The sequence below is a fragment of the Phyllostomus discolor genome, chromosome 11 (genome assembly GCF_004126475.2).
Source record: "Phyllostomus discolor isolate MPI-MPIP mPhyDis1 chromosome 11, mPhyDis1.pri.v3, whole genome shotgun sequence".
Lineage (NCBI taxonomy): Eukaryota > Metazoa > Chordata > Mammalia > Chiroptera > Phyllostomidae > Phyllostomus > Phyllostomus discolor.
Window position 1 is genome coordinate 45,640,003 of NC_040913.2, and position 288,358 is coordinate 45,928,360.

Below are 288,358 nucleotides of genomic sequence, written 5' to 3' on the forward strand. Positions count from 1 at the left end.
AAGTCCTCTCTCTCTAAATTGTTCAGAGCTCTATAATAGATATAAATATGTCTCCCTGCAATAATGAAGCTTTAAAAACAGAGCAATATTATTATCGCCATTTTGAAAAATATATAAATCTTTTGATAATTCAATATTATTAGAAAGGCAGAATCTTCAAGTAAACTCAGAAATGCTCAGAACTATTGCCTACCTTTCCGTTTTTCCTCTGGTCCTTATTGTGATTCACAGACCATGGAAAGAACTAGCCTTAATTAAGTAGACTGCAAAGCAAACTCTCTATTAGTGAACAAATTCATTACCATAGCACTCAATTTAATTAGTAAATATTATAAAGAAACATAAAGGAGTAATATTACTTACCCAGGATTGCTTGTCCAATGCCATACAACTAAAAAAATAGTCTGAACATAATCATATACATTGTGGAGGGCGTATAAATTGATACACCCTCTCTGGAGGATAATTTGGCAATATCCCTGACACTCATGCATATAAATTTTAGTCCAGCAATTCTATTTCTAGGAAGTTCTCCAACAAATACATGCATGCAAATTTGCAAAAACACATATACTAGGCTATTCATTGATTCACAAAAAAATGGAAACAATCTAAATATCCATCAACAGGGATTTGTTAAATCAATTATGTTATCTCTACAATGAAATATCCTGCAGCCATTTTAAAAGAATAAAATAGATATAGATATAATGATCAAGTTAAAAAAACAAAAATAAGGTACAGATCATATTGAATAATGTAATATTATCTGAGATTATTGAAGAGAGATTAAAAGTATTTTACAAAGAGCTTATTTAAATATGGTGTACATAAAAAGCATATATATGTGCATATATTAAAAACTTATTACATATACATGCTTGAATATACATAGGAAGACATACAATGGTTGCTTTAAACTTTGGGTCAGGGATCAGAAAGACCTACTTTTCTCTGTATACCTTTAGAATGGTAATGCTTAAATTTTTTTCATATTTTAAAAATAATTTTAAAAAAAGAAATGACCTTCCTTGAGCAAGTCACTTAACTTTTGTATATGGGTATAATAATAGTAGCAGCTGACATTAAGTTATGACCATGGGTCCATCCTCTGTGCTCAGGGCTTTTAACATGGATCATTTAACTTAATCTCAAACCAAACCTGTCTAATAAGCATTATTGCTTTATCCCCATTTTATAAGTCAGAAAAAAGATGTATCACCAAACTAATAAGTGAAAGTGCCAGAGTTTGTCAGTTTCCAGAATCCTTCTACTTACAGGGTTATGTAAGAAGAAGGGAGAAAGAGCAGGTGAAGTATATAGCAATGTCTGGCCCTCTCGAAGTGCTTAGGAAATGTTAGACATTATGACCACTGTTATTTCTTCTCTGCCAGGAAACTTCCAGCCATTAGAAACATGCACCAAATTGAACAGAAACAAGGTTGGCTTTGTCCTGAAATCACTGTTGAAATTAGCAGGGACATGGTCATGAGTTATACACAGTCATAACTTGAGCTTGAACATGTGGAGGCACCTCCCATCTCTTCAGGCATGAAGAGGTTTGCCATGAGAGGTCACTAGGGAAAGCACTTTGGCAGGGTGTGTTCTTTCCCCCCTCCAGATATGCTGGTTTTACCACTATTAATAAGAGATGTGTGTGACCAGGAAAAGTATTGACTGGAGATGGGTAATCACAATTTACATTTTAAAGCTTAATCCGATCCCCTCTAGAGTCAAGGACTTAGAGTTTTCTAAATGGTCAAAGTCTTTCTCGTGTCACCATTTATGGATCCTAGTTCAAGCCTGAGGGGTCTGGAATGTAGTTTTTGTTCTGCAGTATTTGTGTGTGCATGCAGGAACGAGCACGCATATGTATGTTTGTGTGTGCGTACCTGTGATTCATTATTTTCTCCAAAGCTCAGCCAGGGTGTCCTGTCACCTGGACTCCCACTCAAGCTTATCTGATGTTTCTTTTGAGAAAACAGGAAGCCAAGGGGCTTAAATTCTGCTTTCAGCTCTGCTACAATTAACTCCCTTTTCAATTCCTACGTTTTTGCTCGTTTGGTAAATTAGGGCAGTCTCCCAATGTTTACTTCATCTCCCCACACAACTGAGAGCTCCCTAAAGGCAGAAACTTTTGTATCAATCATTGAATTCTCAATGTCTTGAAGAATGTCTGGCATATAGCACACATTCAGTAAACACCAAAGTTTCCTTCCAGCTACAGTATGGCATGGTTCCATGAAATCATAATCTAGTGCACTGAGCTGACTCCAGCACATGCAGCAGATAGCACTGGCTGCCTGTCAGCACTCTTCTCTGCCCACTATTGAGACACCTTCATGAACATTTCCACTGAAATATAAATAATATGTACAAAAGGAGATGATGCTGAGATCTGCCACATTTTCCTCTTCTCTAGCAGTATTGAAAATGGTTTGGATGAGGAAGAAAAGGAAAGTATTAATTTGAAGGGTAAGTGATCTGGTTTTAGTTATGCAGGCTGTACCTGTCAATCACTCTCATCCATTATGGAGAAGTGGCTCCCCACAGCACCTGTCACCAAGGCCTCTGTACTAAGTTCCCCTTGGTGAGATAAGCTGGAGAGGCCACTAGCCAACAATATCTGAAAGTTTCAAGTGACATGGAAGTCATTCTAGATCTGGAAGGAGAAATGACCAAGAATGACATTCTGGTCTCTTTATTTTCATGTACATTAGCCAGGATTCTTGGGTGTAAACAACACAAACAAACTCTGGCCAATAGAAGCAGGAGGGAATTTATTTTAAGGATTTTAGGTACCACAGAATAAGCAGGATACACAAACTGGTTCCACTGCCACCAGCTCCACCAACCCAACTGCTAAATACCAGCTGCCTCTTAGAGACCCCACCACCATGGTGAAATGTTGCCCTTTTATCTTTGCACTGCCTGCTCAAGATTCAAAGTTCCAAACAGGAGCATCTGTTTGGCCAAACTGAGTCCCCATTGGACTCCCATAGTGGGAAAGAAGATCCTAATTGTCACACAGGGTGGCAACCCAAATAGAAAGGAAGTTTTTAGCCTGGTTAGCCACAAGAAAATGACAAGTGCCCACTATATCACAGCTCAGTAGCATCTGTTTGCTTTGATGATACATAGTTTATAAAGGTGGGTAAAATTCAGTCTCTACAGTCATAGGCCCAGTGCCCTAACTGGGGCAGACTCATGATTAATGTACACAGGCTTGTTAGGAACTTTCGCTCTAAAGATTGAAAAAATCACCAATCAAAATTAAATTTTAATTTAATTTAATTTAAATTTTAAATTTTAATTTTTTCAGTTAGCAGTTTCTGCTACTTTACTCAAGCAATTTTAGAAGTTGCAGATGAGCACTGCAGGCTACTTGTTTTGTCATAAAATACTGCTACCACAAAGGAAGTTTAACTCTTGATCAAGTTTCCACTCCCCTCCTATTCAGCCAGAAGTCCACCCCACCTCAGAAAAGCAAGGTGACCCCAGGCCTTCCTCACTCTTAATCATGTTTCCTCTGGAACTCCAGTGACACTGCTTCAGACCTTGGCCTCAGCTCCCCAGCAGAAGGGCCTCTGGGATGAGCAGCTCAATATCTGGCTGTGCAGAGGAAGGGACAGTATTCATGCTTGGAAGGAAAACTTTTCTCCATCAAGAATGGTGATCCTCAAGGCAACAAACAAAAACCATGACCTTCAGAGGAGCAGGCCTGGCTGCAGAGGACAAAAGGTGGGGATGGGTGGGTAAAGTGGAGGCCACAGCAAGAGGCTGCCCCATCCAAAACCAGCAGCAGTAACTACCAAAGGACATGCAAAGGTGCAGGAATTTCACTTCCAGCAATCTGTTCCACATATATACTTGCATGAGTGCATAACGATACACGTACCAAGGTATTTACTAAGGCATTGTCAGCAACCACAAAAACAAACAAACAAAAAAAACTGGAAACAGGGGGTGGGAAGATGGCGGCTTTACTCTAGGCAGCATTTTTCTCGGCTTCTGTGAAGAGGAGGGAAACTTGCGGATCGGTGGAGAAACAGCAAGTGGACTAGGTTACTGAATCACTTTTGAAAACAGGACATCAAAAATTATTGCACTCACTGAAAAACCAGACGGTAAGGAGACTACTTCAGGACAAAAGGGGCCCAGGGATCAGCACGGGGACTAGGGGTGTGCAGTCCCCAAGCCCGGTTCTCCGGGCTCCCAGGAGAGGGAAGTCACTGCTCCCTCCCCCAAATATGGGGGGTGAGCAACTCCAGGGGAGAACGTGTTGCTAGAAGGAACAGATTGGCCTGTTGGACTGGGAAAAAATTGCCCAGGGACTATGAACACCCGCCCACAGACCTGGGAGAAGTGAAGTGAGGGACTCTAGCCGACAGGACCAGAGGAAGCCTGGAAGTGCGCCTGCACCCCTAGCCCGGTGGAAGTGCAGTTCTGTGGAGAGCACAGAGTCGGATGCGCTCGGGACACGCTCGGCTCGCGCCCCATAGGGAGGCCTGAATCGTGCACCGGGATCCCGGGAGGGACGTGGCGCTTGGTGCATTCCTGTAGTAGTGGCTCAGAAATTTCCAGCCAGCCTGACCAGGAAAGCCAGGAAAGGCGCCAACACCCGGTCGGAGTGCGGTTTGGCGGTGACCACGGAGCTGGAAAGGGCTGGGCTTGCGAACCATTGGGAAGACTGTTTCACACTCGCTGTGAACCCTGAACGGGTGCAACGAGGCGCTAAGAGCGATCCTAGACCCCGAATCTCAAAAGTTTGAAATTCCTGCAGGGAGGGCGCAGTGAATCCCAAAACGTCATGGGTACCTCCTGAAATCATAGAGCTGGAATCCTGCAGGACCCCGGAGTCCGGAAGAACGTGGAAGTGAGATCCAGAGAGCCAGTGTGCTCGGGAGCGCCCAGGGTACAGCACGTGTGTATTCTGACAGACTTGCTGAGATTCGGGCTGAAAGACAGAGAAGCATTTCAAAGGTCCCTCAGCCAGCTGAAGCCAGCAAGATCAGAAAAACTGGTCTGGCCAGTTAGAAACCAACAAGAGGGGTTTTTTTTTCTTTTTTTTTTCTTTTCTTTTTTTCTCTCCTTTTTTTTGTGGTTTGGTTTGGTTTGGTTTTTGTGGCTGTTGTTAGTTGATTGATTTTATCTTCTGTTTTATGTGACATTTTATTTTTCAATTCTTATTATTTTTATCTCACAATTTCTTATGTTTCTCTTCCATTCATCCTAATATCATTCTTTCCACTCCAAATTTATCTCTCCTGCACTACATCTTCTGCTTTTCTTTCCTTTTTCTTTTTTTTATCCTGCAAGTTACTGTAAATTTGTATTATCTTTTTCTCACTTTTCTGACATTTTTTATTTTAATAATATTTTGGTATTCTTTTTCTTTCTGTATAATCTTCTTTGCTTGGCTGACTATACTGTCATTTGATAGATTCCCCCTGGTATCTCAGTCACAAGATGTTGATAAGTTACTATCCTTCATCTGTGTTCCATTAATACACCTCTCAAGGTTCTATACTCTTTATTCTTGTTATCTAGACCTCATCGATTCTGCCACAGAACTGTCACTTTACTATTACTGTTAGTAAGACCTAGTCTATACAATTGTAAATACTTCTCAATTCCCCTACCTGATCTCAGCCCACTTTGCAATTTTCTGAACTATACTATTGTGAGGGTTGTCTTTATTCTTTTACACACTACTCCTATATACTAATCTTTAATCCAGCCCTACCTTAGAATCTGACCTTGTCAGATTCCACAGCCTCACAGCTTTGTAGATCCAACTAACAATCCTCTAGTCCTCAGTCAGAGTCTTACCTTCTTTCCACTCTTTGTAAAACATGGATAGTGGGGTGGAGGATCATGGTTAACACTATAAGGAGCCAAAGGATAACCCATCTCTTCTCTACTGGCTGCTAATGTAAATATCATAGTATACTGTCTTGCTGTCTTAAACCATTTTTGCCTTATTTCTCCAACTGATAACAAAAAAGAATAGGGGGAAGCTGTGAGCACCAGGATACACGAAGGAGATTGCACCACTGAATCTCACAAATATTCTACCACAGAAGTTCACACCATAATTACAGGGAATCAGAACAGATCAAATTAACAAACAAGAAGGAAAAAGAAGAAACACATGAACAATGAGAAAACAAAGAAACCACCCCCAACTGAAGGGAAATGATGAAGCCTCAGGAAAAATGCTAAATGAAATAGAGGTAACTCAACTGTCAGACAGTGAGTTCAAAACAATGATTACCAGGAAGTTCAATGAACTCACATTGAGTTTTCAGAAATTAGAGGGAAACTACATCAATCTCACAGAAAACTATATAAACATGAAAAAGGAAATAGAAACTCTCAACAAAGGTCAAGAGGAAATGAAGAATACAATTTCTGAACTGAAGAACACAGTAGAAGGAATGAAAAGCAGGATCGATGAAGCAGAAGATCGGATTAGCGAGCTGGAGGACAAACTAGAAAAAAACATCCAGAAAGAGCAAGAAAAGGAAAAGGAAAGAGCTCAGAAAGAATGAAGAGGGATTAAGAGAAATGCAAGACAATATGAAACGTAATAATATCTATATAATAGGGATACCAGAAGGAGAAGAAGAAGGGCAAGGGATAGAAAACCTAGTAGAACAAGTAATGAAGGAGAACTTCCCTAATTTGATGAGAGAAAAAGTCACACAAATCCAGGAAACACAGAGTCCCAATCAAGAGGAACCCAAAGAGGCCCACCTCGAGACATATCATAATTAAAATGGCAAAATTTCAAGACAAAGAGAGAATCTTAAAGGCAGCAAGGGAGAAAAAGGAAGTAACATACAAGGGAGCCCCAATAAGGCTAACAGCTGACTTCTCAATGGAAACACTTCAAGCCAGAAGAGAATGGCAAGAAATACTCCAGGTAATGAGAACCAGAGGTCTGCAACCAAGGCTGCTATATCCACCAAGGCTCTCGATCAAGATAGAAGGCCAATAAGAAGTTTCCCAGACAAAAGAAGTCTAAAAGAATACACCTCGACCAAACCAGCTCTGCAAGAGATCCTAAAGGGACTGCTTTATGGAAGGGAAGGAAAAGAGAGAGAGAGAGAGAGAGAGAGAGAGAGAGAGAGGGGAACACACATACATAAAAGAAAATGAATAAGTACCTACCAATAATAACCTTAAATGTAAATGGATTAAATGCTCCAATCAAAAGACACAAAATAGCTGAATGGATAAGAAAAAATAACCCACATATCTGCTGTCTACAAGAGACCCACCTCAGGATAAAAGACCTACACAGGCTGAAAGTGAAGGGATGGAAACAAATCTTCCAAGCAAATGGACAGGAAAAAAAAGCCGGGGTAGCAATACTCATATCAGACAAAATAGACTTCCAAAAAAGGTCCATAAAGAGAGACCCAGAAGGTCACTTCATAATACTCAAGGGAAGAATCCATCAAGAAGACATAAATATTGTAAATATATATGCACCCAACATAGGAGCACCCAAATACATAAAGAAAATCTTAGAGGACTTCAAGAAAGATATGGACAGCAACACAATTATAGTGGGAGATTTTAACACCCCACTATCAAAAATGGACAGATCTTCTAAACAAAATATCAACCAAGATATTGTGGCATTGAATAATACTCTTGAGGAAATGGACTTTACTGATATATACAGAGCCATCCATCCAAAAGAAGCTAAATATACATTATTTTCAAATGTACACGGGACATTCTCAAAGACAGACCACACGACAGAACACAAAACAAGCCTCAAGAATTTCAAGAAAATTGAAATCATACCAAGCATTTTCTCAGACCACAAGGGACTGAAGCTAGAAACCAACCCTAAGGAAAAAAACCAAAAACACTCAAAATCATGGAGATTGAATAGCATGCTATTAAACAATGAATGGGTCAAGAATGATATTAGGGAAGAAATCAAAAGGTTTCTGGAAACAAATGAAAATGAACTCACAACAACCCAAAACTTATGGGACACAGCCAGGGCAGTCTTGAGAGGGAAATTCATAGCGATACAGGCCCACCTAAAAAGGTTAGAAACATTCCAAACAAACAACCTAACCCTACAGCTACAAGAACGCGAGGAACAACACCAAAGGCAGCCCAGAGCAAGCAGAAGGAAGGAAATAACCAAGATCAGAGCAGAATTAAATGACATAGAGACTAAAAGCACAATCTAAGGATCAATGAATCCAAGAGCTGGTTCTTTGAAAAGATAAACAAAATCGACAAGCCTTTAAGCAGACTCATCAAGAAAAAAAGAGAGAAGACCCAAATAAACACAATCAGAAATGAAAGAGGAGAGATTACAACAGATACCACAGAAATACAAAGGATTGTAAGAAATTACTACAAAGAGCTGTATGCCAAGAAATTTGAAAACCTAGGTGAAATGGACAACTTTCTAGAAAAATATAATCTTCCAAAACTCAATGAAAAAGAAGCAGAAACCCTGAACAGACCAATAACAACAAAAGAAATAGAAGCAGTAATCAAAAAACTCCCAACACACAAAAGCCCTGGGCCACATGGTTTCACAGGACAATTCTACAAAACGTTTAAGGAAGAGCTAAACCCTATCCTTCACAGACTATTCCAAAAAATCCAAAAAGATGGGAGTCTCCCAAACTCTTTTTATGAGGCCAACATCATCCTAATTCCAAAACCAGATAAAGACACAACAAAGAAAGAAAACTTCCGGCTAATATCACTGATGAACATTGACTCTAAAATCTTCAACAAAATACTGGCAAACCACATCCAACAATACATTAAAAAGATCATACACCATGACCAAGTGGGATTCATTCCAGGGATGCAAGGATGGTTCAATATTCGCAAGTCAATAAATGCAATACATCACATAAACAAAAGCAAAGACAAAAACCACATGATTATATCAATTGTGCAGAAAAAGCATTTGACAAGGTACAGCACCCATTCATGATAAAAACACTCGGCAAAGTGGGAATAGAGGGAACATTCCTCAACATAATAAAGGCCATATATGAGAGACCTTCAGCCAACATCATACTCAATGGGCAAAAAGTAAAATCTTTTCCACTAAGATCAGGAACAAGACAAGGATGTCCACTTTCACCACTTCTATTCAATATAGTACTGGAAGTTTTAGCCACAGCGATCAGACAAGAAAAAGAAATAAAAGGCATCCAAATCGGAAAGGAGGAAACAAAACTGTCACTGTTTGCAGATGACATGATAGTATACATAGAAAATCCTATAGACTCTACCAAAAAACTGCTTGACCTAATAAATGAATTTGGCAAAACAGCGGGATACAAAGTCAATATCCAGAAATCAAAGGCATTTCTGTACACCAACAATAAAACAGCAGAAGCAGAGATCAAGGAAAAAATCCCATTTGAAATTGCAAAAAGAAAAATAAAATATCTAGGAATAAACCTAACCAAGGAGGTAAAAGACCTGTATTCAGAAAACTATATAACACTCCGGAAAGAAATCCAGGAAGACACAAACAAATGGAAACATACACCGTGTTCATGGATTGGAAGAATTAATACCATCAAAATGTCCATAGTACCCAAAGCAATTTACACACTCAATGCAATTCCCATTAAAGTACCAATGGCTTATTTCACAGACATAGAACAAACACTTCAAAAATTTATATGGAATTATAAACGACCCCGAATAGCTGCTGCAATTTTGAGAAAGAAGAGTAAAGTAGGAGGGATCACAATACCTGACACTAAACTATACTACAAGGCCACTGTAATCAAAACAGCCTGGTACTGGCATAAAAACAGGCACATAGACCAATGGAACAGAACAGAGACCCCAGAAATAAACCCAAGTCTCTATGGTCAATTAATATTTGACAAAGGAGGCAGCAACATAAAATGGAGTAAAAATAGCCTCTTCAACAAATGGTGTTGGGAGAACTGGACAGCCACATGCAAAAAAATGAAACTTGAGCACCAACTTACACCATATACAAAAATAAATTCAAGGTGGATAAAAGACTTAAATATAAACTGTGACACCATTAAAGTCCTAGAGGAGAACGTAGGTAGGAAAATCTCAGGTATTTCACGAAGAAACTTTTTTACTGACGTGTCCCCTAGAGCCAGGGACATAAAGGAAAGAATAAATAAATGGGACCTCATCAAAATTAAAAGCTTCTGCACAGCTAAAGAAAACAGTATCAAAATTAAAAGAGAACCAACTGTATGGGAAAACATATTTGCCAATGATACCTCAGACAAGGGTTTGATCTCCAAACTATATAAAGAACTTACAAGACTGTACTCTAAGAAGACAATGAATCCAATTAAAAAGTGGGCAAAGGACTTGAACAGACACTTCTCCAAGGAGGACATACAGAAAATACAAAGACACATGAAACGATGTTCAATATCGCTAGCTATCAGAGAGATGCAAATTAAAACCACAATGAGATACCACTTCACACCAGACAGAATGACCATCATAAACAAAGCAACAAACAACAAGTGTTGGAGAGGTTGTGGAGAAAAGGGATCCCTAGGGCACTGTTGGTGGGACTGCAGGCTGGTACAACCACTATGGAAAACAGTATGGAACTTCCTCAGAAAACTAAAAATGGATCTGCCTTTTGACCCTGCAATTCCACTGCTGGGACTCTATCCTAAGAATACTAAAACACCAATCCAAAACAACCTATGCATCCCAATGTTCATAGCAGCACAGTTTACAATAGCTAGATGCTGGAAGCAACCAAGATGCCCATCAGTAAATGAATGGATGAAAAAACTATGGTACATTTACACAATGGAATTCTATGCAGCAGAAAGAAAGGAGTTCCTATCCTATGCAACAGAATGGATGGAGCTGGAGAATATTATGCTAAGTGAAACAAGCCAGGCAGTGAAAGACAAATACCATATGATCTCACCTTTAACAGGAACCTAAATAACAAAACAAACAAACAAAATGTAACCAAAGACACTGAAATAGAGGACAGACTGACAGTGACCACAGGGGAGAGTAGAAGGAATTTAAGGGGATAGTGGGAAGGGTTCACAGGAACAAACTTAAAGGACACATGGTCATAAACTAAGGGGAGGGTGGTAATGGGAGGGAAGTGGGGAGGGGTGGGAGTGGGGACTGGATTGGGAGTAAAAAGGAGAAAACTGCATTTGAACAATGATTAAAAAATAAATAAAAAAACCTGGAAATAACCATCCAAAGTTAGTTGAACATGTTTACTGTAGAATCATATTATGAGGTCCTATGCAGCTATATTTTAAAAAAGGGTGACATGAGATGTGATAATATTGTCAATAAATTGAGAAAGTCAAGTGGCAAAACTGTATAGTATGATTTTTTTAATAAAGGACTGTAGGAAGGCTTGTATATGAATAAAAATACTGGAAGGGGAGCTTATAGACCTTTGGAATTCGTGGCTGGGGGCAGGGAAGAGGAGATCTTTACTTTTCACTTCATATCATTTTTCTGTTTGAATGTTTACTGTGGGAATACAGTGTATTTCAGGGATATCAATTCATTTTCATTGGGGGCCCACATCAGCTTTGCGGTTGCCTTCAAAGGGCGGAATGTAATTTTAGGACTGTATAAATGTAACTACTCCTTAACAGTGAAGCAAGAGCTCCGTGCTGCTGCTGGGTAGAAACAAGGTGCCAGGCCGGATAAAACAAGGTGGATAAAACAAGGTGGAGATCCGGCCCACAGGCTTTGTGTTCGTCACCTGTGGTGCATTTGTAACTAACTAACTGAAAGCATTATCAAGTGAAGTATAGCAGGCAAAGGAGTAAAATTGGTCATTAACAAGCAGGAATCAGGAGTTAAGATAAATATTTTTCCCAAATAAGGCAGCTCACCTGAGCCTGTGGGAAGGCATGTGTCTCATTTAAGAAAGCCTCTTGCAGGCCCAAAGGGAAAACCATCTCTGTATCTTTTCTTTAATGTCAGGAACACCTCAGAGCCAGGTCTGTACTCCACCCAGGTGTGGGGACCTATCTTATGCCTCCTGCCCAGGCCTTTTGCTGGCCCTCACACACAGCTAAGCTCAGCAAGAGCCGCTGACATAGTGGTGCCCCCTCCATCCCTCTACCCACCCCTCCCAAAGTCAATTGTTATTAAAATCGTGGAACTCGAGTTGGGCCTACTTTGTTTGTAGTCCTATAATAATGGTGGTAATGTTGGTGGTAATGATTAAGAAGCTGATAGAAGCCAGTCTGGAAACTTATCTGAATTCTAGAGTAGAAAAAAGAATGACCAGACTTGACTAATAATCTGAGAGAAATTCTGTCTTCTAAATTACCAAAAGCAGCCCAGAACAGTTTGTATTAAAGCTTGAATGATAAGAAGTGGCAAGAGAAATGGGGATGAGCTTAGTAAAAGGCCCTGAAATAAAAAATGCTCTCCTTAACTTCCCACTGACACAGAGGAATTTTACCCATACAAATCCTATAGAACCGCAGGCTCAAATGCCTGCAAGGGAAGGGCGAGGGCACACTACCCACATATGGTCTAAAGCCACAGCTCTTCTTCCCTACCACGTCCCACTGCCCCAAATCTTCCAGGCTGAAGTTTCACCTCTTCTCAATTCTTCTAAGCTTCTAAGAGATAACTCTGATTTGCAGAGCATGTAGAAAAGTAAAGGACGGAACTTCCCCTCATCCCCACCCAACCAGGCAATCTGTAAGGCCCTAATAGGAATGTCTGTGAGTCACATAGATCTTTGAGATGTATCGCTGTACTGCAGGGAATTTCCCAGTTCACTTCCCTTGGGAGTGGCGGGAGGAAATCCTGGCTGCTTGCGGCAGGTAGGGAGCCAAAGCTAGTCAAAGCTACCCACATTTGGGCAGTGACCACGCAATCTGATTTGGGCTACAGGCCCATGACCTCCTCATCCTTTCTCCAAGTTTCACTTAGATGTGTTGCAGGCCTGTCTTCCATGTAACACTCATACCTATCAAAGCAAGACCTGCCCAACCTCCATCCTCACTCCCCCTTATTCTCATCCCTGGGGAGTTCTGACCCTTTCTGCAGCATTTGAGAAAGATCCCGCAGTGGGCTTCCCTAGCACAGGGGCCTTCCCCAGACACTTAAAGGGGAGGTTCCTTTGGACTGTTCCACAACAGCATGGAGCTCAGCCCTGTACTGGTCCTACTTGTCTTTTGAGGATGCCCCCGCCCCCGACTCGACCTTAGGCTTTGGTCCAGCCCTAGGCCAGGGGGACAGCGGTGCAGATGCATCCACATCCCAATCCTTTCCTCAGGACTTGGCGGATCCCTGGCCGAGGAACCCATAGGCGGCTGAAACCGCATCCCTTATGCGCACACAAAGCCCGCAGCCGCTGAACCCTCGGACCCACCGCGCTCCCCCGCGAGACAGCGACACCGCCAGGGCCCGAGTGGGTCCGCGCGCTGCTCTCTGGCCACTGGGTGCGGGAGTACACGCAGCGGCACAGCCTACGGCCGCGCTGGTTAGGTAGTTGGGGGGACCGGAAGGATGGCGAGGAAGTAGGAGAGGGTTTCCTGAGATGAAAGATTACTTCCGTCCGAGCTCCGGCCTCTCTCTGGAGCTGGCTCGTTGGGGGTTGGGGAGCGGGCTACGCGAGGCTCGAGGACCGCGCCTTGCCACCTGCAGCGCCCGGGGCCCACCGGACGCTCTCGGCCCGGTACGGGGCTCACGCGGGGCATCTTTGCAGGTGGGAGTTGAGAGCACTTCCAAGAGCCCAAGCCATGGTGGCCAAACAGCGGATCCGGATGGCTAATGAGAAGCACAGCAAAAACATCACCCAGAGGGGGAACGTAGCCAAAACCCTGGTAAGGTGGAGGCGGTGCAGAGCCTGCAGAGCGGGCTGCGCCCGGAGAGGAGTGGGGCGGGGCGGGGCGGGGCGGGGCGGGGCCTGGCGGGGCGGCTGCAGGCTTAAGGCCAGTTTTCCCAGCTCCTCCGCGCCCGGCCCGCCCCTCTTGACAAACTGGCCGAGTAGGTTCGGAGAGCTAGGCTCTGGGCGGCGCGGGACTCCTCGGTGCTGTCTTGGGCGTGAACGGAGAGGACCCTGGTTGGTCATGACCCTTTTGGGGTGGCTGATGGGGCTACCACGGGAGCGAGAATTCAGCCTTTGTCTCTAGGGAAGAGGGCAATCGCTGTTACAGGAACTGTTAAGGCAACTGCTTGACACAGGGTCCTGAACTTGTTAGGTGCTAGAACGTTTGTTAAATAAGTGATGAATGTGTGTATTAGTGAGTGAGTGAATGAATTAATAAATGCTATTTATCATCACCCGCTCCCAGGCTTCACCCCTTGCACATACCCAACCAACACACACCAGGGTTTTTCTTTCCAGTCCCTTTATCATGTTTTCTCTGTGTAAGTTGGAAAAGCGGCATGAGATTCTTGCCCATATTTCCCTCCATTCTCCTATTTTGCCTTTTCTCTAGTGAGGGCTTTTAAGTCTGGGCTTAAGTTTAAATGCAACTTTCCTCTTGTTCACCCTGTGAATTCAGGCCCATTCTGATGGTATGATCCAGAACTTTAGAGACTAGTTTATTGCCAGGCATTCTGTGCCCTCAAAACTGTAGATTAAAACTTTACAGCAAGTTTTAAGTAAAATTGTGCCTTGTGTGCACTGGGGTTTCTTTTAGCAATGCAAATTATCTTCAACAGAAAATGCTAGGCCTATGATTTTGGACATTCAGAAGCGTGCCTTGGATGAATTGTTGAGCAATGTGAGTCTCCAAGACCATGAGCAAAGGCACTTAAATGAAACTCCAACTGAAGCTGGGGGTTTGGCTGCAAAAGCATGCAGATTTGATGAGACAAGTCCTTTTAGCCAAAGAAATGATGCCGCTTTGATTAACTGAGCAAAAAGCTGAATCCACAATCATTAGACTAGAATTCTTGCAAAACTAAGCAATGCTATGGCAGGGAAACCTTAGGATCAAACTCAGCTGTACTCAGGCCTTTGTGCACAGCTCCAGGTTTAAGTCATGCTTGAAATTTTCTCACTTGAAAGTTAGATCATTTAGTTATGAGTGGCCAGCAAAATGTCAATGTGCCTTTGAATTGGAACCATCTATCACATAAGTCTGTTTTCCCTATTTATTTTTATTTACAAAAACACTTGCTGTTCATTAACATTGTCAATTTCTAACTGATGTTAACTATTCAAGATTTTATATCCTTAGGATATCAACTCTTCCTAGGATATTGTATACACTAACTGATAATACTGAAAATCTCTAGTTGTGTGATTCTTTTTAATGAACTAAAGAACCAGCATTCAGTTGTTAACTGAACTTGGTTGATAACTTATCTGACTGTAAAAGTAGTAACAAAACAGGAACTAATTTGCAGAGCTGTTTTATCCATTAGGCTTTGTAAACTCAGTATCTGCCACTTCTAGCTTTTCAGGACCATGTAATTTTTGTTTGGGACCTGAAATGAAAATTATTGGCTCTAATATAAAAGAAAATAGAAAAAAATTGGAGAAAACCTATTTATCTAGAAAATGTATTCACCTGCCGTTCAAGTTAACACAACTTTCAGAACTTTCAAATGATATTTAATCTGTGGTATGAGTGCATTTTAATAAGTTCTGACATACCATGGAATAGACCCTTCAAAAGTGCCTAGCACCTGTGAGTATTTTTAAATGGCCCTACTAATTTTGTAATGAAAGGTTTCCAAACCAAGCCACAATGTATGTTTATTTTCCTTTGGTTAGGAGAGCTTTGGGTTAGCCTTATTATAAATGGATCAGCATCCAAAAGCAAAAAATGAAATTGTCTTTTAAAAAGCAACACTTTAAATCTTAAATTTTATTTTCCTAATTATAGGCCAAAATGATTAGACCTTGAAAGAATTAACTTGCAAGGGATAACTTGTTTAGATGCAATTCAATAAATGGAGACAGATAAACAGATTCTAATGGAAAATTTGGACTAATCATTCAGAAGCAAAGCCCTTTAATTGTATGCAGATACTTTAGTATTTTATTACTAGCCAATAGCTATGGAGTGAATCAACATTATTCCCCCAGATAACAGATAAAGCCAAGAAACAGAGAAATTGAATAATCATTTCATGATTATACAGTAGTGACTTCTTCAAAATGAAGAGGGAATTTAAATTTCAGAGTTCTGAGTTACCCTGCTGTTATCACAGGGAAAGCCATCCCCTGACATTTTGGAGCCTCAGGAAGTAGCAACTCCTATTTGAAATGAACCATGTAATTTGTGAGATTCTACTGCTTTTCTTACCTTTCCTGGCAATAGATTCAGGGTTAGGTGAATTGTCCCAATGGGACTGTGCTGGGCACCACTTCCCCCCCAAAAGTAACATAGACTCTCAAAAAGGATATATTGGTATTATGATCACCAGGGTGTTCTTGAGCTCTGAAAGTTCCCAAATAATATTGCTTCACTGGGAAATGTCATCAAAAATGTTTTTTGCTCCAAGCTCTGCATGTTAATAATTTGTGTTTTTCTGCAAAGAAAAAAATAAAGGACTTCATTTGGTACATGACTAGACCAATAATTCATTTTCAAGCTTCTGAATTCATTTGTTGGCTTTGCTGGAGATGGGGCAAAATGAATTTTTATATAACTTTAGAAGGATGACAGTAACAGAGTTGGTTTCTGGTCAATCATGACAAATTGTTAGGAAGTTAGTGAAAGAGGATGGGAAGGGATAAATGTCACACATTGTTCAGGTAATTTTATTTAATATGTCTACTATTTACTTGACCTCACTTTGACTTGGTCTTTAGTCCTAAAGCATGACACAATAAAAATGCTAGTTAATGTTATCTTATGCAATTATATAAAGCTGATTTTGTCCTTGTCTAGTCAAGAGCAACCACGTCTTTCCTTGCAGTGTGATTTGCCCTCATACAAGAGCTGTGGTAGATATGAGCCTGTCAAGGACAGAGAAGGGAGTGGTTTCAATCCTTAGAGTCTCCCTGCCACTGCCACTTGAATCCATACTTCTCTAGAAAAAAAAAAAAAAAAAAAAAAAAAAGCAAGGATAACCATATCACCAATTAGGAAGTATATTAAAAAAGACAATATCCTTCCTAGACTCTGTCTTTACCTGACCTAAGAAATCATGTTTAATGAACCTTGTATGCTTATTCCTTCTTTAATTAACACTTATTAAACATCTACTATGTTTAAGTTCTATATTAGGCATTGCTATACAGTGATACGTGAAAGAGAAAGTGACTGCCCTTGTGGGGCCTGCAGCCTAGTGGTGAGCCAGACATTAAACACATTATCACAAAAATAAATAGAGATACAAACTGTGATAAATATCAAGAAAAAGTACGTGGCAACGTAAATGAAAAGTGAACCAATTGAGGTAAAAGAGAGAAGACTCTCTAAGAAAGTTAACCAGTAAGCTGTGAGCCAAAGAACTGTTATCTTATCTATAATAAAAATTAGTTCTTTAATTTGTATTGTCTATGGCCTATTTTGGGCTCACACTAATGAGCAAATAGTGAGTACGACTTTTTTCACTCTACCTTCTCCCTTTTTATTTGAGAAATTCACTGTGTTTTCAGAAGGCTGTCAAAAAATTTTGTTCTTCTATCATTTGATTTGATTTTTAAGGACCAAGCCCTACCTGCAGTAGACCTAGAGGGGCTGTAGAGGGATGTTCTTATCACGTCTGTGCTTTGAGTTTGAGAAGAGCAGGAGGTATGGAGGGCTGGATTGGCATGGGTCCAACAGCACCCCTCTGCATTCCAGGGAATGCAGAAATTTCTCCAAAGTGTAAGCTTCACAAATATTAGGAATTTTATTAAAAATGCTGCTTCCCTCACATCCATTCACAGTTGCTGTGGTACTTCTGTGATTCCAAGGATTTCCACTGCACTGCCTTCTCAAATTTTTTAGAACATAGATTTTGAGAACATGGCTGTGCTCTGTGACCCTACTTGGAATTCCAGATGCAAGAGTTAAAAATGAATATGTTGGCCCTGGCTGGCTAGCTTAGTTGGTGGGAGTGTCATCCAGATGCACCAAGGTTGCAGGTTCAGTATTTGGTTGGGGCACAAATGCAAAGCAACCCATGAATGGGTTAAAAAGTGGAACAACAAAGTGATATTTCTCTCTTTCTCAAATTAATAAATTTTTAAAAATTTTAATGAAGGTTATCAGTGGAAAACACCCAGGCTCTGTAATGAGGCAGACCTAAATTTGAATCCCAGCTCTTGCTCAAGCTAACAAATTTGAGCCTCACTTCTCAAGTGTAGAATGGAGTTGCATGGAGTTGTGAGTGCTGGAAATAGTGGATGTAGACTTCTGAGTAAGCATCTGACATAGAATGTACTTTCAACAAATGGAAGTAATTATTAGTAATATCATTTTTGGTTCCCAAATCACTGTATTGGTTTTATGTATTTATATCCTGTTCCCAGACTATTTAAGACCACCAAGTTCATTGAATTACAGGAATGTAAGTAAGGTTATTGATGAATATTTTTAAACCTTGATCCTTTACAACTGACTTTATTCATCTCTATCTGCTCATTGGGCATTGACACTCAGTCTGTCTTATCTATAGTGGAAGCCCCAGTTCCTAGTACAGTAACTAGCAGTACTCAATGTTCCCTAAATTAATGACCCTAATCCTACTTTCTCCCATTCTCTTTTAGAGACCGCAAGAAGAAAAATACCCTGTGGGACCATGGCTGTTGGCACTGTTTGTTTTTGTTGTCTGTGGCTCAGGTATGGGTTTTTTACTAACCTTGTGTCCCATATTCTCCTCTCTCCTTCAAAACACATGTTTTATTCACAAGGTAAATAGACAAAACATATGTTAGTCTGAGATTCAAGTTAATTTCTGCCTGAGGCCTTGATCTAAATGGCTTTGACTTAGTTTCTATTATAGCAAACCAAATATGAGTAGAGATAGAATTGATATACTATCAAGTTATAATCATAAAATGATTACGCAGAGCAATTAAGCCGGCTCTGTATACGCTTTAGAGTTCAGTTGAACCTTTTTGTGAAAACACAGTCTAACAGCATTTAAAACAGAAAGTGGAGCACCTCTCTGACTGAGATAAATCCACACTCCAGAGAAAGGGAAGGTCTTCTGCGTAAGAGGAAGCTTGATCATGCTTCTACATAGAACTGAGCCTTTTACCTGAGCCTCAAGGTACAGTCAGCTCATACTGGAAGGTGACAAGTTCAGAGAGCTTCACTTACACTGACATGCAAATACACATACAATGAGGAGACTTGAGAAAAAGGATCATGCAGTCGTTTCTAGTTGAATTCTAGTTGGGAGTCTTGACATAATTTCTGGTCCCCAGGTGTTGGGTCTCTGAAGTATTGGCGAGTGGAGGTTACTTCTTAATATTAACCATAAGGTAGGCAGTCAGAGGGTCCCCTCTTTACCACCTCACTGTTGCTGAGGCAAGGAAGGACAAGAGTCCACATCTTCCTGCAAGGAACCAGGCCTCCCACAAAGACATCATTCTGCTCCAATGTCAAGAGACACCCATGACTAGGGGCAGATCAATGTCTCTGTTCTTCAAGAAACCACTCTTCCAAGGAAACAAAAGCTCTTAGGAGGAAGGAAAGATCCAAAAGATTTGGTGTGATTGTTGTTGAGGCTCAAATATTTTAAAGATGATTTGGCATTCCAAGATGAAAAGATCTTCCACTCAAAGAAATAAAACTGTGCTTCTTTCCCAAAGCTATGTCCACAAAGGGAATCCTTTGCCCAATATGGGATCCCTCATCTTTAAAAGAGTTTACCCATCCTCTGCTGGAATACTTCTTCAAAAGCCTCTCTCATTTCTGTATGGGTCTAATTCTAGTAGAAGTGTCCCCACTCTTTTGAACTACACTGTACTGTTTCCTCAGTAACTCAGGTGTAGACTCCTGGCGTCACATAGCAGGGACTTGTTCTCTTCTGAACATCTTGAATCTTTGGATGTTTTAAAGATGACTACCTAGTGGTTCCTTCTGCTAGCTAAATCCCCATAGTTCTCTCAATCTGGCCTCATAAGATGTGTTTTCTAGATACATGCCATGACTCTTCTAAAGAATAATATTTGCTACTGCAGAAGTTGGTCTAGACACGCTGTAGATGCTACAGAGGCAGTAAGATTGTCACTGCCCTTAACCTCAGTGCTCTGCTTCTATTACTATGACCCAGCTTGCAGTTTATTTTGAACAGTCACAACACATTCTAGAATCACATCAGGGTGCCAGCCAGACCCCACCAAGATCTTCTTTACATAAACTTCCTGCACGCTCTAGAGATGCAGCTACCTAACCCCATCATACATTGTTTTATTTTATTCATAGCTCTCATCAACATTTGAAATTATTTTGTTTGCTTACTTATTATCCATTTCTCTCTACTAGAATATAAGATCAAGAAAAGAAATGTTTATTTTTCACTAAATTTGTAGATCCTACTACAGTATTTTACATATTGTGAGTGCTCAGTATGGCTGGCTGGATGGATGGATCAATGGACGAATGAATAAAGCCAGATATTCTGCATACTGTAGATATCCAATTAACTTTTTTGAGACCTAACATAAAGCTTCATGAATATTTATATTAAAATTTTATTGTTAGTTTCAGTTGTCTTTCTACAGAGTAGCCATAAACTCTGGAAACACAGAAGAACATGCAAATAAATGGCTTACCAATATTACATTATAATGTGCAATGTGGTCAGTGACAATACACAATATATTCAACGTATTGTCTTTCTTTAGTAATGTATAGTTCAGAGCGTAGTTCAGTGACTTGGGTGCATTGATGCAACATTTTCCTCAGTGTCTGCATATTTGTGATGATTTGTCTCAGATGATGTTTCTCTGGTTTTTATCCCAAAACAAGACAAAAACACCTGTGCCTTAACATGCCACAGAAAAATTAAAAAATCAATCAATATAAAAAAACTTGTCTATGTTTTCAAGTTTTATGGCCAGACTGTATATTGTTAGATCTTGAACCTTGAGACTTTTATCTAATTATCTTTCTTTCCCAGCTTTATGGCCTCTGAAAGTACATTATTTCTCCAAGTCACTGGTAAAAGTCTGAACCTGGAGAAGTCCCTGGAACACAGTTAGAGACAACTCCCTTCAGGTTGACTTTGAACCTCTCAACAGAACTCCTGCCAACAATCACCATGTCTTGAGGGTCCCTTGTGTACCTGGCCCTGTGCCAGGCTTTGAAACTACAACCTCCTTCAGGACCTACAGACACTGGTGGAGGCAGATAAAGAAGCTGTCGTTGTAATTCAGGGAGAGAGTGCTGTGATAGTAGAGTGCCTAGAGTGCTTAGAGACCACGGATAAGGGATTGTCTTAGTCTGATCAGGCTGCTGTAACAAAATACTACAGTCTGGGGGGCTTATAAGCAGCAGAAATGTATTGCTCACAGTTCTGGAGGTTGGAAGTCAGATTTAGGTGCCAGCATGGTCAGGTGAGAGCCCTCTTTCTGGTAACAGATTTTTCTTTGTATCTTCATATGGTACCTTTATGTATTACAGAAGGGGATAGGGAACTCTCTGGGGACTCTTTTTTAAAAGCATTAATTCCATTGCTGAGGCCTCTACTCTCAGGACCTTATCACCTCCCAAAAGCCCAACCTTCTACCCATCACATTGGAAATTTCAACATATGAATTTGGGAGAACACAATCAATCAGGCTATAGAAGGGACTTCCAGATCATACTGGGCCGAAGAGAAAGTTTCCCAGAGGAGGTGCAGTTTGAGCTGAGTTTTGAAGAACAAACAGCCAGACAAAGGGAAGGTTATTCCAGTTGAAGGAACACTATGTAACAAAGGCACAGAGGCTTGAGATAGTGCCCCAGGCTCAGGAGTGGCCAAAGCCCAGTCATCACACAGCCCTCCCCAGCCTGTGCCCTTGCGTGGGAGGGGAGGGAAGCCAATGCAGTTACTTGGTCTGGCTTGTTTTTCTCAAACCTGTGCTAGTTCTCAATTGTCATCCTTTTGAAAGGGCTTTAAAAATCCTCTCTAAATTATATTTTTACATATAGTAGAAACTATATCTTTCTCCCTTGGCTAAATTGGGACACTCTTTTGGAACCCTCCCAGTCTGCAGGAGTTTTTTCAAGGATCAAGCACATTGGCTCTGTTACTCGTTCTGTAGGATTGTCCAGGGGCCTGGATGGGGGACCACAGGGCCAGGAGATTTGGACTTAATGTGACTGAGAAAATACAGCAGTCGTTGGCATGTCACATCCCCCTACCTTCGTGTCCCGTACTCCCTTAGTGCCACTTCTTTACATCTTCCTATTTCAGACCATTGTGCTTTTATGGAGAGGCAAGACATAACATGGGAGTTGGGTCATCTTACTTTCTCTGCCCCATTTACATGCTGCCACGATCCCTAAGTCCTGGGCCTCATCCCTCTTTTAATCATAACTAAGAATAATCTACTACCACCATGTTTTGTTTTGTTTTGTTTTGTTTACAACTTTAGCAATTTTTTTTCAAGCCTCAGCTCAAGCTGGGCACTACTCTCACAGAAATGTGTCACTCTTCTCCATTCGCCCCTGGTACTGTGCCCTTTCTTTTATCTTTGTATATGTTCTTTTCTAAACCAAACATCATGAAAAACACAACAGCACCTTGAGATGTGTCCCCATTGCCCACTTCCTGGGATTAGCCACAGTTCAGTTCATTTTGCAGAGCCCACTATCCCTCTTGAGTTTCTCCCTTCTTAGGGTCACAGACCACAGGTTCCCACCTATCTTTTCTCTACATTTAAAGGAATATGATTTCCTCAAGTCTAACCATTGCCTTTACCAGTTCCTCTGTTTTATGTAGTAAGCCTTGTTGGTTGGAGGATGATTGAAGCCCCTTAGTACTGTTCTTTCTCACCTCTATTCCAGTTCTGTGACCCAAAGTAGGAGAGACCATCTACACCTCACATGCAATCATCCTCCTGTGTCCTGCACACCCTCACTTCTGCTCTTTCTGTGACACTCACACAAAATCACTGTAGTTTCTGGTGGAGTTTCCATACCTCTACAGACACATACCCCTTTGTGTCCCTCTGGTCTCTTTCCTTTGAACAAAATATACCCATGTGCCAGGGTAAAGTTCTACTTCACCAAGTCCCAGTGATACCTTTGAGACCATTTGTCCTCTTGGATATCATGTCATTAGTTATTCCCATTTTGTATATTTTATACAGACAGGAAAAATATGAGGTCTTCTGATATTAGTGAAGATGTGGATCTCATTCTCTTAAAATACCCCCTTGCTTTCATTACCTTACTCTACTAACCCATATTTCTAACTGATGATTGGTTGGGCAAAGTGTTCTTTTTAAAACACAGCACTTTTTAAAAGTAGTATTGGTGTACCTAGGGTAAATAAATAATCAGGTCAGGCAAGGAATAAGAAATGCACATCTTATCTGTTTTCCTAGCTATATCCCAGGAAAGAATTAAAGCTGGTTAAATACTGGCATTTAAGTACATGCTCACTTACTGGTTACCCTTACTCCATTTTATGTGGAAAAACGAGTTAACAAACCTGGAAGAGGCTGCAGGATCCCTTTATTATGGGGAGTGATGTGTCCCAGCAAACTTTGACCCTTTGCTTCTCAGTCTCTTTCCTGTATTCTTTCTTGCCTTTCATATCTACAGTGCTGATAAGAGCAAGATAATGAAAGGGAAGGAAGAGAAACTTGGAGAATAGTGAAGGTACAGGGGCAAGGCACCCAGAGACCCCTGGCCCAACATGTACCAAGGGAATACCCACCACCTCACCAAGAAATTGGATAAGAACACTGGGAATGTGCCAAGGACCCCAAGATCCAAGTCCAAGTACATGGTGGTGATTTCTAATACCCTGCCCTGTTAAGAGGCAGTTGAAGAAGTTTTACCTAAATAGACCCCTCTCCGGAAGTAAGTAAATTTCCACATTCCACTATTGCAAAAGGTCTCTTAGGCAAAACACTTCTTTGAAACCTGACCAGTTGGCAGTCATAGGTTAAGAGGCCTCAGAGGAGGGGAGAATTTTGGAATCTGCCAGATGTGGGTTCAAGGCCTAGATTTGCTATTTATCAGCTGAATAACCTTGGACACTTTATTTACTCTCTCTGTATTGATTCTCTTACCAATCAAGTATGGACGCAGGAGCACCTCCATAGGTGGTCCTGGTATTGAATGTTTTCAGGGATGTAAGTGCTGGCCTGCAACATGCTTGAAACCTGGAGCTTCAGCCTTCACCACCTCTGCCCCTGTAGCCCTCACAGAAAAGAGTGGCTCCAGGGATGGATGGTGGGCCATGGGGCAGGTGCCTCTCATCCTCCCATGCTGAGCCTTTAATTGGCAGGCTCAGCCATCACATTTTTCTGGATCTTTCAGAAAGCAGTAGTCCCTTGCCTCTTCACTCCAAGGATAAGTGTGAGTGTGAACAATTTTAAGTGGTGACACTCTGGGTACATGAGACTATTTTCCCAAGATAAAGCATTGAAATCTTTTAGACCTCCCCATGCAAGAAAAAGGAAGCACCCACATGCTGACTAAAATCAATGAATAGGGGTTCATACTTTAAGTTGAATATCAGAAGTGAAATGTATGTTTCATTTCCTTAATGCAACCTTCATAACCACTATTTTGTTATAAAAGTCTTCTTTGTGAAATAGAAAAGCTTTGGGACCATGTGTTCTTTTGAGACACAATGTTATCCAGACAGGGCATTTCAGGGCCATCTTGTCCTTTGTCTTGCTCAATTGGTAACCAGCTTTATTGTTATTAATAGTATATACCTTCTGTCAGAATCTAAGACCTACTTCTCAAATACCTGTTAGGGGTCCCCCTCAGGTGATTATTCCAAATAGGCCAGAAAATTGTCTTGTTCAAGTCTTTTCCTGGGTCTTTGTGTTGCTGGAACCTTTTTAGCTGGTTACATTTACCTGCATTTGATCTCCTAGGACCCCAGATCCACGTTGAAGCCCAAAGGATCTAAACACCCCCATTTTTATAAAAACATTATCTTTCATTTCTGCTAGTAATGCAGCCTCTCCCCAGATAAGCAGCTCATTGCAGCTCTCTTAGTCCTTGGTTTCAAAACCTACCTCTTTGGGAGAACTGTTTAATAGCTTCTGAAGAGTTCTTGTTGTCATCTCGAGACTTAGAGACAAGTGTGACCTGGAATGTCTGCTTGAGACAGTGAAGACTGCTATCTTCACAAGACACTAGCAGTCGTGATGCCCTTCCCCAGACTACTAATGATGCTAGTCACCGCTGTTTGTGCTCAGAGCCCTGGCTTTTCTTCCCTCTTATCCTCAGCTCTTTTAACAGCCCTAGTGAGAAGATCATTTAAATCTTTTATGTGCCTTTTACTAAAAGCCTTAGTGAGAAAGATTCTGAGGCCACACCAAAATTTAATGCGAAAATGTGCTGCAATTGATTACTCATGTCTGTCATGACTGTGGTATTAACAGCAGGGTCCCATGCTCATCTTTGCGGCCCCTGGTCTAACCTTATACAGTGTAAGTGCCACAATGTTCACAGGATAACCGTCTTCTGCATTTTCAACTTACCTCTTTGACTACAATGCCTCCTGAACTCGACAAAATTAGGTCTTTTCCTTACCATGCCAGTTGTTCTGACAGTTTGGTCATTTAGTCAGCGTATCATGCTTCTTGTGACCCTGTAGTATTATTTACCTTTGCCAAGTCCTAGTGTGATACTGTGCGATGACAGGAAGTAGCAATCTTAGGTACGGCTCTTTGCAGCGTGGTTGTATCCTTCTCCGTTCTCTCACTGAGGTCTCAGCCAGGGATAACGGGTCACCATCCTCTGATCCTGATGGGAGCTCTTCTGTACCAGGCACACCCCAGTGCCCTCCCTCGGACTGCTTCTCCCTCATGTATTCCTGATTTCAATTTTATTTTTTTCTCTCTCTAACCAATCTTGATCTTCATTTCCTAATTAGTGGTTATGAGAATTTCAGTGGTTACTAAACCTGGGTGTTCCTGAAACTGAGAGGCTTATATCTTCCATCAAAGGGAAACCTCCAGGGTATCCGAATTAACCAGCAACTGTTACTTTTTTCATAATTTTCTATATTTTCCAGTTTCATCAATGAGCATAGTCACTTTCATACTAAAAAGAAATTAAATGTAATTTAAGAAGAAAACATCAAGCCTAGTGGTTTGTAGCCTTTAAAAAAAAAACAAACAGCAAAATTCTTTGTTCAAATCCTAGAGAGAAACAAATGAAAGAGCTGCTGTTCTGTTTGAAGTGCGATCTGTGTGTGAGTGTGTGTAGTGTGTATGTGTGTGTGTGTTGTGTGTTCGTTTGTGTCTGTGTGTATGGGGTACACCGTGTGTTGCTGGATATTCTGATGTTTTTATCCACAGAAGGGAATATCCAGCTGGACCCTCTTTGCCCGTCAAATAGGAAATTGTGTGGCCCCGAGCTGGCCCCCACTAATGCAGTTCACACCCTTCAGGAGCTGGCCAGGTTTATTTGGCACCATCAGCTATGAGCAGCTGCACTGTTTCTGGGCACGGACATTCCTTTGTCCATTGATTCACACACTGTACTCTTTTCCTATATCCTCCAGGGACACTACCTGTGGGGGTGGGGTGGGAAGAGAGATAATGTCACAGATAGGTGCTTTTCAGGACAACGTATTCACAGAGGTATGAAGAAGTGATTACCTGAGATATTCTCAGATGGGCCTCAGCTTCTCCCGTTCTCTCAGCCTCATGTTTCAAGTCACCCATCTGTTCCCCTGTCTATATGGGCTAGGGGCCTTTCCATTTCTGGAGAGCTAACACCCACCCTTCCTAGGACTCAGTGTTTTTGTTAAGGATAATGTGGAGGAAGAAAAAGACTAACCCACATGTGTGCCAGCTCCAGGGCCAGCCTCCCCGGGTTTGAAACCCACCTTTGCCACCCGCTAGCTGTGTGGCCTTGTCCAAGTTACTCATGCCCACTTTAGTTCAGTTCTCCCATTCTTAAAAGGGTTAGTACTGGTTTCTGACTCCTAGGATCCTCATGAAAATTAATCCTAAGGGTTAATGAATGTTTAGTGGGGTCATGTTAATGGTATTGAAATATTTGTTGTTACTGTCATTATGTCAATGGTCCTTCACCATACCATCTCCCCAGCTATTAACTTCCTTGGCAAGGTTCTGACCAAGATTCTGAATGCTTAAAAGGAAAGAAAGATAACATTGTGACCTTTCGGTCACATTGCTTGATGACAATGAGAACACCTGGAGTGGAGGGGCATAGCTCTTTAATACCGAGGCAGCTGCATGAACTCCAGCCATACCTGGACAAGTAGAGGGCAGGATGTGTCAGCCATAGGTCAGTGGCATCACTTCTGCAGAAGTGGTTGGAGACTCTTCTCTATTTCTAGAAAGAACTCTTTATAAACTAGACCATGCTGGTGAACAGGATCTGTCCACACAGCTACTTTGGCTGCCATTTCTTCATGCCAGGCCCTACAAATACACTTTCCTTCTGCTCACACAAAACTGACGCTCAGAGAAGAAATCAGCCAGCATCCCATGCTAAGAAATGAGAAAACTAGTACCCAAACCTGAACTCCAAACCCAGCTGCTTTCTGTTACCCTGCGTTCCCTCTCTCTTACATTTTCCTGCAAATACTGTCCCCTGGTCTACCAACTTTGAGCCTTTAACATATGACTGTGTCTTGAAAAGAATTTCTGTTAAGACATCTCCGACTTTCCCTGCCAGAAAAAGTGCATTGTCCAGAGATAGCAGATGGGCAGCCATCCTGGGTCTGCTCCAAGTCAAGGCTGCTTTTTGACTGGGCCACCGGGCACCCATCACCTTACTTTTTTATGGACATGTGCTCCGGGACAGATTCAAATTCACCATGTTTACAGGTCAACCACACAGACACTGGCCTTTGCTGGAGACCACCAGCACTTTCCTAGAATTGTGACATGCAGAGGGAGTCATCCCCGATGTTTGAGGAACAGAGCAGCCCTAGAGAAGCCCTTCTGTTTCACCACCAAGGAAAGACAAAGATGCACGTCTACTCTGGAACTCTGGCCTAGAGATCTAATGTGGACAATCTGGAGACGTGCTCATCAGCCACTGGCTCCCACAAGGTGACTTGTGACCTCCCTTGTCATATACCACCATCTTCCCTGTGCCCATGGAGCATTTGGGTTTGTGTGTAGTCTCCTTCTCAGAAGAGTGTTTCTGCTGTCTGCATCACCTTCTTTGATAATAATATCCCATTTTTTAACAGTTATTCTTGCCCTTACCTGTCCCTAGCATCTCTCTCTTTTCCCTCTTTGCCATCTCTGGAGAAGCCACCAGGAAACCTTACCAGAAAATGGCACCTTGCTTTTGATTTTCTCTGTACTGATTCTTTTAGAGAGCATAACGATCCATCTTTGCAATGTCTCATCTCCTAACATTTCTACTTGTACCTCACAGGGTTCATAATTTTCTTACCAGCTCTTCTTTCATTTTTTTTAAATGAAAAAAAAAATGATCAAGTTGTATAATTTCTAGAGTTGTATTATCCTCCTAAGGATATTCCTTTGGTCTGTATCAATTTCTCAGGACCCTCCTGGATCTCTCCTATCAAGTATTTATTTCCAATTAAAGTGGCTTTCTGAAGCTTTTTTACTTTCTGACAGGACAGCTTTCTGGCAGCCCTTCCTATTGTCCAGCTTTCTAATGATTCCTGTGCCCTTCTGGCAGTCCTAGTTAACTGGGGTAGGTCAGTCCCCAGGGTAAGAGTGAGTTAGGATGACACAGTCCCAGGCCTTGAGTTGTTGGTCTGTCATGACATAGCTTCCCCTCCAGGGACTGAGCTCTTGGGACATTTAAATCTAAGGGTATCTACTTGATGCTGATTCTTAGCTTGCAAATTATGCATTTGATGTTTTTAATATGTATTTTCCTCTATAACTTTAGTAGTTATTCACCTTTCATTCCTTCAATAAATATTTACTATGTACCCAGAGCTGACCTAGGCCTAGGGGAAAGGTCATGAGCAAAATCGTCCAAGGTCCCTGCTCTCCTTTAGCTTACAGTCTGGTAGGGAAGCAAGGTGAGCTAATCAAGTAATTATGCTAAAACATGTAAAACTTCAGACATGGAAGTGTGTGAGGAGAGGCATATAGGGCTGTGAAAGCATATACTCCAAAAGGCTGGTATACACTGGGTAAGTGTTTCCCAAAGTGTGGTTCCCTGACCAGCAGCCTTAGCATCACCTGGGAACTAGTTAGAAATACACATTCTCATTGCCCCCACCCCCAGACCCATTGGATTAGACATTCTGGGGGTGGGGTCTAGCATATCTGTTTTCATATGTCCTCAGGTGATTGGGACACACTCAAGTTTGAAAACCCTTGCTCCAGATGGTCAAATAAGGCTTCTCTGAAGATATAACTTTTGAATTGTGAAGGAATAGGGTGGGCTGGGAAAAGTATTTTGCACAGAAAAAAAAAGGCATGTGTAAAAGCCCTGTAGTAAGAGCAGAGAGCTTTCAAGAACAGGAGGGATTACCCAAGAGAGGAGAAGAGTGATAAAAGATGAGCCTGGACAAGATGACAGGATCCAGGATACACAGGTCATGGAGGCCTCATCAAGGATTGGGCAAAAGGAAGCTTTGGATGTGCATTAAACACAGGGATGACACAATCTTACCTGTTTTTACTTAAAGAATAAATCTATCTGAAAAGACTGAAGAGTTGTAAGAGTAGAGCAGCTTTGGAGGTCACCACAGGCACCTGAAGGAAGATGATGGTCCTTTGGATGAGGCGGGTTTCTGACGGGAACAGAGAGAAGGGGCCTAATCACAAGATTCTTAGGTAACGTTCATAAATCTCAGTTATCAATTAGAGGTGTGAAGGATGACTAGTATTTTGTTTTACATGCAAGATGGAGGATAAAAATGCCCCATTTGACAGTGGGAACAGACCATGAGAAGGTCCTGTTGAGTGTGATGTGCCTTTGAGCTACCTAAGATGGTTGAAGGTGTGGCTCTAGAGCTTGGAGGAGACCCATCTGGGCTGGCAATAAACATGGGTGAGTGAGTCCTCAAAAGCTAAGTGGCAACTGAAATTGTGGGCCAAGATGAGGTCATCCAGAGAGAAAGAATGTGATGAAGAGGAGAAAGCCAGAATGCTTATTGAGAAACTATACCATTCTTGTTTACTGGTCAGGTGGAGTTAGAATGAACCCATAAAACACCTTTAGTGTATAGAGCCAAAGAGAATGAGGAAATGAGAAACTAGAAGACAATGTTACAGAAGCCAAGGGAAGAAAGAGTTTCAAGGAGGGAGTGCTTGGCAATGGTGACCAGGGAAGGAATGTGGAATCAGGAGGATTTTTATAGATTGTTTGATTTTTGAATGTGAGTGATTCTTGCATGTTAAAGCCTAAGGATTTCATTGAAAGGGGATGGTGAACAAAAGAAAGATGTGATCTTCACAGGTAACTGACGATAGGATCCTAAACATAGGTGGGAAAGTGAGAGGCTAGATTCTGCTCTAGCCTAAATTTCTCTGTACCTCCACAACCCACCCAAGGTCAGAGCCCCTGACCTGGAATGCCTGCTGTGCCTCCCTTTCTTGGCATCTCTCCTCCCTGCTGTCCTGTCTTCCCACAGCCCCTTTCCTACAGCCTGCTCAGCTATTTTCTCAGTTTTGTTCACCCACTGTTAAGTTATTAACTTGTCAGGGTCTAGACTCCCCACTTCCTTTCCCACTTTGAAAGCAATATTGTCCCCCTTCCTGTTCACTGCCTCAGAAAGTCAGCACTTGGAAGGCTGGGGTTACTTTGTGGGTCCTTATTGGCAGGCACACAGAATCACAATTAATATAATTAGTATAGGATGTTGAAGGCTTCTTAAACACATTGACACAACTGAAGAAGGAATAATAAACACAACCATCTCTCCATTAGCTTAGATGTGGAGGCAAATGGTAAACTTAAAATAGAATATTCAAAATAATTTAACCAAGAGGGTTCAATTTTAAAGGGTCACATATAAACATGTTAAGGACCATTAGATTTTTACATGGACTTAGTTAAGGTTAGGAATAATCTTTAATTTTTAAAGCAGACTCAGAAAGAGATAGGTTGTTTGAATATTTGTTTCTACTACTCTAAGACAAGCAAATTTTGTATAAGATTCTTTAGAGAAATTTGTTGCAGTTCCTTAAGAAGAATTGAGTGGTTTTATCACTACCTAGCACTTTTAAAGTCATGAGTTAATCTAATGGAGTAAGATGGACTAAAGGCACAGATTGTTTTCTATTTGTTGATCTATATCCTGCTGAAGTGATTTCTTATCTGAAGATAAAATTAAGGGAGAGAGAACATTTTTGAGCGTCTTTTATAAGTACATGTTTCACTTATATCATTATACTGATTCCTTGCAATCCTTTGAGGTATGTACAATCTATAGATTTTTCAAATACAGAAATCAGGACTGATGACTGGGGCTGAGGGGAGTGGTGGGGGGTAAATGCAGACAACTGTAATTGAACAACAATAAAATAATTTTTAAAGGAAGTCAGGGCTTAAAACTGTTCAGTAATTTTCCCAAGTTCCCACCTCTGGGGAGTGTCAGGTCGCTGTGGACCTCTGGTCTTCATGTTCATATGTGGAGAAGCGGCAGTCATTGCTGAAGTAATAGTAATAGTAGGAATAATAGCACTAACTCCCAATCATCAAATCCTGGATGTACAAGGAGGCTTCATATACAAGGTCTGTCCAGAAAAAGTCCAGCCATTGTTAATATAAGAACAACTGTTTGCCTAACATTGATGTAACCTGGCAGCCAAGCAGAGTGGACTGGAATGTGCATGCGTGAATAATGACGACTTCACTGTATTGGTCAGTAGGGGAAGTAGATGCTGTTGTGTGAGCATTTGTGTTGTGTGGCCATTGCATTCAAAATGACTGAGCAAGTAGAGCAATGAATCTGAACCAAATTTTGCGTTAAGCTTGAATATTCCCCTGCGGAAGCTATTTGGATGATTCAGAAGGCCACACTATGGGCAACTGGTGATTGGCATCTTCATCAGGACAATGCACCTGCTCCATACATCGTGTCTTGTGCAGAGTTTTTTGGTGAAACATCAAATCACTCAGGTAACTCAGCCCCCCTACAGCCCAAATTTGGCACCCTGAAACTCCTGATTTTCCCAAAACCTGAAAACTAAAATCACCTTTGAAAGAGAACATATTTCAGACCATCAGTGAGATTCAGGAAAATACAATGGGACAGCTGACGGTGTCCCATTGAGAGAACTGCATGAGGTCCCAAGGTGCCTACCCTGAAGGGGACTGAGGCGTCATTGTCCTATGTTCAATGTTTCTTGTGTCTTCTTCAATAAATGTCTCTATTTTTCATATCACATGGCTGGATACCTTCTGGACAGACCCCATATGTCATATCATCTATTCCTGGAAGAATCCTGCAAGCACCATGGTCCTCATTGTACAGAAGAGGAAATGGTTCAATGAGATTAAATGATCTGTCCAGTGAAAAACTGGACTTCAAGCCCAGTTTCACCTGGCCCTGACATTTCACTCTATAGTAACTTTGTCAAGACTAGGGATGTTTTCCTGATCCCAAAAACAAAGCCTGAGGCATGGTAGATATAAGTATTGTTGTCCCTAATGCTGACTGTACAACTTCCTCCCAGCATTTCTCTTGAGCCTGAATACCAAAAGTTCATTTAATTTTTATTCCTGTCAGTTTTGGGAGGGGAGGACAGAAACATCAGCTATTTCTATGAGCTTATTCGTTGTGTTAAGGTACTTTCTCATGCATCTAGCAACTTCCTCTATCAAGACTCTCCGCAAACCCCAGACTAGGCCAAGAAAACCTCTAGTGCAACCAGAATTAAATGTCAAGTTGGTGAATCAACTCATTTGATGGATCTAGAGAAGAGCCCCTCCCATGGTCACACAGAACAGGTTTGCTCTAATTTTACACATAATTCTAACAATCTTTGATTTCAGCTTAGTCTACAGTGACATAATAGAAGAAAGCCCACTGCAGATTAGTGTAGTAACATCAGAGATACTAATAATGAGACAAAAAACAACAACAATAAGAAGCAGAAATGAGGACCCAGAAGTATAGCCAACCAGAGCTATTCTGTGCACTCTCCACAGAGTATTACAGTGGAGTCTGATCTACTACTGCTTTACATTATGGTCACACTGAGCATTCATGAGAAGTTAACATTAAATCATGTTTGGTTTATATCATGTATCCAGTTTAGGAAAGTAGTGATGATTTGTCCAGGGTTCTTTATTTTTTATATTTTTAAGAAAAAAAATGCATTAGTGTTTGACCTAGCCTTCAGATCTCACTGCCTTGAGATTATGGGGCCTCAGCATTATTTGCCTGCAGATCCCCAAGCACAGTGCCTGGCAGGTAGCATGCACTCACTAACTTAGGTGACGAAATGTTGAATGCCTTTCTTCCCGGAGGGTTCCGGATAAACTGTTTTACTGCTGTCACTTCGGAAGCTGTGCTCCTGGGTATATTCCAGGATGACTTTATGAAGGTGACAAGGGGCAAGACCCCAGGGCACTCAGTGTTTATTGTTTTTACACATTAAATGAGATGATACTTAGCCTCCCCTCAAAAATAAAAATCACCTCACTGTATGGTAGTTGCTACTATCATTGTTTTCATCCAGACTGACCAGTATTGCCCACTGGGGAGGGCTTACAAAAGCAATCGGGGCCTTCTTCTCCTGGGACACATTTAAACCCAATAGCTAGAACCATTTTGGGAGCTATGCAAACAGCTCTGGCAGAAATAAGTGCAGATCCCAGGAATTCTCTGTGGGGCCTACAGGCCGCCCACCCCTCAGTGTCAGGAAAGGAGGTGGTATGGTGAAGACTGGGCCCTGACTAAGTCAGCATTGCTCCCAAGGGAGATGGCAAATTTCAGAAAGTTACAAGGGACCAGAAGAGACCCTTACATCGGGGTTGGGGCAGCCAGGGGCTCAGCTTCGTGCATCTGCCCTATGAGCACCCACCCTCTGCCCAGCTCTAGGACTGCTTGTTTTCCAGGGCATAGCCATGTTGAAAAGGCAGCCTCACTGCCCTGTTAAAGGAGCCCAGTGCCTGGGCAAAAGCCATGTCCCCAGCAGGAGCAGAATGTTGTAGGAAAGCGCACCAAGTCTCTCAGCCCCTGAGGACTTCTGGCCTTTACTCCTGGTGGACTTAGCAGGAGTTATCTATAAATCCCTGAGGCATCCATCAGCAGACACAGCAAGGCCGCCTTTTTAGAGAAGTTCACTGACCTTTTGTTAACTTAACTCCATGTTAGGAAATATCTAATCAGTTGTGTGCTAATGTGTCAAGGGCCCAGGGTCAGCTGAAGCAGGGCTCCTGTGGGGTTGGGTTTCCAGCTGTGTGCTGTCTGGTGTCTGAGCTGTTTTGTTTTCCTCTTTCAGCTATCTTTCAGATCATTCAGAGCATAAGGATGGGCATGTGAGAAGGCCCGGATTTGACACTGCCCCTCCTGCTGGAGGGTGGAGGACCACTTAAGCTCTTAGCCGGGTATCTGTGGGAAGCAAACAGGCCACACAGAGTAGAAAAAACAAAAGGCTCCTGCAATTGTTCCCTGATCACTTCATCGTGGATGTCAGACCAAATTGCCTTTTCACAGGACATCTTGGTACATCCGTGTTCTGGAGCGGAAAAGACATTTTGCTTTTCTGTTGGCAGGATGGTAGCTCCCCAGTGTCTGCAAAGTGCTCTACTTGGTTTTTCCTTTGGTTTCAGGAATGTACGCATGTGGCCCTCTGAATGATCACCACTTTGCAATCTGTGGATACAATCTCTCCTCCACTGGGAACTGGTTTTACAAATAAATGTGTTTGTTCAACCTTATATCATGTGTGGATTACAGTGAGAAAACTGAAATAAAGAAAATGTCAGAATAGTTCCAGGAGGGTTAGGAGCCAGAGGTGGGGACCTTGATGATGCAATCAGGGAATCTGTGGCCTAGAGCCATATCTAGATATGGCTTTACCCAGCAGGGTGCTGGGTTAACCTCAAGGTCTTTGCCTGAAAGGAAGCCCCGCCGATGGCTCTAATGACCTTGTGTTTTCCACACATTTGACAATTCTCTCTCTCATTCTTTCTCTCTCTTTTTTCTTGTTGTTGTTCTTTTTCTTCAGTCCAGAAAAAGCACCTACAATGTGTGTTAAGGTTCCAATTTACCACTCTCCCTGTGGCCTGCCTCAGAGTTTGCCAGGAAGCAGAAGTCGGAGGCCTCTTTGTGAAAACTGTCCAACCTGGGGCCCAGCCCTGCCTTGATACAGAGCATGGCACAGGCAGGAGTATGCTTCTCTCTGGGTGGTCAGCTGGGAGGACTGTGGGTGAGGCCCAGGGCTGGTGGGTGAGACCGCCTCTGCCTGGCCAGTCTTCCCCACAGCCTCTCCAGGTGTGGTCTGCCTGCATCGGCATCTCAGCACGTTGGGCGTAGGGAAGAAGCATCTCAAACTATAGGTTCTCGGGTTCTACCTCAGCCTGCCAACTCCTAATTGCTGCAGGTGGGGCTAAGAATAAATGTTTGCTACAAGCCTGGGTAAGGCTTCTGTACCCAGACTCTTGAGGATCACAATCTTGAGAAAGCTCAGCTAGAGGTCTGGTCCCATTTCCAAGCAGTGAAGGCAACCAAAGCTTGTTCTCAAGCAAAGTGTATTCTTGCAGGCACAGGAGCAGGATTTTCAATGAGACTACTGATGTCACCTAAGGGAGCCAAAGACAGTTGCAGAGATCTCTGACAGGATTAAAGATACTCACCTCACACATTTAATAGGTCTTTGTTAGTTTTTTTAATTCCATCTTTGCATTCTTAGCATGTTTTATCCTATAATATTCTGAGAGCCTTAAAAATAGAAGTGGCTACAACCTCTCTCAACAACTTAAGAGGCTTTGTTGTAAGGGGCACACTTCAAAATAGAAGGTGAAATTGTTATTTTAATTTTAGTTTTTTAATTTACTTATTTTTGATCTACTCCAGTCTTTCACCCCAGACCCTTTAGTGATATTCTTTAAGGCTTTCTTTTCTTCCATCTTCCAAGTTCCCCTTCTGCCTTTTTCTTTACCATTGAGAAAAGAGGGTACCAGGGCTGGTCCAAAATTAGCAGCCCCAGTGACACCCCCACCCCCACAATGCTCCCCACTGTGCTCCCCACTGCTCCCACACCCTCTGCCCTTCCCAAGGCAGCAAAAAATATTTTCCACCACTTGAGGGCTGCATATAAGTCATGCTTATGAACTGGTCCCGTCATTATGTTGGCTCTGTCTGGCTATCCTGTTCTAGGCCACCAAATGAGACCAGTGTACCTCGAACAATCAGACCCCACAGCCGCCTGCCAAGAGGTTGGAAGAAGAAAGGCCCTTGACACAGGTTTTACCTGGTCTGTGCTCCCATATATGTCTTCTCTGACTCCCATGTTCCCTAGACTTGATCTGCCTGTAGGCCTTCCTCTTCCTCCCCCTAATGCCAATATAAGGACACCTACCACACCCTCAGGAAAGGCCCGAGCTTTGTGATTCATCCTTTATTGGATAGAATCTTCTCTTTTCCCCCTATTTGGTCTTTTCCAAGCTGGAATAGTAGGATGATTATTACCCCATTTCAAGGAAAGGGAGACTGAAATTTGGCCAGGTGACTTCAGCTAGCCCCAGGTGACAGGTATGGTGGGCTGAGTGATTTATATCCCCAGGCCATGTGATCATCCACAAATTGGTTTTCTATTAGTTTCCAGGTGGTCTCCCTGAAATACTGGCATAGGACAGTCTGCCCTTCCTGGTGACTTCCTCTATCAGTCTTCTGCAAGCAGAGACAGGAATTGCCCTAAGTAAATTAGGGTATGGTTGGTTTATGTTGTACAGTGAAGACTTACGAATATCATTTGGCATGACACATAGTAAGATTTATATAGCAACCTAATGCACAGCACACCCACCAAAACAAGTTTTACGGAACAACACTTAATCCTTAACACATGACATGCACACTGATTTGTTTTCCTACTCTGTTTTTTTTTAATGCTGGTTGCACCTTCCTCAAATGACTAAATAACCCATAGTTTGAAAAATACAAGGCAGAGGAAAACCAAGCCCTTAGTAGGAGACAGAAAAGCAGTACCCATTGGGTAAGAAAAGTGAGTCCCACTTCAAATCCTGATGAGAATCTGAAGCCACATCTCAGTCACAGCCAATCAGTTCCTCCAGTGGCACATAAGTAACTTCTCTGGGGGGTTCAGGGACATTGGCAGATCCTTCAGAGAGACCACAAGCACCACCTTAAGTCTTTGAAACCATGTAAAGCAAACAGCAGATCCCGTTGTCGGCATCGGTGTGCTGTGCATCACGAACACTCGGGGTAGGGGTGGCGGGAAGCTAGTTAAAAGCAGGAATCTGCTGAAAATCAAACTCTTTGTGAAAAATGGGCACATGTATTTTTTAAAAAAACATTCATCCAGATGATTTTGATGCTACCTGTCCACCAATTAATATTTGAAACAAATGCACCAGCAGACACTTTAATTAAACCAAACCAGGAACCCAGAGGTAATACCCAAACTTAACACTGCATCAGCTCTGATCCAAAGAGTGTCTCCCTATGAAAGTGTAAGCATTTGGGGTGCTCCACAGAGCTTGGTGACAATGAGACATGATGTCTTATTTTACTCCAGGTCTCATATGTATTTGTTGTCACAAATAGACCACAGACCAGCACACTTAATACTTAACTCTCAGAGCTCTGTAGGAGGGAAGACAGGTGTGTGGTGAGAAGGCTAAGGGCTTTTTGCAGGTCCCCACCCTGCAAGGCATCCTGACAGATCAAGCACTGTTTCTAGGAAGGCCAGCAATGGGTAAATGTGTTCACTGGTTCAGAAGGGAAGGAAACATGCACTTTGCTATAAGACGTTTCTCATCCTAGCCAGATACAAGAATATTTTAATATATTATTCCTCCAGTTATTCCAGACTTGGTTCCCAGAGCTTGGGAGGCAAAATGTCATTTGGATGATATCCTTTAGTGTTCACAAGTCATCATCAGGTGTCAGCTACAAATTGTGATAGGTTTCAGTCACAGGACCCTCTCTTTGAACATTCTCAAGTTCTGTGGCTCCATCTGCCAGCCATGGGTCTGACTTCCTCCCAGGAGTCAGCAAAGTTTTTCAGTAGAGAATCAGATAGTATTTTAGGCTGTGTGGTCCAGACGGTCTCAAGACTACTCAACTACACTATTGTTGCTTGAAAGCAGCCATAGATGATACATAAAGGAACGGATGTACTACGTTGCAATAAAACTTTATTTGAAAAAGTAAGTGGGTCTTGTTGGACTGTGGTTTATCAACCTCAGCTCTGGAGCACAGTTCTCAAATTGTGGTTCCCCTTTCTTTGAGCTTCATCAGCATCACCTAGGAAGTTGTTAGAGATGGAAATCCTCAGGCTTTAGCCCAGACCCACTGAATCAGAAACCCTGGGGGTGGGGCCCAGCAGTGGAGCTTTGAGAGCTCACCAGGTGATCCCCTTGCAAACACAAGTTTGAGAACCACTGCTCTAGGTTTTGTGCCAAATCTGTCTGGTCCAGAGAACTCATGGTTAGCTGTCTGTATGGGCCTCTCCCCTTCATCTCTCACACTTAGTTAACTATTTTGTAGCTAGAGTTTTGCTCCCTACTTGTTTCACGCCTCTATAGATTGAAAACTCATTGAACAGAGTCTATGTATTTGACTTCTGTCTCTACCCCTTCATTGCTTCATTCTAAGCATTTAATAAAGGTAGGAGGGCCTTTCTTCTATTACCTTCTTGAATCTCAGAGATGATAGTTATATACAGAATTTTCCTCCCACAATTCACTTTATAAAACTACACTAAATACTTACTATGTGCCACACCCTGTTTTAAGGCATTAAGTCCCTTCCCTTCATGGAATGTACATTCTAGTGGGGGATACATAACATATACCTATATTTTCCAGACCATAAGCCGCACCTAGGTTTTAGAGGAGGAAAATAGGAAAAAAAAATTTTGAAGCAAAATATGTGGTAAAATATTTAATAACATAAAGTTTCACCAATGTGAATGTAAAGGTACATTTGGACTACAAGACACACCCCCATTTCCCTCCCAAATGGGGGGTGCGTCTTATAGTCCAAAAAATATGGTAAATGTGTCAATGACCACTATGGGAAAAAAAAGCAAGATAATGTAATGATAACTGGGAGGGTGGGTGGGATTTTAAACAGCGTGAACTGGTTAAAGCCAAGAAGGTCTCCTATATTCTTACAACCTAAAAGAGACCATGTAGGCCATTGTGTATAATCCTTTGTGTAGATAAGGCTGTAATAGTTCTCATTTCATTGTGAGTCAGGATACTGCTGCACCATAGTAACAATCCCCCCAAAAGCTCAGCCACTTAACACAAGCAACATTTCCTTCTCTCACACAAGTCAGAGGCAGGTTGGCAAGGGCTTCCCTCCAGGGGCGTCTCAGTATCCAGGTTATGCTGTCATCACAATACAAAGTCACCACAGAATAGAGAGTGAGAGATGTAAAACAACAGCAGCTCTCCACTGCCTTGGCCCGGAAGTGACCCCTCACTTCCACTCACTTTATCAGTCAAAACTAGTCACATGGCCCCAATTTATCTGCAAGGGAAACTGGGCAATGTCAGAGTGCACATGTGTGTTTCATGAACTTTGTTTCTGCCACAATATTATTTTTAGCATGCTGTGTGATTATAACATTCAATTTTGAGTTGTGGTCAATTTTCTAACCATAACCTTTTCTTAGGGTCTAAATCTCATTGTGCTTCTTAGGCCTTTAGAGCCCATCTGTGCCAAGCTCACAGGCAGTGTCTCAGAGAAAGCTTGCTGTGGGCCATGGGTAGGTGGCTGTGTGATTTATCATGCTAGCCAGGGTGCTTCTCCCCACGCAAGTAGGTACTGTTGACAATTCTATTAATAATTATATCAGGACACCACACAAAACTGTGACTGTCCTGGGCAAATGAGGACATATGGCAAACTAGTCATAGATTTATGCACAAGCCCTCATCTCTAAAACACTGTACTAACGCCTTATTCATGGCAGAAGGCAGAATCTCCTAAGAAGAAATTTAGAATTTAAGTAATAAAGGTGATACAGGTCATTGTATTCACCCCAACAGATTTCCTCACAGCTCTGCCAAGGCAGAACAAAGGATATCAAGTGCCTCAGTGTGTGAGTAGGATCTCGGTGAGAGACCTAAAAGACAAAGTGAAGTTTAACAGTGGTGGGGGAAGAGCAGGGAGTCAAGTTCTCTACTAGAGAGTTTTGGCCTTGAATGTTCAAATGTCATTTATCAAAACAGAGGCATAGACTATATCACTGACATTTTGAAAGTCCCCAGCACACAAACCTATACACAAATACTTATGTTTTATCTTACTTTGACAGATACAAAATTTAAATATTACATTAGGGACACAATGAGATCTGAGCAGAAGTGCATAGAGCTCTAGAAGAGAAGCTCAGATGAGTATTTTTAAAATTGGCCATGAGATTGTTATTCATTTCTTCCTAGCGGGAGCACGATGGATGTAGGGTACAGGTGATGGAGGTGGTTACTGCTAAGAAGAAGAGACCAGAAAGAAATAAGACCCAAAATTGCAGCAAAGCATTCTTAAGAATTTTATAACAGCACACACTTGTTTTTTTGGTCTCCACAAAAGGAAGGTTATGCTCACTTGCAGACGGCTTACTATGTACCAAGCACTATTCAGGTACCTAAGAGTATTGACCTGCTTAATCTTCACAAAATGCCCCTCAGGTGGGAACTATAATAATCCCCGTCCTACCAATGAGGAAACTGAGTCACAGAAGGTTCAAAAAACTTCCTGAAGGTCATGCTGCTGGTAGACAGGGAGTGGGATTTAACCCCAGCCGACTGGCCCCAGCACCCGTGTGCTTAGCCACTGCACTGCCTCTAACAAGGGCTGACCCTACCAACTGAAAAAGCTGGCTTGTGTTTTATTTTCACTGCTATACATCCAAGAGGAAGAACAGGGCCAGGAGCTCAAAAACATTCATGAAATGAATGCATGAATGAGCTAACAAGTAATAGCCTTTGGTGAGTACATAGTTTTGGCGAGACTGGAGTTCTGGAAGGCAAAGAGAACTTCCAGAAACAGCCCCAGACCAGATGTCAAGCCACTGGCTTCTTGCCCTGGCTTCTGCTCCTTACTTTTTCTGTGGACCTTGATTTCCTCACCTGGATATTTGAAGATAATCCCATCCTCCCACATCACAGGGCTATTGTGGGAAGCAAATGATATGATATGTATGTGGCATTGCCTTGAAAAAACTACATATTTTATATATATATTATATATTATGTATGCTACACAAATTACATATATAATTATGTATCTATACAATTACACATGTAATCACTGTTGTAATTCACATGTAAAGCACATGTATCATATAAAAATATTATAATAATTGCTACTTGGGACAGGTGGGACCACACAAAAAAATATTCCATATTCAAAATCCTACCCCTACCAAGGCCCTTGCTCAGAACACCATGCTCTCAGCAGCAAGAATGCCTACACTGGGAAGTGAGGTGGGTTAACACAACTCATCTTGGCTGATACAGAAAGCATTCAAAGTGCACATGCATGCTGTTGTCAGTGTTTTCATTGGTATTTATAATATTACCTGGAGGTAGAGTTTAGGCAACTTTCAAAATTAATCTGTGCTACGGAAGACCATTGGTATCTGTTAAAAGGCTGACTGATTGCTAGTTTCATTCTAATTATGTTATGTTCAAACCTCCTATGTTAGCCCCAAAGGGAATGGATACAGGACATGCAGTCAATTAGTGCTGGAGATTCAAAACACATGGAGAACTGGGGGATGGAGGGGGTGAAGGAGAGGACGAGGTGGGGAAAGGGAAGGAAGGAAGGAAGGAAGGAAGGAAGGAAGGAAGGAAGGAAGGAGGGAGGGAGGAAGGAGGGAGGGAGGGAGGAAGGAGGGAGGGAGGGAGGAGAAAGAAGGAGGGAAGGAGGGAAAGGAAGAGAAGAAAACAAGGAGGGAGAAGACTTTCCGACATTTTAGCAATTCACTTTATCATCCACATGAAATCACCAGATATGTTTACCTGAGCCACGTTACAGGGGCCTGCCTGTTACATACAGGCAGGATTCTCAATTCCTGCCAACATTCTCAATCTGCTTTCTCAGAAACACCTCTCATAGGGCAATGCTTCTAGAAGGGATGGTAGATACACGTCCAGTTCAAAACTTATGTTATCTCTATATGAAAAAAGGGTTTATTTTCCCCATTTTTCATCAGACTATTTTCACTTCAATAAAGCTGGGATGGGGATGGTGGGAGACAATGAGAGAATAAAGGTACATTTCTGGAGACAAGGTATTGACAGGATGGTCAGTAATCAGGATTCACATACAGTAAAGGGCCCTCAATTCCATGGACCAGGTATGTCTGGAACTCAGGAAGAGCAGAGAGCAGGGTGAGCTAGGGTGCCGTGGGCCCCATCCTAGGATATCAAGCTCCTAAAAGCTCCCAGCACATGGAGCAGCACCCAGCATTCTAGGGGCCCATCCCTTTCACACTGGTGCTTAATGCACAATCTAATTTTCCTCCTGAGGATGTCAAGGGGGCTGCCAAACACACGACTTTCAATATGATAGTGTCATAAAAGTTATCTTGTATTAGACATACAGCCACAAACCTGGCATTTGCTCTCCCTTCGGGAAGGTTTGGGGGGGAGGAGAGGTCCATGACATTGTTCCATGCTCTGCATATGGGAAAACGTGGGCTGTTTTACACAGTAGGAAAACATTTCATTTGTTCTCTGCCTATGCAGCACAAGGAGATCCTGGCTGGATGTTTCTATTTTACAACAAATGCTGAAAATAGGTAAAGAATGGCAAAGGAACAGAAGTGCTCCCCTGTGAATTAAGGCCATTTACTGTCAGAAGTCACCAAACCTGTATTTCAAGGGCCATCTCTCCATCTTTCTGGCTCTGTCTCCCCAAGATTGGCATATAGCCCTGAAATGGGCTGGGCTTGGCTCCCAACCTTTTCAATCTGAGTGAAACCCATAAACTGTTTCTCCCCATTTTTCTCATTAGGGCTGCTACCTGCCATCATCGTTTATTTGTGTTGGAGAAGGTTCCCGCTGTTTTCCAACCTGGCCTGACTCCCCAGGGGCTGAGAAGGGAAAAAGTAGCTGATGTAACAACCCAGCTTGGGATCTGCTTAGGGTTGCAAACGGGGCGGGAGGAAATCAGCCTCTCCCAGCCGCTAAGAGGAGCGGGAGGCCAGTGCAGACCCTGAGGACCAGTCCTTAAAATAGTCTGAGTCTTCACAGTGAGGGCTTGTGCTTTTCCCTAGGAAGCCACTCCTGACAACATAGCGCTGGATGGGGGAGAGGGGTGCCTCTTTCTGCCTTTGTGTCTCTGTCTGCCTGTCTCTGTGTCTCTCCCACTAAGTATTAGCAGTTGCTGCTCTGTATCTAACAAGACTGCTTATTCTCTTCCCCGACTTGGGGTATTCATAGCATTTCCTCTTCAAGCCTCACTGGCTATGCCCATTGGCTGGCCCCCATTGTCTGTCCCTCAGTCCCTTGCTGGACTACACAGCCTTCCTTCCCCAGGCAGAGCTGGCTCCAAATTCTCTCTCCTGTGAAGCTGGGCCCATTTCCCTCTCCCTCAATGCTTCTCAGTGATCCTCCAGAGATCTCAGCCTAAGAAAGTATGGAGCAAATTTAAAAAGTCATTTGATCTGGCTATCTGCCTTTCTCTAGGTGCAGAGGTCAAAAAGTGCAGTTAGTGCAGCCATCCTGGCAGGAGGCCTGAGGACAGCAGTTGCCCAAGCCTACCAGGCTGCTGGGAAGGAACCCTCCTGAAGGCCTCTTGTCAGACTCATTGACAAGCAAGACAGCATTTAAGTCCCCCTGTGAGGGTCTGGATTGTAAATTATCCTGGACATTGTGGGGCCCCATTTAACTTGTCCCTTCAGAGCCACTGAAAAGCAGGGGTGCCTTCAAGTAGCAGGGAGATGGAGCTCCCACTGGTCTTAGGGGAGCTGCCTTTCAGGGTCTGCAGGGACCCAGGACCCATCTCCACCCAGGGGGCCACAAGGCTGTGTGGGATTCGCCCATAACCCCACACATCTGGGAAGCAGTTCCCCTCCTGCCAAAGATGGGATGAAATCCAAATTATTGGTGGGAAAGCAGGACAGGGAGGGATAAGGGGGAGACAAGTGGCCACCAGAGACCACATCATCACTGTCCCTGGGTTCCATGGCTGTTGCCAGGCAGATTTTCTATGCACTGTGCTGAAGTACTTCAGGGAATCCAGAAAATTATTTTCCTTTACACAATAAAGGCTGTTATTTAAATTTAAAAGTACAAAGAGGAAGGTGAGCAAGTCAGCTTTATGGGAGAATAAGCAGACAAGGAAGCTCTGCCCAGATTCTACCTTCTGGGTAAATTGGTGGGGTTTCAAGGACTAGTGACTTCTGCCCCACCTCCTTCCCTCCTTCCCTCCTTCCCTCCTTCCCTCCTTCTCTCTCTCTCTCTCAATCTACCTCACTCTCTTTCTTCCTTCATAATAATAAAAATCATCCACATGGCCCTTACTCAGTGCCAGGTACTATTCCAAGTGCTTTTCTGATCATTTAACTCCAAATCTCTGAGGAAGATTCTGTTTCTGTGCATCACATTCTTCTCTCTTGCTGTCTCTGCTCTACCACACACACACACACACACACACACGCACACTCCATACACTCACATGCCACACCACCTTGGGCCTGTCACACACACACATGAACACATACACACACACTCATACACAGACACAATCCACACTTCGGGCCTCTCTCTCACACATTCATACATGCATACACTCACACTCTACACCTGGGTTTCTCCTACACACACACACACACACACATCCCACATGCCTCATGCCTCTCTCTGTCTCTGTCTCACATAGTCTAGTGCAGGTCAATAGGAAGCTGACCATCTCCTAAGGAAGAAAGAGCCTTGGATTGTGAAGAGCTTGATCAGTTTGCCCTGACTGAGCCATCTGGGCATCAACTGGGCTGCCTCAGTCAGGGCTGCCTCAGCCAGGGCTGCCCTGAGGAGTCTCCATCCTGAGACACCTGCCTTGATTAAAGCCCATGGGAAAGGAAAGCACAGTCTCTGCCTGGGGGAGGCCTTCTGCTGGTTACATGTGGGACTGCCTGACTCAGCAGGGGCCCAGGCCCAGGCCATGGCCCAGCCCAGGCTGGTAGGGTGCTGCCCTCTCTCCTGTCCTTAGCACTGCTCTGACCTTTAAGGTAAGGGACAGATGCAAAGGCCATGGTAAGCAGAGCTTAACAGAGAATGGGGAAGCCTGGATTTGGAGCCTTGTAGAGCCATGAACTACATCTGGATGCATGGCAGGTCATTACCCTTGGTGGCTTTCCAAGTCTCCCACAAGAAGTTGGATTTTATCCATTTTTATTTTAGGGGAAGTGCTCTCTTTTCAAACAAAATCAGAGAAGCCTAATATGTAAAAATACATGCAGGGGATCCAGGTAGGGCTTGGTCCAACCTACCCTTCACCCTCCTCTCAGCAAGAGCCCTGGACAGATTTCTTCATTAATAAACCCTTCTGGAGGGCACACTGTGTGCCTTCCACAGCATCGGGGTATGGGGATGTCAAGCACAGACTTCCTGTCCCCTGGGAACTCACAGTCCAGAGGAAGGAGGGACTTGCAAACAGACAGCCACAGCCCTCCTGAATAGGTGGCCACATACAAACAGCAGTGAACCATCTCCATGGGAAAGGGATCTAAAACTGTTGATCCACTTCTGGGTAGATACCCCCAAAAATTGAAAGCAGGGACTGAAAGAGATATTTGCACACACATTTCAAGACAGAATTATTCACAACAGCCAAGAGATAGAAGCAACCCAAGGTCCATTGGTAAATGAATGGATGAACAAAATGTGGTCTATATGTGTAATGAGATATTATTCAGCCTTAAAAAGAAAAGGAGTTCTGACACATGCTGTGACATGGATGAACCTTGAAGACATTATGCTAAGTGAAATAAGCCCATTAAAAAGGATAAATATTGTATGATTTTACTTATGTGATACACCTAGAATGGTCAAATTTCTAGAGACAGAAAGTGGGACAGTGGTTGCCAGGACCTGGGAAGAGGGGATGGGGAGTTATTGTTTAACAAGCACAGAGCTTCACTTCTGTAAGCTGAAGAGCTAGTTCTGTAGATGGGATGTGGTGATGGTTGCTGAGCAATGTGAAAGTGCTTAATGCCACTGAACTGCACACTTAAACATGGTTAAGGCAGTAAATTCTATGTGATGTATATTTTACCAAAATTAAAAATTATTCTGAAACTTGATGAGTTTATGTGTCAAAAAGGTAGTCAACATTTGGCATGGGCTGAAGGGGAGAAGTCAGACCCTGGGTCTGCCTCTGCCCCTGATTGGGAGGAATCTCCTTTATGGCCTCAAGGCCTTTGAATGTGCTCTTCCTCTCACCAAATGCTTTTCCCTAGATATTTTCTTCACTCACATCCCCTTGGCTCTCCCCTCAAATGTTACTCTTCAAAGAGCCCTCACTGACATCACTAACTAAAATAATGCTCCCATGAAGTACTAGACTTATGGGGTGATCACTCTGTAACCACTGTGTTATACACTTAAAATTAATATAATGTCAACAATAATAGAAATATAATTTTTAAAGATTTACTTATTGATTTTTAGAGAAGGAAGGAAGAGAAAAAGAGAGAGAGAGAGAGAAACATCAATGTGCGGTTGCCAGGGGCCATGGCCTGCAACCCAGGCATGTGCCCTGGCTGGGAATTGAACCTGTGATGGTTTGGTTCACAGCCCACACTCAATCCACTGAGCTACACCAGCCAGAGAAAAATAAATTTTTTAAAAATCAATTAAACAAAAAGCAAATAAATTAATCAATTAATAATTTTTCCCGTGAACATGCATGCACATACAGACATGCACAGCTACACACATGTATACCCACTCTGTGCCTGGCATACACCTGTGCTGGACTTACTTTCTGTACTTACTACCATCTCCTATCTTGATGTTCAAATATTTGTTTATTTGTTTCTTTCCTGATTCCCATGCCAAAACATAAGCTTCACCAGGACAGGGACTCTGTTTTCTCCACTGTTCTCTCCCCTGTGCTTGACAATCATAGCTTGATATGAATTTCTTAAAAGAATAACCTTGGAGCCCTATCTGGTCTCACGCCCATCTACCTAGGCTTGCCGAGTTTTGTTTTGCTTTTTTTTTTTGCCTTTGTCTCTCTCAGGATGTTTGCAGGGAGTTGACATCCAGTTGAAGATGGAGTTTGAGGATTTGATTCAGAATCTCAGTTAAATAATAACTATTATCATCTTCTACCCTTCTAACTTGGCCTCACAGTTCAGATACCAGAAGAATAACAGATGGTGAATTAGTGGGGTGGGGGGTGGAGTTAATTTTAGAGAACATAAAACTCAGTTTTGAAAATAGAGTCATACAATTTTTGACGTGGAGAGGACCACAGATGGGCTGAGCTTGAAACAGTGAGACAATATCACTTACAGGTGGATTCCATGGCCCTAGTGACTGTCAGCCCCTGGAGACACAGACAATCACAGGTGGCCCTCTTGGTCAAACTTTCTGTGTAACCAGGGCACTAAGACATGTCTTTTGCTGAGGAGGAGAAGTCATTCCTTATGGCAGCAGAGACAGAGAGGAGAGACCCAGGGACACTTAGGGCAGTCATACAAGGTTAGCTTTCTTCTTCATACTTATTCCAGAGCATTTGGGCCTACGGACCCTAACACTGACTTTTATGAGCATGATGCTTTAAATTGCTCATGTCCATCAGTGTGTTTTTAGGAGCTCTAATCCATCCCTCCTCCAAATTAGGTTAAACCTAAGAAAGGCCATTTTCAAATAAGAATTCTATAAAAACTGAACATAGAATGACAATTTCATTTGATTTTTCCAGGCAATGATGCCAACCCCCCATTAAATGCATCATCACTATGACATTACTGCATTCTCATTAGGTATGCCTTAGATCCTACCTTTGGAATGATAGACTCTCCAAGCCATGGATTCCAACTAGTCTGTGGGCCATGAAACCAATTTAGTGGACCATAATGAGAATTTGAAGTCAAAATAGAGCAGAATTAGGTTGACAACAATCGCAGTGCATTGCACATATTAAGGCACTGCTTCACAAAACTTCCCACTTAGTTATATATAAATATGTACATGTCTACTGCACTAGGAGCTATGTGTCTACTGCACTGCAATAGGAGCTATGTTTCTCACTACGAATCCTGGCCAAAAAAATTTGAAAGCTACTCCCCTGGTCTATTTTCCATACAGGGCTCAACACTCCTCTATGCAGCCTATGTTCAATCATTCTAATTCCTGAATTTATTAAGTGCCCTTGGTGTGAAAAGGCACTGTTCTGGATCATGGGGAAACAAAGATGAATAGAACACTGTTAGGCAGGGGCTGGCAGGAACCAGGTGGCACGCTCTAATTGGGTAATATGAGGAGAGTTTAATAAAGGAGCTATTTATCTGTGCGGGCAGGGTATAGGGAAACCTAAGGAGATAGCAGGGGACTGGGCTGTGAACAGCAGACCAAGGTCAGAATGGGCGAGAGAAGGGAGATGTTTCCAGAGCCCCAAGCTATGTGAGGAGACTCTCTGACAGCATCTGTCACCTTCAGTCAGGCACCTTCAGTTAGGAAGCCAGCTCACAGAAGCCCTGCAGGGAAGGAGCCAGAAGGATAACATCTCAGCCTCACTCTTCTCTCTCCCTCTCATCTCCTGCCATGAGCTCCACTGGCTGAACTGGCCCAGGGGCTCAGTGATACAGTCCAATATGGGCAAGCAGGGTGAAGAACAGTGGAGAGAGAATATGGAGAGCAGGCAGGAGACAGCTGGTACAAGCAAAATCCTGACTCTCCAGGAATTTATATCAATTAGATAAAAGTCATGTGATCCAAAAAACCACAGCCAGGTAACCTGTGCTGGGAAAGAGGTATTAACACATTGTTTGAGGATAGTTTTATCACGCACTCTACTACCAGTCAACGTAAAATGTATAAATATGTTTCCCGCATACAATGTGTTAATGAGGGCACCTAGGAAGAAGCACTGGACTCTTCAGGGAAGGTTAAAGAAGGCTCCCAAGAGAGAAGACATAGTGGTCTGTCTTCCCAACATCCTTTCCTTTGGGAACCATCTACCCTGCAGAGGGTCCTGGTGGATCCCAGCTGCAGTACTCTGCCTGTCTCTGCTGGGCAGGGCAATCAGAGTAAGCCCCTATTCCTTGGCCACAGTCCTTGAATCAGGGAAGGCTGAAATCTCAGCCCCCTCAGAGATTTTTTTTCAGGATCCCCTGCTGGAGAAGAAAACTGTGTCTTGCCTTCTGAATTCAGAAATGCTGGAAGGGTGTAAAGTTAGAAACTTTTGGCTGCCATCTCCCCCTCACCCCCACCCCAGTAAGTGTAAACTATTCAACTTAGGAGAAAATATGGAGGCAGGGCAGAGAACCTTCTTAGTGGGCAATGTTTTATATTCATCAGGGTTACCTTAGATTGAGACATATATTACACTCATGATAATACTTTCTCTTTTTGTTTGTTAGGTGGAGTTAAGTTTCTGTCCTAGCATAGTCTCAAAGTTGAGTTCTATCCTAGCTCACCATGCGTAGGAAACCATCTGTGCAGAAGTGTGGAGGTGAGAAAGTGAATCACATTTTTGAGAGACCTGCCAGGTTTATGGCCCTGCCACAGCCAAGGGTGATTGCAAAGGGGATTGTAGGTAATAGGCTAAGGCTGTAACAATGAGCTTGAGTCAGATAGATGCTAAACAAATGAGCATTCAATAAGGATTTTTAAGCAGGGGAGTAACACCAACAGATGTGCATTTTAGGAAGCTCATCCCGAGAGCCATGAGAAGGTTTGAAGTGTGCAATCCTAGAGGATAAGGAGGCTGCTGCAGAGTGTGGGGATATGCAGGGGACACCAGAACTGCTCTGGGAACACTGAGTAACCATAAGCTATGCTGGATCCAAGAGAGACTGAGGGAGGTGAGAGTCTAGCATCAGTACAGAGGTTCTGGTTTGGGTGAGAAGATGAATGATAGCATGAATGAATGTTATTTCACTTGTTTCCCATCTCATAACTTTAAGGGTTTCTCCTTCCTAGTCACCATTTCCTGAAGGCATTCTGAGCTTATTGGTCTCATATATGAGGTTACTCCAGATGTGGTTTGACCAGTAGTAGAAAGAACCATCACACACTTTTATGAGTGCAGTCCATCAGCCCTGAGGATCTTCTTGGAAGTTGTTGCAACAGCAATGACTCACCTGGAATACACTATGTCTACAACCCCTTAGGCTTTTTCACATGGGCTCTGGATCATTTTTTATGAGATAGTGCATATTTTACAAATGAATAATTCTTTAACCTATCTGAAATGCAGGCCTATAGCATAAGCTTAGCATGTCTTCCCTATATTCTGAAAACTGTACATCTCCAGTCCTTTGAAATACAATTCAATTCAACAGGGTATGATGTGTGAAGGTTCTAGAACAGATATTGTAGAAAACTCATAAAAAAGAACATTCTTACTGTTTAAGTAGCTTAGACTTTACACACACACACACACACACACACACCACACAGAGTTGGACAAAGTAGGTTAAATTACCAGCCATCATTACCTAAAAGATAATCATTAGTAAGGACATGAAATAATGACAATAAAAAGTCCACAATAAATAAACAAATAATATAAGAATAAACTGTGTTTCATGTAGTCACAACTGAAAACCTACTTTTGCCCACCACTGTGTGTATGCCTATATATGTATATTTATAATGTTTAAAGGTCTTTGGATCAGTCTCTAGTTGTAAATTGTTAGTGTAGAAAGTTTAAGTTTCCAGAAATATTTACTACAAGGTTCTTCACAGCACCTTCACAGCTCAGCAAGTCTGAAAGTCTTCACCATGTGAACTTCTGATTGCCTGTTATCTGTCTTCACTGTGGATAATTCAGATTAGTTACTGGCCCTTTACCTATGTGACCTTTGCCCTAGAATATGTCTCCTGAACCTGTGGTTTTGTACCAACTTCTGCTTTCTCTTTTCTGGAGTTGATCTTTTGTTTATTTCCAAAATCTCACTAACATCTACAGATATGCCTCACAAAAGGGTGCTAATAGAAAGCAGGTGTTCTAATAACCCTTTGCAGGTTTATTTAAGACATTGTAAACTCACTCTGCCCCTCTTCTCCTCTCCCTTTCAGTAAACTCCCACTTCAATTCGTATCATCTGAGGTTAGCTTCTTTAGTGAGTCCTGCAGTAACCACCACACCATCAATCTCTTTCCATTTTTCCTAGATCACCATTTATTTAACCTGACCAGCCAGGCCGTGGGCCACATGGTGTGCCACCCATACCCCATGACACCCCCTTTCTGAAGATCCATGGGGGAGCCTGACACAGATCTCAGGATGGGAAAGCCGTGCAAACTTTCAGCAGGTCCACTCACTGTACTAATGTTTACTGAGAGCCTATTGTGAGTCAAGTACTCTGGAAAGGATAAATCCACAGGAAAGGAGTTGGGCAACTAGAGGAAAGACAGTCCCACAATTACAGGCATGGGGAGCTTAAGAGGAAGGAAGTACAGGATTCTTGGGGAGCAGAGAGTAGCACTCTCTCACCCAGCCTCAGAGGCAGGGAAGCTTCCTAGAGGAAGAAACAGGTAAGCTCAGCCGGAAAGAAAGAATGAGAGAGCAGGAAAATGGCTGGCCCAAGAAAGGTAGAAGTTTGGTTTCTCTATGACATAAAATGGGAGGGGCTGGTGGGAGCAGAGAAAGCTATAAGAGCAGGGAAGGCACTTGGCTTTTGTCTAAAGGCGATAGGAAGCCACTGACAAATTTCTACCCGAAGTGATATGATCAGGCCGATCACATTTCCTTCTGTCTTTGATAACTTAGAAGCTCAGAACTGAATTAGCAGCCCACTGCTAGCAACTCTAGAATCATGCGTGTGCAATTTGGAGATTAATTTACCTTTTTTCATTGTATCATCTCTTCATCCCAATGTCCTCATTTATTAAATTTTGTTGTACTCTGTGCATCTCTGCAAGCCCATAAAGGCATAGAAATAAATCATGTAGTATAGTTGCTCTGGTAAAATTCCTTGAGGTAAACATTTGTATCCCCATTTTACAGAGAACATTGAAAAATTCAGGAACTTGCCGATAGTCTTAGCATCACTTCATTCATCAGTGGGACTTGTTCAATATCTCACTTTTCTGATAGACTGTAAATACACAGAAGCGGAGACCATGTCTACTGTGGTCATGGGAGGGTGCCTACCTGAAGCACAGTGGCTCATACACAGGAGGGCACAGCCCGGCTTCTGACTGGCCAGCTGACTCTCCCCACTGGGGCTGTGGAATTCTGAGAACTGAGTGTCATCTGCTCCGTCACACTGTCCTCTGCCACCTGCTTTTGTATCTCATGGACAAAGCCTCTCCTCTGCCCTCTCCTCATACATGTTTTTAAAGAAGTTTCATCATTCAACTTTCAAGTTGATCAAGTAACTAAAACTTAACAGTTGCCTTTAGAACTAGACTTTTAGGACTGGAAGAAACCTGATCGATGATTCTGATCTGACGGACTCATTTTACTGTGAATTAACTCAGAGAGAGTGGGTGGCTCCCCAAGGTCACACAGCTGGTTAAAAGCAAGTTTTAGATCAACAGTGGTTTTTAGGTACCTTAGAAATGTCCTGTGTGCTATTTACAGTGTCACTCTGTTCATTTAGAAACATAAAGAATAAATGTTTAATTTGGCTTATTCATAAAACTAAATTGTTTATAGTATGTAAACGGTCTGGAGAAAATTTATTTTTAAAAGATTTGAAACACACAGACCTGTGATTTATTCTACGACTACCATTCTGCCTTAGATACTCAAAGACTGAGTGAGAAAGCATCCTCACTCGCTCAAGGTCACAGCTGTCCTGAGCTTCCTTCGGCTCACAACTAACTGGGCCATCTCATCCATTCATAAGGCTTCAACCACCACTTAAAACCTAAAGAGTCTCAAACAATCATAGACAGTAGCTAACACTCTTTGGGCACTTCTATGCACCAGGCATTGTTCTAAGCACAACACATAGGCTATCTCATTCAACTCTCACCACCTACATCACAATCCACATGATATAGAGGAGAAAACTAAGGCCCTGAGCAGTGGTAAAACAACTTGCCCAAGGTCACAAGTGGTAGCACTGGCAGCTGGTCCCCTTTATGAGGACAGGCCTGTCTGTATACTCAGCTCTAGACCAGGGTCCTCTCTCCTGAGCTCCAAAGCCCAGCAAATGACGGTCTACTGGGCTCCCCATCAGGCTATCCTAGAACTAACTCAGAACAATTCAGCATCTTGCCTGCATCCATGCATACTGGTGCCAGACATAGCACCAGTAACTACTGGCCCTCATGCCCTTATTCTCCTTACTTACCACTTAAGGTGGTACTTAAGGAGAGTAAGTACCTTATTTTCCTTAAGGTACTTATTTTATTCCTAGATGTGTCTCTGGCCTGCTCCCTCCTCCCAGGATCACCCTCCCTGCACATGACTGCAGCTTCCCCAGTGGTCTCTGTGCCACACAGCCCTGGCTCCTCCCCAGCTCCCCACCCCCATCTGCTCTCCCCACAGATGTCAGCACAGGATTCCTACAGGCGAAGCTGAGTACATTCCTCTAGCTTCAGCTCTCCATAGCCCCTACGGTGACCACCATGTTTCATGAGCCTCCTCTGGGGCAATCAGCTTGGCTTCTGGGCCAGACTGTCTTGTCTCACACTCTGCTTTTACACCCGATCTTTCCTTGGAATCCCCTTATCCTCTGCCTTCCAGCAGAGCTGGTCATATCCTTCTTTGCCCCAAGGCTGCCCTTTATATTCATGCTCCCCTAGCACTTTTTCTAGATTGAACGGACTTCTTTCCTGCCTCCCCTCTGCAGGCAGCAGAAGCTCTATTAGGCTCTCATAGCTCTGTTGTAGTTATACAAAGAAGATCTCTTTAGATGTGGGTGGATGGGTGGGCATTGCACCCAGGACAACCCTGACCAACTCCACCATCATCAAAGCTCAGCCTCTCTGGCCTCCCCAGTGAGGGCCTTGCCCAGCCCAGGACAGGAGTCCCTCCCCTCAATGCTCTACATCTTAACCCCAAAGGCTTCCCTTAACCAAACTGGGAAGGATGGAATCTGCTGAAGGGATAGTGGACAGAGGTCCCCAGGGTCCTACAGGGAGCCACAAATGTTTGTTTCTGTGACGTGAGCACTTAGGTAAATATTTGTGGAGCAAAGGCAGAAATGTACTATAAATATTTGTTCTAATAGAGACACAGGTGATTTCTGTGAGATAAGTTGTAAAGCCAAAGCCATCAGCACTTTCAGACATTTAAAGTTAATGGGTTCCAGAGGGCTATGGTTTTAATGAGACGAATTTGTGTTCCTTCTAGAGTGCCCTGTCCCTTCTAGGTGAGAGGAGGAAGTGAGGGCTCTGGAGTGAGGAAAGGTCTGCTTAGCCCAGTGGTCCCTACACCCATGAGACACTCACCACCCATGCCCACGTGTGAGCCCAAATTGTGGCCACAACCTAAATCATTTGCTAGTAACACGCTCTCTGACATGACCAAATCTAACTACCAAGTTTGCCAGCGTTAGTGGACAGAGGAGTGTTAAGAGGAGGGGCCTGATGCCAGCTCACCCCAGAGAATCTGGCTTGGATGATTAGACATGCAAATGCTTCACAGTTCCCTGGGACTCTTTTCTTTTTTGTCTTTCTTTTCTTTTTCTTTTCTCTTTTCTTATTCTTTCTTTCTTTTCATTGTTCTCTGTTTCCTTTCTTTTCTTTCTTGCCTTTCCTTTCTTTCTCTCCTTCCCTCCCCTCACTCCCTTCCGTCCTTCCTTCCTTCCTTCCTTCCTTCCTGTCTTCCTTCCTTCCTTCCTTCCGTCCTTCCTCCTTCCTTCCTCCCTTTCTCTTTTTTTTTCTTAAGTTGTCCTCATTGAATTCACCCTGTTAGGAGACACATTTGAATTCAGCTCTAAAATCTTAGGGAAATGATTTCTGAAACACATGCAGTAGTCCTTCTGCCTACACAATTTTACCTTACATGTCCTGGAAAATAAATTTATCTAAGCTATGTATTACATGTCCTGTAGGAACTTTAGAAAGCGTAGAAGAGCACGCAGAGGAAACAATGCCATGGGTAATCCCACCTTGAAAAATGAGCATTGTTGACATGTCTTACAAGTGCACCCACATTTTCCACCAAGGTGTGTTTCAGCTTTCCCAACTGATACCAAACTGGGAGACTCTTTTGGATCCGATTCTGTTTGGTTTTGCCCTCTTTGCAATATATGTGAATGATCTTTTGTTTGTTGTTTATTTGTTGTTTTTACTCTTGTTTAAAAAAACAATAAATATTTTGTACCCATATATTTATAAAAGCATATAGTTATTTTATTAAGAAAACAATAACAACAGGATTGCTGAACCAAACTGTATGCACACATTTAAGGTTTGGGTACATAGTGCCAAATTGCCCTGCAGAATTTTTGAAACATTCGAAGAATGAGTGTTCCTACATACTCTCATCGACCTTTTCATCATTTCCCAATTTGAAGCACAGCCTAAAAAGCAAACCAATAAACAAACATACACCTTCAACTGACTTCTATTAACTCAAAGGTTTTATGCAGCTCCCTGAATCCCTGTTCAGTGAAAAGGAGAAAATTCAAAGTTGAGGCCCTGCTTAAAACCTCCCAAGTCAGGAGCCTACTCCTTCCTGTCCTATTGTGCACTGTACCCTTTATTCCAACAGCGCATTCAAACTGCAAGAGTTGTTGAGTCTAGTGTTTTTCTCCTGGTGACAAACCATTTCCTCCTACATCCCAAGGGATCAAAGTTATTCCTAAATTCCAGCACCTCCCTGCTTGAGTTCCATGTGATGGTCTACAGCACCAGATGCTCATTCCCAGGTGTGCTCCCCACCCAGTGACCACAAGCAGATGAAGAGGCTGAGGAATAGTGGATAGAAGCTCTTAGCCAGGGGAAAAATTCAGTGGCTGCACTAGTTTAAATGGGGCAGGGCAGAAGGCATGCTTGTTTCACTAACCTCTAATTGTCATTTAGCATTTCCTTTGGTAATAAAGTGCAGACAACAAAACACAATAGTGTTAGCAGTTTCTGTGACTTTATACCAGTAGAAATAATAGACATTTCAGATATATTACATATGTTGTAGATATTTGCAAAATATCATTAAGCCTCACCATCACTTCAAAATCACAGCAATTAATGAAACCTACTACTTATCTTGTTAGTTAATATGAATAAATAAGCATTTTCTATTATCCTACCACTAATTTATTTTTTTAAATATTCTAATTCCATATTTTAATATAAAGGTTTTCTTTATGATTTTGCATATTTTATTATAATATTTAAAACCTTGTTCTAAAAAAAGAATTAATCTACTATTTGACAAAGACTTAAACACACAGGCACACACAGGCACACACCCCTTGTTCTGACAATGGTTACACCAAAACACCAAAAGGATTCAAGGCTCAAAAAAGATGAAGAATCCTGCAGAAAGAAGTGACAATTTAAGAACTATGGATAACCTGGCTGGTGTAGCTCAGTGGATCGAGCACAGGCCTGTAAACCAAAGGGTAACTGGTTCAATTCCCAATCAGGGCACATGCAGGGTTGCGGGGCAGGTCCCCAGTACGGGGTGTGTGAAAGGCAACCACACATTGATGTTTCCCTCTCTTTGTCCCTCATCCAGAACTTCAAAAGATTTTCCCAATTGGTGTAAAGATTGAGGCCCTTCAAATCTGTTCTCATTGCCTTTTTTCATTCATTCAACAGACACTTATTTAGCATCTGCACAGCGCTAGACAAACTGTAAAAATGACACCAAGACAGCTTTGTAAGAAAACTGCTGACCCTGATAGGTAAGAGGGTGAGGTGGGCAGACCCAAGAGCCAGGGTTTAGAGAAATCACAGATTCCAGCTGCTGGTTGCTTTTGAAATCCATGGACACTCCTTCCCAAGGTAGAATGCCATCCAAATAATTCATGGTTCCCCCAGTATAGCTTTTCTGTCTCTAAGACTCCCATCAACTCTATCAAAATGCTTTTGTATTCCTCAGGGTCCTACCTCTGCTCCTCCTTCTCTACAGGATGGAGTTATTCACTCTCTCCCTCAACACTCTTGCTCATAGATTTTTAGCAGTCACTTTTTAATGTTTGTATCTGACAGTTTGGGTGTAGTGGTGCTGATCCTGGGCCCCAGGGTCTGGCTTGTGCTCTGCCCCTTCCTGTTCTCAGCTGAGAGACATGGGACCTTTCTCTCCACTCCACTGGCTGATTTGCTCTGACCGGCTTACATGGGGCAAAGCCATAACCCGCGCTACAGCAAGACCTCTCTTTGAAGTTTCCCACTATATTCCCCTCCCAGTCAAATAGGATCTCCAAGGAGAGGCACTCACTCACTCTTTCAACCCAAGGGTTAACCTCAGACAGTCTACTTTCTGGCCTGCACTCACTCCCTCTGTTGAGACGTCCTTTTCCATTTGGGCCACCTCATCGACTCAGTCCAGCTTGCTTCAAGAGGAATTCATGGTCCACCTGCCTCCAGCACTGCAGACAGAACTGCCCCTTTCCTTCTTGGTGTCCCACTGTACCCTGCCCACTTTGTTCCAGAGGCTGTCTATGTCCCTGTTCAGGCTAGAAGTTCCCTAAGACAGGTACTAGGTCAAGTTTGTGGCCCCGGCACCTAAAAGGCAATACTTACCTGCTGAATGAAGAAGTCAGTGGAAGAATGAATGAATGAATGCCCCTTCTCTCTTCTCCCCACCTCTTCTCTTTGCCTTCCAATCACTTTTGATTCCAGGGCTGTCTTAAACAATGACTCTGTGACCATGGGTAAGTGACTTCATGCTCCTGGGACTCAGTGTCCCCTCTGTAGAAGGAGTCTGTGTAGGGACACACCTACCCCCACTCCTGTGTAGTGTGTGACTGTTGTATAACTTTGTAGGTTTCAGTACTGCTGGGATAGAACCTCCTAAGGACACACTGTCTATCCAGGCTCCCACCCAGGACCAATGTCCTAACACTCATATCTAGTTGGCCATGCATTCCTCTCAACTTTACAGCTTTCATGTCTTTAAGTCTCAACTGCCCCACAACCTTTCCCTTAAACCACGGCTCCAACCCAGGCCTGTATTTCTCACATGTGGACTGTCTTAGTTAATGCCTATGTGATCTCCAGTCTCATCTGAGTCCATCCTATCTTCTGCACAGCCCAGACCTCAGTCCTGGAGCCTGGTGACTTAGGGGCAGAGGCTTCAGTGGGGACTGCAAGGATCTGTGGGGTCTGGATTTGCTATTAGAACCTAAAGGCCTTTACTTGAATTGTTTCCTTCTACAAGTCTTTGTGATTCTCTCTTCAGTGGTTTTCTCAAACTTTCAGCCTTTGCCATCTGAACTTTATGCTCAGATCCCCACTTCCCAGTTCACAGAGGACAAGTTTGGTCCTTGGGGGTGGGGGGGGGTGCAGTTTCCCAACACCTGCACTGATGTGTGCTTGCACACACCTCACTTCCTAGTCCTTTCTCCAAGTAGACCTGGTTCCGACCACCAGTGTCATGGTTCCAATTTCTTCTTGCTTCCTCAGGGAGTGTCAGTTATTATCTGTGATTGATAAGCATGTGCAAATGTCTCCTATTTTTAATTTTCCCCTGATCTTCTGTTTAGTGTTTCTCTGCCTCTCTCCTTTCTCTTCTAGACAAGTTGATTCCCTCTTATTAACTCTCCTCCAACCACCCTTCATCATTCAGGCCCCTCACAGCAAGTTTCTGCTCTAGCCCATCTGAGCGTCTCACCTCCTTTACTTGTCAACCTCCATGGACACTTTTCTGTTGTTACTCTGTCCTGACATCTCTCAAGCACATTACAATGTCACCCACACTCTTTCCCTACATTTCCCTGCCTCCAGGGCTCACCTGCCTCTCTCACCTGTGTTTTTGCCTCCTCTGTGGGTGGTTCTTCTTCAGCTCCTCCTTCAGCCAGGTTTTCCCAGGCTCTACCCTCCACCTCTCTTCCTGGACTAGACTGTTCTTGAGCAGCACATTGCCCCCTGGCTCACCTCCACACTCAGAAATGACTCTCCACTCACTTACTTCAGCTGTGTTAATCAAGGCAGGCTAACAACCCCCCACTCCAAAATATCTGGAGCTTAGCAGTTCAAGTTTACTTTTTATTCTTTTCATAGTTCATTCTGACTTGGGAAGCAGGTTGGGGAGAAGGTGCCCTGCTCAACATAATCACTCAGAAGGCAGCTCCTGCAGTCTGTAGCTCTGCACTCCCCACGTCCTCACAGCCCTCCCCACTCAGCTTGGGATGCCCAGAGATTGTGCCCAGTGGCTACAGGGCCATGTCTGCGGATCACATTCCATTGCTCCCTGTTACTGCCGGGCAGGGAGAGAAAGGGAGCCTGGCTGTGCTCAGGAAGAAAGCATGGGCACTGGGGAGCATCAGAGCCTCTGCTGAACAGCCCGGATGTTCTCCCACCAGTCCCAGAGCTGTTGGTCAGGCTGGCAAGAAGAAAGCTCCTCTGAGATGCCTACCTGACAGGCGTCTCACTCTACATACTCAAAACTAAGTGTGTTTAAGCTCCCAGACTGGTCTACCTTTCTATTCCTGTCCCAGTGATGGCACTGTCACTCACCAATCACTACAGTCTTCCCCACCCCACCCTGACACATTGCTTCCTGGAGTGCTTCCTTTCTTGCTCCTGAATCTATTTCAATGGCTCAATAACGGGTTCCTCTGCATACAATCTCATTCCACGTTAATTCTTCATAACTGGACTTTATACAGTCTTCCTTCCCTACAACTCTTTAGCAAGAAAGGCCCTCCAGGCCTGAGCCCCCCTCCCCACTCAGACCCTATCAGCCTAGCTGCAGCTGGAGGAAACCAGCATAGTTTCCATTCCTCTGCCAGTTTACAAGATGCCTCCAACATTCCTCCCCTCCCTTCCTTCTGCTCCCCCCACCCCCTGCCGCACACCTCGTTGCACTTTCCATTTTTTCCTAGAAGGCACAATTTTAAGCATCACTTTCTCAGGGAGAAGTGACCTCCCCAGACAGAGCTGACCACTACTTCCCTGTAGATTATTGTTGGTCATTTTACAGAATGCTCACCCATGAGGACCAGTTAAGTACACCAAAGAATGTGTGCTTCATCCATGATATTAGTCCATAACATGCTAATGGTCTCAACTTGAAACTATGGGAGGTGGGCTGTAGTTCTTTATCTCACAACAGACTTATCTCTCTTATAGAACTTTGAGAATTCAAAACATGCGACAATAATTGTCCCTGTGGGGAAAAAAAATCTATTGACAAGGAAGTAGAGAAAGTACCCTGTCTTAGTTAGGGACCCTCTAGTTTGCAAGCCACAGTAAACTTAACTTAAATCAGCTTTAGAGAAAAGAACAATGTCGGGGGGAGGGGTGTGTAAATGTGGCTTCAGACCTGATGACTGCAGGGTTTCAAATGAGTCACAAAGCACATCTCTGCCCAGCTTGCTTTATGCTGATTCCATTTTCTGGGTCCACAAAAGGCTTCTGCAGGAGCCCCAAGTTCTTTGCTCAGGGCTGCAGCACTATAAGTTGTTCATTTTCAAACTGAATCCAGCAGAGAAAACAAGGGTTGGACAAGATTCTGAGTTTTTTTGTGGGCTCTAAAGTTGGCTCTGACTGGACCAGGCTGGGTCACATAACCAGTTAAGGGCAGATGCCACGCAGGGCCATTTCTGTGGCCACATAGGGGTTCCCAAAGAAAGGAGGGAGAATGAACTCTGCAGCTAACAGCAGATGCTACTCCAACACCTCTTCTCAAACCAAAATTAGGAGACCAAAGCCTTCTTCTGAAGCTGTTTCTTCCCTCCTCCCTCAGTTACCCAACTTCCCTCTACTGTGTTCCAAAATATTGAGAGATAGTCTTTTGCATTATAATAATACTTAATATATCTGTGCCTCTGGACTGGGTCACCTCTAAAGCAGAAGTGCTTTCACTGCTGTACCCAGGATACTTAGGGGGACTCCCTAAGGTTGGCATATTGTGGGTGCTTAATTAATGTGGTGTGTTTTATGAGTGAGTAGTAACATCCTTCATAGGAACATTTCATCCTCCAGTGCTGGCTTTTCTAGGACAAGCGGCCATGCTATTGCAGTGGGAAAGGCAGCTGTCTTGTCTACACGGTGCCTTTCTCTGGACAGGGAGAAGCAGGACTACTTTCCTTTGCACTGTGTGTTCACCTACAGATTCTCTGACTCAAATGGTACCTAAGCTTCCCTTTGTAGTGCAAAATTCCCTTACAAGGATCGAAGTCCCTGTGTCCTACTAGCCAAGCAGCTTGACAGACTGGGAAGAGTTCATGGCAGGAGACTGTCTATTGCTCTTTTCTAGCGGGGTGGGTTTTCCTGCCAGCCCTGACCTATGCCACCACATTCACCTCTCTTTGGGACACACACTGAGGAGTGGACAGAAGGCCAGCACTGGGGCAGCCACGGGCCTCAGACATGCTCCACTGGATGGGGCTGCCTGGCTTCAGAAGTGGTTGAAATGGTGGCTAACAGCTCAGACCTTGGTGTCACACACCTGGTCTGCATCACATTTATCAGCTCTCCACACTAACTTGGCAAGTTATTCTCCCTTCTTCTGTAATTAGGATAATACATTCTTCACAGGGCTGATGAAAGGAAAAATTAGACCGTCATTTCAATTGATTAGCTCGTAGTAACTGCTCAGTAATGTGCAATAACAATAACAAATGGGTTCCACTTTCCTTTCCCCAGGAGACTGCAGGTCTTCATGCTGTGACCCAGTCCAACCACTCCATACCTTGAAGGAAAAAGCATAACTCTGCTTATTAACAACAGCTTGTACCTATGAAGGAAAATAACACCCAAGAGGTAGAACAAGGTCTAGTTGTTTTCTTCTTTAAGGGTCCAAATTATGTGAATTTTAAAGACATTGTTAAAATGAGTTGTCACAAAATTTTATGAATCAGGTGTTAAAGTCTGGCTTTGAGACACAGCTTCAAATACCTACCCAAGTCAAGTATGTAACTGGATGAGTGACAAATGATGGCAATTGCCAGTGTGGGGCCATCACAGGAGTGGTGGGCTCTGGCAGGCCGGAGGCCACAGTGGACAACAGCTATGACTCAGCATCAGCTGATTATTACCATGAAGGAATATAGATAGACTCAAGGTTGCCAGAACTTGGAATGATATCCAAAAAACACTGTAAAAGAATGTCTGAGAGCCAGGTCTGGTCAGTAGGCTCATGATATGGCCTGAGGATCACAGAATTGTGACCTCTGATCTTAGCTGGCTTTTTGCCATTGGTGTTTCTCAAAATAAGTTACACTTTACAAGTTCAGCAGAATACTTCTTACTGCATAGCATTTTTTTTCAAACTCCTAGGAAGATATTTCATTCTTTATCACATGGGAAGGCAACTGTTCTTGACAACAATGTAGGAAGTTATCTTTCTTGTGTGTTGTTTTACAGCTTCTTCCAAGTCAACCTCAAGATTCACCTCTTCTTGGAACCCCTCTGTGATGTATTCAACTCATCGCGCTCTACTTACTGTTCCTTGGTTCTCCATGTCCATTACACTGTAATATTGCTCAGGTAGTCCATGTTTGTGTACCAGTTAAAGAAACAGACTGAGAAATGCACGTCTGAGATGTAATTGAAATTTGTCCTCGCTCTCTTATAACAGTTCCGAGTAGTTCTGGGTTGGGGAGTAAGGAGACAAGAAAATGGCTCTGCTCCACTCAGTCATTCCGGGGCACAGGCTGGTAAGGCTGTGCCATCTTCAACATGGGGCTTACAAAGTGGTAGTAGAGTTGTTGCCAAAGTGTTGGCTGATGGTGAGGGAGCATTGAGGATTGCCCACAGGAAGTTTTTATGAATCAGGAAGTGACAAAACAGCATGTGTGCCCACGTTCCCTTGGCTTTAATCATATGGGCTCACTCAGCTTCAAGGGAGTATGGGAACTGCCATCTGTGCACCCAGGAAGGGGACATTTTTTTGGTAAACTCCTACCAGTCTCTGGCATGGCCCTCCCTTTGGATTCAAATATATATATATTTTTTATCTTCTTGGCCTTGCAGAACACATTCATCCTCCTCACAGGCAGCAGCCAAAAGTCCCATCCAGCTACTACATCCAACTCAAACTCCAAGATTGCTAGATGAGGCATTGAGTTTGAGTGTGACTCCTGAAGTTCTGGAATTAAGACAAATTTATCTTCCCTTCCCATGACAATCACAACGGTGGAGACTTGGCATGACAACTATAATAAAACTCCCATTGGCAGCATGTGGGACACAGTAGGCCCCAGCCCTCAGCAGTTATGAAATCCTGTTGTGGTCAGGCACTGAGAAGACCCCTTTGCCCTGGCAGTGGGAGCTCCCTTACATTCTGATTCTGGTCTCTGGGAAGAAATCCCCAGCTCATTATTCTCTAAAACACCAAGCCCCTAGTTCTGGGAGGTTTTCTTGTCCAGTCTCCTCCATGCCACGCATGAAGTATGTGTGTGTGTGGGGGGGGAGGCGCGGAGGGAACGCTTTCCTTGTGAGCTATACAGCTTAAGACACTTGCTTCACCTAATTCCAGCTCCTGCAAGTTTGGGGGCCTATGGGTCCTTTGAAGGTTTCAACATGTTATTGAAGTCTGACCCAGCTTGTTTTCCTTGGCAATAAAAGTCCCTCAAACACTTAGAAGGCTTCTCCCTGTTTTTGTCCCATTAATTCAATGTGTCAGAAGCAAGACCTAAAATATTTTTCTGGACATGATTGTGTTGTTTTCGTACTTTGTCTTGACTATTCCATCAGCTAAACAGCAAGCACCTGGAATTCATCTGAAACCAAAGGCACATATGGGGAGTCCATACTTTTATCCCATCTTTGCTGAAGGGTGAATTGAAGTACCTCATCTAAACGAAAAGTCTAATTGGTGTTTCCTCCTTATTTCAACCTCCTAGGGATCTAGACACAGTGGGTGTTTCCAATTCCAGATAGCCCCATATTTATGCACTTTTATCCCCTTTCCTTTCTCCTGAGCTCAATTTTTTTTCTTGAAAGTCTTTGCCAAACACAATAAAGAGCCAGAGATCACTAACTTTCTGGCTCCTCACAGCCACATGGGCACTCTCCTAAGCTACCACAGGCAAGAGTTTTAAAAAATGTTTCACCAGTTCACATTATGGGTCCCAATCTCTTGAGACCCATACTTTCATTATCAGCCCCCACCCCATAGTCAGCGCCACACATTTTAGGTTTTTTTGACAGCAGCACCTGAACTCAGGGTACTTGTTTTCATTAGTTCAGGTTAGCCACTAAAACAAGCGGATTTAAAATGCCTAATGGCTGGCATACTCTTGGCTCATGTGACTGTGCTGGCTGGTTCCAGGTTGGTAGGGGAGGACACCCCATAGTTATTCAGGGACCCAGGCGGACAGAGGCTCTGTCACCTTCAAGGTTACCAGGTCATCTCCATTGGGTCAGTGTTAGGGGAAGGAGCACAGGAGATCCCCCAAAACGGTTTTCTTAGGGCCAAGTCCGAAAGTGTTTGGTCACTTCAGCTCTTAATTCATTAGTTAAAAGTGGTGGTCACAGCTAACTTCAAGGGGCTAGGAGATGTGATTTAGCTGTATGTCCAGCTAAACGAGAAAATGAGATCTAGGGCAACCAACTTGTGCCAGTTTGCCTGGGACTTTCCTGATTTTAGCATGGAAAGTTCCACTTCCCAGGAACACCCTCTGTCCCAGGCAAACCAGTGCTGTTGGTCATCATCACATCCACTCTCTCCTCAAGGAGAGAAACTAAGTCTTTTCTTTTCTTAGTCTGCTAGTCTGCAGTGACTACACACCACTATTGGGGTAATGACTGGAATGTACTTGACACAATAGGGCAGATTACTTTCATTGAAATATGTTATTCCTGGAAAGTTAGAGCATGTGTTATAGAACCTTGTAGCACACACATCTGTCTTTCTCCCTAAATGAGTTAGCTATAAAATGTAATGAAGGAGTTTATATCCCCAAGAGTAAATGCTATCAATTTAACAAGAATTCTTAAAAGAACTCCCAGAAAGATTTTTGCTAAGGGTTCATTTGAGAAGGAATAATGAAGAAATTATTCAGTTACTATATTACATAAGGCAAATTTCACCAGAAAACAAAACACCTCATTTATCTCGAAGACAACTCCTTGGGCTGTCCCTGAGGGCAGAGGCTGTGTGCCTTGTTCACTGCACTGTCTCTGTGAGGCAGGGAAGGTGCTCAGTAAATGGTCTCTGAATAAAGTAACACACAGCTTACCCAACAGCCTATGCCCAGGTTCAATAATCAAAAAGGTTGTTTTGTGCTGAAGGATGAGCAGCCATTTAGAGCTAGAGACTAGCTCTCAAGACAGGTATAGAAGGTAGGGAGTGGAAACTTAAAACTTGTGGGCCACATCAGCACTTAGTAAGTGTACTTTTATTTGGTCTGCACAGTGTCCAAAAATCAGAAATTTTCAGATAGAGCCTAGATCTTAAAAACTGGAAGGCCTGGGGACACAGTGCTTGAATCCCCACACAGCAACAATTGAACGGAGCTAAGCAGCACCTGGTCCCCTGATCTGTGGATGGAGCACACACTCTCCAGCTGCCGTTCATCCACCCCTGAGGTCCTACCTTCCCTTCACTCAAGAACTTCTGTCACGGCCCACAGACATGATTCCAAAACACCTGGACTAAAGCACAGACTTATATTGTAATATTGTTGTAATTTTTTCCATTTTAAAATGGCCATTGAACCCTCCAGTAGTTGTTGATAAAGCCTGATTATTCATCCCAGTGACTTAGGGCCTGCCTGGTGGCCATTTCACGGCTGTTTTACACAGCGCTTTTCTCCATAAAAAATCAGTAATTTAAGATTTTATATATATATAATTTATATATACTTATATATAATGTTAGATATACATATATATGTACTCCACCTGTAATTGTGCATATACCTCTACTAATATGATTTTCAAACATGAACAATTCCCAATGAATCTCTTCTTCAACCACATAAATGAAACCGCTGCCTTTAGGTATTACTATTTAAGTTGATTTTAAAGAAGGGGAGGGAGCAGGGTGAGAGAAAGAGAGATACATTAATTTGTTGTTCCACTTTTTTATGCATTCATTGGTTGCTTGTTGTATGTGCTTTGACCAGGGATTGAACCTGTAACCTTGGTGTATCAGGATGACTCTCTAACCAACTAAGCTACCTAGCCAACGCTACATATTTAGACACAGAAGAAATGGTGTATTTCTGTCTATATTCCAAATGGCATTTTTAAAAATGTTTTTGTAATAAAATTTTAATAACCACCACTATTGGCCAGTGATAAATGAAAAGCTATTAAATAATAAAACTGCCACAACTTTATTCCTACAGAAAACACAAAATTAAATATAAGAACAAACAAGAACAAGAGGACAAATGACTCAAAAATAAAAGGCTAACGTTCCTTGACCACTTGCCCTGAACCCATCACTGTGTTTACTGCTTTCCAGCATTATCTTTACAAAAACGCTATGGAGAGAACATGTCCCCATTTCAGCATGCAAGTAAAGTCACCTGCCCAAGGTCACTGGCAGAGCTAGGGTTAAACTAAATTAATTTTAGCCCAAGAAGTGAACAAAACAAAACCAGCATATCCCCCCCACCCCCCGCCAAAAGAGTAAAGTCATGGTACAAAGCAGAGGATTGTAGCACCTTATGGCAGGACGGGATCTTCCTGGTCTGATCCAATTCCTCACTGTACAGATGAGAAGGGGTCTGAAAGGTTCCACTCCTTGTCCCAAGGTCACCCTGGCTCGTGACTGCAGGGCCAGGCCTGTCCCTCAGCGCTGCGTTCTCCTCACACCCGTGCAGGAAGCTTCCTGCACAACCTGCTTCCAAGTTCCACTGGTGGGCACATTTTTCCATTTCCAGACAACTTTATCTGGAGGGAACTTCATTTTCTCTGCCTTTGTTTCTAATCTTTAATGCCATTTTCTCTGTTGGAAAATAGTTACATTGTCAGGCCCCTGGTAGCTCCAACTACTTATTTTATATGAAAGAAAGGCAGTGTACTGTCTATTGAAACTAATTTTCAATTAAAATTTTAGTTATAATTAACTTCTATACATTTCTTAGGTAAATTTAAAATTGATCCTGGCACTACATATTCATCACAAAATGAAAAATAAATTTCTGCTTTATAAGTATGCCAAAAAGCACAGAATCACTGAGTTATGAAAATTGTTAATTTGAAACAGAAAGCAGACACGCATTAAAAGCATGCAAATTCCTGTTTCTCTTTCACTGCTCAGCGCTCCCTCTTGCTGCAGCTGCTGACGTCAGAACACCCAGCACTGGCACAACATTTCATTTCCGTTAAGCCTTCCCTGCTGTGCTGAATGTTAAGTATGATGGAGTCAATTATACAATAACTTACAGCCCAACTAAAGGTCTAATCATGTCTGTAAACAAGTAGTAAAATACGTTTTAAAATTACCTTAAACATCCTGAAATATAAATCCATCACTTAAAGCAACAGCGTGCTTCCAGAGGTACACCAATGTGCCACAGGAATTTTTAAAACGTGCAATACTTGACTATTTAGTCAGGGGCACTGACCTCTTTTCCCTTAGTTTAGGGATGTCAAACTCATTTTCAGCAGGGGCCACATCAGCTTCGCAGTTGCCTTCAAAAGGCCAAACATAGAGCTCCTCGCCACTAGTAAAGGAGTAATTACACTTATACAGTCCTAAAATTACATTCAGCCCTTTGAAGGCAACCGTGAGGCTGATGTGGCCCCCAGTGAAAATGAGTTTGACACCCCTGCCTTAGACTGTCAAATTTAAAAAATGACAACAGCCAACACAATAGTGGACCAGTGTGAATGAATCAAACTTACACCAATATTTTGTTGGACTGGCAAAAAATAGTTTGGTGAGCTGTAGAACTTTAGTAATTAGTTTACGTGTGCCATGAGATAACAAAGGTTGCAAATCACTGACCTGAAGCATGTTTAGTGATTTTTAAATGAACGTGTGTCAAAAAACACCTTTTGATTTTAACCCATTCTTATTTCACGATATTCAGCTCCCAAAATGTCACAGGAGTGCCACATTTTAAATAAAAGGCTACAAATTCCATTAAATAGCCTAGAAGCAAGTTCTCTATTATCTTAATAATACACTGACATAAAACGTCTCAAAGTTTCCACAATTACCACGTTTGGCATTGAATATCTTCACTGAAAACAGAAAAGATGAAATGGCTGGAGATTTCGATTCACTATAGTTTTCTTTTTAAAAGAAATATCATTACAACATAAGTGTCTCTTTAAGTCAAAATTATACAACCTTTAAACCAATATGACAAAGATTTTTTTTAAGTCCTCTCCATTTCCCCAAACCAAGTTTATGGCAACTGCCACCAGCCTGTGGTGGTCAGCAGTTACTGCTTCGCCATGACCTGTGTCGCTACACCAGTCACTCTGAGCTTTATAACACACGCATGCTATCCATTTCCTTTTATGGAGCTCTGATGTTTCATTTACCCATCCATGTTCCCAACAGCTATACATTAGAGAAATAAAGGATTCATAAAAGTGAAGTCCTTCTTCTGCAAGGCCTTAAATAAGCCTTAGAGCTCAGCAGTGCCGACTCCCACTGGGTGGAGGGGGCGTGGGAAAGGGCCATTGCTGAAGTCCCGGGGCAGATTCCAGAGCTGGTAAGAACATCCTGTTTAATGTCATAGGAGCTGGCACCGCTCCTAGAAAAGAGTGGGACCCCCCAGCCTCACTTATCAGGTGCCTATTTGCTTTAAAATTCCATCACATTTTAAATTTCAACCTATTTTACAGTCTTAAGGAATCAATTAGAAGAGATGCCCTTGTTCTCCAGACCCACCTCGAATTCAGAGGAAACCCCTGGAATCATCCTGTCTTCTGCTTAGACACTCCCAGGAGCTGGAGCCTCAATCCACACTAGGAAAGACATCTCAACCCAGGGTATTCTAAAAGTGGAAACTACCTTCTCTAATGTCAATATACTTATCCTAAATGTGTTTAGTGGAATTACATACAGAATAAGTCTCATTCCCCTCTCAGCTGCTAAACACTGGAAAATTAAGACTTTCATGGACTCCTAGAAATTTAAAGCCATAGGGGAACTTAAAGATGATTTCTTTCAATGTCCCACGCATCAGCTCTTGAGAGGTGAAGCCACTTGTCCAGGTCACACTAGTCTGAAGAACTAAACTCTGTCTCCTTCATGAAGTCTCTCTACACTTACTGGCTGAAATAATGCAATGTCTATTTTCTTTCACCTCCATAGTCCAACTACTAGGACCCCTACTTTGCCCAACCCCTTTACCCTTCCTTCAGGATTTCACTAGTCCAATAGTTGTAACTTTACCTAGAAATAGTTGTGGAAATGACTGCAATTATGTTAACACTGTAATATGAAAACACTTGTTTATCAACATTTTATATGCTTTATTGAAAGTTGACAAGTGCAACAGTTAAATACAGTGACACCTTACAACTGTGTAGAGAACATGCACAGAAACGTATGCATATAACTACTATACAGGTAATATGCAGAAACCCCTACTGGGAATTCATCTCATTAGCTAGAACTGATCATTTTTCAAAGTATTCAACCAGCTCAATCCAAAGACTTCAGTGAACAGGGATTTACTTCAAGATATTCAGCAGCTAGATTTCAGATTACACAAAGTGACTGTCAAATTCTTAAAATTTCTTTAGGTGTGGTTTTCTTCATGTAGTATTTTTTTATGTAGATCTCTCTATAAAGACAATCCACACCTCTTCAGACAGACAATGAAACATCTAAATTTCAATCTGTACAACCTAAGTAGTAGTTACAGTCCTCTACTGTACAAAATAGTTACACTACATACACAAATATATAATAAGCAAAACATCCTTCATGGTAAGGTGGCCTAGGTCCCAGCTAGCTGTCACCTTTTAGTCACTCTTAATAGTTTTGTGTCATCCACTGTTTCAGAAAGAGGCACACAGTACTATTGTTTTTTATGGATTTTGGTGACAGTCATCAATTTGTACAATGAACTGTTTCCCCTCATTTTAGGCAAGACTATGCATCAGTCTTCCCTTTTACCTCCCTCTCAAGTTCTTCATGGGTAGAAGAGGAGAGAGGACAGTCCAGTGGAGCTCCACTGCTCCGTAACCCATGTTGTACACTACGTGCAAGCAGGAGACAACTCTTGGAAGTAAGGATGGGGAGCAGGGAAGGGATGGAAAGGCACACAGCTCCTCAGCATCAATTAAACCATTTCTCAAATATGTGCCAAGCTGCACAAGGTCCCAGTATATCCATGCTAATTCTCTATTCAACTGTAATTCACCCAACTAAGAAATTTCTTCAAGCCAAAAGCATATGGGTGTTTAATACTGGAAGAAAGAGATAATGGCATATGTCAGTCTCACGTCTCTTTTGCAGCGAGTAATGAAATGGGTGACTGTGGAGGCAGATTCCCCCTAGTACATCATCTCCGGTCTGTTGAGTTCAGACAGCAGCAGCCAGTTCTGCAGGGGCATAGAAGGCTATGCAGTTGGTCCTGAGCCCTGGGACGCTGGCTGGGCTGGGGGCTGTGTGGTCCCCTGTGGCTGTGTGGTAGCAGGGGGGGAACCCGTTTGCAGCTGGGCCTGAAACTGGGCAAGCTGCTCAGGACTGGCCAGTGTCTTCAGCAGATTGTTTTCCTGCTCCAGCTGGGAATTTTTCTCTATTAGTTCTTTGATTTGCTCTTTGAGGACCTCCACTTCCTCTCTAACTGCATACATCAAATGACTTTTCACCAGATCCTGAAAGGGAGAGGGGAAAAAAGGGTTTAACTTACTATTTGCTATTTCCCAGACTCCTTATTTCTAAAGTATTATTTTACCTGGCTCTCCCTCACCATTTAAATATCTTGCTTTTATTGTTCATTTAGCAGCACCAGGGGAAATCTGAATATAATCACAACTGTACAATACTCAAGTTTAATGTATAAGTGATCAACTTTTTAAAAGTCTATGCTTTGCAGCAGTTAGCCAGCAGTGCCAACAGTCGGGTTCCTACATGAGATGGCAACATGCACTGAGGCTCTGAGTCGCCAAGCAGGAGACTGGCCGCAGGATGTCCAGACCCGCAGCAACCGTAGCCACTTCCCCGCCCCCAAGTCTCTCCTGCCCCCGCCTGCCTGCTGCCGCCAGACCGCCTCCCTCAGCACCGGCTGCAGCCAGTTCCTACGGAGCATGTTGCCGCATTTTCCTCCCTCCACCCTTACCCCCGCCCTCCTTTCGAGATTATACTGACATCACAGAAACCTGGGCAGACGCCGTAACCAATGAGAGCTCGATTTATTTATAGCTCCGAATTAAAGGTTCGGAGTTTGCCTAGCAACAGTGGGAAGAGAATCCCGTGAGAAGAGCCACAGGCGCTGCTCCAATAACAAAGAACAGCCAAGGCGGAAATAAAAAATAGGAGAAATCCAGGCGCAGGCTGGGAAGACAAAACTTTTTTTCGGATTTGTCTTCATTGTGCAGTAGCCTACATCACTAGGATCCATCTGTGTCGGGACTAGATGGCTCCTTTCCGAGTTCCCCACTTCTGGCCCCCCACAACCCCCGGTTCCCTAGTAAACCTTAGGCTTCCTAGTAAAGCCACATCCTTAGAGATGTGCCTATCACCAGAGGACACGCAGGGCTAGTGTGTCCCTAGCAATTCCCCAGCAAAAAGGGACTCTGCACAAATCCCGAGGTTGTGAGAGATCGGTCTTGTAAAGCACACTGAACATCCTCGGCGCCCCTTTCTCCACGGCAGCCTCGGTGCGTGGCTTCACGCTGACAGAATGGGGGCAGTGCAGGCATTTCTAATGTATGCACAGCCATCACCATCCTAACTATGGATGCCCTGGTTCCATCCTGAGACAGCTCGCTTTTTGTACTGTGCCCACATTTAGTACAAATGACTTTTAATCAGTACATACCATAGCTTGCTCGATTTTGTTGTCAATAGCTACGACACTTGCACCAGAGGAGCTGGAAAAAAGGGGGAAAAATGATAAATGGAATTTATCTTAAAGGTCCAACACACACACACACACACACACACACACACACACACAAAAGATTTTCCAATTTGTGATGTTTCTAGCATTATTTTTGAAATATTCTTTAATCCTATGTAATATATCACCCTCCATAAAACATAAGCCCCTCTCTTACTAATGAATATCCAGACATTTCCCTATTCTAGTGAGCCACAAAGGGCTAAATTACATAATGTGGTAAAAGCCTGTTTTGTGGCCAGGCTGGCGAAGAGAAGGCTATTCTAAACACTGCAAAACGCAACATCCTTATCACTATACCCTCAGTAATGCACAAAGGAATTCTCCTGGCTCTTTCACCTGCATTATTACAAGTATCTCAACGAGTAAATTTAAAGACACTATCCCAGCCGACATTTACCTATTGTCAAGTCTCAGAGAGGCGTTTTCAGTCCCCAGCAAGGATGACAAGAAAGAAATTGAAAAATGTCTCAGTTGGTAAACTCCTAGATCCATCGCCACTGGTCTACACCATTGGGATTTCATGCAATTGCAGCCAAAAACACCCTCGCAGAAAAAAAAAAGGAATACCAGAAGCCTTGTTTGAGCTAGATAAAAATCTCCTAGCTTTCTGCAGCCCAGGGAGAAATAGAAAACAGCTGCCCTAATTTAAGAGACCCGGCTTCTGGGGTTTGGCAATGCCAGGAATATGCGGATCACAAACGGTACCGAGAAGATTCACAAGTCGGCTGCCGGGCTCCACTAGGATCAAGCAGGGCTCTGGTCTCCGAGCAAAATATATGCAGGGAAGAGCCTCGGCAATTGGACAACACGCCATTGGAGCCGCCCCTTCTCCCTTCCCCGCCCTCCTCCGGCTTCACTGCCCCCCCTCCCCCCCAACACACACACCATTCCCCCGCCTCCGGATCCAGCTCTTCGGGTGGGCTGGCCAAGGCCGCATTCGTAGGGGCTGGGTGCTGGGCTTCTGAGACCGCCACAGCCACGAGAAGCCGGACCACTGTTCTGCAAAAAACGTCTAGGATCCCGGAAAAATACGATTGGGGCCCCGCACGTGCTTACGTTTATGGGAGCCGGACCCCCATCCACCGAGCTGCCTGTCCCCGCGGCTGCAGAAGGAAGAAAGCTTCCTATTTGCAACCAGAACCGCCTGAGCTACTGGGCATGCCCAGTCCCAACGCTAAGACTTGCAGGAGCTCGAGTGTCTCGATTTCAATTATCTAGTTCTTACAGGCAGCAGTAAAGGGAGGATTTTATAGGCGGTTACATTGATAAAGGTAATAACTGTACTGTAATAATACTTCTTTTTAAAAGCCAGTGAATTATAGAGTGAAAAAAATCACACTTGCTTTTTGAGAAATACTCTCTCTCCATGAACTTATTAATTTCAGGTAGAAACAAAACGAAAAGCGTTACATAGTCTGCCAGACGTACATATATAAAAGCAAACAGGCATCTACCTGATAAAATCAAGTGGTTTCTCCCAAAATGTCCCTAGAGACAGACATAAACTTTAAAATCTCATCTCTTCTTCCACTTATTAGCTAGAAAAGTCGACCCACAGGTTGAGTCATCCATAGGTCTGTTTTCAGTAAGTCCCTAAAGTGGCTGATTCCTATAAACTTCGTTCTATAGAGGGGCTGACATACTGTGAAGTACATATTGCACTGTTTAGCAGCACTGACCAAAATAATTCCCTTCTCCAAACCCAAATCAAGAGATCTGTGTGTAAAATAGCTTAACCCGTTATACATTCCCTCTATTATTTTGAAATATTTTCAGGGGCGCATCGTGATTACAATTTGATATACTAAAAATCTAAGGCCTTAAATTTGCTTATAAATTATAAAATTTGTAATTCAATAGATTTAAGAAGGCAATTTTAATCTCTACAATACTGCCCTCTAATGGCATAACACTATAAAAAAACAAAAACCAGAAACCGAAACAACCACTAGTTTTCTAATCCATTGGCAGATTGTATATAAAATTTGACCACAGAATATACACATATGTATATATATTCTATTTACAAGCACACACAGATATATACAGAGAGTGTTGTCTTTTCTCTCTCAAACAAGCATTCTCCCTGAAGCAGTATCCTTTTCATTTAGGAAATTTTTATTGCCACCAGAGCCTTTAAGACATTCTTTTAAGTTGACCCAATGCTGGGAGGGAGCATTTGGTTTTAAAAACTGTACAGAGTGATTAGGAACCAAATCTGGTGAATGTGGTAGATGATGGAAAGGGCAATTCTCTTCTGGGTTAAAACCAAAATGTGACTGACTATAAAGCAATAACATTTTTATTTTAAGATTCATAGTATTCTCCTAATTTTAAGGCTTTGATTTTGAGTAACAAGTAATAGTTGATAGCATATTTATAATTTATGAAAATTCATACATATATATACTATCTCTTGGTAGAAATTTATTCAGGGAAGGCACTCATTTTTAGTAAAAAGAAACAGAAAGTGGAACAGGCATATGGTCCCTATGTCTATGAATGCTAGATAGAATTGTTACTTAGTACATAGTAGTTTCTATATTTAAAAGTTATCACTAAAGCTATCTGTAATTAAATCTATTTACATATTTGAGCTGACCAGGAAAAAAAATAAGGCATTTAGGCTATAAAAAAGAGCTGAAAAAAAATAAAACTTTAAGATCATAGAAAGAAATAAATTTAAAATTCCCAGCTGAAGTTTAAATTACTGAATTAACTGAATTTCATTTATTCATGACATTCTTGAACACAAACAGAAAGAAAAGTTGGTTTCATTTTCATTTCATTAATTTTGACTGATCATCCATTGTATTAACCTACATAAACCAAAATACAAGCAACCACAGCCTGTTTAATCCATGTACCTACAGAGGAACATTATAGTCATCTCCAATATTTTGCTATTTTAAATAAAAGTATAAGAAATGTCATTGTACATAAATCCTTGAACACTAGTGTATATATTTCTGGAATATTTGCAAGCCAAAAGATATACAACAGAAAACATTAGAAACATTTATTTTCATATACTCAAATCAATGGCTAATTTCCTTTAAAAATAGATTTTTAAATGAAAACTAAAAAGATAATTTTAAAAAGGCAAAGGGATTGGAGGAAAGCTCCATGGTGGAATCCCCTTGGGTCAGAAATTTCTGAAGCACAGATGGCTAGAATTACTCTCAAAGATTCTTCTCTTTGTAAGATAAAATATCTGATAAAATAGTGCCTACCCAGAGCTCAACAAAAGACCAGCCGAGAGGACAGGGAGAACACTACTATGCCTCCAGGAGAGAGTCCTAAGGGCATGAATGATAATAATGATCTTCAGGCTTTGGGCAGAGATCAGGTCTCATTTCAGTGGGTAATCTGGAGCATATTGAAGCAGCCTGAACATTGGAGACTGGGTGTTTTGTTGTTGTATTTGTTTTTCTGTTCTGTTTTGCCTAAAAGCTTTTTTACCTGGATTCCAATTCAATCATCTGCATATTAACAGCATTCTAGGATATGAGAAGAGGAGCAAGGGCAGGGCCTCTGTATTTCTAATTTAGTAACACGTGTTTTTCAAATTTGATCTGACTTGACCAATACAGTAACAGTTGGGGAATCCATCACTCAAATAGGATCATCTCTGTCTCCCTGTCCAAACTCTTTACAAATCTAAAGTGACTGTGAGGAAAAAAGCTAAAGCATACTGCTTACAAATCACAGTTGTCCAGGGACTGCAGGCTATTTCCCTTTCCTGGTTTACTCTCACTAGGCACTGGGAATAGGGTTACCACGTTTAGCAAGTGAATCTATAGGATTCTTAGTTAAAGGTGACTTACAAATAAACAAGTAATGTTTTAGTGTTGGGTCCCACATACTGTCAAACAAGAAGCAATTCAAAAGAAATCAAAACAAAAACATTCAACTTTGTTTTAAATTTCCCCGACTTCTATAGAAAAGTTGGAAGATAAGTTGACAAAATCTTCTAAAAAGTAAAACAAAAGAAAAAGAAATGGAACTGAGAGATAAGAGACTATGGAATGAATCTAGGAGATCCAACATCAAAATAGAATGAAACCTAAAAACACAGAGCAAAGGGAAAGAAATTATTTAAAAAATTAAGATTTTTCCAGAAATGAAGGGCAAAAGTCACCAGATTAAATATAACATGACAACCACAAAAAGTGAAAAAAAGTGCTATACCAAAGCACATCATCTTGAAACTAAAGATCATTCAGAGAAAATCCTAAAAGCCTCTAAACAGGAAAAAACAAAACAAAACAAAAAATTAATATCAGAATGGTTGTGCTAGCTGCCAGAGAAGAATGAAGAAAATGTCCTTAAAATTCTGGAAGAAAGCCCTGGCTCAGTGAATTGAGGGCGGGCTGTGAACCAAAGTGCCACAGGTTCGATTCCCAGTCAGGGCACATGCCTGGGTTGCAGGCCACAACTCCCAGCAACTGCACACTGATGTTGCTCTCTCTCTCTTTCTCCCTCCCTTTCCTCTCTAAGAAATAAATAAATAAAATCTAACAAACAAACAAACAAACAAAAAAAAAACCTGTGACTCTTATTAAAAAAAATTCTGGAAGAAAAATATTTTTCATTTGCCCAAGAATCATCTAAGTGTAAAGGTCAGATAAAAATATTTTCAGCTATTTCAGAGACCAAGACAGAGAAACAAACCTAGAAAATGGGTTTAACAAGATGAATAAATTCTAGAGATCTTCTATACAACCTTGTACCTATAGTCAACAATACTGTGTTGTACATTTAAAACTTTGTGAAGACCATGAATCTCAGGTTAAGTGTACTTACACAATAAAAAAAAAAACTGTCTTTAAATAAGCAATGTTATATTCCAAAAGGGGAGACAGACATACAGACAGACAGACATGGCACACATGAACTGGGGACTCAAACACTGGAGAGAAGGCAGGGAATCAACAACAGGAATCAACAGCAGGATGATGGGGAAGGAAATCTCAGGGCAGTGACTGCTAAGCAAGCATAAGCAGCACCCGGTCTGTAATGGGGGCATAGGAAGATGGAAGCTTTTGGGAGGGAGAGAGAGCTTCAGTGGTAATAAACAGATGATGATTTAAAACATGCAAGCAACTGAAGGAGGCAGGGGAACTACAGATTGGTATGTGACAGCTCTAATGGAGCAATTAGCTAACTTTGAAGACAGTCTTAAAGAAAACAAAAGCAAGAAAAATAGTACGCTTATAAATAAAATTTACATAATTATATTAATTTTTATTGGTTTAACTTTGAAAAGTAACTGTGTTGGGAAATTGGTGGGAAGAAAAATGTGTGGTAAAAATGGTTTAAAAGTGCTAAGTCCTAACCTACTAGTTGTAGCTTGATTAGAACATATTAAAACTGAAAAAGGAGGAAATGACAGTATAAATACATTACACAGACATGGGTAGGTAAATATGAGAAGACATAAAATTGAAAACTGGCTGCTTCTGAGGAATATACCAGGAGACTAAAAAAAGAGCAACTGCTAATATTTTTTTTCTATCCACTCTATTTGATCTTTAGGTATGTACAGGTATTGCTTTGATTGAAAAACACTTGAAAATAAAAGACAGAGAATGGGGTCTGCAGATGGTTCCTCTGTTCCAGGCTTCAGCTGAGCACTTATCAGTACATGGATGGGAGGAAATTACCTGAGGCTGGGGAAAGAGCCATGCCACGGAAGCAGAACAATTTTTGGAAATCATATAGGGTCAGAAATAGTTGGTGTTACTACCAGCTTGAGTAAAAAAGACTTGTAAACACAGGGCACCAGATATTCAGAAGGATACTGTCAAAGCAGTGGGGAAAAATTAGTTCTAAACTGAACAGTGTTTTTGGTCTTGTGTGCAGTTTAAAAGGAAGAAGGCTTGAAAAGATCAAACTGTTTCCAAGTAACTTAATTTTGTCCCAAAGCAAAGCTGGAGGATATTAAATAAAATGCAGTTAGCATTCAGCAATTCACAATGTCTGGCATCCATTGAAACATACCAGGTATACAAACAAGCGAGGAAATATGACTCCCAATGAGGAAGAATATTGATCAATCAGAATGACCCAGACATGACAAAGATGATACAATTTCTAGACAAGAACGTTAAAACAATTATAACCACATTTTATATATTCAAGAAGGTAAAGGAAAACATTAGACAGTGCAGCAATATCTTTGAACTGCTGAAAGAAAAAGTTAAAAAACCTCTCAACCTACAATTCTATGTCCAGTGAAAATACCTTTCAAAATGAAGATAAGCCCTAGCTGGTGTGTTATTGGCTGGAGCATCGTTCTGTAAACTGAACCGTTGTGGGTTCTATTCCAAGTCAGAGCACATGCCTGGGTTGTGGGCCAGGTTCCCGGATGTTTCTGGGGGCCTGTCTTGCACATCGATGTTTCTCTCTCTCTCTTTCTCCCTCCCTTCCCTCTCTCTCAAAATAAGTAAATAAAAACTTAAAAAAAAAAAAAAAAGACCTGTACTGTTTTGAATTTCTGCTTGGGAATCTGCAGACACAGAGGCCAACTATATGCATTGAATTGATCTTCTCCATTTTATGTAGGGATCTTGAGCAACTGTGGATTTTGGTATCCACAGAGGTCCTGGGACTCATACTCCAGGTACCAAGGGACAACTAAGTTGTTGTGGAGTCAAAAGTTACATGTGATTTATGACTACACAAGGGTCTGTGCCCCTAACCCCCTTGTTCTTCAAGGGTCAACTGTATGCTACAAACTGTAAAACAACCAAAATAACAATACGAAGAATCATAGCTAATAAGTCAATAATGGAGAGAAAAAATAATCATAAGAAAATATATAATCTAGCAGAAGGTAGAATAAAAAGGGGAATAAAGAACAGAATAAAACACAAATAGCAAGATATATTTAAACCAACTATGGCAATAATCTCAATAAATGTAAATGTTCTCAATTAAGCACTTTATTAAAAGGTAAAGACTGTCAGATTAGATTTTAAAAAATGAGACCCAACTATATGCTGCCTACAAGAAATATACTTTAACTATAAAGGCACAAATAGATAAAATAAGAGAATATAAGAAGATACCCCATTTATCAATCATAAAACACTGAAGTGGCTATATTATTCATATAAAATGGGCCAAAGACCATTTCATAATAAATAAAAGGGTCAATTCCTCGAGGTCATAAAAATCCTAAATGTTTACACACTGATAATAGAGCTTCAAAATACATAAAGCAAAAATTCATAGACTTGCAAGGAGAAATAGAAAAATCCACAATTAAAGTTGGAATTTTCAATATATTCTTTCAATAATTAAAAGAATAAGTAAGCAGACAATAAGAATATAGAACACTTGATTCAACCATTTGCCCTAACTGGTTTTGTAGAAAATTTCATGAAATAACAGCAAAATACACATGTGTTCCAAGCACACAATGAATTTTTTACCAAGACAGACCTATATTCTGATCCATAAGTCAAGTCTCAATAAATTTAAAAGGATTCAAATAATATATGTTCTATAAGCACAAAGGTATTCAAGTAGTAATCAATTACATAAAATTATCAGGGAAATCTCCAAATTTCCCAATGATGTAACTCATAGCTGTATAAACCAAAGGTTGGCCCTGACTGGTGTGGCTCAGTGGGTCAGGTGTCCCACAAACCTAAAGGTTGCCTGTTTGATTCCTGGTCAGAGCACACTGGGTTGCAGGCCAGGCCCCCGATTGGGTGCGAGAAGCAACTGGTTGATGTTTCTCTGGCACATCGATGTTTCCTCTCCTTTTCTTTCTTCCCCTTTCTTCCCCTCTCTCTAAATAAATAAATAAATCCTTTTAAAATAAATAAATAAGTAAGTAAGTAAATAACCAGCGCATGTATCAAATAATCAAAAGAAAAGTCAGTGAATATTTTGAACTAAATTAAAATAAAAATATAACATATTATACTTATTGTAATAAATGTAACAACCTAGACGAAATGGACAAATGTCTAGAAAGACACAAACTACCAAAAAACTCACCCAAAGAGAAATATATAACACAAATATATCTATTTTTAAAATTAATTTGTAGTTTAAAACCTTACTACACAAGATACCTCAAACCTAAATGGTTTTACCAGTGAATTCCACTAAACATTTAAGGAAGAAATAATGCCAACTCTACACAAACTCTTTCAGAAAATTAAAGAGAAATGCTTCCCAACTCATTCTATGAGGCTGTCATTACTCTAATACTAAAATCAGACAAAAACATTATGAAAAAAGGAAAATAAAACTACAGACAACAGCCCTGATGAACAGATGTAAAAATTCTTAACAAAATTCTAGCAAATTGAACCCAACTATATATAAAAAGGATAATAAATACATCATAACCAAATGGCCTTTATCCTGAAAATGCAAAACTCACTCTTATCAAAAGACTAATGATTCACTCTAACAACAGACTAAAAAGAGAAAAAAAAACTATAGAATCATGTCAATAGATGCAGAAAAAGCAATTTGACAAAATTAAACATCCATTTGTAATAAAAAATAAACTTTCAGAAAAATATTAAAGGGTTCATCCTTGTCCTTGATAAAGGATAGATAGGTACCAAAAAATTCAGCTGCTATCACACTTAACAGTAAAAGAATAAATGGCTTCCTCCTCAGACTGAAACAAGGCAGAACTGTCCACTCAGCACTCTCAATCAGCAACACACTGGAGGTAGCTGGCAGGCAATAAGGCAACACACACACAAGAAACAAAGGGCATCCAGGATAGAAAAAAAAAATAAAACCATCTCTATTCTGTTTACAGGCTATCTATGTAGAAAATCTCAAAGAGTGTACAAATAAACTACTAGAACTAACAAGAAGCATGTTTATCAATGTCACAGGACAGAAATTTAATATAGAAAATAAATCAATTGTATTTCAATATATTGCCATGAAAAATTGAAACTTTAAAGTTTCATTTACAATATCATAAAAATACATGAAATTGGTATAAATCTAACAAAATATGTACTGAAAGCTATAAAACATTGGTGAAAGAAATCAGAGACCCAAATAAATGGTAAAATATACCATGTTCATCTTTAAAAGACTCAATACTGTTGATATTTCAATTTACCAACCCCAAACAATGTACAGATTCAGTGTAATCCCAATCAAAATCCCAGCAAGACTTTGTGTAGAAAATGACAAAGTGTTTTTAAAATTTAGCTGTAAAGGCAAAGGAATTAGAATAACCAAAATGATTTTAGAACAAAGCTAAAGGACCCCACTACCTAATTTTAAGATATCTGTAAAGCTACTCTGGTCATGGTAGGGTGGTAATTGGTAAAGGCCAAACCTATAAAGCAATGAAACAGTACAGGGAGGTCAGAAATAGACCCACACATATATATGAAATTCATTTCTGTCAAAGATGTAAAGTGATTCAGTGCAGAAAAATAACCTTTTCAACAAATAGTATGGGAACAACAGTATAGCCATATACAAAAACAAAACAAAACAAAAACCTACTTGATCCATTCCTTCCACCATATGAAATATTAACTTCAAATGGAACATAGACCTAAATGCAAAATCCAAAACCATAAAGTTTCTGTAAGAAAACAGGAGAAATCTTTGAAACTTTAGATTAGGCAAAGATTTCTTAGATATAAAAGCACAGTCCATAAGAAAAAAATATTAATAAACCAGACTTTATAAAAACGAAGAATTCCTGTTTTCAAAAGACACTGCTACAAGAATGAAAAGACAAACTATAGATCATATTTAAATACTGTAACTTACCTATCCTATAAAGGACCTATATCTAAATTATATAAAGAACTCAAAACTCAATAGCAAGAAAACAACACAATTAAAAATAATGTGGGCATGAGACACTTTATCAAAGAAGATATATGAATGATAAATAAGCACATAGAAAAAACAAACACCATTATCATTACAGAAATGCAAACTAAAACCATAATGAGATATATCTGCTAAATTAAAAAATTTTTAAAAATTAAACCTAAAAATACCAACTGTTGGTGAGAATGCAGAACAACTGAAATGCTCACATATTGATGGTAAGAATGCAAAATAACCATTTTGTGCAACAGCATAGTAGTTGCTCATAAACATAGACACACTTTCCATAAAACCCAAAAATCCTATGTTATTAACCTAAGTAAAATGAAATTCATGTTCTCACAAAAATCTGTACACTGAGTGGCTTTAACATAATGAATCAAAACTATAAACAACTGAAATGTCATTCATTTGGAGAATGGATCAACTGTGGCACATCTATACAAGGGAATACTACTCTGCACACACACAAAAAATGCTGACACATGTAATAACATAAGTGAATTTCAAATATAGTGTGGTAAATGAAGGAATCCAGACTCAAAGGCTGCAAACTATGATTGCATTTATATGACATTCCAGAAAAGGCAAAAGTAGAGGGACAGACAATAGGTCAGAAATTGCCAGACCACTGGAGAAGAGAGGGGAGGTTTTGGTAGGAGATAGAACTGTTTCATATCTTGATTGCGGTGGTGGTGCAACCACTGTTTATGTTTGTCAGAACCTGTAGAACTGTTTACCAAAAAGAGAAACTTTACTGTACATAAATTAACTAAAAAATGAGGGGAAAAATGTGGCTGCCTCTAGATAGCAGAATTAAGGAGAATAAAAAAAAGGAACTGCTATTTTTTTTATTAATTCCACTTGATCTTTATATATATACACACACAGAGACATTTTATTGTGTATATATAAATATATAAACACACATTTATATATAAATACATATTTACAGTATCATAAAATACATATTCATATATAATATATAAATGTTTATATAAATATACACATATATATACACATATTTTTTATTGTGGTAAAACACATATAACCTAAAATTTATCATCTTAATCATTTTTAAGCATATAATTCAGTAGTATTAAGTATATACATTGTTATGAAACAGATCTTCAAAACTTTTTCATTTTGCATAATGGTTGAAACTATACCCATTAGACAATCCCCCCACCCAGAGTCCCAGTAATCACCACTCTACTTTCTGTTTCTATAAATTTGACTATTTTAGAGCCTGTACATGTATTATTTTGATTAAAAACAGTTTAAAAGCAAAGTAGAAAAAAAGGTATTAAAGAAAAGTTTTAATCCAAGAACTTAAATGCTTTCATTGAAGACAGTTAAAAATGCCTACTTTGTAACTACTGTATTTTACCATTTGTAATGTGCACTTTTTTGTCCAAACTTTTTGGGGAAAAATAAAGATGTGCATTGTACATGGGTATAATGATTACATACCATGGGTATAATAATCCCATGTACAATGTACACAAAACGTGGGTGTGCATAACACATGGCAAAATACGGTAGTTAGCTGCTCTATAATCACATGAAATATATTATTTAGTGTGAATATTAAACTGTAATTTTACTTTGTTCATAAAGCTATCAAGTTTGTTGGTGATTAATCTGCAAGAGAACTAAGATATACTGATACTACATGTTCCCTACATCCCATATTAGTGTTAAAAGACTTTAAAAAAAATACTTGTGAGAATTTCAAAAATCCTAACAAATTTAAATATAACCTTTTATTTATACACACACATATAATGTACAAGGCCCTCTATAAATATATTTTTCTGTATATTTTCTCTCTGAATATTTATGATTACTTTTAAATTATTGTAGTAATTTTAGAAATAATTTCTAGTACTCCCATATCTATATGCATATGCCTCTATGTCTTTGCCTTATTTAACATAACCAATAATTCTAAAATATGCTAAAAAGAATCAATAACTTAAAGCAATGGGATTCAAATGGTGAATATTCTTTTTTTTTTCTTTTTATCTTTGTGAAAATAAGCTTCTCAAAGCCAAATTTCTTCATAAATTACCACTTGTGTTTAATAGTAGTGAACTGTGAAAATCAAAAGCCAAGCATTAAAGGGACATCACAGATTTAGAAGCAAATGATAAGATTTCTGAAGATGCAAGAAATTGTCCTGTTTATGATTTCCTATTTCGAAAACCTCATGTAAGTCTCCCACCAAAAACGAACACTTTCTACTTTACTTTTGCATAGCTATGGAAAACAGATATTTTAAACTCTTACTTTTTAAAAGTAACTTGTTATTTTAAGCAAATTTTTCAAGTTAAATTTCAGAAGATAGCTACAATAAGCAGTACAGAAATAAGAGCCAATAGAAACTAGCTTAACTTTTAATCTATGCATACAGACCAACTATGGCCATTAGAGTAGGCCCTTTAGAGATCCAAAAACTATTGTTGATAGTTTTTGCAGATGAAGCTCAACTGAACAGTTTTATTTATGTAGGTGAAGATTAATTCTAGAGTATCACACAACTACTGGAATTTCTAATGCAGTCTAGACTTAGGTAAGCATTAACAAATTGGAAAAGACAACTCTCTGTTCTGCTTTCATCAAGGGACACATTTCCATTTTACAGTCTCTCTGGACTCCAGTTCAGCAACTTAAATGGGGCTGGAGGGTTTCTTTAATTGATCTATTCAGAAATTTAGAGTTGAAATAGATCTTAGTGATTATCTAGTTCTAATTTCCTTATTCTGTAGGTTTAGAAATGGAAGAAAAGATGTTGTGTGTTTTGTCCAGGGTTTATCTAATTGTAGGATGACCCATAGAACTAATTTCTTTTTTTAACTACTTTATTTTTGTTTAATGACAGTTGTCAGCATTTCCCCCCCACCACTCCCCCTCCCCCAACCCCAGCCAATCCCATCTCCCTCCCTTGCTTCCAGCCTCCCCCATGGTTTTGTCCTAGTGTCCTTTATAGAGTTCCTGAAAACTCTTCACCCCACTGTCCCTTCCCCCCTCCCCTCTAGCTATTGTTAGATTGTTCTTAATTTCAATGTCTCTGGTTATATTTTGTTTGCTTTTTTCTTCTGTTGATTATGTTCCAGTTAAAGGTGTGATCATACGGTATTTGTCCCTCACTGCCTGGCTTATTTCACTTTGCACAATGCTCTCCAGTTTCATCCATGCTGTCATGAAGGGTAGGAGCTCCTTCTTCCTTTCTGCTGTATAGAATTCCATTGTGTAAATGTACCATAGTTTTTTCATCCATTCATTTACTGATGGGCATCTTGGTTGCTTCCAGCATCTAGCTATTGTAAATTGTGCTGCTGTGAACACTGGGATGCATAGGTTCTTTTGGATTGGTGTTTCAGGGTTCTTAGGATATAATCCTAGCAGTGGAATTGCTGGGTCAAAAGGTAGTTCCATTTTTAGTTTTCTGAGAAAATTCCATACTGTTTTCCATAGTGGCTGCACCAGTCTGTAATCCCACCAACAGCGCACTAGGATTCTCTTTCCTCCACGTCCTCTCCAACACTTGTTTGTTGATTTGTTTATGATGGCCATTCTCAATGGTATGAAGTGGTATCTCATTGTGGTTTTAATTTGCATCTCTCTGATGGCTAGTGATGCTGAGCATCTTTTCATATGTCTCTGGGCTCTCTGTATGTCCTCCTTGGAGAAGTATCTGTTCAAGTCTTTTGCCCATTTTTTTCAATGTGTTGTTTGTCTTCCTGAAGTGGAGTTGTGTGAATTCTATATATATTTTGGAGATCAAACCTTCGTCCAAGGTATCATTGGCAAATATGTTTTCCCATGTAGTTGGTTATCTTTTCATTTTAATGCTATTTTCTTTAGCCATGCAGAAGCTTTTTAATTTGATGAGGTCCCATTTGTTTATTCTTTCCTTTATGTCCCTTGCTTTAGGGGACATATCAGTGAAGACGTTGCTGCGTGGAATGTCTGAGATTTTCCTGCCTGTTTTCCTCTAGGACTTTTATAGTGTCATGACTTATATTTAAGTCTTTCATCCACCTTGTATTTATTTTTGTGTATGGTGTAAGTTGGTGGTCGAGTTTCTTTTTTTTTGCACATAGCTGTCCAGATCTCCCAACACTATTTCTTGAAGGGGCTATTTTTGCTCCATTTTATGCTGCTGCCCCCTAGTTGAATATTAATTGACCACAGAGACTTGGGTTTATTTCTGGGCTTTCTGTTCTGTTCCACTGGTCCATGTGTCTGTTTTTATTCCAGTACCAGACTGTTTTGGTTACAGTGGCCTTGAAATACAGTTTGATATCAGGTATCATGATTCCTCCTCCTTTGTTCTTTCTCAAAATTGCTGCAGATATTTGGGGTTGTTTATGGTTCCATATAAATTTCTGAAATGTTTGTTCTATATCTGTGAAATATGCCCTTGGTACTTTAATAGGAATCGCACCGAATCTATAAATTGCTTTGGGTAGTATGGCCATTTTGATGATGTTATTCTTCCAATCCATGAGTATGGTACATGCTTCCATTTATGCCTTCCTTAATTTCTTTCTTCAGTGTTGTGTAGTTTTCTGAATACAGGTCTTTTACCTCCTTGGTTAGGTTTATTCCTAGGTACTTTATTTTTCTTTTTGCTATATCAAATGGAACATTTTTCCTGATTTCTGTTTCTGATATTTCATTGCTGGTGTACAAAAATGCCTTTGATTTTTGAATATTGACTTTGTATCCCACTGTTTTCCCAAATTCACTTATTAGGTCAAGTAGTTTCTTGATGGCATTTATAGGATTTTCTATGTACACTATCAGGTCATCTGCAAACAATGACAGTTTGCTTCCTCCTTTCCAATTTGAATGCCTTTTATTTCTTCATCTTGTCTGACTGTTGTGGCTAGGACTTCCAATACTATATTGAATAGGAGTGGTGAAAGCAGGCATCCTTCTCTTGTTCCTGATGTAGTAGGGAAGCTCTAAGTTTTTGTCCATTGAGTATGATGTTGGCTGTAGTCTCTCATATATGGCCTTTATTATGTTGAGGAATGCTCCCTCTATTTCCACTTTGCTGAGTGTTTTTATCATAAATGGGTGCTGTACCTTATCAAATGCTTTTCCTGCATCTATTGATATGACCATGTGATTTTTGTCTTTTGTTTTGTTTATGTGGTGTATTATTGTTTATTGAATTGCAAATATTGTACCATCCTTGCATCCCTGGGATGAATCCCACTTAATCATGGTGTATGATCTTAACGTGTTGCTGGATGTGGTTTGCCAATATTCTGTTCATGACTTTAGCATCTATGTTTATCAGTGATATTGGATTGAAGTTTCCTTTCTTTGTTACGTCTTTATCTGGTTTTGGGATTAGGATGATGCTAGGTTTATAAAAAAAGTTTGGTAGTCTTCTGTCTTCTTGAATTTTTTGGAATAATCTGTGAAGGAAGAGGTTAGCTCTCCCTTCAATGCTTTGTAAAATTCTCCTGTGAAACCATCCGGACCCGGACTTTTGTGTGTCGGGAGTGTTTTGATTACTGCTTCAATTTCATCAGCTGTTATTGATCTGTTCAGGCTTTCTGCTTCTTCTCCATTCAGTTTTTGAAGATTATGTTCTAGAAATTTGTCCATTAGACCTAGGTTTTCAAATTTCTTGGCATATAGTTCTTCATAGTAATTTCTTACACTCCTTTGTGTTTCTGTGGTATCAGTTGTAATCTTTCCTCTTTCATTTCTGACTGTGTTTACTTGGGTCTTGTCTCTTTTTTTCTTGATGAGCCTGCTTAAAGGCTTGTTGATTGTTTATCTTTTCAAAGAACCACCTCCTGGATTTACTAATACCTAGAATTGTGTTTTTAGTCTCAATATCATTTAATTCTACTCTGATCTTGGTTATTTCCTTCCTTCTACTTGCTCTAGGCTATCTTTGTTGTTGTTCCTCAAGTTCTTGTAGTCATAGAGTTAGGTTGCTTATTTGAAATGTTTCTCTTTTTTAGGTAGGCTTATAACACTATGAACTTCCCTGTCAGGACTGCCTTCACTGTGTCCCATAAGTTTTGGATTGTTGTGAGTTCATTTTCATTTGTTTCCAGAAACTTTTTGAATTCTTCCTTAATCTCATTCTTGACCCATTCATTGTTTAATAGCATGCTATTCAATCTCCATGAGTTGGTAGGCTTGGGTTTTTTTTCCGTGAGGTTGTTTTCTAGTTTCAGTCTCTTCTGGGCAGAGAAAATGCTTGGTATGATTTCAATTTTCTTGAATTTGTTGAGGCTTGTTTGGTGTCCTATCATGTGGTCTATCTTTGAAAATGTTCCATATGCACTTGAAAAGAATGTGTATTTTGCTTCTTTGGGATGAAAGGCTCTCTATATATCAGTTAAGTCCATTTCATCTATGGCATTGTTCAATGCTACAATATCTTTGTTGATACTTTGTTTAGAAGACAGTGGGGTGTTAAAATCCTCTACTATAATTGTGTTGCTGTCAATATCTTTCTTGAAGTCCTCCAAGATTTTCTTTATGTACTTGGGGGTTCCTATGTTGGGTACATGTATATTTACCATGTTAATGTCTTCTTGCTGGATTCTTCCCTTGAGTATTCTTATGAAGTCCTTGAGTATTCGTCCCTTGAGTATTATGAATTCCCAGAAGAGACCTTCTGGGTCTGTTTTTATGACTCTTTTTTTGAAGTCTATTTGTCTGATATGAGTATTGCTAACCTGGCTTTTTTTTTTTCCTGTCTATTTGCTTGGAATATTTGTCCCAGCCCTTCACTTTCAGTCTGTGTAGGTCTTTTGTTCTGAGGTGGGTCTCTTGTAGGCAGCATATGTGTGGCTCATGTTTTCTTATCCATTCAGCTATTCTGTGTCTTTTGATTGGGGCATTTAATCCATTTATGTTTAAGGTAATTATTGATAGGTACTTATTTACTGCCATTTTTTCATACCCGTGTTCCTCTCTCTTTCACTGTTTTGCTTCCTGTTCTTAAAGCAGACCCTTTAGCATCTCTTGCAGAGCTGGTTTGGAGAAGGTATATTCTTTGAGGCTTCTTTTGTCCAGGAAGCTCCTTATTTGGTCTTTCACTTTAATTGAGAGCCTTGCTGGATAATGTAGTCTTGGTTGCAGGCCTCTGGTTCTCATTACATGAAATATTTCTTGCCATTCCTTTCTGGCTTGGAGCATTTCCACTGAGAAGTCAGCTGCTAGTCTTATCGGGGCTCCCTTGTATGTTACTTTCTTTTTTCCCCCTTGCTGCCTTTAAAATTCTCTCTTTGTCTTGGAATTTTGCCATTTTAATTATGATGTATCTTGAAATGGACCTCTTTGGGTTCCTCTTGATTGGGACTCTGTGTTTCCTGGATTTGTGTGACTTGTTCTCTCATCAAATTAGGTAAGTTTTCCATCATTACTTTTTCAAACAGGGTTTCTATCCCTTGCTCTTCTTCTTCTCCTTCTGGTATCCCTATTATATGGATACTATTATGTTTCACGTTGTCCTGCATTTGCCTTAACCCCTCTTCGTTCTTTCTGAGCCTCTTCCTTTTCTTGTTTTTTCTGGATCTTTTTTTCTATCTTGACCCCCAGCTCACTCATCCAATCCTCTGCTTCATCGGGCTTGCTTTTGATTCCTCTACTGTGTTCTTTAGTTCAGAAATTGTATTCTTCATTTCCTCTTGGCTCTTGTTGATAGTTTCTATTTCCTTTTTCGTGTTGATATAATTTGCATTGAGTTCATTGTAGTTTCCTGTAGTTTTTGGTAATTCTCTATGAGCTCATTGAGCTTCTTTATAACCATTGCTTTGAACTCAATATCTGATAGTTGAATTGCCTCTATTTCATTTAGCATTCTGTCTGAGGCTTCCTCCTCTCCCTTCATTTGGGGATTGTTTTTTGTTTTCCCATTGTTTGTGAGACTCTTCTTGTTAGCCTCAGCTTCTTAAATTGATCTGTTTTGGCTCCCTGGGTTTATGGTGTGAACTTCTGTGGTAGAATACCTGTGAGATTCAGTGGTGTAGTCTCCTTGATCTCCTGAGTTTGTTGGTCTTGGGCTGTCCTTTAAGTTGGCTCTGTGTTTGTCTTTAGGTTTTGATTGTTGTTGGGTCTTTCTTTGGTGGGTCCTTCCCTCTGGCTGGTTAACTGAGGGTCACTCCATCCACCATGTCTTGTATTCTGTTGTGCAGGTGTGGGCAAGTTGTGTTGAAGTTGGTTCTTCCATGTGTACAAGGTTTTGAGAATTCTCTCTCACTCTTGTTCAGTTGTTTGTTCTGAGTAACTTCTCCACCATTTAGCTGTATTTCTAGATCCATCCTGGGTTGAGTTGGTGTAGCTTCCCCTCCCTCTTTCACGTTCTTCTGTTGTTATCTGTTGGTGGTTCCTTTGCTGGTGGGTTTCCTCTTCCAGCAGGTATCCTAATGTTCACAGCTCCCACCTACTCATCTGATTTTTCAATGTCCTCTACAATTTTTGGTCTCCAATCTTCATATATGGTGGGATACCGCTGGCTGTTTGCCCTGTTCCTCAGAAGATCTGCTAGGTGTTTCACCCGTGCACAGGGGGAAGTGGACTCCGCTCCCACCTATCTCATCACCATCTTCCTGCCAAAACCAATTTCTGATTAAATTTCCTGTCCTCTAGACTGGCAGACCAAGAATTCCAGATCCACATATGTGGATCTAAACAGAAATATCCGAGGTGGAAGAGCGAAGAAATGGTAAAGTGGACATCTCTCCTGCTGATCTCAAGGGAATCTTGACAATCTTCTAAAGCCACCCATTTTATAGATGAAGAAACTAGTTGTGCATCTGTGTGGAGACCAAAGCCAAAGACCTATTTGGCAAGTGAGCTGGGCAACCAGCATACAGGATTTCTAGACCTTGTCCTGGGTAGATATTCTGAACTTCTGGTGAGAGCTGGCCCTCCTGAGCTTCATACTATTAGATCATGATGCCAGAGAGGCTGATGGGCAATTGGATCAGTCCCAGTGCCAGCAAGTTCCGTAGTCATTGGGAAGGTCCTTTCCTGGCAGTGAGGGAGGCTCACCACAAACACCAGACACAGCCTGTTGACAGGCATGTTACTTTGTGAACACTCCTAAGACTAATTTTCAAACTGCTTTCACAAGCCCTGATAGTTCCTTGGAAAGCCCTTGTGAGCTGTGAGAAGAAGGGCCCAGCAGAATCCAAGTGGCCCAGACAGAACGAAGCTCGCTCTTAAAGGAATGCAGGCTGTGTTCCCAAGGTTTGTGGCCAGGAACAAGAAGAGAAAATGGCCTTATCAATGCTGAGAACCTCTGTGGCTTCCCAGTATGGTGCCCACAGGTCTTTATTCTTAGTAAATCACCTGGGATCTCCTTCCCAGTACTTCCCAAGAATGTGACTCTGACATTACTACATTCTCCTTTATTCACAAGAGAAAGAAAACAATACATTGAAAATAATAAAGTACTGAGTGGGCTACTAACATCAATAGAGTGGGAAATATAAATTTACAATGATCATTTAAGATCACTTTTTAGTATTTAAACTTACTGTCAACCACTGTAAAAGAAATGGTCCCTATAATAATACATCTGGCTAGAAAGATACAAATTAGACTAAAGCATTTTTCTATGCATTAGCTCTTCAGTCATTCCTTCATTCATTTATTCATATTTATTTTACACTGAGCACCCACATTTATTTAGGTTTGGCACTAAAATCATCAAGATGAATAAGAGATGGTCCCTGCTTTCAATGACCCTGGGGCAAATGAAGGTGTGGGGGAGAGAAAGACATGTGAAATCTAGTATCATTTGGGTATATGTAAAGAATGATGGTTAGCGGAAAGAAGCCAGGGGATGTTTCCAAGGGCAGAAGCCTCTCCTTCTGGGCCCTGAAAAATAAGTGGAGCTGTCCAGTTGGATTACGAGGTACAAAGAGAATGAGAACACTACATGAAAAGGGCATGGCCAGAGAAAAGCCTGGGACATGAAGCAGAATGATGAGTTTGGACACCTAACAGTAGCAGCTAGGAAGTAGGAAGCTCGTTGGTTGTGGGAGGTATAAAGAGAAGTAGTAAAAGGAAAACTAGTTGAACACAGGCTGGGGCCTCATAGGCCAGGTAATGGAGATCAGATTTTAGTCTGAGGGCACTTGGGATCCACATAGAAGGGTTTTAAGCAGGCAGACAATATGATAATGAGATCTTTGTTTTAGCAGGGTTTGCCCTGACCACAATGTACAAGACTAAAGGAGGTGCAACTTGAAATAAAAGGAAGGAAATTATGTCCACAAAAAAAGGACATAGAGAAAAACGGGGACAAATCCATAAGATATTTGGGAGATAGAACTGACAAGACTGGCTTATGGGAGGTAAGAGAGGCAAGAGACTCCCAGCTTCTTTCTGAATCATGTCAATGGGTAGAAGGTGATACCATTCACAAGGATGACACTGAAGTTAAAAGAAGGAGCTGGATCTGGGAGATAACATTGACAGGACACCCTAGACTGTGGAAAATATGTTTTGGGAACTTAGGAGAGGTCTGGCTTAAGAAAAATATTTGGAAGTTGTTAGCAGTAAATAACCATGAGAGTGGATGAGATTACTTCAGAAAAATATGTTGGAATGACATGGTAGAGTTGAGAGGCTTCATGCCTCTGGGCAGCCAGCTGGCATGGCAAAGATACCTGAGTTTCCCATAAGTCTAGCGAATACCACAGAGGGTTGCTAAACTTGAGCCATTTTGCAAGAAATTTATCCAGGAGAGCAGCCTATTCAGTGAAGCGACCAAGAAGCAAGATGATGAAGGTAATTTGAGTGTGGAGGGGGTGGAGAATGAAGAGATCAGATTTGATCTCCAGTGTCAAGGGTTCTCCAAAGAATAATCAAGTGTGTCCTGTGAGAGTCCACATGTTGAATGGCCGCCTCACAGAAAGAGCCAGTAGCCAGTCAGACAGACAAACAGAGGCAGACAGAAAAGCAGTTACAACCAACACAGAGAAGTGGGACACTACAAGAGCCAACACACAGAAACTTCTGTGTATCCCTGTGTTCCCTCCCCACCCAATGCTAGTGCACTACTCACTGAGAAGAGGAAAGAGAGCATGTGAGAGCCACACAACACCCCCATCCCAAGGTGCCAAGATCCAGACTAAGTTTCCCCCAACCCTTTGGGGTGTAAGAATGGATAGAGGAAAGGGTTTTGATTCTAACATGAGTCAAGTTTCTTGTTTTTAAATTGTTTTTATTTTTATTATCGTTGACATACAGTATTATATTAATTTCAAGTGTACAACATAGTGATTCAACATTCAACGTTCGTATACTTTATGAAGCGATCACCATGGTAAGTCTAGTAACCATCTGTCAAAGGACAAAGTTATTAGAATATTATTGGAGAATGAAGTGAAAAGCTGGTTTTTAAAAAACTGTTTACAAAACCAAGTTTTACTGGAAAGTGACATGCTTGTCAACCTATTTCCAGATAGGAAGCCTGCATGTGAAAGGGAGATGCAACAGAATACAATAGTGGCAGTAATTGAAAGAAATAAAACCAAACCATAACATGTTTCTTCTCCCCAATAAATTGAGATACTTCAGTAAATAGTTACAGAAAGGGTGCAAAAGAAGGCAGCATAAAGCCACCAGCTGAGGGTCAACTGTTAGATGAGGCCATGTCCTGGAAGAAGCTGGCAAGAGCTAGGTGAGCTACATGGGGACTAGCCCCTTATCTGTGGGGCCTGTTGGGGCCATCACATGTCCACATCAAACCCACAGACTACAAATAGCATTGCCATTATGGCTGCCCAAGGAGAGGACTGAAGGTTCTGAGGTAAGGGCACCTGTTTTTCCCCTTTCCCAATATCCCAGCCCCACACAGAGTGAGTTTGTTCAGGGAAGGATGATGGGGGATTGATAAACATGAGGACAGACCAGGTTCTAATATTCCTAATTCCATATTGCTAGAGACACAGCTTAGCTCAAGTTAGCAGAAGAGGAGAGTTTTGATGCAAATATGACAAAGTTATTAAGTAACAGAGCCAAGTCTTAAAAATCAAAATAGGCTGTTTAAGTAACCAAAAGTAAAGTTAAAATACAAAATGATTCACCTAATTTAATGTCAAAAAATTAAATCCTTCATTCCATTAAATAAATTGAATACTATATATATTTAAAATTCAATCATTATTTCAAATAAAACAAGATGTTTTGTAAAGGCCATTTAAAAATGGTGTCAACAACTGTACTTCAACAACAATAAAAAATGAGACACAAAATTAAATAAAAATAAACGCATCTAGTGAAAAAAAATGGTGTCAGTGAGAAGGTATAAGTCCTATCATCTATTACCCCAGGTAAGAATAATTCTGCACAAATTACATAAAACTTGTATTTGAATACCTTAAGTACATATTGTGAATAAAAAAGAGTTAATTAACAACTTTGATTACCTTTAATAAATTGGGGACAGGGGAAGGGAACCAGTTAGATTACATTAAGAGGTTTTTTAAAAAGCAAATATCTTACCTAATTAGGATAACTATATTAAATAACTAATTAACCTGTTTTAACAATGAAGTATGCTTGGAACTGAAAATATTTTTTTAGTGAATTATATGAACTACCTACATTCAAACAGGATTGAGAAAGTAAACAAGACAAAGAAGCAGATACATAATATATAAGACAGTGACAATACTGAGGACATAAGTTAAAGAATGGAACCAGGGATATGCATTGTCAGAGAGGGTAAATTTTCAGATAAAGCCATCAAGGATGGCCTCCCTAAGAAAGTGAGTTTTGAGTAAAGACCTGAAAGAAATGAAGCAATCAGTCATCAAAGAGCTTTTCAAACAGAGAACAAGAGGATGAAATGCTCATCTGATATTCAAGAGTCAATAAAGTCAAGCCACCATGAAGTATCAGGGTATCAGGCAGTAAAAGCAATATATGATCCAAGAACTCTCGCTTGCTTTTGCATCTTGGTATTCTGAAATCCTCTTGGAGAAGAATATTTACTGAAATCAGAATTATGATACATACACGCATTTAAGAAGCACTGCTGGGTACTTAATAGCAATACAGCAATACGTATTATATACCACCTTGTATTCTCCTAAACTAGTTTCTTCAAAGATTATTTTGGGGTGCATTTCACCTTCCAATAAAAACTCAAATCTTAGTCTGTCTCAAAGTTTAACCAAGTGATGTCCTTCTGTAAAGTTATCTACCCATACAGTTAATCATGAGATATGCAGTGGAAGCTCTTTTCTGAGTCTTGGTTTGTATAGTTTCATGAAGCCATGAGAATAAATGTCAGAAAGAATTTACTTTGTTCTACTACAAAGCTGTCCAAAGCTAGTTCTAAGTAATTTTTTTTGTTTAAAGTTTTTTTATGTTTATTATGGACATTTCTAAACATTTTGAAAGCAGATAAAATAGTATAATGAGCCCCAAATACAACTCAGCTTCATCAGTCATCAACATGCTGCCATTACCATAGCCTTCTTTTTAATTTTCACAAATTGATGGATATAATGTGATACATTTGTTACTTTTTAAAATCTTATTTAAAAATTTCTCTGACTGCTAGTGATTATGAACACAATTTTGAATATTTGGAGTAAATTTGATAGATTGAACACACTCATTTGTCTCTGTTTCTACCTATAAACCATTAAAGAGACAGAAAATTAAGTTTTAATCATACAAGGATAAATAGGAGAGATGTCAATTTCAACAGACTGAAACCTGAACAAGCATTAAAGAAAGTCTAAAAGATAGTTGCTATACATTGGAGAACCCAACACTTGAAACCCACATGCCCACAAAGTACATTGTGCAGGCAAGATGAGCCAGTATAAAACAGGGACCCTATTTGCCACTATAATCTTACAAAACTGAATAACTAAGCAAGGGCTAACCATCCTCTAACATAGCCAACACTCAGGAAAAAAAAAAAAAAAAAACCCTGGTGGAAAGATTATGTTGGAAAATAAAGAAACATTAAAGATTTTAAAAGATTACACAGATAAAATAGTAAGGGGGAGAAAAAACCAACAATATTAAAAAACAATGAAATAAAAATTCCAAAAAGACCTCTCAGAAACTGAAAAATTGATGAAAGCACAACTAGAATTGATATTCTAGTGAAAACTCACTAGAATAAAAGGGAAGTACAGTTGAAAAATTATCTCAGAAACAAGGATAAAATACCAAAGGAGAAAAATAGGACAGAAAGTAGTTTAGAAGGGCTAACATTTGAATGACATAAGTCTCAGAAACAGAACAGAGAATACAGAGGAGGTTGGCCAAAAAGTTCATTTGGTTTTTTCCTTAAGGTGGCTCTAACAGTTGCCTTGAACTGTTGCCTTGAATTTCATCCGAAACAATTTTGTTAGATTTTATTGTGACAGCTGGCATATCAGTGTGCAGTTAAAAAAACTTATCAAAATTGGTGAATTTTCATATGGCCATTTGAATATTGAAGATGGAAAAATACACAATGTTTTTGGCATATTATGCTTTATCATTTCAAGAAAGGTAAAAACACAACTGAAATGCAGAAAAAAAATTGTGCAGTATATGAAGAATGTGGTGTAACTGATCAAAAGTGTCAAGAATGGTTTACGAAGTCTTGTGCTGGATGATGCTCCACAGTCAGGACAGACTGGCTGAAGTTGATAGCAATCAAATGGAGACTTTAACTGAGAACAATCAATGTTATACCACAGGAGAGATAACCAACGTATTCAAAATATCCAACTCAATAATATTCAACTTTCATTATTGGTGAAAATGAAAAATGTGGGAAAATTTTATGAAATATTTTATTTTATTTCTTTCATTAAAATACTTTGATTTTTGGAAAAAAACTAAATAGACTTTGTGGCTAACCCAGTCATTCAAGAAAACTTCCTAGAACTACAGATCATACCCTTTAAAATTCAAAGAGCCTATCAAGTACAACTTGTTGTTATAAAGCATGTTTGTAAAATGTAAATTTGTTCCAATACAATTTATATGATAGAAAACAATTTGAGCATAATGCACTCTTCACATTTTGCTTGTGCTTATGTCCTCAAGGAATACTAAATGAATGCAGGAAACTGCACCCAATGAAACCAGGACACTTAGAAACACACATACACATACACCTCATATACCAGCTATGTCAGTTCACTATGTCTGTTATCCTGCAAAATTAGGTTTTGCTATTCTTTTAGCAAATGTTAACTTTTCTATGTAAAAAAAAGCACTTGTTCTGCATCCCAAATATGTCTAATTGTCCTGGTTCAGAATACCAACCAGTACATGAAAAAAGCTAATTTTACGTATTGAAAAGAAGTGGGAAATAGGGTGTTTTGAAAAAAAAGAGGAGACCATGTGATATCTCCAGAGCAAGAGGCATAAAGAAGTCTATGCTGAGAACCTACAAAGGTAACACATGAAAATAAAAGAAACATCTATGGCTAGAGGAACTACAAGTGCTGGGAAGTCAATAAGAACAACTCAGAAGAAATGGAAAAATTGTTGAGTATATGGATTGAAGAGTAAATAACAATTAAAAATATCAGGCACAATCTTTCTCACAATCAAAAAGAACATGCTATTCTACACACGAAGACCTTAAGTGGAAATCACCAAATTCTGCAGAAGCCACTCATTTCAATGAAAACAGATGCACTTAATAAATTTAGTCTGTGCCACTATTCTAAGACTAAAGTTCATGACATAGGAAAACATTGTATATAGGTTTCTCCAGTGTTTGATCAAAGGAATCAATTTTACTTTACAAAGTAACAAAAACAGTTATCACTGTCTGTGAATAAGCACAAACATAAAAAGGATAACTGTATGTAAATGGTATGTGGTTTCCTACATTTACGGAATTTCAGTTTAAAAGTCCATGGTCACAAATAAATCTTCAGGTAATTTTGTATAGTTTCAAGAAAATTATCATTGGTGACAATGTTATAGAGCATAGGATAATATAAAGCTATTTAAGTTCACTTTAAGTAACTAAAATAATCTACATATAGATACAAAATCCTAAAAATATTAGCACATTGAATTAAACAATATATCAAAGAACAACAATAAAAAAGAAGTCCATAGAATTCTTTTAAGTATAGTAATGACTTAACATCTACAAATCAAATTCAACTCACTTGACATTGCCAAACTTCTCACATACCTGTACTAATCTTCAGTTTATCCATAATTACAGAAACAGTAGCTCTAGCTAAACTGTAACTCAGTGTCTGTTTGCACTAGACACTGAATTAGAAGTTAAGGTGGCTAAACAACCCATGTGTAAAACACATAGCACTTGAACTCAGAGATGGATGGATAGGAATAAATTCAGATTAACTAATGAATTTCATTAGAAAGTTTATATAAAGAAAATAGTTCTCTCTTTAAAGATAGCCTTTAAAATTTTATTTATTTATTTTTAGAGAGAGGGGAAACAAGGGAGAAAGAGAGTGAGAGAAACATCAATGTGTGGTTGCCTCTTGCACACTCCCTATTGGAACCCTGGCCCAAAACCAGGCATGTGCCCTAACTGGGAATCAAACCAGTGATCCTTTGGTTTGCAGGCCTCCACTCAATTCACTGAGCCACACAAGCCAGAGCTAAAGATAGTGTTTTAAAAGAAATGTCTAAATCCTTCAATGAGTGACATTAGAGAATTTCATGAAAAACTTTTATCTAGAAATTTGTATTAATTTATTCATAAAATATAATAAAGAATCCTTAACTGCAATCTAGTCACAGTATTTGTCAAAGAACAATGCTAAAATAGTAAATCAAATCCATGAAAGAAAAAAATAAAACAAAAATCAGTCATCTTTCATTAGTTTGTTGTACCTATAATTAATTTACATGTATATACATAGGTTATATTTTCATATATTTAGGAATATACTGACAAATTTAAAATGCTTAGCTATGTACATAGAAAGTATTCAATGCCTGCTGAATTGAATTTTAGAGAAAATTAAAAATAATTATTTTATTTTATAATCTCATGTTAAGAAACTATGGAATTGTCACCAAAATCTAATAGGAATTAAGTGACATGGAAAATACTTATGTTAAGTGAATAAGATACAGACTGTGCATGTCTTTTGATGACAATGAATAAATATGAACACACATGTGTAGTAGTCAGTCTTTAAGATGGCTCCAACAATCCTCCCCTCTTGATGTTCACACCCTTGTACAGTCCCCTTCCACCGTGAACAGTGCTGATCTGAGAATATTGCACACGTGCTGGTATGTGACTTTTAAAGCTAAGTAACAAGGTTTCTGCCATAGTCACTTTTTGATCATTCTCTCTGAAAGAAGCCAGTTGTTATATCATGAAGACCTTCATGCAGCCCTATGCAGAGTTCCACCTAAGGAATTGGAGGGGCATCCTGGCATCAACTTGCCAACCATGCAAGTGAGCTGTCTCAAAAGTGGATCCTCCAGCCTAGCGTCAAGCCCTCAGATGACTGTCGCCCTGGCCAACATGTTGACTGTATCCTCATGAAAGACCGAGCCAGAACCATCATCCCACTAAGTCACTCCCAAATTACTGACCCTCAGAAGCTGAGTAAGATACAAATATCTATGCTTGTTTTAAGCCTAAATTTTAGTGTAATTTGTTACAGCAATAAAAATTAATAGAATATATATTTCAAAAGGCCATGTAATAATAGTGGTAGCAGTTGTTGTTGTTGTAGTAGAGCATCATTATAGTAGAAGAGGATCAAGGGTGATTTCTTCCTCTACTTCCTAAACTTTCTGTAAAGTTGCATCATTTTCATTGTTTCATTTTTTTAAAAGCATGTTCAATGCTCCTGGTACGAGCTCCTGGCGATTTCAGTGTTAAACCAGCACTAAGAACCACTAGAGCAGAGCAAGACACCAGCAATAGAGACTTAGAGAATAGGTCTTCAGAAGAATTAAAAAAACAAAACCTGACATTACTTATGCATTAAAAAAGTTTACAATTGTAATTAGTAAATAAGACTATATATTCATTTGTTCCAACAAAGTTTAAAAGGGTATTTTTGAGGGCACAGGTAACACTTTAAGCAGAGCTGGAGTGTGAGGGCCAGCACCAAGGAGCACCAATCTTGGATTCTGAGTGAGGGTACATGTGTGACGGGCACCTAAGGGCTAGAATCCTCTCTTCAGCTGGAGGGAGTATCAATTCATAAGGGATATAAGTGTTGAATAACTATGTTGTACACATGATACCCATATAATATTGTATGGCAACTATATTTTAAGTTTTAAAAAATTTGCTGGGGGTAACAAGAGGAGACTTCTGGTCAAGATGGAGGGGTAGGTAAACACAGCTCAACTCCTCATACAACCACATCGAAACCACAACTATACTACAGAAAAACCATCACTCAAAACTGTCAGAAACAGAGTTGAATGGAAGTCTCACACTACAGAACTAAAGAAACCACATCCTTCCAGAATGGTAAGAGACACAGAGATGTGGAGATCTGGAATGGGCTGGTCCCACACCCACATGTGGTAGATAAAAATTTTGGAGGGATAGCTTAAGAGGGAGGGGTCCCAGCCTAACACCAGGGCCTCCTGCTCAGAGATCCAGTGCCAGGAAGATAAGCCCCCCATGTCTTCTGGCTATAAAAACCAGTGGGATGTGAGTTGGTGAAAGGAACTACTGGATTCCCAAGCAGTTCCTCATAAAGGCCCTGCACATGGACTTAGATGCACTACCTCTGAGATTTAGCACTGAGGCAGCAGCTTGAAAGGCATCATTGGCATAAAAGGAGGAACTGAACTATCCAGCATCAAGGTGAGAGCTGGAGGACAGCCTTCTCCCACACAGAAAGGCAGGCATAGGCCACTGTTCCTTTTCCGAGCCTTCCCCTGACCAAGCCACAGAGCCAACAAAAGGGGCCATATCTGAGACTCCATCAACCTGGCTCGCATGGTTTGCTCCACCCTGATGAATCCCTGAGGCTCCAACTTACAGCCCACCTAACTCACAGCCCACCCAAGCTGTTAAAAGTAGCTTTTCAGTCTTCACATCTTCCTAAATCCTCTCAAACAAGCAACAGCCAGCCTCAGTGAGCCCCTAGCCCCTGTACTTCAGGCTAAGCAACACCAGGCCCAGCATTAGCAGCAGCCAACTTTGGACCACAGTTTGGCTTCACCTGGGAAACTCCAAGCCCAACAGAAGTAGCAGCCATCTCAGACTGCTTTGTGGCCCCAGGTGGAATATAGGTGTTGGCTAATCCTTGCCTGCAACACCTGGGAAACCCCCCAGAGCCCGAGCACCCAGTGGACACTTACACACCATAATGGAATACCATCACCTTGCCCCTGCACATCTAGTCCTCCACAGAGGGCAGAGGTTGGTGGTCAGTGGTCACAGCCAGTCCTTGCAGCTGACTGGCCTAGGTGGTATAACCCTCACATTGACCTGCCAACAGTAGTCAAGGCTCAACTACAAGAGGAAGACATACTCAGCCCACACTGAGGGTACACCTTGAGTACCTAGCTTGGGTGGGGTTTGCTCCACCCTGGGGCAAGGCTGTGCCACTGGACCCTATGACACCTACTACATTAGGCCACACTTCCAAAACACAGAGTCAAAGCAGCTCTACCTAATACACAGAAATACAGGGAGGCTGCCAAAATGAGCACACGAAAAAACATGGCCCAAATGAAAGAACATATCAAAACTTCAGAAAAACAAACAAACAAACTGGAGATGAGTGATCTATCAGACACAGAATTCAAAACACTGGTTATAAGGATGCTCAAAGAACTTAGTGAGTACCCTCAACAAAATAAAAAAGACCAGGAAGAAATGAAAGATATACTAATGAAAAAAAAAAGAACAATTTACAGGGAATCAACAGTAGAAAGGGTGAAGCTGAGAATTAAAGCAATGATATGGAACATAAGGAAACAAAAACAACCAATCAGAAAACAAGAAAAAGAATCCAAAAACATGAGGATAGTGTAAGGAGCCTCTGGGACAACTTCAAGTGTTTTAACATCCACATCATAGGGGTGCCAGAAGAAGGGAAAGAACAAGAAATTGGAAATCTACTTGAAAAAATAATGAAAAAAAAAACCTTCTCTAATTTGGTGAGGAAATAGACATGCAAGTCCAGGAAGCACAGAGAGTCCCAAGCAAGATGGATGCAAACAGGCCCACATCGAGATACATCATAATTAAAATGCCAAAGGTTAAAGATAAAGAAAGACTCTTAAAAGCAGCAAGAGACTAGCAGTAAGTTATCTACAGGGGAGTTCCCATAAGACTGTCAGCTGATTTCTCAAAAGAAACTTTGCAGGCTACAAGGGATTGGAAAGAAATATTCAAAGTCATGAAAAGCAAAGCTCTAGAGCTAAGATTGCTCTACCCAGCAAAGCTATCACTTAGAATCAAAGGGCAGATAAATAGCTTCCCAGACAAGACAAAACAAAGGAGTTCATCATCACCCAACCATTATCTATGAAATGTTAAAGGGACTTAATTTAAGAAAAAGAAGATCAAAAGCTATGAACAATAAAATGGCAACAAACACATACATATCAACAACTGAATCTGAAAAGCAAACTAAGCAAACAAGAACAGAGACAGAATCATGGATACAGAGAGTGTTTTGATGGTTGCCAGATGGGAAGGGGGTTTATAAGAGTAAGTGAAGAGGTAAGGGAATTAAGAAGTACAAATTGGCAGTTACAGAATAGCCAAGGGGGTGTAAAGTACAGTATAGAAAATGGAGTAGCCAAAGAACCTATACACATGACCCACAGACATGAACAAAGGGATGGGGATTGCCTGAGAGAGCAGGTCGTGCTAGGTGTGGGGGTGTAAAGGGGGAAAAATTGGGACAACGGTAACAGCATAATCAATAAAATATAATTTAAAAGAAATAAAAGTACAGCAAGAAGAAAAAAGAATTTAAAAAATGAGATAGTATAAGAAGCCTCTGGGACAATTTCAAGTGGGTCAATATTCACATTACAGGTGTGCCAGAAAGAAAAGAGAACAAGAAATTGAAAACCTATTTGAAAAAATAGGGACAGAAAACTTCCTTTACTTGGTGAAGAAAATAGACATGCAAGTCCACAAAGTACAGAGAGTCTCAAACAAGTTTAACCCAAAAAGATCGATACTAAGACATATCATTATTAAAATGCCAAAGATTAAACACAAAGGGAAAATCTTAAGAGCATCAAGAAAAAAGCAGTAGTTAGCTACAATGGAGCTCCTGTACGACTGTCAGCTGATTTCTCAAAAGCAACTTTGCAGGCTAGAAGGGACTGACAAGAAATATTTAAAGTAATGAAAAACAAGGACCTACCATCAAGATTACTCTACCCAACAAGGCTATCATTTAGAAGCAAGGACACACAAAGAGCTTCCCAAACAAACAAACAAACAAACAAAAAAGCATAAGGATTTCATCACAACCAGTCCCTAACATTTAAATGAAATGTTAAAGTATCTTGTTTAAGAAGATCAAAAATATGAATAAAATGGCAATAGATATATCTCTATCAACAATTGAATCTAAAAAACAAAATAAACAAGCAGAACAGAAACAGAATCATAGATATAGAGAACATTTTTTTATAGTTGCCAGATGGGAGGGAGGTTGGGGAAATGGGCAAAAAGGTGAAGGAATTAAGCATAAATTTGTTACATAATCGTCATGGGGATGAAAGCATAGCATAAGGCAGGGGTGTCAAACTCATTTTCATTGGGGGTCACATCAGCCTCGTGGCTGCCTTCAAAGGGCCAAATATAATTTTAGGACTGTGTAAGTGTAACTACTCCTTAACAGTTAAGCAAGAGCTCGGCACTGCCGCTGGGTAGAAACAAGGTGCTGGGCTGGACATAACAAGGTGGAGGGCCAGATTCAGTCCACAGGCGTTATGTTTGCCACCTGTGGCATGAGGAATATAGTAGCCGAAGAACATATATATATACATGACCCATGGACATGGACAATGGTATGGGGACTGCCTGAGGGAGTGGGTAGAGGTGCTGGGTGGAGGGGGCAAAGGAGAAAACTTGGGACAACTATAATAGCATAAACAACAAAATATAATTTAAATTTAGAAAAACTGCCAGGAGTAAAAGGGAGAAGGAATGGGGTTGAAGGAGGCTTGGACAAATTTCCAGAGGGATTAGGTAAACTATTCAAAAGTTCCTGACCTAGCACATTGAAACAGTAGCACACATCATTGAAAACATTCATCTTTGGAATGACAAAATATAGGATAAAAATAAATAGAATGGTTTAAATATAGTCTTATTATAAGGAGGTAGAAAAGCAGGTAGCAACAAAAGTTTTTAAACTTGATGATCAGAATCATAGGAAGGGGTATTTTAAAAATACAGATTCCTGAGCCCAATGACAAAGGTGTAAATTGGAATCTCCAACAGCAGAAAATGATAAATAACAACAGCTGCTACCATTTACTCAGCATTTACAATGTACCAGGCAATCTTCTAAGCACTTTTTATTTATCATCTGATTCAGTTCTTGAACAACCCTAATAGTTAACTGGGACACAAGTAAGTTAAATAACTTGCCCATGGCAGACCCATGTCTCAAACCTGTAGACCTATATACAGTTTGTGCTCTATACCACAACATTCTGCCTCCTTAAAAGACTCTCCCACCAGTTCCAGTCAAGATGGCAGAGTATGTGGATGCTGCACCCACCTCCTGGAAATTACATTAAATTATATAACAATCAATCTGGAGAACCATATGAAGACTGGATGAACAGAAATCTTACAACTAAGGATATAAAGCTGATGCCAAATGGAGACTAGTAGGAGGGGCAGAGACATAAAACAGGCTGGCCCTGCAGTTGATAATTGGGAGAGACATCTCAGCTGCATCTTAGGTCCCTCCCTAAGGAGCAAGGGTTCCCAGCCACAGGCTGGGATCCCCTGCCTGAAACACCAGTGCAAGGAAGAAGAGCCCACATAACATCTATGAAAATCAGTGGGAATCCGTCTATTTGGGTGAGACAGAAGGCTGCTGGAAACCCAGGCATCCTCTTAAAGGACAAACACCTCAGGCCCAGATCTGGCAACAAATCTGCATCTGAATTAACCTGGTGAAAACCACTCACCCCACCCTGATGATTTTTTGAGATCCTGTCTTACCCAACTTGCATTCTGCCTGAAGCTCTTTCAGTGGCTGAACCTTATGGGCACCCAGCAAGTAGCAGCAGATATCAGGGTACCATGAACTTTTTACTGACATGCTGCAAACTGGGTATGGGTGGCAGCCAACCTCGGTTTGCAGTGTGGCCACTCCCACATGCATCCATGCCCAACATAGAAAGTTACCAACTGTGGATCACTTTATAGGTCCTAACAGGTAGTCCCAGGCCAGTCACATGGAGCATCTGACATTGATCTTCACCTCAGTCCCTCTCAGAAGGTCCCACAGACAACACACCCAACAGCTGGCTTCAGATCACAAGAGAACATTGCCCAATTGGCCCCACAAAGTGGCATACCCAAAGGGAGGTCTCAGTTGACACCAGACTCCACGGGGCCCATCCCACTCAGTAGGGTCAGTTTGTATGGTGTGGTTGTAACCATTCCTCAGTCAGTCCACCTTGAGAGTCAATCCCACCCATTGATGTGTCAACAGAAAATCAAGGCTAAACTACAACAGGAGGGCACACACAATCAACATAAGAAACACTGCTGGAGAACCCAGCTCAGGTGACTAGGGAGACTGCATCACTGGGCCCCACATAACTACTATTACTCCTTCTCCTCCTCCTCCCCCTCCTACTACTACATAAGGCCAACCTGCCAAGACTTAGTACATAGAAATAGAGAGAGACAGCCAAAATGGGGAGACAAAAAAACAAGTCCCAAATTAAAGAACAGGACAGAAAAAGAAATGTAAGCAAGCAATCTCCCAAATACAGGATCCAAAACACTGGTCATAAGGATGCTCAAGGAACCTAGGGGAAGAATAGAAAACTTCAAAACTTCAACAAACAAACAGTAAACATTAAAAAAGATGCAGAAACCATAAAAAAGAACCAGATAGAAATTAAAATACAATAACCAAAATAAGAATACACTGGAAGGAATTACTTGAAGATTAGGTGAAGCAGAGGAAACAATTAGCAATTTAGAAGACGAAGTAGTGGAAAACACACAATCGGAACAGCAAGAAGAAAAAGAATCCAAAAAAAATGAGACTACTTTAAGGGACCCCTGGGGCAAATCAAGTGTAACAACATTCACATCACAGGGGTACCAGAGGAGAAGAGAGAGAGCAAGGGATCAAGAAACTATCTGAAGAAATAATGAGTGGAAATTTCCCTAACCTGGCTAAAAAAAAAAGAAGATATACAAGTCCAGGAAGTATAGAGTCCCAACCAAGATGTCCCCAAGGAGGCCCACACCAAGACACATCATAATCAAAATGGCAAAGGTTGAAGGAAAAGAATCTTAAAAGCTGCAAAAGAAAGACAGCTACCCAAAAGAGAGCTCCCATAAAACTGTCAGCTGATTTCTCAACAGAAACTTTGCAGACTAGGAGGGACTGAAGGTATGAAATATTCAAAGTGATGACAAACAAGGACCTATAACCAAGACTACGCTACCCAGCAAGACTATCATTTAAAATGAAAGGAGAGAAGAAATAAACAACTTCCTAGACAAGAAAAAATTAAGGAGTTCATCATAACCAAACTAGTATTAAAAAATGTTTAAAAAACTTCTTTAGAAAAAATGAAAAAAGGAACATAAAGGTGAATAATAAAATAACTTATTGATAACTTATTGATAGGTATAATAACTATGTACCTATCAATAATAGCTTTAAATTTAAGTGGATTAGATGCTCCAATCAAAAGACATAAGGTAGCTAAATGGATAAGAAAAATAGATCCACATATAGTCTGTCTACAAGAGGCCCACTTTAGATTGAAAGATGAAATTAAAGTGATGAAAGCAAGTGTTTCATGCAAATGGAGACAAAACAAAACAAAAAGCTGGGGCAGCAACACTCACATCATATAAAATAGCCTTTAAAACAGATTATCATAAGAGATGAAGAAAGACATATAATAATAAAGAGTTCAGTCCAAACACCTAAATATATAAAGCAAAAACTGATGGATATAAAGAGACAGACCAACAGTAATATCGTCAGAATAGGGAATTTTAACAACTCATTGGTATCAATGGATAGATCTTCCAGAGAGAAAATCAACAAGGAAACAGTATCCTTGTTGACAGACTAAATGACAGACTAAATCAGATAGATTTAATTGGTGTTTTCACAGCATTTTACTCCAAAGCAGCAAAAATACATTCTTTCAATTGCACATAGAACATTTTCCAGGACTGATCACATGTTAGGACACAAAACAACTCTCAGTAAATATAAGAAGATTAAAATCCCATCAAGCATCTTCTCAGACCATAATGGTATGAAACTAGAAATCAATCACAAGAAAAAAAACTGAAAAACACACGAAGACATAGAAGCTAAAAAACATGTTATTAAGCAATGAATGGGTTAACAATGAGATCAAGGGGAAAAAATCAAAAGATATCTTGAAACAAATGAAAATGAGAGCACAACCCAAAATCTGTGGGATACAGCAAAAACAGTCCTATGACTGACATTTATACCATTAGATGCCAATCTGAAAAAAAAAACCAAGAAAAATATTAAGTAAACAATCTAACCTTACACTAGGCAAAAAAGCCCAAAGTGAGTAGAAGGAAGGAAGGAATAAAGATAAAAGCAGAAATAAAGAATCTAAAAAATATAGCCCTGGCTGGCATAGCTAAGTGGATTGAGCATGGGCTGCGAACCCAAGCATCGCAGGTTTGATTCCTAGTCAAGGCACATGCCTGGGTTGCAGGCCACAGCCCCCAGCAACTGCACATTGATGTTGCTCTCTCTCTCTTTCTCCCTTCCTTCCCTCTCTAAAAATAAATAAATAAAATATTTTTAAAAATCTAAAAAATACAAATAAATCAATGAATCAAAGAACTGGATCATTTGAAAATACACACACACACACCAAGTTGATAAACCTTTTATCAGATTCACCAATAAAAAAGAGAAAGAACTCAAATAAATAAAATCAGAAATAAATAGAAGTGATAACTGAAACCAAAGGAACACAAGATTATAAGAAAATACTACAATTATATGTCAACGAATTGGACAAAATGAAAGAAATGGTAGATTTCTAGAAATGTACAATCCTCTAAGACTTAATCAAGAAGAAACAAAATCTCAACAGACCAATTACTACCAGCAAAATTAGATCAATAATCAAAAAACTCCCAAAACAAAAGACCTGGACCAAATGGTTTCATGGGTTATTTTACCAAATATTCAAAGAAGAATTAACACCAATCCTTTTTGAACTATTCCCAAAAAATTCAGGAGGAGGGAAGGCTTCCAATCTCATTTTATGAAGACATCATTACCTTGATTTTAAAACCAGACAAAGACATTACAAAAAAAGAAAATTATAGGCCAAAATTCCTGATGAACATAGATGCTAAAGTCCTCAACAAGATATTATTAGCAAACCAAATTCAGCAATATATTAAAAAGATCACACACCATCACCCTGGCTGGTATAGCTCAGTGCACTGAGCGCGGGCCTGCAAACCAAAGAGTCGTGGTTCAATTCCCAGTCAGGGCACATGCCTGGGTTACAGGCCAGGTCCCCAGCAACCACACATTGATATTTCTCTCTCTCTCTCTCCTTCCCTTTCCCTCTCTCTAAAAATAAAATAAATAAACTCTTTAAAAAAAAGATCATACACCATGATCAAGTGAGTTTATTACTGGGATATAAGATTGGTACAATATCTGCAAATCAATTGTGATATACCACATAAACAAAATGAAAAATAAAAATCACATGATCATATCAATAGATGAAGAAAAAGCATTTGATAAAATCCAGCACCACTTTATGCTAACTCTCAGCAAAATGGGGATTGAGGGAAGATACCTCAACATAATAAAGGCTATATGGGACAAACCCACAACTAACATCCTTAAGATCAGGGAAAAGACAGGATTGTCCATTTTTGCCACTTTTATTTAACATGGTATTGGAAGCCAAGCCACAGCAATCAGACAAGAAAAGAAATAAAAAGAATCCAAATTGGAAGGAAAAAAGAAAAACTGTTATTATTTACAGATGACATGAAGCGATACAGAAAGAACCCTAGAAATTCTACCAAAACAAACAAACAAGCAAACAAAAACCCAATAGAAAAGATAAATGAATTCAGTAAAGTAGCATTCTGAAATTGGTGGAATTTTTATATACCAATAATGAACTTTCAGAAAGAGAAACTAAGAAAACAATTCTATTTACAACTGCATCTAAAAAAAAATACCTGGGAATAAAATTAATCAGGTAGGTAAAAGGCCTGTACCTGGAAAATGATAAGACACTAAAGAAAGAAATTATTGAAGACATACACAAATGGAAGCATGTAGCATGCTCATGAGTAGGAAGAATTAACTTCATTAAAATGTCTGTACTACTCAAAGAAATCTATAGATTCAATGCAATCCCTAATCAAAATATCAATGGCATTTTTTACAGAACTAGAACAAATTATCTTAAAATTTGTATAGAATCACACAAGACTCCAAATAGCCACTGCAACCTGATATCAAATTATACTACAAGTCTATAGTATCAAAATAACATGGTAATGGCATAAATACACACACACACACACACACACACACACACCAATGGGACAGAATAGAGAGAACAGATAAACCCACACCTATATAGTCAATTAATATACGACAAAGAACATACAATGAGATAAAATCAGACTATTCAATAAATGGTATTGGGAAAACTGGACTGATACATGCAAAAATGAAACTAGACCACCTTCTTATACCATATACAAGAATAAATTCAAAATGGATAAAAGACTTAAATGTAAGACCCCAAACTATAAAACTCCTAGAAGAAAACATAGACAGTAAAATCTCAGACATTTCTCTTAGCAATATTTTTTCAGACATATTCCCTTAGACAAGCAAAACAAAACAAACAAATACTCCCCCCCCCACACACACACAAAGGGAACTACATAAAACTAAAAAGTTTTTGCACAGCAAAGAAAACCATCAACAAAACGAAAAGACAATCCACTGAATGGGAGAAGATATTCACCAATGATACATCTGATAAAAGGTTAATATTCAAAATTTATAAAGAACTCATATAACTCAAGAGCAAGAAAACAAACAAACCAATTAAAAGTAGGCAGAAGACCTGAAGAGACACTTCTCCAAAGAGGACATAGAGATGAGCAATAGACATATGAAAAGATGTTCAATGTCACTAATCATTATAGAAATGCAAATTAAAATCCAAATGAGATAAACTTCACACTTGTCAGAATGCCTATTGTCAATAAATCAACAAACAAGTGTTGGCAAGAATGTGGAGAAAAGAGAACTGCTAGGTGGATTGCAAGCTGGTGCAGCCATTGTGGAAAACAGTATAGAGGTTCCTCAAAAAATTAAAAATAGAAATACCTCACAACCCAGAGATTCCTTCCCCTTCTGGATATATATCTGATGAAACCCAAAACACTAATTTGAAAAGATATATGCATCTCTATGATCTATGCAGCATTATTTACAATAGCCAAGATATGGAAGTAACTCAAGTGTCAATAGATAAGTAGGTAAAGATGTGGTACCTATACAATGGGATATTACTTGGACAAAAAAAAGATTGAAATCTTACCATTTGCAACAACACGATGGACTTAGAGGGCACTATGCTAAGTGAAGTAAGTCAGACAGAGAAAGACAAATACCATATGATTTCACTTATATGTGGAATCTAAAGAGCAAAATAAATGAACAAACAAAACAGACACAGACTCATAGATAGAGAACAAACTACAGGTTACTAGATGAGAGGGAGTTTAGTTGGCTGGGTGAAAAAGGTAAAGGGATTAAGAAGTAGTAATTGGTAGTTACAAAACAGTCATGGTGATATAATGTACCACATAGTCAATATAGTCAATCATATTGTGATAACTATGTATGGTGCCTGGTGGGTACTACAATTATTGAGGGGATCACTTCATACATTATATAAACGTCTAATAACTATGCTGTGTGCCTGAAACTAATATAACATTGAATGTCAACTGTAATTGAAACATAAAATTTTTTAAAAGGAACAAAAACAATAAAATAAAACCTTCCCAACCCCAATAAATAAAGTGATTTTTTTATTTATTTATTTTTAGAGAGGGAAGGGGGGGAGGGAGAGAGAGACAGAGAGACAGAGAGAGAGAGAGAGAGAGAGAGAGAGAGAGATAAACATCAATGTGCGGTTGCTGGGGGTTATGGCCTGCAACCCAGGAATATACCCTGGCTGGGAATTGAACCTGGGACACTTTGGTTCCCAGCCCGCGCTCAATCCACTGAGCTATGCCAGCCAGGGTAAAGTGATTTTTTAAAAATATATTTTATTGATTATGCTATTATAGTTGTCCCACTTTTCTTCTCCTCTCTATTCCCCTCTGCCCAGTACCCCCTCCCACCACCAATCCCCCCCACCCAGTTCATATCCATGGGTCATACATGTAGGTTCTTTGGCTTCTCCATTTCCCATATGATTCTTAATTTCCACTGTCTATTTTGTACTGATCACTCATGCTTCTTATTCCCTGTACCTTTTCTCCCATTCTCCCCCTCCCTGCTGATAACTCTCTATGTGATCTCCATTTGTCTGATTCCGTTTCTGTTCTAGTTGTTTGCTTAGTTTTTGGTTTTGTTTTTTTAGGTTCAGTTGTTGACAGTTGTGAGTTTGTTGTCATTAACAAAGTAATTTTGAGGCGGCCAGTATTTGAGAACCCAGTGATCTTTCAAAGTCAATTTTATCCATATTATTCTATGAAATCAGGTTCAAAATCAATAGTGTCTTCCATTATTGGGCTTTAAATCAAGCAGCAGCATCTTCTTTATAATGAAGAATTTGCAATATACTAAATATATAGAAATTGTTTTGGACTTCCGGCAAGATGGAGGAATAGGTGGACGCACTGTACCTCCTCACACAACCAAGATTAGAACAACAACAATTTACAGTCAGAATAACACCCAGAACTGACAGAGGATTTATCTGAATGGAAGTCGGACAGCCAAGAAGTTGAAGGAGACCTGTACCTCCAGACTGGTAAGAGAGGACCAGCCGGGTGGGTGCTGGTCGGCGGCGCGTGGAGGTCAGGGAAAACTTGGTGCGAAATTGGCGCGAAAGCCATCCGGGGTGCACAAGAACACAGCAGTGGTCCCTGAGTATGAAAGCTGAGACTGGCGGACCCAGTGAGGCGGCGATTGTGGACCAGGGCAGAGCTCGCAGCCCAGGATCCCAGAGAAGGGACTCGGATCCCAGGAGAACAGAACTACCTCCACTGTTCCCTCCCATCCCCGCTCCCGCCCCCGCCCCCACATATAACGTCACAATCTAGGACTGGGGTGCCCAGCCCCAGTGAACACCTAAGGCTCCACCCCCCACCGTAACAAGAGCGACCAGACCGGAAAAAAAAAGAAAAAAAAAAAGGAGAGACAGGGAGAGATATGTTTCCAACAGAAGAACAGATCAGTCCCCCAAGACTCATCCTTTTGAGAGACCAACAAATAGCTAATCTATCAGATGCACAGTTCAAAACACTAGTAATCAGAAAGCTCACGGAATTGATTGATTTTGGGTGCAAATTAGATGAAAAGATGCAGGTTACCATAAAAGAGATGAAGGAAGATACACGGAGGAGAGCCAATAGTGAAGGGAAGCAAACTGGGTCTCAAAACAATACAGTGGACCAGAAGGAAGATAGAATCAACCAAGCAGGAAAGCATGATGAAATAAGAATTCAAAAAAAACGAGGAGAAGCTTAAGAGCATCCAGGACATCTTTAAACATTCCAACATCCGAATTATAGGGGTACCAGAAGGGGAAGGGGAAAAGCAACAGATTGAGCACGTATTTGAACAAATAATAAAGGAGAACTTCCCCAATCTGGCAAAGGAAATAGTCTTCCAAGAAATCCAAGAAGCTCAGAGAGCCCCAAAGAGGTTGGACCCAAGAAGAAACACACCAAGGCACATCATAATTATATTAGCCAAGGTAAAAACGAAGGAGAGAATCCTAGAAGCAGCAAGAGATAAGGGGACAGTCACCTACAAAGGAGTTCCCATCAGACTGTCGGCTGATTTCTCCAAAGAGACCTTACAGGCAAGAAGGGGCTGGAAAGAAATATTCCAAGTCATGAAAGACAAGGACCTACATCCCAGATTGCTCTATCCAGCAAAGCTCTCATTTAGAATGGAAGGGCAGATAAAGTGCTTCTCAGATAAGGTCAAGTTAAAGGAGTTCATCATCACCAAGCCCTTATTTTATGAAATGCTAAAGGGACTTATCTAAGAAAAGAAGATAAAGAAAAAACATGTATAGTAAAAGGACAGCAAACTCACCATTATTAACAACCACACCTAAAGCAAAACCAAAGGAAACTAAGCAAACAACTAGAACAGGAACAGAACCACAGAAATGGAGGTCACATGGAGGGTTAGCAACAGGGGAGTGGGAGGGGGACAGAGAATAAGTAGCATAGATGGTAGGTAGAAAATAGATAGGGGGAGGGCAAGAATAGTACAGGAAATGTAGAAGCTAAAGAACTCATAAGTATGACACATGGACATGAACTAAAGGGGAGGGAATGTGGGTGGGAGAGGGGGTACAGGGTGGAGGGGAGTGAAGGGGGGAAATGGGACAACTGTAATAGCATAATCAATAAAATATATTAAAAAAGCAAAAAACAAAAAAAAGAAATTGTTTTGCTATAGAAGATGGGCTTGTGTCTAAGTCTCAGTCTCTTACAAAAATAGAAATTTTCTATGTTTTCTTAGTCACAGTCTTATCAGTTGTTCTCTAATAATACTTCGGTCTTTTATTTCTTTTTATATTCCTACTGCAATCATCCTAATGCTGAGCTGTTCCCTAAGACTTGCACATTACTATCATATCATCCCAACTGGTCAACCTGGTTCCAATCTTCATGCAGGCATATCCAAGCTAATTCACCCTGTATTCCCCCCTTCCAGGCTAATTTTCTTAAAACTTTCTTAATTTTTATGCTTGTCACTCATTCAATTATAAGTCCTTTAATGATCACAGACTACCTTTAGGGTAAAACCCCAACCTTTGGCATAGCATTCAAGGTCTGTAACTATCCCTACATCACCTCTAACTTCTTATTTAAAAAATTGAACTATAATGTATTTTAACTCAATTTTCTTCATAAAAACAAGAAGTAAATATATCTTAAAACCACATTAAAAATGAGAAAAGTACTTAAATTGTGGGCTTATTTTTTAAATCCTTTCAATGAGATTCTAGCTATCTTAGAATTAAGTGTTCAAATTTGGTACCATTTCAAAAGAGCTGTTTATGCTAACAGTTAACCTTTTTGCAGAACCTGTAGAAGGATGTTAATACAAGCTAAGCTCTTGCATTATCTTTCAGGTAATCTCAGAGTTAGAGGTAATTTAGTTTCAGAGAGTACAGTTACACAAAAACAGCCCCAAGCAACAGGGAGAGTTTAGACTGTTTCTTAAAGCATGAATCTTTTATATAATTTACTAAACCAGTCTGCAAATCCTGAATAAAGTTATTTTTACTTAAAAACATATAGTACCTTGCCAAGAAGAAAATGTATACAACCAAAAATTACAAGATTGGGCAATTTACCTGTATACTTTAGTTGTGAAACTTCCACTTCCTCATCTACCATTAGTTAAAAGAAAAATAAAAGTTGTATTATCAAGAACAAAGAAGAAAGGATCAAGTATCTATGGTCCAATATCCATTTCAAGTGAAGTTAATTTATCTGTCATTTCCTGTGGCTTCTCTGGAGCTCTTACAAAAGTACCCCAACTACCCCAAAAGGGCTGAATGAAAGAGGAGGGGAAAAACCCTCCATAAATTGATGATTACTAGTGAGGGCTAGAGAGTCAAAGGCAGGAAGATGAGCATATTAGAGAGCCAAAGAAACACAGGGTGGCTCTTGGAAACCATATCCTCTTCCTAGCCCCTTCATCAGTGAAGCTTAACTATAGCTTTCTTAGTGCTTCTGCGAAGTTAAAACTGATTTATGTTGAAATTTGGTCCAGTGAATTCTGTTTATATCTTTTAAAAAATTAGAAAAACATGCAAATAATTAATGAAGGGACCCAATCCCAAAGAAAACCTCTCTATAGTCCAATCGTTCATAACAGACTCACAAAGCAACTCCAGACCTGGAAGTATAAGAGAGAAAAAAGGGTCAGGCAAAAAGCAGCATCCATAAACAAACAAACTGAGAAGTCTAGGAAACAGAACATCTCACTACTGCTTACTGTATGACCACTAAAACACAAACTGCTCTGGGACAGCTCTCCAATGACCAGATCAGGAAAATGGATTTACCAGGGAAATAGATTCATGTCTGGACACATCTTTTATAATCAATATTATCTCATTCATACAAATTATGTACACTTCAGAGTCTAAAATATTATTATAAGAACAATTTCTTAAAGTTGCTCTACAAGTAATTACATTAGTTTCTAATGTATCTTGTAACCACAGAATCCTATTCCTCGTGATCTGGGGCTGCCTTTAAGAGAGTGGAATTTGATGAAGAATTCTTAAGCCCCATAGTTTATTTTCCTTCTCCAAACAACCTGTTGCAAAACTTCCTGAGACAAGGCAAAATGTGCCTTCAACTGCAATTTAATTTTGCAAAAAACAATCATTTTCAACCACACTCAAGTCTGACACTTCACATGATTCACTTCACTTTAACAGGAAAAAATGTAGATAAGCAGAAAGCAAGCTGATGTCAGGCACAGCCTTTAAGTGAACAAGATACGGAGTCTCTGCTAGGACTCTGTCATCATCCCTCCACACCACCTGTATCTATCACTTCATCTTAATTGCAATTCATAACTGGTATTCAAATAACTCATAGATAAAAGTTAAGTTATATTTTTCTAAGAAAAGTATGGGAAAGTATAGAATGTAGTTTATAAAGTTTCCCATCAGAAAAGTTAAAATTTGAAAGTTCTAGTACATAAAATACTTAATAGTTAACCACAGGGAAAACTTCAATTTAGGTAATGAAAGGTTTGCTGTACAGCAAAGCAAAAATAATGTACAAAAGTACAATCCTGCCACCTTGTGGTACCTATTCAAAAGCACTTCATCTCTTCATTCTTTAAAAAGAATTCTGATTTTTCAAACTGTGCTTATTTAGAAAAATATTAATCAGATAATATAAAATTTATTTTTAGATCTTATTGATATTAATGTTAACTAAAATTTACAAAAATTTATTAAATTGTCAATGTTTAGCTTGATACAATTGTTTCTAAGTTCAAAACTAAATTCCCTTTTCAAATGAAAGATGTAAAATGCAATTGTGAACACTTGTAACTCTCAAAAAATTCTTAGCATCAGTTATGTACCATGTTTCCCTTTCTGGTAATTAAATAACTGTACTAAATAAATGGAACTGCAAAATGTTTATTGATCACTAGCTAGTAGTGCTTGTGATCAATTTTAGACTACGAAATACGACTAAATGAAGCATGGTAAACTTCTATAGTATCTTTACTCAACGAATGTTGTAATTCTTAGATTGTTCAGACTCTTCAATTAACCTAAATAATTAAGTTTCTTAACACCAGGTAGATGTAAAAAATGTTAGATCTAAAATAGTGGATAAAAAATATAGGACCACAGACATTTTCACAGCACCATCTATAACAATTCCTTTTAGAAAATTAAATTATGACTAAATATCCTTTGAAATATAAGGATTGGAAGTTTGTTTTATAAAAATATGAACATCAATTACAGAAAAATATCATGGTAATATGATTGAACCATATGACATTTCTATATATATAAGTTTAAAATGGTTCAATATTGCTCAATGTAGTTAACAACATTTCTTAAGAGCTTTCCTATAAATCTGTGCTACGTACTTTGACTGGTCCACCTCATCTAACAATCCTCGTATTAAACTTGTGAAGAAGGTACCATTATCATCCCATCTTGCCAATGTGGTCATTGAGGCTGAGGTGACTGAGACTGCCTACTTTTCAGTTTCTATGGTCTCAACCACCATATCTAACAGGACGGACATTTATATGAAGATAGAATATCTGTTTATACTGTTTCTGAAAAGATAACTAATTTGATCTTTTGGTTAAATTTTTATTTTGTCTTTCTGTTAATGATGCCTCTCAACAGCATTTATGTTTTCTTCTAGACTACAAAAGCTTTCAGGAGAGAGGGCAAAGAGACTGTTGCACTCCTTTGTTCTATACATCATTTGAATTTATTTCTTTGATTTAACAAGTACTGGTCATCTTTTATCTCACACCCCAAAGCTGTCAGGATTTTTTACCCTGCATGCTGGTCTCAATCCCTCAAATACTCATAACCATTTACATATCTGATTTCTCTCTCCCCTTATACATTTACCCCTTCAAAACTTTCAGGAACCTGCTATATGAACCAGGTGCTGAGGATAGATATATGAAAAGGCATAGTAGCCTTTACCTTCAAAAATTTATATGTTAGTAAAAGAGGCACAAAGAGACAGTGTAATAAGTATTCCAAGACAAGTATGCAAAATAACAAAATTTGGAAAAAGGCAGCTAGTTTTGTTTTGAGGTATTTATTTTTGGCCATTCCTTCCATTCTCTAAATAAACTCCACATTTAATTAAGTAGCTTTGGCCAATAAGTATTTTTTTTAAAGATTTTATTTATTTATTTTTAGGGAGGGAAGGGAGGGAGATAGAGAGAGAGAGAGAAACATCAATGTGCAGTTGCTGGGGGTTATGGCCTGCAACCCAGGAATGTACTCTGTCTGGGAATCAAACCTAGGACACTTTGGTTCCCAGCCCACACACAATCCACTGAGCTACACCAGCCAGGGCTAATAAGTATTTTTTTTATAGTATAAAGTCTTGTACTATAAAGAGTTGAGATTGGTATTAATTTTTAAAAAGTTTTATCAAGAGTAATGATTCTGGCCTTGGCTGGGCAGCTCTGTTGGTTGGAGTATGGTGTGGTGCACTGAAAAGGTTGAGGCTTGGCATTCCCTGGTCAGGGCACATACCTAGGTTGCGGGCTCAATCCCCTGGTGGGGCGCCCACAGGAGGCAACCAGTCAATGTTTCTCTCCCATATGGATAATTCTCTTTCTCTTTTTCTCCCCCTCCCCCTTCCTCTTTCTCTCTAAAATTGAAAACAAAAATTTGTTAATTTATTGGTTTAAATTTCATTGTTTCAATAAAGCTCCATCTTTCAAAGTTTTATCACAGCTCTTTCTTTATTCCATTTCCCCTTTTAGCTATCTTGATAAACAGTTTTTCTTAGGTTTCTCCCGAAATCCCTAAATAGTAGACACAAGTTCCTCTAGAAAAGCTTCTTGAATCAGGAGACTTCCGGCAAGATGGAGGAATAGGTGGACGCACTGTGCCTCCTCGCACAACCAAGATTAGAAAACCAATAATTTACAACAATAATTTACTATCAGAATAACACCCAGATCCGGCAGAGGATTTATCTGAATGGAAGTCAGGCAGCCAAGAAGTTGAAGTAGACGCGTTCATCCGGACTGGTAGGAGAAGACGAGCCGGCGGGCGCGGGGCTGGCTCGGGTCGGCGGCGCACGGAGGTCGGGGGAAGGTTTGGCTCGAAATCGGCACAAAAGCCATCCGGCGCGCAAGAAGGCAGCGGTGATCCCTGAGTACGCAAGCTGCAGCTGGCAGACCCAGAGGGGCAGCGATTGTGGACCAGGGCAGAACTCGCAGCCCAGAAGCCCAGACAAGGGTCTGAGTCCAGGGGAACGGAACTACCGCCATTGTTTTCCCCCGCCCACCCCGCCCCCACATGTAACGTCACAATCTAGCGACTGGGGTGCCCAGCCCCGGTGAGCACCTAAGGCTCCGCCCCCCACCGTAACAAGAGCAACCAGACCGGAAAAAAAAAAAGGACAGGGGGAAAAAACAAAAAACAAAAAACTATGTTTTCAACAGAGCAGATCAGTCCCCCAGGACTCATCCTTTTGAGCGACCAAGAACTAGCCAATCTATCAGATGCGCAGTTCAAAACACTGGTGATCAGAAAGCTCACGGAACTGGTTGATTTTGGACGAAATTTAGATGAAAGAATGCAGATTACCATAAAACAGATGCAGGAAGACATGCAGAGGAGAGCCAATAGTGAAAGGAAGGAATATGAGTCTCAAAACAATACAGTGGACCAGAAGGAAGATAGAATCAACCAAGCAGGAAAGCATGATGAAATAAGAATTCAAAAAATTGAGGAAACGATTAAGAGCATCCAAGACACCTTTAAACGTTCCAATATCCGAATTATAGGGGTACCAGAATCGGAAGGGGAAAAGCAACAGATTGAACATGTATTTGAACAAATAATAAAGGAGAACTTCCCCAATCTGGCAAAGGGAACAGTCTTCCAAGAAATCCAAGAAGCTCAGAGAGCCCCAAAGAAGTTGGACCCAAGAAGAAACACACCAAGGCACATCATAATTATATTAGCCAAGGTAAAAACGAAGGAGAGAATCCTAGAAGCAGCAAGAGATAAGGGGACAGTCACCTACAAAGGAGTTCCCATCAGACTGTCGGCTGATTTCTCCAAAGAGACCTTACAGGCAAGAAGGGGCTGGAAAGAAATATTCCAAGTCATGAAAGACAAGGACCTACATCCCAGATTGCTCTATCCAGCAAAGCTCTCATTTAGAATGGAAGGGCAGATAAAGTGCTTCTCAGATAAGGTCAAGTTAAAGGAGTTCATCATCACCAAGCCCTTATTTTATGAAATGCTAAAGGGACTTATCTAAGAAAAGAAGATAAAGAAAAAACATGTATAGTAAAAGGACAGCAAACTCACAAATATTAACAACCACACCTAAAGCAAAACCAAAAGAAACTAAGTAAACAATTAGAACAGGAACAGAACCACAGAAATGGAGGGCACATGGAGGGTTAGCAGCAGGGGGGTGGGAGGAGGAGAGAGGGGGAAAAGGTATAGAGAATAAGTAGCATAGAATGTAGGTTGAAAATAGATAGGGGGAGGGCAAGAATAGTATGGGAAATGTAGAAACTAAAGAACTCATAAGTATGACACATGGACATGAACTAAAGGGGGAAATGTGGGTGGGAGAGGGGGTACAGGGTGGAGGGGAGAGAAGGGGGGAAATGGGACAACTGTAATAGCATAATCAATAAAAAAAAAAAAAAAAACACAGACCCTGGAATCTAACTGACCTGAATTCTAGTCCTAAGGAGTCACCTCATTTGTGACCTTGAACAAGTTACATGACTTCCTTAATCCTCAATTTTCTCATCTAAAGAGGGTATTAATAGTTCATACCTTGAATGGTTGTTGTAAAGATTGAATGAAATATATATGTTAGAGTTTAGAGTTGAGAACTCAATAATTAATTTTGGCCATTATTAATGTTGATATACTATAATGCTGCCTTTTTTAAGGGTCTTCATCCCGAAAAGAACTCTAGAAAGCATGTAGTTCTATTGCAAAATTTTACAAATGAGAAACAAAACCCCAAAAGTTTACTATACTTACCCATATTAATATATCAATACATTAAATAAAATCATATATTAAATGTGAAAAAAAAAAAAAGAAAAGCTTCTTTACTCAGATCAGATTTTAAATTGCCAATAAAACATGATTATCAGTTACACACACATATAGATATGCACATATATACACTGTAATTATATAATTTTTAATGTGCATATAATTAAACTTTAATATACCACAATCACATACATATGATTACTTGAGATAATTTTTTCCTTCAATGCAATATAGATTGATTTGAAGGATATTACCTTCTAATTTCTCATATCTCCCAAGTTTCTTATTAAAGAACTTTTTAATTAAATCTTTAATGGGTATGTGTTGGTTTTATGATGAAAATTACAGATGCTGATTCATTCAAAAAATAATTTTTGAGCATATTTCATACATATACCTACATATAAAATGTCTACATATAAAAAGTACAAAATTGGGACTAAAAGGGTGAGACCTAGTCTAACTGAATAGCCATGCTCCTATAAGTCTATAGCTAGACTTCAATTTCACTACTTGTAAAATAAGGATAGAAATATTTGCCTTACATCCCTCACAGGTTATTTCAAGGATCCAAGTCAGACAATACATGCAAAAGCACTTATGAAGCATTAAGTTACTCCTAAAACCAATGATCACAGAGATGTGTCATATCACAAACGAGATGGGCAAATGAGATTATTTAATACTATAATTAAGATAAAATTTATTCTATATATCCAAAATATTTTCAATTAACCATTAATTTCCATGATATATTTGTGAGTTAAAAGTTCTATTAGGTTTAAAAAAAGTGTATCTTTTTAAAAATCATCACAAGTTAATCCTAATAGAACTACATCTGAAACAACCTCCCTGGTTGTCTACTCATCAGTAACTAAAATCTAAGTTATTTCAATGATCTCATTTAAAAAAAAAAAAAAGAACTTTTCATCTGCACCTATATTGTTATAAAAACAGGCACTATTTGACCATTAGTAATCAGATATTAAATGACCTCTTAGGTCGCTTATTGCTGTAAAATTATGTGACTATTTTATTAGAAAGCTTACAACATTTCAGGAACCCATAAGTAAAAAAATAAATTAGAATTTTTTATAAATGGATTAATTTTTCACTTAAAATAATTCAAAAATTTTGCCATCGTGTGTGTTATATGTAACTATGGGTTAACTTCAAGCAAAAGCTTATTTCTCCTTTAAAATTCAAGAATTTTCATTTATGTTAAGCAGAAAATTTCCTGTTTGTATTTTAAGCTCTAATGTATATGTGTTATTCAAACTGTTAATATTAATGAATGTACAAATTTAATCATAGAAGACTTAAAAGTTTATTTGTCCATTATCCTTCTGATTCACCTCCCTTTAAATAAAAATAATCATAAATTGTCTTTTTTTAGTAAGCTAACTATAGAATTCCTATAATCATTTCCTCTAACTAAGCCAGCTAACAGCTCGTTTTGAAACTTAAGTGGTTTTAAAGTTATAATTCCAAATTAATTCTTATCTGAATAATACCAACTACTCTGAAGGATTTAAATTTACATAGAACTATACAACTGAGTACTTTTGCCACATTTAAATATGTTTAAGTTATAGAAACAGTAGACAGAAACATATGTATTTTAAACATTAAGCTAGAATTCACCAGCTCTAAGATGCACTCACAAAAGTTTTGAACATTTCAAAGGAGCCATGCAACTGATGTTTTACATATAAATCTAAAGACTCTATGTGGAAAATATACTTTAGTACAACTAACATCATTTTTAAGTGCAGGTAAATGGAGAAGGTATTTTCTGACAGAAAATGTCTATACAAAGTTCTAAATCATTTACAATTTCAGGTCAATTCATAATGGATTCAACTGATGAATCAAGCAAGTTAAAAAGCTATTATGCAACTACATTTTTAAAGATCTTAAACAAAAAAAGACCTTTAAGCAACTAATTTCTATTAACTGAAGGGAAGAAATTCCTTCCTTCATAATCTCCAAATAATTCTTCAAATAGTTCTAAAAATAGTTTTTAAAATGCTCCAACTGAGAAAAACAAAACAAAAATAAAATGTGGCAGAACTGAACCTAATTTCATCCTCCAAGATGGGTATTTTAGAAGCCAACTGCCTTTCAAGGTAATAACAATGATTAGGACAACCAAGGGGCAATTCCTTCCATGATTACTGGAAAGTACTCACAAGCAGGTCTATCAACAGGCTATATAAAGAGTGTCATGACGCACACACCATGGTGGCTTTCCTAGGGCAGCTCTGCCACCCAGGTCCAACTGACACTGCTAGTGGACCCCCAGTGCTTCTAGAAGAAGAGGTCCCAAAGTTCCGTCAGTCCTCAAGGCAGTTTCTATTTAAAGGGGCAACAGCCCACTTTATTTCTAATGACTTTCAGCTTCAGAGAGAACTCAAGTTCTTTAAATACAGTAATTTCTTTATGTTTCTAGAATTTAAAAGGGCATAGATTTTCTTTAGGTTTTCTTAAAGCATAACAAATCTACGACCATTTATCATTTCTCCTTGATCCCCAAATCAGAAGTACCTAGTAGGGTTTTTTCAACTTATGAAACATGCTTATAAGTGTGTGTGTGTGTGTGTGTGTGTGGCAGAGCGTGGGGGTGGGAGGGAGAGTAAAGATTTAAGAACGGGAGGAAAAAGATTTGAGGAAGAGAAAGGGTCAAGGAAGGGGGTGAAGACAGGAAGGCAGGGAGGGAGAAGAGGAGTGATGGGGGAAGGAAGGGCAGGAAGGGAGGTAAAATCATGCAGCCAGCAAAGCAAAACTGAGGCAAGTGGATATCAAGGTCTCAGACAGAAGCAGAGAAGCTAGCTGCCTGACAGCTTTTCCATTCCTAAGAGATCACATAGTACTTTCTGCAGTTGTGTACAAAATCTCTACTCTAGTCCTATAAATATAACATTTTACTGGAGCACAGGTGAGGATGGAACAGGAAAAAAGGAGAAACATATAGCTCTTCATTTGTTTTTCTTCTAAACTATCTGCATATTACTCAAGAGATAGAAAAAGACTGATATAATCAACCAAAGAAAAGTGAAAAATCAAATTAACAGAAATAAAAGCAGCATGGTATAAATTATAAAACAGAAATATATATAATTAGCAAATACACAAGCTGGATTTTTAAAAAATAGATTAAACTTTAGAAACTTAAGCAAAATTTATAATAGAAAATATAATACAAAGGACTCAACATCACTGGAACAGATATTTTTAAACTATGAGATTCAAATAAACAATAACAAATACAGTATATTATATATTAAAACTTGCAAGGATGAAACTACAGTAATGCTCAAGGAAAATACAGTTTTGAACATTAGAATAAAGGCAAAAGATTAGTTGGGTGGGGGGACAGCAAAATAAACCCCCCCAAAAAATATGAGAAAGGAGTTAATAAAGATAATAGCAAGATATATTAAAATACCAGAAGTTTAACAAAGTCAAAACCTGGATCTGTGAAAAGACTATAAAAATAAACTGCTAAAACTCCAAAAAAAGAGAAGACAGAAGTAAGTATATCAGGAAAGAAAATGAAACATAAACATAATTTTCAAAATATAGATTAAAGAGATAAATTGTTAGAAAAATATAATTTACTGAAGCAGACCAATGAAGAGATAGGAAATCTGAATAGACTTATGTCACCATTAAATAAAATTGAATCAGGAGTAAAAAAATCTTTTCAGAAACAAACCTTTTCCACAAATAAAAGTTTCACCAGCAAGTCCTATAAATCATCACTGACCCAGGCCAGCCTGTCCCTACAATGACCAAGAGAAGGAACAGCAACAAAATCCACCAAAAGTGTCACTGCCCTGTGAACATGATAGAACCCGTGCGGGTGGCCAGAAGAAAATCAAAACTAATGGCATGTGGCTGACACCAGAAAGCTACACAAGCCAATTTGAGATACTCTTTTGGACTCCCAAGAAATACTTGGAAAAGGGACTGGTACATCACATTAGCAGGTACAGACAACAGCCACTAAAATGCGAATCAACATCACTAATCAGATTAGGGAAATGCAAATTAAAACTACAATGAGCTATCATCTCACACCCATCATTAATAACTCAACAAATAACAAGTGCTGATGACAATGTGGAGAAAGGGGAACCCTTTTGCACTGTTGGTGGAAATGCAGACTGGTGTAGCCACTGTGGAATACAGTTTGGAGTTATCTCAAAAAATTAAAAATGGATCTGCCTTTTGACCCAGGGAGCCCACTTCTGAGAACATATCTAAAGGAACCCAAAACACTAATTCGATAGAACATAAGCACCCCTATGTTCATTGCAGCATTATTTACAATCACCAAGATATGGAAGCAGCCCAAGTGTCCATCAGTAGATGAGTGGATAAAACAACTATGGGACATTTACACCATGGAACGCTACTCAGCCTGAAAAAGAAGAAAATTTTACCCTTTGCAACACTATGGATTGACCTGGAAAACATTATGCTAAATGAAATAAACCTATCAGAGAAAGACAAATGCCATATGATTTCACTCATGTGTGGAATCTAACAAACAAACTGAACTAATAAGCAAAACAGTGACGGACTCATAGATAGAGAGCAAGCTGATAGCTCAGGAGTGGCAGGTATTGAGGATGAAGGGATTGAGCAAAAAGGAAAAAGCACTCATGGACAGACAATAGTGTGGTGACTGCAGGGAGAAGAGGGATATAAGGGGGTTAAATGGTAATGGAAAAATACAATAAATTTTTTTAATTACCAATGGGGGGAAGCTAATATTCTAACAAAAAATGTTTAACTCAAAAATAACATGGAGTTTCTAAAAATTAGCTGAAATGTGATTGTTGACAGAGTATATAAATTAGGTGTTACTCAAAGTCAAGTCAATTTTGTACATTAACAGTTATATAAACTACAGACAAACCATAGAACTTGTGTAATTTATTTCTAAGACTTTAAGTTCACAAAAATACATTAGAATTATAAAATAGAATAGTTCTAAATCAGTCAAAAACATAAATTATTTGTAATTTGAAATATACTTACAATAACTAATGAAATTCTCTGCCTTTTGTTGATTATCTAATAAATGATGCCAATATACAAAAGTAGTGATAATAGTCTAAAAAAAGTAGTATTCTAACCCACATAAATGATCTAACACCCAAATCACCAAGAAAGTCTTATATTGAAATAAATATTTTTATTTTTCCTTCTATTGAATTTATTGGGGTGACACCGGTTAACAAAATTATACAGGTTTCAGCTGCACAATTCTACAACACATCATCTGTGCACTGTAGTGTATGTTTACCACTCCAAATCAAGTCTCCATCACCATTTATACCCTCCTCCACCATACCTTTTCTATCCCCCTAATTTTTTTATTTGAAAACCAATTGAGTCAAATATTATGATGATTTGTCTATATTAGGAATTAAAAGTTATTTTTACATTTTTTAAAGACTATTATATGGATTTTCCTAGATAAAATGCATATATTTAACAGGAAAAAAAAAACTATCACTGTACAAAAAAAGTAAGAATTTATTACTTTTTAAATATACATGCTTCATAGATAGGAATGGCTTCTTTCTATCTCTGCCTTAAATCTCTACCTGCCATGTTCCCTCAGCTCTCATCTTAAGTTCTTCCTGAAATGAGTCTTTCCTGAATCCTTAGACCAGGTGAGACTGCCTTGTCAAACGTTCTCATAGACCTAAATACTGCTGCTTAGTAGAATTTATTCACCCATCTGATTAAAGATAAGGCAAACTGACTCCCCTCTTACACTTCATTAACATCGGACAGGGAATATGTGCGCTTTTTCTCACTGTTTGTATCCCCAGTGCCTAAAACACTTCCTGGAAGCCAGATGTGTTTAAAAGAAGGAAAAGAGGAGACCATGGGAATACAGCAAGTATTAGTCCTATTTTATAAGAGTCCTTAAGTAAAAAGGTAAAATAATTTCACCAATTCCTTGTGAATGCTAGGACAGAACTTGAAGAGTTGAAACTACTTTTCAAGAAATAATTAAATCACAACATTCTTTTGGTGATGCTAGAAGATTGCAAAAGTCTTAAGTTTGAAGACATTAAAATTTACTTTAGCCCTGGCTGGTGTGGCTCAGTGGACTGAGTGCCTACCTGTGCACCCAATGGTCATTGGTTTGGTTCCCAGTCAAGGCCTGGGTTGTGGGCTGGGTCCTCATGAGAGGCAATCAATCACACGTTGATGCTTCTTTCCCTCTCTTTCTCCCTCTCTTCCCCTGTCTAAGAATAAATAAATAAAATCTTTTTTTTAAGTCTTTCAATACTGTGGCCTGTGCTCTGTGTTAAAAAATAAAATAAAATAAAATTTACTTTCATTTTCAGTGTTTTCCTCAGGAAAAAAATGTACAGAATAATGGTATTACCATTACTTAACCACAAACACTTCTAAGTCCTTTATATATTTAGCATCTCATGTAGTCCCCACAACAACTCTATTTTACCATCTTACCGGGAGGAAAGCTGAGGCACAAAAAGACTAAGTAACAAGCCCTGCTTCGTCGGCATAAGTGAATAATTTTTGAATCAGGCCTGGAATCCAGCAGCCTGATAGTAGAATGTACATACTCCACTGCTTCTACAGAGAATAAATATGGCAACTCAAAATTTGAAAAGAGTAAAATAATGGGGTATTGAGTTTTCCCACGTTTTTAATGCAGAGCAATTCTTTATATAATTAAGGCAATTATCATAAATTTACAAACATTCCAAAACAGAAGCCAGCATCAAACTATGGAAAACTCCTATTCAGTTTATTTCCCACATTCCACCACAGTATCTAGTCTTTCCTGCTACACACACCACCAAAGAAGACAGCTCAGTGTGCACTCATGGACATTAGAACTCCTTATAAACTGCTCTAGGCAGGGACCTGGACAGTGAACCAACAGCAGTAAATTAATATGTATACATAAACACAAGTATACACACATACTGTATGTATGTATATGTGTGTTTGTATAAATAGAGATTTTTAGTCAGGACCTCCATCATCAAAGATTAGAGCTCTCCCCTGGCTGGCGTAGCTCAGTGGATTGAGCACGGGCTGGGAACTAAAGTGTCCCAGGTTCAATTCCCAGCCAGGGTACATTCCTGGGTTGCAGGCCATGACCCCCAGCAACCGCACATTGATGTTTCTCTCTCTCTCTTTCTCTCTCTCTCTCTCTCTCTCTCTCTCTCCCTTCCCTCTCTAAAAATAAATAAATAAAATCTTTAAAAAAATAAAAATAAATTAAAAATCTCCAATTAAAAAAAAAAGATTAGAGCTCTCTAATATTACTGAAAGAAAAATCAAGCTCTCTTGTTCTGCCCCACATGGCTCTATGTGCAGAACGTAGTTATTTATTATTACATATCATGTTAATTTAGGATGGGAATTCATGCAAGGGAAGCCTGGGAGTGACAGAAGTTGTTACAAGTATAGGTGATACTTATGATAAATAAACTTATGTGAAATAAACTACACAGAATGGATTCCACAAAACACCAGAACTAGATGAACTATTAACAAATGGGAAGTACATCTAGGTATCCAGAATCAGCAACTCTGTCTTTCAGTACACAATCTAGAAACTCAAGGGATGAAGGCTAACTCTGAACAGATGAAGTTTCATAAAGCCACTAATCCAAAAATATACACTCTGTTTCTTAGATCTTGTTTGAGAATGACTGACTCTTGTTTATCATACAATTCTTAAGACCTGATTATCTGGCTTTCTGAGACTCAGGACATTAAAAGCAACCAAATGAAAAGGGCAAGTTGCTATCAGCCCAGGAAGAACTGGCTTCAGCCTAACAAGATGAAAAAGTTAAGTAGTAGACACCGTATAAGACAACTTATCACCCCAATGCTGAACCTGAGTCAACATCAAACCATAATCATCTCAGAAGTTTAAAATAAGTTTAGAAGGTTAAATAAGATTAGCTATCTGAAAGTTTAAGTTTCAATTATCTATTTCTCTTATATCAAATACTGAAACCATTGGAAAAAGCTATGTAAATAAGTTGTAACCATTTAGAACTTGGAACATACTATCCTCTCATATACTATTTATATAGGACTGAAACAGAAAAAGTTTACCCCTCCAGGCTGGTGCTGAAAAGATTGCTGTAAAATGGGAACCACTTATATCAAAAATGACAACAAATGGAAGCCACAGTTATACATTTAACAAAAACAAAACTACAAAACCACCATTTAAAAGCATCCAAAGAACAAAGAACAATAATACTGAAAAATATTATTAAATGAGAAAAACTGGATCAATGATATAAGACTGACAGGAAGAAAGTTTGGATTTATTTTTAAAAACCGAAGGAATCAGAAGTGTTCAAGTTCCAAAATGTATCCATGACATAGAAAACACCCTTTTAAATGGAGAAATTGTAAAGGAAAATATCTTAAAATATTTCACTTTAAAATAACATTAACATTCATTAATATAACATTTTTTAAATAAATTTACATGACCTATTGCTTCTAGTGCTTTGGCTTTTTTTAGGGTGATGCTATTAATTCCTTGGGAACTAGGGACTGCTGATTAATTTATTTCTACATAGGAACGTATTAGTCGAACATTTACTACCATACAAACATTTTGGTAGGTACTTGGGACCCACCTAGGTCCCTAGATACTAGGGACATAAAATTCTAGTGAAAGCGAGAGAATTAATCAAACAGTAATAATGAAGTAAATTTCATCAGAGATGAAAGAGGTTAATGAAGTAGTGATCCCAGGACTAGCTGATTATTTAAGATAAAGGAAAAGCAGGGTTTCGGTTGAGGGTTCGGACTTATGATACAGAATACATCTTAGTATTGTCAACTGTAAAGGCTACAGGAGGAGCAGGCTGTTTGACAGGAGTAATAAATGAGGAGTCCAGTTTGGATGGGACGTGCAATACTTGTTCACAGGGCAACTGGGGACACTCAGGGCAGCTCCCAAATTTCTATAGAGTGTAGTTCAAGGACAGAGAAGGTTAAAGACACTTCTTGGGGCTGGTTCTATACCAAACATGCTACTTTTACATAAGTTTCTGTGGTTCTCGGTGGTTGTTTTACATGGATTATATGTTTACTTAGGGAGGCAGTAGTGTGTTAACAGGTGATGGAGAGGATGGGAGTCTAAAACCCATACTCTTTCCCTTGTACTAGCAGTGGCTGAACTTGGTTCCAGAGATAAAACTCAAATGGAGGGACCTGATCATCAGCATATGGATAGGGTCCCTGGAATGCAAAGTAAACCTAGATAGTAGAAAGGGAGGACAAATGATAGCTTGTAAGGAAACATCAACATTTAAGAGGGCTAGGGAGTTAGAAAACAAACAGTAAATAAGGCTAAAAAGAAGAAGGCCCAAGGAGAAAAGGACTAGGAGAGAACAGTACACAGAAGGCCAGGGACAATTCAGGAAGTGACAGGCAACAATGCAAGGACAGAGAGATCCATGAGATAAGGACTGAAAAGTGGACCTTGGACTTGAGATGTCACAGTCAGCAAGTCTTTAGTGATATCTGTGACAGGACAATTTCAGAAGTGTGGGTGGCAGAGTGACACAGAGGCATGCATGCATTCATTCATAAATTTCTGAATCTCCCATGCTCAGAAAAAATGTTCAGTTGATCATTTTACCACCACACACATTTCCACCATCACCTTAAAGACTGGTATATCACAGCCCTGGTCCACGATGCTGGTAGATAACATGTAATCAATAAATATTTCTAATAATCCATGAGTGGATTTTATCTTCTTTATGTCCTCCTACAATGCCCACGGAGCCACAACTACCAAAATAAAATGTAATAATAAAGTTAGTAAGTTAGGTCCACTGTGAAAAGTAGTACTCCTTTGAACTCCTAAAAAATATTTTCTGTATAGTTTATTTAATAATCACATACAAATACTATTGTATTATTCAAATTAAAATAAAAGTCTTCACTTATTTGTATCCTATCTCCTCAATTATACTCCTTGAGGATATCACAATTTCTTTGTATCTTTCTCAAACTCCAACAAATATAAAGAATGCTTAATATCTTCTTTTTTTGTAGCATGAGTAACATAAAGCAAAATTATAAAAATACACACTTGTTAGTAAACTTGTAGTATGTTGTTATTAAAAGACAGAATTAACATATTTGTTCTATTAATTTACCAAGTACCGACAATGATGGCTTTATACATACATTCTATCATTTAATCCTCAAAAAACCCATTTTTCAGAATAAGAAACTCAGCTTGCTGGCAAGTTACACTGCTGGTAACTGGAGGCTCAAAAGGCCTTGTTCTTTATACTGTTTACCTTGCTATCCTTTATTCTAAATGATGCACAGAAACAAATAATATGCATTCTGAATGTTTATATTCTTAAGCCACATATTTTATTCAAATGTTATAGTTTTCAAAAAGGTATTCATTACTAAAATAAAAATTTATTGAAATATTATATTCACTTTGAATATATAAATAGTGATAAAATATTAATGACAATAATGACAGCAACTAACATTTATTATGTATTTACTATGTGCCAGGAGCTATGCTAAGTGCTTGGAAAGGAGTATTTTACTATTTATACTTCACCATAATCCCAGGGGGTAGGTACCATTATTATTCTCATTTACAGATAAGAAAACTGAGGCTCAGAGAGGTGAAGGCTAATGGCATCAAGATCACAAGTTGAACAAGTAGTACAGCCAATATTTAAAGTCAGAGAGTCTAACTTTGAAGCCCATACTCTTAATCAGTGTATTATGTGAACCTATTTGTGGAATGCCCTTTCCATTAACAAATTAAACTCCAAGAAGATGACTATATTATTTAGACACAGGTTTTCCTCTAAATTAGTAATATACTCAATACTGTGCTAATGCAGATTTGGACATTCAATTAATGATATAACAAGTAGCATATTGAGACATAATTTTCCATGGATAGTCTTTCAACTACAAATGGGATGTTCAATTTAAATCCCAATTTTAATCCTCCACTTCCACAACAATTAAAAAATTCTTAAACAAGGGTGCTATATCAGCTAGCATGATCAGCTAGCTTTACTTTGAAATCTGGAATTGTCAAGAACATTACAGAAAATTTGCCACCAGTACTTTGACAAGAACTATGAAGGAAGATATGGAGATGGATAAAATATCATTTTAATATCCCAAAATCTCTATATCCTACAGAGTAGTCAAGTAAATGAGATACCCACAGTAACATGCAAGATTTAAGAGTACCCCACGAAGAAAGTTATTATCCTTACTTACCAGTAGATGGTGAGAACACATCACATCCTATAAAAAAAAAAACAACTAGCAGCCCTGGCTGGTGTGGCTTAGGGAGTTGAGTGCTGGCCTGAGAACCAAAAGTTGACTGGTTCAATTCCCAATCAGGGCACATGCCTGGGTTGCAGATCATATTCCCAGTATGGGGTGCGCTAGAGGCAACCACACGTTGATGTTTCACTCCCACTCTCTCCCTCCCTTCCCCATTTCTCTATAAATAAATAAAATCTTAAAAAAAAAACTAGCAGTCCATACCCTTCTAGGAAAATTATTTTTAAACATATAACCCATGTTATCTTAAATTAAGTAAAAATGTATTTATATAATATTCTATATGACTTAATTTCTAACCTAATATTAAAAATCTGAACACAGACATTTTATATATAAATCTGAGCCATTTTTATCAAGTATTACTTAAATAGAGAATTAAAAAGTTGACAAATACAACAGGCATACTATCACAAAGTCTGAGAAACTGTAAGAACTATACAAACATATAAAAGAAACTCAAAACAAATAATACCTGACCATTGGAGGTTTGAGGAGCCTGGGAGTTTGGAATTATTTCTACAGTAAACAATAGGAATGTCCACACATTCCTCTAAAGTTTCTACTATCTACAATGCAATTTCCAGCTCCAAAAAACTGGTTAAGAGAATGCAGAATAATTTCCTTTAGACAAATTCAGTCCTATCCCCCTTCCCAAAATAGTCCATCTTCTATGTATTCTAAATAGTGCTTCCCAACCCAGAGGTAAATAATGTCTCTTAATGTTGGGCTTGTAAGTATGTGATAAGTTACTTTAACTAGTCTAGAAGAGGAAAATGTATAGTTGTTTATTATTACATGTCATGTTAGTCTAGGATGGGAGTTTGGGTAGGGGAAGGCAGAGAGTTATAGAAATCATTAAAAGCACAAGTGATACCCATGATAAATTTGTTTAATGATTTGTGGCATATGGCAGTCATTTCAAGAAATAAATCTAATTATAAGCCTTTGAAACAACACAGAATAGTGCAGCAATATTATTAGTTAGGGTCAGGGGAACGGCACAACCTAACGTCATGTATCATGAGTGGGCATCCAGTCTGCCTGTTCAACTGCATGAAGAGGATTCCATGAGATATCTTAAGTTAAATGACACTAGAATTGCAGAAAATACACAAGGACTTGTGTTCTGACTCCTGACCCAACACATACTATGATACAATACCATAGGAAGTCACGTAAACAACTTTCAAATTCAATTTCTTAATTTATAAAATAGAAGGTAGGATTATAACAATAACAAAAGAAGAAAAGATATACAAGTATAGAGTATATAGCATGACTGATACATAGAGATTGAATGAATATGCACTCTATCCCCTCCCCTTTTGTTTTTTACCATTATTATAATTATCAGAGTCATAGGGAACTGGCAGAAATAGTGATAAACCCATTTAATGCCCCAGATGCAAAGCAGTGGTGAATGTTGGCATATGACACACCCAAGTCTTTCCTTCTGTTTGTTTTTTCCCATTCATGACAGTGATGTATTTTAATTTTTGTTCAGAAAAAGGTCAACATATACTATTCCAATTATCAGTATCCTAAAATATGCACAAAATACTCATGTCTTACTCATTTAACTCCAGGGCTTCCAGCCATGCAAACCAGGGCCAGATGAGGTAATCAATCACAGAAAGTGAATTGTCACAAAGGAGGTTGTCTTCTTATTGGTCAGAACCTGAACACTGAACAGCATAACAGTGCTTCTTGTTTGTGCATCTAGTAAGACTCATCATCAGAGATGATGCAGGTGTGTTAAGTAGAGTGGTGAGAGCGACGCTTTTACTCTGACACACTCAAATTCGCTTTTCATCTATTTGATCAGTTTAAGCTTTAGAATCTGTTGGTTTGGGATGAAGCAAAACAATCAACAAAATAAACTAGAAGGTGTAGAAAAATAAAATAAGTGACAGAGTATAAGATCTTCATAATACAACAAAGGACTGGTATTCAGAATATAGAAAGAACTCCAGGGGATCAAGAAAAAAGGCAAACAATCCGTTAGAAACTTAGGCAAAATTTGCACTTCACAGAAAAGGATGTCCAGAAGTCCACTAACCATTTGAAAAGGTGCTCAAATACATTAGGTATCAGGGAAATGCAAATTAGAATCAACATGTAATATCACTACACCTGCATCAGAACAGTTAAAATGAACAAGACAAAGTTAGCGAGGCTGTGGAACCAGTGCTGATGGGAATATAAATTGGTACAGCCATGTTTCAACAGTATCTACTAAAGCTAAGTGTGTGCACACTTTATAACGAGTATTTCTTCTTGGAAATGTAAACATACATTCACCCAAGATATGTTAAGAATGTTCACTAAAACACTATTTGTAATAGCCCCAAAGTGGCAATGCTTATTGTCCACCAGGAATAAAATGGATTAAAATCCTGTGATACAGACATATACTGGAACACTATACAAAGAATAGTAATGAATTACACACAACATAGATTAACTTCACATACCTAATACTGTATGAAAGAAGCCAGATCCAAGAGTGAATATTATTATTCCATTTGCATAGATAGAACACAAAAAATAGCCAAAACTAATATTCTGCTTCTTGATATGCATGCTTGTTCTATGGCTATGTTCACTTTGTAAAAATTCATCAAGCTGTATATTATTATGCTTTGGGTACTTCTTTGCATGTAATCCTTCAATAAAACAATTTACTTAAAATATACTGGAAATAAGTGAAATCACTTTTTTAAAGACTTTATGTATTTATTTTTTGAGAGAGGGGAGGGGAGGGAGAACGAGAGGGAGAGAAACATCAGTGTGTGGTTACCTCTCATGTGGCCCCCACTGGGGACCTGAAATGCAGACAGCCTGCCCAGTTATAACTGACTAATAAAGTATGAGTTTCTGAAAAAATGGGTCCTTAGTATAAACAAACAAAGGCTGTAAATAATAAGCACCACAGTAACTCTAGCCACAAACCTCTGGGCAGTCACACGCATATGTGCATAGGAAGTTCTTTTAGTCATATTTCAGTTTTTAAATGGAGAGTGATTCTGCCAATAACCTAATAAAAACTTTGTACAAGATTATTAAGAGGCTTTGTCATGAGATTATTTTTATTAAGCCCACACATAATAAACATCAGATTTCGCATGACATTTTTTCATTAGAAAGACATTTCAAAAGCCCTGGCTGGCGTAGCTCAGTGGATTGAGCGCGGGCTGGGAACCAAAGTGTCCCAGGTTCGATTCCCAGCCAGGGTACATTCCTGGGTTGCAGGCCAGAACCCCCAGCAACCGCACATTGATGTTTCTCTCTCTCTCTCTCTCTCTCTCTCTCTCTCTCTCTCTCTCTCTCTCTCTCTCTCTCTCCCTCCCTTCCCTCTCTAAAAATAAATAAACAAAATCTTTAAAAAAAAAAAAGACATTTCAAAAATATTCTATTGCAGAAAGAACAGATGACCAGAATAATTTTCAACCTAGAACTGGGTACACAGACCTTTCAATAACTCAAGTAAAATAAAGACATTTTCAAAGAAACATAAAATAGAAGTTTACTACCATTTAACATTCACTAAAGGAACTTCCAAAAAAACATTCTTAAGAAGAAAATGCTCCGTTAGAAAGGGCTGAGTTACAAGAAGCAATAGTAAGCAAGGAAGCTGGTAAAAATACAGTTAGAGCACTCTTTCTCTTGTCTTTCTCCCCTACCTGGGCAAGGACTGTTCGCTTCCATGAGAATGGATCACCAATAAATCCTGCTTGTACAACAGTAGAGCCACTGATCAGTAATTCTTTACTGTATTGGCAAGAAGAATTGAGTTTCTGGGAATTTCTCCCATAACATAAATGGTGCCATGACTCGGATCTCGCCCTTTGTCTCCAGACATTTGGAACGTACCATCAAGGTTCCTGGCATTTCCAGTTTGACTCTCAAGTCAAACTGTGCAGTCAACTAAACCCTCAGGACTTCTGGAACAGCAAGACAATGCTACATATTTCTGTGAGCCAGTGGAGGACCTCAAGTTCCTTTCTGGAAGGACTACTCTTGAGTCTGATAAGTAGTTTCCTATTTTACCCCTCACCCCCTTTTGCTTATGCTAAATCTCCACCTATAAAACTGCCTATGAATTAGTCAATCATATGGCCCAATCTTGAAAATTAAATTCTTCCAGTTGACTTTATCTTTCCACCTGTAGCTGGGGTTATGTTCAGCCACTGGCACCAGAACAGTGTGGAAACATCTCCGTTACCCTGGACAAAAAGACTGTACATTCCAGCCCATGGGGTATCATAACCACTCAAGCCTTGCTAAACTCTTGACCAGGACTTTCTCCACTAGCAGTCAACACTCCCCTAGAGGGCTTCTGTCTTCTCACTTAATAAACCACCTACAGGTCAGCTACCCCTTCTGCATTGTCAGTAATGCTCCAGGAGGCACACCTGTGTGAAGGCTTGCTGACAGCCAACACTGACAAAATTTTCTAATCTCAGATCCCCCGCTCACAAATACTACTCATGGCACTTTCCTCACTGCAATACCCTGTATCTCTGGGGGAATTCCTAACCTGAAGGAATGAAACAAATTTCATACACACCTGCTTTCCAAAGCTGGCTGTGCCTAGCCCATGTTTAGACCAAAACTCACCAAAAACAGCATACTGCCAAAGCAGGCCATCCTATCAAGTTAATGAATTCCTCCCACAAGAAAGAGAGGACTGTATCAGTCTGTACTGCCGCTCTTAAGTCACCATACATTTTGGACTCAAGAGAGGCTCTATCTTTACTGAATTCATAAATAGCACAAGTTTCCACAACCCCATAATAGACCCCCTGGTCACAGCCTTACTGGCAGCACAAGGATTACAATAGTGACGCACTAAATACCCAAGAACCAAACAACTAGTCAATGGCAGATATGTCTCTGTAGAAACCAAGCCAGTTAAACTGGCAGAAATTGCTTCGATGGCAGAAATACCCACTTTGACAGGAGTCTTTTGTGAGTCCCAAGCATAATGGACCCTCCCCCCACAGTGGAGGGGAATCTGCTCCTTTAGGTTAGTTCTTCCTGACGTTTTCATAGCATGGGGAAATGCCTCCCACCCATTCGCCTTAGGAGGACATCTTTTCAAAAGGGCTGGTCCCCTGATTCCTCTAATATCACTTATTGGGATCCTCTCTGCCACAGGAGCAGCAGTAGGGGGTGCTTCATTAGGGAGCTACCACCATCTATCACAGGAAATGGCCAACATTAACTAAAACGGGAAATGCTTGCAGCACTCCAAGAACAATTGGACTCATTAGCTGGAATTGTCCTCCAAGATCAAAAAGCATTAGAACTCCTTGCAGTCTCAGGAGGAGGAACATGTTTATACCTCAAGGAAGAGTACTGCTTCTATGTTAAGAAATCATCCTGATTTCTTGTCCAGCAAAACATCCAAATTATCCTTGAATCTGCATCTAGGATCAAAAACTTCAACCCCTTTTTAGGACCCAAATTCATGGCTTATGTCTTCTCCCCTTTGCAACAGTTATTAATTATACTAGTATTACTATTTGGAGCCATAATAATCAATTTACTAACTAAATTTATCTCTTCCAGTATAAAGGCTATAAAGCTACAAATGATTGTCATGAACAACTACGTCCTCTGGGACGGGAGGCTCCAGATATCTATCACAAGTTAAACTGTTGCCCAGAGGGAAGGAGACCTCCCTCCACCTCCTCTGATGAGTCTGTAAACAGATGGACCCCAAAGAGCTTTTTACAGCAGGAAGTAGCCAGAGCAGTTGTTGCCTCCAAACCCCCAAAGATTTGGGTTCCAAATGCTTGAGGGGGGAATATTAGGTAGGCTAGATAGCAAACCAAGGCAGGGATGAGGAGGAATACATGTCCCACCACTGGCTCAGCAGTCCTTGAAATTCTATGTATGGTCTCCACTATCTGGGAAAGAAAGCCTTTGAAACTGCTTTCATCCCAAGGCCCAAAAGGCCTGAAGGGCCCATAGTGCCTGAAGGGCCCATAATGCCTAAAGGAAGAAGCCCACTAACACCTTTGGGTATTCACACCCCCATTCTGAAAAGCTAGCACTGCCTTTACCTGTCAATCAATATGGAACTTCACCCTCCCCCATCCCTCCAACTATGGAAGTTCTCAGAACAAAGGCTCTCTCCATTGGTCTTGCCTTTCTCCCCTACCTGAGCAAGGCCCATTTTTTTCCATGAGAACATATCACCAATAAACCCTGTGTGCCAGATAAAAAAAAATTATATATATATATATATATATATATATATATATATATATTTAAAGCAAAACAAACATTGGGTATAGAAAATAACAATGCCAAATCTGTGAAACTATTAAAAATGAAGTTAAAATTATGGACAACAATATCATGTACATTGGGGAAAATGGGGAAGGTGGTAATAAGTGTTAAAATGAGGTAAGGATATTATTTTCTTTCTAGAAGAAATGGATTTTAAGATATCGATTAACCTTACATTTTGTTGTTTATTATACAAAAGGTATAAACAAAAAGAACATAAGTAAAATATACAGATCCTAAGCCAGTAAAGGGGGATAAAATAGAAATGTCCCTCCTGCTACAAAAATCCTGTTATTTAATACTTACAAGAGACACACTAAAATATAAAGATATGGAAATGTTAAAAACAGAAAAAAGACATCATTGGCAATACCAGCTAAAGAACAGTTTAATAGCCTGTTAAAATTTGACAAAATAGGCAAAAGGCATCATTAGCGTTAAAGAGAGAGGTCTGACATAGCTTCAATGTACCAGGAATATATAAGAATTCTAAACTTGTATGCACTGAATACATATAAAGCAAATTTTGATAAAACTCTAAGGGAGCAAGTGTCAAATTACCTTTATTATTGTTAGGGCAAAGAGATAAATGATTAGATATTGAAGATCTAAACAAAGAAACTTTATAAGATGACAAAGGATATAGACAATCCTCAACTTCAAAATTAAAGAATATGCATCCTTTTAAGAATAAACTAAACTTACTATTTAAAAAATAATACATCAACAGCCCAAAATTGATCTGACAATTTAGTAATATTCCATCAAAACCACAAAACAGTTTTATGAAGAACCATAAAATTATATTTAAAAAATATCCCATAATACAGGGAATCTTAAAATATAAGAAGGTGGAGGAACTTAGCCTCCCAGATATCAAAACTTTTAGCAAAGCAATACTACATCAAAAGAATACATCAATGAAATGAAGAGCTGGTTTTTAGAAACATACACAAAACAGATAAACTTTTAGCTAGTCTAAACCAAGAAAAAAGAGAGGGGGCTCAAATAAAATCAGAAATGAAAGGGGAAGACATTATAACTGATAACAAAGAAATACAAAGGATCATAAAAGACTGCTATAAACAATTATATGCCAACAAATTGGAAAACCTAGAAGAAAAAGATAAATTCCTAGAAGCATACTACCTACAAAGACTAAATCATGAAGAAAAAGAAAATCTGAACAGACCGATTTCTAGTAAGGAGATTGGGTCAGTAATCAAAAGCCTCCCAACAAACAGAAGTTCAGGACCAGATATCTTCACTAGTGAATTGTACCAAACATTCAAAGAATTAATACCAATCCTTTCCAAAGCCTTTTAAAATAGAAGAGGGAAAACTTCCAAACTTATTTTATGAGACCAGCATTACTCTGATACCAAAACCAGACAAAGACACCTTAAGAAAAGAAAATTACAGGCTAATATCCCTGATGAACATTGATGCAAGTATCCTCAACAAAATATGAGCAAACAGAATTCAGCAATACATTAAAAGGATCATGCACCATGGTCAAGTGGGGTTTATATAAGAAATGCAAGGATAGTTCAAAATCCACAAATCACTTAGACAATACCACATTAACAAAATGAAAGATAAAAATCAAACAATATCTCAACAGATACAGGAAAAGTATTTGACAAAATTTAACACTCATTTATGATAAAAACTCTCAACATAGTGGGTAGAGAAGGAACATACATCAAAATAATAAAGGCCACATATGGCAAGTCCACAGCTAAGATCATAATCAATGTTGAAAAGCTGAAAGCTTTTCCTCTAAAATCAGAAACATGACAAAGATGCTTACTCTAGCTACTTTTATTTATCATGGTACTGGAATTCCTCATCAAAGTGAGCAATAGGCAAGGGAAAAAAAAGACATTCAAGTTGGAAAGGAAACAAACTAAAACTGTCACTATTTGCACAGAATATAATATTACACATAGAAAACCCTAAGGACTACACCAAAAACTGTTAGAACTAATCAACAAATTCAGTAAAGTAGAGAATACAAAATCATTACACAAAAATCTGTTGCATTTTCAGTCAATAATAATGAACTATCAAAAAGAGATACTTTTTAAATCCCATTTACAAATGCATCAAAAAGAATAAAATACCTAGGAATTTATCTATTCAAGGAGATGATAAACTGAAAACTGTAAGACACTGCTGAAAGAAACTGAAGACACAAATAAATGCAAAGATATTCTGGGCTCATGTTTTGGAGGAATTAATATATTTTATTTTATTTTTTTCTATAGTAAGGAAAGGTATTTTTTTAAAGATTTTATTTATTTATTTTTAGAGAGGGAAGGGAGGGAGAAACAGAGAGAGAGAGAGAGAAACATCAGTGTGCAATTGCTGGGAGCCTTGGCCTGCAACCCAGGCATGTGCCCTCCTGGCTGGGAATCGAACCTGAAATGCTTTAGTTCTCAGCCCGCACTCAATCCACTGAGCTATGCCAGCCAAGGCAGAATTAATATATTTTAAATGTCCACACTACCCAAAGCAATATACAAATTCAATACAATCCCTATTAAAATTCCAATGGCATTTTTCACAGAAATAGAACAAGCAATCCTAAAATTTGTGTGGAAACACAAAAGACCCTGAATAACCAAAGCAATCTTGAGAAAGAAGAACAAAACTGAAAAACACATGTTTCTTAATTTCAAACTATATTACAAGGCTAAAGTAATCACAACAGTGTAGTACTGGCATAAAACCAGACACATAGATCAATGAAACAAACTGGAGAGCCAAGAAATATATCCATGCATATATGATCAATTAATTTACAACACAGACACCAAGAATATATAATAGGGAAAGGATAGACTCTTGAATAAATGGTGTTGAAAAAACTGAACAGCCACATGCCAAAGAACATTGGATCACTGTATTATACCATAGACAAATATTAACTCCAAATGGATTAGACTTGAACGTAAGACCTGAAACCATAAAACTTCTTGACATTGGCCTTGACAATGACTTTTGGATTTGACACCAAAAGCAAGGGCACCAAAACCAAAAAATCAACAAGTGGAACTACATCACACTAAACAGGCCTACACAGCAAAGGAAAACATCAATAAAATAAAAAGCTAATTTATGGAATGAAAGAAAATTATTTGCAAACCATATATGTGATGAGTGGTTACTATCCAAAATACAGGGGTAGGCAAAAGTAGATTTACTGTTGTGAGTGCATAAAACAGTTTAGGTATTGTAATAATCATAACCTGTATGTCTTTTTCCATAATAACAATGGTAAACCTACTTTTGCCCGCCCCTGTATATAAAGAACTCATACAACTCAATAGCAAAAAATATACACAATGCAGTTTTATAATGGACAGAGGATCCAAATGGACATATTTCCAAAGAAGACATACAGACAGGCCAACCAGATACTTGGAAAGAGGCTCAACATCACCAATCATCAGGAAAGTGAAATCAAAACCACAATGAGATATCATCTCACACCTGTCAGAATATCTATTATCAAAAAGACAAGAAATAACAAGTGTTAGTGAGAATGTGGAGAAAAGGAATTCCTTGTGCACTAGTGGTGGGAAAGTAAATTGGTAAATTCATGCAGCCACTATGAAAACAGTATGAATGTCCCTTTAAAATATTAAAAATAAGCCCTGGCCAGGTGGCTCAGTTGGTTGGAGCATCATCCTGTGTACCAAAAGGTTGTGGGTTCAATACCTGGTCAGGGTACATCCCTAGGTTGCAGGTTCAACCCCCAGTCAGGATGGATGTGGGAGGCAACCAATGAATGTTTCTCTCTCACATCAATGTTTCTCTCTAAATATTTCTCTCCCTTCCTCTCTCTCTAAAATATATATAATCTCCATCCTCGGGTGAGGATTAAAAAAACTTAAAAATAGAACTATCTTATGACTCAACAATTCCACTTCTGGATATTATCCAAAAGAAACAAAAACACTAACCTGAAAAGATATACGCACCCCTATGTTCATTGCAGCATTACTTATACTAACCAAGACATGGAAGCAATGTACCCATCCACTGATAAATGAAAGATAAAGAAAGCAGACGTGTATGTGTATACACACACAATGCAATATTATATAGCCACAAAAAGCAAGGCAATTCTGCCATTCCCAACAAAATGGATGGACTTAAGGGCATTACGCTAAGTGAAAGACAATAGGAATCTTAAAAATAAAAACAAATACATAGATTCTGAGAACAAACTGGTAACTGCCAAAGGCAAGGTGGAGGATGTTGAATGGGTAAAGGTAAAAAAGTATGAACTTCCAGGTATAAAATTAATAAGTCCTGGGATGTAATGTACATTATGATGACTATAGTTAATAACACTATTACATATTTGCAACTTGCTGAGAGAATAAACCTTAAAAGTTCTCATCATACAAAATAATTTATAGATATGTGCAGTGATGGATCTTAAGATAAACCTTACCATGATCATTTTGCAATATATACATATACCAAATCATTATACTGTACACCTGAAACTAACATAATGTTATATGTCGATTATATCTCAATTCAAATTTTTTAAAAAATAAAAATTGTAACAAAACACAGAACAGAATGTACAAATGGACTTTTGAACTTATGACAAAAGGAGTATTGCAAAGAAGATAAAAGATGGACTTTTCAAATATTAGGGCTGAGCCAACTAGCTGCAACTATAAGGGGAAAAATTACTCTTGATGTCTATCTCATACCATACCAAAAAAATCAAATCAAATGCACTATAGCTCAAAATAAAAGTTAAACACTTTCAAAAAATAACTTATGAGAATATTTTAGGAATAGACAAAGACTTCTTAAAAGGAATATGAAAGCTGTAAACATTTTATAAAGAAAAAAACAAATTGAACTACATAAAAAATGGGAATTTATGTTCATTAAAAGACTTCAATAAAAGTATGAAAAGATAAGTCACACTGGGAGAGAAGATATTTGTAACATATCAAACAGTTAATTTCAGGAATATTTAAAGAACTTCTAAAATCAGTAAGAAAAAGAGAAACAACCATATAGAAAAATGGGCAGAGACATGAACAAGCATTTTATAAAATAATATATTCAAATTGCCTGTATGTCTATCTGTCTATCTATGATCTCATTAGCAATAAGGGTAATACATTTAAAACCACAGTGAGGTAACACTACACCCATCAAGATGGCTAAAATTAAAAAGACTGCCACGTGGGCTTAAATCTAAATGACAGATAGAATGTGGAGCAACTGGAACATACACACAGCTAGTAGGTGTGAAAACAGTTACAACCACTTGGAAACCTGGCAATATCTACCAAAGATGAACATACAGTTTGATTCCTACGAATTTCCAAAGAAATGCAATCATATGTACACCAAAAGGCATATATATAAGAATATTTATAGCTGCATTTTTCATAAGTCTTTAAATGTCAACAAACCAAATGTCTATCAATAGAATAGAAAAATAGAATGTGGTATATTTATACAATGGAGTACTACATAGCTATGAAAATAAACAAGTTCCTATTAAACTCAACAGCAATGATATACTGTATCTCACAAATATAACACTGAATGAGAAAAAATAGAAAATATAGAGTAATTTCATTTATATAAAGTTCAAAATGGACAAGATTAAGTGATACTATTAGAATTGAAATCTGTAAAATAGGTATGTTTAGGGAGAAGAAAAGGGGTAGAATCAGAAGGTAGTTTGAGAAGGGATTCTAGAATGCTAGAAATATTTTATTAATTTAATGGCCATTTTATATCCATCATTATATGATAATTCATCAAGTAATATACTTAGAACTTCTGCACTTTCTCTCTACATGCTATATTTCAATTTAAAAAAAAATTATTCTGTCCCTGACCAGTGTGGCCCAGTTGGTTGGGCATCATTCTGCAACATGAGGAGCTGGTTCAATTCCTGGTCAGGGCACATACCTGGGTTGCCAGTTTAATCCCTGGCTGGGGCACATACAAGAGGCAACTGATCAATTTTCCCTCTCACACTGATGTTTCTCTCCATCACTTTCTCCCTCCCCTCCTTTCTCTCTAAGAATACATAAACAAAATCTTATTTTTAAACAATTTTTAAATAAAAATAAAAAATAATTCTGGATAAAGATGTAAATGTGCCAGACAAAATTTTAATATTGTAGAAGAAATTATAAGAAACTGTCTTATCTTAAACCCAAAATCACTAACCATAAAAAAATTCATAAATTTGAACCTTTACAATTAGGAACTTCTGTTTCAAGGACTTCATAAAGTAAAAAGGCATATCACAAACTAGGTGATAATACTGACAATATATATAGCCAACAAAAGATTAGTATCTAGAACTTCCACAAATAAGTACAATCCAAAAGATCCAATAGAAAAATGAAAAAATAATAACTTTACAGGAAATAACATGTGGTTAATAAAAATATAAAAAATGCTCATCCTCAAACTAAAACCTCAATGTACTCATATTTACACACACTGTATCAGCAAAATTGAAGTAGTCCATCAATACCAAAAGTTGGCAAAAATACCAATCAGTAGGATTTTTTATGTGTTGCTGGAAGGCGGGCAGATTGGAATAATCCTTGTGGAAATCAATGTGACATCATTTTGTACAGATGAACACATGTATCTTTCAAGATTCAGCCATTCCACTCCTGTAGAAACACTATACAAGGTGGGGCAAAAGTAGGTTTACAGTTGTATCTACTTTCAAATACAACAATTAATAAATAAATAATAATACAAGAATAAACTCTGTGTTTTGCATATTCACAACCGTTAACCTACTTTTGTCCCACCCTATACGTTTTGCATATATGTATATGTATAAAAATGTCCATAGTAGTGCACTGTTCATGTTGGCAAAAAAAAAAAAAAAACAACAAAAATAAAACTGAAAACAACTCTAAATACCTATCAAGAGAATGAATAAATTGTATAACATTCACACATCTAGGTTTTAGGTATTCAATAAAATGTACAGCATACAGCTATACACAATAGGGATACTCTTAAAACAATAGTGAATGAAAAATGTAAAACATGAAAATGGAGACAACTGCCCCTGAAGAATAAAGAAAAGTAAAAATTAAAAAAAGTAAAACTTGTCAAAATTCCCTATAGGAATAAAATTAAGAGATATGTACATATCTAGTTAATATGATCTGTGGTCTGTTTTGTTTGAAAACACAGGAATATTAGCCCCTGCTGCACCCCAATCACTATACTAGTTGCCCTTGAAGGAAGATAAGGGAAGGAAGAAGATAAGGGATTGCATGGAATACAAAATAGTTTCAAAGACACTATAATGTTTTAGTTTTCTTAAGTTGGGCAGTAGATTCACAGGTATTTATTTTTACAATTTACTTAAAAGCTATGTTTGTTTTATACAAACCCCATATCAAATGACAAAAATACATCTTAAAATACATGTATAAACACAAGTTCTAATATTTCCCTTGAAAACTGCTCAAAAACTATACTGTCCCTGGGTAACTAACTACATCTTGTAACTCTCAAATCCCTCTCTGTAGCTCAAACACTCTTCACCTCTCCCATCAAATACATTCTTCAAAAAGCCACCTGTGGAAGTGACATCAGCAAAAACAATGCAATAAGTAGTCCCAAGGCCCATTCCTTCAGGAAAAAAACAAAAACAAAAACAAATAAGCAAAATATCTGAATCAATTTTGTCAGAACTCTGAAAAACAGTTAAAGGTTTACAGCAACCAAGCAAAAATACTAAATAAAGAGGAAACACAAGAATGGTAGGCAAACTTTGCAGCATTTTTACTTGCCCTTCCCCTCCCCCCAACTGTCTCCCTTCCCCCCATTTCCCTCCCCTTCAAGCCAGCTCATCAGCAGTGTTGAGGGTGGAGCCCATATTCCCAGTGTGAGACCCTGGCCCACTTGTTCTCAAAGAACTGTTTGTTTTTACCTATCTGCAGACAACCTGAAGGACTGACAAGGAGCTTGCCTTGGTTGCACTTAACTCACACTCTCGCAGGGCAGAAATGTGTCTACGCAGAGGACATTCCTCTAAAACACTGAAAGGCAAATGAAACTGTTGTGCCTGAGAGGCAAAACATTATAGTCAAGGCACGCAAAAATATGCTAAAAGCCTAGGAAGAGAGATTCTTTGAAAACTCTGTACATCGAAAAGCTACCATCCATACTAGAGATTTTAGAAAGCCAAAGTGCATGCCCAGGGCAGCATGTGAGAAGACCCTAAACTTTCACCCCTGATCTTTAGGCTCAGTCCAAGGGGAAGGGAGAACTGTATGTACATAGGCTACCTAAGCATTGAAGAAATTTCCCAATACAGAGCTAATCTGCACAGACTCAAAGAGTTGGGGTTATTTGGTGGGGAGGAGGTAGGGTGGGGTGGGAAACTCCAGGTATTCAAGGCAATCTCTGTCAAAACACCACCTGAGCCCTGACCAGTGTGGCTCAGTTGGTTGGGCATCATCCGACAAAATGAAAGGTCACTGGTTCGACTCCCTGTCAGGTAACATGCCTGAACTGCTGTTTGGGTGCCCTGTTGAGCACATAAATGAGGCAGCTGATCAATGTTTCTCTCTCAAATCAATGTTTCTCTACCTCTCTTTCTCCCTCCTGACCCCTCTCTCTAAAAATGAATTGAATAAATAAAAACCACTAACTGACCATAATCTTCAAAGATCACACACAACAAAGATACAGAAATAAACCCATATAACTCCAGCCAACCGATATTAGACAAGGGAGCCAAGACCATTCAATAGGGAAAGAATAGTCTCTTCAATAAATAGTCCTGGCATAACTGGATGTCCACATGCAAAAGAATAAAGTTGGATGACAAAGAATAAAATTGGACACCTGCTCACACTGTATAGAAACTCAAAATAAACCAACAATCAAATTATAAAATTCTTACAGTTTGGCAATCGATTCTTACATATAACATCAAAAGCGCAAGCAACAAAGGAAAAACTAGATAAATTGAAGTTCATCAAAATTAAAATTTTTGTGGATCAAAGGACATTATCAAAAAAGTCGGGAAAAACTATAAATGGGAGAAAATATATGCAAATCATATATCTAACAAGGGTCTAATATGTGTATTGAACAGACTTTTGGGGTATATTACCTAGGAGTGAAATAAAGAAAATATACAAATGGCTTACAAGCATGTGAAATATGCTCATCATCATCAGTCATTAGGGAAATGCAAATCAAAACCACAATGAGATACCACTTTACAACCACTAGGGTGATTATAATTAAAAACACAGAAAATAACAAGTACTGGTAAGGATGTGGAGAAATTAGAACCCTTGTACATTGCTGGTGGGAACATAAAATGGTACAGCCACTGTGGAAAACAGTTTGGTGGTTTTCCAAAAAGTAAAACCCAGAATTATCATATGACCCAGCAATTCCACTCTTAGGTATATAACCAAATGAACTAAAAACAAGTACCCAAACCAATACTTGTACACAAATGTTCATAGAAACTACTCACAATAGCCAAAAGGGGAAACAACTCAAATGTCCTTTAACAGATGAATAAAGAAAATGTAGTTCCATATATATAACGTTCCATATATATATGCCATAAAAATGAAGTACTGATTCATGCTATGACGTGGATGAACCTGGGAATCATGCTAAGTAAAAGAAACCAGACAAAAGAGGTCACATATTGTATTTGTTGGTCTAATTTATCATGTATTTCATATGAAATATTCAGAATAGGTGAATCCATAGAAACAGAAAGTAGATTGGTAATTGCCAGTGGCTGGGGGAAGAAGCTAATAGGAAATCACTGCTTAATGGGTATGGTGTTTTCTACTGGAAGATGAAAATGTTTTGGAACTTGATAAAAGTGGTCATTACACAACACTGTGAATGGACTAAATACTACTGAATTGTACACTTTAAAATGGTTAATTTTGTTTATGTTAAATTGAACTTCACCTCAAATTAAAAACAAAACAAATCATTTGTGGCCTGAATCAGAAGGCCACAAATTATCTTCTGTCCTTTTTTCTATCATCTCTCACATCCTATCTGGAACTGAGTAAAAGTATTATAGATTCTACCTCCACGTTAGAACGTGATTCTCTGTTTTGCTTGTTAGTTCATTAGATCCCACATATGAGTGAAATCATAGAGATAGGCTCACAGATAAAGAGCAGGCTGACAACTCGGGGTGGGGAGAATTAGGGGGTAGAAAGATAGAGCAGAAAGGAAAAAGGACTCATGGACAATAGCATGGTTATTGTGGCAGAGAAGGTGTCAAGGGAGACAAATGGTAATGAAAAAATGCAATAAAAAAATAAAGAAAAAACAAAACAAATTTTGAAGATTTGATATAAGAATATACATCACTAATAATTTTAATGTTGATTACATATTGAAATAATGGTTTTAACATACTGTGTTAAATAAAAGACATTAGATAGACAGAATGTGATTTTCTCTTCCTCTTCCTTGCCACACTGTCTCTGCCTTAATTCAGGGCTAACCCTTCTCACTTAATTACAACAGTGTCCCAGATAACCTTGTTTGCTAACAGTATTGTTCCCATATCTAAACCGTTCTCTAAATTGCTGTCAGAGCCATCTTTCCAAAGTGCAAATTTAATCACATACCTTTTCTACTCAAAACTCTTCCATGTTTCCCTATAGCTTTTAAGAATGAAGCTCCTGCCCTGGTTGGGTTATCTCAGTTGGTTACAGCATCATCCCAATATGCCAAGGTTGTGGGTTCCATCCCTGGTCAGGGCACATACAAGAACCAACCAATGAATGCATAAATGGGTTGTAACAACAGATCAACGTTTCTCTCTCTCTCTCTCTCTCTCTCAAATCAAATTTATTTAAAAAGAGTGAAGCTCTTTTTCTAGCACAAAAGTTCTTTCCTATTCCAGCCCCTTCCCACCACTCTGGTCTCATCTCTTGCCATTACCTGCATTTCCCCACTATACATAGGGTATACCCTTCCTACTTCAAAGATCTAGGCTGTATAAAGTCTCTGAACTTCCACCAACTGGTGTGATCCTTTTCCAAGTGAGTAAATTCCCTCAAAATTCAACTAAATGTCTCATCCTCTAAAATGGGTTATTCTCCAGCTCCCAATTCACTACTTTCTCAGCATACCAAGCACTTAATTACAGAACTCACCACAGTGCAGTGGCTTACTTTCCTATACACTAGACTCTTGAGAGCCAGGGCCATGACTTCATGATTTTATCTCAAGTACCTCACTATCAAATGTTCATCCAAGTCATTTACATAGTCAGTCAAACATAAAATAATTCATAGATCTGCTCACCCTCTGCTATTTCATCATAAGGTCTCCATTGCTAGCCAATATCTAAGAGAATAATGAGCAACTTGCTTGTGCAATGTTTCTGCTTAGTAATCCATCTTTCAACTAATTAAGACAAGAGCTCCTGACTTAATGCTTTTAATACATGAAAGAATATTTTCTAATCCTTATTAAAAAAATTGCTCAAAATCAATTTAAGAAAATTTTTTATTAAATAAGGATACAGTCAAGGTAATTAGTTTTGAGATAAAAATTTAACTAACTGCTCTCGTACTAGAGACACAAATCAGTTTTGGTCTTCAAAATTAGACATATGGTTATTCTCACTCCTGCACTACTACTGACCCATTCTCTGACTCACACTGCCCTTTGTTCTTCCAGTCACCCAATCATTTGGTTGGTATTAGATAATATGCTAGAAACTAAATTCTTTCAGAATACTTTTTCAAAGAAAGTATTCTCACTCCTTCCTTGTAATTGTTTCTGATGAAAACACTGGATATCTGAGAATGTTTTAATGAGCATTCTAAATTTGAATGTACCCAGGTAAGCCAAAATGAGCAGGAATATAACCTTAGACTGCCTTGATTATGACTCTTAAACCGGTATTTTGAAATACCTAAATTTTATAAATACTTCCTGTAGAACAGTAATTGAATGACAAACTATAGTTATGGGTTTTCATTGTTAAGGGAGTTTGTTTTATTCTAATTGTTCTAATCCAGTTTAAGTCTGTCCAATAAACAACATCTATAGATTTCCATCACCAGAAAGAATGAAACATCACTGCAACTTTCTTATAGTCAAGACTGATTTTCCCAAGGGCTGCTTCTACAGACCCGAAGTTGGTTCCCCATTTTCATGAGAACATAAATTCCCAGAGAAGACCTCAAGGCCAGTCTTTTCTCAACTCTTGTGCTTTGCTTAATTAATGCCTTTGCTAGAGCTACTAGAAAGCTCTCAACTAATTTATGGTCCATTATTAGACTTTCTCATATCTGTCTAAGTATTATACTCATTCTAAACTCCATCTTATTTTCAACCTCTTTCTTCCCCTTTGCCACAATGTAAACTTAATTTTATTTTGTTATGCTGGATATATTTTTGTAAACTGCCTTTAATACTCAAATATAATCTTGAAAAACCTTGTATGCATACTTGACTAATTATTAGCTAGTCTGTTTCTGGGCTCCCAAATGTTATAGGGACCATAATCAGGGAATTTACTTATCCCACAGCGGTTCAACAATCCTTGTATTCATTCTTGGTTGACTATATAATCATTCCCCATATAAAACATTACATATTTTCTTTTTTCATTCTGTTGGAGCCATTGCAACTTATCTCACTATCAAGAGGCAACATCTGTACCTAAATTTCAGAGATGATAAAGCCAATCAATTATGTTCCCGGACTCTCCTCCCCACACTCCATCTTATAATTTCTAATTTATAGTTTCCACCAAAAGAAAGAAAAGCCTTCCATTTGGGCCCTTAATGCTAAAACTTTCTCAGTTTTTGTCTATGACCTTACTTTGCCTTATATTTTTAATAGAATCCACTCTATGGGCTCCTTCCTTCACCAGAGAAATTTTGTAAACAACATTTCACTCTCTCCCATTGTCATTTTTAGGCAGTGCCTGAGATTCCTGCAGTGTGACTGGAAGGAATAAGGATTTAGAAGTAGAAATTAGGAGGCAGTGAACCAATAGTAGGTACTGACAAAAAATTTAGTAGGTAGAAAACAGACAAAACCCTGACAGACAGTGGGTAAAACTTAGGCAAGTGGTTGGTATCACAAGGTTTTAGAATAAATTAACAGATATCTCCCGGAAGATGGGCAACTGCAAATGTCACACATCAGAAAAGTCAGCCTCTGAATTCCATGAATAGGCTTAGACTTAGCAAAGCAATGACTCTGCAAAGAGAAGTAAAAGTAGCCCAGGCACCTGAACTGGGGTACGGGGTGGAAAACTGATCATAGGAACAAAGCAGTATACCAATTATAAATAATAAAGTGTCAAATTATCAACAACTTCCTCTACTGTTGAATCCCCGAGTACTGAACTGGAACTTTTAAAATTTCTCTTGAGGTCCAATTTGGTCCCAGGGAATGGGCTGAGGAAGAGGGTAAGCACACTAGTGAAGATCAGGTTGAACAGGTAAAAGAAAATGATCATAGAAGTGATATGCAGGGGGGCAAACAGGGCCAGGAGGACTCTAAATGTAGGATGATGAACTAGGAGCCTATTGCAGTTAAAAAAAACCCAAAAAACAAAAAACCTAACTTCTAAATAAGCATGTTAACTGTATCAAAACCATATAAATTTACAAATATATTGAAATTATGTGTGCGTGTATATGCAAGAATGAGAGAGACACAGAGAGAAATTGAACACTAACATGCAATATTGTATGATACTCCATTGAAATGGCTCTCTCCTGATATCAGCCATTGCTGATATTCAACAATCAGTTAGTACTTAATCTAAATAAATTGTGCTTGCATCACACTGTAGATCAAATTAAGTAAATGCCTCTCTCCAACTTGCTTTTTATGAAAAAAAAATGTAATCACAAGAAAATAAGTGTGTAAATTCACCTTTTTGATATATAGTTAATGTCCATTTGCCATCACTAGCTCACTAAAAATTTTTATCACTTTCATAGCTTCAATATATTTGTACATTTATATGACTTTGATACAGGTAACATGTTTAGCATGAACTGTTTTTTTTTCCATATGTGTAATCCTTCTTTCAAATGTTCCATGCTTTTTTGATTGATGACTAGGTTGTTTTCCAAGTCCCATCTCAGTCCCACAGACACAATGTAACTGGATACTTGTTTGAGATGGAAAACACTTTTAGGTAACCTCTAACTTCTCTCAGCCTGAAAAGCTCTTTACCTCAGATTAAATCCTCTCCCTTTTACAGTCTAACAACAATTAACACTTTCAAACCCTGTTCTACATGATTTATTATGTTAACTCATTTGAGCCTCAACTAGGGTTCCTCACTAGAACCACTGCAAAAGGAAATTCTCTCAAGGGTGGTTCTTAACTAGTGTCACTCCAGATGCATAGCAAAGAAGTCAAGTCATTACATAACAATAAATGCCTGAAGAAGTTGAGTTACTTTTCTCAACTCACATAGCTAGTAACTAAGTAGCAGAACCATGATTCAAATCCAAACAGTCTAGTTCCACCGTCCTTCAGTAAATCCAATCCTGTTGCTCTGAATCCACTAAGCTCTTCCTCCATATAGGCTGTACTTCGTGACCTAATCCTTAATAATTTGCTATTTTTATAATTATTTCACATGCATACATTTTTTCATAACATAACTATAAGCCATTTAAAATAAGAACCACAACAAACTTCCCTTGTATTCCTACAGCACTAAGAGCACAAAAGGGCATTTCAAAATGTTTAACTGATCATTGAGAACTAATAATAGCCATAAATAAAAAACCAGAGCTCATTCAAATAGTTAAGACTAGATTACTTGACATAAGCCTCAATTAAGTCAAACTATATATATATCATCATTAGAGACAATAAATGTGCATCTTATAATAAATTTGAAGATAAAAATATGTACAAGATTCATATTAACAGAAACATATCTACAATCCATAATTTTCAAGTTATCAACATGAAAGTTGGTATTTCAACAATTTTACTTCCTAGTTCCTTCAGATAGCTTCTAATGTTCCCATGCACATACACTAAAGAATATAGAAAAGAACAGAAGGTAGCGAGGTGATATAGTTAAAGATGAAAATCTCTAGAAATCTGTTGGGGCTCTATTTTGGAATATTCAAATCTAGACTAAAGTCTAGAAACATGGCAAAAGAAAAAGGAAACAAATGATTTCCACAGAAACTCCAGGATGCCATGTATATATATATAGCCTTGAATTTTCATATTGCCATTGCTAAAAAAATTGTAAATCATCTACTTATCCAAGAATTTTCTTCAATTTTTTGTTTTGCAGGGAGGTATACTAGAATATAAAAATCTTTCACTATTTCCAACTCTAAAGCAGAGAGAATGCAGAAATTTACAGCATAAACTCTCAATGTCTCTACACAAAGGTTACAAACAGAAACAGAAGTAAGACTTGGCAAGTAGATGAGTAGGTCATCCTACAACTGATGAATATTTTATTACAATTACTTGATACCTTTCCTCCTTTTATTTAAATATTGATCCATTACAAAACCTAACATTTTAGATTCTTTAATATACCTGTATTTTTATTTCAAGTAGAAACACTTAGAACACTTTAACATATAACAAATTTTGAAATAAATACATGGCCAAATTAGGAAGCATTAATTAAATCTTAGAGCAAATGAACACAAAAAGAAGGAAATTCAGATTTTTAACTCTTTGTTAAACGTGCAAGATAATATACCTAGACTTTATTACAAACAGTGATTACATAATGGGAATTTGAGCTCCTGGGTTTACTGGCATTGACAGTAAGCAGTTCTTTATCTGATGCGTCAAAGCCCCTGTAAAACCTATAGAGGAAAAACTGTTTTACCAAAGGTATCACCAAATAGAATAAAATATTAAAGTGAAAAAATAATTTTACTTTCTTAGGGCATTTAGTCAGTTTCTATTTATTGGTGAAAACTCAATTTTTCTCTTCTTGGAACCAGAAAAATTAAGCCTATATTTAATGGATATTTCTTCCCTTTTTCCCATTGAAACCAAATATTACTCTGCTCTGTACTTCACCTGTGGTTCAGTTTTAGAGCTGCTATTTAGTTCCTACTGAATGTCTCAAGGAGAATAATAGTAATTAAATATCCACCCAAATGATCATGTTTACTGTTTCTTTAAAACCATATAAATAAAACACTACCAGGTATGATTTCAAATATTTAAGTTTAAAACGTCAGGAAGGGCAGAGGGAGGTGTGGATGCTGGGTAGTCAGTAAGGTGTCCCCCACAATTAGTCCAAAGTAGTAACAGCCTGGACTAGGGTGGTGATAATGGGGGCAGAAAGGAAAAAGAAAAGCCCAGAAAATTCAGAAATTACAGAACTACATCACCCAGAGTGTCTGCTGTGTACCAGGCATTGGGGACTCAGAAAAGACATGAGGGGAGCATGGGAAAATAGGTGCAAAGCTGACTAAGCCTTGGAGCCTAGATGACCAGAACATCAGGGCACTCATTATTGGAAGCCACATTCTCATACAAAATACAAGGCAGTTAGCTACAGAGAACAGAGCAATGGGAGACTGAAGGATTTGGAGTCATCTGCAGAGTTTCAAGTTTAAGAACTGCAGCAAATGCTTCAGGAGTAAGTTGACACAAACAGAACTCAAAAGATAACTTTTACATGTCTTTATGTAGCTCACAGCAGTAAGAGTAAACAACCAAGAGAGGAGATAAAAATAGCAGAAGTGAAAAAGAAAACTATAATGTCCGAATAAGGAAGGCTCAAAAAGGAATATAAGGCCAAGATTAGGGAGGTCTAAGGCAAGGAGTCAAAAGTAATATATTATACTGAAGAACTAAGGATTTGAATTCCTTTAGAAATTTTATATGCAAAGTATCTTATTTTTTAAAAAACTTACAAAATTTAATCATGTAGGTATTGATTGGTGTTATCCCCTAAAGCCAACATAGGAAACTAACTTAAACAGATCACCCTAAAGAAGATAATAATATGCTGAAAATAAATGAAGCCACAATGTAAATATATATGGTTTTCTGTAATGTTAATTGGATTCAAGTGTTACAAAACTGCGTTATGAAGTGAAACAGAAGATTCAAAAGACTTCATAGAAATTACACGTGTGCCTCAAGTGCCTTCCAGTTTGCTTTCCCAACACCCTTTGTGTTTGCCTTTGTTCTCCCCAGATACTATGTCTGTCCTCAAAGAGCCCTATAATTCAGCATGATACATGTTTAACATAAAGGGAGGTGGAAAGTCCTGAAAGAGCACAGAAGAGGTGTCTTTTCCCAGTCGTGGGGCATCACAGGCAGCTTCCTGGAGGAATTACATGACCTTTAACTTGGAATACCAAAATAATGCCCAAAACGTGCATTAAATTCATACATTTCATCTATACTCTATATTTACAACCGATTTGGGAGGAATTAAACTAAAAGCATTGATGGTTAGGAGAAACTGGCAAATGTTTGCTTTTTATTTCAGTATTTTTAATTTTTAATTACTGTACTTCCTAATTCTCATGTATTCAATATAAAACAGGAATACAAATATCTTTCTGAATTCACTAAATCCTTTAAAGTTTTTAAATTTTTTTATTCACTGATTTTAGAGGGACAAGGAGAAGGGAGAAAAGAGAGTGTGTGTGACAGCAAGAGAGATCTGTTGTTCTACTCATTTATATACATTCACTGGTTGACTCTTGCATGTTCCCTGACCAGGCATTGAACCCTCAACCTTGGATTATCAGGATGATGCTCTAGTAACCAAATGAACCACCTTGCCCTCACAGGGACTTTCAAAGATGGTTGACAGTGAACTTTTGATATTCACTTACAAATTATATTTATCCTGGGGTTAGCTTGGTTAAAGTGTTATTAAATATGTTATGAATGAACCCATGGTTTCTTTTGTTTTCGTAAGTTTCACTTTTCCATGGAATAAAGCTGGCTAGTCATCTTCAGTTGTGCTACAGATGGTCACAATATGATTTGTAAAGAGAGAGAAAAAATAAATCAGTATAATGCCACCTGGATAACAGAAGTAGCCTCCCAACACATCTTTCTGCTTTTACTCTTACTTCTCTGTAATCCATTTTTCCTTCTAGTACCCAGTGTGGTCTCCTAAAAAAACATATTATTAGACTTTGTTGTTCCCTCCATGCCAGGTCCAGTGGAAATCCTTTAATAGAGTTCTAGTCACAGTGCAATAGGAATCTAACTCCTAACGGCTCTATAGTACCTGGCCCCTTGCTTAAAAAGCCTGCAACTTCTTACACCCATGTCCTCCTTGCTCCTGCCCTTAGTCACCAGGCCCCCTTTCCAGTCCTTGAGCAAGTCCAGCTCCTTCCCACTGCAGAGCTCTGTACTTCCTCTGCCCTCTGCTAGTACATAGAGATAGAGGTAGACACACAGACTCATCTCCATGGGTAATAATTTCTAACAAGTAAAGTGTCTAGTCAAAAAGAACAACAAACATAAATATTTCATGAGGCCTCAAGTGATAAGCATGGAGTGGAAGATGAGCATCATTCTCAGCAGAACAAAATAAGTTTAGTGAACACTGAAATTAATGTTAATAAGCAATACTCACTGCATAAGGGGCTCTAAATTATTAGTAACAACCCAAGAACCAACATAAACTAGAAATCTTAGCTTTTGCACCCATTGTGCTTCCACACCAACACAAGCCAACAAATCTCCACAAAATTATTATGAAAATAGTAATCAAAAAAAGAAAAAGAATGGCTCACTAACAATAAGGATGCTACAGGCAAACTGGTGAATTTTAAAATCAAGACTATTATGCTGGAGGAGTAGTCAAAATGATCAAGAGGGTAGGATGCTGGTGATCCACAACAATATGAACAGACTTGACTCCACTTCAGTGTACAACTTAAAAATGGTTAAGGTGGTAAATTTTGTTATGTGTAGTTTACCACAATTTAAAGGGGGGCGGGGGGAGAGTAGGAAAGTTTCAATGCATCTTTAAGACTAAAACTGTACCTCCTTGCCCTGAAAAAACATAAAAGCTAAGGACACGATCTCAGTCTACTAAATCATGAAAGATACAGTAAGAATATGCAATTGCTAACTAAATTAAGGTACTAGAATTAAAAGTGAAAAAAGAAGCAAAAAAGAACTATTATACTTTTAACATGTTTATTTTCATTAATAATCAAAGATCACATTAACACAAGATACTCCCTTCAAATTAGAAAAATAGTAAAAAAAAGTAAAAGAATAATTTGGGCAAGAGAAATTACTCACACATTGCTATAAAAACAGTCAAGGCCATTTCAAAAGGAATTTTTCAGTATATATCAGGAATCTTTAAAATATATCTACTCTTTTGCCCAATAATTTCACTTCTGTGCATTAACCCTAACAATTCTGAATGCATAAAAAGATTAATGCACAAATATGAATGTCCATTAAAGCACTATAATTTTACTTATAAGAAATAGTGGAAAAATGAAATAAATGCCTGGCAATAAGAGAATAAACTCTGGTATTTCCATATATTGTTTGCATACAGCAAATTAAAATGTTTCTAAAGACCTTGTGATAATATGGAAAAATGTTGTTGTATAAACGAGGTATAATTTGAAACATTTTCAAAAACACAAACAAAAATCTATACCTATAATTTTTCTGCTTTTATACAGTTGAGCTTAAGTCAACTATAATAGCATAGGGGGGCAGGGGTAAGGTTAATTTATCAATAAATTAATTCTTAATTACATTTGGAAGGACAAATAAAGGAAGTTATGAATTTCATAAAACATTTACCCAGTTGTCTTATTTTTTCTTTTTTTTTTAAGATTTTATTTATTTGTTTTTAGAGAGGGGAAGGGAGGGAGAAAGAGAGAGAGAGAAATATCAATGTGTGGTTGCCTCTCACGTGGCCCCCACTGGGGACCTGGCCCGCAACCCAGGCATGTGCCCTGACTGGGAATCAAACTTGTGATGCTTTGGTTCGCAGCCCGCGCTCAATCCACTGAGCTATACCAGCCAGGGCTAGTTGTCTTATTTTTTCCATTTGGCTGTTGGTATCCAAACACCAGGAGCTACATCTTATTCCTTTATCTCTAACACCAAGCACCTAATTATTGTTGACATATAGTAGTTTCTTAGTATGCAATCTGAATACACTTATCCATCTAAGTAACAGCTTTCTAAACAAAAAGAAATGTGTGCCCGCATGCACACACACTGATGGTCCCAAAAGTTCTAGCTTAGTCTTGTGCTCTTTTCATTCTATGTACAGCTTCTCGGTGGTCACCTCTACTCTCATAGCTTTAATTATCACCATTAAGATGACAGCTCCCAAATCACTATGTTCATTTTAAAACTTTACCCCAATCTTCAGGCTCAAATTTCAATGCTCACTGGCCATTTCTAATTGGGTATCTGTTTCAAACTCAACATGCTTAAAAGTAATTTTTCCCTCTGTAAACTTGTTCTTCCTATCTACATTCCCTATTTCTGTGAAACAGAACCACTTCCCACCTAGAAAAACCAAGTCATTCTTAATTTATCCCTTTCTTATACCTACATCAATCAATTAACAAGATGGAATTCCTAAATGTTCCTTAAATCAGTATCTTCATTTCTCCCTTTTAAAGCCTTGTCCTATTTCAGGCCCATGCTAGCACTTGCTTAAATGTTGAAATTGGCTCCTCGTTGATCTTGCCTCCAGTCCTAACTTTCATGATCCTCTTTACAGATCAGCTTCAAGTTACCGGCCTTCCCTACTCCCCACACCAGGTTAGATTTAACTGTGACCAATCACAGAGTAATCCTCTACCTCTCCTGTCCTAACACTTAAATGTTGTCGTAATGATCATCTACCCTGTAAAGTCAACTGGTAAGTAAGGGATGGGACTGCCTCTCTTACAGTATTTTGTTTTACTTCGTCTAGGGCTCAATTAAAGTGACTTGTGTCCAGGATCTAATATGTGATTGATAGTAATGATTGCCTTGACCCTGTATATCTCAAACATAAACCTAATTTACTTTTTCGAATGCATGTACATGCTTTTCATGATGAATTACAATATTAATCTCAATATCACTACAAGAAGTAATATGTTTTTGTCAAATATTTTCTTAGTCACTGTATATAAAAAGCACAAAGATCTATGAAGCTTTTTTTTATATAAAAAACAGGTCTTCACACTTGAAAATATAGAGATAAATGGATTAGAAAGAAAGTGGTCTAACAAAATAGAAGTACTTAACAATAGTAAGTACTCCCAAAATAATGTGAATTGACAAGAACAGAAATCAGCTCATAAAACCAGACTATTTCTTCATTTTGACTCAGAATTGGTATAAGGCATTGAAAACCCTAACAGCTAATAGGGGAAAACACATTTAACTCTAACTACCATACAGCATCAGCCAATGGCTATGCTGAACCACAGGAGGGAACTCTGTCTTTTTTCTTCTACAGTTTCCTTCTAGGTTTGCTGTTGAGTTAGCTAATTAAGATCTCTGGGAGAAGAGAATTCAGATCACAAGTTATCCCAATAGGCTTGAACAACCCCAGACACCAATTAAAATAGTTTTGATAGATAAACTTTAACTATAACCTCAACTATTCAAATAGCATAGTAGAAAAGTTTTGGGAAAGTTCCTTTCATCATGTGGGTTACTATAGATAACTAAAAAGTTGATCACTCAACTAAGAAGTTAATTAAAAATAAATGTTACCTTTTCTATTACAAACTCATCTTCCACCATCTTTTGAATCAAAACACTGAAGGATATTCTAATTAAAACTCATTCTGAGCATGATCTGATCATCTGGAGAAAAAATAAATTATTCATTAAATGTCGTCAAACCAACTAGGAGCCACATGCAAAAGATAAAGTTGGACTGACTCAGCAAACTAAAATAAACTCCAAAGGAGTTGAAGATCCACATAGCAAAAAATAAAACAAATCATTTTAAAACACGTAAGACAATTTCTTTATATCCTGGAATAAAGATTGTTCTGACTCAAAATTTCAGTCATAAAAAATGATGAATTTGACCACATAAAAATTAAAAACCTCATACCTCCCCAAATTTCCACTAATGAGTAAAATCAAGAGAAAAATGTCTAACTGAGAAAAACATTGGCTACTCCTCATATCACCAACAAAGAACTTAAAAAAAAAGGCACAAGATATGAACTGAGAGTACATGGAGACAAAAATATACAGGAAAAGAAACTTAAAGTCATTCATAAGGAAAAAAAGTCACTCATAAGAAACATGCAAATTAAAACTACTCTGATATAAAATTTTTGCCTAACAGATGGGCAAAAATCCAAATATTCAATAGCATACTCTAATGACAAGGCAGTAAGAAAACTGGCACTCTCGTCCATTGCTTGTGGGAGCATAAATTGGTAAAACCCTCACAGATAGGAAATTGACAATAGTCATCAAAATTACAAAAACATACCCTTGGACCCTGCAATTTAACTTATGAATAGACTTACACAAATAGAAAATGATATATATACAAGGTCACTCATTATGGTATTAGCAAAAGATAAAAAACAACCTAAATATTGATATAGAGGCTGTGTAAGTAAAATATGATACAGCCGTATAATGCAGTAGTCTACAATTTTCTTAAATGAGCAACAAGTATATTTACTACATGAAAAAAAGCAAAGAACAGAATAGTGTGTATAGTGTGCTACCTTTTGTGTAAACTTGTATAAAGTGAAAAAATATGAATATAAACTCTGAATCCTTAAATGTTTCAAAGGATAATAAAGAACTTAATAGTGGCTGCCTAGGGCTGGAATTAGAGAGAGAGATAATACTGTGTGAATTTGGAACAGAGGTCAGAGCAATACTTTGCAATGTGTAACATTTTTAAAATTTGAAAACAAAACCACCTCATTTCAAATAAGCAGTAATTTCACAGAGGGAAATAAGGATGTTAATATCAACAAAATCCATACTTCCATTATACTTTTTTTGAGAGTAGATAGACACTTTTTATGTCACCCTTCTGTAATACTTATTGAAATGAATGGTTGAAACAGGAAGTGGGGTTGATTTTAATAAAAACATATTCTATTTCCAAAAAGAAGTTTGGAAAGTAGTAGCTCTAGTTAATCTGTATCATCCCTAGAGTAATGTGTTACTTTATTTGCAGAACTTTGACATCAATGCTATTTTTATCATTAGTGTGCTTAGGAATCATTCAGGGCACTAAAAATTGATAACTAATGATTAAAGGCACCCCCCCTTCCGATCCTTCCCTCCACCATAGATGACCTCCCTCTTAATTCTAAAAATCCTACTTAAAAAAAAAAACACTCTCTTAATAGTCTTAAATAGTATCTTAATAAATAGAAGTCTTGGATTCAGGCTCCAAAAAGGTACCTGGGTATAATGGCCAATGGAAACAAACACTCCATAGGGTAGCCAGTTGACAGAAAAAAAATCCCAACACATCTCATACACCCAGACTATTTTCAAAAGACACCCGGTGACTACACTATACCAGTAAAAAAATCCTTATTATGAAAAAAAAAAATAACATTACAAGTGAAATATTATTTGATTTACATTAGAAGTAGTAAAATGTAGAAAGAGACACTAAAATTGGTCCATCAAAAATCCAGTAATTAGAAAATATGAGATCAATGCACTTGCCATTTCTCCCCCTAAAGACATGACTTTAAAAGTCAGGTTTTGCCTCTATTATTCCCTTCCTTTCCCCTATTTATGGAAACAGGAACACTACTAAGTAGAAAAGAAAACATTTTAGCAAAAGCAGATTGATACCACTAAGGTGAAGAAAGGGATATTAGTTGCTTCCCCAATCTTAACCAGTTGTTAGTCACCCCTCTTCTTCTTGCTACCTCCCAATCTCTTAAATCTTTACATACCAGTAATTCTTTAAAAAAAAAAAAAAGCAACCTAGAATTACAGCTATCTCATCTACCATGCTCACTTCTAATCTGGGATCAATGAAGAATGCCTGTTTGACACCAATATATGCATATGCATACTATATAAACATACTTAGATCCAGATTGTGTATGCATATAAAACACAAACATACATAACCGTTTTAATTATCAGAAGTAACAGCCAAAATGGGAGCTAATTTTCAAAACTTCTCTATTAAACCTATGCCATAGCCCATTTCACAAACTAATATTTTTCTTACAGTGTCTACTTACCTATGACCATTACATTTAAAATACAGAAGAGCAATGGTAAATCGTTACTATAAAAAAATTATTTCCTCTTCACCAAAATATTAGTAAAAATTGGAGAAAATGAACAGTGAGAATTAGAACATTTTCCAGAATAAATTAACTCCTACAATTTCTAAAATACAACAATAACAGCACATTTTCAAACTAAAAATGTTCAGGAATATTATTCCTTATCTATCAAAACCTGAGCATTTTAAAGTATTTTGCAGCCCAATACTGTTTTTTTCTTTATTTCCATCTTGAGAAAATCTCAACATGTTCAGAGAAAAATCTCAACATGTTTTGAGAAGAAATTATAAATCCTAGAAGAAAAATACTGCTTCAAAGTAGAAGTAAACAAATTATGTTAATTCACAAAGAGTATTTCTAATTAAAAACAAAACAGGGCCAAGTTAAAAATAGGTTACTTATTGATAGCCAGTCCTAATTACAGTATCCAACTATCAGAGTATCATGACTATTATCAAATTTTGCTTTAATATTTACCTATCAATAACACTGTACATTGCTTTAATTCAGAATGTTAGATAAACTTAGAAATGAAAAATTTGGGCCCTGGTTGGTGTGGCTCAGTGGACTGAGTGCTGCCTTTGTGAGGCATAAGGTTAGCTAGTTTGATTCCCACTCAGGGCACATGCCTATGTTGCCAGCAGTGTCCCCAGTTGGGGCCATGCAAGAGGCAACCACACATTGATGTTTCTCTCCCTCTCTCCCCACCCTGCCCCTCTCTCTAAAAAATAAGTAAAAAAAAAATTGAGAGAATTGGGTGATAGAAAAAATCACGAACTGTAGAGCAAGTTAAAATTTACTTTAACTGGCATGAAAATTATTTTAATTTTGAAGGACGATGAAGAGAAAAATCCTAATTTTTGAAACCATATTCTAATCCAGTAACTCCAAAACAGAGGCAATCTATTTGGTGCAGGAAGAAAATAATAAAATTCCTTTTAATGTTAAAAAAAAAAGCAAAAAGTGCCCTGGCTGGTATAGCTCAGTGGATTGAGGTTGGGCTGTGAACCAAAGGGTCACCAGTTCGATTCCCAGTCAAGGCACATGCCTGGGTTGCAGGCCAGGTCCCCAGTATGGGCCATGTGAGAGGCAACCACACATTGATGTTTCTCTCTCTTTCTCCCTCCCTTTCCTCTCTCTCTAAATAAATAAATAAAATCTTTAAAAAAAAAAGCAAAAAGTTAAGAAAGACACTGAGTTCTGTTGATATTTAATATGCATGCTGACTCTGGCTCACAGAGCCCATCCCTTGGTCGGATGGTCTCTATCAACTCCAGTGTTCAAGTTGGGCTCCACTTAAAGTTTTCCTCAATGGTAAGTCTATCAAGGTTTTGAAATTTTCAGTAGCACCCTTACCTGGTTATTTTCAATGTTTTAAATTCTGCAGTTTATGGGCATCTTATTAAGTGAGTTATGCTGTCTTAAATAAAATAACTCATGTCAAATGGAGAAATGGCTTTAAAAACACTCCTGCAAAGGAATATAAGATTAGGATAATATTAATGATGTATAAACTGGGTTGGCCATAAAGACTGTTTAGTTTTTCCATAATAACAGATTTTTCATTTTCACCAATAACTTTACCGATTTGGGTATTTTGAGTATATTGACTATATCCTGAGTGATATAACATTGAAATTTTGCACACCACTTTTGACACATTCAATCAGTCACAGCACCTTCTCCATATAATGCAAAAATTACTTTTGCATTTCAGTTGCATTTTTACCTTTCTTGGAATAATAAAGCATAATATGCTGAAAATATTGCATATTTTCTTTCATTTTCAATGTTAAAATGGCTACACAAAAATCCACCAATTTTGATTTTTTTTTTCATTCACATACATTGGTATGGCAGCTGTCACAATACAATCTAACAAATTTGTTTTGAATGAAGTTAAAGACAACTAAGCTGTACTAGAGCCATCTTACAGAAAAAAACAAAATAACTTTTTGGCCAGCCACGTTAACCAAGCAAATAAAAGGACAATGGCAGAGCTGAACACTTCTCCCAGCACAAGTACCCTATTAACCACACTATCTGATAAACACATCATGCTAATCAGATCAGTAAAAGAACCCACAACCTATAAAGAATTCTATTTGAAACATAAATTTATATCCACTACCAATCTGACAATCACAGTCCTAAACACAGTTATTATAATTAATGAGACTATGAAGGCATCACTATTAGCAAGACATCTGAAAATTATACATCCAGAACACAAAGACAAACATCTATACTTTTCCACAGATACATTTAAAGCCATACAAATTCAATCTAGTTCTTTAAAAATCTTACAATGCTAAGTATTACTAATAAATAAAGTTACATACATTGGGGAAAAACTCTTCCTCCTATTGTAAAAATGGGCTAAATATTTTTTTAAAAAGGAATAGTGACAAATTAAAATGCAATCTTTAATCAGTAAATATTGCCAGAATTATAGAGAAGATTGTTTCATGTTTGAAGGAAGAAGTATCGGCACAAATTATGTAGTACAGGAGGCTAGACACAAGAGAATACATTTCATACATGTCTCAGCCTATGATATAGTATTTGCTAGATTCTGCTTCCAAAATAAAACACTGTGCTTGTGGGTATGTGAAGAATTAAAGGATAGTTGTACTGGTGAAAATGTAATCTCAAAAGCAAAATGACCCAATGAGTCATTCAATCATATGCAAGCTAACTGCAACCAAGACAGAATATAAAAAGTGTACACTAAATAGTCCAAGGGTATCATCAATGTGGTAAATTTTGTGTTTTAAAAATCTTTAAAAATACAAGAATCACTTAGATTTTTAATGAGCTAGGGAGCCACTGAAAATCTTTTCCTCCTACAGTTTCCTAGTTACCTATTGTTGAGAATTTAAGAGTTGTTGAATTTAAAAGATAAATTATGGATTTTTCTTTTACAGAAAGAAAATCACTGAAAATTTGCTGACCTCCCCTGCGATGACAAGAGGTTGAGCCACAAAACAGAATCTTCAAATCAACAAACACTGTACCTGTACCTGCAATGTTAAAAGAAATGTTTTAACAGTTCTTGAGCATGTTACTGCTTTTCTAGAGTAACTTCCCATGAGAAAGGAATTTTAAAGATGGATGTTTCAAAACATCTCCAGCATATTTTGATTTGTTATGAGAGTAATTTTTAAAAAGCATCTCATTTGCCCCAAAACTTAGAAATTAGACCTAATTTTTAAATGGTTTCAAAAATGTTCCAAAATAAGCATATCAGATTTTTAACCCATTTCTTAAAATGACAGAAATTTAACACCTTCCAATCAGGTGAAAGGACAGACTATGAGGACTAGTGAAATATCACCAAAAAAACCCTGCATAAATGCTAGATGGTATTAAAATTTAAGCATCATGATTTAGGAATGACTGCCATTTGAATCTATATCTCTTTGTAACCCATCTCTGACAGCCATAAAGAAAACCAGTCAAAATAAACTGACCACAGAATCAGAATTCTTTTATTGTCATAGAGTTTAATGAATTATTTAAAAAATAATGAAGTATATTACAGACTGATATTTAGCAACATCCCCATCATTTTAATTTTACTGAAATGTTGACAGTGATCAAAAAAACCCTCTCAGATCTGCACATTGATAATATATGTACTAATATTAGGGGTGAACTAAAAAATAACTTCTGATTTATAGAGGTGAGCAATAAGAAACTAATTTATATAACATTTTGTTTTCCTTTTCCTATCAAGAAAAACTGAAAGAATAAGATGATATCCAAAAAGCATGGCCAGTAAGTAGTATCCAATTTTTCCCTGAAAAACTATAAAGTTAGAATTTACATATAAATGTCCTCATTCCTGGTGGAGCCTTCGTGTCACAACTGAATACATTTCCAAGATCGTAAAAGATGTGTTGAATCTTTTGGGACAACCTCTTCTTTGTTACAGGTAACCTGATGTTTTTACTAAACTGAGTAGAAAAGGCATGTTTTAGTGGATTGAATGAAAAAGGCAATCTAAATTTGCCAATACTGTTATATTCCTTCTAAGAAACTGTACTAGAGGAAGATGAAGCGTAATATGTTTAAACAAAGGTTCCAGAATTCAGACTACTTAATTGGAAAGCGTGCATAAAGCATCTTCAGATAGTTCTGTATCCACCATCAGCATGGAGTTCAGAAAACAAAGATGACTGACTGCCAGGTGATTTTTGGGTTTTGTGTTTAATGCACTGAATTTTCAAAATAAGATGCCAAAACTCTGCTTTAACAGTTCATATGGAAAGCTGCACTGCCGAATATATTTAAAAACTTGTTAGACATTACAAGATTGTTTCTAATGACTTTTTAAAGACAACATTGAAAAACCAAATTTATTAAGTCACATTTTCCATGAAGAAAAGACACAGAATATGTATATCTTGATAGTAGAATGCCATTAACTTTGAAAAAAAACTACATACTCAAAAAATTTTGAATAAAAAATACTTGTGAAAAAAATCACCAAGTCCTTATAATGAAAACTTTAGAAATTTTGGGAAGTATTTAATAAGCTAAATAACATATATGTATATCATATATAGATATATGTTATTTAGCATAATAATAGAGACTGGCTTTTAACTTGTTAAATAAATATGAAGGTTATTCTCTGTTTTCAAAGGAATATTATAAATTTAATTCAGAAAATAAAGAAATGCAATTCCACCTTTAGCAAAGAAACATGTCTATATGTTTTCTAAAATGTTTCAGGTAATTAGTTCCCTAATAATTCAAACATACAGTTTCTTAAAATAAACTTAGTACCTCAATAAGAAAAAAAGTTCTATAACATAGTGCACTTTTTGCTCTACAAAAGGACATCTTACTACCAATTTGATTGCATGGGAATAAATAGACTACTGTCTGGCACTACCCAATTTTCAGAATAAAATGTACTACTCTAAGCTCACAAATGCCACAAAGCTATTCTACAAAACATTAGGCAATTCAAGCAAGAAAAACAAAAAGTGCTATAATATACATTATCTCAAAACAATGACTCACAATTAATGAGTATTTTAAGTGATTACAAAGGGCTGAAGTGATTACTTTATTCCAACTAACAAACACCAGGCTACCAGGAACTTATTACTCAGAACCTAGAAAAACAGACCCTAAAATTACAAAAAAAGGTTCTGTGACAGATCTTTAAAGTTTTCTTTGAAAAACATCTAATCTTAAATGGCAAACTGAGTTTTTCCAATCTAAACTTCTCTAATACAAAGTATAAACTGAGTCAAGACAAAACTTAAACCTGTTAAGACATCCTCTTAGAACCCCCATAAGAATGGTGCAGAAAACCTCCTGAACAGAGGAATGAAAACAGAAATAGTGACAGTGGGTAATCTTCCTAAAGAAACACTAGTATGAGAAAAAAAAAAAGAAAGAGTAAATTGCTGAAATAAAGAACTAAACAAGCAAACAAGCAATGATTTACTACAAATCACACTAAATTAAAAATAATTTCATGATGTTCTTTAACTCAAATTATCACTAAATATCCCTTCCAGAGATGCTCACAATTCAGATTGCCTGAGAGTTCAGAAAGGTATCAATCAAACCGACACTTAAAGCCAAATCAAAACAAGCTTGAGAATTTCACTTGCTAACTTAGAAACAGATCTAATTTTTCAGTTTTAGAAGGCCTGAACAATGGAACCATTCATTATCAAGTGCCAATTGTTTTCATAATGTACCAGAGTCTAGAAACACTCTAGAAATTTTTTCTCAAGTAACATTTTTTAAAATTTTATTTATTTTTAGAGAGGGGAAAGGAGGAAGAAAGAGTAGAAACATCAATTTGTGGTTGCCTCTTGAGTGCCCCACACTGGGGACCAGGCCGGCAACCCAGGAATGTGCCCTGACTGGGAATCAAATTGGGGACCCCTTAGTTCACAGGCCAACACTCAATCCACTGAGCCATACCAGCCAGGGCTCAAGTACCACTTATTTTACCATCATGGAAAGACAGGGGGCTGGAAGAATGTTATATAGTTCAAGTTAATTCAACTTTTATAGAAAATACTTTCAATAATATTATTGTGAGATTATCTTTCATTGATTACCTTTTTTAACTAAGTAAAAGAAAAATAAGAATGGTATCTTAAGGGAATAAAGGGAATAAGCCAGTCAACTGTGCTAAGTACTGGCAAATGGAAAGCAAAAACAAACAAGATCCTTGTCTCTCAGGGGCTTTTATCTAGAGGCAGAAATGGCCCACAAAAAATAAAAACATGGCTATAAGCAATGATACTGAATGTGCATAGCACTGTGACCTAGCATATTCAAGAACGACTGATGTGTTATTCCTGAGATAAAGAAATGACCACTGAACTGAGACAAAGGATGAGAGAGAAAAACACCAAAAAATGGCCAAAGGTAAGACTGGAGAGGTGAACAGGGACTTGTTCTTTCTGAGTTTCACAAACCAGATTATGGATTTTTGTCTCTATCCTACCCATGGATCCCAAGAGCAACAGAGACCAACTGAGTGTTTGAGGAATAATATCATTAAACCTGTACCTTGAGAAACATCACTCCGGCTGCACACTGGGAAGAATTATTCAATTAGCACAAAGATGTATACAAGACAACCAATCAGAACTGTTATAGTTCAAGTTAGGAAATAATGGGCTAAGCCTGGGTAGTGGAGACAGAGAAATAGGTTGTTAAGATACTTTAGACACAAAAATCAGCAGGACTCGATGACAAACTGGATAACAGTGTAAGGAATACACAGATATGCATAATGGTATCTAGTTTTTCAGCATACATAACTGGACAGACGGGGTGATATTCACTGAAATGAGGAATGGTAAAGAAGTCCAGATTTGAGGTGGAAAAAGATCATAAATTCATTAAACATGCTTGAAGTGCTCTTGGGAGCAAAAACATATCAAGTAAGTAGTTCAAGCTATAAAGTTTGACTAGTGTTATTAAACTTGAACCACTGGTATAAAGGTGTAGTGGAACCCCTTTCTCCACGGGCATATGTGCCCCTAGTGAATGCCTGAAACCTCAGAGAGTACTGAACCCTATCTATACTATGTATTTTCCTATATATACATACATATGATAGTTTAATTTGTAAATTAGGCAATTTCACAGATATAATATTCATTTTTACTGCAGATCTTAGCAACCTCAACATACAATTTTTTTTCTTTCCATATTAATTCAAGAACTTTCACCTTTTCACTTAAAGTACTTTAAAGGTTCTCTTTGGGTTATCCAAATTTCCAGCTTACTACTCTTGCACTTTGGGACCACTATTAAGTAAAATAAGGGTTATTTGAGCAAACACTGAAATACTACAGCAATTGATTGGATAACCAGAAGACTACTAAGTGTCTAATAGGCAAATACACTGGAGAAAGAGATGACTCATGTCATGGGTAGGATGGAGCAGAACGGCATGAGATTTTATCACGATTCTCAAGAGTGGTGCACATTTTAAAATTTATAGATTATTTATGGAATTTTTCATTTCATATTTTTGGCCTCCAGTTGATCGCAGTTAACTAAAACCATGGACACTGAAACTGCAGATACAAGGATTCTGATATTAATCTACGGTATAGATAGAGACACCCAAATAACTGAGAGATAATGACACAAGGACCCAGCCTTAGGGACTCCAATATACAAAATAAAGTCTGGGTAGAGTGAAAATGACTGCAAATGAGAGTAAGGACCACCAAAAAGATACAAGGAAATCAGAGGAGTAAAGACTCACAGACCCGAAAAAGTGAAAAGAGAATGCCATCAACAGTGGTGAATCAGTTGACAGCACACATATGACAAGGTATGAAAACTATTTGGTTCGGTGCTAAAATCTCTGATAACTTCCATAGTATTATTTCAACAAAGTCCTTAAGAAGTAGAAAGAAGATTGGAGTGGGCTGAGAAGTGAGTGGCATTGAAAGAAATGGAAAGAATGATATAGTCAGTTTTTTAAGTTTGGCAATATACAGGCAGAGGTGAGACAGCAGCCATGGTTAGGTATAATTTTTGTTCAATGGGAAAGAATTTAACATGTTTGTATGCATATAAGGATATAGTTGAAAGGGAGAAGTTAAATAATTTTTAAAAAGGAATAAAAATCTTAAAGACTTCTAAGAAAGCAGAGGTAATACGATGTAGACCATAGGTGGATGAAGGAAGGATATGTGATGAAAAGGTAAGATTTATCTTTGCTATCAGGAGTCTTTCTTTCTCTGTAAAGTGGAAAGTGAGATGTCTGTTGAGAAAGCCACATGTTGCTAAATATAAGTGTATTCTAATGTAATAAAAGTTTAGTTTAAAATGATAAAGACTTTACATAACAGAAACTTTTATATTTATTGGACCAGACACATCATGCTTTATACATATATATATATATATATATATATATGTGTGTGTGTGTGTGTGTGTGTGTGTGTGTGTGTGTGTATGTATATATATATTAGGCCACTTAATCCTCAGAACAATCCTGTGAGGTAATAGCTCATTCAAAGATGAGGAAACTGAGTCACAGAAAGGTTTTTCTTTCTTTTTTTAACCTTTCACTGCTTATTTTCCAGGACTTTGACAGCCATCCAACATCACTCAACTGTCAATGCAATTGTTGTATTTATGAGTGATCTCCCTGACTATATTTGGGCATGTCAAAGGTTGCCTATACCTTCCTCACTGAAATATTTGTTCAGTGTTCTACTCTGAGGCAACTACTGTATGAGGAACTAAAAAACATACAAACCAACACACAGTATTCCCTGGTCTCAAGAAATCATGCAATTTCATTTAGGACCTCATAGACCACATAAAGAATTGATTTTATTGTTTTTACAAAAGAAAACAACTGAATATTAGGCAGGGAACATATAAGATTTTCTTTGAGGTCCTGGCTGGTGTGGCTCAGTGGACTGAGCACTGGCCTATGAACAGAAAGATTGCTGGTTCAATTCCCGGTCAGAGCACATGCCTAGGATGTGGGCCAGGTCCCCAGCTGGTGATGAGCAAGAGGTAACTGACTGATGTTTCCCTCCCTCTCTCCTTCCCCTTCCCTCTCTCTCAAAAATAAATTAAAATATTTTTAAAAGATTTGTAAAAAAGATTTATTTGTGCTTTAACATTATAACAAATATTCTGCGAAGAACAAAAAAGTCAAGAGATGAAGCAAGAAGACCAGTCGGGCTACTGCAGTAGTTCAGGCAAGAGATGACAGTGCCTTGGAGTAGAGGTTGATAGGTTGATAGACGAACAAAATGAGAAGCAGACAAGTTCAACAGACATTTAGGCAGTAAATCAAATCTTTGGAAAAGGAGCAAAGAAAATCCAAAGGACAGGTGACATTCTTATCAACATACGGTGTTAGAACAACTGGACACACACACACACACACACACACACACACACACACAATTTACCTTTCAAAAAAGTTAACTCAAAATGAATCACAGACCTAAATGTTAAAGTCAGAACTATAAAATTTCCAAAATATAACACAGGAGAAAATATAAGTGACCAGGGTTTTACAATGGATTTTCAGATAAAACACCAAAAGCATGATCCACTAAAGAAAAAAATGATGAAGTGGACTTCATTAAAATTTAAAACTTCTGCTGTGCAAGAAAGACACTGTTAAGTGAGTGAAAAAACAAGCCAGGATAGAAAATATTTGTAAAACACTTACCTGGTAAGGGACTGATATCCAAAATATACGAAGAAATCTTAAAACTCAGGGGGTGGGGGTGGGGGCGGGGGGGGGAACCACCACCAAAACTGACTTTGGGCAAAATAAATAATGGGCAAAATACCTGAACAAACACTTTATCAAAGATGTTACACAGATGGAAAATAAGTATATGAAAAGATACTCAAATACTTAAGTCATTAGGGAATTAAATTAAAACAATGAGATACCACCACGCACCTATTAGAGAGGCTACAAATCCAAACTCTGACACTGCCAAATACTAGCAAGAATGTAGAGCAGCAGGAACTCTCATTTACTGTTGGTGAGAATGCAAAATGGGAAAGCCACTTTGGAAAACAGTTTGGTGATTTCTTGCAAAGCTAAGCATAGGTTTACCATTATTAGATCCAGCAATTCTACTACAGGTTATTTTCCCAAATAAGATGTCCACAAAAAACCTGCACACAAATGTGTACAGCAGCTTTATTCCTAAGTGTAAAAAATTGGAAGCAACCAAGATGTCTTTCAAAGTCGAATGTGTAAACAAACTGTGGTACATTTATAGTGATGAAAGGGAATTTGCCATCAAGCCACAAAGAGACAAAGAGGAACCTTAACTGCACATTGCTAAGTAAAAGATGCCAATGAGAAAAGGCTACATGCAGTGTGATTCCAGCTATACAATATTCTCGGAAAGCAAAATAAGAGGCAGTAAAAAATATGAAAAATAAAATAGCAATAAACATATATCTATCAACAATTGAATCTGAAAAACAAAATAAGCAAACAAGCAAAACTAAAACAAGCCCATAAATATAGAAAACAGTCTGATGGTTAAAGGCAGATGGGAGGGGGTTGGAGAGATGGGTGAAAAAGGTAAAGGGATTAAGAAATAAAAATTGGTTGTTATAGAATAGTCACAGGAAGTGGAATACAGACAATAATATTCTAATAACTATGTATGGTATCAGATGAGTATGAGATTTAACACGATAATCACCTAGTTTTGTAACATCTAATCACTGGCATATACACCTGAAACTAATATAACATCGTATGTCAACTGTAATAAAAAAATTAAAAAGTGACCCTGGCCGGGTGGCTCAGTTAGTTGGAGCGTCATTCCATACACCAAAAGATTACAGGTTCAATCCCCAGTCAGGGCACATACCTAGGGTACAAGTTTGATCCCTAAGTCAGAGCACATATGGCAAGTAATTAGTCTGTTTCTCTCCACCCACCCCCCCACCTGCTAGAATCAGTAAACATACCCTCAGGTGAGGATTAAAGAGGGTAAATAAATAAGTAAATAAATAAATGATTTTTTTAAAAAAGATCAGTGGTTGCCAGGGATTGAGGTTGTAAGGAATGAATAGCTAGAGAAGAGGATTTTTAAGGTCAGTGAAACTTTTCTGTAAGACTATAATAGTGGATATATGACATTGTGCATTTAGCAAAACCCACAGAATCACATGACATGAAGAATGAACCCTAATGTAAACTATGGACTTGAATATATTAAAACTGATTAAACTATAATATGTACTAAACTAATGCAAGACACTAATAGACAAAACAAGGAAAAAGAAATTAACATGGAAATTCTCAGTACTTTCTGCTCAATTTTTCTGGAATCCAAAAAACAGCTGAAAAAATAAAATCCAAAAACAGTAAGACTAACGAATAATGAAGATTATATATGACAGGTAAAGAGCCTGCTCCATGCTTTTTGACATGAGATGAACAGTGGTGCTACACTGAGACCAGGAAGATTAAGAAAAAAATAATTCAAGGTTGCCTATGTTAATTTTTTAAATTATCCAACAAGATATCAAAATTGGAGATGAGGGGGTGGCTGAGAAGTAAAAACTTAGCAAGAGTTAACAAAAGAAAAGTACTGAATTGGCCAAAAAGTTCATTTGGCTTTTTCCATAAGATGACTCTAACAGTGTTTAGTTGTCTTCATTTGAAACAATTTTGTTGGGTTGTATTGTGACAGTTGTCATATCAGCATGTATTTTTAAAAAACATCAAAATTGGTGAACTTTTGTGTAGCCATTTAACACTGAAGATGGAAGATACACAACATTTTCATCATGTTATGCTTTATTATTTCAAGAAAGGTAAAAAAACATAACTAAAACACATAAAAAGATTTGTACAGGGTATGGAGAAGGTTCTGTGACTGAACGTGTCAAATGGTTTGCGAAGTTTCTTGGTACTACTGACATTTTGGCCAAATAATTCTTTGCTGTAGGGCTGTCATATGCATTGAAGATGTTTAGCAGCATACCCAGCCTCTACCCACTGGAGGCAAACAGTGGGAGACATGTGACATATTCAAATATCCAAATCATTAAACTTATTGGTCCAAATGAAAAAATGTGTCATTTGTTTTACAGAAAAAACTAAATAAACATCATTGTCAACCAGTTGGCCAAAGGGAATGAATAAGATAACATCATCTAAGTGTAAAGGGAGAAGGTCAAAGAAAAAGCTCAAGGACTGAGCACTGAACTACATTCTACAGTTGGATGAAAGAGTAAGGCCAGCAACAGCAACTAAAAAGGCTGTGAGGAAAACCAGAAGTCGGTCAAGAAAAAAGCATTTCAGAAAGGAGTGCTCAACTACACTGAATTCTAAAATGTTAAGTAAGAAAGGGCAGATAAGTGTCTAATGGATATGGCAACAGGAAGCATCTAGATGATGATGACAAAAACTGTCACAGTGGTAACAGAAGCAAAAGCAAAACTGAAATAGAACAAAAAGTAAATAGAATTTGAGAAATTATAACAACATGAGTAGACAATTTTGGTAATAAAAGTGAGCATATTATAGTAGTTGGGTGTGAGGAAAGGGTCAGGGCAGTTTCCATTTCTTAAGATGATACACGACAGTATAATTAGATGGTGGTGGGAATGCTGTAGTAGAGAGGAAGATTTGCTCATAGGCAAAATACTTAAGTCACTAATTCTTTGACAAAATACAAGAGATAGATCCAGGCTCTAGAGGACAATGAAAAAAGAAAGTTCTTTGAAAAGAGGGGTACAGAGGGTAGAAACAGCTTACTTAGTATTTACCGTGCTTGGGAGATAAATGAACTTTAGTAGGTAGATATACAACAGGATTAAATGAATCCAATTAAATAACTACAATGGTTTAGAAGGCTCCCAGTAAAGAACCCTCACTTTTAAGTGTTAAGATTCAAACTAAATTGAATGCAAATTCAAATATTTAAAATGCATACTGGCCCCAGCCAGGTGGCTCAATTTGTTGGAGCATAGTCCCATACATCAAAAGGTTGCAGATTCAATTCCTAGTCAGAGCATATCCTCCCTAGGCTATGGGTTCAATCCCCAGTTGGAGTACATACAGGAGGCAACCATCTCTCACATAGATGTTTCTCTCCTCTCTCTCTAAAATCAATAAACATATCCCCAGATGAGGATTAAAAATAAGAATAAAAATGCATATTGACTCCTAGTTTCCAGTCCAACAAGGTGTTGCTCCCATGCACACAGTAAGAAAAAAGCTTAAAATTAAAAGCCAACAAGTTCTCTCAGATCCATCAGAGAACCAAATTTATAGTACAAACTGCCACCCCCAAAACTGAAGAACCACAGGCAAACACAGAAAACCACAACTTACCAGAAGCAAAAACCACCACAACAGCCAGTAATAGAAAACTTAAAGGGAATTAAACAAATGACACTGCATCAAATTGAAATTTTTTATACAACAAAGGAAACCATCACCAAAGCAAAAAGACAATCTACTGAATGGAAGAGAATATTTGCAAATGTTATATCCAGTTATGTGCTAATATCCAAAATATATAAAGCATTCATACAAACACAAAAAATTTAATTAAAAAATGGGCAGAGGACCTGAATAGACTTTTCTCCAAAGACATACATATAAACAATGGGCAATGAAAAGATACTCAATATCATTAATAATCAGGGAAATATAAATTAAAACCACAATGACATATCACCTCACACCTGTCAACAGGGCAAGCATCAATAAATCAACAAACAACAAGTTTGGCAAAGTGGAATGAAGAGAATCCCAGTGTACTGTTGGTTGCAAAGCAGACTGGTGCAGCCACTACTGAAAACAGTACAGAGGTTCCTCAGAAAATTAAAAATAGAACTATCTTATAATCCAGCAATCCCGCCTTTGGGTGTTTACCCAAAAATGCATCCCTATATTCACTGCAGCATTATATAAAATAGCCAATATCTGGAAGTAGCCTAAGTGCCCAATAACAGATTAGTGGATAAAGCAGATATGGTACATATATAATGGAATATCACCCAGCCATAAAAAAGAACCAAATCTAACCATTTGCAACAACACAAAAGGACCTACAGGTTATTACACTAAGTGAAAAAGTCAGACAGAGAATGACAAATAACATGATTTCACCAATATGTAGAATCTAAACAAAATAAACTAAAAAACCAGAAACAAACTCATAGATACAGAGAACATTTTGATGGGTCCCCAAGAAAATGGGGGTTAAAGGGTGGGTGATAAAGGTAGAGGAGATCAAAAAGTACAAATTGCCAGTCATAAAAATAGTTATAGGGATGTAAAGTACAGAATAGAGGACACAGTCAATAATATTGTAACAACCATGTATAGTTGTCAGATGAGTACTAGACTTAACAGAGTGATCACATCATAAATTATATACATGTCTAATCACTATGTTTTAAACCAGACACTAATATAATACTGTATGTCAACTGTAGTAAAAAATATATTTAAAAAGAAAAACTTAAAGGAAAATAACTGCTAGAAGCTTGGGATTAAAAACCCCTAGAAAACCCACCTAATGGGGCCTCCCACACTTTGATGAGTTTCACTCCCAGAAGCACCATCAGGTTCTGAAGGTAAAGAGAAAAAAATTCCTGCTGATTCTGGAAGCAAGACATTTTGAAATGTGCTCAGAACATGCAGCTCTCCTTAACAAAGGACTACCCTCAATAGTTACCCTCTGATAACCATTTTATCAGAGGCTAACCAACATGAAATGTATAAAATCTAACTGGAGAAAGGGAAGTATCCAAATCAGGACCCCTCTACAATTCCTGTCCCATAGAGGGTGGAGGAGGACATAAGGATACTTGTAAAAGTCAAAAGCCCAAAGCACAGTCCACTAAAAGACAGACTGAGTGACAGGACCACAAAACACTTTCCCTCCCTCCATACCTCACCACCACACCAACAGGGAATAACAACTGCAGAACAGCAAGACTCAGATTCTATTTATAAAGGAGTCTCTAAGAAATCCCAGAGAGTGTAAGCCAAAAAAAAGACACTGTAAGAAATTTTAGCCTCTGACACATACACCTACAGCAAGCAGTAAATAGCCTAACACCTAGCCCAATCAGCTTAAACCTCATACGTAGGTCTATTTGCCTACGTTCCTTTTATCTAATATATCATGTCTAGCATTTAACAAAAAAAATTCCAAGGCATGCTAAAAAGCAAAAAATAATCAGAACTAAATTCAGATATGAAAGATTAGAATTATTAGACCAATTTCAAGTTGCTAATACACTAAAAGCTCTGTTGGAAAAAGCGGATAACATGCAAGAACAGATGGGTAAGGTAAACAGATAGGAAAAACTCTAAGAATTGAAAGAATATGCTATAAAACAAAAACAGAAACAAAAAAGAGTAAGTTATTCCATAGGCTCATAAGTAGACTGGACATGGTCTAAGAAAGCACCAGTGATCTAAAAGATATGTCATCAGAAACTTACTAAACTGAAATGAAGAAACAAAAAGAGAGAGAGAGAGAAATAGAATATCCAAAAACCGTGGGGCAATTTAAAAAGACGTAACATATGCATATAGGAATACCAGAAGGAGAAAGGAGAAAGCAACAGAAGAAGTATTTTTAAAATAGCTGACAATTTCCCAAAATTTATTAACAGATCTAGAAAGCTGAGACAACATGAAGCATGATAAATAGCATAATATTTTATTTGTGCTTAGGCATATCATAATTAAACTGCAGAAAATTAAAAAAAAATCTTGAAAGAAGCCAGAATTATCAGTAGGGAAAGGATAACCTTACCTATAGAGGAATAAGGATGTTATATCAAACATTTCTTCAGAAACCATGCAAAAAAAGAGTGAAATAAAATATTTAAAGTATTTTTTAAAAACTACCAATCTATAGAATCCTATATCCAGCAAAATTATCCTTCAAAAGTGAAGGAGGAAAAAAACAGCTTTCTCAAACAAAAATGGAGGAAATTTGTCACTAGTAGACCTGCCTTAAAAGAAATGCTAAAATAAGTTGTCCAGAGAAAAGGTCTACACAATTTCTTTCCAGGAGAACATCAGAATAGAAATACAAGAAGGCAAAATAAAACCTTTTATTTAAAAATTCTAGATTGATCTAACACACAGTTTGTTCAAAATAACAGCAACAATATAATGGATGATTATAGTATATGGGAAAGTGAAAAAAAACATCAGCTATGTTATAAGAGATGGGAGGGAAGAAGTGGGAATACTGGGTTATCTATCAGGAACCTACACTATCCATGAAGTGGTATCATGTTATTTGAAGGTGAATTCATTGCAAATGCATATTGTAAACTCAAGTGCAACAACTAAAAATACTATATAAGAAGTATAATTGATGTGCTAAGAGACAAAACAGGATTACATAAATTGTTCAATACCAGAGATGACAGTAAAGAGTATGACAAAATAAACTTTGTAAGTACATGGGCAATCAATAGAAAAGACTCACATGAATACAACAGCAATAATCAGTTTAAATGTAAATGGTTGAAATCTATCAATTTAAATACAAAGACTATCAAGTTGATAAAAAGCCAAGACCAAACTATAGGTTATCCATACAAAACCCACTTTAAATATAAAGTTAAATTAAAAGTAAAGGCATAAAGAAAGATACACTATGTTAACACTAATCAAAAGAAAGCTAGAATAACTATTAATTTCAGGAAAAGCAGACTTCAGGACAAGAAAAAGTTATCAGGTACAAAGAGGGGCATTACCTAATGATGGTCTAAATTCTGTATGAATGCATAACAATCCTGAATAAGCATTTGCTTAACAACAGAGGCTTAATATATGTAAGGCAAAAACAGATATAACTAAAATGAGGAGTTGATGAGTCCACTATTATGCTTAAAGACTTTAATACTGTTCTACCAGTAACTGACAGATCCAGCAGGTAGAAAATCAGAAAGAACATTTTTCAGCTGAACAACACTATCAATAAACTGGATCTGACATCTAAACAATATTTCATCAATATTTCTTTCAAGCTCACATGGAACACTGACCAAGATTAAGGGCCATAAAACAAACAAAATTTTAAAGAATAGAAATCATTCAGAGCACACTCCCAGACCACAATGAAAATAAATTAAAAATCCGTAACAAATACCATATTATTTACAGATAGACTGAAAAACCCAAAATATTGGAGATTGAACAGCGCACTTCTAAAAAACACTTGGGAGAAAAAAGTCTCAAGAGAAACTTTTAAAAATATCAATCTAAAAGAAAACAAAAATACAACTTATCAAAGTTCTGGGATACAGCAAAAGTGCTTTGAAAGAGCAAAACAAACCGAAGGCTACAAAAATAAAAATTAGAGTAGAAATCAATGAAACTGAAAACTGTAAAATACAGAAAAATCAACAAAGGCAAAACCTCATATTATACCAATAAAATTGATAAATCACTAGCCCGGCCAACAAATAAAAAGAAACAAGATGCCAACAACTAATATCACAAATGAAAGGAGTAATCACTACTGATCCCATGGACATTAAAAAGGTAATTCAGCCCATTATGAATCACCCTATCCCCACAAATTTAATATCTTTAATGAAATGGTTCAAATCCTTAAAAGATATCATCTACCAAAACATTCCCAAGAAAAACAAACTGAATAGGCATATACCTACTGAAGAATTTGAATCAATAATTAATAACCTTCCCAAACAGAAAGCACCAAGCCTAGGCAGTGTTACCAAATATTTATAAAATGATGAATACTACCAAATACCGTATTTTTCGGACTATAAGCTGCACCCCCCCACCCCCCAAATTTGGGAGGAATAATGGTTGTTAACACTGCTGAGTTCTGTTTATATTTACCTTAGTGAAATATTATGTTATTTACGTTATTAAATATTTTACCACATTTTTTGCTTCAAAATTTTTTTTCCTATTTTCCTCCTCTAAAACATGGTACTTAATGAATTCTAGCAAACATACAATAACATGGCACCAATTCTCCATAATCTCGTCCAGAAAATGGAAACAGAATAGTTACTAACTCATTCAATGAGGAGAAAACAATATCAAAATAACACATTATAAGGAAATTAAACACCAATATCTCTCATTAACACTGATATAAAATATCTTTGATGAAAAGTAACATCCAATTTTGTGTAAAGTCAAATCCAATAATGTGTAAAAAAATTATATGCCATGACCACTTTGATTTATTCTACAAGACTGGTTCAATATTCAAAGATCAATTCACATAATCCATCACATCAATAGGCCAAAGAAAAATCATGTGGTCATACCAATAGATTCAGAAAAAGCATTTGAGAATTCCAGCCAAGATGGTGGCATAGATAAACATGGCTCACCTCCTCACAAAACCACTTCAAAATTACAACTAAAATACAGAACCTTATCATACAGAACTGTCAGGAATAGAATTGAATGAAGTCTGACAATTACAAAATTAAAGAAACCACATCCATTCAGACTGGTAGGAGGTAGAGAAACAGAACAAGTTTAGTCCCACACCCATGTGTGATGGATAAAATCTGGGAGAGATATCTCAAAAGACAGTAGTCCCAGTCCCACACCAGGCCCCTAAGACCAGAGTTCCAGTGCCTGGAAGATAAGTCTCCATAACTTCTGGCTGCAAAACACAGAAGGGACTTAGTCCATGAAGGAAACTTCTGGAGTCCCAAAAAGTTCCTCTTAAAGAACCCACACACAGACATTCTGACTCACTCCCTCTGAGCTCCAGCACCAGAGTAGGAGTTTGAAAGCACTGGTGGCATACAGGAAGGAGTAAAGTGTTTGGCATCAAAGCAAGAGCTGGAGAACGGCTTCCTCTCATACAGAAAGATGGACAGAGGCGATTTTTCCTTTAGTGAACACTCCTGCCACAAGCCACAGAGCCAGCAGGCTGGTGCCATATCTGAGACTCCATCAACTTGGCTAACACTGTTTGCCCTACCCTGGAGATCCACAGAGACTTCATCCCACTCAACTTAAGGGCCCACCCATCTGCTTTTTTATATGAGTGGCTGGCCTTGGCTGGTGCTTCAAACAAGCAATAGCCAGCCTCAGTGAGCCCCTAACCACCATACCTCTTGCTGAATGGTCCCAGACCCAGCAGTAGCAGCAGCCAGCCTAGATTCAAAGCTTGACTTCACCTGGATATCTCCAAGCCCAGCACAAGGAGCAGCCATATTCAGATTGCTTTAGAGCAGACAGGGAGGGCCTGGACAAAACACAGGTTGGGGCTGACCTTGACCTGCACAACCTGCAAACCCAAGAGCCTGCTCACCCAGTGGACAACTACATGCCATGAAGAAACACCATCACCCTGCCCCTGCACAGCTGATCGTTCACAGAGGGTGGTGGTCAATGGTCACAGCCAGTCCTTGCAGGTGACTGGCCTGGGTGCATCCCTCCCATTGACTTGCCAACAGCAACCAAGGCTCAACTGCAAGAGGAGGGTGTACTTAGCCCCCATAGAGGGCATACCTTGAGTACCCAGGTTGGGTGATGGGGAGGCTGTGCCACTGGACCCTTCAGGACATCCACTACATTAGGCCACACTACCAAGACACAGAGTCAAAGCAGCTCTACCTAATACATAGAAACAAACACAAGGAGGCTGCCAAAATGAGGAGACAAAGAAACATGGCCAAAATGAAAGAACACATCAAAACTTCAGAAAAAGAACTAAACAAAAGGGAGCTAAGCAATTTGTCAGTTCAAAACACTGGTTAGAAGAATGCTCAAGGAAATTAGTGAGGACTTCAGCAGCATAAAGAAGATCCAGTCAGAAATGAAGGATACACAAGTTGAAATAAAGAACAATTTACAGGGTAACAGAAAAGTGGATGAAACTGAGAATCAATGATTTGGAATATAAAAGTGAAAAATAGTCAATCAAAACAAGAAGAAAATAGAATCCAAACTAATGAGGATAGTGTAAGCAGCTTCTGGGACAACTTCAAGAGATCCAATATTCAAATCATAGGAGTGCCAGAAAGAGAAAAGAACAAGAAATTGGAAATTTGGAAAAAATAATGAAAGAAAACTTCCCTCATTTGGTGAGGGACCTACAGTCTAAATATCTCTTCCCAGCAAGGATATCTTTTAGACTCAAAGGTCAGATAAAGAGCTTCCCAGACAAGATAAAACTAAAGGAGTTCATCATCACCAAACCATTATTATATGAAATGTTGAAGGGACTTATTTAAGAAAAAGATGATCAAAACTATGAACAATAAAATGGCAACAAACATATACATATCAACAATTGAGTCTAATAAACACACTAAGCAAAGTACAGAGACAGAATCATGGATACTGAAAGCATTTTGATGGTTGCCAAACTGGAGGATGTTATGGGGGAACAGTGAAAAGGTGAGGGAATTAAAAAGTACCAATAGGTAGTTACAGAATAGCCATGGGGATGTACAGTATAGAAAATGGAGTAGCCAAAGAACCTACACACATGTCCCATGGACATGAACAATAGTGTAGGGATTGCCTGAGGGAGGGTGAGGTGCTGGGTGTAGGAGGCAAAGGGGAAAAAATTGGGACAACTGTAATAGCATAATCAATAAAATGTTTTAAAATAAGTATCTGAAAAAGCCAACATCTACTTATGATTTAAAAATAAAACTGTACAGAAGTTAGAATCCAGGGATAGCTTCCTCAAGATGATAAAGAACATCTACAAAGAAACCTATAGCTAACATCATACTTATTGATGAGACATGGATGCTTCCCCCACCCCTAGTACAGGGAACAAGAGAAGAAAACCAATAAAACTGTCTTTGCAAATCCCTAAGAAGAAAAAAACCTCCTCCAAGATACAGGTAATGTCAATTGTTTTCCTATATACTAGCAATGAACAAATGGAATTTGGAATTAAAAACACACAATTTACATTAGCACCCCCAAAAATGAAATATTTAAATATTGCTTTAACAAAATATGTACAAAGATATATGTGAGGAAAATACTACAAGGTGTTGATGAAAAATCAAGGACCTAAATAAAGGGAGAGATATTACATGTTCATAGTTAGGAATACTAAATACTGTTAGATGTCAGTTTTTCCAAAATTGATGTTTAGATCAACTGCAATCCCAATCAAAGTATCAGAAAGTCATCTTGCAGATAAAGACAAACTGATTCTAAAGGCTATATGAAAAGGCAAAAGACCCAAAACAGCCAGCAAAATACTGAAAAACAAAGTCAGAGGAATGACACTACCCAATTTCAAGACTTAGCAAAAAACTACAGTATTCAAGACATGTTATTGGCAAAAGAATAGAAAGGCCAACGGAATGGAATAAAAGGCCCAGAAACAAATTCATACAAATATAGTCAACTCCTCTTTGAAAAAGCAAAGAAATATCAAAGGAGAAAGGAGAATCTTTTCAACAAATGGTGTTAGAACAACTGGACACACACAAAATCCACCTTACACTTTCAAAAAAGTTAAAATGAATCATAGACCTAAATGTAAAATTTAAAACTGTAGAAGTTTCAAAAAATAACATAAGAGAAAAATCTAAGTGACTATAGGTTGGTTTAGTGATGAGTTTTCACACACAACACCAAAAGCATGAGTCATTCAAGTTTACTAAGTGGACTTGATTAAAATTTAAAACTGCTCCATAAGGCATACTACAGGTAGAGAACATGAAAAAACAAGCCACAGCCTATTTGCAAAATAATTATATGGCAAAGTACTGGCATCCAAAATATAAAACAAAAAACTAACAAAGGAACCTATTACGAACTCAATAAGACAACAGATTTTTAAAATGGGCAAAAGATTTGGACACCTTGACAAAGATAATACACAAAAACAAAGGTATTGTGTATGGCTAGGTGAAAGAAGCCAGTCTGAAAAGGTTACATATCAAACTATGTAAAATTTTAGAAGCGGCAAAACTATAGACATAGAAAAAAACTATTGGTTGCCAGGAGTGAGGAGTGAGGGAAGGGATGAATATGTGGACACAATCTATTTATACGTCAGTGAAACTTCTATATGATCTTATAACTGTGATGCAATCAATATTATGCACGCATGACACAGAGTGAACCCCAATGTAAACTGGTTCTAATAATAATGTATCAACATTACTTCATTACTTGTAACAAATGCACCACAGAAAAGCAAGATGTTAGTAATAGTGGAAAGTATCAGAGGGGACACCAGATATTCACGAAGGGAAGAACTCTGTACATTCTGGCCTAATTTTCTGTAAAACTAAAACTTTTTTCAAGTAAAAAAAGTTGGTTAAGAAATGCATACTAAATAATATATCCCTCTTATCTATTTTAAACACTGAGTTCTATATGAAATTTTCCTGAGAATATGCACTTTTGGGCAAAGATGTTCAGCAATCAGCAGTGCAAGAGAATTCTTTAGATTTTGAGATTTTCCAAATGCCACTTTTGTTTCTCACTGATTATGTGCCCTTGGGCAGGTTTTGTCACCTCTGAGTTTCACTATCTTTACGTGTAAAATAGAAAAATTACTTTTCTCACAGGTCAGCTGGATTTAGATAAATATTTGTAAAACGCCTAGCCAAAGATGAACAGAGGAGGCCTGTAAATGTTTGTTCTTTTGTCATTTACCCTAAAATTCTTTTTAATTCAGGTGAAGTAGAAGATACTACACATTAAGCCAGTGCTTCTCAAACATACTTGTACCCTAAGAGGTATACACAACTATTAAACAAACAACTTGTGTCCTCCTGGAACTCAATTTAAAATTTGGGAGAAAAACATAAATACTTAATATTTTATTTAAATATTAAGTATCATATAATTATCATTATATGATAATTTAAAAGTTATACCAAAACAACATTGCTATAGCAGAGTATTTGCACTATATTTCAAGAGGCAACATAAAAACTATGCTTGCAACCCTGGCTGGTACAGCTCAGCGGATTGAGCACGGGCTGTGAACCAAAATGTCGCAGGTTCAATTCCCAGTCAGGATACATGCCTGGGTTGCAGGCCATGACCCCCAGCAACTGCACATTAATGTTTCTCTATCTCCCTTCCCTCTCTAAAAATAAATAAAATCTTAAAAAAAAAAAAAAAACCATGCTTGCATTAGAACTTAGGCCACACCCTCAGGTTTTAGGGCTACTTCTTTGTCATTTTCTGCTGTTTGGTATATCTTCCAAACTTTTCCACTAAAGCACTGCCTTTCATTTCCAATTTTGTTACTAAACTCAAGTTCCTTTTCTTCTCAATATCAGTTACGTGTGAAGGAACAGGTTAGTTCCCTTGGGCCTGGTTACCCTTAAATTATCAAGGACAACCTGATAAAATAACATTTTACATTACAAAGGTTATTTAATGTGGAATTTATAGTTAAGAGTCAGAACCCAGCAAATAAATAATTGAAATGGAGATTGTAGTTTTTTGACTAGGATTTCTCAAGCTCTTATCTGTACCTTGAGTCAATGTTTTTCTTTTCCAGTAAACTGTGAACATTAGCCTTTGCATATACACAACACTAACCTAATTTTTAGAAAAACAAAATATTTTACCAATCACTACGTAATTCATTTTACTCAACAGAATATCAATATGCATGAAATTAAGCATCCTAATGAGTAAATATGTAAGAATAATGTGGCATGAGTATCCCAGAGCCAAATACAGGGTGAGCACACCTGTACTGTCTTGGTTCAGTGTCACACATTAAGGAAAACAATGATAAACTGAAGCATGTTCAGAGATCTACAAAACTCGTAAGAATATGAAAACCGCACTAATGTGAACAAGAGTAAGAAAACAGGTGCTTAATTTGTAGGGGGAAAAAAACTTGGCTTGGAATTGATGAGGTCTAACAGCCATGTTATAAGTTCTGAAGGCTGTCATATTTGAAGAAAATCAGACTTGCTGTTTTCTTTTAATGCTATAAACTCTTTTTCTTTTTTTTAAAAAGAATTTATTTATTTCTTTTTAGAGAGGGAAGGGAGGGAGACAGAGAGAGAGAGAGAAACATCAATGTGCGGTTGTTGGGGGTCATGACCTGCAACCCAGGCATGTACCCTGGCTGGGAATCGAACCTGCGGCACTTTGGTTCACAGCCCGCGCTCAATCCACTGAGCTACACCAGCCAGGGCCAGACTTGCTGTTTTCTAGAAATAGGATCTACATGAGAAGGCAGTAAAACATAGGTTAAGTACAGGTCTCTGAGCTTGCAAAAGACACTTGAGTACTACAGACATTTTATCAATTATCTGATAGTGGAAACAGTATGTGCTATTCCTGGATACCAGTTATCTTCTATATAAGGAGGGTGCTAAGCTAAATTATTTCTAAGGTAATTTTCAAATAAAAAATGACATAAAAGCAAATTCTGGATCAACTTAACATTAGAGCATCGTAAACATGAAAGCAGGTACATTATCAAGTAGTAAATTCTCTCTATTAGTTGATATCATCATTGTTTGCTCCTAAGGGTAAAAAGTGGAATAGAGATTCCCAGTCAGGGCACATGCCTGGGTTTCGGGCCAGGTCCCCAGTGGGGGCCACATGAGAAGCAACCACACATTGATGTTGCTCTCTCTCTCTCTCCCCCTCCATTCCCCTCTCTAAAAATAAAAATAAATAAAATCTTTAAAAAAAAAGTGGAATAGACAGCAAGTTATTGTAAGTAAAAGCCAAATAGTCACAAGCTGGTGTTCTTACAAAGATAGGATGGAATATTATTGTTGCCATCTACTGAGTAAATTACACTGATAATTTATTTCTAGGGAAAAAACTAATTCTAGCTCATCTGTATTGAAGACTGTATTTTTCTGTTTCTAGATATACTAAATATGCTAGGCCTTGACTCAATGAACCTGTTTAATATTTCTTAGACAATAACAGTATACCTTTCTTCTCTGAATGATTTTATCTACTAACCAACAATATTATTTCTTAACCCATAAGATTCCCAAGCTACAATGTTTAAGTGGATGTTTATAAAACTTGAATTTCTCAAAACCAAAGTAAAAAATCACTCAGTATAGCTACTGTTTTCTATGTTCTAGATATCACTTAATAGGCATTTATAGCAAAAATGAAGCCAGGCAATAAACTCAGGGGATAGGTACTCAACTTTCCATGCAAAGTACAGTACTTTAATAGTGTGCAGGGCCTAAGAAATACTAAATTAAATGAGGATCATAAACACTGAGAGTAAGGGTAGGAGATGCCTTGGAATATAAGAGGTCAAATACACAAAGGGTGCAATGGCCCTGGATGTACGTTTCTATATGTACTCCAAAATCACACAAAACCAATTTGTGGTTTATCCATTTCTCTTCTCTGGAAAAGATTTTTTAGAGAAAATTATTTCCCTGATTCTATATCTGTCTGAAAATCCAAGGATATCTTTTGTGGTTCACTTATCATCAGACATTACATTGAACACATTTTGAACATTTTTCTACCTATGCCATACCTTACCTCTTGAGTAGACATCCCTTGATCAAAATTCCTGAAAACTCCGATGCATATTTCCAAGTTCCCTAACTGCAGTAACCTAATTATCTTAGATGTACATATTAAATAGTTGAAAAAAACTTTAGAGCACCTATGTGCTGGAAATACCAATCTTTCACATTTTAGACTATATTAAAATGAAGTCTCTTTAATGGGAAATAAAAAATATCTGCATAAAAAGAAAGCAAGGAATTGCTTAGGACACTGAAGCACAGACATTTTGCTCAATTGTTTCAATGTACCAAAGTAAAATCAGGTCTGTGCACGTATTTACAACAAACTATGTCACATTGTGTCATGTACTTTTTAAAAAAGAAGCAATTTTAAAAAACTGTTTCCTCACTAAAGAACAAAAATGTATAAAATAGTCCAATCAACAATGAGGAACTAATAAGTCTATGTTCTTATACTTCAAAAATATAAAGGTAACCCATGTTCAAAATTCTGTAATATTTTTATTTTAAAGCTACTGATGGTGTAGAGAAGAGCCCATGTAATAAAAATTAATAAAAGTATTTAAAACTCTCATTTCACCATTATTTTTATAATGCTGGAAGTTTCTGGTGTCAACTTTTATTAACCTTTCACCTTCCTCCCTTTCATACACATATAGTTGAAGACAATTTTTTTGTATTCAGGTAACATACAGCCTTCCATTGAAATATTATTGTCTGTAAACCTTTTCATAGCTTTAATTCTAAAAACAAAATTTTATCCAGAGAACCCTTACTCATCTTTCCAAACTTACCAGACTAATAAAGCCAAGAAAAAGATTTAATTTCCCTTCCCACCTCCCCAAATGTAGTACCTATTCTAAGTTATAATTCCCTTTTCTAATTTTTTAGAGCATAATTTCTTTGAGAAGTCAAATTACTTCATTCAACTCACTGTGATTAATTCAACTTTTATTTATTGCCCAGGACCCCATCATGTTTATTTTTTAATCTTTGGAGTCTATTTCTTATATAAGTCTCTTCAAATCAAAAGGGAAATCCTCTTGCTTCTAGCAGATTCTGCATAAAAAAAGGAAATTGCTCCAGGGGCTTCAATTAAGTTTAGATAGCTATAAAAACCAGAACCGTTAAAACCAAATTTTATCCTTCTCCATGTTGTCTTGATACCAAGAACAAGAGATTCCTAAATCAATATTTCACCTTCTACAATTATTTCTTTAAGCAGAACACTAAAATATAAAAGTTTCTTCTCCTGTTAACAGCTCTTATAAATTAGGTAGTCTCTAATCAGCCATTATTTTCAAATGTGTTTTTCTGGGTATAGAAACTGTCGTTTGCATGCTATTTTATGAGACATTGTATTTTTATCAATCTTGCTTTTAAAAGATTTAACCATATTACTCCTAATATGTGTAATTTTGATTCAAAACCAAGAGTTTTCATGGTTTGCAAAATTGACATAAAAATGGTATCTAAAAGTCCAATTCTTGAAATAAAATTAAGATGAAGTTAATCATGAAAATGCAAAAATAGACTAAACGCATCACCTATTTCATAAATTTGGTACTGGGTGACCCAGTAAAGAATCATTTTAATTTAACAGTTTAAAAATTGTTTTCTCTAAAAAGGTTAACATACACTAGGACAGGATATATATTCAGAAATACTTAGAAAAAGACACATAAAATTAAAATACACTTAAAAACACTGTTGTAGTTTTCAGTTTCTACTCCTGAAACAAAAATAAGCCATTTATCAGTAAGTGCATTTTTTTCATGGAGAAAATATTTATTAGTTTTCAAATAATCACATAATACAAATATTACATAGTCATTCTAGAAAAAAATTAGCTTGTATTAATATTCATAAAATAAACACTGAAAAATATAGAATTGCATATTATGACACAAAATATTTAAAAATCTGAAAGAAAAATATATTAAAATAAAAGTTTATATAAACAAATCAGTTTACATTAATACACAAAATGTTTCACTTTTAAATAGCTTTTAGTGGAAAGAGGGGAATAGAAATGCACTTACATTTTTTTTTGCACACTTTAAGGAACAGAGCTAAATTTAATCAAAGCATGATTAAGAGACTAAATCACTTTTCATCTTTCAAAACTGAAACAAAAGGCTATAATCTCATAGGCCATAAACTGGTTCAAAGAGTTTAACTTAATTTCCAAGAAATTTCACTTTCAATTCCCCTGAGTTCTTTCTAAGATGTTGAGTATTAAATTTATGTGTTTGTAAAAACTGTCTTACTAACAGTTAACAAAAACAAACCAAGCATTAAAAGCTGTAACCATTCATGAAAATTCAGAGCTCTCTGAAGAAATTTTAGTTTAAACTGATCTTTTAAGCTTACTTTTCAGTACTTTACAAAAACGTATTTATAATTAATGAGGAAAAAAAGCTCTAATAGATAGCCAAGAAAAAGTAAAGGCCAGGGTATAATTTAGCAAATGTTTCTAGATTCCTAAAATATGTTATATGCTTCTATGTTAATAATTCTATTTCTCTTAAAATTTGTACCAAATAAAACAAACTGGCAACATCAGGTAACTTTTAAAAATTTCTTTAATAGCTTTGACTGACCAGTTAATAGATACCAGAAAGAGAAATAGAAAAATTTTGATAACTATTACCCACAATTGATAGTTTGGATGATTACCTTGCAACACTTACATATGCTACTAATTGACTTTGTTTCAGTATCATTCAAATTTTACTGTGCTATCAATGAAAGACAATACCTCAAGTTTCACAGGTATTTACTACTTTAGAAGGAGTAAGCTACTTTCATCTCAAAAGATGTCTCTTCTACTTCTATACTGGATTCACTGTTTATTGACAAATGAGAACAAGGCTCAAGATCAGAAAAAGATAAGCTAAGAGTGTTGCCCTAATTTTAAAAGTAATTTGGAAGTAATTAAGAAGTTCATCCTTTATTTCTAGTTCCTTTCATTATCAAATAACAAAAAACAGTTTCAGTAACTTTTTGGATCTCCTATACTAAAAAAGTTTTCCTACGTGATTAAGGTGATTTCAATCCCACAAATCTTTTAAGTAAAACAGATACAGAGAGCTGCTTTTAAAAGAAAGGAGTCTCTCATGCTTCCTCTATTTCAGTCTTCTGAATAGAAAGGAATATTTTCACGGCCATGTAAAATTCCAATCTGAAAAAATTATTTCATTATTTGAGCCTTTCCATTTCCAGACCAAGAGTACACCAAAATAAATCTTAAAGTTTATGAATGACAAAATCAGGTGGCTCTCTCATCCTTGTGTCTTCTAGATATATTGCATGGTTCCGTTCACCACTGCCTTCCAAATTGCAGGTGCTGCATGTGTGACAGATATCATCCATGAAGGCTCTGCTAGAAGAGTTCCTTTTGCTGAAGAAGTATGATGTTTACCAGTTGAAAGAAATCTGGGCAATTAGAGAACAAATAAACCAGTCTCCCATTATCAAGATACCTGGAGTCACAGAAGGAATCCACCAAGGAAAAATGAAAACTTGCCAAAGGTACCAAGTTTACATTCTACCCATTGTAGATGATAAGAATTTCCTAGAATCAAATCCTACCCTTGGCATCAAAGAAACTAAGAGAAAACCATTTTAATGCCATGGGGAAAATCTAGGACAAGGCTTTTGCCACAAATAACATTATTCCTAAGGACTGGAAAACTACTTCCGAGTATATTTAACATAGCTTTCAGGAATATTATACCCTAAAACTTATATTCATTCATATTTATCTTATTAAAGAATGAAGCCTACATTTGACAGTAAAACCATAATAGTACTATCAATGTATCTTCTAAAAGACATATATAATATGGAAGTCCTAAAGTTTGAGATATGAAAAAGACCAAAAGTTTCTCACTAACAGGGTAGGATAATACCTGGACATCAGACTTTATAAGTTAGGCAAGTTCAGATGTCCAGCTTGCCCAAAGATGAAATACAGAAACTTCTCAATTACTGGAATATAAACAGCAACTTAGAAGTCCACTAAGTCTAAAATGGGCAAATATTACTTTTTTTAAAAGTACTGTGAACTAGGCAAGGTATTCACCAAATCGAGTGCCCCAAGTTACGCACTGCTTTAATTATCTGGAGAGAAAAATAAATTTAGGTCTTTTTTTTGAATGGGCACTAGTTAGCATTCTCAGAAAACCAAATAGATTGAAGCCCTACTCAGCTCTAATATGAACCCAAGGAGTTTACCAATAGAATTAAATGGGCAAAGGAAGGACACTTCAATCTATAAATAAACCCAAGTAAATAATGGAAAGCACCCACTTGTTTATTATCCTTTCCCACTCTCTCCAGAAGCTGGATATTCTGCCTTCAAGGGTTCAGTGGAGAAAATGGACCCCTGACGTCAAAAGCTCTCCGTGGTCTTGGCTGTATCTGTGGTTCTAGGATCACTCCTTGCACCTCTGGTAGGAGAGAAGCACTGAAATAGAGAGCTGAATATAGATTTAAGAGAAAATTCTTATTAAGAAATTACATTCTCTGGTCATTTGAGTTTGTAATGATTTATCCTCAGGATAAAAAGGAGCTATCTTTGGGCATACTTTGTTTAGTGCCTTCTTAATTTGAATTAGAAGTCTGTTCCCACAAATAATTAATTCCTCAGTAACCATTAAGGGACCTATCTTTGTCTAAGTCATAACACACTCTATGACAAACCACTTAACTTCAAGTGGTAAAGATCAAATCAAAAATGATAAATTATGACTAGAAATAAGATCATAGTAATCTTAAAGGGACTGGGAAAGGCACTTGACCTCAGGTATGTTAAAGAAAGAGTCCCAGTTAATTCTCTGTCAAAGAGAAGAAGATGGACTGAAAAGTAGAAACAGAATAATCAAGCACATTAACAGGAATACTAATAAATCTTGGCAATTGTTTAAGAAGCTGAATTTGTTCTTGGTGTCTGTCTTCAGTAAATTAAAGAATTAATCAGCCTACAGTCCCATATTACCTTGCAATACAAAGCTAATACAAACCTAATCCTAAATTTTAGCAAGCTATGACTACTGTCACTGAAAAAGATTTATTCCTAAAGCACTCAAATATAAAAGTGGGAGGGCAGAACAGTGAATAGAGGCAATACAGAATATAAATCTTTTTAAAACATATGATCCTTTGGTTTGAGGTCAAGAAGGACCAGGAAATAATCATTAATGGCTACAATGCAGAAATTAAAGCAGTAAGATATATCCAAATTATAGATGATGATAGATACTGAAAAATAGTTTACACTGTTATAGGAATGAGGTGAACAAGAGAAGGAAGTTCAAAGCATAAGGCATCTGATCAAGGAAAAGCTGAAAGGAGAATAAAGACAGGCAGACATGTATTTAAAGTTACAGGGACTGCAGGATAAATTTTAACAGTAGAAAACAGATCAATTTTACTTTGTGGTACAGAGTGATACACCCCTATTAAATTTCAGATCTTATTCTAAATAGAAAGGTGCTGTATATTCCTGCTGTGTGGAACATAATAGTCACATTATTTTATTTCAGGGACATATTACATTTTGGGATAAATTTTAAAAGATATTATCAAGTAATCTCTCTCTCATGGCAACTGGTTATCACAAGTGTTCCTTACCTGTTAGTGGAACGAGGATTGTGCTCTCTTGTTCTATCAACCAACAAGGTTATAGTCTCAGCACTAAGAAGGTAGCAACCAACCAAAGTTAATGTTTTAGTGCCTTCAACTTCCTCCTGGCTCTGCCAGCCAGTTTGGAAATATACCAACAGCTGAAAAGGAATGGTTATTCCATTACCTGACAACACATGGACTAATTTTTTTCAGACTAATGATGAAACAACAAGCTAACACTTCTGCTTTAGGAATATATTGAATTCTGTACAAGTGAGAAATGAAAATAGTTTGGACTAAGAAAATAAAGCCTATGAATTTAACCATCAAATCTGTCACTTCTAAAAATTAAAGAAATAAATGAAAAAAGAAATCTAAAAGAAATCAAGGGGTGAAACTGCCATCTCACAAAAGGTATCAAATAAGTACAAAAATATTTCATAAGCCTGTGTGCCAACTATTTTTTTCATTTTAAGTTTCTAATAGAGTTTAAGTCCTGAAGTCTTTTAGTTCTGAAGAAACTACAGACTATATTTTTTGAGCAGTAGCTTAAAACAGTATTTTACTGTATAATCACATTGAAGAGGTATAATGAGGAATGACTAGAGGAAAGTGGTACAAATTAGAAAAAGACCTGAATAATATCTCAAGAAATGCAACCTACTTAGGTATTTTTCTAGAATCCAAATATCCCGAACAGATTAACAAAGTATTTCACAGCTTGCTCCTAAGGGATGGCTCTTGAACAGATGAAAAAGGCTTAACACACCAGAGCTGTCTTATTTATGTTTTCATGTACCTATACAGAGCACAAAGGTGTTACAAAATTATTGCTTAGTGCTTTTAAAATTATTAAGCAATCATTCTCTAGTCTTTTCTAATCAATTTCCTTGACAAATCACTTTTCTTGTTTAATATTTCAATGGAAACGAGAAAAATTATTAAATATTTCCAAATTCATGAAATCTTAGAAAAACTTTAAGATAGTTCAAAATATATTCAGAAATTATAAACAAGATATAATTCTCCATTTCTTGAATACTATTCAGTAGTAGCAATATATGTGAATGAAAATAACAGGCAAAAAAGAAACATTCTATGTTGAACAACAAATACATTTGCTAATTTTTCTTTAAATTTATAGACCCAATTCATTTTAAAAATAAAAACAACCCCCAAGAAATCATATCTTGCTCAAACTGAAACTGGGCTAAGTTTACAATTTCTCCTAGCAGGAGCTCCAAACCTTTAATTATCATACTCCACAGAATATATAAATTAAAAATACAACAAACTTAGATTAAAAAAAAAAATACCAAACACTTGTCCTTCGGTTATAGGCCAAGTACACTGGCTAGAAAAGTAGATCCACTTACAAACTTCACCCAAGTCAGATAACTTTCAGTATATGCCTTTTTTTTTTTGCCCGAAGTACAAAACTTGTAGAATCAACATATTTATACCTCAAAATTAAACATGCATATTTCCCTAAAAAGAAATTATTTTGAATCATCGAGGAGAGCTAGTATCTCTCTTGCTTTAGGAGTGAGTAACGTATCAACAATGTGGATTTGACATTACACCATTTATACAGAAAATGTAAAGGCACTTTCAAAATGAGATCATTAATCAAACAAGACAAAGCAGCCTTTGTCAGACTTGATGGAGGCTCATAAAAATGACACAGTAGAACCTTACCTAATACTATTTTAATAGACAGCATTCCTCTATGTGATGCTTCAAGAGGAATAAAAGTATTCCACTGCAGGACTCCACTAGAGAATAAATTTCAAACCAAAGCCAAGAAAATCATCAATGCTGAAATGCCACAAAGAAACTCAAACAATATAACTGTTTAGTTATGAACATAACTAAAAAATCCAGTTACATTCAAATCAGAATCAATAAATCAAAGTATTGAATGTGGAAACACCACTCAAGAAAGTTTCCTGAAATGTACAAATTAAACTATTTGCAGTGTTTGTTCTCAATATCAAATTATTAATAAGCATATACTGCTAGTTTTAAACATTTCTCATACTGGAAAGGAAAAGCTATACCTAACAATTTTTAACCAATGAAATAGAAGGTAACACATTTTTGCAAAGACTGTGATTTCTATTCACTTGTGCTGTAACTAACTGATCTAAAGTTGAACTTGCTAATTTATAGATTTACAGATTACTCATAAAACAAAACATTTTACATAAATTGAAAGCATGATGCAATATCTTTTTCCTATTCAACAATTATCATTCATTTTACTGATTCTAAGGCACATTTATAAAGAAAAAGAATTTCTCATAAATCCAAGTGTCCAGAACAGCCCCAACTGGCATTAAGAAAAAAAATTATAAAACATCTTCAACAGAAATAGTGAGTTTTTGTATCCCCTGCCCCTAGAAGAGTGTTTGGCACACAAATAAAAAAGAAATAATGCACAATACACTTTTAAGAGTAGTTAATACACTACAGAATAAAAGATAAAAAGCAATCATAAAAATATGTATCAATTACAAGAAAGTCAACTTCAGGGTCAAGTTGCCTTTACAAAGACAACTTCAGAGTTAAGATGACTAAATAAAAAATATTAAATTTACCACTGCCAGCCCTGGCTGGTGTAGCTCAGTGGATTGAGCGCGGGCTGGGAACCAAAAGTGTCCCAGGCTCGATTCCCAGCCAGGGTACATTCCTGGGTTGCAGGCCATAACCCCCAGCAACCGCACATTGATGTTTCTCTCTCTCTCTCTCTCTCTATCTCTCTCTCTCTCTCTCCCCCCTCCCCCCTTCCCTCTCTAAAAATAAATAAATAAAATCTTTAAAAAAAAAATTATCTGCCCCAATGTAATAAAATGCCCAATGATTTAAAAAAAAAAAAATTTACCACTGCCTCCTCTGAATAAAAAAGGCTTCTATATTCAACAAAAAGAAAACCTTAATGAAAGTAATTTTAAGAAAAACCTCTAAATCACTGTGGCAATGTCTTTTCATAATTAACCTAGCCCATTATTTTACTTCTCTAGCATCTTTGTCACCTGTTTATTTTGCTAGCATGAATATTTGGCTTTGTCCTAAAAATGACTACCATATTTTGAAGTACATATATAAGGTACTGAGAAGGAAAAAATAAAGCATCATCTTTCTACCACATTTTTTATTCCAGCACTTTGTGTTGTGCTACATTCTTGAATTCATTTAGAAAAAGATGAATATAAAAAACTACAGAAAGAAATAAAATGTTTTATCAGTTAGGATTCCTTTACATTAATTCCTTTGTGATTCTTACCAAAGACAAGAAATAATGATTTCCAGTCAACAGCAAAAAGATGTTAAAGAAATTAAATTCAAAAGGTTCTTATCAAGCAAGAATCATTAAGAGATGCTAAAATTAATAGGTGGAAGTATGATGAGAAACAGGATATTTACTTGGTCTCAAAATATCTCCCCACAAGACACTTGCTATTTATAAAGAGAAAAAGAGTAATTTAACGGTGTAGAAACCTGGAAGACAGCTCCTTAACCAAATGATCACGATAACATCAACAATAATGGGTCAAATCAATATCATGTGCCTCCTTATATAATACACTGATAAGAACATAACATCAGTTCTGTGGAAACCTTGCCAAAAATGTATAATCTCAATCTGATCATGAAAGAACATCAGACATACAAATTGAGGAGCATTCTAACTAGCTAGTACTTCACAAATGACAAGGTCACGAAAGGCAAAGAGAGAATGAAGAACCAGTCCAGACTGAAAGAGACTTAAGGAGACATGACAGTTAAGCACAAATGAGATCGTAGGTTGAATCCTAAACCAGAAAAAGATCATTTGGTAAAACGTTTACAGATTGGTTAGTATTAATTACTGATTTCTATATTTGTTTTATGGTTATATAAAATATAAACATTAGGGAAAGATGGATGAAGGCAATGGGTACTTTTATAGTATTTTGCAACTTTTTAAGTCAAATTATTTTAAAATAAAGTTAAAAACAAAAAATAGAGTTCTGAATAAGGCACCATATTTGACACACCCATATAATATCTATTGAGAAAAAAATAGGTCTACATTTTCTATTGATATGAAAAGTTTACCCCCCCAATATTTCTCTAAAATCTAATCTTAATATAAATGATGCTATTATGTCATGTTCTGTAGTAATATCAGTAATCAGATGGTGATGGTCTTGCTTATGTTTAGTTTCTTTGGTAAAAAACTCTCTACACAGAGAACTGTGATTCAGGAAAAAAGTATGTGAGAAAATCTCACCTACAAACACAAAAAATGAATAATGTTTACATTAAACAACTAGTATGGAAACTAACTTTAGACTAGAGCAAACATATGATAGAGTAGGTGGATAAAAACACAAAAGGTCTTCAAACTTAAATGATCATGTATGAATTTTTATTACTGCATTAAAAAAAGGAAAAAATAAAAATTTCTGCTCATTTTTAACAAATTTTCATAGGAAACAAAGTTCAGTGCCACAAATGTCCCTCTTACATTTTTCACTAAAAATCAAAATTATAAAACTCCCAAATAATTTTACCTTCACTTATAAAATCAGTTACAAACATTTATAACCTTTTGCTTTATTTTTAACATATACTTAAAACTTAATATACGTAAAGTAATATATTATGCATTTTATATATACTGCCTCATCCAGTCCTCACAATAACTTTGAGGAATACAGTATTATAATCATCACAATTGTGCTAATAAGATTAAGACATAAAGTAGTGAAGTAACTCGTACCTAAGGACACACAATTAAGATGTAGAACAGAAAATTCAAAACCAGTTTGTCTCCAGAATTCTGAGTTATTACTAATTTTATACTTTTACAAATCATGTCACTCTTAACAATCAAATATTTTCTTTTTAAGTATTCAGTATAAAATGCTAAAATAAATACATTCTGTTTTAAGTAAAACCCTCCAATTCTTTCCTTCAATTTCATTAAACACAGATCGATCACTTGGCAGTTATTTGCTTTGCCACTGTTATCAACCTATGGAAGTTTGACAAGTCAATGAAACTTAGAGGTAAATTGTAGCAAAACTCAGTTATCAGCATCACAGATAATCTAGGAGCAGAGTTTTTATTGAATCTGAAAAGCTCCTATCTAAAGTATGTTGAAAGGGTAAACAGAAATCCCTCTCACCTTTTAAGTACTACAAAAATGCAAGACACAGAAAGATATTTTCTAATTTCAATTTCTAGTTTACATGTTATATATACATTAATCTGCCTAACAAAAGATAGTCTTGTAAATATGTGAGAATTTCATAAAAATCCTGGGAAAAGAATTTAATTCTGGTACTTTAGTGACTATTCACAGCTTTTGTAGCTAAGACTTTCCACATATTTTGGGAATAAGATTTTTATAGTCACAATCCATGTCTTTTAAAGGAAAATACTGCCAAAGAGAAAATGGTGAAAGGGTATAAGGGAAAAGAATATCACCATCAAGTTAAGAATTTAACAAATATGATTTGATACAAGGGACATGTGAAGTTTAATTAACACTGGATGGGATATTAATAAAGCTTTGTATAATCCACAACAAATTTTATATTAAGATCTTGAACTATTAAAATACAAGTTCTTGATTTAGCAAATGAGAAAATTTCATTTATGACTATATCTCCATTAAAAAATAAAACATGTATACTGCTTCACATGTTTAAATGTCACTCCTTTCATTTTATTCAGAAGTTAATACCAGATTACAGTATTTCTAAGTAGTAAAAAAAAATCTTTCTAGTCTTTCTTCAAAACCTTCATCAAACTTCTGAAACTGTCAAATGCAGCTTATGGTTTTAAAATTTTGACTTCTGCAATTTTATGGTGGTCTATCTTCAAAGACATTACCAAAAGAGCCAAAATTCCTTTCTTAATCTACCAATGTATCCTCAGAAACATCTCTAATAACCATTTTTTCACCTCTTTAATAAATCATTTAGTGCCCCCCAAATTTCAAATTTTCTCCTCAGAATCTGACATCCTTTTTTATACTTCTTTTTTCATTTCTCAAGATAAGTGTAACATAAGAAATGGATAAATGGAGAACAAGAAATGTTCAACTGGCTCCTTTACTTTATTAGCAATATCAAGCTTTAACTCTAAAACAAAAGAAACACAAAATTAGTAAAATGTTGTTTAATGGTAACCAAATCACAGAACAAATTCTGATTAGCTTCCCTATCTTTGAATGTTTAGAGAATTAACAACTGGGTTGGCCAAAAAAGTTCATTTAGTTTTTTTTGTGCAATGGCTCTTTATAGTGTTTAGTTGTCTCTAAGTTCATTTGAAATAATTGTTGATTTTATTGTGACAGCTGTCATATCAGCGTGCATTTTTAAAAAACTTATCAAAATTGGTGAACTTTTGTTTAGCCATTTTAATACTGAAGAAGGAAGAAACTATGCAACATTTTTGGCATACTATGCTTTATTATTTCAAGAAAGGTAAAAACAACTGAAATGCAAAAAAAAGCCTTGTGCAGTGTATGGAGAAGGTGCTGTGACTAATAGAATGGAAAGTGGTTTGTGAAGTTTCTTGGTACTATTGACTTTTTGGTGGAAAAATTCTTTGCTGTGGGGCTGCCTTATGCATTGGAAGATGTTTAGCAGCACCCCTGGCCTCTACCCACTAAAAACCAGTAACATCAGAAGATAGCCAAAATACCCAAATCAATAAAGTTATTGGTGCATATGAAAAATGTCTTTTATTTTACAGTAAATAAAATGGACTTTTTGATCAACCCAATAGTTTTTTCTATCTTGTTTAGGAGTTTCCCCGAGGAATATACTAACTCTATGAAGTCTATCCCCAAGGTCTGCAAACAATTTACAATGACAGGGCCAATTAAATGAGGCTGCAAATATGTCAGTGCTGTACTTCTCAAAATATGTTCTTAAACTTCTGGTACATGGTTCACTTGGTATACTCTCACATGACAACATTACTTATACTTCTAATGTAAATCAAGTACTTACAAAAAACAGGATGGTATAGCAGAAAAGGAACTGTTAGAATAGAATAAATGTAGAGATGGGCTCAAGCTGAAGACTGCCATCACTCAAATACATGACCCGAGTGTGAAACAGATGGTTCTTAGGGCATTATCCCAAGGTAATGAAGCAAGGTAACATTTCCCACAGTGTGTTCCAATGAACATACTGGTTCTGCTGAACATTAACTGGTATTATATGATAAAAAGAGTTGGAATTATAAATAAAACTGTCTTTCTTCTGCAGAATCTCTCAGTCTTTAATAAACTGAAATGCAATGGTAACCCCCAAGATGAATGTAACAAAAGCATTCCAAAATCCCTCAGCTCTAGAACTATTTTTATTCACTTGAAGAACTAATATTCCAAAATCACTGCTTTTGAAACTTTTATACTAGATTTCAAAATCTAGCTCAACGAATTTTTGACACTTAAAAGTAGGTACTGACTCATTTTCTTATTAAAAACAAACTGATTAATTCCTTTTCCTCTAAGGAGATAGTCTTCAGTCCCACATGGGACCGAGTGTGAAACAGATGGTTCTTAGGGCATTATCCCACCTAAAATAATCTTTACAATGAAAAAATTTTAAAATTGCTTGATTAGGGAAATGGGTCTATTTTGGAGTATTAATTAACATACAGCTGTATGACATTCCTGTAAAGTACCCTCCCCCATTATAAAACACAGGAAGGTGTGCTTTGCAACAACTTTTGTTTCTATAAATTTAAGAATTTTGAAGGATTTCCCAAATAATCAAATATAGTATAGTCCTACCAACCAAGGATTCAGCAAAAGAATCCTCAATACCTCCCTTATATGTAATAAACTCACTTTCTATCATTCATCTACATAGTAGGTATATACCACTCTTAGGAGAACTGAGAAAGTAGTCATTCTTTTCCTGATAAGAGAACTATTCACAGGGTTCACAGATAAGAAAGGCTGTACCAAAAATATCAAAAAGACACAGAATCACTGGTTTAGAAGGCTAAAGTATGAAGAATGTCTCTGAATGTGTAGGCAAGCTTTTAATTTCAATTTACAGTGCTTGAAAAAAATATTAAAAAAATAAAAAGTGATGAGTTACATACAAAAGATTTACAGTGCTTAAGAAAAAAATCAGTCTCACTTGTCACAGTAATAAAAGCAGCTACCCTTTACAAAACTAAGAACTGAGCTAAGTGTATTACATATTTTATCTCCTTTAATCCTGCCAACAGTGCCAAAAGTAGCTATTACTCCCACTTAACAGGTAAGGAAATTGGGCTTACATTTACATTTACCAAGGTCATTCAATGAAGTGGTAGTGTAAGCAAGATTAGATACCAGATCAATGCCAAGGCTAATGCTCATTAAATTGAACCTCATTATGCTCTATGGTCTTTAATCTGCAGCCTTGATTAACCAACTTATTTGTATAAAAAAGCTGTCATGCACACCATATATAGAATAATAACTAAGCATAATATAACTTAAACTGAATAATTCAAATATATCAACATCATATGGTGCTTCTTATGAATGCCTGACAAAACTCTTAAAGACCAAAACCGTAACTTTTTGTATCCTTAGCATTGTTTCTCACTGCTAACATACAAAACAAGCATTCAATACATATTTCTTAAATAAATAAATCACAATACCAGTAAAGAGTATAAAAAGCCTTCTAAGCTAATAGACAATTGCTTAAACTAGCTTAGGTAATTTTGGTAAAATAATTTATATAGCTAGATTCAGGCAAAAAAATTGTTTAATAAATTACCAATTACCACCAGATCCTCTTCCATCTCCTTTTAATGTTCTTCTACCTTTCTGTTTTTCTGTTTCTTCTTCCCACTCATGTTTTAAGCCTCTAAACTCAAACCACTGGTGTTAAAAAGTATTATAATGTAATTTGATCACATTAACCATTAAAAATGACCTAAATATCAACAGCTTATAGTAAAAGCTCACTAACTGAGACCAACAGAAAGCTACCAATCTGATTTACTGAAATGTTCATGTCATAAAACTACATTTGTATTCATTTATTCTTCAGAAACTCTATTCCACTTAAGCAAATTTTCCAAATTTAAAGTTCATTCTTTAGCAAAGGTTTGGAAAATTTAATCACTTGGGGTAGAAAACGCTTTCAAAATGTACTAAAACAAATGAATTAAGATTGAACAGATCATTAGAAACATCAGTCATTGTACAACTCTACAGTGAGGAACCAATGACGACTATAGGGCCAAATGCCTTCATATTGATTGACTAAGGGTGGCTTTTTTACAGTTGTCAGATGCCACCTCTTGCTGCTTATCAGTGGGCTAGGGCAATCACCAGAATGATTAAGAGTATAAACTTTGGAATCAAATTATCTAACGGAATACTAGCTCCATCACTTAGTAATTACCTGATCAATTTGCTTGATAATATTTTACTTACAGTAATATATAAGGCAATAATATAGTAAAAGAAATTTTATAATCACCTGTCACATCATCTTCAGCACCCCTATGAATCTATCTTCAATCTTATATAAATTTACAAAAGAAGAGCAAAAGAGATTGCTAATTCAAATATTATGTGTCTTCAATAAGCACTAAACATACTTGTTCCTAAAGGAATTGGGATGCAGCATCATGATTTATTACTATGGGGTTCAAAAATGAACACCAATAAATAAATAAAACACCTAGTATCAACTTATCCCATCTTTTCATTCTTGATCTACTCTTTCTCCCTGGGACCTCAGAGTAAGTAAAATTCCTAATAATAAATATAACTAACTGTACAAACATACAAACCCTGTTTTCATTTAATAGAATAATTAGTAAATAATGTTTGGTAGATTCCCAAAGAGGAAAAAACCCAATGACAATGAAGAACAGCTAAAAAATCACCCAAATCCCCTGTTCTGAGATTTTATAATAATACAGAGTATCAACAAAAGACAAGACATAGCTCCATGCTTGACTCTAAAATAGAAGTTAGGACAATCTATAGTGACAAACCCTTTTAAGAGAAGAAGATAAGGAAAGACCCAGACACTTGATGGCTTATCAGTATATGATTAGTAGACAGCATATAGCCAAAACCAGAGATTTTTCTCAATTCCACTCAACTGCCTTGCACCCAAAGCAAAACTCTTAAAGAAACAAAGATTAAGCCAAAAATGTTAACTTAAAAACCAACACTTTTTCCAAAATAAATTTGCTAATATACATTTCACTGAATACCATCTTTAAAAAGTAATTTTTAAAACATAAGAGCATTTCCTCAACAGGAGAAAACTCTTCATTGTTGAAAATGCCACAACAAATCTATCTAAAAGAACACAACTAAGAAAACAAAATTAGCCCTGGCTAGTGTGGCTCAGTGGATTGAGCTCTGGCCTGCAAACTGAAAGATCACCAGATCAATTCCCAGTCACAGCACATGCCTGGGTTGCAAGCCAGGTCCCCAGTTGAGGGCACCAATGTTCAATGTATCACTCATACATTGATTTTTTTCCTCTACCTCTTTCTCCCTCCTTTCCCCTCTCTCTAAAAGTAAATAAACATTTTAAAAAACAAAAATTTATTTAATATTAACTATAAACAAAACTTCCTATTAAAAAAAATGGTCTGGGTTATCCATTTCCTTAAAAAGGACATGTGGAACAAGAGAAATTAGCTCCCCTTGACACAATTATTTGATTTACTATGTTGAGAAAGGTAATTAGTAAAAATATGTCGAAGAAAATATTGAGGGAGAATAATCTTTATTATAGTAAAATATCTAAGTAACTGTGTACAAAATACCTTATACAGAATAGATAACTAAGATATCAATTATTTACCAGTAACTTCAATAAACATAAAACAATTAATAATCATTTAAATCTTAGCATCTATTAAAAACTTTCAATTTTACTACTGAAAACATTCTCAGCAGTTTCTATCTGTAAAGGTCTAGCTTTTATTTCTAACACATTATTAATTTCTTATAGAATAATCTCACTAGTCTGAAAGCTGGAAAAATGTGAAGCACTTGTCTTATTTTAGAATTGGAAAAAAGCAATATGGATCAGTAAAGTGATTTGTTGATGCTTAAATGATATAGAGAAGTCAAGTATTGTACAACTAAAAAGACTGTCTAACTTGCCTATAGCTCAGCAATTAACACCATTTGGAATTTGTTCTCTTTGTCCATGCTTCCTTAAAATAATACACCAAGTATAATCTAACTTTCAACTAGTGAACATCCAATACCATATCACATTTCTTTGGGGTTTTTTAACAATTTCTAACTCCTATCTTGCTGTCAGGCTATAAAACTGCTACTTTCCCAATGTCACCTTATGTGCCTAAGAATTCCACTTCTTTTCCTTTCTCTCCCTTTTCTGCTTTAAGATGATAAAGCTAACAAATCTAAGACTTAAAAAAAAAATTCTAAAAAAGGACCAGAAATGCTATGCAAAAATAGCCACACACAAAAATTCCATATGGCTTTATTTTGTGTAAACAATTTCAAGCAGTTTTGGAAGCCGTAACATTCCAGAACTTTGTTCAACCACCATACAAGTGGAATGTTATTGTGTGTGCTGGGGCCCTTACCTCCTTAGCTTTCCTGAAGAGGCCAGGGTCATTGGTTCAAACAATCAGCTCAGATTGCAGCCACAAAGAGAGAATGTGCCTCCATTTCCACCATTTGCAGAAAAGGAATTACTGAGTTCTCATACGTACCCCATTATGGAAGCAATGAGACATCCCAAGTAAATTCAGCACTTTCCTGAAACATAGTACTGATGAAGCCACTATACAGTACAAAACCTGAAAGAGGCCCTCCATTCCATACCCAATTAAATCCAGACTTCTCAATCTTGCCTTTAGGCTTTTCAAAGCTAACTTTATCTTCTATTGTACATTCCTATAGACAGACACCATCTCCTACCAACTTAGATTATGTCCTATGTTCTTTTCTATAAATATTCCCAGGACCTTGAACTTTTTTGGTATAAGTTTTCTCTACTAAAATGACTTACTAATCCCCATAGCTATCAAATTTCTCTCTAATGTCACCTCAAAAGTATGTGATCTTTGAGTTCTAACTCTCAATACTGCTTTATTAGTACCTCTCAAAATTTATCATATCCTACTTTCTCGTACTTTTCCCACTTACTGGATTTCTATCCTAAATCATTCCCTAAAATGTTTCAAGCAGCTTCCAAAAATAAATATAAATTTATGAGATAAATTACAAATAGGTGAAAAATCAAAGCAAAAAACCAAAAATAGTAGGAAAGTAATATATGGAATCTGTTACCTGTTATCCTTTTCTGTGCATATGTATACATATACATGTATACCTACACACACACTTAATCTTGAATTCAACTGTCGGCCCTCCTTAAGAACAGAGTTATGTCAAGAGGGTACTAGAATTATCAGGGGGAATCACTTTGTAAATTATAGAAAAATCTAACCATTATGCTGTACAACTGAAATACTGAATGTCAACTGTAATTTTTTAAAAAGCTTTAAAAAATAAATTCACTTTTAATTAAAAAAAGAACAGAGACAATGCTGTGCAGATCATTATTAAATAAATTACATCTTTGTAATCCAACAGCAATTCATAATGTCCTTTAAAACAAAATTATGTTCCTGTATATGTACACATTCTCAAAATTTAAAAATGGCAAGCGGGTGTTTCATCTTGAAGGGTGTCTGCTGGTTTCCGTTCTGAAGGAGCTGCATTTAATGCCAGTCTTTGCAGATGACATTCATCATGATATCCACTACACAAACTGATAATCACTGGGCCTGGTCTTGAAGAATGCATAAAAGATATTGGAGTAGAATCTTCAGATGTTTCGTGATTATTTGTGGTATTACATTTTTCATTGTTCATAAGCTGATGGCTATTTATGAAAGATACCAGAAGTCAGAGGAAATCACCACGACCCAACGAATTATCAGGGTGTTTCGTTAACAAGGATCAAATTAATAATGTAGTAATGGAGAAATTGAAAGATGCCACCTCAGCATGATCTTAAAGTTGGACATTTTGGGGCCTTTTGACCATTTTAAAGTCTCTTGAGCATTTTTAAATAGAAATAAATTCTGGCTTTAAAACAAATGGCAAGCAAACTGAAAAAAGGCACCAATATATATAAAGGTATAAGGTAGTTTTATGGCACTTTAAATGTCAATAAAATAATCATATTACTCATTACTCACATTTAGTGTCAATAATAGTATTAATGCTGTTCACATTTTAAATAAATTTATACCATTTCCCTTTTGGTAGATGCCTAGGAGTGCTCAGCAGACAGGAATAATGCCTCCTCTGTCCATTATCTTGAAGAGACTGGCCATGGAATCCGGTTAGTATGAAGAGAAAGCAGGCAAAGGTCTCTACAACCATGAATGTAAAGAACCAACCCTAAAATATTAGTTCATTTGTGAATGTACAGAACGAACCCTAAAATATAACTTCACATTCACTTGTATTCCTTTTTATTACTAAATATATTTGGGGTACATTTGCTTTGGATTAGATACAGATAAACCCTATGAAAATATTAAATTGCAAAAAAAATCCTGCCTTAAGTTATAACCAGTTATCCTTCAGACCTTTAAAACTGTAGTTACAGGTAATAGCTTTTCTGGGAAATTAAGTTATATATTTTTCTTTCTTTTTTTAAAATGAGAAACATATTACTTTAAAAAAACAGGAAAGTGAATATAGTATTTTTATAAATTGAGAAATTTGCTAACCAAATGGTTTCTGTACTGAATCATTTTACAGGGGAAATCACTATCACCCTAATTTATGTCATTCAGTCATTAATAACTAGAAATCAGAATTTCCTAACTGGTCCATCCTGCTTCTAGGTATCCCCTAGATTTCAAATGCAAAGTACAGATTTCTTTTATACTGATCTTCCTTAAACATCATTTAGTTAACAAGAGTTAAGGGCCAAATCACTCCCCAATTCAATCTTCAGTCACTTCTTACCACTTCTTGAGATAAACTTAGTAAGTCCAACTGTTACCTTACTGATGCCCAGAATGTTTTTCTTATTTCTTCCCATTTGTATTAATATTCTCCTGTCTAAAACATTCTCCTTCAACCCAAAACATTAAAAAAGTCACTTCAAATAACACTGCTTTCCTGACCTATCAAGGGTCAATTGTATCCTGTGAACTCTGAATGCAATTTTCAATGCCATTTGAGACTAGAGTTCTAGTTCCCATCTAAGAAACATTTTATAGCACTCTGTCAGAGAATTCACTTAGCCTCTCCACACATGTGCCTCCATCCATTATATAAATCAAGAGTTGAATGAGATCTCAAGATTCCCAGCTCTGATTCCTTAAGTTTGTATTCCATGTAGTTTAAAATTTACTTTGCACTTCAACAGTCCTATACTTTCCCCATATATATGTGGTATACACTCCCCTTGAGGACTAGAACCATGTTTGATTAAAATGTTGCCTAAACCATTACTAGATATCATGATTTACACCTGCTCAATAAATATATCCATTTGACAGGTCGGTGAAGGGGGTTTTAATACAATAATTATAGTAATATATCTGGAAATAACTGAACCTTCTTCTATTGTTTTGTGTAACAGAATGGCAAAGTATTTGGCAGTAGTTATATCCCTATATTTGATGTTTGTGGAGTTTTTTCTGCCACATGTCTGAATGCACTTATTCAACAAATATTTCAGAAAATACTATAAGCCAAGCACTATGGCATGAATTGGGAATACAGAGGTAAACTAGATGACTAACGTTCTTGTTCTCATGGAATTTAGATTCCTGAGTACAAGAACAAGATTAGCATCCTTACCCAAACTTCCAAGATTAAAACAATAGTATTTGAGGATATAATAAGATAAGAAATATTTGCAGTTCCCAGGATTTAAGTTGACAGAGGAAACAACAGAATACTTTGGTTCTAATTATATGCTACAGAGGCAATAGACCACAAAAGCTGTTAAGAATGCCAGCTCTGGAACTTACATCCCAGTTTAAGTCCCAGCTCCCACTTACTAGCTATGTAACTTTGAGTTAGTTGCTTAGTATCTCTCTATGCTTCAGTTTTCTTACCTGCAAAACGGGAATAAATAATAGTACTTAATAAATAATGGATAAATAAGGTTGTTCTGAGAATTAAAGACATTGATATATGTTAAGTGCATGTAATAAATACTATAAATTTCAACTATTTCTACTGCTATTATTACTGCTATCATTACTAAACTGGTGTAGAGTCTGCCTATGAACAAGTTAAAATCAGTGCATAATATACCATAGAAACAATATTTAATTACTGACCAAATAAATGAAAGACTCCATTTTTTTTCTTCTGTGAAAATTAAACAAAGCATCTTACCAACTTTAAGACTGCTAGAACTCAAGAGGACAAAATCTGTTTCAAAATGCTTTGCTAAAACAACCCCCCCAAATCACACAAGAATGCAGTCTTATTACTATCATCCCTATACATAATATCATAGCTATAACAAAAATGTAATGCTACATATTATTTCAATTGTACATTTATACCTTCAGAGTATTCCTAACAAGTCAATATGTTCTTTGTTACCATGTGACTATAGACTAGGAAAGCCTATAACCAAAGGAACTAGATAACTAGGTGAGCTAAGAGAGAATGAAGTCTCTTAACAGTAAGTAATTTTATAATCAATCTGTCTACAATTTACTCAAAAAAAAAAAAAAAGAATACTCAGGCATACACTGGGTATCAGGAGTTCCTCAACCTGAACACTGAGCTTATAATTCAAAAATAATCTGGGATGCCTGGAAAAATAAGATGCTATTTCATTTGTCTTAATTCATTTGTCTTAACCACATGAAGTTCAGAGTAACCCTTTATTCTATGGCTCCATGGATGAGGAAAAGCAACCATTCACTATGATCTAATGTTAATATTCAGTAAAATCAAGCCACAGTAAATCCTCTCTCCAATCAAGTGTTTTTAAGCAAGACAACCACTTCCAATACTATGTCCACAAAAAGTATAAGAAGACTTCAGAGACCCTCAGAATGGTGGTGATCACTGCACTACAACATCAGATTCTGTATTTGCCCTCCTATAAAGGCATTCTATTGGGTTGGCCAAAAAGTTGATTTAGTTTTTTCTGTACGATGGCTCTCATAGTACTTAGCTGTCTTTAACTTCATTCAAAACAATTTATTAGGTTGTATTGTGACAGCTGCTGTCATCAGCATGCATTAAAAAAAAAAATTGCTGAATTTTTGTGCAGCCATTTTAATACTGAAAGTAGAAGAAAATATGAAACATTTTTGACATATTATGTTTTATTTCAAGAAAAGTAAAAATATGACTGAAACGCAAAAAAAGATTTGTGCCATGTACGAAGCTGTTGTGACTAATGAAATGTGCCAAAAGTGTTTTGCGAAGTTTCTTGGTACTATTGACATTTTGGCCAAATAATTCTTTGCTGTAAGGCTGTCTTATACATCGGAAGGTGTTTAGCAGCACATTTGGCCTCTACCCACTAGAAGCCAATAGCATGAGATAGCTGACATATTCAAAATACCCTGATCAATAAAGATATTGGTGAAAATGAAAAATGTGCCTTTTATTTTACAGAAAAAACTAAATGGACTTTTTGGACAACCAAGTACATTTTCCCTTTCCTAAAGGACTCATCTCTTAATGCTTTTTTTACTCCCATTTAATACCCATATATAATCAATAATATTTCTTGCTAATTCTGATCTCTGACAAAACTTTTCCATGGTTCCTCTCCCTTGATATAGTCTATAACTTACTGGTTTAATAACAAATAACTACAATACCCATTAAGTAAAATAGATCAGTTGGGAATTTTAAACAAGTAATTAACTCAAAGGTGACTAAACTGTTCAATAAAGAAAATCCTTTAATAAAGAAAACTTTCTTAACACAAATGTGTCATTTTACAAGTTAAATGTTTATATTTTCAACAGCTGAAACTGAACCAAAGACTTCCAAGGTAATACTTAAATATTTAAGAATCATTATATGTTAAATAGCTGACCCAGTCAAAAGTAGATAAATACTGATATTCTAATTTTGAAATAAAAGGGATTTTGTTTTGTTTAAGCTGGAGAAATTTTATTGGCATAAACATAAGTATTAAATAAATACAAAATAGCCCTGGATGGTGTGGCTCAGTGGATTAAGCTCCGGCCTGGGAACCAAAGGGTTGCTGATTCAATTCCCAGTCAGGGCACATACCTAGGTTGTAAGACAGGTCCCCATTTGGGGACATGCAAGAGGCAACCACTTGATGTATTTCTCACACATCCATGTTTCCTTCCCTCTCTTTCTCCCTCCCTTTCCTTTTCTCTAAAAATAAATAAATAAAACCTTTGAAAAACAAATACAAAATAAGTATAAACATAAAACAAAATGCTCATTAAAATCAGCAACTACACCTTGATTTTTTGGATCAAATAGCGAAAAGTAATTAATTCTCAATCACCTCTATTAAAGGAGAAAAGTGATATCAAACGATCATAAAGAACTTATCTACCTTTCAAATATATCATACCAGTGATTTTAAAAAAATTTGTCCTTATGTTACATTAAAAATATTTTTCTTCATTTACTCATTAAGGAGATTTTTATTGAGTACCTAGTGTCTGTAAGACACTGAAATACACACTTTAGCTATATAGTAGCATACCAAACATCCCTCTTATGAAGCTTAAAATCATCAAACAGGTAATCAAAAAAAAAAAAAAAAAAAAAAAACCTTACAACCTATAATAAGCATTACAAAAGAACAAGGTACTACTGAAGAATTTTAACAAAGAACCTAAATTCAGATTGGTATGTCACAGAAGACCTCTCAAAAGGTGACAGTTAAGCTTTAAAGAGGAATGAAAGGGAGGTGAAATAAGGGATATTCAGGTACAGGAACAAAATGTGTTAAAGCATAAAGAAAAAAGTTAAGGATAGACAGCAACTTGAGGAACTGAAAGAAGACAGTGGGAATGCAGAAAGCGAAGGAGAAAATGAAATATAAGGCCAGAAAAAAACAAAGAAATGGGACAGCTTTAAAGGGTTTTGGGTGAGTGATTTGGACAGATTTCCATTTTAAGAACATCATTCTGACTACAAGATATAATATTAGACAAAGGCAAGACTGTTTGCAGGTGGCCAGTGAGAAGCCATTGCAGAGTAAGAAACAATGTTAAAATGAGAATGACTAAAGGAGAAAATCTGACAGGTTAGGTAAAGTTTATGATCTGTTGAGATTGAGAGGCCTACAAGAATGCAAGAAGAGATATTATAAAGGCAGCTGTCTACCAGTCAAATTAAGAAGTGTGGGCTAGTAATATGCATTCAGGAATTGACAGAATACAGATTATATTTAAAGCCAGAAAACAGATAATTTCCTAGGGGAAAGGTAGTGGGAAGAGGACTCAGAAATCCAAAGAAGCTGCAACACTGAGTCTGATAAAGTGAATGTGAAAGAAACTGAAAAGGAGTGGCCAGTAAAGAGGGAAGAAACTAAGAAGGCTATCACTGAAAGCAAAAGAGTGTTTCAGGAACTAAAACAAAGGTCAACTTGGCCTAATAACAACAAAAGGTCAAGTAAGATTTCCAGGTCAAACTGACTTGTAACAAAAAAAGAAAATACAGGAAGATGGGAGGATGGAGAGAAACACAGACAATGAGGATGACATTCTAGTATACGTAAGCTAGGGGAAAAAGTCATTATAGCATCTAAAACTCATAAATAGTTCTTCAAAATAATGTAAACATAATTGAAATTTTTTCCCTCATGTAACTTTTTAATGAGCCATTAAAGCATATATTGCAGGATCAGAACAGGTTGTGCTTTACGGTTTCATATTTTTAAATTACCGTATTTTTCAGACTGTAAGATGCACTTTTTAACATTTTTTGCTTCAAAATTTTTTTCCTATTTTCTCCTTCTAAAACCTAGGTGTGTTTTACAGTGTGGACCCCAGATGCACCTAGGTTTTAGAGGAGGAAAATAGGGGGGAAATTTTGAAGCCAAGAAAGTGCTTTAAAAAAGTGCATCTTATAGTCTGAAAAATATGGTAAACTTTCTAAACAAGAAATTTAATTGTTTTTACAATTCTGAAGCCATTGTTACAAAGAATGAATTTAAATTAGAAAATTAAAATAAGTTGCCTGAAAAGATATTTTTCACACCTTTCAAAAGAAAAAAGTTAATATTAATTCATTTAACATTTGGATGTCTACTGCATTCCAGGTACACCACTGTGATGACTTTACCCACTTTTTTTTAGCCAAGGTTTTATAGGTAAATGTTGGTATGTTCTACACACATCGATGAAGCTGCCTTTTTTCATGATTATAGCCACTGTAATATTATTTATGGGCATCAGCATTACTTCTTGTTGTCTATAAATAGTAGAATCAGCACTAGATTTTGGAAAAAGGGCTTTTGATCCTATCTGCTTTACTGCAATATATGTTAACTTAGACAACTCACTTTGCCTCTCCAATAAACTAAGTAAGCTTCAGTTTATTCACCAGTAAAACAGAAGAAACTTAATTTACAAGACTGTTGAGATGATTAAATGTGATAATAAATATTAATTGAATCTAATTCAAACAGTTTTTATCACTTCTGTGGATGGAAATACTGGTTAGATACTACTCCTTTTTGCTGCTAAATATAAGCTAAGCAACTCTACTCTGAAATATGTATATTATAAATTTTATAGATCAAATCTTGCAGCAATTACTTTATTAAAATTCATACAGCTCTTACATTTAATAGTGTAGTATTCCACAGTTAAGATAGCTGTCAATAATAGTAAATGCACACATCTATTTTACACTCCTTTTGTAAAAATCCCAGTAAATGAGACAAAGGAACTTTTTTTAAGATATAAAGACAAAGAGTCAAAAAAACTGAGAGAACAAGTGCAAAGACAATAGCAACAAAAATTTGGAAGCTGGAAAACAGATGGCTGAGTGACAAATGACTTAGCAAAACACTAGAAAATCAAATCTTTAGCAAATAGTGGAGAAAGCCAAGAATAAACCCAATTTAAACTGTAAAATCCCCAAAAGACTCAGGAATTGGCAGTGCCACATAACATCTGATGTGGGATGTGAGGGAGAGAAGGTGCTAAAATAAGGAAGATTTATTTAAAAATTCTCTTTAAGCAACAAACCCCACAGATCCCAAATGTCCCTCCCCACCCAGCAAAAAAAAAAAACCCCAAAGTACTGAAAATACATTCTCTGGAGAATATGAAACACAAGATCCCAAGACTGAGGAAATCAGACATGGAAGTAGACACGAGAACATACTGAAAACAGTATGATTAGGTGAAGAAACATTTATGATCCCCAAAATCTTTTACTCCATTCCCCTCTCCCCTTCCCCCCAAATGTACTTAGGCCTTCGCCTCCATGCAAGAATCAGAAGAGCCTTCTATAGGGAATCTAGCCAGTTAGAAGAAAAGACCTGAAAAAACTGACACCAGGAGTCCTGCAACCAAACAGCCCAGGCTGGTACCATACAGTGAAGCTAAAAAGACTTTATAATTCAGCATTTTATTCCCCTACCTTACACAGAACTACCAAAGGAAGTAAAAAAGAGAAAGAGAGAGAGAGAAGAAAGAAAGAAAAAGGAAGAAAGGGAGGGAGAGGGAGGGAGGGAGGGAGACAAAACTGGAATCACATCACACAGGAAGGAAAAATATCTCTTTAAAAAATCTATCATTTATATATTTAGACGGCTAAGAGAAAGTGCTATCATTTTTAGAATAGGATACTATTTAAATGAAGCAAAGACAAAAACAAAAGCTGGAAATTAAGTATATAATAGATGACAACTCAATAGAAGTACAGCAAAAAAAAAAAAGATTTAGTAAAAGAAAATATGAGAAAAGTAGAAGACTGGTCATGAAGATCCATTATCCCAATAAAAGGAGTTTGAGAAAGGTTGAAAAAAAGGGAGAAAATAGAAAGAATCCCAGAATTATGAAAGAAAATAATCCCAGAATTAAAAGATGCTTCCAGGCTGAAAGGTCATGTCAAGTACTCAGCACCATGGATGAAAACTGACGCAACACTAAGACCCTTTCATTGTAAAATTTCAGAACACTGGAAACAAATATAATCTTAAGGGTTTTCAGAGATTTAAAAAATGAGAAGACAGAAAAAAAGAGAGAGTAAACAAGGGGAAAATAAAGAAAAACAAACCACATACATACAGATCACACACAATATACAAGGAATCAAATCAGCTTCCAACTTATCAAAAGCAATACAGAAACTAAAAAGCAACAGAGCAAAGCTGTAAAATAATACAATCAAACAAGTGTCAGGGAAAACTAAAACAATTTTAAAATGTCAAGTAAACCAAGAATAAACATGACATCTGTTACTGGAGAATGGAGATCTAACCACAGGAGAAAATGAAGAGAATCCCATGATAAAACTTGTGTACCAAGTCTAGAGGGCAATCAGTCCACAATGGAAGTCTAAGGGATAAAAGAGAAATTTCCTCAGGAAGACAAAATTGATAACAATACCTGATATATCTGAACACTTGAGCGACATCTGATGAAAAATTGAGTTAGTCATAACTATACAGAAAATTAGAAGGTGTGTTGGGGAGGGAACTGGATGACAATGAACTCCAGCCAGATCAACCTATCTGTGGCAAAAATCAACAAGTCATACTAAGAATTTATCAGTTCTTAATGCACTTAAGTGCAAGCAGACAACCAAGAATCACCAGACACCTGAGAAAAGACTTTATCACAAGAGGTAAAACCCAAAACACACAAAAATGGGACAAAAGGCAACTTGAAGCAAACAGATTATGCAGATACATGAAAATTTGGTGGTGCAGGGGGAACAACTCACTAACATTTTATATGCTAAATAGTATACAGAAATATGTATATACCACATTGAGTAGTATACCGTGTTTACTAGATAGCTGTGGGGTGAGAGAAGGAAGGCAAGGCAGGACATTGTAGGTGATTTAACAACAGTTAAATCTTTACTTTTATCCAGGAAGTTAATAAAGCCCAAAACAAAAACAACAAATATTTTATTTAACACATATTTATATAGGACATATGAATTAGACACAGTTCTAAGGGTTTTCCGAATTCCCTTAATTCTTGTAACAAACCGATGAGGTAGGTACTATTAATCCCTACTTTTTTAAATGAACAAACTGAGACAGAGGGGTTAAGTAGCCAACATTACATAAAACTAGTAAATGACAAACCTAAGCATTCTAATTCCAGAGTCCATGCTCCTAACCAATATGAATTATTTAGAGACTACAAAGTAAATATCACAATAATCATTTAAAAGATGTGAAAGTAATTGCTTCTAGGAAAGGGAAAATGGAAAGGAAGGGGGCAGGAAGCTTTTGTTTGATAACCATGTAAATTATTTGACTCTTTGTGCAGGAATACCCTAAATATAATTAAAACTCATAAATTAGTATTTCACAGTTGAAGTATTTTATCTGATGCTAACATCCTCAGAAGTAGGCAAATGAATATTATCCCTATTTTATATTGTAGGTAACTCTCACTCCTCTTTAATAAATATTGAGGGCCTACTATATTTATAAGATCAGTATCAATTCAGCTCAAGGAATGATGAAGTAAAAGAGGTACAAAAAGTAAACTTTTTTATTCATTTCTTTTCAATCTGTTGCATAAATTATATGATCCTGTATCTCTAACAGTTGTGCTTACGATGAAGCAATATAAATTTTAAATCATGATAGGAGAAACAGAGAAAGTTCCGTTCACTAATTCATTCAAAAATATTTAGTTTTTGCCCTTGAGGAACTCACAATCTTGAGGAAAACATGGGTAAACATAAATTGAATGTGCTCAGTGCCTTACATGGGGAACACTAAAAAGTGCTAGGAAAACAACATTCCCTGGGTAAAGAGAATGCTTCAGAGGTAACATCTGAGCTGTTTTGAAGGATGAATAGAAGTTTGAACAATTTCACTAAAGAGGCTATACTAATAATCACAAAACACAAAACATCAGTGTTAAATACCTATCTTCCCCTGTGTTGAAATGGTTAAGTTCATGCTATCGACTAAAATAAGACATTAAGACTTTTTCAATGAGAATGAACTTTTAAAAACAAGATATAATTTAGTGTCTGATCCACGTTTCTTTACAGTCTCTGCCAGCGGCCAACTAAAACATTTTCCACATGTCTAAAAAACATTTCTTTACATTTTTTTAATTTAAAATGTTGAGCGTTATTTCAAAAGATGACTAAAAAATAACTCCTGATTTGTTCTACCAACAAAAAGTTTGTTAACATGTTTTCTAAGTCATAATATTTATTATAATGTACCCCTTTCTCCATGAGAGACTAACAGGTGACCAAGCCCAGAATAAGCAAGTGATACACAAACTAACATGAGAAGAAAAGGTAGAAAGAATTTTCTAAATCATTATCATTTTTTTCTCTTGTAGATATTCTCAAATCCTCTTCCAAAGTAAAATTTAAATAAAACATTTCTTTTTCCAAACTATAGTGACAAAAGAAATAATCTGCATAAAACAAAATAAAGAAAATAATATACATATTTAGCTTTTCTGACCTTTACAGGTATTTTGGGGATGAAATATTTTCATTTTTCAGAACTTAAAGGATAACTCTGAAACAAAAATTTTCAAGATTTGATGCCTTAACTTTTATGTTAACTTAACAAAGGCTCAAATATGTAGTAAACTGAAAACAGGTACAGTTAACTCAAGTTACTTAATACCAGTATTTACTCTTATTTCTCAGTATCTTTTTGTCCCTTCAGTTCCAATCCTTTCTACTTAATTTGTCCCTCATTAATCTTCATCTCCATTACAATGTGGAAAAATTATTTTTGTACTAATACCTTAAACTGGGACTTTATCCCTACAGTTAAAAACCTGGTTGAAGGTACCAACACCTGACTTTGTCTGGAAAAGCAAGATGTGGAAAATTCTATCAAGCCCTACCACCAAAAGGGAAAAAACAGCAAGTCATGCCAGAAAACCACATGGTAATTAACAAAAATCATGGTAGGTTTGAAGTCAAAATGTTCAGTTTTCATTTACATATTTCACCAGTCTTTCATTTCTTTAAATTTACCACCCATACAATATACCTGTTTTTATAAGGACTTCACCCAGATTACACCCTTTAAATTTAGAAAACATTAATATTTGGGGTAATAATCTTTAAAATTATATCTGAATATTAGCAATTACAGATGAATATCAGCATGATATAAAATTAGAAGTTTAACAATAATCATAACAGGCTATTAATGAAACTACCTCCTACAAAAGGTCTACTAAAAAAAGAACAATTTAAAGTACCTAAAACAGAATACATTTGGTTAGGTAACAAGATTTTAATTATATGGCTATTAGAAAAATAATTAAAATCTTGCAAAAACAAGATTTTAAATTCTTTCAATAAACCACGTCTTTTACCTTCTTTTAACTAAAAAAAGTCATGAAAACCTTACTGAAACATTTAGTCATTTTACTAAAATGGCAATTCTTTTGAAATATGCTAAAATTTTCAAAAGTGAAAATATACATTTAGAATATAAATTTTCCTATTGGTTTTTGAAAGTTCAATCACAAACGAACACTAAAATAATTAAATATCTTTCAAGCTTCTCAAAGTTCCTCAGGTCCGTAACTCCTGTATTATTTTGATCAAGGTTAGTCAGACTGGCAAATTTGTTAAGACATTCCTTTAAAGTCAACTTATTTAAAGCAATGTAGAATCATGAGATATTTCACAGCTTTTCTAGCCAGTCAGCTTCAAAGACAATTTGATTCTGTGTGATTAGCACGTTATTTCTAATTCAGTTAAGAAAACATTAGTTTAATAACGTATTCTAGGTTTTATTGGGCTTTTTGGTAAGTAAAGGGAACAGGTGGAGTAGATTGGCAAAACAAACTCTTATTTTCATATCTCTATAAATTCAATCCCCTAAGACTTATGTATTTTGCCATGTATAATGTACTCCCATGTGTAATGTGCACCCACAGTTTTGTGTGCTTTATACATGGGATAATTGTACCCATTATTATGCCCATGGTATGTAATCATTACACACGTATAATGCACATCTTTATTTTTCCCTCAAAACTTTGGGCAAAAAAGTGTGCATTATTCATGACAAAATGCAGTACTTTCTTCACTCTTTTAAAATGGCTACCACCATGATCTACTATGCAAAAGTAGAAATGTACAGCTTATTACCATCAAAAACAAATCTCATTATTTTGACACTGTATGTCCTCCAACCCAAAAAAAATCCCTTAAAATTCCTATTCCTCCTTTATTGTTCACATAAAATAACCATTAAATAAGTACACAAAAGTTGGTTAATTGCAGTTTGAGGACAAACTATATAACACAGATTAGGACATCTATTTTATAATGTCTGACTAGGAAAAGCAGGTAACAGTATCTTCCACACACTAAGATCAAACACAGTAGAACTGAAAAGGATTGTCCAGTCAAGGAAAAACAAATGTGGGAACCATATCCCTCCCAGGAGATTATCATAAGGATTATACTTATTTAAAAGAACAGATTAATTATTATATTGGTTAAAAGTTAACTTTCCCTTCATAATCTTTTTTAAAAAGCATTTTATAAATAATAAAAACCACTTGGTGCTCCCAACCCTATTCTTAATATGCTCAGTAACTATTTTGTCAAATGTTTATATATTACTTATACCATTTACATATGTAGTTACTAAATAAACTCTGAATCTGTTGATTGTCTGCAGAAATATGGCATAATCTTACCTCTCATCCTCGCCATCCACCAGCGGTAGCACCTTCAACGGGAAAAGAGAAGCAGAGGCTGCTAGGCTGCTGCTACTCCCATCTGAAACTGCTGACATTGCCCCACTGTCACCACAGATAGTCTGAGGTAAGCCAACTAAGGAGGGTTCCGCAGGGCGCCTGGCATCTTCAATTTGGCTTCCAATTGCCTGAGCTAATGACTGTGCAGAGAACTGAGAATTTAGTGATATCTGTTGTGCCAAAGGCAAATTTACATTAGCTGCTATGGAGGGAGGTTGACTAACACTTTGAATCATGTTACCATTTTGAGTGGCAGGGGGTTGTGCTATATTCTGTGGTGGAACCACGTTTGTTGGGGCAGAAGACAATCCAGAAGGACCAGCTGAACTAACCTGATTTGTAACAGAAATACTACTAGCAGAGGGTACAGGACTAACTGCAGGCAACTGCTGTGAAACAACTCCTTGAGCTACTGATTCTACTCCTTGTGGCTGGGAAGGCACAGTTAACAAGGTACTTTGGGGTGCAATGACCAGTTGTTGAGGAAGGCTTGAAGCACTAGTTTGAACTCCCTGATGAAGAATTGCAGTCTGAGCAGGTGGAACTATTTGTGAAGATGGAGGAGCACCTTGCTGAATAACTGCAGGTGTGACTTGGGAAGAGGGCTGCTGCACTGCAGTGGGTACATTTGTTTGTTGACCAATATTTGCAATTTGACTGCCAGTAGGTACAGCAGATACTGCTGTTTGAACCTGGCCAACAGGCTGACCAGATGCCCCTACAGGTTGTGCTTGGACTGCCACAGACTGCACTGGCAGCTGGATACTCTGTGGCTGAGCCATAGGAATCACTGTTGTTCCTGCTCCCACTGCTGCAGAACTGGGCTGACCAGAGGACACTGCTTTTTGAAGGCTTGGCTGCTGCTGTACAAACTCAGAAGTAGAAATTTGAGTTAGTGGTTTACTGTGACCTGGAGCCATCTGTGTGGGAACAGTCGATTGTTGTCCATATTGTAACTGTTGGGATGTTGCCCCTGGAAGGGGAGCTTGTACAGGAGGAGCCGTCTGAGAATATGGCAGTTGGGGCTGAGCCAAACTAGAAATGGAAGGCTGCTGACCTAAAGTTGAAGTTATTCCAACCACATTAACAGGTGATGGCTGGATACCAGTCACAGCATTGATAGCGGCTTGCAGAGGTACTGGTTGAACACCTTGCTTTTGCTGATAGCTCAGTTCTTGAGACTGTAATTGTACTTGTGAGATCTGTGACTGAGAAACACTCTGTGGTATACTAACTGCTGAAATACTCTGAGGGCCAGTGCTACTGAAATCCATCTGCTGAAGGGCCAAACCTTGAAGAGCTGGTTGTTGCTGCTGCTGTTGCTGCACCACCACAGTAGGGGCTCCCATCTCTCCACTTCCCACACTCTCTGTGTAGTGACTCAGTGTGCTGACACTACTGCTCACTGAACTCCCACTAGTGCTCTCCCTCTCAGAAGTCACTTCTATTGGGTTTAGTTTTACAGTTTCCACCACTTTATTTATCACACTTTCTGCAGCAGGTACAGCATTCTCTTTTTCATAGAACTCAGTGCAAGTCCACCTACCTTTTTTAAAAGGTTCAGAACTAGAATCTAACTTCACAACTCTGAACCTTGAAGTGTTAATTGTTGGCTGTTGTTGCTGACTTGAAACTGATCCCACAGCCATCCCTGCAGCTGCATTAGGTACACTATTAACAACAGCAGAAGAAAGAGTACCATTGCCCATGCCACTCAAGATATTCACATTAACACTGCTATTAACTCCAGGCCCAACACTCACACTAGGAGCACTAGAAATATTGCTTGGGGTTATATTAGCATTACCAAGCACGTTGCTTGTCACATTAGGATTAAAACTACCCACAGCAGTAATGGTAACATTATTCATCGTATTAGTGCCAGTAACAGAATTTACTCCTATACTGCTCGTAGTACTGGGAGCACGGATATTAGTCACTACAGATGCAGGTGAGCCACCCGATGATGCAGCAGAAGTTGGTGCAGCTGGTATAACACTGTCAGAGCTTCCAGTTGTGGAGAGTTTTCTGGATATTGGGCTTGAGGGTGGCCCTCCAGGAATGGATGTACTGGCCACACCAGCGTGGGATGGGTGGTGGTGCCCATGGTGGAGGTGGTGCCCATGATGAATGTGATGGTGGTGATGAAGGTGGTGTGGATGAGCATTCCCATTAATCACAACATTCTGTTGTGGAAGGTGAGGCAAATGAGGCTGTGGAAGGTGAGGTTGGTTGGGAGAGACTGCCCCAGGTGTCTCAGCTTCCTGAAAGTTATTAAGCGTCTCTTCTGAGGAACTGCGTTCAGGTTCCCCTAAGTCAGTAGCCCTGGAAAGTGATACATCAAGGATCTCGGAAGACGAAAGATCTTCTGTGTGAGACTCATCCAGATCATCATAGCTCTCAGTGTCCTCTGCTATACTGTTGTTAGAGCTGATGCTGGCGGAGATCTGGGCCGGGGTAACACTAGTTATCTGAAAGCCACTTTTCTTTTTCATTTGAGTTCCGCCTGGTGCGAGAGGCTGTGTCTGCAGCTGAGCCTGCGAAAGGAGGTTCAGGCTTTGTGGAGGCGGAGGCTGTGGTCCCGACGTACAGGATGCTGCAGGAGGTGGCGGCTGAAGCAGCGACGGAGGCGGAAGATCCTCGGAAGATGGGACATTACTAACAACGCCGGTACCTGCTGCATTGAGAGCAGAGGCGCTGCCACTGCCGCTGCCCCTTCTTGGGAACATCGCCGGGTGCGCCATCTTCCTAGCACTAATGTCTGCAGCGGCCGTGGCGGACTCAGGCGGCTGGTGCATTGTGTTGGGTACTGGGACGGAGGCGGCGAATGCCAATTTCCTTCTGCACGGTAATCTTTTTATTCAAGACGCCGGGAGGAAAACCAGACCTGACGCTTCGCCCGGCGCGATCCCTCCTTCTCCTCCTCCTCTTCAGCGGAAGGCACCCGCTGCTCCTGCCTTCGAAGGCGAGCTTCGGGAAGGGAGGATGAACGATGGTGAACAGGGCTGCCGAGGACCCGAAGGGGGAGGACCCCTTCAGTCCTACACCATTCACTTCCCCCTCTAATATCACCCCCCCCCCTTATATTCCGCTTCACGTGGGGTGTGGGGTTGTAGGGAGGGAGAGACAAGCGGAGGGGAAAGACCAGGAGAGGGCTGGGAAAAAACAAGAAATGCCCACCTTCTCCGGACTACTCAGAGGCCACCTCAAACCCTCCTCCCGCCGCTCCAGCAGCGGTGGCTACTGCAAAACCTTCCTGGTAGCTCTGCACGAAGGCAACCCAAAGCGAGTGTCGCCTTCCCCTTGCCACCCCCGGCTCCGCTGCTGCGCCGGCAAGCCCCGAGCTCAGTGTCGCTCAAACCTCCCCTCTCGGCCCTGTGGTCCCCACTCGGCCCTCCCCCCACGCCCCGCGGACCCTTTCAAACCCCCTGGGCTCGAGGTGGCTGCTCCGGGAGGAAACGGTGGCCAAGACTGGGGCTCGGACGACGAGGCTCCAAGCAGGGTGGTGGTGGGGCGCCCGGTACGGTGAGCCCAGCAACGAGGAGCGGGCGGGTGCGCAGAGACGCCAGGTTCTCGCGGAGTACGGCCAGGGTGCGGCAGCGGGAGCCCAGGGACCGCTCCATCACTGGCAGCCATGGAGCCCGAGCATTTTCCTCCCTCAGGCAGGCGCCTCTGCTCAGCACACGTCCTCGGGGAGTAAGGGGCCTGCGCTGGAGCCTTTACGAAGGGCGGCGGGACGTGCGCTAGCGTGGAGGGTGTGAGCTGCTCCTATCCTCTTCCTCCGCAGCCGGATCGTCCTCACCCCGCTGCTCTCACGGCCAGGGTGGGAGGGGGCCACAAGCGGCAGCTGCTCCTTTCTCAGCGGCGTTGGTGGCCAGACGTGCTGGTGCAGCGACTGCAGCCGACGCCGTTCAAAGAAGGAGAGGTGGGGTTGATCGGTGTCGGCCAACCGGGGGCCGGTGAGCGCGGGGGAGGGCAGCGGGCGGGGAGGGGGCTGAGGGGGTTGTTACTAGTGCTGTGCTCCCGCTTCACTGTATCCCCAGTCTCTCGCGGCATTGGAAGAGGAGGGACCAGCGCCTGAGCTCCGGAGGAGGAGGAGGAGGAGGGGCGAACGTCGGCCTGAGAAGGCGGCGGTGGCGGTGGCTGGGGGGGGAAGAGGGCCAGCCAAGGGGAAAGAGGAAAGATGGCGTCTGCGCATGCGCTCGGGTGCCGCAGACATAAAGCCGGTCCGGCAAAGAAGGAGGTGACGGGTGTTCGGACCTCCGCGAGAGCCTGGTGTCCCGACGGAAGTAGCTGAAGGCTGGCGGAGGCGCTGAAGCCTTGGGGTGGGTGGGGAATTTCGGCTGGGGGAGCGAATCCGGGTTGGCCTCTGAGACTCTGCCTGAGTGGGGGTGGGGCAGGATGAGGGGGCGCGCAGGTTAGGTGTGTCCGCTCTTTTTTCACACGCAGCCGTGAGCGCGCATGCGGGAGTGAAGAGAGCGGGAGCAAGGGAGCCTGGCCAAGAGGTTGTTGGAGCTCTAGGTATCGGGTGTACGCGCCTGGATGGTGTCCCCCCGCCTGCGGAATAAATAATGAGGCTTTTCTCCGCAGCAACAGCATCACGAGTTTCGGTTCCCAGGAGCCCGTCGCTGCCACTGCCACTGCCACTGCCACGACATGAGTCAGGCTTTCTTCCTCCACTCGTGAGAGAGCCTTCCTCTCTTTTGCGCACCTGGATTCTTCCTGGGCCACGCTGCCCTTGTCCCTCTTGTCCCCTTGGAACATGATGCCGGAAGATGATGCCCTAGCGCTGGAGCTGCGGGGTCCACGGAAGGCTGGTGGCTCCTCACAATAGGTGCTGCCTTTTGTGCTGTGCAGTCGTCGCTGCCTGGCGGTCCCCCCACCCTTGACTGACGGAGGCCGGCCAGCCCGGTAGATATTGCAGCCGTTTGCAAGATAAATTGCCTAAGCTCCCTGTTGGGGGTGGGTTCTTGGAAATGGAGTGCTTGTCATCCACCCTTACCTGGAGCAAAGAAGCCGCAGGCTCTGTAAACTAGCTAACCTCAACAGGTGGAGCTTTATCTCCAGCAGGAATGTCTTTTGGTTTCATTGTCCAGGCTGTAACCCCCACAGGTTTGACTTAAAAGACAAAGTTGCTTATTCAGGTTGCAACACGAGTGCAATGATAAGGGAAGACCATTCTAGAAAAGGAAAGAGCCATGGCAATTCCAGTTTAAAAACCTGCTTGAGACTGTTTTAGTTCTACAGAGGCAATGTTGCATTTTGATTAGAGGCAATTTACTGGAAGTTGCTTCCCTGGCATTAACATCTTAAAACACTGTAACTCTAAACACTTTTTTACCACGAAGCGAAAATGTATTTCTTGATTAAAAAACAACAAAGTAATATGACAAACCCTAGAGAGAAATTTTTATTTTTTTAATTTAGATTCTAAACTTTAGGATCTAAACTTTAGTTTCTAAAAGCTTAGGAACTAAACTTTTTGTTTTAATTTAGTGATTTTAGAGAGAGGGGGGAAGGAAGGGAGAGAGAGAAGCATTGATTTGTTGTTCCACATATTAATGTATTCATTGGTTGATTCTTATATGTGCCCTGACTGGAGATGGAACCTGCACCTTTGTGAGGCAGACACTGTAACCAACTGAACTACGTGGCCAGGGCTGAATGTTTAGGGTTAGACCTGATTGACCTTCACAGCTTAACAGATATATACAACCCTATTTCAGGAGCTTATTAAAGCATAAACAACTGTAGCTTTTTGCAGAGTTTTGATACAAATCTGTCAAATCAACAAGTTGCCTCTAGGTTTCTCTAAACTTCCCCCCCCCCCCCCCCAGCCATCAATCTCTCAAAAATTCACATCACCATTCTCTTATACTGTTAAGTAGAAATACATCCTCAATATCCCATGTAATCCTGTATCAGAGCTATGATATATTGTTGCCTTTTCTGTGCCCCCCCCACTAAGCCCAAAAAGCAGGACTACATTTATTTTTAAATTACCTATGTGGAGCTCTGTGCTAGATGCAAAATTATGTGCTCATAAATAGTGAAAGGGATATGTAATAAAAATGAAATACATTTGTACTTGTTTTGTGATATTTGCATGTTAATCTGTGAATGATTGTATTTTTAAAACTATGACCATTTTTTATGTTTTACAAAAATACAACTTCCTTTTTAGTACCCCCAAAACTTTTGATTCATACGATATGCCTGTAATGGTTGCCATCCATTGCTGAAATGCAAATCTGACATACTTTTTCAACAGTTTTTTAATAGAAAATAGAAACTATCCTAACCAATTGAAATTGCCCTGGAATGTAGATAAAACTACAGTGTAAAAGAAAATATTCTTGGTCTCTCAAAATGTTGCCTTAGGTAAGAGAAAACATATTTATTCTAATAACCAGGAGCAAAGGGTATTGTTGTTTGGCTGTTTTGATCTTGGGGGTAGGAATATTATTTCTTTTAAATAAGAGTTTTGTTAAAACTTTTCCACAACATAAGAAAATATGGTCTTTTCAAATGCATTTCATTTTTGTTTGCCATATCACTTTCAAATTCCTGTTTCAGCTCCATCACATTCCACTAAGACATAAAGAGCAACTCTGCAGTTATGAAAACCTCACTTTGAAAAAACTCTGTGAACGCACACATATGCATGTGTGTCTTTCTCCAACCCCTCTTTCTAGTTGCCACCATTTCCATGACCAGCAATACCCGGATACAAGTACATTAAAACAGAAGCACTTAAACAACCAAGTGATATCATCGTATTACCACCATTTAATTTATAAAGACTTCATTTTTATATTAATATTAAATGCCTACTGCTATGTGTAATGAACTCATAAATCCTTTAGCCCAGTACTTAGAGTTATCCTTTGCCTTTTGAAAGACTGAATTTCACCTGTTACATTCTGAAGGTGTAGCCCTGAATAACTCTGTTAACTAAGAGATTAATGTGTAGTGCAGTGTTCACTAAAATCCAATTGTGACATTGCAAACCATGTAGATTTGGCTGTGTTCAGTGGTTTTTTTCTGCTATAAAATAGAAAATTAGCTTAACATTATATTATAATTTACCTAGTTGTGAGAACTATGGAATAGGTCAGTATTTAAAGCCAAGTAATTCACTAGAAGTAAAGCCCCCAAAGAGCAGGAAGAAAATACTTATACTCAGAATAACTGACTGGCAGAAGTAGATATTAAAGAGAAATGTATACAGAAATCAATGCCACTGTTACACTCCAGAAATTATTCTACCTAACCAGTATTTCAGGTATGCAGTATTACTTATCTGGGACTTTTGAATGTCATCTGAAAAAGAAAGTCAAACTTTTAAACATGTTAAAGACCAAAAGCTATAGAGTAAATGTGAAGATCTATCTTTATTGAGCAATTGGTGAATCAGGCAACATCCAATCTGGCAAGCAGAGAGGTGCTCCAAGAAGTTATAGCATATGGAAGGCATTTATAGGCAGAAATTGGGTAGGACAAAGTTATTAGCAAAAGAAGAGACAACATTGTTTCAGGCAAGGTTAACTTTCCTTAGAGAAGAAGAGGGGGTTCTTAGGAGGCGGGTTGTTTCAGCTTCTGGAGGTGGAGGAAATATAGAGAGTCACATGACATATTACCTCATTGGTACTCACCAGAAAATTCCAGACTGACCCATTAAGATTACATTCCTGGAGAAGCTTGGAACTGCAGTTGGGTCATATATTAAGTCTGCAAGTGACTCCATTTTGGGCCTTTGGCTTTCTTTTCAACAATAAGTTACAAAAATGTGAAAAAGTCACACATTTTGACATAGGAAGACACTTACCCATGGGGATACCACAGCATGTAAATGCTATTTGACTTCTGCAATACCACAAAATGCTTATTTTGAAACATTTCAGTCAAATTTCAGTATTGTTTAGCTTATAATGATTAATGTTTTGAAGGATTTGTTAAGCATTCAATACAAGTATGTTTCTGGTGAGCTAAACAATTTTATATCCTCAAGGGAGGATATAAATATTTTCCCATTTTAGCAGTTAGCTTTTCCTGAATATGAGAGCCTATAGATTGGAGGCAATAATAACCTAGTCTTTCCAACACATTCTAAGGACCAATTTGTATTTGTATATCTTTTGAATATTTATAGAAATAAACATGTTTGCCATATTTTTTGAATCATAAAAGAGTGAAGAAAGCCTTGGCTGGCATAGCTCAGTGGATTGAGCGCAGGCTGTGAACCAAAGCATCACAGGTTCGATTCCCAGTCAGGGCATATTCCTGGGTTGCAGGCCAGGTCCCCAGTGGGGGCCACATGAGAAGCAACCACACATTGACGTTACTCACTCTCTCTCTCTTTCTCTCTCCCTTCCCCTCTCTAATAAATAAATAAATAAATAAATAAATAAATAAATAAATAAAACCTTTAGAAGAGAGAGAAAATCACATGCAGATTTAGAATGTTGAGAGTTTATGCAATCACCTTTAATAAAAAAGTACAGAAACTTGAATTTATGGTTCAGAGGGCACACTGATACACATTAGCTCATTTAGGTCTACCCTTGGAGAGAGGAGGCATTATTACTTTCGTTTTAGAAGTAAGTGGCCACAGAGAGGTTAAAGAACTTGTCCAAGGTTTATGCCTAAATCTGGATACTCAGGTCTTATTAATTTCAGATTCTATGTCTCTGGGTTGAGGTGGTTTTCTGAAAAAGCAGTCTGAACTCTAGGGACTAGTATTTTTCAAAGTTCCCTTGGAAATTAATGTGTTCTTTTAATGCTTTTGAATACAAGGGAGATACGCCACACATACCCTAATTGCATATAGCATTTCTTCTACATGAAGAAGATAAAAGACTTTTTCTGTTTGAACAAATGTAAATGTTACAGATTCATCTGCAGTCCATCTTTTCTAACTTACAAATGTGTTGATTTGGAGAATTTTCTTAACAACTCAAAAACAAAAAAATCAGAGTTGGCCATTGTGGCTCACTTGGTTGGAGCATCATCCCATAAACTGAAAGGTTGTGCATTTGATTCCCAGTCAGGGCACATGCCTAGGTTACAGGTTCAGATCCCAGTCAGGGAGCATATGAGAGGCAATTGATTGATGTTTCTCTCCCTCTCTCTCCCTTTACCCTCACCCAAGGACAAAATCAATAAGCATGTCCTTGGGTGAAGATAAAAAAAAATCATTTCTAACTTCAGCTACAAAACTGTGAAGTGGCATTGAAAACATCATTTGTTAATTTAAAATTTTTAAATTTAACCCTCTAACTTCTTCAGATGATAACTAATATTTATTGAATCCCTACTTAATACTATACATCATTCTAAATGCTTTAAGTGTTTTAACTCACTTGATCCTCACAACTGTATAAGTAGGAACTATAATTACCCCATTTTACAAATAAGGAAATTGAGGTGTAGAGAGGTTGAAGTCTAACAATTTGTCAACAGTGCGGCTAAGGTACAAATTCCTGCAATGCAGCCACCCCTTCCCAGCTGCCTCTAAGACATACTGTTAAATCAGTCTCCTGCCAATTCTAGCTATCAATTTAAATTTCTACAGAATACTCAATGTTTCAAGTTTTCTAAATTAGATATCACCAAAGAATCTAGGAACACCATTTTCTCCTGATGCAGAGATATTCTAAGAAAGAAAGCACATTTTAAAGACTCTACTGTGGCCACATAGGAATGGGACATAAATGGACAGAACAACGAGTTGATAAGTTTGATGATCCTTCACTGATCAAAAACAGATGTTGAATGCTTTTAAAATAGATATTAATCACACATAATTGAGGAAAGCTGAGGATAAGATAAATGTTTTCCCATTTTAGTAATTACCTTTTATTGAATATGAGAGCATGTAAAATAAAGGAAATAATAACCTAGTCTTTCCCACATATTCTAAGGGCTACTTGTATTTTTATATCGCTTTGAATGCTTAAGTTATAGAAATAAACATATTTGTTACACTTTTGGTATCATAATTTTAATAAGACCTTCATCTTTTTGCCATACATACACCAAAACCAGGTCAAGAGGTGCAAACAAATCATCGCAGCCACTGTTTCTCTACATTTAAAGGTTAGAATACATAGGCATATCATGAGTCTCAAAGCTCAAGGGAAAAGGAATGGCTATTGAAGTCATTCCTTAACATAGAATTTTCCTTTGGTCATTCATCTTCCTCTGCTCTGGCTTATCTATTAGGAGAATAAAATTGATAAAATAGTTTTAGTAACTTAAATTTACTTTTTAAGTTAATTTCATTTTAGAAGAAAAACAAAATCATTGGCCTTAAAAGCAAAAATCTTTTCTGATTTTAATACTTTTAAAAAGAAGAAAAGAAAATCTTAGATGCATGCAAGCTAAATTGTAATTAGAAGCACAGGATAAAATCTGGTTAATAACATGACATAGACCAGTAAAGGCCATAGTACTATTTACATATCAAATTTGTTTATGAAAACTTCATGAATGATAAAGTTAGAATGATTAATGAGGAAATGTTGAAATTTCAAAGAAAAGCATGAGATAGAATTTAGGAAGGAAACCTCAACAAAATTAATATGTTTTCTTACATGTAATATATACACAGTTGACAATTTCAAGAAAATTAACTATATATATAACTGACTCACCCTCTTCACTGAGTTAAATATAAAGTTAATTGCAAAGATGCCAGCAAAGCTTTCCATCAAAAATTGGAAGAGAAGTTCCAACAGAAGGTGCTTTCTTGCCCCAATTATTTATAGACAGAAGGGGATCACATGACAATGCCAACTCCGTAGTTTAACTTTGATGTTTCAGAAGAGTTTCTAGACACCCTCTTTATTCAAGTCATAACTGACATACAAAAATAGTTAATTACACATATATCAAAACATGTTTTGATCAGTTGCCTCTCACATACCCTGGCCCACAATCCAGGGATGTGCCCTGACTAGGAAGTGAACCAGTGGCCTATCAGTTGGTAGGCCAGCACTCAATCCACTGAGCCACACTCAATACATGTTTTGAATAAAATGGGGTAATACTCTATGTTACGTCAATGTTGATCCTAAATTATTTGATAAATAACAAGAATTTTGAAAGGAATACTTAAAATGAAAACATCTTAAGAAAGGAGCTAAGTTTTGTTTTACTCTGTCAGCATATGATAGGAACTCACTAAGAACTTGTAAAGAATCTTAAACCCCACATTATGTAATAATAGTCATTATAATTTATCATATGAACTTTACTACTGGCCTTTTTTTTTTGAGGACTTACTGTAATTTATTGAGAGCCTCCCTCCCTGCCCTGGTAGTCTCTAAGTCATTTTTTCCTCTTGTAGATCTTGTGCACCAGCCTCAGGAAGATGGCTGGGGGCAGGGGCAGTGAGCACTGCTCAATGGGACCTATAAGGCAGCTGTAACTGTCTTCTTTGTACTGCACGAACACAGCCTGCAGATTCAGCTTTTCGTACAGCGCCTTCACCCAGGCCACCTTCTCAGCCTCCTTTTGTCCATAATTCTCCTGCAAGATCTGACCCTGTTCCAGAGAAGCCGGTTGCATACACTGAACCACCAGCTAGCTGCATTTACCGTCCTGGATGTCAGCACCAATCTTACCTGTCACACTGGAGTCTCCAAAGAGGTCAAGGTAATCATCCTGAATCTGAAAGAGCTTCCCCATCTCCAGCAGGATCTTCTTGGCATTGGCATGTTCCTTCTCCCCATCAATGCCTGCCATATACATGGCAGCAGCTACAGGAAGGTAGGAGTAGAAAGTTGTCTTATACTTGACAATAGATTTGTACCTCTCTTCAGTGTATCTGCCAAGATCCACGCTGCCTTGTAGTCCAGGGCCTGTCCAATCTCAGTCTGATAGGAACTCTGCAGGAAGAGCTCCATCAGGCTCAAGTGATAGGGCTGCTCTCAGCAGTAGAGCTTCAGCAGTTGGTAGATACATGCTTCCAGAAGAACTGTATCATTGATGGCATCCAAACTGATGCCTGGCTTCTGATATTAGCAGATCTGACCCCGTCAGGTGAGGAATGAATCCATAATGTCATCTGACACCAGGAAGAAAGCGTGGAGCAATTCCACACACCAGCCCACAGTCATGGCCTCCTGGAGACTGTCAGCATCCAGCTTTCTCGGTTCCACCAGATCCTGGAAGGCGTCAGCACGATAATGCCCCACTAGCACTTGCCTCTGATGATGTATTCCAGGACCTCCTTGAGACAGGCAATAGCATTTCCTATTTCTGGGTGCCCCATGTCATCCTCATTCAGCACCCTGACAATCTTGGAGAAGTGCTGGATGAAACTCTGCCTTTTTTGGTCACAAACATCCAATTTCTGGCCTCCATTAATTCTGAGGGAAGAGTGAAGTATTCTGCTACTGGATGCAGGTTCTTTGCCCTGTACTTTTCATAAGATGTTCCTGAAGAACATTAAGTTCAGAAGTTATGACATTAGGAAACAAGCTCATTATTAAAATTTTAGTCAAGGGTATCCAACAGTATTAAATTTCCTTCTCTGTTCTTTTCTTGATCTCTGTAAAATTCTCCATGTCCACCCTAAGCCTATAACAACTTGCGACTACTCTTTCTCATGGAACATCATGCCCAGAGCATTTTTGTTGAGTGAAAATGGTAAGAGGAGTTGAGTCCGATCTCTTTTTCTGATAGGTTTGCAAATGTTTAGATACAGTGCATTATGTTAAATACTGATTAAAACTGGGATCCTTAGGCTTTGTGGTTTCTGGAAATGCATTCCTTACATCCTGGCTCAAGGATGGGGAAAAGTTATGTGCTTCTTCCAGTTAGATGACCTCCAAAACTATTTTCTAAGAAACGTACAAAGCCAACAATGAATGGAGTAATTTTGGATAAAATTACCTATTTTTTTAAGTTTAACTTAGTTAATATTCTAAAAAATTTACTAGCACTATTGGCCAAACATTGTGAAGTAGTAATATAGAAGGAGGATTTGGCTATTTTTCATGTATACCCACATGGAATTTTTCCTCCTATTTATGATTGTGAAGGGTGACAGGATCCACCCCAAAATATGCTGCTCTGGTATATTGACTATATTGAGCTGTAGTCACTTAAAAAACAGCAAATGTTTTTTAGCTCTGTCTGGGTGGCCCAGTTGGTTAGAGAGTCATCCCAATACACCTGGTCAGGCACCTATAAGAATCACCCAATGAATGAGTCAGTGGAACAACATCTCATCCCATCCCTTCCCTTCCCTTCCCTTCCTCTCTCTCTCTCTCTCTCTCTCTCTCTCTCTCTCTCTCTCTCTCTCTCTCTCCTCTCTCTCTCCTCTCTCTCTCCTCTCTCTCTCCTCTCTCTCTCTCTTTCTCCCCCCCAAAAAGTAAGTAAGTAAGTAAGTAACGAAACAGCGAATGCAGGGAGAGACTTTCTTTTAACTCCCCTTATTTGCCTAAACACAGATCCTCCAGAAGGAACTTAACTGTCATAAATCCCCTCCCTAGGAGTTTTATGAACCAGGGAAAGGAGGCTACCTCCCATCCATTGATATTCTTCTAAGGATCCTTTCCTTAAATTCATTTACTCTCCCTGGAAGGCCTGTATTCCCCCTGCCCTTTACTTATTAAAATGGAATTTAATCCTGAATTCTAAGCCACCTTGGAAAGTTACTCATTTTTCCTGGGCTCTCTCATGTATGCATAAGGTATACATGTTAATAAGCTTCTGTTTGTTTTTCTCTTGTTAATCTGTCTTTTATTACAAGGTTCTTAGCTAAGAACTCAGAAGGGTAGAAGAAAATTATTTTTTTCTCCCCTACAATTACCAGCATAATAAAAACCATCTTCTACTATATAACTAAGCTTAGAATAAAGAAGATACCATGCTGATTTTTATGGATATGTTTTAAAATTAAGTACATAATATTTTTCTCACCGTATACAAGTATTCAATAAATTCTTTTTTAATGATAATTATTCTGTAGTTGAGTTTATTCCCAATGAATACACAGTAATTGGCTGAAAGTAGAACTTCTGTATGCTACCCCTTTGGAAGAACAGGGAAATTAGGGCTTTAGAGCCTCTGAGATATGTAGGATCTTCAGAGGAGGCAAGTCAACATTTCTACCCTGCTCTGCATTATTGAAATGTCCAAAGAGAATAGTATTTGGCACTGTTTCCAATGATTCTGTTCTAATAAGACATTAACTTAACATTTATCTTATTACTTATTAGTTGTACCAGATGAGTCACTCATTTAAGACTCAGGCCTTAACATAGTTTAAAATAGCTTTGATCTACAAGTCAAAAAGTTTTTTGAATGCTGAATAGATTTTATAACAGACATCATTCCCCATCCCTCTGTTTCTTTCCTTCTCATTCACTGTTCCACCCATTGCCTTCACCATACCTCAGAAATTGAAGTTACAATCATTTTCACTTTGATGAAATCCCAAGGAAGTTATATTTCTTTTTCTTCTTTGTGATAATCATATAGCAACAGTTAATAACACCATTTGCTATTTCCTTCATCCTAAGTACATAATGAATTGTATTTCATGAATAGTACCACTACAAAAACAGAGGATAAAAACAAATAAAAGGATATCAACTAATTTAAAAAAAAGAACTTTCAACATTTCACAAATACACATCAACAACCATGTCTGCTGTCATCTAAGTTATGTTGCAGACATTTTTACCTCATTAGATTAAAGCATGTAACTAAAAGTATATGATAATTTGTGGGATCTAGTTCTCCTGAGAAGTAGGAACAAGAAAGATAAGACTGATCCAACTTCAGCCCTGGCTAGTGTGGCTCAGTGGGGTTGAGTGCCAGCCTGCCAACCAAAAAGTTGCTGGTTTGATTCTCAGTCAGGGCACATATCTGGATTGCAGGCTAGGTCCCAGGTTGGGGCTTGCAAGAGGCAACCAACTGATGTTTTTCTTGCACACTGATGTTTCTCTCCCTCTCTTTCTCCCTCCCCTCTCTCTAAAAGGTAAATAAATAAAATCTTTTTAAAATTTTTTTTTTAAAGATTGATCCAACTTCAACGTCAGTGATTGATTATCTACTGCCTATTTTTTAGGAAACAAAATTGCCTGTACAATTATCTTGTATGTCAATGAGGGCACAGAAGGAGGCAACCTTCCCCTGACCCTCACCCCCACTCAAAGAGCATAACTTGTAAACAAGGGACAAAGGGAAAGCAGCTGATTAACAATTTGATTCAGATTTCCTCCAGGTTAAAGGTAACCAGAGACTTCCAAATTATTTCAAACACCTTTTACTCCACCAATTATATATAGGCACAATATAGATCTGAAATTAGCTAAGAATAATTTTAATGTGAAATAAGAGCAGCAATATAGTTTAGAAATCGTGACACCTCATCAATACTAACATCTGCTGGGTAATGAGCATATGGTAGTACCCACCCAGTACAGATGTAAAAAACTGCAATTATGTCTCCTTAGTATGATAATTGACTCTGAATAAATGTGTGAGTTTTGTGGTTGTCTTAATTTCTTGTTGTTGGGTTTTTGTTTGTTTTTTCATGGAAGATATTTCAAAGAAGAAAAGACCCTGTGTTTCTATATAACTAAATCTAACAACATTACTAATAAAACCAGGAAAATACAACAAACATAGCAGAAAGCAGAGACAATAACAACACTCTAAAGCACAGGTTGCAAACACAAGGCCTGTGGGCTAAATCTGGCCCTCCACCTTATTTTATCTGGCCTGGTATTTTGTTTCTACCCTGAGGCAGCAGGGAGCTCTTGCTTAACTGTTAGGGATTAGTTACACTTATACAATCCTAAAATTACATTCAGCCCTTTGAAGGCAACCACAGGCTGATGTGGCCACCGGTGAAAATGAGTTTAACACCCCTGCTCTAAAGGATTCTTTGAGGATACTTTTTTCTTGATAAGCATTATGATAGCAAACACCCATGCATAGAACAAAATTATGTCCCTTTCTCTTATGTTTAATATTCACTGATTTTATTTCATGGCAGCCCATTCCTATATATGACAGGATATTTCATAAAGATAAAGACTAGAAAGTGGGTTTTATGTCTACAAATAACAGTAATAAGTTACCAGGTCCACCTTTAAAACTCTGAAATGAAATTAAGACATAAGCTAGAGCTCTATTTTCTTTTAAAAGTTTACTTTACTTATTAATTTGAGAGAGAGAGAAACATCAGCTAGTTGTTCCACTCATTTATGCACTTATTGGTTGATTCTTGTATATGCCATTACCAAGTATTGAACCCACAACGTTGGTATATCAGGACAATGCTCTAACCAGATGAGCCACCTGGCCAGGGCTAGAGGTCTACTTTCTACAAGGAGACTAGGGATCATTTTAAAAGCTTAAACTTGCTTGTCTATTCAGGAAAAGCCTCCATTCTACTGACTTGGCTATGGCAGTCCCAGGGCCAGAAGAGCAGAGGCTAAAATCTATTGCACAAATTTAATTTCATTTTGATCAGTATTTTAGGTACAACCACCACCTCCTTGTCTGCATGTGAATTTCCAATGGGCAGTTTGCATCGCCAAACCATCTTGAGCTTCTCAAACAGTCAGGTTTCTCATTCCCATGTCACAATATGTGAACAAGGGATGTAAGATCATTTAGAATTTGGTCTAGATCCCACCTCTCCAAAAAAAGAGTTTAGGCAGGCAAATACATTGGGGGCGGGGGGAATCTATTAAATTTAATTCAAAGTCTATTATAATTTATCCACTATTTTTTTAAGAATTCCATCATTATTTTCTTTTGATAGTAAAGATAATGAAGAATTGAATGCTGTTATTTCAATGAGGTCTCTCTGCCCACAAACATTTATTAAGGACTTGCCTAAATTGTAGCTCATTTTTAATGTGAAACAGACTCAGTTTGTGCTTATATACCTTATGACAGAACATTCTAGAACAATAGTAATATGCATTTCAGTAGATATATTATACTTAGACAGCCAGCAGAAATGTGGACATATTCGGTCATCAGAGAATAATAGGGTCAGTAGTGGAACAAGTACTTAGCTACGGGTATTTAGGTAATGTCCAGAATTTTTCAAAGGCAGCATGGATTTTAAAATTAACTCAGAGCTCTCAGGTGCATGTAGTTGGTTGGAGGGAGGTTGGCAGAGGTCCCTGGAAGAGTAAGCAGGCACGCTCTTACCATTTAAAGAACCCACCTTTGTCTCTGACTTGGCTCTCTAATTTTTATTTATTTACTTAGGGGTGAGACAGGAAGGCACATGTTTTTCAAACGAAAAGGAAGGCCAGGCATCCAGAGCTTGGACTCCTGAACATAATTTTATATCATTACTGTCTTCTGAGGTCTAAGCTGATTTCTTAATGTCAATTACCCAAATATACAGGGTTGACAAAAGTAGGTTTATATTTGTGAGCATGGGAAACACAGGGTTTATTCTTGTATTATCATTTATTAACTATAAACATACTTTTGCCTACCCCTGTTTAGTTGAAGGGTTTGAATGACAGATACAGGCAGAATTATGTTATGAAGATTCTATCATCAAATATACATTAGGGATTTTATTTCCTATAACATTAGGGGCTTTTAAAAAATAGATAAAATTCCTACTACTTGAATGATGCAATTCAAGTGAAAAATGCAAATCTATTGGTATAACATTATCAATTATTCAGCAAGAATTTATTAACAAGTATTATATATTGTATTTGTCAAATATCCCATATCTTAGCCTGAGTTCCTCCAAAATAAGACACAAGGGTTGCATGCAGGTAGTTTATTTGAAAATCATGTGGCTAAGAGACAGGAATATGAGCAGGCAGGGCAAAACAGAAAGGAGGGATAACCAATACATGGATATGTTAGGAGTTTGCTGTCATTGTAGGAGCCTCATAATGTGCTTTCCAGTGGACAAAAAGAGTTAACATTTTTCTAGTGATCTTCATTCCCCATTGGTCAAGCATGGTCCTATGAACATTAAGTCTACTGCCTGCTCTCCATTTTTTGCAATTGCATCAGTGCAGAGCCTGTTCTGATAGTGCTCCAAACTCATGAGTCAGGCCAGGCCCTGTCCTGTCACACTTGTGCTAAGCCTTCAAGGCCTGTGTGAATAAGTAAGTGCTTCAGTAAGCAATGGGTCCTAGAAGAATTAGTGGAGGTGTCCAATTATCACAGTACTTTAGAACTGATTGCCACAATTGAAATTGGGACAAGATTTTCTAATTCTGATCAAATATGTTTTAATGAATATTTACAGAGTCATTTAGATTTACAAAGAATAACCTCATTAACACTTTGGGGAACACAGTGTGATCTCACTAATTCAGACTGCATTAACCATCATGATTCATAGACTGAGAGTAAACTTACATTGGCATTACCTATTTAAAAAAATATATATGCTTATAAGTCTGACTCTAAAGAGCATTTTTAAGTATTTACCTTTATCATTACTCAAGAGAATTATATATTGGCAGTTACCTCTAAAATTGGCCATAGTAAACATTCAACAATCAATTGCTGAAAGAGTGAAAAATTTAAATTATAGTTACAAAGCAGCTTAATTCATTAAGCAATATGTCTTCTGCGATCCACTACTAGCTTGATTCTAGTCATTGTGTGCACTTTAAATTTACAAAAGTGTATTTTAAAAAATTAGTCTACAAATAAAAAAATTAGTCTACAAATCATATGTTTCTCTACATCAAATCATATGTTTTTCTATGGCTAACTGCCTCCAGGAAGTCTGAATTAATTTTGCTTCTTTTGATGAAAATAAGGAAAATCTAAGGATAAAAATAATAAGGTTCTATTGGCTATTTTACAAGTAATTCTAACAGACTGCTCATACTTTTTAAAAAATCCTCACCTGAGGATATTTTTATTACTGATTTTAGAGAGAGAAAGGGGGAGAGAGAGAGAAAGAGAGAGACAGAGAGAAAGAGAAACATCAATGTGAGAGAGAAGCGTCCATATCTTGCCTCCCAGACACACCTGGGCCAGAGATCTAATCCACAACCTAGGCAGATGCTCTTATTGGAAATCAAACCCACTACCTTTTGGTGTGCAGGATGACACTCCAGCCAAGCTACCCAGCCACAGTTAGACTTCTCATACTTTTGATATGTCTTCAAATTGAGAGTGTGTGTGTTTCATTGACTAAAATATTTTAATCTATATCTTTTATAACAACTGAGATATTTATATACCATTAAATTCACCTGTTTTGAGTGTAGAATTCAATGGATTTTAATGTTTACTAAGTTGTACAACTATCACTGCAATATAATTTAAGAACATTGCCATCACTGTAAAAAGAACCCTCATGCCCATTTATAGTCACTCATTATTCCTAGGCACCACTATTCTCCTTTCTCTCTCTATATCTACCCTTTTTAAAGACATTTTATAGAAGGTAGGACAAAAGTGGGTTTACAATTGTTCATATGGAAAATAATACAATAGTTAATGAATAATAATACAAAAAGAAACTCTGGCATACAACTGTAAATCTACTTCTGCCCCACCTGTATAATGAACAGAATGCTTTTGAGGATCATTCATGTTGTTGACCTAGGTCTTTTACAACCAACATATGTGGTTGCTCTATACGTTGTCTCCTAATCATCTTATTTCAATTGCAAGACAAAATTTATGCCATATACAATGTTAAAGTCACTAACAATTATAGAATCATGTACATGAAATTTAAATGGACATTCTAATGAAGAAAAACCTGTTTTATACAACTTTTATTATTTGCCAATTATAGAAATAGCATGCTCAGTATATTAAAATATTGAAAATATTTAACTACAGAAAAGTATAAAATTTTATCTTAATTTTACAATAAAATAAAGCCATTTAGCCCTTTCTAATGTTTCATTTACTTTTAAAAGATCATTTTTTCAACTTTCAAACCATTTGAAAATTTGGATGAACACCTATACCCTTCAACAAGATTTATTAATTGTTAACATCTTGCTACATTTACTTCTTCTCTGTGTAACTTTGTCTCATCCTCACCACACACACACACACACACACACACACACACACACTAGAGTTAGTTGCTTGACACTTCAACCCTGAAGACTTTAACATGTATCTCCTAAGTATAATGGCATTCTTCTCCATAATCATAATACTATGATCACACTCAGGGAATTTACTGTTGTTATAATACTGTTATATAAAATCTGTGTTCAAATTTGCCCAGTTATTGTTCTAATAATGTCCTTTATAACTTTAAAAAACATCTAAGAATCAGTTGAGGAAAATGCATTGTACCTTCTTCAACCTCGAGCAATTCTGTAGTCTTATCCTGTCTTCTGTAACACCGATGTTTTTAAACATTGTGACCAGTCATTTTGTAATATTGCACTTATTAATATTAATATAACAAATCCACAAGCTAGATTTCTTTGATTGTTTCTTCATAGCCAGATCCAAGTTAAACTTTCTTTTTGGGGGCTGGGGGAGGCGTGCTGGGAATACATGTGTACTATTTTATCTTCTCACTGCTTTACCATATGCTCAGCCTTTTTAAACATAATTATATATGCATCTTAATTTTTACATTGTGAGTATATTACATATAAATGTTCATGTCCTGCCTTTAAGAAAAAAAGCATTTTATCATTTTTCTATGATATGAAAATTCTTCAGAATCACCACTATTGATGGATACATAATAATCCATCATATGGTATTACCATTTATTTAATAAATAAATCCTCTATTATACATTTAAATTTTTTTCATATTTTACTGTTATAAAAATGTAATAGTAAATGTTTAGTCATAATATTTGTCCACATATATGATTATCTCCTTAGAATAAAATGCTAGAGATGTAATTACCTAACAATATTGGATTAAGGGGTAGGTATAAACTTTAAAATATTGACAAACTGCCTTGAAGAAATGTGGTAACCAGCCTTCATAAGGAAGTTCTTCATACCCTTATGTAGCCCTCATCCATATTCTACGAGGATTTGTTTGGGTAACCAAAAGAATATAGCAGAGTGATGGTATGTCACCTGCAAGATTACGTTATAAAAGACATGTGACTCCTCTTTTGGTCACTTTCTCTCAGGGCCCTGGCCTGAGGGAAACCAGCTGCCATGGTATGGAAATATGCCAAAGACTATGGAAAAGTCCACATGGCAAGGAACTCAAGTCATTGGACTATAGTTGTAAGCCACTGAGGCCAGCCAAAAACCACATGAGTGACCTTGAAAGTTGGTTCTCTTTCCCCACTTGAGCCTGCAAAGACCATCCCCAGATACACATTGCCCTTCCTGAGTGGCAAGCAGTTCCTGGATCCCTGTCGCACAGAAACTGTGAAATAACAGGTATTTGTTGCTTTGAGCTCCTAAGTTTTGTAGTAACTTGTTACATTACAGTAGATAATATAAGAAAGTATGCATCATGTTATAGTCTCAGCAGCAGAACATGAAGGCCTCTCTCACCACATGAAGTTGTATTATTTAAAAAATCATTAAAAAAAGTCATTATAATTTCAAAGACTTTTTAAAAGCATCTCTTTACTTAAATTTGCATTTCTTAGACTATTTGTAAGGTTAAATTTTTGTTTTCAACAATTTAATTGTCAAAAATTTAACACATGTTATGTGAATGGGTTAATCTGTTCATGTCTTTGCTCACTTTTCTATAAAAATTTTTCTATTATTATATATGATCTCATTTCCCTTTTCCAGTTATATTGATGATCAATATTTCCTCCAATTTTTTATTTCACTTTTAATTTTCTTGATTATGATTTTTTGGCATCCTAAAATTTTTACATATTTAAGTAGTCAGATTTGCCTATTTTTATCTTTGTGTTTTTTTTCTGTTAACTTTATGCCTAGGAAGTACTGCTATGAATAAATATAAAGCAGGGTTACAATATGACAGGGTGGGGTTGAGTGTTTGTGAATAATAGGGTGGTCTGAAAAGGCCTCACTGATAAGACTACATCTGAGCAAGACCTAAAAGAAGAGAAGGAAAAGCCACATAAGCTGGGAAGAAGAACATTTCAAGCGTTGAATTTTAACAAAAATTTTCTATATTTAATGGTCCTCATTAACTCAGTGAGAACTTTAACAAAGAGATAGGAAACATAAAAATGGAGGTGGAAAACATGAAAAAGGACAAGTCAGAAATGAAGAATATGATAACTGAAATGTAGAATATATAACAGTGAATCCAAGTAATTAGATGAAGCAGAGGACTGAATCAGCCATTTGGAAAACAAGGTAGCACAAAACATCCAATCAGAACAGCAAAGAAAAAAAGAATTTTAAAAAATGAGGATAGTTTAAGGTGCTCTAGGACAACATCAAGCATACCAATAGTCAAATCTTAGGGGTCCCAGAAGGAGAAGAGAGAGAATAAAGAATTGAAAAACTATTTGAAGAAATAATGATGTAAAACTTTCCCTAACTTGGTGAAGGAGAAAGACATACAAGCCAAGGAAGTGCAGAAAGTTCCAAACAAGATGAACCCAAAGACACCCACACTAAGACACATCATCATTAAAATGCCAAATGTTAAACACAAAGAGACAATCTTAAAAGCAGCAAGAGAAAGCAGTTGCTTATAAGGGAGTTCCCATAAGATTGCCAGCTAATTTCTTAACAGAAACTTTGCATGTCAGAAGGGATTAGCATGAAATATTAAAAGTGATAAAAAGCAAGGACCTACAACCAAGATTATTCTACCCAAAAAGGCTATTATTATGAATTAAGTGACAAATAAAGAGCTTCCCAGACAATAAAAAGCTAAAGAAATGTATAACCACCAAACCAGTATTACAAGAAATGTTAAAAGGACTTCTTTAAGAAGAAAAAAAGATCCAAAGTATGAATAGTGAAGTGGCAATAACTACAAACCACCAATAATTACTTTAAATGTAAATGGATTAAATACTCCAATAAAATACATAGAGTGGATGAACAGATTAGAAAATAAGACCCAAATATATGCTGCCTAGAAAAGACCCACTTCAGATCAAAAGATACACACAGACTGAAATTAAAGGGATGGAATGCAAATTGAAGGGGAAAAAAAAAATCTGGAGTAGCAATACTTATACCAGACAAAATAGACTTTAAAACAAAGACCATAACAAGAGGCAAAGAGGGATCCAGCAATTTCACTTCTGGCTATTTCTCTGAAGAAACCCAAAACATTAATTCAAAAACAGACATGCATCCTTATGTTTATTGTAACATTATTTATAACTGCCAAAATATGGAAGCTACCTAAGTGTTCATCAATAGAGGAATGGATAAAGAAGATGTGGTGTTTACACACAATAAAATATTACTCAGCCACAAAAAGAATGGAATCTTGCCATTGGTGACAACATGACAGACCTAGAGGGTATTATACTAAGGGAAATAAGTCAGAGAAAGGCAAATATTGTAAGACTTTCACTTATATGTGGAACGTAAAAAAACAAAATAAACAAATAAACAAAATGGAAGCAAACTCATACATACATAGAATATTTTGATGGCTGCCAGGTCAAAGGGAATTTGGGGGCATGGATGAAAAGGGATTATGACATGAAAATTGTCAATTAAAAAACAGTCACAGGAATGTATAGCACAGCATAGGGAATATAGTCAATCATATTGTAATAACTATATATGTGTTATAAGGATACTAGACTTTTAAGGGTGATCACTTTGTAAGTTATATAAAAATCTAATCACTATATTATATTCTGAAACTAATATAATATTGTATTTCAACTGTAATTGAAAAATAAAATAATTATAAAAATGTATTTTAATTTTCATTGTAATTTTCTCTTGAACCCAGAAGTCCGTTAAGAGAATATTTTGTTTATTTTAGTTTGTGAACACTGATTTCTGTTTCAGAGAGAAAGACACTAAAATCCAGAAAAATTAAATATTTCTCAAAATTGTACAGCTAGTGCATGGGCTGAAAATGGTCTCCTGACTACTACTCCACTTTGCCTTTCCAATTTTTCTTTCTTTTTTTTTTCTTTTTCAGTTTGGTGTTTCTCAAGCTTGTTTATTTAGTTGTTGTTTTTGAAGGTCACTCAATTTTCATTTTTTATTTTTATTTTTAAAGTATATTTTATTGATTATGCTATTCCAGTTGTCCCATTCTTTTCTGCCCTTTATTCTCCTCCACCCTGCACCCCCACCACAAGCATTCCCCCACCTTAGTTCATGTCCATAAGTCATACATATAAGTTCTTTGACTTCTCCGTGTCCTATATTATTCTTAACATCTCCCTGTCAATTTTGTACCTACTGTTATGCTTCTTATTCCCTGTACCTTATCCTCCCCCATGCCAATGGTACCCCCACACCAGGATACAGGATAACCCTCCATGTGATCTCCATTTCTATGATTCTGTTCCTGTTCTAGTTGTTTGCTTAGTTGTTTTTCTTTTTGTTTTTAAATTCAGTTGTTAATAGTTGTGAGTTTGTTGTCATTTTACTGTTCATAATTTTTATCTTCTTTTTCTTAGATAAGTCCCTTTAACATTCATATAATAAGGGCTTGGTGATGATGAACTCCTTTTACTTGTCCTTATCTGGGAAGCACTTTATCTGCCCTTCCATTCTAAATGATAGCTTTGCTGGATAGAGTAATCTTGGATGTAGGTCCTTGCCTTTCATGACTTCAAATACTTCTATCCAGCTCATTCCTGCCTGCAAGGTTTCTTTTGAGAACTCACCTGATAGTCTTATGGGGAACTCCTTTGTAGATAGCTATCTCCCTTTTAAGATTCACTGCTTTTAAGATTCCTTATCTTTAATCTTAGGTAATGTAATTATGATGTGCCTTGGTGTGTGCTCCCTTGGGTACAACCTCTTTGGGACTCTTTGGGCTTTGTGGACTTCCTGGAAGTCTATTTTCCTTGCCAGATTGGGGAAGTCTTCCTTCATTATGTTTCAAATAAGTTTTCAATTTCTTGCTCTTCCTCTTCTCCTTCTGGCACCCCTATGATTCCGATACTGGAATGTTGCAAGTTACCCTAAAGGCTCCTAAGCCTCTCCTTATTTTTTTGAATTCTTGTTTATTTATTGTGTTCTGGCCGAATACTTTTGTCTTTCTTCTGTTCCAAATTGTTGATTTGAGTCCTGATTTCCTTTCCTTCACTGTCAGTTCCCTATATATTTTCCTTTTTTTCACTCTGCATAGCCTTCACTTTTTCCTCTATTTTGCGACCATACTGAACCATTTCTGTGAACATCCTGATTACCAGTGTTTTGAACTCTACATCTCATAGGTTGGCTATCTCTTCATCACTTAGTTCTAGTTTTGGAGTTTTGATTAATTCTTTCATTTGGGCCATATTCTTTCTCTCAGCGTACCTGTTACATTGTAAGGGGGGTGGAGTCTCAGGGATGCACCAGGGTGGGGCAACCCACTTTGCTTTGTTGTGGTGCTGCATGTGGGGGAGGGGTCAGAGAGGGAACAATGCTACTTACTCGGCTCTCAGCCAGCTTTCAGTCATCTCCCCCACTACCCACAAGCAAATTGGGCCCTTCTGGTGCTGATTCACAGGTGGATGGGTGTGTACATTCTAGGACCCTGTGGGTCTCTCCAACAAACTCTCCTCTGAGGCTTGGAGTTTCTCCCACTGCAGCCCCTACAGATATTCACAGGCAGAGGTTTTAAGGCTTTCTTTTTCCACACTGAAACTCTGGGATGCCCAGTCTTTCTCAGTCCCCAGTTGTTCCTCCTGGTTTATCTGCATGCAAACGTGGACTGGCCAGTCTGCCAGCCGCCACCTTGCCACAAGTCCTCTCTGCCCTGGCTGCCCATCTCCACCCCTCCTACCAGTCTGAATGATTATTTCTTCTTTAACTCCTTGGTTGTTGGACTTCCATACAGTTCGATTTTCTGGTAGTTCTGGTTATTTTTTGTTTTTAAATTTGTTGTTGTCTTTCTTTTGGTTGTGCCAGGAGACAAACTATATCTACCTATGCCTCCATCTTGGCCAGAAGTTGCCTCTCCAATTTCTTAATTCACATTTTTTTACCTGTCAGAAAGCTTTTTGAATTTAAATGAACCAGAATTCTTTTTTATTCACCCATCTATTATACATTTTTTAAATATTAGCCTAAGCCTTTTCCTAAACTTATGTAGATAGTGTTCTATTTGACTTTTGTATCCAAACAGGATTTATTAATTTCTAGCCATGTCATTTAGCATAGCACATATTAGGCCATCAATAAAAAGTTTATTGAGGAAATTTTTGTTTATTAATGTTTTAAAGAATATTATTAGTGCCACCTATGCACTTATAAGCCACAATCATCTCCAAGGCTCTTATCTGAGTTCTTTCTCCCCAGATCTGTTGGAACCAAGAGTCTAGCCCACCCCCCTGACTTTAACTGGGTAGTGGGAGAAAGCCCTGAAGCAAAGTGAGAGGCTGGTGGTATCAGGATAAAACTCAGTGAATCCAAAATACTTTGCCAGAGGTTAAATACTACATTTTTTTCTTGTTCTTGAGAATAATCTTTGACTGGGGAAGGGTTAGGGAATTGGACAGTTCTGCCATTACCTCTTTTTCTGTGCCTTCATAAAGCTTCCAAAGGGAATCTAATATTAGAACCTGCAATACCATTTTAAGATTATTATTCATACAGTGAATGAGTTCATCTTTGTATATTTCCTCTAAGCGACTTTTAAAAATGTAACTATTTCCCTTTTATTATTTAATAAAACTACATTAATCTTACCAGTATAATTTGATGCTGCACAACTATTATTTTCTTGGTATTAATACTATATGTTATGCTTTTGCTAATGACTATCTTTTCATTATTTTATACATTTATCAAAGTAGCTTCATTCCTCTTGTACTAGTTCCTAACTTTTTCCCTGAACATCCTGTCCCTTAACCTTTAGGACTTGCAAATGGGTAATTGGAACAATTATTTTTTCATCTTCAAGTGTTAGACTGTTAACTTTTGCCCTTTAGTTTTGTGTTTTCTCCTTGATCTCTATAATCATTACTTTATATGGAGTACATGTGTGTGGTGATTACAAAGAATGTTTTTATGACATGGAGAAGTGCTCACAATATAAAGTTAAGTAAAAAAAAAGGAGTAAAGTAGGATTCAAAATTGCATATACAATGTGAACCCAACTCTGGGTGGTTAGATCATGAGTGCTTTAACAAATAAAAACTTCTGTGTATTTTTCATGTTTTCTACAATGGGTGTGTATTATTTTTTGCCAGACCTGGGTTACAGTCAAAAGTCAGAACTGAGGCCAAAGGGACAATTTTGCTGAAGGGCTCCTCCTGCTGCTGAAGGTTGTCCATCCATACAATGATTTGCCTGGACAGCCTGGCTTAAGACAGCAGGCTCCTGTGGGCAGCTGGCTCCTGTGGGCAGCTGGCTTTTGTGGGCAGCTGGTAGGTATGTGTGGAGTTACAAGGAGTTTGGGAGTATGTAGTGGAAAGGAGAGGTCCAAAGGAGAGGTCTGACAGTCTTATTTCCAGAGCTCTTTTAGTCTATGGTTAAAAGCAGTGCTATCTCATTTGGAGTAGAATGGAAATAGCTGCTGTATCTGATGGAAACTGAATATCTGGTATCTATATCATCTGGTTCACTCCCCAACTAGAGGTTCATTTCTCTGTATGCACATATGTGAGCAAGTTCTGGTATTTTAATTCAGATTAATAGTGTAATATTTCATATATTTTTCAGCATCCCTTTGCCTCAATAATCTCAATAATTAAGGACATAAAATATATTCTCCCACTATCTCATTAAAGTGTCATTTTTACAGGGTGCAGCCAAGGGGGGGGACCCCAAATGGGCATTTAAAATGGGGTCTAGAACTCAAGGTGTCCAGGGGATTTTTGGATGTGGGTTGAGGGTGTGGGTTGAGAGAAGGGACAAATGGAGCAGGGCCATTGAGAGCTGTTTTGCATAGCAACAGCCTTGCAGCCAACCTCTGGTGTGGTCATTTAGCATATCTATAGCCTTTGGCTGGTCACTTAGATATGTTAAATAGCTGTGGCCATGCTCTGAGCCAAGCAGGTCCCCCGGAGCTACAGCGCCTGTGTGGGAGCTTGGAGAAGATTGGCTCCAGGACATGGGGCCACACCTGACCAGACTCATGATGGCAGTCCAGTAAAGCTGGAAGGATATGAGTTCTGGCATGTGAAGCCGAGTGTGGGAGGAGTCGGAAATGGGGCTGCAGAGGAAGACGGGTGCGGGGATTTGAACCGAGACACGGCAGCCATTGGGGGAGAACCATGCGCAGCCCTGAGAAGGAGAACCATGCAGCTGTGGAAGTGCAGAGAGGACCACGGCAGCCATTGGAGAGAGAACCACACAGCTTTAGCAGAGTGAAGACTCCTGCGGCCCTGAGAGAGGGAGAACCACACAGCCTTGACAGAGTGGAGACTCCTGCAGCTTTAGGAGATACAGTACTCTGGACTGGGCAAAGGGGGAAGGAAGGAAGGACTGTGTCTGTTTGTGGGTGTTTTAAGGGACTTTAGGATTTTTTGGTAAAGACATTAGGTCACTACTTTAAGTTTGTATAGCATTAAATAAACATTTCCTTTCCTTTTCACAAATCTCTGGCATTGAGAGACGTCTTTCCTCTGGCGGCGGACATAACGGACCTGGGGGCTTCTTTCAGTAATAGTATATCGTCCCAGGCCCCCCTTGTTTGTTCTGTAACATCATGAATATTTAGAAATAAATGTCTCCTCTTTATTTTTTCACTTAGAATGTGGCTCTTTGCCACAAACCATGTTGCCTCTCTAGGTTAGAAAGATGTTTTGTGCATATATGCATACCCTTTTCTTTTCCTTTGAACTCTTCAGGCTTTATTCCATTATTCTTTCTGTAAATGAGACAGAAGAATTCCTGTAATCTCAAAAGGTTTGCTTAATGACCATCCCAAGAGAATATATATAGTTTTAGCTGAGAAGCATGACTAATGTGGCCATATAGGCCCATAAGACTGCCTCATTTATCAAATATTAAAGAGCCATTTTATAGAATGGTTTTTCAAGTCACTTTTCAATAGAATTGAAGACTGAGCAATTATAAGAAAAGCAAAGGACCACTTGGTCTTTTTTTATTGTTGTTGAAGAGTCATCTAACCATTTGGGAGACCTGTCATAATAACCTATGTGACTTCCCCACAAACTAAATTTTCTTTCACAGACCTAAAATTGATACCATTTCCCATGGCAAATAAACATAAAGAAAAGACATTTTCAAAGGGCTATTTTGTAAGAGCTACTATCTAGAGCTTAGTTCTTATACACTGAATCATATCCTCATATCCACCCTTGGGCTTCTCATGGCTTTTTAGATTAATAGACTAAACAACTGACTAAAACTGAGATAGTACTATTTTGATAGTACATAATTTTTATACAGTCCTCCTTGCCATCATATCTAAACTCACAACCATTTTATTTTGGCACAATTTATGGCTTCACACACCAATTGCTAGAAAAGACAGCTAATGTAAGATATTTCATAAATGAAGGTTAAAATAACAAGGTAATAGTTAAGATATATACAATGCATACTGTGGGTTCTTATTATTTGTATTCATCACATTTGATGTTTGCACATTACAAACAATGTGGTGCCTTTCATGTGCATAGCTTGAGGAGGGGGCAATGAATCTGTGCTATTGTGGGTATATGGTGTCGCCTTCTAACCACTAAGCTGTGACCCAATAAAACCAGCATCCCAAACAGGATTAGGACTGAATCCTAATTCAGCCTTTTATCTTGAATCACTCACCCACCAACACAGAACTGGTATACATGGGCTGTTCTAAATATCTGGCATGTCACAGCTAGCTGCTCATGAGGAGAAAGGGTCATTCTACCCAAAGATTGCTCTCTTACTCTAAATAGGGACAGCAAAGTTTATAGTACAATTTGCAGCCTATTGTAAAGAGAAAGAACATTTCCATTCCCATGTTGTAGTTTAGTTAAAACACAGGTGCTTGCCTTTAAAAAAATATAGATGTTTGGTTAAATTATGTTTATTATTCTCATATGTGAAGAGTCTGGTATGTGAGGATAACCTTTAAGAATGAGATCATTTAAGATTCCTGAACACACCACATATTGGCAGCAAGCCATTCTCTATAGAGATGTTTGATGTTTAAAACATGCAAAACCTAGCATCTTTGGTAAAAGAGAAGAATAAGAGTTTCTTATTCAACTTAAATTATTATTTTTTATGACAAAAAAAAGTCAGTAAGAAACTCAGTGTGCATCCAGAATTCTCCCCTTCCAATATGAGTTTAAGTTTTTTCACTTAACCTTTGGGATTGCTCCTCTCATTTTTGGACAGTTTTGTGTCTCGTTTCTAGTAAAGATGTCTATTGCCTTTAAGGCTTTCACAGAGAATTTAATCCTTGACAATGAAAAGAATCCCACAGGGCAAGTCAAGGGGATGCAGGACAGGGGAGGAATTAGCCAAGTTGAGGGAGTTCAATTGAAAAATAATTTAGTCATGCTAAAGATGTAAAATTATCAAAGACACAAAGATCTAACATAGTGAAAACAGAGGTCAACCTGTCTTGCAGGAAACAAATTCCCTATTTGGTACTCAAAATTGTGATGTCAATGTTATTCTTGAAAAAGAATATTACTCTCACTGTTTGGAAACCTTGTTGATTATATTTGCTCCTATAGATGTGCTGAGATGATTGAATACTAATTTGCACTAAGTTGTTTCAGGTTTAAACTAGAATTGTTTGTCCCCAATACCTATTGTTTTAGGAACTAAAAATACATTCTCATTGAATCTCATTTCAGATCTTCATTTCAGCATGTATTTCCACTTGTTTTCTTCCTTGACTGTTTCAGGTAAAGTTCTTGTTTGCAAGCAGCAGTAACCGCATCTGCTAAACTTAAGCAAGAAAGGAATTTATTGGGAAAATTGAGGAAGCTCAGGATTAAGGAGAGAAAGCTGATGATCTAGTGTAACCATCCTTCAGAAAGCACATAACATTGTTAACTATCCTGTAATCCAATCCTGGCCTTGCTTTTCCACCTCCACATAATCTTCCTTATATTCCCTCCTTAACTTCCAATGCATAAAATAAGCTGTAAAACTGTTATTCTCTGGAATATTTGAGATCTTGCTCCCTGGCATATGTCAAGAGTTTAGCTCAAATAAACTCATAAAAATTCTCTCCAGGTTTGGATATTTCTTATGTGAACCACTCTATGGCCTTTTGTTGTAGCAGCCTGAAGGGACTAAGACAATGATATTCACACTACATAAATTAAATATAGATATGAGTTAATTAAGGAAAGTTTCCACATTTTGTAGAAGCCAGAGTGAAGTCTAGAGATATGTAATTGACAACCCTGAGTGTTCAAGGATGACTGCCCCATCTCTCACTTTTCCAAAGAGGATTTCATTAAAAAAAAAAATTTCCATGTTTGCTTAAGAAAGCGAAGACAGACTGATTTGCTTGGTGGAGAGGTATCAACTGTAAGATTTTGTATGAAGAATTTTTTGGAGATTGAAATAGTGAATTTTAATGCTATAACCACTGAATAAATTATTCTATGAGCAGTAGTTGAGGAAATCAGGATCAATAAAAAAATAATCCAAGAAACTCCAATTTCAGAAATAATTATGCTTAGTTTTTATAGCAAAGATTATTACAAGCCAGTACCTTATGTCCCGTTCTTTACTAAAAGTACTCCAATTCTTTTTTTAGGTTGGCATACTGCTTCTCAGCTAAAAGACTAAATTTCCCAGTTGTCCTATACCTAGGTGAAGCCATGTCCCTTGGTGATAAAAACACAGAGGAGTTATGTGGTACTTCTGAAAAGTCTCCTAAACTAAAGAAACATTCTCTTAACTTCCCTCCTCCACCTTACTCTGATAAAAAGAGCTTGGGTCTCTGATACTTGCTGCATTCATACAACCTTGGACTTCCTATTTTCAGACTTCCCCCATGTAAGCAGGAAATAAACTGTCTAGTTTAAGCCACTATTTTAGGAATTTTTATATTTTAGGATATATTAAAATTTAATCATATATATATCGCTTTGATGATACGCTAAATATTATGGAGGTTATGTAGTAAATATATCATGTAATCTTTTTCTTCTAGAAGTTTACATTGTGTTGGTCCTTATATTTATGGAAAACTTCAAGAAGATAAAGTTGGAGAGGTAGCTTGGAGCCAGATTATGCAGGATCTTCTGGACCATGGTAAAGACATTGGATTTTTTTCTATATAGAGAGAGTTTTGGTGGCATAATTTGACTTTTTAAAAGATGAGGTTTTTCACATCTGGCATAGTAGACTGGGCAATTTGAACAAACACTCCCACTATGAACAACAACAAAAACTCTGGGAAAATGTTTTTAAAAAATTCCTTGAAGGCATTAGAGAACCAAGTCAATTAAAAATTATAGGGCCAAATTCCAGGAGAAGAGAAACTAGCAGATATAGCATGGCAGTTAGGGCAACTTTTCCTATAGCTCTTTACCAATTCTAAAACTGGCTGGCAAGTTGAAAAACCAAGTAGTATTTTTGCTAGGCTTGTAGAACTGAGGAAAAAAACAGAAATCACAAATGAGTGAGAGATAAACCTAGTAAACTATGAAACCTTTAAGTTAATATTTCAGAAAGCTACACTATAGAAATAAAGGTAAGCTGAGAGTCACTTGACCTTTGCAGGGACTGAGTCCCAGCTTCAAATTATCTTAGCCATGAAATTGAATTGCTGGATTTTCTTGTTGCCTATTGAAGCAAATTTCTCTAAAAATGTCTGGCATCCCAAATAACAAAATACTTAAGGTGGAGAACATGAATAGAAACCTAGATAAAGAGAGAAAACAGGAATAAACCTGCTGGGGCTTCATCCAGCACAGACTCAAAAACAACTGTATTTAATATGTCAAGATTATAGAAGACAAGACAGATTTTATAAGTGAAGTGAAAATCTAAAAATAAGCCAGGTAGAAGTTTTATAACTTAAAAATGAAATAACTAAAATTTAAATATTTAGTGGAAGAGATTAAAAACAGATTAGATAAAGCTAAAAAGAGAATTAGTTAACTGAAAGATGGAGCAGAAGAAAATATCTCAACTGGAGAGAAAAAGGATGGGAAGTACAGAATAAAGGATAAGAGCCATAGATCATACAGGGACACAGTCCAAGATATACGTAATTAGAGTACCAACAGGAAAGAGAAAGGGAATGAGTCAGAAGACATATTTGAAGAGACAATGGCTAGGAATTTTCTAAAATGTATGAAAGACATAAAGACACAGATTTAGTTCTTTAATTTATCCTGAACCCAAGCAGGATAAATGAAAGTATTCCACACCTACTCATCATAGTGAAACCAAAGACAAAGAGAAAACTCTTTAAAGCATCTGGGAAAAATAGAGCAACAACTTTCAAAGCAACAACAATTAGACATATAGCTAATTTCCCCATAGACTTAGGAAAACCAAAATAAAATGGAATAATTAATGCATAATGTTGGAATAAAATAACTGTCAACCTAGAATTATATGCCCAATGAAAACATTTTTCAAAAATGAATCTGAGATAAGTATCCAGGCAAGCTAAAATTGATAAAATTCATATTAGCAAACTCACAGTAAGGAAAATACAAAGGATATTTTTTAGAGAGAAAGAAAATTATCTCAGATAGAAGCCTATAAATACAGAACAGAATAAAGAGCAATGGGAAGGGTAAATATCCAGCCATGTAATATGAGAAACAGACACATTAATTGAAGATACAAGATACCAGAAACACTGTACACAGGACAATGATGCCTTAGTCCCCTTCAAAGTAGGCAGGTTAGGACCACACACAGTTCTACCAGCACCTCTTCCATTGTTCAAAGTACTCTTCAAGAAGCTGGACAAGATGGTGGAGGAGTAAATGGGAGCCACACTAGCCTCCTCCCAGGACCAATCTGGAATTACAACCAAATTGTGGACAAATTACCCATAAAAAACAAGGGAAAAATAATGAGAGAGAACACTTACAACCTTGGACAGACAGAAGAATCACCTTCAGCACAATCTGGCTGGTAAGGAGTACATTGGAGACTTGAAAGGGCTGGCTGGGTGCCCATAGGCAGCAGTGCCAAAGGGATAATTAAGAGGAAGGTTGGAGTCCCCTGAGAATAATGGGCTCTAAACCCTAAGTTGGGATCCACAGCCTAGAGCACCAGAGCCCAAAAAGTACACAGATATCAACTGGTAGCAAAAAATGGCATCATTACTCTGCAGCAGGGTTGCTCCTCCATCAGAGATAGACGGCTGAAGACACAAAGAGCTGTTTAAAGAGCCAATTCACAAATTTTCATTTGCTGTCACTTACCCAGGGTTCTGGCAAAGGTGGGAGCAGAGTAGGCCAGAAATATCTGAGGAAAGACGGGATGGTAGCTTTGGGGAGAGAGCTGAGAGTAGCTGCTGGGATCCTGGGGCTGAGTCATCCCCACATGGCAGCAACATCCTGCTCAAGCAGACCACTTCCCCCTCAGCAGCAGCAGCCTTAGTGGAAACAATAGCCCCAACCCCAGCAGGAATTCTTCCCTGCCCTATGGGGCTGACTGCTGAGTGCACAGTGACTAGATTAGCGAAGGAGACAACCATAAACAGTAGATTCCTGACAGTCTCAGAACAGGCTGCTAAGGTCAGATGAGGTCAACATATGACATCAGCAGAGGTGGATCCAGAAAGAAAAAACAGTGGTAAATACTAGAAGCTACCAAGGCAAAATCCACTGTGGTCTTCTCCATGATTAGTGACATTTTCTTTTCTGTATAGCATTTTAACATTCCCGTATATACAGCAAGTGTATGCAGATTAAGTCACTAGAATTTATACTATAGTTTATTTCTCTCCTTGCTTATAATAGTCTTAATCTCTTTATACCCTTATTAGTACTGGTTCATTTGCTGCTGATACTGAGGTTGTGGGGGGCAGGGAGCAGGAAAATTTTTGCAGATATGGGTTTGTTCCCTGGGCTTTGTGATTTTCCTCTGATAGTACCTGCATAACAGCATGCAAGACACAGTGGGCAGAATGACTCTCAGACAACCAGCAGGAGGGAAAGACCCACCAAAGAATAAACTAACAATAATCAAAACTGAATTACATCCAGAGAACCAACATAAACCACATCCCAAGAGTTTCCAGTTCAAGAGATCAAGGAGGCTGCACCACTGAATCTCACAGGTCTCCTAGCATAGAAGTTCACACCAAAAACTCAGGGAGTCAAAACAGATCAATTTAAGAAGCAGAGGCAAACAAGAAGAGTCTCACCAACAATGTGAAGACAAAGAAACAAACCCCAAATGAAAGGAAAGGATGAATCCTCAGAAAGAATGCTAAATGAAATAGAGGCAAGTTAACTCTATTGAGTTCAAAGCAATGGTTATAAAAGAGCTCAATGAGCTCAGTGAGAATTATCAAAAACTACAGGGAAATACAAGGAACTTACAGCAAATTAAATCAGCATGAAAAGGGAAATAGAAACTATCAACAAGAGCCAAGAAGAAATGAAAAATACAATATCTGAATTGAAGAACACAGTAGAAAGAATGAAAAGCAGGCTAGATGAAGCAGAGGATTGAATCAGGGAGCTGGAGGACATGGTAGAAAAAAAATTCCGAGAAAGAGCAAGAAAAGGAAAAAGACCTAAAAGAACAAAGAAGGACTGCAAGACAACATGATACGTAATAATTTCCATATAATAGGGATACTAGAAGGAGAAGAAGAAGAGCAAGGATAGAAAACTTGTTTGAAGAGGTAATGATGGAAAACTTCCCTAATTTGATGAGAGAAAAAGTCACACAAATCCAAAAAGCACAGAGGATCCCAATCAGCAGGAACTTAAAGAGGCCCACTCCAAGACATATCAAAACTAAAATGGCAAAATTCCAAGACAAAGAGAGAATCTTAAAGGCAGCAAGGGAAAAACAAGAAGTAACATACAAGGGAGCCCAGAAAAGGCTAGCAGCTGACTTCTCAACGGAAACACTCCAAGCCAGAAGGGAATGGCAAGAAATATTCCAAATAATGAAAAGCAAAGGCCTGCAACCAATAATACTCTATCCAGCAAAGACTCTCAATCAAAATTGAAGGCAAAATAAGGAGTATCCCAAAGAAACAAAGTCTCAAAGAATATACCTCCACCTAACCAGCACTGCAAGATATGCTAAGGGACTGCTTTAAGAAAAGGAAGAAAAAGGGTGGGAGAGAGAGGAACACAGATACAGAGGAAGTAAATTGGCGATGAACAAGTACCTATCAATAATAACCTCAAATGTAAATAGATTAAGTGCTCTAATCAGAAGACATAGAGTAGCTGAATAGATAAGAAATCCTTACTCACACCTGTGCTGCCCACAAGAAATCTACCTCAGAACAAAATACCTACAAAGACTGAAAGTGAAGGGTTGGCAAAAAAAAAAAAAAAAAAAAAAAAAAATTCCAGCAAATGGACAGCAAAAAAAATTTTTTTTTAATTTAAAAAATTTAAAATATTTTGGCATAGCAATATTCATATCAGACAAAATAGACTTCATAAAGGGCCATAAAAACAGACACAGGGGGATACTTCATAATACTCATGACAAGAACCTATCATGAAGACATAAACATTATAAACATATATGCACCCAACATAGGAGCATCCAAATATATAACAAAAACCTTGGAGGACTTCAAGAAAGATATTGACAGCAACAAAATTATAGTAGGGGATTTTAACACCCCACTGTCAAAAATGGATAGATCTTCCAAATAACATATCAACAAGCATATTGCAACACTGAACAATACCCTAGATCAAATGGACTTAACTGCTGTATATAGAATCTCTCATCCCAAAGAAGCAAAACACACATTCTTTTCAAATGTACATGGAACATTTTCAAAGATAGACCACATGATAGGACACAAAACAAGCCTCAACAAATTCAAGAAAATTGAAATCATATAAGTGTTTTCTCCGATCACAAAGGCCTGAAAATAGAAACCAACCCAAAGAAAAGGCTTAAAAACACTCAAATTCATGGAGATTGAGTAGCAAGCTATTAAACAATGAATGGGTCAAGAACAAGATCAAGGAAGAAATCAAAAACCTTCTAGAAACAAATGAAAAAGAACTCACAACAGTCCAAAACTTATGGGACACAGTAAAGGCAGTCCTGAAAGGGAAGTTCATAGAGATTCAGGTCTACCTAAAAAATATAGAAACATTTAAAATAAACAATCTCACCATACATCTACCAGAACTGGAGGGACAACAACAAAGACAACCCAGAGCAAGTAGAAGGAAAGAAATAACCAAGATCAGAGCAGAATTAAATGACACACAGACTAAAAGCACAATCCTATGGATCAATAAATTCAGGAGCTAGTTCTTTATAAAGAAAAAAGTGACAAGTCTTTAAGCACATGCATCAAGAAAAAAAGAGAGGACCCAAATAAACACAATCAGAAGTGAAAGGAGAAAGATTACAACTGATACCACAGAAATACAAAGGATTGTAAGAAATTGCTATGAAGAGAATACACCAAGAAATTTGAAAACCTAGGTGAAATGGACAAATTTCTAGAAAAATATAATCCTCCAAAACTGAATGCAGAAGAAGCAGAAAGCCTGAACAGGCCAGTAACAACTGATGAAACAGAAGCAGTAATCAAAAACCTCCTAGCACACCAAAGCCCTGGACCAGATGGTTTCACAGGAAAATTTTACAAAACACTTAAGGAACAGCTAATGCCTATTCTTCAGAGACTGTTCTAAAAAGTCTAAGAAGATGGAAGAGTCCCAAACTCTTTTCATGAAGCCAGTATCATCCTAACCCCAAAACCATAAAAAGAAACAACAAGTAAAGAAAACTTCAGGCCACTATCACTGATGAACATAGATGCTAAAATCCTCAACAAAATATTGCAAACCACAACCAGAACTACATTAAAAAGATTATACACTATGATCCAGTGGGATTCATCCCAGAGATGAAAGGATGGTACAGTGTTCACAAATCAATAAACATAATATACCACATGAACAAAAGCAAAGACAAAAATCACATGATCATATCAATAGATGCAGAGAAAGCATTAGATAAGGTACAGCACCAATTTGTGATAAAAAAAATTAGCAAAGTGGGAATAGAGGGAGCATGCCTCAACATAATAAAGGCTATAAATGAGAGACCTACAGCCAACATCATACTCAATGGGCAAAAATGAAAAACTTTCCCACTAAGATCAGGAATAAGACAAGGTTGTCCACTTTCACCACTTCTATTTAACATAGTATTGGAATTCCTAGCCACATCAATCAGACAAGACAAAGAAATAAATGGCATCCATATTGGAAAGGAGGAAACAAAACTGTCACTGTTTGCAGATGACATGATAGTATACATAGAAAATCCTATAGACTCCACCAAAAAATTTCTTGACCTAATAAGTGAATTTGGCAAAACAGTGGGATACAAAGTCAATATTCAGAAATCAAAGGCATTTTTGTACACCAACAGTGAAATATCATAAACAGAAATCTGGAAAGAATCCCATTTGATATAGCAATAAGAAAAATAAAGTACCTAGCAATAAACCTAACCAAGGTGGTAAAAGACCTGTATTCAGAAAACTATGCAACACTGAAGAAAGAAATTAAGGAAGACACAAACAAATGGAAACATACCATGTTCATTGATCAGAAGAATTAACATCATTAAAATGTCCATACTACCCAAAGCAATTTACAGATTCAATGCAATACCTATTAAAGTACCCATGACATATTTCACAGATTTCTATTTCACAGAACAAACATTTCAAAAATTTATATGGAATGATAAACTACCCTAATAGCCACAGCAATTTTGAGAAAGAAGAGTAAAGTAGGAGGGATCACAATACCTGATATCCAACTGTATTACAAGGTCACTGTAATCAGAACAGCCTGGTACTGGCATAAGAACAGACACATGGACCAATGGAACAGAACAGAGAGCCCAGAAATAAACCCAAGTGTTGGGACCGCCCTGCCTGGTATCAGAAGCTGTAACCCCCACCTAGGCCAAGGCTAAGGGAACACTCTTGGAACAGTAAGCCAGCAAGGAGACAAAAGCTTATCTCCCTGGCAAGAGTGCTGCTTTTGCTGCTTCATTCATAACTGAACCCCAAAGCTTGATCGGTTAGCCAAAGACGGGTAAGATTCCCCAAGGGGGGAACAATCTAAAACAGGCATGTTCACGTGGGAGGCCCCCAAAAGAAGGACTTTGGGGGCTACAGCAAAAGGGGGTGATGGACCCTTGCTCCTCGGCTTTGACATAGACTGAGTTCTCATCATCTGGGAGAAAATCTCCGTATCTCTTGGTTGCCTTAGTTCCCTTGCTCCACCTAAGCCTGAAACAATGACAGGGTGGTGCAGCTCTGTGTTGAAAAGGGCAGATTCCCCTGATCAGGCCTAAGAAAGAACATGTAAATTACTGTGAAACCTTCTTTGTTTAGAATGCTCTCAGTTGAATGAGAAGAGTCCAAGGAAGAAGTTAGTTTGTTCCTCAAAGTCTTAACAGCTCTTTGACCCTGACTCAAAATAGACCCGCAGAGTTCCTTTTTATCTATTGTTCCTTACTTCCTTGTAATGAGTAATGTACTTTACCTGAATTATTATGCAAAACGAGCCCAATTAAAGCAGGTTTGGACGGTAAATCGGCGTGCTCCCTACTAGAGGAGGTGGCCATTCCATCCCTACTTCTCCACAGAAACTAGTCTGTCTCTGTGCATATTTTTTCTCACGTTTTGTCAAGCCATCCACAGCATTCCATGATCACTGCTGGCCAGTGACCCACACATCATCCAAGTCTCTATGGTCAACTAATATTTGACAAAGAGGGAAGAAGCATAAAATGGAATACATATAGCCTCTTCAACAAATGGTGTTGAGAAATCTGGACAGCTACATGCAAAAAAATGAAACTTGAACACCAATTTACACCATACACAAAAATAAATTGAAGGTAGATAAAAGACATAAATATAAGTCATAACACCATAAAAGTCCTAGAGGAGAACATAGGCAGGAAAATCTGAGGAATTCCATGAAGTAATATTTTCACTAATATATCCCCTAGAGCAAGGGATATAAAGGAAACAATAAACAAATGGGACTTCATTAAATTAAAAAGCTTCTGCATGACTAAAGACAACAGCACTAAAATGAAAAGAAAACCAACCACATGGGGAAACATATTTCCAATGATACCTCAGGCAAGGGTTTGATCTCCAAAATATGTATAGAACTCACATGACTCCACTCCAGGAAAACAAACAACACATTGAAAAAATGGGCAGAAGACTTGAACAGACACGTCTCCAAGGAGGACATACAAAGGGCCCAGAGACATATGAAAAGATGCTCAGCATCACTAGCTATCAGAGAGATGCAAATTAAAACCACAGTGAGATACCACTTCACACTGTTGAGAACGGCCATCATACACAAAACAACAATCAAGTGTTGCAGAAGTTGTGGAGAAAAGGGAACCCTAGTGTACTGCTGGCAGGATTGCAGACTGGTACAGCCACTGTGGAAAACAGTATGGAATTTCCTCTGAAAACTAAAAATGGAACTGCCTTTTGACCCAGCAATTTCACTGCTATGATTATATCCTAAGAACCCTGAAACACCAATCCAGAAGAACCTATGCACTCCAATGTTCATAGCGGCACAATTTACAATAGCCAAGTGCTGGAAGCAACCTAAGTGCCCATAAGTAAATGAATGGATCAAAACACTATGGCACACAATATGGGAGCTCTGGCCAAAATAGAGGCATAGGTGAAACTGATCACTTCCTTGCACAACCAAAAGGAGGATAACAACCAATCTAAAATCAATAAACAACCAGAAGTGCCCAAAAATCAAACTGCATGGAACTGCGACAAGCCAGGAATTAAAGAAAAAAAATCAACCAGAACAACTAGACTGGTAAGGCTGCAGAACTTACAGGCCAGCTCAGAAAAACCAAGGCAAGGTGGCAGGCTGTACGGGCAGAGCTGAGTTAAGGGGAAACTGAGACTCAGGGTTGACTGTGTACTATGGTGGCTGCTGTGGTGGGAGAAACTCCTAGTCTCACACAAGAGTCCATTGGAAAGACAAGCAGGCATGCTGCATTGTTCCCTCTCTGGCTATCCCCTACAGGCAGCGCCGCAGTGCAGCAAGGAGGGCTACCTTACCCAGGTGCATACCTAAGGCCCTGTCCCCTTACAATTTATCACATGTTGTAAGGAATATGGCCCAAATGGAAGAACAGAGCAAAATGTCAGAAAAAGAACTAAGTGATGGGGAGATAGCCAACATATCTAATGGAGAATTTAAAGCCCTGGTAATCAAAATGCTCACAGATCTGATTGAGCTTGGTTGAAAAATGAAAAAAAAATGAAAGATACCAAAAATGAAATGAAGCAAAATATTCAGGGAACCAACAGTAAAGAGAAGGAAACTGGGGCTCACTTGAATCACTTAAATCAGTTGTTTGGAGCAGAAGGAAGAAATAAACATTCAAGCAGAACAGAATGAAAAAACAAGGATTCAAAAAAATAAGGAGAGGCTTAGAAACCCTCAGGACAACTTTAAACATTCCAACATCAGAATCATTGGGGTCCCAGAAGGAGAAGAGGAAGAGCAAGAAATTAAAAACTCATTTGAAAAAATAATGAAGAACAACTTCCCCAACCTGGCAAAGGAAATAGACTTCCAGGAAGTCCAGGAAGCTCAGTGACTCCCAAAGAAGTTGTACCCAAGGGAGCACACACCAAGGCACATCATAATTACATCACCTAAGATTAGAGATAAAGAGAGAATCCTAAAAGAAGCAAGAGGAAAGGAGAGTGTTACCTACAAAAGAGTGCTCATAAGGCTATCAGCTGATTCCTCAAAAGAGACCTTACAGGCAAGAAGGGTATGGAAAGAAGTACTTGAAGTCATGGAAGGCAAAGACCTACATCCAAGATTACTCTATCTAGCAAAGCTATCATTTAGAATGGAAGGGCAGATAAAGTACTTCCCAGATAAGGTCAAGTTCAAGGAGTTCATCATCACGAAGCCCTTATTATGTGAAATGTTAAAGGGACTTATCTAAGAAAAAGAAGAAGACCAAAACTATGAATAGTAAAATGACAACAAACTCACAGCTATCAACAAATGAACCTAAAAGATAAGAAAAACAACAAAAATACAAACTAAGCAAACAACTAGAACAGGAACAGAATCAGAGAAGTGGACATCACTTGGAGGGATTTCAGTGGGGAGGGGGAAGGGAGGAATTGGGGGGGAAAGTACAAGGAAGAAAAAGCATAATTAGTAGGCATAAAATAAATGAGAAGAGATAAAACTGGTATAGGAAACAGAGAATTCAAAGGACTTATACGTACAACCCATGGACATGACCTAAGGCGGGGGAATGCTGAAGGGTTGGGGGGGGGCAGGGCGGAGGAGTGATAAAGGGGAAAAATGGGAAAGCTGTAATAGCATAATCAATAAAAATATTTTTAAATCATTTAAATATAAAAAAACAATGGTACATTTACACAGTAGTATACTATACAGCAGAAAGAAAGAAGGAGTTCCTACCCTTGCAACAGCATAGATGACAGTAACCAGAGGGGAGGTGGGAGAGGATAATGGGGGAAAAGGGTGAAGGGTTTTCAGGAACAACTATAAAGAACGCATGGACAAAAGCAAGGGTGGGTGGAATCAGGGGACAGATGTGGGGATGGCTGAGGTGGTGGGCAGAGGTGGGGGAAAGGCAGACAACTGTACTTGACAACAATAAAATTTTAAAAATGGAGAAAAAAGAAAAATAATATTTTTAATTATTTAATAATAAATAATAACATATTTGTCTAATCAAATAACCTGAAAGTGGACTTTTTCTTATATTTTGTATTTTAATTTATATGTGATGTTACACATATAAGGAATCAGTGAATGAGAATTTTTTCTTATATTATGAATTAGAACAGAATATCTCTCAACTCCTTTGGGGGAAACAGATTTCCCCCAAAAGGCTTAATAGTGTATATTAGGCATAAGGAAAGGCCAAAAAGTGTCTAAGTTAAGAATAAGGCAGAATAGTTTCTTTTTTATTATTCCTTTCCACTATTACTGTCTATAGTCATTCTTCCATTTTCATTGTTCTCTTCTGTTAGAAAAAAACAAAACAAAACAAAACACTTACCTCCCACCCCCAAAACAAAGCAAAACAAAAAGCAAAAACAGTGTTTCCCTGTAGGCCCTCAGGGAACTAGGTTTAATTAAAGTCTAAAAAGAACATTTGAAAATGAGGAATATTAAACCAGAAATAATGTGTCAAGTGTTTTACCCCAATATGTGTATTGCCAGCAGTTAATAGAGAGGAAAAAAAGTTGAAAAAAAAGTAAAGAAATTAGGGAATATTAAACCTAATGATCAGTTGTCAACTGCACTCAGGAATAGGGTTCCCTAAGTGCTACTGGGTGGGAAGGGGTTTAAGGCCCTGTTGGCCATTAGACTGTTCTGGAAAGCCCAAACTAAACATTCTATAGATGCTACTATAGAAAAAGTATGAGGTCACCGAATGTAATTGATTGAATCCTGCATAGACAGCAGTAAAACTGTCATGAACAAAAAGCTTTTGCACACATAGCATGTGCTTATGCAATGCAATGCCACTCAGACACTTGAGGCATCTTGTGTCACCAGCCATGTTTTTGGAAATGTCTATTTCTTCTTGTCCTCTTCTCTAAGAAGCTATAAGCCATATGTTTGAAATTTAAACCTTGTGATACTGTCTTTTTACTTTTTGTTTTCTCTTTGACTTTCTAATTGTTTTCCATTCCATACAGAAGTTAAGCCTCAAAATTAATTTATCAAACATAGTATCCATTAGTGAGATTACCACTTGACAGCTGCTGATTTTTCAACAATATTCATCAATCTGTTAATTGAAGAGTTGTCAGTCATTGTATTTGAAGTCATAGTATTTAACCCAAGGATACCATGATTAGATGAAATATCTGAACAATAAAAGGCCCATGTTTGATATTACTTTCATGTTTAATCATTGATATCAACTGCATACTATAGGGTCCTGGGAACTTAGTTGATGGGTCCTTTTTTGAATTTGACCTTCTTATTTCAAGAACAGTTTCAACCTGCAGCTGTCAACTTTTCATTTGCAACATATTTTTGTCTACTATCCAAGACTTTGTTACCATGAGATTAAAGCAGGCACATATGTTTAAATTAATAAAGATATTAATAAGCAAGAAAGTAATCAGAAATAAAGGGGAGTCATGGGTTAATACTAAATTTATAAGAAATTATTTAAAAAGGGAGGGGGAAAGATGGTAGCTTTACTCTAGGCAGCATTTTTCTCAGCTTCTGTGAAGAGGAGGGAAACTCGTGGATCAGTGGAGGAACAGAGCAAGTGGCCTAGGTTACTGAAACATTTTTGAAAACAGGACATCAAAAATTATTGCGATCATTGAAAAACCAGACAGTAAGGATGTTACAGGGTGCAGCCAAGAGGGGGGACCCCAAATTAGGCATTTGAAATGGGGTCCAGAACTTAAGGTGTCCAGGAGATTTTAAGATGTCTCCACCCCCATTCCCCAGGTGTGGGTTGGGGGAAGGGACACGTGGAGCAGGGCCTTTGAAAGCTGTTTCTCATAGCAACAGCCTTAGCCTTGCAGCTAACCTCTGGCATGGTCATTTAACATGTCTATAGCCTTTGGCTGGTCGCTTAGATATGTGAAATAGCTGTGGCCATGCTCAGAGCCAAGGGAATGGAAGTAACTTCCCCACCAAGACGTAACTGGGGGACAGGTCCCCTGAGTTACAGCACCTGCATGGGAGCTTGGAGAAGATTGGCTCCATGACATGGGGCCACACCTGTCCAGACTCATATTGGCAGTCCAGTAAAGCTGGAAGGATATGAGTTCTGGCATGTGAAGCCGAGTGTGGGAGGAGTCGGAAATGGGGCTGCAGAGGAAGAACCATGTGCAGCCCTGAGAGGGAGAGAACCATGCGGCTGTGGAAGTTCAGAGAAGATCACAGCTATTGAGGAGGGAGAACCATGTGGCCTTGACAGAGTGAAGATTCCTGCAGCCCTGCAAGAGAGAATCACCATGCGGCTTTAGCAGAGAACCGCCACTCGCCTTTGGCAGAGGGGCAAACCCCCCACCCCTGCAGCCATTGTGCAGGGGGAGAAGCACACGGCTTTGGCTGAGTGGGGACTCCCGTGGCCCTGGGAGAGAGGACCGTGTGCCTTTGCCAGAGTGGGGACCCCCGCAGCTTTAGAAGGGGGAACGACCACCTGGTTTTAGCAGAGATCCCGGCGACTCAACTGAGGGTGCCGGGAACCCAGGGAGGTCTCCCAGTCGAGATGGAGCACTAACTGGGAATAACCAGAGGACTGCCTGAGCCATGGACTTCTATTTCCTTTCCTGAGTATGGTACTCTGGACTGGGGAAAGGGGGAAGGAAAGAAGGACTGTGTCTGTTTGTGGGTGTTTTAAGGGACTTTGGGATTTTTGATAAAGACATTAGGTCACTACTTTAAGTTTGTAAAGCATTAAATAAACATTTCCTTTCCTTTTCACAAATCTCTGGCATTGAGAGACGTCTCCTCTGGCAGGGGACATGATGGACCTGGGGGCTTTTTTTCAATAATAGTATATTGTCCCAGGCCCCCCTTGTTTGTTCTGTAACAAGGAGATTGCTTCAGAACAAAAGGGACCCAGGGATCAGCGTGGGGACCAGGGGGGTTGCAGTCCCCAAGACTGGTGCTCCCGGGTCTGTCTCAGGGCTCCTGGGAGAGGGGAGTTGCTGCTCCCTCCCCGGAATACGGGGGTTGAGCAACACCAGGGGAGACCTTGTTGCTTGAATTCACAGAGAGGCCAGTTGGACTGGGGGAAAAAATCACCCAGGGACTGTGAACACCCACCCAGAGCCCTGGGAGAAGTGAGTGCCTCCAGCCAGCACAACCAGGGGTGGTCTGGAAGAGCACCCGCACCCCTAGCCTGGAGGGAGTGTGGATTGGTGGAAAACCCAAACATCGCAACCCTGATCCAGGAAAGGGCATGGGCGTTCTCAGGTTTCTGGAGCCTGTGGTGCTGAACTGTGAAAGTGCGCACTCCATTGGGAATCCTGACTTTCACGCTGTGAACCTGGAAGGGACGTGGTGCTTAATACATTCCTAGAGCCCGAAACTCAAAAATTTGGTGGATGGGCACGCCCTTTTATGATCCCCAGAGATGGCACAATGAATCCCAAAACGTTGCGGGTGCTTCCTGAGATCATAGAGCTGGAACCCTGCGGGGACCCTGGAGCACGGGAGAACATGGCAGTAAGCTCTGGAGAGCAAGCATGCTCGGGAGTGCCTAGGGTCCTGTAGGGAAAAGTCAGATTGGCTCTGGGGATAGTACCTGAGAGACTTATTGAGATTTGGCTGGGAAGAGTGATAAGCATTTCAAACGTCCCTCAGCCAGCTGAAGCCAGCAAGATCAGAAAAACTGGTCTGGCCAGTTAGAAACCAACAGGAGGTTTTTTTGTTTTTTGTTTTGTTTTGTTTTGTTTTGTTTTTGTGGCTATTGTTGGTTGATTGATTTTATCTTGTGTTTTAAGTGACATTTTATTTTTTAATTCTTATTATTTTTATATCTCTCAATCCCTTATGTTTCTCTTCCATTCATTCTAGTATTATTCCTTCCACTCCAAATTTATCTCTCCTGCACTCCATCTTCTGCTTTTTTCTTTTTGCTTGTTTGTTTGTTTGTCTGTTTGTTTGTTTGTTTTTTGGACCTTGCAAGTTACTGTAAATTAGTATTATCTTTTTCTCACTTTTCCGACATTTTTTATTTCAATAGTATTTTGGTATTCTTTTTCTTTCTGTATAATCTTCTTTGCTTGGATGGTTATACTGTCATTTGATAGGTTCCCCCTGGTATCTCAATCACAGTGTGTTGATAATTTACTATCCTTCATCTGTGTTCCATTAATACACCTCTCAAAGTTCTATACTCCTTATTCCTGATATCTAGATCTCATCCATTCTGCCATAAGACTGTTGCTTTACAAGCCATGGCTGGCGTAGCTCAGTGGATTGAGCTCGGGCTGGGAACCAAAGTGTCCCAGGTTCGATTCCCAGCCAGGGTACATTCCTGGGTTGCAGACCATAACCCCCCTGGGCGGAGCACATTAATGTCTCTCTCTGTCTCTCTCTCTCTCCCCCTCTCTCTCCCTCTATCTCTCTCTCTCTCCCTCTCTTCCCTCCCTAAAAGTAAAAAAATAAAATCTTAAACAAAAAATTATAAAAAAAGACTGTTGCTTTACTATTACTGTTAATAAGACCTACTTCATACAATTGTAAATAGTACTCAACACCCCTACCTGATCTCAGCCCACTTTACAATTTCCTGAACTATACTATTGTGGGGGTTGTCTCTATTATTTTACACACTACTCCTATATACTAATCTTTATTCCAACCCTACCTTAGATTCTGACCTCCCACAGCCTCACAGCTTTCTAGATCCAACTAACAATCCTTTAGTCTCCAATAAGAGCCTTACCTTCTTTCCATCCTTTCTAAAACGTGGATAGTGGGGTGGAGGATCACAGTTAACACTATAAGGAGCCAAAGGATAACCCATCTCTTCTCTACAGGCTGCTAATGTAAATATCATAGTATACTGTCTTGCTGTCTTAAACCACTTTGCCTTACTCCTCCAACTGATCAAAAAAAGAGTAGGGGGAAGTTGTGAACACCAGGATACATGAAGGAGACTTCACCACTGAATCTCACAGGTATTCTACCACAGAAGTTCACACCATAATCACAGGGAAACAGAACAGATGAAGTTAAGAAACAAAGGCTAACAAGAAAAAACAATGAACAATGAGAAAACAAAGAAACAATCCCCAATTGAAGAGAAAGGAGGAAGCCTCAGGAAAAATTCTAAATGAAACAGAGGCAACTCAACTATCAGGCAGTGAGTTCAAAACAATGATTATCAGGAAGTTCAACGAACTCACAATGAGCTATCAGAAACTAGAGGGAAGCTACAACAATCTCACTGAAAACTATATAAACATTAAAAAGGAAATAGAAACTCTCAACAAGGGCCAAGAGGAAGTGAAGAATGCCATTTCTGAACTGAGGAACACAGTAGAAGGAATGAAAAGCAGGATCAATGAAGCAGAAGATCAAATTAGCGACCTAGAAGACAAAGTAGAAAACAACACCTAGAAAGAGCAAGAAAAGGAAAAGAGGCTCAGGAAGAATGAAAAGGGATTAAAAGAAATGCAAGACAATATGAAATGTACTAATGCCAGTATAATAGGGATACCAGAAGGAGAAGAAGAAGAGCAAGGGATAGAAAACCTAGTTGAAAAAGTAATGAAGGAAAACTTCCCTAATTTGATGAGAGAAAAAGTCACACAAATCCAGGAAACACAGAGAGTCCCAATCAAGAGGAACCCAAAGAGGCCCACCTCAAGACACATCAAATTAAAATGGCAAAATTCCAAGACAAAGAGAGAATCTTAAAGGCATCAAGGGAGAAATAGGAAGTAACATACAAGGGAGCCCCAATAAGGCTAACAGGTAACTTCTCAATGGAAACACTTCAAGCCAGAAGAGAATGGTAAGAAATACTCCAAGTAATGAGAACCAGAGGCCTGCAACCAAGGCTACTTTACCCAGCAAGGCTCTCAATCAAGATAGAAGGCCAAATAAGAAGCTTCCCAGACAAAAGAAGTCTAAAAGAATAAACCTCCGCCAAACCAGCTCTGCAAGACATGCTAAAGGGACTGCTTTAAGGAAAGGAAAGGAGAGAGAGAGAGAGAGAGAGAGAGAGAGAGAAACAGGTATGAAAATGGCAATGAATAAGTACCTATCAATAATAACCTTAAATGTTAATGAATTAAATGCTCCAATCAAAAGACATAGAATAGCTGAATGGATAAGAAAAAATGACTCACATATATTCTGCCTACAGGAGACCCACCTCAGGATAAAAGATCTGCACAGGCTGAAAGAGAAGGGATGGAAACAAATCTTCCAAGCAAATGGACAGAAAAACAAAAAGCCAGGGTAGCAATACTCATATCAGACAAAATAGACTTCCAAAAAAGGTCCATAAAGAGAGACCCAGAAGGTCACTTCATAATACTCAAGGGAAGAATCCACCAAGAAGACATAAATATTGTAAATATATATGCACCCAACATAGGAGCACCCAAATACATGAAGAAAATCTTAGAGGACTTCAAGAAAGATATGGAAAGCAACACAATTATAGTGGGGGATTTTAACACCCCACTATCAAAAATGGACAGATCTTCCAAAAAAAATATCAACAAAGATATTGTGGCATTGAACAATACCCTTGATGAAATGAACTTTACTGATATATACAGAGCCCTCCATCCCAAAGAAGCTAAATACACATTCTTTTCAAATGTACATGGAATATTTTCAAAGATGGACCACATGATACGACACAAAACAAGCCTCAAGAATTTCAAGAAAATTGAAATCATACCAAGCATTTTCTCGGACCACAAGGGACTGAAGCTAGAAATTAACCTGAAGGAAAAAAACCCAAAACACTCAAAATCATGGAGATTAAATAGCATGCTATTAAACAATGAATGGGTCAAGAATGATACTAGGGAATAAATCAAAAGGTTTCTGGAAACAAATGAAAACAAACTCACAACAAACCAAAACTTACAGGACACAGCCAAGGCAGTCTTGAGAGGGAACTTCATAGCGATACAGGCCCACCTAAAAAGGTTAGAAACATTCCAAACAAACAACCTAACCCTACAGCTACAAGAATTCAAGGAACAACAACAAAGGCAGCCCAGAGCAAGCAGAAGGAAGGAAATAACCAAGATCAGAGCAGAATTAAATGACATATAGACTCAAAGCACAATTCTAAGGATCAATGAATCCAAGAGCTGGTTCTTTGAAAACATAAACAAAATCAACAAGTCTTTAAGCAGACTCATCAAGAAAAAAAGAGAGAAGACCCAAATAAACACAATCAGAAATGAAAGAGGAGAGATTACAACAGATACCACAGAAATACAAAGGATTGTAAGAAATTACTACAAAGAGCTGTATGCCAAGAAATTTGAAAACCTAGGTGAAATGGACAACTTTCTAGAAAAATATAATCTTCCAAAACTCAATGAAAAAGAAGCAGAAACCCTGAACAGACCAATAACAACAAAAGAAATGGAAGCAGTAATCAAAAAACTCCCAACACACAAAAGCCCTGGGCCACATGGTTTCACAGGAGAATTCTACAAAGCATTTAAGGAAGAGCTAACCCCTATCCTTCACAGACTTTTCCAAAAAATCCAAAAAGATAGGAGACTCCCAAACTCTTTTAATGAGGCCAACATCATCCTAATTCCAAAACCAGATAAAGACACAACAAAGAAAGAAAACTTCAGGCCAATATTATTGATGAACATTGACGCTAAAATCCTCAACAAAATACTGGCAAACCACATCCAACAATACATTAAAAAGATCATGCACCATGACCAAGTGGGACTCATTGCAGGGATGCAAGGATGGTACAATATTTGCAAATCAGTAAATGTAATACATCACATAAACAAAAGCAAAGACAAAAACCACACGATCATATCAATAGATGCAGAAAAAGCATTTGATAAGGTACAGCACCCATTTATGATAAAAACACTGGGCAAAGTGTGAATAGAGGGAACATTCCTCAACATAATAAAGACCATATATGAGAGACCTACAGCCAACATCATTCTTAATGGGCAAAAATTAAAGTCTTTTTCACTAAGATCAGGAACAAGACAAGGCTGTCCACTTTCACCACTTCTAGTCAATATAGTACTGGAAGTTTTAGCCACAGTGATCAAACAAGAAAAAGAAATAAAAGGCATCCAAATCGGGAAGGAGGAAACAAAACTGTCACTGTTTGCAGATGGCATGATAGTGTACATAGAAAATCCTATAGACTCAGCCAAAAAACTGCTTCACCTAATAAATGAATTTGGCAAAACAGCGGGATACAAAGTCAATATCCAGAAATCAAAGTCATTTCTGTACACCAACAATGAAACAGCAGAAGCAGAAATGAAGAAAAAAATCCCATTTGAAACAGGAAAAAGAAAAATAAAATATCTAGGAATAAACCTAACCAAAGAGGTAAAAGACCTGTATTCAGAAAACTACATAACACTGAGGAGAGAAATCAAGGAAGACACAAACAAATGGAAACATATACCGTGTTCATGGATTGGAACAATTAATAACATCAAAATGTCCATACTACCCAAAGCAATTTACACACTCAATGCAATTCCTATTAAAGTACCAAGGGCATATTTCACAGACATAGAACAAACACTTCAAAAATTTATATGGAATCATAAATGATCCCAAATAGCTGCTGCAATTTTGAAAAAGAAGAGTAAAGTAGGACGGATCACAATACCCGACACTAAACTATACTACAAGGCCACTGTAATCAAAACAGCCTGGTACTGGCATAAAAACAGGCACATAGACCAATGGAACACAACAGAGAGCCCAGAAATAAACCCAAGTCTCTATGGTCAATTAATATTTGACAAAGGAGGCAGCAACATAAAATGGAGTAAAAATAGCCTCTTCAACAAATGGTGTTGGGAGAACTGGACAGCTACGTGCAAAAAAATGAAATTCGAACACCAACTTACACCATATACAAAAATAAATTCAAGGTGGACAAAGGACTTAAATATAAAATGTGACACCATTAAAGTCCTAGAGGAGAACGTAGGTAGGAAAATCTCAGATAATTTCACGCAGAAACTTTTTTACTGACTTGTCCCCTAGAGCAAGGGACATAAAGGAAAGAATAAACAAGTGGGACATCATCAATATTAAAAGCTTCTGCACAGCTAAAGAAAACAGTATCAAAATTAAAAGAGAACCAACTGTATGGGAAAACATATTTGCCAATGATACCTCAGACAAGGGTTTAATCTCCAAAATATATAAAGAACTTTCACGACTACTTTGCATCTAAGAAGACAAGGAATCCAGTTAAAAAACTGGCAGAGGACTTGAACAGACACTTCTCCAAGGAGGACATACAGAAAATCCAAAGACACATGAAACGATGTTCAATATTGCTAGCTATCAAAGAGATGCAAATGAAAACCACAATGAGATACCACTTCACACCAGTCAGAATGGCCATCATAAACAAAGCAACAAACAACAAGTGTTGGAGAGGCTGTGGAGAAAGGGGGTCCCTAGTGCACTGTTGGTAGGACTGCAGACTGGTACAACCACTGTGGAAAGCAGTATGGAACTTCCTCAGAAAACTAAAAATGGATCTGCCTTTTGTCCCAGCAATTCCACTGCTGAGACTCTATCCTAAGTATACTAAAACACCAATGCAAAAGAACCTATGCATCCCAATGTTCATAGCAGCACAATTTATACTATCTAGATGCTGAAAGCAACCTAGATGAATCAACCTAGATGCCCATCAGTAAATGAATGGATCAAAAATCTATGGTACATTTACACAATGGAATTCTATGCAGCAGAAAGAAAGAAGGAGCTCCTACCCTTTGCAACAGCGTGGATGGAGCTGGAAAACATTATGCTAAGCGAAACAAGCCAGGCAGTGAAAGACAAATACCATATGATCTCACCTTTAACAGGAACCTAAACAACAAAACAAAGAAACAAGCAAAATATAACCAAAGACACTGAAATAGAGGACAGGCTGACAGTGACCACAGAGGAGAGAAGAGGGAATTTCAGGGGACAATGGGAAGGGTTCACGGGAAGAAATTTAAAGGACACATGGACAAAAACTAGGGGGAGATTGATAATGGGAGGGAAGTGGGAAGGTTGGGTGGGTGGGCTGGATTGGGAGTAAAAGGGAGAAAACTGTACTTGAACAATTATTAAAATAAAATAAAAAATTATATAAAATAGAGATTGAACTGCACTCTAATTGTTGCCCTGAGCAAATAGTGTCTGGTTTGGGAGGCAGAGCACAGAAACAGGACTAAAGTGGAAATGCAAGTGTAAGTTTTAGAGGTCCTTTGCTCAAATAAATGCCTTCTACTTTATTCCCCCTTAAAGCCAAGGGAATAGGCACTTTTAAAACCTAACGTGAGGTTTTCAAGTGTTCTATTTTGCATTACAATTTTCTCATCTCTCACTTTATTGTTGATACTTTAAAAATTAACACAGCTCATATGAAACAATGTTTTACAAATTATTTACTCTATGGGGAAAAAGAGTATTCCTAGACTGTACAAATGTACAGCTTATAGAACTGATTTAGTATCACATGCTTTAGGTACATTAATAAATTTTCAGCTAATCGACAAAATATTGATGGCAAGGATAATGCTGTTAAATTTGCATAAGGTTCTGCATAGTCTATCTGACTTGAACTTAGAATGGTGGTTAGAAGGAAGATAATATCCTCCTTCTTACTTTAAATCTATGAAAGAAAATCTTATAAAATCATTTATGAAATTATAAATTATGAACTCTTGTGACTATTTTAAGCAATCAAGAGCAATTAACACTATTCTCACATTACTATTTACTTCCTGTATCCTTCAGAGACCAAAAGTCTCTAAGAGGCTAGCTAAGAATCAAAAAAATACCATGAGAGCCCTGTCCAGGTGCCTTAGTTGGTTGGAGCGTCATCCCGTACACTAAACGGTTGCAGGTTTGATCCTCTGTCAGAGCTCACATGGGAGACAACCAATGGATGTTTCTCTCTCACATCTGTATTTCTCTCTCTCTCTCTCCCCTGTCTCTAAAATCAATAAACATATATCCTCAGGTGAAGATTTCAAATAAAGAAATACCATGAGACATAAGTATCAGCAGAGATAAGTTAGTGAGTCTCATAAAAACAAGATTTTCATTTCTGTTCAAGGTACTCTTCCATCTATGTCTGTGAATTTGAAAAGTTGACAGAAGAGTGATTTGTCCAAGTTAATTACGTTAATTTTCATTGGTTTAATCTTTATTTTTTAGGCTAGGAGTTATTTCATATTGTAATGAAGGTCTCTCTAATTGGCTCTAACAAATTACTTATAAAATCTAAGACTTTATTTTTAAAAACTACAAGCAAATGGTTACTATTTTTTTTCCATTTAAATTATGCCACAGGAAGGGAAAAGAGAAAAGAGTATCTCTTTGGTTTACAAAACAAATTGCTCCCTGATTCCTCAGAAAAAAAATAATAATGAAGCTGGAAATAGTGTCAGCGGCAGCCAGGCTCAGTTTGTAACTGAATCACAACAATCTTGGCTTATATTTCTTTTTCCAGTATTGACCTATCTCACAAGAATCTTACCCTCCCTGTCTCAATAATATGGGATTATTTCCACTTGTTCAGATATAGTGGCATAAGCTGAAGAAGTCCTGGAAGCACCAAACAGAAGCCATCCAACCTTGAATAATGGCAAGATTAACATGTCTTGAGCAAAAATGGAACTCCTTCTTTCAGTTTTTAGCCCCTAGAGGAAATATTTACATCTTGGATTTTGATCCTATGAATGCAAATATTGCCCAATTATTTACAGGTTGTAATATTACATTTATTTCATTTTAATTGTTATTTCAACCAAAATAGGTAGGTGGATAGGAAAATAAAGAATTGCACAAGCAATAAACAGCAGGGAGGCAAGAAAGAACATGGTATATTTCAGAAAGAATGAGAACTGCCTGGCACAAGCTTAGAGTTTGTCTAGGAGGTAATAAGACAAGAGGCTGGAAAAGCAGATTGGAGAGATTACAAAGATTATCAGGCTTGAATGTCAGCCTGATTATAGCAAAAAGAAAATTAGTGAAAGTTTATACATCACTGATTTGTACCAAGCAGAATGCTTAGACTTTACATAGGTTATTTTATTCTTTCTTTACAACCAGGGCTGTGAATCACTTAGTGTTTACCGTGACCATGAGAACTATTATTCCCACCTCACAGAGTTTGGACAACTTAGATAACTTGACCAGGGTTACATAGTTGGTAAGTGGCAAAGCTGGTATTAAAACCCAGGTCACTCGGACTCCATAAACCGAGTTCTTAAACTGCCAGGAGTTTGGGTTTTATCCTACCAGTTTGGGAAGTTGTGTTTGTTTGGTTTTAGTTTTGAATTTTTATCAAAATTATATATGCAAGAAGGATCAAACAGTTTTACAAAGCTTATGAAAAACAGACATTCTCTTCTCTTCCTGTTTCTACCATTAACTTTTTCCTCCCAAAGACAAACCCTTTCTCAAAAATAATTTTTTTCATTTATTAATTTTAGAGAGAGAGGAAGGGGAAAGAGAGAGAGAGGGAAGAAACATCAATTTGTTGTTCCACTTACTGATACATTCATTGGTTGATTCTTGCATGTGCCCCTGACCAAGGATTGAACCTACCACCATGACCAATGGGAATGATGTTCTAACCAACTGAGCTAACCTGCCAGGGTGAGCCCAAGACAAATCCTGTTAATTCTTTTTTTTTTTCTTACTGTAATTTTCCCCTAACTCTTTAAATATCATTACTGGACTGCTGTTTCTTGATTTTTTTTCTGTGTTACTGTATCTATTATATACAATTAGGATTCTCTCTTTTTCTCCACTTCCTTGTCTGCACCACAAATATATATCCTCCACACAAATACATACTTTTGTTAAACAATATTCACTATTTACATTATTTTTACTAGGTAAATACTGTTCATACCTGAACCAAGTAGTACTAACTGGCACTATTGTTTTTCTTCAATATTTGTTTGCTTTTCGTGGCTTTACTAATGTTTTTTTTGTTGTTGTCTTGGGGGTTTTGTTGTTGTTTGTTTCTTTGTTTGTTTTCTTTATTTTCCCCTGAGGACATGCTCATTGATTTTAGAGTGAGGGGAGGGGAGGGAGAGAAACATTGTTGTGAGAGAGAAACATCAATCAGTTGCCTCTTGCACATGCTTCAACTGGGGCCAAACCCGCATCCAAGCCACATGCCCTTGGCAGTAATCAGGCCAAAGAACCTTCAGTCCATGGGATGATGCTCCACCCAACTAAGCCACACTGGCCAGGGCTTCTTCTTGTTATTTTGTTTAAATTTGCTTAGTTTTCTGTTTCCAACCTGTCCCCAAGAGGTATAATTGTCCACTTAATATGTTCAAATGTGCCAGGTGTCCTCTTAACTTAATATTCTTGGAGACATGTCTCCCAGAACCTCCTGACCTTATTCTCTGTATGGTACAGCTGTGTCCTGGGATCTCTCTTTACCATCTCGATAAGTATTCCCTTTGCTTCCCTTTTTCACTCCTAAATTTTCCATTTTTCACTTTTTCATTTTTCAAATTTTTCATTTTTGATTCCTAAATTTTACATACTCCTTTTCCCCCATTACTTACTCTTTAAAAAAAATTAATCTTTTTATATTTTGTCCATTACCTTTTAGTCCCCTTATATGACCCCACCCCTTTAACACACTTTTATAAATATATTTTATTGATTATGCTATTCCAGTTGTCCAATTTTTCTCCCTTTTATTCCCCTCACCCTGCACCCCCTCCCACCCACATCCACCTCCTTTCATTCATGTCCATGAGTCTTACATATAAGCTCTTTGACTTCTCCATTTCCTATATTATTCTTAACCTCACTCTATTTTGTACCCACAATTTATGTTTCTTTTTCCCTGTACATTTCCCCAATTCTCCCCCTCCTCTCCCCACTGATAACCCTTCATGTGATCTCCATTTCTCTGATTCTGTTTCTGATCTTCATGTCTCTGATTCTGTTTCTAGTTGTTTGCTTAGTTCATGTTCGTTTTAGTTTTTGTTTTATTAGGTTCAGTTGTTGATAGGTGTGAGTTTGTTGTCATTTTACTGTTTGTATTTTTTATCTTCTTTTTCTTAGAAAAGTCCCTTTAATATTTCACATAATAAGGGCTTCGTGATGATGAACTCCTTGAACTTGACCTTATCTGGGAAGCACTTTATTTGCCCTTCCATTCTAAATGATAGCTTTGCTAGATTGAGTAATCTTGGATGTAGGTCTTTGCCTTCCATGACTTCAAGTACTTCTTTCCATACCCTTCTTGCCTGTAAGGTCTCTTTTGAGGAATCAGCTGATAGCCTTATGAGCACTCTTTTGTAGGTAACACTCTCCTTTCCTCTTGCTTCTTTTAGGATTCTCTCTTTATCTCTAATCTTAGGTGATGTAATTATGATGTGCCTTGGTGTGTGCTCCCTTGGGTACAACTTCTTTGGGAGTCACTGAGCTTCCTGGACTTCCTGGAAGTCTATTTCCTTTGCCAGGTTGGAGAAGTTGTTCTTCATTATTTTTTCAAATGAGTTTTTAATTTCTTGCTCTTCCTCTTCTCCTTCTGGGACCCCAATGATTTTGATGTTGGAATGTTTAAAGTTGTCCTGAGGGTTTCTAAGCCTCTCCTTATTTTTTTGAATCCTTGTTTCTTCATTCTGTTCTGCTTGAATGTTTATTTCTTCCTTTTGCTTCAAACTACTGATTTCAGTGGTTCAAGTGAGCCCCAGTTTCCTTCTCTTCACTCTTGGTTCCCTGTATATTTTTCGTTATTTCACTTTTCATAGCCTTTACTTCTTCCTCTAATTTCTGACCATGCTCAACTATTTCTGTGAGAATCCTGATTACCAGTGTTTTGAACTCTGCATCTAAGAAGTTGGCTACCTCTTTATCACTTAATTCTAGTTTTTCTGGAGCTTTGATCTGTTTTTTTCTTAATTTGGGCCATATTTCTTTGTCTTGGCACACCTGTTATGTAATAAGGGGTGGAGCCTTAGGTATTCGCCAAGGCAGGACAACCCACTTTGCTGCGTTATGGTGCTACATATGGGGGAGGAGTCAGAGAGGGAACAATTTCACTTGCTAGTCTCTCTACCAGCTTTCTGTCACTTGCTCTGCTACCCACAAGCAAATTTGACCTTCTGGTGCTGATTCCCTCGTGGCTGGGTTTGTGTACATCCTAGGACCCTGTGGGTGTCTCCAACGAACTCTCCTGTGAGGCTGAGAGTTTCTCCTGCTGCTACAACCCCATACTTTTTTTAGTCAGAGGTTTTGAGGCTTTTATTAACCTGTGCTAGAACCCTGGGTTACATGGTCTGTCTTGCTCCCCAGTTGTTCCTTCTGGTTTGTCCTCACAGAAATGTGGGACCACCTGCTCCATCAGGCACCAACTCTCCTGCCCAGGTCCTCCAGCTGCCACCTTGCCTTGAGTCCTCTCTGCCCTGGCTACCTGTCTCTGCCCCTCCTACCTGTCTGAATGAATGTTTCTTCTTTAACTCCTTGGTTGTCAGACTTCCATACAGTTCAATTTTCTGGCAGTTCTGGGGTTTTTTTGTTCTTAAATTTTTTGTTGTCCTTCTTTTGGTTGTGTGAGGAAGCACAGCATATCTACCTACATCTCCATCTTGACCAGAAGTTTCTCTCTCTCTTATTTTTTTTAAAGAATGCATCCTCCATTACTTGCCTAGCAAAAATGTTTGGGAAGTGAATTTTTGGAGAATTTCATTTCTGAAAACACCATTTTTGTATTCTTAAATTTCCTAGGTTTGGTTAATTTTTTTTTTTACTTAAAGTTTTGAAGACATTGTTCCATTGCCTTCTACTGATGCTATTGAGAAGCCTAAAGTCAGTGTGATTCTGGATCATTTGTATATAATCTATCCCTCCCACTCACCCATAGCTTTTGTCTCTTATCTGTTTTCTTAAATTTCATGATGAAGTAGCTTGGTATGGATATATATTTATCCACTGGGCTGGGAATTTATTAAATGTTTTCAATCTGGAAACTTTAATGCTCAGGATTTTTTTTTGTGTGTGAATTATTTCTTTGATAGTTTTCCCTCGTCTGTCTTCTCTGTTCTCTCTGGAAACCTCCTAAACTGACCTCTTTTCTCTTCTTTGTCTATTTTCCATCTCTCTGTTGTTTTGATTGCTTTCTTGGGAATATTCTATTTATATTTTATAACTCTCCTACCAAGTTTTCTATTTGTTATGATTTTTATAATTTGCAAGAGCTGCTTTTTGTTCTCTAAGTCCTTTATTCTCCAATAGTTTTTTCTTGTTTCATAACTGAATTATCTTCTCTTATCTCCCTGAGGATATTAATAGTAGGTTTTTGTTGTTTTCTTTACTCTAAATTGTTTCTGTTTACTCCAAGTGATTTTCTTCAGATATCTACTAATTCTTGGTCAACTGTTCTTTCTTTAGCATTGGGCATTTAAAAAGCTGACCATGAGTGAGCATCGTTGATGGTGAGCTTTAGTGTTGGGATGATCTAGTTGAGCAGTTTCAATAAGGAGTGTGAAAGTTAAATTTTATGTGCTAAGTTGGTTAGTCTATGGTATCCAGTTTTGGTCAAACATTACCCTAGACATTGGTGTAAAAGTATTTTATACATGTGATTAACATCCACAATCAATTGACTTTAAAGGAATTTACCCTCAATAATATGGATGGGCCTCATCCATTCAATTGAAAGCTTTAAGAACAAAAAACAGGTTTCCCAAGGAAAAGACTGTAACAAAGAAATCCTGCCTCAGTTTCCCACCTGTTGGCCTGCCCTACAGATTTCAGTCAAGACTGCAACATCAACTCTTGCCTGAGTTTCCAGCCTGCTGGCCAGCTCAACAGATTTTGGGCTTTCTGGCCCCTACAATTGCATAAGCCAATTCCTTAAAATAAGTTTCTTAATATAAATATACATATATCCTATTGATTCTGTTTCTATGGAGATCTGGAACTAGCATGGGGAGCCTCTGTTGCCTGTATATTTAGGTTTTCTTCTTGGGCTAGTCAGATTTCTTTAAAAGGCCGTTATGGTCTCTTGACTAGAAAGGTAGCCTGGCTACCAGTGAGATAAGAAAGATGCAGGATTTTTCTTAACCCCCTGATTTTGTTGTATTACCCCAAACTTTAACTGTGCTTGATAACTTCCAAATTGGAAACTTTCTGATTTACTCTCTCCAAAGAGTAAGAACTCTTTTCCTCAAAAACTGTGACCCTTACATGAAGGAAGAGGGAGGACACTACTATCTAAATCCCTGAGTCCATTAATTTCCAATGTTACACTTGGAAGTTCTTGGATATGCATTCCAAATATCTTTAAAAAATTATTTCCTTATATATTAATTTGAAAGTTTTATAGGAGTTGGCAGAATTTCTGTTATATTTTGCATGCTCTGAAAAACTAGCATACTATTTCCCTCATTCTAAATAGTCACCATTATAAAAACAGAACCCATCAACTCTTCTCAAAACCTCTTCCTCCTTTTTCATTATTCTTCATAAATTTTTAGGATTCACTCAGTCACTCTGTCCAAAGATCAATAGCACATGAACTCCTCTTTCTTCCCTTTGGTCAATTGGTCAACAAATTCCTTCCTTTACCAACCCTGCCTTTTTTAAAAAAAATCTTGTTCCTTCTTTTCATTTTCTTTGCCACAATCATGTTTTAGACTTTTAGTTTTTTCCTATTTTGTTTTTGTATGCTCTCTTGCCTCCATGACTTAAGTTTCTGCCCCTCCAATTTATTCTGTGTTTTATAGATGATCTTGTTTTTTTATCATGTTGCTCTTCTTTTCGAATGCTTTTTATTAACTTCTGGTTTAAGATAATGGAGCATATATTTCCTTCAATTTTTTCCCCAAACCCCTTGAAAATGACAGTAAGATGTTGAGAATAAATAGATTTCAAAAGTAAGCATACACCCATAAAGACAAACATTTAGAAAGCTATAAAGCATATGGATGAGTGATGACTGACAGTGGACTTGTGAAAAAAGAATCCTAAATGAGTAGTGAGGGAAGTCTAGGAGTGATCTGATTTATTCCATAAAATCTCTGAAATGCTTAGGAATTCAAATCACAGGAACCTATGTGACAATGAACACATAGCTAAAAACAAGTAGATTGCTTGAAAATCTGCATACAAAGCCACTAGACCTTCAGATCCCCTCCACTATGGTATACAACTGCCCCCTTCATCATCTCAGTGGTCTTTCAAGTCTTACTTGGACAGTGAAGGATTTGGTGATTTTTTTTTCTTCTTACACAGCAGCATCAAAACATAGGTTGTCTTGTACCTTAGAACATGGCTTGCAATAATAAATATATTATCTTTTGTCAGTGCTTGGCAAGCATTTTAGGAATATCAGGAGGAATGATTTGAGAGAATCACTCATCAGGGCACAGCTGAGTCTAGGCAACTACATCTGGAAGAGAAGTTCCATAGACAAGCTATAGAATAAAGAATGGCACAAGCTTAGCCTTCATGAGGGCAAGAGCTGGTTTCAAGGCTTATAGTCAGTGGAATAAGTGGAATAATTGACCAAAGATCCACATGGGGTCAGTTCTCAGGAGCCAGAACTCTATCCAGCCTGTCATGAGTCATATTTACACCTTTAAGTACTTTAGCATCTGGAGTTGGTTGTAATAAAGACTTGTTGGAGCCATATTCAGGTGTCTAACAGAATTGGTTTTTACTGCAATCTTACTTTTTAACTCTTGCATCTAGATTTGGCCTTGCTGTAGTGAATGTACCATATTGGGTTGATAGGCTTCACCTTCCCAGCTTCTGTCTTCTAACCATGCCAGCTGCCCATTCCAAGGTAGCCCTGACTTGCCTCCTTTCTCTTTACTCCTTCTTATCCTGTTTTGATGCATGGGCCATGACAGAAGTCCACTGTGACAAAGGAGATTTGAGGGGAGACTCACTATTTTCAGCAATGTGGGTAGTGCTTGAGAAGAAATGAGAATATGTCAACTAACCAGATGTGATAGGAAGGAAATGAGGCAGATTTTTAAATATTGCTAAGCAGCATAAGCATCAGGCTATGTCTGACTACAAAATTTGTAGTCAGCTCTAATTAGATAGTTATTCATTTATCATCTAGGTAAAGGACTGGCAAAATCAGACAGACTGATACAGAAAATCCCATTTATATACAAACACATGGAAAACTCACCAAAATGTTAATGACAGTTATCTCAGGAATGGGATTTCAGATGATTTTTACTTTATTTATACTTTTATTTATTGTTTAATTTTTAAAATATTATATATAATTGGGGAAAATAAGCTATTTATGTTGAGAGAGAGAGAGAATAAAAGAATTTCTTAATTGATCTTGGCCTTCAAGATGGAGGCATAGGTAGAAAAACTTTGCTTCCTCACACCACCAAAAGGATAACAACCAATCTAAAAACAATAAACAACTAGAAGTGCCATAAAATTAAACTGCATGGAAGTCTGACAACCAAGGAGTTACAGAAACACTCACACAGACCTGTAGGAGGGGTGGAGATGGGAGACAGGCAGTTTAACTGAGAGGACATGCTGGCAAGGTGGCAAGCATGGGGGAGAGGCAGGGCTGGCTGAACAGGAAACTAAAGACTCAAAGCTAGCTGTAAACTACTGCAGAGGTTGTCATGGTGGGAGATATCCCCAGTCTCACAGGAGAGAATTCTTTGGAAAGTAGGGCTAGAGTAGAGCAAGCAAGCCACATTGTTTTTTCTCTGACTCCTCCCCCACAAACAGCACCACAATGCAGCAAAGAGGGTTGCCTTGCCCTGGCAAATAGCTAAGGCTCTGCCCCCTTACAACATAACAGGTGCACTGAAACAAAGAAATATGGCCAAATGAAAGAACAGATCAAACCTCCAGAAAAAGAGCTAAGTGATGAGGAGATAGGCAACCTATCTGATGCAGATTCAAAACACTGGTAATCAGGATGCTCACAACGCTGACTGCTTAGTCACAAAATGAAGGAAGTAATGATGGCTACCCAAAGTGAAATAAAGCAAAATATACAGGGAACCAACAGTGAAGGGAAGGAAACAAGGGCTCAGATCGATGATTTGGAACAAAAGAAAGGAAGAAACATCCATCCAGAACAGAATGAAGAAACAAGAATTTAAAAAATGAGGAGAGGCTTAGGAACCTCTGAGATAACTTTAAGCACTCCAACATCAGAATCATAGGGGTGCCAGAAGGAGAAGAAGAACAACACTACATTGAAAACTTATTTGAACAAATAATAAAGGAAAACTCCCCAATCTGGTAAAAAAATAGACTTCCAGGAAGTCCAGAAAGCCCAGAGAGTACCAAAGAAATTGGACCCAAGGGAACACAAACCAAGGCACATCATTAAGTTACCCAAGATGAAGGATAAGGAAAGAATATTAAAAGCAGCAAGAGAAAAGGAGAGAGTTCCCTACACAGGAGTTCCCATAAGACTACCAGCTGATTTCTCAAAAGAAACCCTACAGGCAGGAAGGGTCTAGAAAGAAGTATTTGAAGTCATGAAAGGCAAGGGCCTACATCTGATATTACTCTATCCAGCGAAACTATCATTTAGAATGGAAGGGCAGATAAAGTGCTTCCCAGATAAGGTCAAGTTAAAGGAGTTCATCATCACCAAGCCCTTATTACATGAAATGTTAAAGGGACTTTTCTAAGAAATAGAAGAAGATCAAAAACTATGAGCAGTAAGATGACAACAAACTCACAACTGAACCTATAAAAATGAAAATGAAAACAAAATCTAAGCAAACAACTAGAACAGGAACAGAATCAGAGAAATGGACATCACATGTAGAGTTTTCAGTGGGCAGTGGGAGGGGGATTATTGTGGGAAATGTACAGGGAATAAGAAGCATAATTCATAGGTATAAAATAGATGGGGAGAGGTTAGGAATGGTATAAGAAACAGAGAAGTCAAAGAACTTGTATGTACAACCCATGGACATAAACTAAGGTGGGGAATGCTGGATGGTTGAGGGGTGCAGGGAGAAGGGAGGATAAAGGGGAAAAACTTGGGGAAACTGTAATAGCATAATCAATAAAATATACTTAAACAGTTTTAAAATAAACAACTGATCTAAAGTGCTGAGACAACTTATATGCATGGTCCAGTGACGGTGGTTCTTTTATAAACTAGAAGGCCTGTATCCCTGATTGGCAGACCACCAGAGGGTTATCCTCTAATGGTTGTGTCTGTTAAATGTCTTTGACCACAAGCAGCAGAAGTCCTATCTTCTTTAAGATGGTTTAAGGAATAACAGGCTTATTATGTCACATAACTAGAACTCCACAGAAAGGGTAGTCCAAAGTTTGCTTAATACAGTGGCACCATGACGGCAGCAAGGACCCAGGTACTTTCCTTCTTTCTGGTTCAGCAACTCAACATCCCCAGTGCGCTGCCAATGTCCCCTCTTCTCATGGCCCTGGGGGTTGTAGCAATTCTAGGTATGTAACAGGGAATATAGAGGTCCCCAAAATGGGGAAGTCCTCCACTAACCTGACTTGGGGGAGGGAGAAGTGGAAGACAGCCATTGAGAGTTACTTTGCTTATTAATAACAGCTGGCTAACTATATAGTCATGCCAACCTGTGATGTAGCCAGGAGATGGTTCCCCTATGTCATGAGACCATGCCTGCCCATACTAGCGATGGCAATTGAGAAAGGCAGAAGATACATGAGGGTTGGCAAAGTTGGCCAATTGTAGGAGGAGTTAGAAATAGGGTTTCCATTTCCATTTACAGAAGAGGAGCAGGGCAAGCATTTAAACTCAAGTTTGGCAGCCACACAGAGGCTCTTGACCATGTGGTTTGGGAGTGATCTTGGCCACACAATTTAGAAAGTAGAAAAAGGGTTTCTGCCCTGCAGGATGTAGTTTATAGTAAGGAAGGAAGTCATGCAGCCTGGGGACCTGTGAAGGACTTCCTTATAAGATCCTGTCCTGCTACACCTGGGTTTTTACCTGGATTATTAAGACTTCTGTCTTTCCTGAGTTTCACCATGAACCAGAGAAACATGGCGCATGCTTTTCTGGACTATTGAATGGAGGCTGATGGACATGTACCCCAGATCTTGAAAGAGAGAGCTGCTGCATGAGGATGGCGACTTCGATCGAGAGACTGGAGAACTGTTTGTGCAGCCAGCTTAAGATAAGGACATTGGAAACTTTTGGAGTTTCTGGCTAGCAGCCTGATGGGTAGCACAGAAAGTTCTAGGTCTCATGGAAAAGGAGGGCTCTGAGCTGAGCTGCTCTAAATGGGGTATAGAGCATGAGTGCTCCAGGCTCCCCCAGGGTTGGAACATTGTAAATAAAGATTTGCCCCTTCCAGTATTAATTATTGGGTCTTACACCAAGACAACATATGAAAGGGCCCCAGTCTGCTCACTTAGTTTTGGCAAGCTCTGTAACAGGTATAACCTGTGAATATGAAGATGTCCAAAAAAGAAGAGAAATTCATCCTTCTGTGTATCTTTTTATTGTCAGTCGATGAAAAAAAGCTTTCCTAGACTTGCCCCAGCAGACTTACCCTCAGGTAAAGAACAGGTCAAAGTGCCAAATGCTTAAGCTCATGACTGGCAAAGAAAAGTAGACCACTATGGTTGCCTTTACCAGTATGTTCCATCCCCCAGAGCTGGGGAGGCACTACCTTCTCTGAACACACAGATGCCCAGTAAATACAGAGTATTTGGGAGTGAGGCTGGCTGTTCAGTGAGTAATGCACAGTGTCTACCACAAGGAACAAGACCCATTATTCTTCTCTGGTCATGCTTAACTTGAATCTTATACTGATGGGGCTCCAGTGGGGTTACAGACATGGGAAAGCAGATCTTACCTTTATCCAGGCCAACAGGTGTAACAAGCAAAGGAGAAGAGTTGGTACATCTTATCTCTTACCTTTCATTGTTCTTCCTGGGACAAAGAAGTCTTTGGCTATCCAACTTTAATTTTTCTGGGTCTAAGCTAAGAAGAGATGAAGTAAAGGAAATCAGGAACTACTTGAGAACAAAGTCATATTTTCATCAACACTAACACCTTCATCGTCATCACCACTGTCATGTCATCATCAGGGGGCCTTTAGAAGATTCCCACTTGTAGTAACACTGTATTCCAGGCATAACATCTGGGTTAACATGACCTAAAGCAATATGGGGTCTGAACCCTCAAGTGTGTTCTGAAGGGACACACTTGATGCCCAAAAACATCAAAGATGGTTTATGGGTCTAGGCACACCTGCAGAGCAGGTATGAGTTATGTTCAATCCCACACACATCCCATCCCATGAGTTGCCATCCTTTTCTTTCCATCAGATGATGATGACACACCAATGGTTTATGACACCAGGGCTGAAACTACTGCTTTGGGATTTACTACTCAAAAGAATTAATAATGCAGATAAAATGCCGGCAATATCCCAAAAGCAATATTTTAAGTGAATAGAACAATTAAACAGTTCTATTATTTATTGATCATAAGCAAGTGCCTATAGGGAAGAATAGGTAAACTTAGAGTACCTCTTAGAATAACAAAAATATTGCCACTCTCCCAATAATTCCAGAGATGATTATTTGTTAATATGTATTCCATATTCTTGGCATGTACCACTAGTCTGATTGATAATCTTTGGAATCAGTAACTAAGTCATTCCAAAAAATGCTGAGTGATATATTTATACTAAAACAAACAAACAAACCTAATTTTCCAACCACCAATGTACCTTACTTTCCTTCCTTCTTATTTATTACCAGGTAGCCTGGGGAAGGTGGGAATCTACTTTACTGAAGAAAACATTTGTTACATAGGCCCAATTAAAATTTCATATTTAGCCACTTTTGAATTCTTTGCAAAAGTATAGAATAACATTTATATATTTGGTGTAATGCCCATTTACACTGCTTGAAGTTAATAAATGCTTAATAATATAAATAATAAAGTTAAAGCAAATTTCTCATTGAGAATCTGTTTTGATACAATCACTATCTTCAATGTAATTATATATCGCATATTTTTCTAATATGTCTTCACTCCTAGTTACACATGCTATACCACAAATAAAATGGGAAATGGGTTTCCTAACAAAATAGAACTAAAACATGAAAATGTATGCATTATAGACCATTAAAGAATGGCATTATAGGCCATTATTTTCTCTAATGAACAAAGTAGAGATTTATCTCTTGTTTTAAGGATTTTTCCTGTAAGGGTTTTAAATACCTTGACAACAAATAACACCTTTATATAAAGATATTCACTTTGACAGAGTCTCTCTGTGTCCTAGGAATTAAGAATATACATACCCGAGTTGTGGATTTTCATCTGGTTCTTGTCAGGTGATTATAATTCTTACTTTGTCTCTAGACATGTCCCTCTGCCATGTGCCTCACTTAATTTTGAACATTGCTACAGATACTTGGAGTAAAAACTTCATAAATAAAGTGATGTTTATTCAATTTGATTTTTTTCTGTGCTGTGGGTCAAAGACAAGGCTGTTACCAGGAAGGGGCAGGAACACTTGATCGTGTTTTTTGGTAGAAGCATAGAGAATGGGAATTGCTTTTCACCTCCTTTTTTATTTTATTTTATTTTAATCATTGTTCAAGTACAGTTTTCTCCCTTTTACTCCCATTCCAGCCTGCTGCTTTTCACCTCTTGGGACAAAGCATTTCTACTCATGACTGCCTTCACTGCTAAAACCTGTATGATACTCCTCAGTACCTAGAAAGGAGCCATTGGCCCTAGAAGTGATGGTACCACTTTTTGGGTAATATCTCTGAACTCTGAAAGATTTATCTATTTTGAAACAGCACCACCACTAACACCTAGATAGCACTACATGTTTTACAGTTAAGGACCCCAACATGCACCTTGGGGACACAAAGACTATTTTTAACTAAAAACATCTGAACAAACAGCATCTGCAGAAAAAAAAAAACCTTATCTAGACTTATTTGGGTGACTTAAGCCAGACCTCCTCCCAAATACAGCTATCATAGATCCATTTTCTAGGAGATTTATAGCCAGAAAGGAGACTAACCATTATCACCAGGCTAAGGAATTGCTTAACAAACTTTTCCTGAAACTGCCATACCTTCCATCTGTTCTTGCATAGAAGCCCTTTGTCCTCCCTCCATTTTCCCTGTGTAGTTGGTATGTAAATCTCTTCCTCTAGCTGTTTGGGAGCCATTTCCTCCAAAATTTCCTGTGAATGTACACAAACTTTGCCTTTTCAACCGATAATCTGAACTGAAGCTGGAAGAGGAAGTTTTTCCTCCCAACAACATCATCTCACTAATCCTTACAACCTTACTGTATTTCCATTTTGCGGATGAGAAAACAACCTTGGAGAGGTTAAGAAACTTTCCTAAGGC

The 288,358-nt window shown here is 37.9% G+C and overlaps 2 protein-coding genes and 1 pseudogene across 7 annotated transcripts; 1 reads left to right on the forward strand and 2 right to left on the reverse strand.

The window, feature by feature from the left end:
• Positions 1-13,556: 13,556 nt before the first annotated feature.
• SERP2 (stress associated endoplasmic reticulum protein family member 2) lies at positions 13,557-34,922 on the forward strand. 2 transcript variants are annotated; one of them, XM_036011337.1, is made up of 3 exons: positions 13,557-13,856; positions 18,692-18,764; positions 27,917-28,066. In XM_036011337.1, the coding sequence occupies exons 1-3, from the start codon at positions 13,773-13,775 to the stop codon at positions 27,973-27,975; spliced, it is 216 nt and encodes a 71-aa protein (XP_035867230.1). In that variant the 5' UTR covers positions 13,557-13,772; the 3' UTR covers positions 27,976-28,066. The 2 variants fall into 2 exon arrangements, with proteins under 2 accessions (XP_035867230.1, XP_028382379.1); XM_028526578.2 differs by lacking the exon at positions 27,917-28,066 and adding an exon at positions 34,484-34,922 and having other exon boundaries at positions 13,560-13,856.
• A 34,887-nt stretch (positions 34,923-69,809) lies between these two features.
• TSC22D1 (TSC22 domain family member 1) lies at positions 69,810-224,244 on the reverse strand. Of its 5 annotated transcripts, XM_028526414.2 has the most exons (4): positions 223,472-224,244; positions 219,997-223,026; positions 72,353-72,404; positions 69,810-71,186 (listed from the first exon to the last, which is right to left on the reverse strand). In XM_028526414.2, exons 2-4 carry the CDS (start codon positions 222,852-222,854, stop codon positions 70,929-70,931), a joined length of 3,168 nt encoding a protein of 1,055 aa, XP_028382215.1. In that variant the 5' UTR covers positions 222,855-223,026; positions 223,472-224,244; the 3' UTR covers positions 69,810-70,928. The 5 variants fall into 5 exon arrangements, 4 of the variants coding, with proteins under 4 accessions (XP_028382215.1, XP_035867232.1, XP_028382217.1 ...); XM_036011339.1 differs by lacking the exons at positions 219,997-223,026; positions 223,472-224,244 and adding an exon at positions 73,493-73,589; XM_028526416.1 differs by lacking the exons at positions 219,997-223,026; positions 223,472-224,244 and adding an exon at positions 72,834-73,201.
• A 6,995-nt stretch (positions 224,245-231,239) lies between these two features.
• LOC114508836 lies at positions 231,240-232,905 on the reverse strand (annotated as a pseudogene).
• Between the last annotated feature and the right edge of the window lie 55,453 nt (positions 232,906-288,358).

Coding starts and splice junctions, on each gene's coding strand:
- SERP2 (XM_036011337.1), top strand. CDS start 13,773: ATGGTGGCCAAACAGCGGATCCGGATGGCTAATGAGAAGCACAGCAAA. Junction 13,857..18,691: donor GGAACGTAGCCAAAACCCTG/GTAAGGTGGAGG, acceptor ATTCTCTTTTAG/AGACCGCAAGAAGAAAAATA. Junction 18,765..27,916: donor TTTTGTTGTCTGTGGCTCAG/GTATGGGTTTTT, acceptor CCATGTTTACAG/GTCAACCACACAGACACTGG.
- TSC22D1 (XM_028526414.2), bottom strand. CDS start 222,854: ATGCACCAGCCGCCTGAGTCCGCCACGGCCGCTGCAGACATTAGTGCT. Junction 72,405..219,996: donor GTGGATGGCGAGGATGAGAG/GTAAGATTATGC, acceptor CCTTTTTTCCAG/CTCCTCTGGTGCAAGTGTCG. Junction 71,187..72,352: donor ACAAAATCGAGCAAGCTATG/GTATGTACTGAT, acceptor TCTCCCTTTCAG/GATCTGGTGAAAAGTCATTT.